Source organism: Onychomys torridus, chromosome 6 (assembly GCF_903995425.1).
Source record: "Onychomys torridus chromosome 6, mOncTor1.1, whole genome shotgun sequence".
NCBI classification, from domain to species: domain Eukaryota; kingdom Metazoa; phylum Chordata; class Mammalia; order Rodentia; family Cricetidae; genus Onychomys; species Onychomys torridus.
In genome coordinates, this window is record NC_050448.1 from 16,763,048 (window position 1) to 17,022,203 (window position 259,156).

General features: G+C 41.3%; 3 protein-coding genes and 2 pseudogenes across 7 annotated transcripts; 3 read left to right on the top strand and 2 right to left on the bottom strand.

Moving 5' to 3' along the window:
• Positions 1–30,091: 30,091 nt before the first annotated feature.
• Positions 30,092–60,037, top strand: LOC118585325 (zinc finger protein 431-like). 2 transcript variants are annotated; one of them, XM_036189732.1, is made up of 4 exons: positions 30,092–30,224; positions 55,109–55,235; positions 55,438–55,498; positions 56,493–60,037. In XM_036189732.1, the coding sequence occupies exons 1-4, from the start codon at positions 30,222–30,224 to the stop codon at positions 58,051–58,053; spliced, it is 1,752 nt and encodes a 583-aa protein (XP_036045625.1). In that variant the 5' UTR covers positions 30,092–30,221; the 3' UTR covers positions 58,054–60,037. The 2 variants fall into 2 exon arrangements, with proteins under 2 accessions (XP_036045625.1, XP_036045626.1); XM_036189733.1 differs by having other exon boundaries at positions 30,224–30,272.
• A 6,469-nt stretch (positions 60,038–66,506) lies between these two features.
• Positions 66,507–81,629, bottom strand: LOC118585561 (annotated as a pseudogene).
• A 21,537-nt stretch (positions 81,630–103,166) lies between these two features.
• On the top strand, positions 103,167–140,233 carry LOC118585422 (zinc finger protein 431-like). Of its 4 annotated transcripts, none has more exons than XM_036189970.1 (4): positions 103,167–103,311; positions 120,366–120,492; positions 120,695–120,755; positions 139,454–140,233. In XM_036189970.1, the coding sequence occupies exons 1-4, from the start codon at positions 103,261–103,263 to the stop codon at positions 139,557–139,559; spliced, it is 345 nt and encodes a 114-aa protein (XP_036045863.1). In that variant the 5' UTR covers positions 103,167–103,260; the 3' UTR covers positions 139,560–140,233. The 4 variants fall into 4 exon arrangements, with proteins under 4 accessions (XP_036045863.1, XP_036045864.1, XP_036045862.1 ...); XM_036189971.1 differs by lacking the exon at positions 139,454–140,233 and adding an exon at positions 137,601–139,412; XM_036189969.1 differs by lacking the exon at positions 139,454–140,233 and adding an exon at positions 121,844–124,768 and having other exon boundaries at positions 103,167–103,263.
• A 51,433-nt stretch (positions 140,234–191,666) lies between these two features.
• On the top strand, positions 191,667–195,228 carry LOC118585565 (annotated as a pseudogene).
• Positions 195,229–205,933: 10,705 nt separating this feature from the next.
• Positions 205,934–241,001, bottom strand: LOC118585420 (zinc finger protein 431-like). Its single transcript, XM_036189964.1, has 4 exons — positions 240,858–241,001; positions 211,862–211,988; positions 211,609–211,669; positions 205,934–210,535 (listed from the first exon to the last, which is right to left on the bottom strand). Exons 1-4 carry the CDS (start codon positions 240,858–240,860, stop codon positions 207,991–207,993), a joined length of 2,736 nt encoding a protein of 911 aa, XP_036045857.1. The 5' UTR covers positions 240,861–241,001; the 3' UTR covers positions 205,934–207,990.
• Between the last annotated feature and the right edge of the window lie 18,155 nt (positions 241,002–259,156).

Consider the following 259,156-nt stretch of genomic DNA (forward strand, 5'->3'; position numbering starts at 1 on the left):
TACAGGAGGACCGAGAGCAGGAGGGACCAAGAGTAGGAGGACCGAGAGCAAGAGGACTGAGAGCAAGGGGACAGAGAGCAGGAAGGACCAAGAGCAGGAGGACTAAGAGCATAGAGCAGGAGGATTGAGAGCAGGAGGACTAAGAGGAGGAGGACTAAGAGCTGAGGTCCAAAACCAGGAGGACTGAGAGACGGAAAACTGGAAAGCAGGAGGTCTGAGAGCAGGAGGGACTGAGACCAGGAGGACTGAGAGCAGGAGGCCGGAGAGCAGGGTGGAGAGCAGGAGGAGTGATAGCAGGAGGACTGAGAACAGGAGGACTGAGAACAGGAGGACTGAGAGCAGGAGGACCAAGAGCAGGAGGACTGAGATCAGTAGGATCGAGAGCAGGAGGACCGAGTGCAGGAGGACTGAGAACAGGAGGGACTGAGTACAGGAGGACCGAGAACAGGAGGGACCAAGAGTAGGAGGACCAAGAGCAAGAGGACTGAGAGCAAGGGGACAGAAAGCAGGAAGGACCAAGAGCAGGAGGACTAAGAGCATAGAGCAGGAGGATTGAGAGCAGGAGGACTAAGGGGAGGAGGACTAAGAGCTGAGGTCCAAGACCAGGAGGACTGAGAGACGGAAAACTGGAAAGCAGGAGGTCTGAGAGCAGGAGGGACTGAGACCAGGAGGACTGAGAGCAGGAGGACTGGGGGCAGAGGACTGAGATCAGGAGGACCAAGAGCAGGAGGTCCAAGAGCAGGAGGATTGTGAGCAGAAGGACTGAGAACAGGAGGACAGAGAGCAGGAGGACCAAGAGCAGGAGGACCGAGAGCAGGAGGAAGAGAAGAGGAGGGACTGAGTGCAGGATGACAGAGAGCATGAGGGACCGAGAGCAGGAGGACCGAGAGCAGGAAGACTGAGATCAGGAGGGACGGAGAACAGAAAGACTGGGAGCAGGAGGATTGAAAGCAGGAGGATGAGAGCAGGAGGACTGAAACAGGAGGGACTGAGAGCAGGAGGACAAAGAGCAGCAGGACCGAGAGCAGGAGGGACCGAGAGGAGGAATCCTGAGAGCAGGAGAACTGAGATCAGGAGGGTCGGAGAGCAGAAGGACTGAGAGCAGGAGGACCGAAAGCAGGAGGATTGAGAGCAGGAGGACTGAGAGATGGAGGACCGGAAAGCAGGAGGACCAAGAGCAGGAGGGCCTGAGAGCAGGAAGACTGAGAGCAGGAGGACCGAAAGCAGGAGGATTGAGAGCAGGAGGACAGAGAGCAGGAGGACCGAAAGCAGGAGGACCTATAGCACAATGAGCGACAGCAGGAGGACTGAGAGCAGGAGGACTGAAAGCAGGAAGGATGTGAGCAGGAGTATTGAGAGCAGGAGGACTGAGAGCAGGAGGACCAAGAGCATGAGGACCAAGAGTAGGATGACTGAGAACATGAGGGACTGAGAGCAGGAGGACAGAGAGCAGGAGGACTGAGAGCAAGAGAATTGAGAGCAGGAGGGACTGAGAGCAGGAGGATTGAGAGCAGGAGGACTGAGAGCAGGAAGGACCAAGAGCAGGAGGACTGAGAGCATAGAGTAGGAGGACTGAGAGCAGGAGGTCCAGAAGCAGGAGGATTGAGAGCAGGAGGACTGAGAGCAGGATGACTGAAAGCAGGAGGACCGAGAGCAGGAAGACTGAGAGCATGAGCACTGAGAGCAGGGGGACAGAGAGCAGGAGGACAGATAGCAGGAGGACCAAGAGCAGGAGGGACCGAGAGCAGGAAGACTGAGAGCAGGAGGAACTGAGATCAGGAGGGAGGGAGAACAGAAGGACTGGGAGCAGGAAGAATGAAAGCAGGAGGGACCGAGAGCAGTAGGGACCGAGATCAGGAGGACGGAGAACAGGAGGGATCGATAGCAGGAGGACAGAGAGCAGGAGGACTGAGAGCAGGAGGGACCTAGATCAGGAGGACCAAGAGCAGGAGGGACGGAGAGCAGGAGGGACCGAGAGCAGGAGTACCGAGAGCAGGAGTATGGAGAGCTGGATTACTTAGAACCGGAGGGACTGATAGCAGGAGGTACAGAGAGCAGGAGGACTGAGAGCAGGAGGACTGAGAGCAGGAGGGACCGAGAGCAAGAGGACCGAGAGCAGGGGGGACCGAGAGCTGGAGGACCGAGAGCAGGAGGATTGTCAGCAGGAGGACTGGGAGGAGCTAAGGAAGAGCGCAGAAAAGAAACTCAGATAGAATTGACATAGAAGGATAAAGTGAATGGACTAAAGACCTCAGTGTGCTTATATTCACTGAATATCCCTCAGATTAGAATCCCCAGCTGGTTGGTAGACTCTTCTGCCCCCCCCCCCCCAGAAGCAAGCAATATAGGCTGGACCTAATATTGTTTGCATTACGTTAACAAGGACATCACTGCCTCTCACTCCTCCTATGAAAGGTCTCACCAATGTCCAGCCAGGCACCTTTGCGGACCTCCGACTGTGAACTTGCTCAGGAGTGACAAACTCCTAGAATGAACCTGCCTTTTACTTTTTAGTTTGGCTCAAGTATATTTCTTGCAGCAGCAGGCAGAGAGAGAAGCTGTTCATTTGGTGTGGAAGACTACAGATGAAGTTACCCCATGCTATGCAGGCTGGGTTCTAGGGCCATTCCTCCTCTCCTTTGTTCATCCCTGGCTTTCTACCTGGTCAGATCTACTGGTAAGCTGTCCTTCTGGCTAGCTGTAGGCTCTTGGTGCCTATTTGGTTTTTTTTCTGACAAGAGTTGCAGGTGTGCCTGAAACAGCACACATTAGAACAAAGGCAGTCCTGTTCAGAAGGGTCTTGGTGGCTTGAGCGATGCCTCCTCCCCAAGACTTCTCCACCCCTTAATCCGACCTCAGGCTACCTCAGAGGATGCTCTGAGCTAACCTAATCTGACCTCAGGCTACCACAGAGGATGCTCCAAGCTAAACTCGGGTTTAAACTGGAGCTTTCCAGGATGGGATAGCTTTGGGGGATGCATATTTCCAACTCAAAATCGAAAACTCAGTCACTCCCAGGGTGTCTGCTGTGATATTTGTCCAAATTGGGACTTTCCCAGGCCATACGCTGAAGCCACTGGTTTCTCTTGTTTCTGTGATGTGGCTACAGTATACCTTAGATGATTCCAAGAGGCCACTGCTGTGCCCGAAGTCCAGATCCCCAAAAGATGGCCAAGAGATTGAATCTGACACAAAAACAAAGACTCTTTAATAAGAGTTAACTCAGGCCTCTCTGTCCCACTGATGCAGCAGCAGAGCTGGAGACCTCAAGTCCCATGGTGCAAGGGTTTTTACAGTGCCTGGATGGTGGCAGGGGAGGAGTGCCTTGGGGAATTCCAAGACTGCCCAGTTACAGACCTGGGATTGGCTCAAGACCTCCATAGGGGTACCTGGACTGAGATGGGATTGGCTCTCTTAGGTCTAGAGAATTGCAACATTGTAGCTTCAGCACCTGGAGTTGTCTGTCTGCTTCTGAAGGTCCCTCCACAACGGGGTGAGGTATTCCTGGCTCCTGGTAGGCCCTTCCCTGTGGGGTGAGTGGTTCTTGGTTTCTGATTGGCCCTTTCCTGTGGTGTGGGGGCTAGCGAGGGCAAAGGTTAGAGGCAGTGGCTGCCTCTGATTGGGCCTTCCGTATGGGGTGAAGAGTTCATGGCTCTCTCTGTAGCTAGGGTAAAAGGTCAGAGGCCATCAGGAGGTCAGGAGTAGGGACCTTTCTGCTCTGCCTGCAATTCTGTTGAGGCCTAGGTCTCTCAGCCACCAGATGGCACCCTTGACTTGAACATCCTTCATGATTTAGAACATTTTTGCAAATTCTCTATTTTGTACTTGCAAGTGAGCTGTGCTCCTCTGGGATTTATGTTCTGGCCCCTTCTGCTGAAGCCAGTGCTCCATGGCTGAGGTTCTGCTGGCGAGGGTCAAAGAGGCTCAGTTGTGCTATCACTGGGAGGGACTGACCCTGATCCTTCAGCCCTAACTGAGCCCCCTGAATCTCATTGGCCTCTGCTAGCCCTGTCCCCTACTCCTCTGACTTTTCTCCTACTTTGTCCACTCAACACACCCTGACCTCACTGGCAGCCCTAAAATTTAGTTATTTGGAGGCACTCTTACCCTGTGAGGAAATGTCCTGAACACGACAAGATCCACTAGCAAGTGTTTTTATTAAAATAGGAAAGAAAGAGACACACGTTAGAGTAAGTAGAGTGAGTGGCTAGGAGAAGAAGAAGAGGAGCTGCTGGCCTACCTGGGATGAGGTAAATGTGTGGAGCAATAGAAATGGATGCTCCTACCTTACCTAGAAGATCCCTTCCCATTAAAGGAACAGGGCAGCTTGGCACCACTAAGAATGTGTGTGTGAGAGGGATGCCTCTGAAAATGCAGTTGAGTCATGGTATCTGGTGAGGTAGGTAAGGCTGTCCCCCAACCCTGACAATAGGGAGACAAGGAGCACTCAGAAACAAGAAATCTATAATATAAGGCAACTCTTTCCATTTGCCTGTTCACTGGCAGAAATTAGATAACTCCCGTAAAATACTGGGATTTTTTGTTATCTTCTAAAGCATATTTGGGCCATCTCTTAGTACAGAGATGGATAAGCTTAGGAATCTTTAAGTAAGGCATTAAGCTAAGAGGTTTTAAAGCTTCAAGAAGACAGCCTAAGGGAGAGGAAGCACTGATAGTGTTGGAAGCCTTATTTCCCATGTCTGCAGCAGAGAAGCAGAAAAATAAAAATAAAAAATAAAAAAAACAAACATGATCTGGAGCCCCAGGCGTCCCCAAGGCCAAGGATGGATGCTGGGTACAGGCTGCTAAACAACTCATCAGCCTAGAAGCAGGGGCCCCACTGCATGAAGCAAGAATTCCCCAGGAATCCGGAACAGCGTCTATAACTTCGTCAAGTGAAACGTGTTGTCTTCACACAGCCCAGATGCACCCAACGGTGGTGGTCCAATTGTGAGGAATATCTCAAGCTGCAGACATGGGAGATGGCTAGAAATTTAGGCCTGCGATAGGGGCCGACCATAGCCACTAAAGACTGTGTCTGAGGGTTCCCCCATTTCAAGAATACCCAGCGAGGCGCCAGACACTCAATGGTCATTCTCATGGATTCAGGAAACCGTTTACACTGCCCAAAAGGTTGGGAAGTCACCAATCAGTAGCAGTGTTTCATGCGAATTTGTGTGGCCAGACGAATGGACAGCAGTCTGTCGCGTACAGAGCAAGAGGGACTGAGGGTTTGTGTGGAGCAGAGTCCCCGGTTCCCAGGTTTCCAGGCACAGGGCACCTGGAAGTGCCCGTTCCCTCACAGCACCAATGTTAGTTATTTGGCAGTGCTCTTACCCTGCGAGGAAATGTTCCAAACACGACAAGATCCACTAGCAAGAGTTTTTATTAAAATAGGAAAGAAAGAGACACACATGAACAGGCCTGTGGAAAACACATGTGGACAAGAGAGAAAGGAGAGACTGGGGAACATGGTGCCAGCTTATAAAGGCTGGGCTGCACTTGTGTACAAGGACTTAATGTGGCTACTCCAGGCATGTGTGTAGATCACATGGTTGCGCTGCTTGCTTTATGCAACCATGCAAAGCCACAGGGTCCTGGTCACATGAGACATTTTGACCCAGAAATGGCTATTTTGAACTGGAAATAGCTAGGTGGAAGTGTCTAGGTCCACTGGGTATGCCCAACCGTGGGGGCATGTTGTGAATTCATATAATTAAATCCGTTTATTCACCACTTCCAGCTTCTAGACAGAAACCCAAGCCCTCACCTACTTCCTTTTCCTGATATCTCCACCCTCTGACCAAAACCTCCCTATGTGTCTTCACACCAGCACCTAGACTCTTTTCTTCCCAGTCACTGGTGATACAGTAGTTCACCAATCCAGGAGCCTCCCATGTGGCTGCCCACACAGGATCCCAACAGAACCTTGCTCAACTCCTTCCCCTCTAGGAGGTGGTTGGAGTCAAAAGTGCCTTCTGGGTTCATGTTCCCTTCTATCTCCAAGATCTTGCTAAAATGGAACAATGGTTGGGCTCTTTCTCCACTATTGCCTGTGCCTACATCACAGAGTTCCATCACTTACTCAAATCTATGACTTAACCTCTCATGATCTCTGAGTTATTCTCTCCTCCACTGTTATGCTTGAGAAGCTCCAGAGAGTCCAGACAATGGCCAGAGAGTATGCAGAGTAGAACCATGTGGCAGATCCTACCCTGGCTAGGACTATCAGTAGGGACAGGAGGGCCACCTGAGGAGGGAAAGTATGATTTGCTGCCTCCTGAAAGACATAGAGACAATGTTGTTTGTTTGTTTATTCATTTATCTATTTATTTATTTATCTATTTATTTATTTATTTTTGATTTTTTTGAGACAGGGTTTCTCTGTGCAGCATTGTGCCTTTCCTGGATCTCGCTCTGTAGACCAGGCTGGCCTTGAACTCACAAAGATATGCCTGCCTCTACCTCCCCAGTGCTGGGATTAAAGTTGTGTGCCACCACTTCTGGCTTGCTCCACCACTGCCCTGCTTGACAATTTCAAAGAAGTTATTAAACTTTAATAGACTCTCCAAGGTTACCCAGCAAAAGCATAAGAACCCAGAAGTTTTTCTTTACAGATTACCAAGAGGCCATGACTCAGTACACCTAACTCGATCCAACCTCACATGCAGGGGCTGCAGTACTGGCCTCTCATTATATTTCCCAATCAGCTTCAAAATAAAATTCAAAAATTTGAGGACAGTTCCAAAACCCTGTTTCAGAATTGGTGAAGGTGGCCTTCAAGGTCTTTAATGCCTGAGACATGGTGGCCAAGTCTCCCCCACAGACTCTGTTGTGATGGAACATTACCCACCTCAGCCAAGCCCTAGTTGTGACCCTAAGGCCAACAACAACCCTGAAAAAGGGAAAGGGGAGATTTCCAGTCTCTAACCCCTAGGACAAAGTCAGTTCCACTGGGAGCCTGCTTTTGATATGGAAAGGAAGACCACTGGTCCCTGCCCACTAATAAAGCCATGCAGTCTTAGCCTGTGATCTGGCCACTGAAAATCAGAGTGCTCCAATGGGAGCTTGATCCCTGTGCCATGCCATAGAGGCCCAGCCTCACCATTGGGGCATTTCAAACTCAGGCCATTGAGCTTCTCAGTTTGGCAGAAGACTGATGGCACCCAACTTCAGAGACCCCCTTTACCCTATACAAGCCTAGGGTGATCCTCCAATTAACAGGTTCGTCCACCACCTCCCTATTTGGCAAAGGGGCTACCTTTTCAGACCTTGCACTCTGGCTCTACAGTTCCTTCACCAGTCTCAAATATAGTGTTTCAAATACAGTTCATATTAAAGGATTTTAAAATACCAAAACTATAACTCAGTACAGTGGATATAATTTTGTTATGATGTTAGTATTATATAATGAATTTTTATAAAGTGCTTCAATTTGATAATTCACACAAATAACATGTTTTCCAATAAACTGTGATGTTGATCAAGTAAAAAATAATAGCTGAATATTCACACAGTAACAATCACAAACAAAAAATGCTTACCACAATTTCTTTTCTTTTGTAAACTCTTCCCCAATTGATAATATGTTTTCATTAGATGAAGAAATATCAGTGAGGTTACACTGGAATTATTGGTGTGAATGGGGACAGAAGGATTTAAAACCTATAAGTTTAAAACCTTGAAGGAAGTTAAGAGGTTCACTGCTCTGGTCTTTGGGTGGATCCTTTGGCTTCAGGATTAATAGTCCTAACACATGTGGGGAGGGGAGCTGCTCTGGGATATCTTTGTGTATGCTGTGGATTTGTGTGGCTCCCATTGGCTAATAAATAAAAGTGACTTGACCTATGGCAAGAAAGCTTACAGCCAGGCAGGAAATCCAAGCAGAGATTCAGAGAAAGGAAGGGTGGAGTTGAGATGCCAGCCTGCCTCCAACGGAGCAATAAGATACCAGCAGACCACTAATGTCACAGCCACATGGCAACAAGTTGATTCATAGGAATGGGTTAATTTAAGATGAAAGAGCTAGCTAGCCAGAAGCCTGAAACATAGGCCATACATTTTGCAATCAATATAAACCCCTGAGTGATTATTTTATAAGTGGCTATGGGACAATGGGTGGGAGAAATTCTTCCCAACCCTGGGGCTGGGCAGGACCAGGGAAACTTCTGTCTACAATTGGTGCACAACATGGTAGCAAGAATTTCCACTCAAAACCTGAGACATCTTTAAAAAAAAGATTCTAAAATGTTTCTAAAAACAGCTTCCTAGTTGAGTCTCTCAGGCAAACCATGATACAGAAACTCTGCACTTGAACTGCAGTATGGCAGATTCCTGCTATAGTACACAGAGTTGTCTCTGAGCCATGTAGTATACTGCATGGTGGATTTAGCTTTTGCTAATATAGAAAAGAAAAAATTTCTTGGCTATACGCTGCTGGATGGAGGCATAGACCCACTGCTTCCCAGAGTTGGTGGTGACCATGACTCCCAGAGCTGCTGGTAAATGTACCTGCACTGTGTTGGGAAACCAAGGTGGGTGGAACCTGCATTTGGAGCTGCTGCTTTGGTCCAAGGCATGCTTCGGTTTGTCTCAATGATCAAAAAATGATTACAGATACACAATAGGAAAGATTCAGATGGAAAAAACTTCTGAACAGTTTACAATATATGTAAAAAGATACATAGACTTGAGAGAGAGAAGAGAAAGGATATCAATAGTCATATAAAATAAAATCTTTAAAAATATTCAAAATATGTAATAAGCCACATAAAGATGGAAATTACACAGAGAGTCTGGATTATGTTGTCTTTAGGATTTTTAACTGAACAGAGACATTTGACTGTAACAGCTACCAAGTTAAACCAATATGTGTATTTTAAAGGTATTTTGACTTCAAAATTTGTGTTTAAGGATATTTTGCTTTGGAAAAGAGGTTTTGTTTTGTGTCCACAGAAGATGAGAACCTATGCATTGCTTCCAGGCTAATATGGTTTGAACAATCAAGACCCCTGAAAGGTTGATGCAGCTTCATAGACTACTACAGCCAAGATTTAACTATAATTCTTAATTTTCTCAGGATCCCCATAAGATAGCCAGCACCCCCAACCAGCAAGAAATAGTATGAGAAGTTATGCCCAAATTTCCAAAATATTGTTTAAAATATTTATTTTTATTTAAATGGGGTTGACTATAAATACAATCTCTAAAGAAGATAAGGGGATATAGATATAATAGGATCAAAGAGTAGATTATTGAATCTACTTTTAAAAAACAACAATTTGTTTTAAGTGTTTTACATTGCTATGGATTTTGGTTTATTGATACAAATTTAAAATTAATTTTGATATACAATATATATATATATATATATTTACTCTTGCTTAAGGTATTATTTTGATATAACTCATTTAAAAATATAATGTTAAGAAATGCAAATCAATAGTTTTGTTATTTAAGTGTTTTACTTATAAAAAGATATATTTTCAATTAGGAAGGTAATCTTCAAACACTTCAAAGACTTATAGAATATGGCATTTTAAAATGTTTTAAATCCTTGTCTTTTCTAGACAGTGAGACACATCTGCTCCTGGCAGCACCGATTTACTTAAAAGAGGAAGATGGGCATTGAAAAAACTCCATATGGAGTTTGCTTTCTTTATGGCATAAGTTAGCCATCTGGGTAAGAAACTGCTCTTGCCTGGACTGCTTGAGATTTTTTGCAGAACCCATAAGAAAATAACCACTGAGCTTTGCGAGGTGAGACAGTCCTTGAGTTTCCTGTTTCACAGAAGAAACTTCCAGATATTCTACAGGACATGGAGAAGTGACTAATGAAATTTAATAATGCTTCAAATTTCCTGCTTCTGTAAAAAGTTAGCCTGAGATTCTACGCCTGCAGGCTGAAGATGAATGCACCAACATTGCAGAGGAACGTTGGATGATTGTCCAGGCAGCCAACTGTCTCTGTCATCTCCAGAACTTTGGAAGTTGCTTACAATGCACTTCCTGTTTACTTAGATACTATTACATCCTTCTGGCATCTTTGATGTAGTTGAAGACTAAATAGTTATAATTTTCCTTGATTGTGATAAAAGATAAATTAGATATAAATCTTTAGACTCACAAATATAGGATAGATGACAAAATAGTTTCTTTAATTTTGCCAAATACAAATAGACTAGATATAACTGTAATTCTTGCATGATAACTGTTCTATTATATGTAATTTTACTATGTTAAAGTTAAAACCTTCCTTTTTGATTAGACAGAAAAAGGATGTACTGTGGGGTGTCTTTCTGTATGTTGTGAATATGTGTTGTTCCCATTGGCTAATAAATAAAGCTGTTTGGGCCTATGGCAAGAAAGCTCACAGACAGGTAGGAAATCCATGCAGAGATACAGAAAGAGGAAGGGCAGAGTGGAGGGAGATGCCAGCCCACTGCCAAAGGAGCAACAAGATGCCAGCAGACTGGTAATGCCACCACCATGTGGCAACATATAGATTAATAGGAATGGGTTAATTTAAGATGAAAGAGCTACGTAGGCAGAAGCCTGAACCATACTGAAGCCATACAGTTTGTAACTAATATAAGCCTCTGAGTGAATATTATATAAGCAGCTGAGGGACTGCTATTCTTCCTAACTGCAGGGCCGAGCAGAACCAGAGATACTTCCATCTACAGGCAGCTCCTGGATGGCCTTGTTGATATCAAGATATTTTATGTAGTCACTTGGACTCACTGACAGGAAGGTAGAATTTTGAAGGTCACTGATTCTGATGGCATATGGGTTCTCATGTCCTATGTAGAAAAGATACTAAATAAAGATTAATGATAAGAGTGATGAGTGATCAGATAGACCTTTCAGTGAGCATAGGAACACATTAAAATGAGTTGCTTGTCTAATCTGGCTCTTGGAGTCCTCAGGGAAGAAACTTTAGTAAAGCAGGTGTCTAAGTACAGGCTTTAAAAGTTCAGAGGATAAAATTTGAATACGTTGCCTAGTTACAAATCATGTAAACTAGAGATCTGCTAGAGCCTTATAGCTCTAGACTAGTGATTTCAGTCATGTACCTTCCATATGTCAAAGAGTTATCATGAAAGAAGAAAATATATTAATTTCTTGTTGTTTGTTATCTTTTCAATAATTTGACAGTTGAGGCTAATTAGGAAAAAGAGACAATAATATATGAGAAGGTTTTAAAAATCCAAAGCTAATGTATTAACCATATCAATCACTTAACCAGCAAAAACCTAAACATGAAGATAGCAACATAGATATGCCAAGAGATGAGAAGAGGCAGGCCTCTAAGATCAAGAGAGAAACTAAAACTCTCTCTACACAGAAAGTTCCCAAACCAAGAAAAACTCAAGGAACTCAAACCATAATACAGTAAATTTTATGAATACATAAATTGGTGCAGGCCCATCACTTTCCAAAAAATAATATAATTAGGTGACAATTAACAAAATCAATAACTAGATGGCAAACTGGCAAGACAAAACACAAAGACAAACCTACAAATATATTATCATGGTGTAGTGTGTAGCCATCCCAGCATTGGCCTGGAAGTTCCAACTCCCACTGAGGCTTTGGTAATGGTCACGCCCACAAGGCGGGGCGGAGGAGGAAGCTGAAGACCCAGGATCGGGAGGAGGGCTCTCTCTTGGTTCCGGGACCCTGGACACTGGAGGTAGACCGAGCAGAGTTCTCCACAGAACACCGCCGCCAGACTGCGCTATACCTTTGCCAGACCCTGCAACTTACCCCTTCATTTGTAAGTTACCCCACAAAATAAACCTCCCTTTTAACTAAGTGGAGTGGCCTTAATAATTTCACCAATATCATGGTCCCTTGAACAAGAACTATGAGATTCTAATCAAAATCAAACTCCCAAAAAAGAACTGGCCAGCACTCATCCTGTACACTCCAGTTTTCTCAAATAATGGTTGTAAACCCAGCCACATGACCTCCTCGTCACTGCCTGTCTGTGCAGACCTCCAGGTCTTCTTTGGCTGGTATTGAGATTAAAGGTGTGTGTCTGCCATGCTGGCTGTGTCCTTGAACACACAGAGATCTACCTAGCTCTGCCTCCCAAGTGCTGGGATTAAAGATGTGCACCACCACCACCACCACCACCCAGCTTCTGCTCTGGCTTGCTCTGACCTCAAGGCAACTTTATTAACATACAAATAAAATCACATTTCAATACAATAAAATATCACTATACTTCAGTATACATCAGAACTCTGAAGAAGTAGGCTGTAATGCTAGTAAAGGAATCAACATGGTAGCCAGAGCTCAGACAAGCCGGCAAAGAGAGAGCTCTTCCTTCTTCAATATCGTTTATATATGTAGGCTGCCTCCTGAAGGTGCTATCCACATTATAGGTGGATCTTATTCTTTCTTCTTCTTTTCTATTATTAAGAAATTTTCCATTCATTTCACATACCAATCACAGATCCTCCCTCCTCCCTCCTCGTACCCCCAGCCTTCCCCCACACCCCATCCCCCATTCCTATCTCCTCCAAGGCAAGGCCTTCCATGGGTAGTCAGCAGAGCCTGGTACATTCAGCTGAGGCAGGTCCAAGCCCTTCCCCCTGCACTAAGGTTGTGCAATGTGCCCCAGCATAGGCCCTGGGCTCCAAAAAGTCTGCTCATGCACCAGTGAAGGATCCCAAACCCACTGCCAGGGGCCCTCCTAAACAGTTCATGCTAAACTTTCTCACCTATGCAGAGGGCCTAGTCCAGTCCCATGGGGGCTCCACAGCTATTGGCCCACAGTTCATGAGTTCCTACTAGTTTGGCCTGGCTGATCTCAATGTCCCTTGCTCATAGAATCCCTCCTCTGTCTCACTGAATGGACCCCTGGAGCTTGGCTTGGCCATCTGCCATGGAACAGGGACAGAGTGGGAAAGCAAGGAAAGAGACACCATGATAGATGGGAATAGGGAAAGACAGGGTGCTAGGGAAGTTCCCAGGAATCCACAGGGATGACCCCAACTTAAACTACTAGCAATAGTGGAGAAGGTGCCTGTACTGGCCTACTCTGGTAATCAGATTGGCGAATACCCTGTCATCAGAGAGCCTTCATCTAATAATTGTTGAAAGCACATGCAGGGATTTTATTCTTTGTTTGATTGTTTTGTAGCATTTTCCAGACAGACTTTATCTGTGTAGCTTTGGAACTCATTCTCTAGACCAGGCTGGCCTCAAACTCAGAAATTCCAACTCTGTCTCCTGAGTGCTGGAGTTAAAGTTGTGCACTTGTACCAGGCTGCCAAAGGTGGATATTATCACCACAAATGATCCAGATTAAAGAAGGGTCTTTAATTTTAAAACCTTTAATAAGAATCCCTCACAGGTGTACCCAACTCTCTGGGTTTTAGTTAATCCCAGAGGTAGTCAGTTTGACAACCAAAAATAGCCATCACAACAGTCAAGACAGAAGAAATAAGAAATATGAAATATTTATTACCTGCAGAAGGCAAGGAGAGCATGGGAGTTATTTACAAAGCAATGCTTTTCCTAAACAAGGGAAGAATGGGGATTTTACTTAGGGAGTCTGGACATATTCATGTAGAGATCTCTCTATTCCTAAGTATATATATATATATATACAGAGAGAGAGAGAGAGAGAGAGAGAGAGAGAGAGAGAGAGAGAGAGAGAGAGAGATATTATGGAAAGAAATGCCTCTGGCATGTTCATATTATACCACAAGGTTTTAGCTGAAAAATGTAAATGACTCTATGAAAGTTGATTGCTTTGGAGCTTATGCTACCTGTCAATCTTGATGTTTAATCTAAAGGATAGATGTACCAATGCCACAGTTCTCACAAATCCAAAAGAGAGAGAACACAAATACAGAAAACATCAAGGAGACACCTAACACCATATACTCTGCTCTTAGATGAGTGGTTATGCTGAGCTCTATTAATCTCAGAAGAATGCTGTTTTTGCCTTTGAACAGGCTGGGTCAGAGGAAGGCCACAGCTGCTTCCATGCAAGACTAGAAGAGTTCATCTTAACTGTCCCTAGCTGCTGTCTGTCTCAGGGTTGTTACATCACTCTAGAGAATTTCAGTTTTCTTTTTCCTAATGTATTTTAAAATTTTAGTATAGGGTGTTTTGCCTGCACATGTCTTGCACAGTACCTATAGAGGCCAGAAGAGGGCGGGAGATGCCTGGGACTTGATTAACAGCAAATGCTGTGTTTTCTGGGAATGAAACCTGAGTCCTCTCTAACAATACACAGTGCTCTTTATTGCTGAGCCATTTTTTAGCCCCTCTTTTTATATTTAAATTCATTTTCACAAATTGTCAATTAAACGATATGACATCAGTTTCATCTTCTATCACTTCTTTCTATCCCTTCCCAAATCCCTCATAACTTGTTAAGTATGTGTGAATAAGTATGCTGAAATACAAGAATACAACCTGCTGCATCTGCTTTTGTTAGTTGTGGGCATATAGTTTAAGGGCTAACCATGTTGTATTGGATAAGCAATTAGGGAGCTCATCCCTGCCTGAGGTGAATTTTTGCAACTGGAGGAGAATTCTACTTTTTAATAAGTATCAGGTCTCTGAACCTGATTTGGCTTCCTAGGACAGGATATATAGTCAAGAACAGAAAACTTAGGATGTAAAATACTTTATCAGTTAAGAATACTGCAGATTCTTTTAGGGCACACAGATTCCATTCCCTACACATATTGAAGCCAACTATTGTAACTCCAGTATAAGGGATTCTGACACCATCTCTTGGCCTCCCTGTCCACCATAACTAGAGGATACTTGACCATAATTAATTGTTTTTCAAGCTGTGTGGTACTGCATTTTCTTAGTATCAGTACTGCACCCCAGGCAGAGAAAGATCACTGATCACTGTGAGTTTTAAACCATGTCTACACACACACACACACACACACACACACACACACACACACACACACACACACAGGTAAAGAACAAAACTGACTAACACACCAGAAAGGACCATTGGAAAACTGGGACAATACAATACCTCTTAAAGTCATTTCAGGTGTGTGCCACAGGTGCCAATAGAATCACTTTCAAAAGTAAATATTACCAAGCATGCAAGCACATGCCATTAATCCCACCCATTGGAAGGCAAAGGCAGGCTGATACCCATGAATTTGAGGCCATGGTGCTTGACATAGTCACTTCCAAAGTAAGGCCCATCTCAAAAAGATAAAAAAAATTTTAAAGGTATGTATAATTTGCTTTGCTTTCTTTGTTTGAGATGGGGTCTCATTTGATATGCCAGTTGATTTTGATTCACTAATTATACTATAATGCATAATACACTTTGAATCTTCAATAAATTCTTATATATTTATTTAATCCTGTGCCTTTGGACCAATATTCCTAGCTTCACAGTCTTCTATAGAAGATAGAGTTTCCAAGTAAGTTGATATTGGTTTGGTTATAAATAAATGAAAATGTTTTTAACAGGCTTGTTTCTTCATGGAAGTCTAGACTTGTCAAACTTGGGTTCATGCCTCACCTCAAAAGCATAAAATTTATGCTACCCACTTCAGAGCTAAAGAAATAAAGAAAAAAAAACTCCTCCATGGTTTCTAGAGTTGGAAGGGGAGATTTTTCTATGTTCTGATCTTCCAGAGAGCCCTTCTGTATAGTTATCTTCTATTTCTGTGCTGGAACACACCATGTCCAAGGCAATTTATAGAAGAAAACATTAAATTGGGCTTAGAGCTCCAGAAGGTTGGAGTCCATGATGGCCCGGTAAACCCATGGCAGAAGAATAGCTGAGAGTTCACACTGTGAACTTCAAGCAGGAGGTAGAGCACACTGGGCATGGTCAGAGGCTTTGGAGCCCCAAAGCCCACCCCCATGAGACACCTCCTTCAAATGCCATGCCTCTACTCCTTCCCAAACAGTTCAGTCAACTGGGCCAACAAGTAGTCAACTACATGAGTCTATGGTGCCATTCTCATTTAACCACCACGGTTCTTAAATACTGAGAACAACTTTTTATCTCACCACACTCTCCTCTATCCTTAAGTGGGACTGTTATGTTTCAAATATACAATGGCACAGAATGAACATTCCCATTTCTCATAAAAAGAATCAGAGCATAACAAGGAATGAACAGACCACAGCAAGGCCAAAATTCAGCACAGTAAACATCCAATATTATAGTACCTTGTCGAGCATCATGAGATCATGATGAAATTGCCTGGACTCCAAAGGGCTCACATATGCCCTTTCCTCCAGCTCTGTCAGCTGCAGCACACACAACCTCTCTTTTAGGACAGCTCACCAAATTCCTAGAGCTTTCTCATACAATGCCACCATGGTCTTCATATTTCCAATATCCTGTGTATGGATTGCTATTTCACTTAATTGAAAGTAGGTTAGAGGGGCTGGAAAGATTGCTCAGTGGTTAAGAGAACTGGCGGCTCTGCCTACAGTCCAAGGTTCAATTCCTAGCACCCACATGACAGCTCAAAATTGTCTGGGAAGACAGTTCCACAGGAACCAAACAGCCAAAAAATTGAGTATAAACTGGTACCTTGCACTGACTTGGCTTATAATCTCATTGAATTATACCAATGAGAGGTTTGTTTATGAGTCCTGACATTGATTAAAAATTAGTGACACAAACATATACTTCTGTCCTATAAGGGACCATGAGAGAGTTGTCTGAGTTACTGTCTTCCTTGCAGCAACCAAGTAACTGGCAATGTGGAATGTAAGGAACGAAAGGTATGTTATAGCTTAAGTTCTAGGGGAAATATTCTAATAGGGTGGGAAAGATTTGGAAACAGTGTTGGGAGTCTAGCTCCCAATTTGGGTCCAATATTAGGAATCAGAGAAAATAGAAATTTCCAACAGGTGTAAACTTGAATGTTCCACAGGAATACATTTCTCAAAGGAGGCTTCATTTCCTAACAATTGAACAACTGCAAATACCAGTGCCAACTTGGGATCCAGGGTTCAAATTCATTAACTGTGGAGGATATTTTACATTTCAAATTTTAAAAGTTAATTCTGGAGTCAAATACCCATGACCATGATCTAGTAACATAGATTTGATCAGTGCAAAATGCATATTCCCTTACAATAAAAGACTCTTAAAGGTTTTTTTTTTTTTTCACTTAAAATAAGAGTTCTAAGAGCATTATGAATCAAGGAAATTAAAATGTGTTAATAAAGAGAAGACTCATGATAGAGATGGGCATTACTTTGCAAACAATTGAAAAGCTACAGTACAGATGCAGTTAACACCCAGAGTTAGAAAGTGAGACTAAGTCCTAAAACACACTGACTCTAAAAATCTCTCCTTAAAGGTCAGGCCTGTGAAGATGGGTTAGCAGATAAAGTACTCACCATGAAACTGAGAACCTGAGTTATTATACCTTAAATTCTGCATTATAAAGCCAATTGCAACATTGCATTCTTAAAATCCAGTACCTTTAAGGCAACATAGGAAGCAGAGAGGAGAAACCCTACAATCCTATGTGCATTTGATAGTAAACTAGAGACCCTGTCTCACACATGGTGAAGAGACAGGACCAACACTGAAGGTTGTCCTCTGACTTCTCCACCCATACCATGGCACACAGGAGTACCTTCCACACCCACACAGAAATGAGCACATACATAAAGCATTCATAAGTGAATAAATAATAAAATGACAATTTGGATGATGTGGCACACATCTTCTTTTACAATACCTGGGACACAGAGGCAGGCAGAAATCTGGGAATTTCAGGTCAGCCTGGGCTACATTCTGAGTTCCAGGAAAGCCAGAGCAACATAGAAAGTCCCTCTGTTGAAATAAAATAAAATTCCAACTCCAATTTGTATTGATGCACTCTGAAATCCCTTTCCAAAATGCAGCAAAGCATCCCACCTTAACTTTAGCAGAGATCCCTATGAACGCCTAATTGGTTACAATACAGCATGAGGCTGTGCCTCTGACTCTTCCATCTTTCTACAGAACTGTTATTTTTGTCCAACCATTCTCAAGTCTCATTAAATAGCTGTAGAAGAGCCCACTTGAGCCAGAAATAGGTGGACAAGCCTGTAATAGTACCAAACTAGAGACAGGGGCAGGAAACCACTGTCAGTTTGAGGAAATGCTGTGGCTGATTGATTGATAAATAAAGTACTGATTAGCCAGGCAGGAAGTATAGGCGGGACAAGGAGAGAGGAGAATTCTGGGAAGTGGAAGGCTGAGGCAGAGAGACGCTGCCACCCACCATGATGTGAAGTAGATGTTAAGATACCGGTAAGCCACAAGCCATGTGGCAACTTATAGATTAATAGAAATGGGTTGATTTAAGATATAAGAACAGTTGGCAAGAAGCCTGCCACAGCCATACAGTTTATAAGAAATATAAGTCTCTGTGTGTTTACTTGGTTGGGTCTGAGTGGCTGTGGGACTGGCAGGTGAGAGAGATTTGTCCTGACTGTGGGCCAGGCAGGACTGGAGAAAACTTCAGCTACAAAGAAAGCCTATGCTATCTAGTCACACACACACACACACACACACACACACACACACACACACACACACACAAATAATGCAAAAGAAGATCCAATACAAATAATAAAGAGCACTGGAGTTTCAGGACAATATCTCTTAAACCCTTTTCAGGTATCAACCACTGTTCCCTGTCAAATCATTCTTAGAAAAAACATGTATCTGTGCATAGTAGCACAGCCAAGGACCCCTCCATGAATTTGAGCCAGCTTGATCTACATAGTAAGTATGATAGTAAGACATGTCCAGTGAAACACACACACACACACACACACACACACACACGCACGCACGCTCGCTCGCTCACTCACTCACTCACTCACTCACAGAAACACTACAATCTCCAGGTGTGTCTGTGTGAGTATTTCCACACAGGTTTAAAGGATGAGGAGAGGAGGAGAGACTTCTGGAATTTGTAGGCACAATCCTACTGATTAAAGAATAATTAATGCTGAAACCAGCTAAACACCAGTTTTAGTTTCTCCTTGTTTAGTGAATACAAACCGACTCCTGTTACCAGAAGACTCTGTATGGAACAGATAATATAAATCATTTGAATCTTACTTAAATATGATTTTAACTGCATGTATATTGCAAAGTTTTAAGGACATATTATAAAGAAAAGTGACAATTAAGATCTGAGAAGCGGCCAAAAGGGACTTTGAGTGAATTGAATTATAGAATGTGTGTTGATTATTGTTTTCGTTGTCCTTTGGTGGAGATGAAAAGGAGGAAGTGTTTCATTGTAGAAGTTTCAATGGCATACCACTCATATTCCAGGAATCTCAATATTTGATACCCTGTTCTTGACACTACTTGGGTGGTTTATGTGGTTGGATCTTTCTGGATGAAGTATGACTTGTTTTGGAATTTAGGGTTTAAAAACCCATGAACCATTTCCAGTGCACTCTCTCTGCTTCATGTTTGCTGTCCAAGACAAGAATCTCAGCTGGGATTAAAGGTGTGTGTGACTCCTGCCTGGATGCTTCTCTTTCTTCAGACTGGATTACTCTCCTGTAGTCCTGGGTGGACTTGAATTCAGAGATCCATCTGCCTCTGCCTCCTGAGTACTAGGATTAAAGGGCTAACTCTGTCTGGCTCTTCCCTGTGATCTTCAGGCAAGCTTTATTTGTTAGAGTAATACACAAAATATCACCACACCTCTGGCTAGTAAGTAGATACACTCTGTATTAGTCAAATTCGTCCATAGGAAGAATAAGTAGGTACAGCAAGCTCATTGGTCTGTCTTTACTGTAGGTAGAGATGTTTGTAGTTGAGCATGACCAATGATTACTTGTCTCCTCGAGTAGCTAGCATAGCACCTTCCAGCTCTCCTGCTTCTTTACTGTGTTGATTTTGCAGTGCTATATGACTCAAGCATATAGAGTCTTTAGCAGTAGGGTCTTATCATCAAGTTCCCGAGAATAGCCAAGAGTAATGGCAGGACAATGTGATGTTTCAGTGGTCTTTGGAACCTAATTGGCAAGAGCTCCAAAAGAAGTAACTTGTACAAGGCACAGAGTTTTTGTATGTTATCCAATGTTGTCTAGTACAGGCATTGTTCCTCTGTTTAAGAGTAACTGCATTTTAATTCTGTCTGTCTCTCTACTCTCTCATTTCCTTTTGTGTATGTGTTTGTGACTGTGTATTAGTGATATTAAAGCATAGTCCATTTCCACGTCTTTTCTAAAGGTTTTGGTTTTATCTATCTCTGTCCCTTCTCCCCCTGGTCACCCACCTGCACTCCCCATCCCAGTTTAATTCCACTTGGTCCATGTTTCCTTTTGTATCTGTGCATTCTGTCTCTGCTCTACTCATAGCCGTTCCCATGGCCCCTCAGTAGTCTCATGAACATGAGTCTTGCAATTGAAACACATATCTGCAGATCTAACACCAACTCCACAGGGATGGAAAACGTGTGATGTTTATCTCCCTTGGTCTGGGTTTCTCAAAATAACTGTTTCCAGCTCCACCTGTTTAGTTGTGAATTCCATAGTTTCATTTTTCTCAATATCTGAATGACATTATCCTGTATGAATAATTTTCATTATTCATTCATCAGCTGATGTAAATCTGTGGTGCTTCCATTTCCTGGGTATTGTAAATATAATCACAATGAACATGGACTAACAGATGTTTCTAGAATAGGATAGGGACTCCCTTGTGTATATATATACACGGAAGTGGTACTGCTGGGTCATATGGCATATCTCCAGTGCCCTTTCTTTCTTTCTTTCTTTCTTTTTTTTTTTAGATTTTAGAGCTTTATTAAGAGGAAAAGGCAGGAGGAAGAAACAGGAGAGCCAGGCTTGGTGGGGGAGGGAAGAGGAGGGAAGCAGAGCAGAGAGCAGAGAAAGAACACAGAAAGAGTAGAGTTACCTTTCTAAGTAAGCCCCATACTGATGTTTAAAATGGTTGCACCAGTTAACATTTCCTCGAGATTTGAAATTGAGTTTCTTTTCCTCATATCAATGACAGCATGTGTCATTTTTTTTTTCTTTTTTCATTTTAGGTATTCTGACTGGGGTGAGATGACATTAGAGAGAAGTTGTAATTTGCATTTCCTCAATAGCTAACTATGTTAAACACTTTAATTGTTTGTCAGACATTTGTATTTTATTTTCTGAGAATTCACTATTTAGCTCTATGTCCCATGATTAATATTTAAGATGTAAACACATAAAACTCCCTCCTCGTTCTTCTTTCTAATCATTTTATATTCTTCACTTACTCCATCTCAAATTGGTTGTCTCATCTTGTTTTTTATTATTATTTCATTTATATTTATATGTCTATACACATAAATATAAGCTCCTGTGTACATTTGGTATTTCATAATTTATGATTACAGGGCAGACCACTCTTTTGCATAACCAACTAGGAGTTGCATGCTTGGAAAGGAATACTTCTCTCAACAGTCAATAGTTTCCTGTAGTACTTTGTCTAGAAATAGATTCTCATTAAGTTCCTTCCCCCATCTTACGTTAGTACATCTACTGATCATGTTTTATCCATCACCTGAGATCTTGCAGATCTTGCAGGTCTCAGCATCTGTCTACCCTGCCAGCTGTGGATTTGGATTCCCAGCTCCTGTATGACACATTCTCTGGAGAACCAGATCTTCCTTTCCAGGGCTCTGTGGTTGCAGTTGATGGCTACCCTGGTGTCTCCACTGGGCATTGATCTAAGAGCAGCTCTCCATTTTAGCACATAGGCACTCCCAATTCTGCCTATTTCTGAAGGGCTGGGGTCACCACAGGATTCTCAGGTCCTCAGGTCCTCTGAGTCAGGCTAAAAGAATGTCTGGAAAGGCATTTTCTAGGTGGAGGGTGGTGTGTCTGTGAGCATATTTTGAGGGTGTGTCTGTGAGAGGCTTGCCTGGGGATGCACCTGAAGATTGCTGTGCTTGAGCAGATGATTTTTCTGGATTTGCTTCAGGGAGAGGGTGTGTTTAGTATGTGATTGGCAGGCTTGGTTCAGCAAGGTGGAAGGTGGGGCTGTACAAGCTCACAGGCCCTGCTCACCAACCCAGTTCTTGTCTTGCCTATCTGAATATCTGTGGTGATGAAGAAAGTCACCCAGGAGCATAACCCTGCTTGATCCCTTGAATCCCTGGAACTAGTCACTAGAGATCCCCAGGACCTAAGTCTTGCTGAGCAAGGAGTCAACCAAGTTTGATGGTAAAACCCAGAGAGGTGGAGGTCATACTGCTTCTGCTGTAGCTGTCAGGAGTGGTGAGATGCTGGGAACGGTCCAGGAACAGCTCACCATGGGGATACAGTGAAAGGTTTTTTGCACCCCAATAAGCCTCTCCACTGATGCAGCCATCTTAATGAGACCAAATTAGAAAAAGCCCCAGTTTAATGGTAAAGCATTCCTGAATGATCCTCTAGCCCCCCAGAGAGGAGACAGGGATGAGAGAATGTAAAACCATGTGTCTGTTTTCTGGGATGCAGTTTAAATAGCCTATGGGAGTGGTCTTGAGCATATCTGGGGGAGGAGCCATGTTTGGTGGGCTTTGAGGGGCCAGGTTTGGGGACAGATGGGGAAGAGGAGTTGAGGTGGATCTTCCACCAGAACATACAAGTGAACCTCTGATGTGGAGAAAGTGAGGCTTTCCTTTTTAAGGACCTTCTCACCACAAGGTTGCCTACTGACTCCTTGGCCTGTAAGCTACTCTCTATGCCCTTCTTTGAGCCCAAGTGCCTTCCAAATACTTCCTGGTGCCCAGCTGCTTTACAAAGCTTTCCATGGGGCCACTATTGCCTTATGAGCCCTTAGAAATTGCTAGTTAGGCCTGAGAGATGGTTCTACCATTAAAGGCCAGGCTCACAACTGAAAATATAAGAAGTTGCTAGAGTTTTGAGTGTTCCTGGGCAGCCTGGCTAATCCTCATAGGTGAGCTCCTTGGTAAAATGGAAATTGTATGAGGCAGATAAACTCTTAACTGTTGTTTTGAGGCATTATCTATTTTGTATTTTAAAAAGTAGTTATATTGGCTATTATTAGAATTATGAAGGTTGTTGATACTATAAATTGTTCTTGTTGCTATTAGAAAGGTTTTGGTCTCTTGGGAAGAATTGTGGTAATTGCAGTCAGAATGGTAAAGATCTTCTACACAACTGACTACAAATGCTGGAGAGGAAGTGGGTAAAAGAGAAATGTCATGAACAAGAAGGTAGATGTACATAGTTAGTATAACAAATCTTATACTTTATTGTGCTTATGGTCATCACACAAGGTTCACAGTCTGAATTCCTATCTATGGTCTTAAGCCCATTTCCCCAAGGCTGTTTGCAGTGCATTTTAGCTGAAGGTCAGGTCCAGTCTTTGACAGAAATCTCTGATTGGATGGTGAGGATCCTGGGGGAGACTCTCCAGACACAGTGCAGATCAAGGTGGCATATCTCCAGATGTGGAGAGCAGAACATTACTCTTGGTTTCTGCTTATAAACTGTCTTGTGGACATAATAGGGTTCTAAGACTGTGTCTGGTTATCTTGAGTGAGTGATGTCATTGAATTCTGGTTATCAGGTGCAGCCTTGGGTGTAGTGGAGTTCTTGACTAAACTATTTTTACATGTCTAAAAGACATGTATGTTTTTACTATGCTCATTATAATAAGGCTTATGATTTATATATATTTGGCCATGAATAACAAATAATACACCAGGATGCCCTGGAATTAATAATGGTATGGCTTTTTCTTGGGCAATGAAAAAAGTGGGAACAATAATAGTTTACCCTGTACAAGTTACTGGAAGCAGAGGTATTAAAACAGGCATCTCAGAAAGCATAACCAGTTTTAAAGAAGTGCCTCATTTCCTCCGTGTCCAGTTGGAGGACAAGGAGCAACCTCATCATTATTCCTACATTGGGTTAAATGTAAGCCAAATACTTCATATGATTTATCACGGGGCCTTGGGTGACCCCACTGAAAATTTCATGGTCTTTATAACTTATTGTGTAGAAACAAACACTTTTAGTCTTTCTTAATAGTATGGGAGCATTGTTTCCTTACACAGGAGAACATATCATACTTCCTTGTAAACGTTAATACTTAGTACCTGTGGTAGTCTGAATGTAATTGGCCCTCATAAGCTCAAAGGGGGTGTCACTCTTAGGAATTATGTCTTTGTTGCTGTAGGTATGGCCTTGTTGGAGGAAATGTATCACTGTGGGAGTAGGTTTTGAGGTCTAATATATGCTCAAAGCACACATAGTGTCCCAGACCACTTCACTTGCCTGTGGGTCAAGTTGTATAATGACCAGCTCCTTCTCCAGCATCATATCTGCCTGCATACCAGTATGTTGCTCAATGATGATAATGGACTGAATCTCTAAAAATGTAAGTCACTCCAATTAAATGTTTTTCCTTTATAAGAGTTGCCATGTCTTGTATAATATTAGAGGGACCAGCCTTAATATCATACATCCCAGGAGCTCAGGAGAGAAACTATGAACGGTGAGGACTATTTTCAGGAAAATAGAATCTCAGCACACCCAGCTCTTTAGTCCATTCACTTTAATTCCTCCTTCAGTCTCTAGCTTTACAGTTCTATACCCAAAACAATCACAATCCTCCCCTCCACCTAGGTCACCAGGCCTGAATTCCTATGTGGTCATAAAGGCAAGTTAGCATTTCCTCAGGCAGTGATTGTCAGGCTTCCAGGGTCAAACTGAAGGGTGATAAGAATCACATAGAGGGGCAGTAATTGTTAATTGTCATTTGCGACCCAAAAGGGAAGTGACTAATGAATTCACTAAAGGCTAAATTCGGGTAATATCTAAGAGGGATCTTACGTACTCAACTATAATCTTAAATATGATTAGTAGAAAATGTTAAGAATCTATAAGTTGCTAGGTCAATGGGAGAAAATAAAACTGCCCTCTTTTTCCCTGTGACTCCTCTCTGTTCAGGCTATCTGCCATTTTTCTGCAGGGTGGAGGAAAGTGTGCTCGGTTGCTAGGCAACGTCTACAGCTAGATGCCTCTGGTGATAGTTAAAAGACTAGAGAAAAGATTTGGGGAAGGAGGTAGTTAAGCTTAAATGTCACATCAGCCAGGCAGGCCTTCTCAAATGGGTAGTCTGGAAGCTTAAGTCTGTTCTTAGAGAGTGCAGAGGTATCTCTGATAAGATACTTTCCTCCCTCTGGGGATGGTCCTGGCCAGATGCTGTCAATGATGATAAATTACAGGGAGGCTTGAACTGAGGCTCTGGCTCAGCCTGGTTGTCAGGGCAGAGGGTTATCTGATATATAACAAGCCAAGTAACACCAAAAGCTCCTTGGAATTTGGCTTCCTCTGAAGGAATTCCTTGATCCCTTCAGGTAGTGACTTTGTCATAACCAACTGAGTTCTTAGGATATATCCTTGTGGCCCATAGCAGCCATGGTCATGGTGTCTCTTAACAGCAGTAAAACCCTAACTAAGGTAGTATATGATTCAATCATTACCCATTAGGGAGAAAATATGATGAGAACACTGCTAATTTTACTTGTTTCTTTTAAGTATGGAGGATCACATTTTTATTTTATATCTCAACTTTGCAGCATGGCACAGGTACAGTACAGCAGTCTCGTCTATATAGCCTATTCCTCTACTTATAGCTTTGACATGTGTGAAAGGACCATGCAGATGCCATAACAGGCTGCTCAGTCTCCTCTCAGAGATCAGGCCTCAATTTCAGTTTCCTGAGACTTGAGCAAGCAGTTTCTGGGAGGGCCGTGAACAAAAGGCATAGTCCTTGAAGTAGCTCCCTTTCTGCAATACTCTGACTGCTCAAAGTTCAGCCAGTTGTTTACTGTCTGGGACCCCTCACTATGTCCATGGCAGCTCAAGGACAGACCCTGGACCACTGAGCCAGTCCCCACAGTCAGTACATGCTAGGCCAGCCAGCCCCCATGGCAGCTCAAGGACAAAGCCTGGGACTTGTCCCGGACAGCCCCCTAGATGACCAAAATGATAATTGTGACCCCCCAACCAATAAATTCAAAGGTTACATATCCTCACCCAATTAAAAGACAACAGAGATAAAAATAAACCAATCTGAGTTGCATCCCAGCAAAATCCCCACCCCCCAACCTCAAACGCCCTGAAGGGCTTATGGTTTTTGCCTGTAAATAGCTAGCCACACAAAGAAAGAGCAACTCTTCCCTGCTTGACTGTATTTATTGGGTGTAGGAATGAGTTCCCTGTCTAGACTCATAAACTTAAACAAAATAAACCTTGCTGTTACATTCTGGGCATCCACGATCTTTGGTGGTCTCTTTGGGCTCATGATCTAGACATAACAATGTGCATTTTAAAAATTATTATTTACTTCAAATTTAACATATAGGTTGATTTTTTCATTGCATATAATAACTAATGTTATATTTTTCATAAAGATCATAATAAGACATGAGCATTGTAAAGTAATTATTGATTGAGTCTTGTGTTTCAGTTACTATAGGGCTTGCATAAAATTTACAAAGCCCTGTGTTCAATGTCCAAAACCACATCAACTTATGATAGTGCTTACACTTACACTTAATATTAGCATTGAGGAATTGAAGTAAATCCTTTTTACCATCAACTCATTAACATTTTTCTTCTAATTATTATAGCAAATTAAATTCATAGCATTTATATTTCCTTCTTATATTTTTAAAATCTCAGCTAATTTTACTTTTGATACAAACATATTATACATAAAGTTGTGTTGTTGGTTCTCATGTGTTATTAATAGATAATGTAGTGATCCAGTATAGTCATTCTTTATTTCATGTAACATACAATAACAGCTATTTAATTCAATGTGTTGATAGCACAACAAATAATGCCATAATTGTGAATCATCAACATCCTTTTAGTTTTTTATAGCAGTGAAATTAAAACAAAGAGTGGTATTACAAATATTTCAATACAATGCTTGGAAAATTTCTAACTATTTTAGAAAAACATTCTTAAAAGTTTATTGTGTTACTGGCAGCTGGAATACTTTAGTAGGCATTCTTTCAGCCTCCACAGCTAGAGTCTTAGCATAAAACAAAATGTGAACATAAAACAAAACATGAAAACAACTCAATTTACAAAATATTAAAATGTTTCTAAATTAGAAAAATTCAAGAAAGATTGATATTGATTTGATAGAATGATTGGATGGAGGAAATCAACCTAGGAATGTAAACAGTGTAAAATTTCTCCCACTTCCAGTTCTCTTGAAATATAAGTAAATATACCAAAAATTCCTTGGAAGCTCCATCTTGTATAGAAAATTGTTGTACTTTGAATAATGAGCCAATGGTATATAATGAAATGCTTGCTGGAATTTGACTTAAAATATTCAATATATATTATTTATTAAGCTGTTTATGGATAGTGAGTTCTAGGTCAGCTGGAACTTTCTAATCAGATCCCGTAAAAAACAAAAAGCAAAATTATATTTAACTATACTTGTGAGTGTGTGTGTGTGTGTGTGTGTGTGTGTGTGTGTGTGTGTGTTTTATTAAGACAAGTCGTACTACCATACTCACTATGTAGACCAATCTGTCTCAAATTCAAGGAAATCTGTCTGGTTCCGTTACTGTGCTTGGCTACATTCATTCCTGAGAATAATTTGACAGGGACCAGCGGTGACACCTGAAATGACTTTAAGAGATATAGTCTCTGTGTGCTCTTCGTAATTTAGTTTTGTTCTTCTTTCACTTGTGCTTGTGTATGTGTATGTCTGTGTGTGTGTGTGTGTGTGTGTGTGTGTGTGTGTGTGTGTGTGTGTCTATATAGCACAAGCTTTCCTCAAACTGCCAGTGGTCTTCTTGCCTCTGCACTCCCATGTACAGCTCAAGTGGGCTCTCCTAAAACTATTGAGTGAGACTTGGGAATGGTCAGACAAAAATAATGGTTCTGTGGAAGATGAAAGACTCAGAGACACAGTCTCAGGCTGTGTTGTTGCAAACTATGTGTTCATAGGGACATCTGCTCAGGTTAAGCTGGAACACTTCAATGCATTTTGGAAAAGGGTTTCAGGATGAGTCAATGCAAACCAGAATGTGAATTTTATTTCAAGATAGGTTCTCTCTATGTATTAGCAGCTGCCATTGAACTCAGAATTGTAGACTAGGTTATCCCCAAACTCCCAGAGTTCTAGCTGCCTCTGTCTCCAAGTATTGGAATAAAAGTTGTGCCCCCATTATTCAACTTGTAACTTTGTTATATATTTTCTTCTGACTGTTTGTATGTGTTGGTTCATTTGTGTGAAAAGGTGTGCATGTGTGTCATGGGATGGGTGGAAAATTCAGAGAATAACTTTAGTTGCAGGTCTCTTCCCATCAGCATGCTAGAGACAGGGTCTCTATTTTGCTATCCTATGTTCATAGCTGCCAGGATTTCTCCTCTCTGTTTTTTATCTTGCCTTAAAAGCATTGAACTATAGGCATGCACTGTTGCAACTGACTATAATGCAGAAGTAAAGGGTCAGTTGCAAGGTGAGTACTTTATCTGTTAACCCATTTTCTCAGCCCTAAAGTTTATTAAGTAGAGAGTTTTTGGAGTGAGTCTGTTTTGAGACACAGTCTCACTTTCTAACCCTGTTTGACCTGGGACCCACTATGTTCTGTTGACTTTGTAAATTCCATTTCAATGGGTACTTAGGGAGTCTCCCTCTCACACTCTTTCTCATTCCCTCTCTGTCTCTCCTTCCCTTTGGTAAGGAGATCATAGGTCAGTTGCTGAGGTGGGGAGGGGACTTTGTAAGGCTGGGAATAGGAGCACTTCATCAGGCTCCACCTAGTGCCCCAGGAGGTCACATGAATTGCATGGGAAAGAGGTTGTAGACTCAGAAGGAGGGAATATCTCCTTCTATGATGAAATAGCAAGAGCTAGCAAACCTGATGGTGGTCATGCTTCGTGAGCAGGCTCAGCTGATCATAGGATAGTGCCAATTGTTTGTCCTTAGGTAGTGCTGAGCAACAAGAATCAAACGAAAGAAAGCTGAATAGAAACTGTGTATAAGATAATATAATAATGGATGTATGTAGGCAATACAAAGAACCAGCAAACATATGACAAAACATCATCAAATAGATGTATACAGTATTCAATACAGCACAACTAAGAAATCCCTCTTAAAACTATCATGCTCCAGCTTAGTATAGAGACATCTTTACCCAGAAGGTTTGCTCTATCCTCTCTCCATAGATGCACATCCCCTTAGCACATGTACAGACATGTGATCACTATACTTAAAAGCTGAACAAACAATTACATCCTAGCATTATCTTATTCTGTAACAGGCCTGGTTTACATACTATTTGTCTTTGGGTGTTTTAGAGGCAGACCCCACCCCCCAGCTAAATTCTACTTTGTATGACTTACTATGTCCTAAGCATTGCTAAATCCTTTATATCATCAATTCTACTCTTCTACATCACAGCTTAGTAGTGGAGTGCTACCCAGTACATGAGATGCCATTTGTAATCTCCACAAAATTAACTCCAAGTGGATCTTACACATAAATGTCAAATTCAAAGTGCAGAACTTCTAGAAGATACTTGACAAACTATGCCTCTCTAAGTTTTCCAACTTGGGTAATCTTTGGGAGGTTTCTCTAAGGCCCTGATGTATAGAGAGGGGGGAAAAAAGAGTTCCTTCTCTAAAACTAGGAATATGCTTGGGAGACCTGGTAAAGGTCTGGGACCAGGGCCTTTGAGGGTTTGCTTCAGATCCTGAGAACATCTCTTTCCACATCTGGGGCTGTGGTAATCAGTCCTAGCCACTGTGGACTTTTTTTTTTTTTTTTTTTTTTTTTTTTTACAATGTTCTAGAGATATCATGTTCCTCTTGTGCAATATTGTCTGAGTAGCCTCCTGAAATTGTATACTTTCTTTTAAAACTGAACCCATTGGTTTATATTAACTAGAGACTTGCTGTGGAATTTGGCGCCAATCTTGGATAGGTTTGTGCTTCAGGTGGAAGCCAGGGTTTGGAAGCACTGTACTCAGCTGAATCCCTTCAGCTCACCCGGTCCTGTCACTCAGCCCTCACTAGCCAATCAGGGAGTGAGCGGACTCACCCGTCGGATGGGAGTGTTCTTCCTCCTGGCGCCAGGCTTCTGGTTCAGCTTTTATTGCTGAGGAAGTAGGAAGTTGGCCTCTTGTGCTGTCCCCGTGGGCTCTGCTGTGGGTTGAGTACTTGGCAGCCACGCCATGGTGAGCAAAGGGCTTTTGTTCCTAGACCGGGAGGAGTGGCCGGCCCTGGTGAGCGAGGGGATGCTTTCCCCAGACTGGGAAGAGCGGCGGGCTGAGCCTTGGGAGCCGGGTGGTGGGTCCTCCCGAGGATGTGCGGGAGCCAGTGGCCAGACGCAGAGTTCAGCGTGGTCCTGGCTGGTCCTGTGTGGCCCTGCGAGTCTCACATATTCCTTCCTGGTCCTGTGTGTCACGCATGTATTCCTTTATGATCCTGCGTGCCCTACGTGGCCCTTGCAATTCCTTGGGCTGGGGCTGAAGCCTCTGAATAACTTCTCTCCGTGGGCTGTGTCTGTGCAGAGAGCATTGGGAACAAGATTTACAAATATCCTTGTTGATGATGTCACTGTGAAATGCTGAGGGGGCCTGTAATGCTTGTATTGTCACCATGGAAGGCAGATTTGCCGAACTCAGAAAGCCCTGGTCTCTGTAGAATCTTTAAGCAGTTCTGCACTTTCAACATTTAGGTTTAGGATCCATCTGTAGTTGATTTTGGGGAGCTGGTAAAGGACGTCTTCTGTGTAGAGTAGCACGCCACTGCTAAACTGTGATGTAGAAGAGTAGAATTGATGGTAATAGAATTGATGGTAAAATGATTTACCCATTCGTAGGAGACATTAATTCACAAAGTAGAATTAAGCAAAGGGATAAGTAGTATGCTAACCGTGCCTTTTAGAGATTAATATGATAAAATGTAAATACTTGTTCCCCAGAATTAACCAGCTGTTAAGTAAAATTCCCATAACAAAGGAGAAAACCTCATTTACAGTCAGCCAAAAGGGTCCCCCATTCCTTGCCCCCTGTAAAGAACAGGCCTCTAACAGGATGCTCACAGGGTCACAACCAAGCTTAAGTCCTGGTGTGCTGTTCATAGTCTAGAACCACTGCATCTCCAGTCTTTTTGAAAAGTGTTTTTGAGTCAAAATCTCTGATGTAGATTGAGGAGGACTTGAACCCTGTCTGTATTCCCACAGGGCATTGTCCTGACCAAGCACCATGAATTCTTTCTTTTTCTTGGAGACAGGGTTTCTCTGTGTAGCTTTGTGCCTTTCCTGGAACTCCCTCTGTAGTCCAGGCTGGCCTCGAACTCACAGAGATCTGCTTGCCTCTGCCTCCCGAGTGCTGGGATTAAAGGCATGTGCCACCACCACCACCACCTCCAGAAGAGGAGGATCAGTGTCCTGTGTACACCTCACGGGGAAACAGACTAGGCAATAGCTAGATCATGGGCTGGAGTTCAAGGCAGTGAGCTGCAGAGGTCTCCATCATAAAAAAAGGCCCCTCTGGGCAGGGGGAGTGACTTTTTGTGTAATTTAACTCCTTGTATTATTCCTTCCATGTGAATGAAGACAGGCAAAATTGGTGGGTGTAGAATTTAGGAGGGTAACGTGAACTACTGAGTCTTCAGTTTCCAGTTAGGGATTTCTCCTATGCAGATATGAGCAATCCTGGTTAACACAGTTAAGTCAGCTCAGAGGTTAGAAACAGGCCATTGGCTTTGACTCCACGTGTCGGCTTATAGTACCCAGCAGCTAACACTTTACATGGGAAAGTCATGCAGTGTGTTATGAATGGCATTCTCTCTAGCAGGGAGGTGCCTACTCTGTTGCAAAGTCAGTACTGCCAAGTGTTCTTCCAATTATTTCTTTTTCTTTTTCTTTTTTTTCCTTTTTCTTTTTGGTTTTTCGAGACAGGGTTTCTCTGTGCAGCTTTGTGCTTTTCCTGGATCTTGCTCCGTAGCCCAGGATGGCCTTGAACTTACAAAGATCTTCCTTCCTCTGCCTCCCGAGTGCTGGGATTAAAGGCGTGCGCCACCACTGCCCGGCTTTTTTTTTTTTTTTTTTTTTTTTTTTTTATTTTATTCATTTTTTATGTGCATTGGTGTTTTGCCTGCATGTATGTCCGTGTGAGGATGCCAGATCCCCTGGAACTGGAGCTACAGACAGCTGTGAGCTGCCCTGTGGGTGTTGGGAAGTGAACCCGGGTCCTTTGGAAAAACAGCTAATGCTCTTAACCACTGAGCCATCTCTCCAGCCCCAATTATTTCTATCATTTTGAAAAGTCAATTAGTGGTGCCATTTTTTAAATTTCACTTTCTTTAAATGTATTACAGCTCTAGTCTCTATTTGTTTCTGTTTTCCAATGTTTCCTAGCCATTAAGAATTTCTTTTCATATTTTCTTAGGTGCTATTTATTTATTTATGTATTTATATTCCTTTATAGAGCAATGGTACTCAACATGAAGGGTAGAGGCTTCCTTTAACAGGAATGGCCTAAGATCATTGGAATACACAGATATTTTTACTATAATTCATAACAGCAGCAAAATTTTAGTTAAGAAGTAGCAGTGAAAATAATTTTATGGTTTGGTTCACCACCTCATAAGAGACTGTATTAAAGCTTAGCAGTGAAAATAATTTTATAGTTGGGAGGTCACCACCTCATAAGAGACTGTATTAAAACGTGACAGCATTAGGAAGGTTGAGAACCACTGGTTTAGACCAATGTCTCCTGTAGCTCAGGCTTGCCTAACACTACGTAATTGAGAATTCTTTGAACACATAATCCTGCCTCTGCTGCCCAGTGATGGGAAGACAGTCCTGCAAATCCTTCCAGGCTGGTCAGTGAGAAGGAAAAAGACCAGTGAATGAGTGTCCTCAACCTCTGTAGATTTCATTGTAAACTTACAGATGAAGTGGGACCTGTGTAAGCTGAGTTCACTGACCAACAGTAAAGCAGGTGTAGTCACAGCACAGAAAGGGTTGGCAAGAAGTGGGTGAAAGCTTTCCTGCTGTGACAGGAGTGGACAGTAGCAATAACCAGTGAGGCCATCCATTTCAGGCATTCCATAAATCTCCTGCCTGGCCATTTCTCTGTTTCACAGACCAGACAATCAAGAATCTGGATCAAGAACTGAATTTTTGTCAGACAAAATTCCCTTAGTTACACCACTTCAACCTAAACAGAAGAACTGGGTAAAATGGTGTGGCCCTGTCTAACATGACTCTTTTCCAGGTTTAAGATGTACAGCCTGGGAGAAATGCATGAGTAGTACTTAGTGTGCTCTAGTACACTTCACTAGTTTCTGGAGAACGTGGCCATAAAGACTATTTTAACTTTCCAATATAATTTTATGAAATTATTATCTCATTTCCACTATCACTTTTTTGGCTCCAAGCCCTCCCATGGACCTTTCATTGTGTTCTAATCCATGGCCTCTTTCTGCTTTAACAACAGTTACTGTTTGGATGTGACCTGTGTTTGGCTGCAGGACCTCAGCTCTGAAACAAAGGGTTGGCTTCACTGGGCATTGAGTGTGTAGTGGAATGTTCATGTAAAGGACCCTGTACCTTGGAACAGGAAGTGCTCTGGAGAATGGAGGATTCTACTAAACTACCAATTTCCCAGACTAGTGTCCTGTCCAATCCTAGTGTGGAAGGGCAGAGCTGGGAAGGCTTGTTCTATTTGAGTCATTGGATCTCTGCTCACCCAGTAGGGTAGCTGCTAATATCCTGAGGTCCACCTGGGCGGTCCTAACGAATGAGGAGCTTTGGTAGCCTCAGGAGCACCAGTAGGAGGTAACTTCTGAGTTCTCTTTGGGATTCTCCTCTGCTTCTGCTGTAGAGGCTCTAAGGAATATCACAGCCATGCCATCATGGTGAGTGTGGGGGGCCACTGTCCAGGAAGAGCAGGTTGGCTGAGTCTGAGCTGCTGGGACTGGGATGGACTATGAGTCCGACTGTGTTTCTGTTGGTCCCTGTGGTAACCTGGGCAGTGGCCCTTGGCCTCTGATCCTTAGTGAGTGTAGATTCCCTGAGGAGGAGAAGGCTCTGCCACCCTGGCATGGGAGGTTATAATGCTTGTAATATCACTGTCCAGTGTGCACACACAGGCATTGCTTTTGTGACACTGGGAATCTTGGAAGACAGATTATGAAACTGAAGGTCTGGTTTCTAGAAGTTCTGGACCTTATATTTCCCTTTCGGGTTTGTCTTATAAATGTTACAGACAGTTTAGAAATGGTAGAAAGGGAGTGATGGGGATCATCCTTCAGCAATACATAATTAGAATGCTTTTAGCTCTCTGCTACTGCCAGCCACCATGGTGTGACTCAGTGAAGGTCAGTTCCAAGGGACAAAAGGAAGTTCTGAGCTGCAGAGGTAACACAGTTTGCATGGTTTGGGGCAGGTGGCTACATCTTGTTACATTATGTGGAAGGAATCAGACATTAAATTATTCTTTTACAGTGTTTTCTATGTGGGCATCATTGGGGCTGGGTTTGCCCGAAAACACAAGGACCATGAAGGCTGCAGAGCTATAGCAGGATCTGCAGGAGATCACCTTCCTTTGCAGAGAGAACTCTAGAACGTGAAGCCTCTCTGGAAGAAATAGCAGTAGCTATAGGGTCAGAAACAACAGTTTAAGGGTCACTTTGAGTTGAAAGTTGTGAAGACTGTATTTATTTAATTTCTATACACATAGAATCATGGGTAGCTGCCTGCCTTTTTATTTCAACAAGATCTCAACATTTTAATTTAAAATTAACTAATAAATCACAATTCTCTAGTGCTTTAAAGATTTTTTATTTATAAATGACACATCTCAAATGAACCATTACTAATAACTAGTACAGGATAGTCTGTCCATGTCAGGAGAGAATAAACAGCAGTGCAGCTCCCTTAACCTCGGAGTCAGGTTGGAGTCCGTGGCCAGCAATAGACATGCAAATAACCGTCCAAGACACTGTAACTACAAACCCCAAACTGCTTCTGTTGAGGAAAAACCCTGTAGAGTCCCAGCATAAGGTGGGGGCATTGGCATGTGGAACACGTGGTCTCTATGACTTAGGATGGAGTACCTTCCTGAGCAGTCATGAGACAGACAACAAGTTCCATCATCTACTGTGTCAGGAGCATCACTGTCATAATCTGTCCAGACAACTGTTTACAAACAATACTCACATCTAGAACTCAAGAGGCACCACAGCATCCTACCAGAAATAAACCAATTTGTTTCTGTAATATAGTGACAGTTGTAGAAAGCCAAATATAATCCAGAGAAAAATGAAATCACATGGAAAATAGGTTATTAAGTGCTCTAGATGTTGAGTTTCACTGAAAACCTTACTGTTATGAAAACCCCAGAGACCTCTTCTTATCCCCGGTTTTTTGTTTGTTTGTTTGTTTTGTTTTCTTTTGTTTTGTTTTTGTCTTTTGAGACAGGATTTCTCTATGTAACAATCTTGGCTGTCCTGGAACTGTCTTTATTGACCTTTCTGGCCTTGAACTCACTTGAGATCCACCTACCTCTGCCTCCCAAGTGCTAGGAATAATGGCATGCACCACCACTGCCAAGTTTATCCCCATATCTTAATGGGCACAATAGGAAATGAAACTCTAACCCTTTTCCCAAGTATTCCCAAGAGCAAACTTATTTATTCATGATTTGTACTGTGCAGAGTGGCAAGCATGTGTCAAGTTCTTTGAAAGGGAAGGATGGGAATAGGTACCTGAATCAACCACACTACTTTTTCTTCTGTGGCCCCAGGAAAGCAGACTGGACAATTCCTCTTCCACAGGCAAAACTACAAAGCAATAAGGAGAAGCAGAGAAGAAAGACAGGAGGGGAGGGCAGAGCTGTCTGCCTTTTATCTTGTCTTAAAAGCATTGGAATGTAGGCATGCACTGTTGCAACTGTCTTTATAATGCAGAAGTAAAGGGATAGTTGCAAGATGAGTACTTTATCTGTTAACCTATTTTCTTAGTCCTGATGTTTATTAAGAAGAGTTTTTGTAGTGATCTTTTGGATAGTGTGGTCTTGTGAGGGAGAGCCACACTTGAATTGACACAAAGCCATGTTTACAGTTCTATTGACTTTGTAAATTCCGTTTCAATGGGTCCTTAAGGAGTCTCAGTCTCTCTGTCTCTGTTTCTCTCTTTCTCTCTCTCTCTCTCTCTCTCTCTCTCTTTCTCTTTCCCTTTGCCTCTCTGTCTCTCTTTCTGTGAGTCTGTCTCTCCCCCTCTCCTTCTCTTTGGTAATGAGATCATAAGTCAGTTGCTGAGGTGGCTTGATTAGGATTCTGAATTCATAAGGTAAAAGCATGGGTCAGAAGGGTTCTACACTGTGCCTTGCTCTACATGGAGTTCATAATCCTGTTCTGGAGATTCTCAGCAAACTGCTGCTTACATCTGGGAAAGGAGTTAAGTCCATACTCCTGTATTTTATGTACTTTATCTTCAAACATGGCTCATTGGTATTTGAGATATAATTTAAAAAAAGGAATAGTGTCACTGTCTACACATGCAGTCTACACAGCAAATTTTATTAATTTTGTGTGATGGCTAATACTGATTTTCCACTTGATAAGATCTAGAATCAGTCAAGGGACACTCCTCCAGTGACACCTCTGAGGGCCTATCGAGATCGTGTTATTCTCTGAGGTGTGCTGTAACTGGAGAGCTTCTCTCCAGGTTCCACCAAGCCCCCATGGTCCCACAACCCACATATAAAATAATCATACAGACACTTACATTATTTAAACTGCTTGGCCATTAGCTCAGGCCTACCATTGTCTAGCTCTTACTCTTAAATTTAGCCCATTTCTGTTAGTCTATATTTTGCAACATGGCTTGTGGCTTACCGGTGTCTTTACATGTTGCTTCTCATGGCAGTGTCTCCTCCCAGCCTTCCTGTTCCCAGCCTCCTCTTCTTCCTTGTCCAGCCTACCCTATCCTTCCTGCCTGGCTACTGGCCAATCAGCACTTTTTTTATACAGAGTGATATCCACAGCAGTGTGCTTATGAGAGATTCTCTTGTATATTACGTTCATGGAGATGAGAGGACTCTTCTGCTTTCTAGACTTGACAGCAACATTCCATTCCATGGATTTGGTACTGAATTATGTATTAATGACCAACATTCATCACTATCTGCTTCCTGACTATGGATACACTGTAATCAACCACCATGGTTACTCCTTTTTATTCACTTTTAAAATTTTACATTTTGCGTGTACACATGTTCATGCCATGACACTCAGTAAAGTTGAGTAAGAAGTCACCAAAGCCAGATATGGTGTCACAAACCTATGATCACAAAACCTAGGAGGCAGAGGCTGGAGTTTGAGGGTTTTGACATCATCCAAGGGCTGAGTGTACAATGGGGTATGGAGGCAGGCCCCCAGGAACATACAAGTCTATGGTGGGCTCAGGAAACTGTCTCTTGCTATCTTCTACAGACCAGAACAAGACTGTGGGCCTCTAGATAATCTCACCTCCAGTGCTCAAGGTGCCTTTTTCCATGAGGCATGTGAACCCCAAGGTCACAGCTGTGGGAGATGTAAATACCACCTGCTTTAAAATCCAGGCTAACAACATTTCTAGGGTGGCAGGGTCTCAGGATGTGAGTGTAGAGGATGGGGAGAAGACTTTGCCAGGCTGCTGATTGGATAGGGTTAATATCTTTCTGTTCTTTCCCTGCTCACATTTCTGTGTCCTTGTCACTTGACTGAGGGCAAGCCAAGCTGGTTTGAGGTACAAACAGTACCTGTAAGGCTGGGAATAGGAACACTTCACAGGCTCTACCAGTGCACCATCTCCAGGAGGTCAGGACTAGATGGGCCAGACAGTAGAGACTCCAGGGAGCTGGTCCTGGGGCTCAGAGAACTGAAGCACCTCCAGTGCCCTGGGGATGCTCAGGTCCTCTCCTGTCTCCTCCTGTCCTTTCCCATCTCCTTCATGTCTCCTCCTGTCTGCTGTGTTTATTCTTTACCCCTTTGTTGTACCCCTTTGTACCCCTCAAATCCAGTAAGCTGTCAGGTAAAAAGTAGAATCCACATACAGTAGACCGAAGCAATAGACACTACCTTTGCTTGATATCTGGGCAGAGCCCAGACAGTTTGGGAATTCTTCTGCCTTGGTATCTTGCCTGCCAGTCCAAGACTGAAGGGCTCATGAAGAGCTGATGATACTGTAACAGATTTGAAACACCTGCAGAGAGGCCCTGAGAGGTCAGTGAGTACAGTGGATCCCTGAAAGTGTGGTGCGTTCTTGGACTGTGGGATGACCAAGGAGAGCTGCAGTTGTGGAGTAGAACTGGGATGGTAAGCAAGCTGTGTGTGCTAGGCATAGCAGAGCCTGAAACATGGAGCTTCCACAGTCTCTGAGAGCCCAGAATATCATTAGAGTCTCAGAACTTGTACAGTCTGATACAGGAAGCTGTTAGGTTTTGATTTCCTTAAATGTGATCGATTATTTGCTATTCTCCTGTTTTCCCCTTTTTGAAAAGAGTGGGCTGTTACTCATTTTTTTTCCCAGAATATATATTTCTGAGACTGTAGACTTAATAAATGTTGAAATTTTCAAGACTTTGGGATTTAAGAAGGGGAGAGTGTTTTACATTATTAATAAAATGATACTTTGGGGACCATGGATGGAAACATCTTTTTTGATAGGGATATACCATAATCACTGTCATCAGCCCTGCACCCATATACAACCAACTGGAACAGACTCAGCAGGTCGTCTTCGTGTTTCAGCATACTTACTCATACATACTTAACAAGGAAGAAGAGGAAGGGAAACTTTGGAAAGGGGATGGAGAAAAGAGAGAATAGGGGAAAGTGATGCTGTATCTTTTAATTAAAATGTATAGAAATAAAATGTAAATAATAGAAGGGGCTAGAGAGATTGCTCAGCAGATAAGATCACTGGATGTTGTTTCAGAGGATCCAAATTCCATTCCCAAAACCCACATGGTAGCTAACTATTTGCTGTAACTCCAGTTCCTGGGAGATCTTGCTCTCTGCTGGCCTCTGTAGATACTGTGCAAAGACACATACAGGGAAAATACACATATAACTAAATTTTTAAAAAAGTTAGAAAAAGGAAATAATGGAATTCTTTACAGCAATGTCACAGTCCTTAGACAGACAGTAGCCAGAGCTTGTTAAAATGAACTCCTAGTCAAAATGATCCTGTGTGGAAGCAGCTGTGATCTTCTTCTGAGTCAGCCTGGTAGGAGGCAAAAGAAGCCTTGTCCTTAGGTTAGAGTAGCTCAGCAGAGCCATCCAACTAAGTGCAGCAACTACAGTGCTAATAGATGACTTTTCCTTTGTGTTTTCTGTATTTATATTCTCTCTACATTGTTAGTGTGAGAGTAGCAGAAATCTTTATGAATGTTTACAGACTCCCCACGTAAAATCCCCATGATTCTCTTGCTTAGACAAAGCATTGCTTTGGAAATGACTCCCATATTCTCCTTGCCTCCTGCAGGTAAGAAATCTTTTTCAGATCTTCTGTCTTGCCTCTTGTGATGACTGTTTTTGGTACCCAAACTGACTACCTCTGGAATTAACTAATGCACAAAGAATTGGGTAAGGATAACAGAAGCTTTTAGGGGCCTGCCTTAAAGACTTTCAGAGTCGAAAGGAGTCTCTACAACCAGTGGAGAAAACTAGATCTGAGGGGAGAGGAGTGAATCTACTCACACCGTGCTCTTCCAGTCCATCTTTTTATTGTTCCAAGTAAGCATCATCTCTATAGCCAGGGTACCAGCCTAGATACATTTAAAAACAATAATTCTTTGGCAATGCAATGAAAGGCTTGAAATTCATATACAGAGCAATAGCTATCAGGTTTCACTTATGAAACAAGGTGGGAGTGACCTAGTGAAAGTTTTCTGTTGAAGTCAACTAAGAATTAAATCCACAAAAGAAATCTGAGGGGGGAATTCCTGTGCTCAAACTACATTCCTAAATGTGGGTACATATAAGGGTTAAAAATCTGTTAATCAGTAAAAATCATGAATAAGGTAGAACTGGCTTTTCCATCTGCTCTGCTTCCAAAGGGCTCTCATGAGCCATTTTTCTAACAGGAAGGGTAAGCCTCCTTTGTTACTAGGCAACCTGCCTAAGCAGTAAAGGAAGATGTGCAGTTTTTGGTCTGCTGTAGCACTTTAGGTATAATCAGTTGCTTAAAAGGAACTTCTTAGATCTAAGGATTACACCTATTGCTTAAAGATGCAAAATCAAGATAGAATTAAGCTTAATTTGTACAAGAAACAGAACCTGGCACCTTCCAGCCCCTCTGGCCGTGGAGGGACAGGTCCTCAGAGGGTTCTTGGGAAAGTTTACTCATCTCCAGGTACTAGCAAATGGTTGATTACCTTTTCCACTATATCTCAGTGTTCGCAAGCAATAAATCTCTGCAGTCTTACATTAATAAACTGAGGTGCAAGTAAGTATAAGGAGTTAAGAGTTTAGGGTTAGTGAGGTTAGTTCAGGATAATTTTTCTTCTCTGCAGGTGAGGTAAAGCCAGAGTACATTTCTATCTATCTAAGGGTTGCAAATCAACAATATGGTCATACTTTGTCCTTGAATGTCTGAAAATATTGCCTGTGTAACTGTTTTCACACAAAATTGTGGGAAAGTTATCAATATACCCCAAATGCATAGGGGAAATTGTGCCCAATAAATGATCAATCACACTGCTGGAAGCTCTTGTGAAATGAATCCCATGGTAGTAACAGATGCAAAAGCTACAATTTCACACAAGAAATTCACTGCAAGAAACAGCCAATACATTGAAAAGGAAATAACTCCAAAACACCTTGCTTTTAGGCCTTTAACTCCTCTACCAAAACCCCACGTTCTAATAATGGGTTGGCCTTGTCAATGATGGCTGAATCCCCACTTCATATTTTTGTGGCTAACAGCACTTGGGTATAATTGTGAGAGAGAGAGAGAGATTTTTTTTTTTTTTTTGGTTTTTCAAGACAGTTTCTCTATAGCTTTGGAGGCTGTCCTGGAACTCACTTCATAGACCAGGCTGGCCTTGAACTCACAGAAATCCACCTGCCTCTGCCTCCCAAATGCTGTGATTACAGGCGTACACCACCACCACCCGGCAAGCGATAATTCTTAATTAAAAATTTTGAAATGGGAAACCCTTCTTTAATCTGGATCTTCAATGGAATTTTATTCACCATTAATCTTGGCCAGACCTTCTCATGACAGCTTATATATATAAAGAATTTTGAGACGGAAGTTCTTTCTCTTTGCCTGATTGTCATGGCTTTCCCTAGGAAGGATCTGTTTCTCTCTTTAGAGCCCAATTCTTAGGAATTCTGGTGTATACTGAAGACCATCCGAGACATCCAGCCGCATGGATTGAAGAAGTACTGAATTCTTCAACTTTTCATTGGTTGACAGCCAATGTTGGACCAGTTGGCCCACAGACTGAGACATTCTAATAAATTCTCTTTCTACCTACATAGGGAGATTGCTTCTATCAGTTCTGGTCAAGCAGAGAACCTTACTAATACTGTTTTTTGTTTTGTTTTGTTTTGTTTTCACTTGCCCAGAGGAAGATGTTATAGCTAACAATAGAGCTCATAAAGGAACTTGTTCCATTTGTCTTTAAATATTCAACTTACTGTGAAGATTACACTTCATGTTGTTGTTAAATTGTCAAGAGATTGAACTGAATTTCAGGAATAAAACTCCTAAAGCAATGGAACCATCATCCAGCCTTCTGATGGAAGAAAGCTATCTTGTCTGTGATCTGGTTCTGGCTTTTCTCTTCTGGTTGTCTAAAGTCCTTGAAACAACCAGGTAAAAAGTACCTGAACTCATCAGACCTCAGTGTGAAGCCATAAAACAGACATTTCATTTTGTGTCCTAAAATCTCTCTTTAATTGTTAATATTCTGGGCATTCTTCAACCTGGGGGAGAGGGGAATCACTCCACTCCACATTATGTAATGTGCTCCGAAAGCTAGCCACATGGTGTACAGGAGGAAGAAGGGGAAGTGCCTGTGGAGTGCAGGAAGATAGCAAGGTAAGTTATTTGAGCCAGGGGCAAGCTTTGAAATGGAAATCTCTGCAGATCTATTAAAGGTCTGCATCTTGTGTCTAAGACTCACTATACAGAGTCTTTAAACACAGTTACCCTAAGGGAGGTGCTCTTGTCACTCAGGCCTCACTAGCCAATCAGGCCCTCCAGTCTGACCTGCCAGTCAGGAATGTGTTGGGGGTGGGCTTCCAGGGTCAGGCTACAGGCTTGTCTTTGTAACAGAGTGTATACCAGTGGTTTTGTGTGCTACCTGTGCTGTTGGAAGGAGCTGAGGAGAGAGCATGGGTGAGCTGGGAAGCTACGGCATGGTGAGCAAAAGGCTGCTGTCCCCAGCTCAGGAGGAGCAAATGGTGAGCCTCAGAAGCCAATGTCCTCTTGGGTTGGGTGGGAACCTGTAGTCAGATTCCTGGTCCTGTGAGGTCCCCATGTGGTCCTTGAAACTCCCTGGACCCAGGTGTAGGTCTCTGAATAACATTGCTCTGTGGACTGCCTCTGCTCAGAGCACTGGGAACAGGAAGCTATGTGTAGAAACATCTTTGTCGTCAAGGTCAACATACTTTTCATGCAGCCATGGAAGGGCAGCTCTTAAATTTGTAGAGGCCTAGTTTCTCTAGTGATGAATTTGAAAATAATTTTATAGGGATTATAAATGGCATCTCCTTTGTTGAGTAGCACTCCCCTACTAAGCTGTGATGTAGTGGAGTAGAACTGGTGATATAAGGGATTTACCAATGCTTAGGAAATAGTAAGTCATAGGGAGTAGAATTTAGCTAAAGGAAGGCTGCCTCTAAAATACCACAAAGATAAGTATATGCTAACCAGGCCTGTTAGAGATTAAGATGCTAGGAGACACATTTATTCACCAGGATTGTGCAGGCATTTGGCTCCAAAATATAACAAAGGAGACACCCCTGATTTTCAGCTAGCCACTAGGCCCATCCTTATATCAAAGAAGAGGCCTCTAACAAGCTGATCTAGGGGGCACTACAGGGTCACAACCAACCTTAAGGCCTGGTGTGTAATAAAGGTCTTAATTTTTTTCACAATTCTGACAGACAAGGTGATACCTATTCAAAAAGGAAAACACTGTTGTGTTGAAGGATGGTCTGATCAACAACACTTTTCCTCTGGGCGCTCACACAGAGAGAAGGAAGGTGCTTCAGAGAGCAAGAAAAGGCCTGGAGTCTAGAACTTGGGAGCTTTCTCTAAGGACCTGATATATTGAGAATAAAATAGAGCTCCTTTTTTAAAACCAGGAATATGCTAGGGAGAGCTGGTAATGATCTGGAGCCAGGACTTTTGTGAAGGAGTTGCTTCAGATCTTTATAATACAACTCTTATTACTACATGGCACTATGGTTGTCAATTCCAAGGCCATTGTGCGCTTAGCCAGTAATGTTTTTGAGGTACTCTGTGTTCTCCTTATGCTGTATTGTGTGAATTGCCTCCTCCTGAGTTTGTCCCATTGTATTGTAGCTTCTGTTGACTTCATAGAGGTCTCTCATTTTCTTCCATTTCCGACTGGAAGATGCTATTCTTCTTAAGAAGTTTACTTGGCATGAGGCATAACTTATACAAGACCTCCCCATCCCAGCCTTTATTTTTTATGACTTCTACTTTTCCTACCCTTCCCATCCCCTGGATGAGGAGATGCCTTCTCATCTCCTGGCATCTCTACCTCAGGACCCTATCACTAAAGAATGACCTGCTGTTTCGTGTTAGTGGTGTACTTAAGAAATAAATCTGGAATTATCTTGGCTTGAGTTTCCCATCTGCCTAAGTAGGCTAGACTTGCAATCTCCTAATCCTATTTAAATTGTTCAAAGTGTAACTGGAACCTGAACCTAAAAGAAACTTAAGGATGACAGAACATGTGGAATGCAAAATCTGTTCCAGGCTGGCTCCTCATTGAGCATTAGTTAATTAAAAATTAGTCATTAAAATTTTTTTCTTTTTTAATCTCAAGTGTATGGAGTGCTTTTTCCTTTGTAGGGTATATTAATTCTTGAGCAGCTGCACCTCCAGCTATTTAGAAATTTTTTTTATGAGACAAACTCTTCTATATTGATTCAAGTGGCCTTGATTCCAGTATGTTGGTCCCCACCTTGGCATCATGATTAAACATAATAAAAATTAAATTAAATGACTCTACCACCTTAGAGTTTTAAAATTACCCATTTGTGTCATGCAGTTGACTACCCATTGCAGTCACAGGAAAAAGATTTGCATGTGGAGCATGGCTTATGCCTTCAGAGGAGAATGGGAGGAGTAGTTTATTGTGTGTACTTTAGGGGGAAACAGGGTTGGCAATCAGCTGCTGGAGTCACCATTATGAAAGAGGACCTTATTGCTTCAGGGTGAGTGATTTTGTAATTTTCCAGCATATTTTAATTCATGTCATGAACACAGACCAGATGGGTGGGTGTACAATTTGAGAAAGTTAGTTTGAGCCAATGAATATTGAATTTCCAATTAGACAACTTATTTTGCAGATATGTTCAGTTTTGCTTTACAGAATTAAGTCAGCTTAGAGGATTGAGAAATAGACCATTGCCTGTAACTCTGTGTCAGGTTACAGATCCCAGTAGCCAACACATGCACGTGGCCAAGAGCATTCACTCTCTTATTAATTGCATTTCCTCAACTAGAGAAGATTCTACTCTTTTTTAAAAGTCAATATAGCGAATAGAGCTAATTTTTTATCTTAAAAATAAATTACTTTTATCATGCTAAAAGACAATTATTGTTATTATATTTTTAAATTTCCTTTTCTTTAAAGGCATTTCTTCTGTCAGATGTGACATTGGTGAAGATCTTTTTCCATTCTGTAGGCTGTTTTGTCTTATTGACTGTGTCCTTTGCCTTACAAAAGCTTTCAGGAGGTCCCGTTTATTAATTGTAGAAGGCTGATCTCCAAAATATATAAAGAATTCAAAAAACTAGACTTCAAAATACTGAAAAGTACAATTAAAAATGGGCTACAGAGCTAAAAAGAATTCTCAACAGAAGAATCTCAAATGGCTGAAAGACTTTTAAGGAATTACTAAACATCATTTGTCATCAGGGAAATGCAAATCAAAATGACTCTGAGATACCATCTTACATCAGACAGAATGGCTATGATCAAAAATATTGAAGACAGCTTATGTTGGAGAGGATATGGAGCAAGGGGAACACTCCTCCACTGTTGGCGGGAATGCAAACTTGTTCAGCCACTTTGGAAATCAGTATGGTAGTTTCTCAGAAAATTGGGAATGAATCTACTTCAAGACCCAGCTATACACTCTTGGGCATATACCCAAAGAATGTTCAATCATACCACAAGGACACAGGCTCAACTATGTTCATAGCAGCATTATTCATAATAACAAGAACCTGGAAACAATTTAGATGCCACACAAGCAAACAATGGATAAAGAAAATGTGGCACATATATACAATGTAGTACTACTCAGCAGTGAACAAAAAATGATATCATAAAGTTTGCAGGCAAGTGGATAAAACTAGAAAAATATCATCCTGAGTGAGGTAGCCCCGACCCAGAAGAATAAACATGGTGTGTACTCACTCATAAGTGGATACTAGATGTATAAAGCAAAGGGTAACCATACTCCAACCCACAGCTCCAGAGAATCTAGCTAACAAAGAGGACCCTAAGAGGGGCACATAGGTAGCCTAGAGATAGAGAAATAGATAAGGTCTACATGAGCAAACTGGGGGTTAGGGGGAGTTAATGGAGGGCAAGGAATGGGATATGAGCACATAAGGAAATGGGAGGTTTGAGCTGGAACAGGGACAGAGTGGGAGAGTAAGGAAAGAGATATGGTAAATGAAAACATCATGGGAATAGGGAGAAACAGGATGCTAGGGATGTTTCCAGGAATCCACAATGATGATGACCCCACCTTAGACTATGAGCAATAATTGAGAGGGTGCCTGAACTGGTCTACTTCGGTAACCAGATTAGTGAATAAGTGAACTGTCATCATAGAGCCTTCATCCAGTGACTAATGGAAACAGATCCAGAAATCCGTGGCCAGGCCTCAGGCCGAGCTCCAGGAGTCCAATTGATGAGAGAGAGGAGGGATTCTATAAGCAAGGGACATCAAGATCATGATGGGAGAAAGTACACAAACAACTAGCCAAACTAGTGGAAACTCATAAACTGTGAACCAGTAACTGGAGCCCCCAGGAGACTGGACTAGGCCCTCTGGATATGACAGACAATTGTTTAGCTTGAACTGTTTGGGGGGCCCCCAGGCAGGGTGATGGGGATCCATCCCTGGTGCATGAGCAGGCTTTTTGGAGCCCAGTGCTTAAGGTGTGACACCTTGGGCAGCCTTGGTGCAGGGGCGAGGGCTTTGGACCTGCCCCAACTGAATGTACCAGGCTCTGCTGACTCCCCATTGGAGACCTTGACTTGGAGGAGGTGGGAATGGGGGTTGGTGGGGAGAAGGCTGAGGGGTGATGGGAGGAGTGGTTATCTGTGGTTGGTATGTAAAATGAATAGAAAATATCTTAATAAAAATTTAAAAAAATAAATGCATTTCTTCTGTAATCCCCATTTCTTTCTGTTTTCCAGTGTTTCTTGGTCATTAATAGTTTCATTCCTTTTCTCTCAAGTGCTGTTGATTTTTATATCTGTTTAGAGCAATGTTTCCTAGAGGCTTGCCTCGTGCTATGTAAGTGAGAATTGTTTTGAAAACCTAATCCTTCCTCTGTTGCCTGGTGCTGGGAAGACAGTCCATCAGTTCCTTCCAGTTGGGTCTTGACTGGTCAGTGAGAAGGAAACATAGACCAGTGAATGAGTGTCCTCCAATCTCTCTGGCTTTCATTGGGGACCTAGAAGTGAAGAGGGAGCTGGGCAAGAATGGAATTCACTGACCAATTTTGAAGCTGGTGTAATGACAGTGCAGAAATGGAGGGCAGGAAGGAGGGTGAAACATTTCCTGCTTTGGCAGTAGATAAGATTAGCACTGTGGTAGGTAATCAATTTCAGATGCTCCATAAATGTCCTGACCGGTCATTTCTTGGGATCCACAGATCAGGACAATCAAGAATCTGGATAAAGGACTGACCTCACCATGAAACCAAATTATTGTAGTTACACTAGTTCACCAAAATAGAAGATCTGGGTACAATGATGTGGCCCTGCCTATTGGGACTATTATTTTCCTAGTTTAAGATGTTCAGCCTGAGGGAAAAGTATGAGTAATCTTTGATATGCTCTCATACAAATCTGCAGTTTCTGCAGCATGTGGCCCTAAGGTCTTTTTCAACTTTTCAAACTAGTTCTTTGAGAGCATAACTACGTCATGTTCACAGTCTCCTGTTTGTAAGCCCTACCATTGTCCCTCATTGTTTTCTAATTTCACCCATTTTTGCTTTAAAAATAGCTAAACGGTAAAAACAGTTGCTTTTTGAATGTGACCTATGTTTGGCTGTAGGTGTTTCCAGCTAGGAAGCAAAGGGTTGGCTGCATTGAACATTAAGTGTGTAATGGATTGTTCACACAAAACACTCCTTGCCTTGGAAGAGGAACAGGAAATAGTCTGAGAGACTGGAAGAATTTTTATTAAAATACTAGGGACCTGTCTCCTGGTGTAGAAGCAGAGCAGGGAAGGGCTGTGCTGTCTAGGTCACTTGACCTACCAATCTCCCAGTAGAGGAAGAACTAATGTCCTGAGGCCGAGCTGGGTGGCCTAGGCTAATGTGGGACCCTAGAAAGGTTTAGCAATCTGTAGTATCCATGGGAGGTAGTTATAGAGAGCTGTGAGGGAGACCACAAGCCATGCCATGGTGAGTGTTGGGTTGGTGTCTTCACTGTCACAGAGCAGCAGCAGTTATACTGAGCTATAGAGGTTTCTCAGTTGTGTGTGGTTTTGGCTGGGTAGATAGGGCAGATTCCACATCTTGTGACCTAATCCATGTGGCAGGAAATTAACATTTAATTCTTCTTCCACAGTGTTTGTGTGTGTGTGTGGGGGGGGGGGGGAGTTGGATAAGAGAGAGCTAGTTAAGCATGAGACAGTTACCAAGTAAGAGAGAAAGTCAGTAAACAAAGTTTCCCCTTAATTTTTTTCTTCTATTGCTAGCTTGAATTTGTATCCTACACTCTCAAAATGATGGAATGTGACCTGGCAATGTTAGCCAAATAAACCTGTTCATTGCCTGAGATGGTTTGATTAGAGGATTTAATCACAGCAAGAAATAAGCAAGTTAGAACAAAATGTGGCTTACAAAAGTATTTTGTTAATGCAAAGAACCTTTGATTGATGACTTTTGGACGAATGTTGAAGATAGTAAAACTTATATGACAAAATCCATAGAAAGCTGCACTCATAGCTTAATTGGCTTTTCTTGTAGAATTGGGAAGATGGGAGTGTTGAGACTGATGCATACAGTGGAGCTAGAGGTCATAGGAATTCAGTGGGAACTGGACTCCATGAAAATTTCAGCTAGAGGTTATTTGTATAATATTTTGGCCCCAAATTGTTCTTACTTTCTCCATTCTATTAGAAATGGAGTAAGTCATAAATAAAAAGTAATGAGATGATTTCTTAGACAATATATTGATTCTGTTGCTTGCCCAGGTTCTACAGTGAAAAACAATTGGGGCAGAAGAAATGAAACTGTTTTGTAGAGAAAAACAACACTATGTAGTTTCATATGACAGTCCATTGGTGAAGCCATCAGGAACTTTCAAGAAGACTGTTACCTTTAAAGAAAATTCCCTTGCTCTACAGTAGAAGCCAATCAGGGTGCCCTATGTGTAAGACTCCATCAGCTAAACCTTTAATTTATGGATGGATTGAGCAAAGTGATTTCTAGTCCCAGGTTGCAAGTTTATACAGAGTCTGCTGCAACTCAGTTTGAAGCATGGCAGGGTCCATCACAACTTAGAAGCGAAATTTGGGAGGAATCACCCATGTTGTGGTTCTGGAAACAGCAAAGATGCACAATTTAATGGTCATGATTTTTTCCATGGTATCAGTTTAGCACTGTTGTACACTTTTGTGTTTGGTACAGTCAGAACTCTGTGAGGAGGCTATGAGTGTTCATTATATAAAGTTGTGAAGATGAAGCTTGGTTGCATTTTGAGACCATTGGATGTTGAAATACCCAAGCTATGGGACATCTGCCATGGAAAGCTACATGGAGTAGAAGTAGTAAAGGAGAGACATGTATGAAATGTTGCAGGGTTAAAGCTATCTAAGCCCTTTGAGAATGAGGGCCTATGTATCTGAGACAGAGCAACAATATTTGGTGTTTGCCCTGCTGAGTTTTAGTCTTGCCTTGGTCCAATCTTGCCTCACTATGTCCATATTCCTCTCCTTCCTTTCTTTATTACAATTTATTTTCTTTCACAAAATACACCCCAAATACAGTTTCCCCTCCCTCCTCTCCTCTGTACCCTTCTTCCCTAGATCCCCTCCTCCTTCATTTCTCTCCACTAAAGGGCAGATCTCCCAGGCATATCAACAAAACATGACATAGCAAGTTATAGTATGACTAGGCACAAATCCTCATATCAAGGCTGGATTAGGCAACCCAGGAGGAGGAAAAGGATCCAAGAGTAGGGAGATTAGTCAGAGATACCCTTACTCCCACAAACACATCAAGGTAAACAACCACAGCATGTATGCAGAGGACCTGGCACAAACCCACACAGGACCCATGATTGCTGCTTCTGTCTCTTTGAGCCCCTTTGGTCCCTCCATAGTTGATTCTGTGGACATGTTCTCCTGGTGTCCTTGACCCCTCTGGGTCCTACAGTTCACCCTTATGCAGGGTTCCCAGAGCTCCAGCTAATATTTTGATGAGGATCTCTGCATCTGCTCCCATCAGCTGTAGGAGGAGGCCACTCTGATGGCAATTGGACTGGGTACTAATCTATGATAATAGAACATAGTCAGATATCAATTCATTGACTTTGGTTTTCTTTTGGTCAGTTGTATTTGGCTCTGCCCTAGTTCTCTGAGCCATCTAACTTCTGGTTCCTGTTCATCTAAGCAATGTTGGGCATGGGCTCCCTCTTTGATCTTAGGCCCCAAGTTGGTTCAGTAATTGGTTGGTTACTACACAAATTCCAAGACACCATTGCCCCAGAATATCTTGCAGACAAGGTAAGTGTGGGCTGAACATTTTTTGTGGCTATGCTGGTGTCCCATTCCCACCACTGGGAGCCTTATATAGCTAGTTCAGGTTCTATATTCTCAAATATTTGGAATCCTCAATAGGGTCACCCTGATACCTTCCAGAAAGTTTCTACCACACTAGGTTTCCACATCATCCCCTAAGATCTCCCCTATTGCACTCACCTTTTCCTATATTCTCTATCTCTGTCCCTCTCTTACTTGATGTTTTCCGTTCCTGCTCCCAGTCCACCCATAAAATCTAGTCTTTCTCCTTTTCCCAGGGAGATCCATGCATTCCCCTGTTTCCACAACCATCCTGATTACTTAGCCTCCCTGGGTCTGTGGATTATATTGTTGGTATTGTTTACTTGTCAGCTAATGTCTAATCATAAGTGAATAAAATATCACATTTGTCTATGTGGTTCTGGATTGCCTCACTCAGAATAATAAACAACTCAAGAAACTAGACATCAATAAACAAAATGATTCAATTAAAAATACATATCTAAACAGAATTCTTAATAGAGGAATTTAAAATGGCTGAGAACCACATAAGGAAATGTTAAACATCCTTGGCAATGTTTAATCAATGAAATGAAAATCAAAATTACTTTGACATTTCATCTTACACCTGTCAAAATGGCTAAGATGAATGACATAAGTGACAGCTCATGCTGGCCAGGATGTGGAACAAGGGGAACTCTCCTCCATTGCTGGTGGGAGTGAAAACTTGTTCAGCCATTATGGAAATCAATATACCAGTTCCTCAGATAATTGGGAATCTATCTACCTCAAAACCCAGCTATTACCACTCCTGGGCATATACCCCCAAAATGTTTCTCCCTCCTGCCACAAAGACACTTGCTTAACTATGTTCAAAGCTGGTTTATTCATAATCGTCAGGAATGGCTATGTCTGTAAGAGATTGTGTTGATTGATTGATGTGGGAAGGCTCTTGCAGTGAGTTGGCAATATCTCTAAGCAAGTGGATCTGGGATGAGAGCTAGCTGAGCACAAGACGGTGACAAAGCAAGTGAGAAGGAGAGTAAACAGTGTTTGCCCAGGGGTTTTATCTTTATTTTCTATACCACAATGATAGATTGTGACCTGGCAGAATCAGCTAAATAAACTTACCTGAGATGATTTTGGTTAGAGGATTTAATCACAGCAGCAGAGAAGCAAATTAGAACAAAAAATGGAACACCAAAAGTGATTGTGTTGCTGGGAAGAACCTGGGAATGTTGTCCTTTAGAGGAATTTAGAAGATAACAGGACTTAAATGACAAAAGTCATAGAAAACTGTACACAGAGCTCAATAGGCTGTTCTTATAGGATGAGGACGATGAGACTCTTGAGAGTAATGCACACAGAGGAGGTCAAAGTCATAGGTTTTAGTGAGAAATAGACTCCATGAAACATTAAGCTACAGGTCATGTGTGTCTTGTTTGGCCTAGAATATTCCTTATTCTGCCCTTGCCCTGAGAATTTGAGTAAAGTCAAATTAAAAAGTAATGGGCTGATTTCTTAGGTGGAATATTGAATCTATTGCTTGCTTATTTACTGATGACTCATTCAGGTCTACATTGAAAAAAGCAATAATTCGGTCAGAAACCAATGACAATGAAAAGGTAGTTTCAGATGGCAGTCATGTGCTGAAACAGACAGGAATTTTCAAGGAGATCAACATTAAAGAGAAGAAAGCCTATGTAGGTACCCTAAGGGCTTCATGTTAAGCCTTCAATTAATGAAAGAATTAGGCAAAGTGATCCTATTCCCAGAAAGCAGCTTCATACAAAGCCTGCTGCAAGTGTTGTCCAAACTCTGCAAGGTCCATCTCAATTAAGAAGGCAAACTTGTGCTGGTTCTGGAAATAAGAAAGAATCAAAATTTCTGGTCATGGATTCGTGATCTGTGGTTTCAGTTCAGCACTTTTGCAGTCATCTGTTTGGCAGAGTCAGAGCCCCAGTGAGGATCCTGTAAGAGGTCATTGCTTGAAGCATTGAGCATGAAGCCCAGGTTGCATTTTGAGACCACAAAATGTTGAGATACCAAAGCTGTGAGACATCTGCCATGGAGAGCTGCATATATGGAATTGAAGTAGCCAAAGAGATATATGAGAAATTTCAGGAAAATGAGACACCTAAGCCCTTTGAAAATGAAGCCGCATGTGTCTGAGACAGAACTACAGGATTAGGTGTTTGCCCTACTGAGTTTCAGCCTTGCCTTGGTCCAGTCTTCCCTCACTGTGTTCCAGTTCCTCTTTGGGAATGGGAATGGGTATGCTGGAAAGATGTAACTTGTTTTCTGATTTTACAAGATGTCATTGTCAAGGAATCACCTGAGTATCCAAAGAGACCTTGAACATTTGAAATTGTAAGTGCTGGGTTGAAGACTATGAGGATCACTGAAGATAGACTAAATGCATTTTGATCATGGGGTGACCGTAAGCCTATGTTCAGAATGTTCTCAATTGAATGAACACCCTCCCAGATAGGATAATGTATTTGAATACTTTTCTCTCCTTGGTGACTTTCTTTTGGGTGCTTGGGGAACCTTTAGTAGGAAGAGTCTTTCTGGATGAAATTCCTTACTGGGGAAAAAATTTGAGTGTCTTTAGCCTCAATCTATTTCCTATGAACCTGTACCCCCAACCACAGCAACAATCCCTACTATGAGCAAGTCACCAGACACACACCACAGCACAATCACACAGACACCTTCCCAGTCAGCACAGACAATTTCTGATATTAGCATGCCTCTAGGTACAACTCTATTACCACCAGAGTCTACCAACACTGGAATAGGATCATGAGTGTCTCTAGGGCTCATGAAAACAAATAGGACCATGACAACACCTTCAACACATTAAGCACACCAGAGGGTACCATCCCATCATCTGGAACTGGGACACCCACTCTTCCTGAGAAGTCAGCTTTAACTCCACTCATTAACACTAGACAAGGTCACTGATACAAACAAACCTTTACACATGACAAGTATGGTAGTTACAAACATCTCTTCACCAACCACAGCCACCCAGAGGAAAACTGGTCACAGCAAAGTCCTGTCCAAGACTCAGGAACATGACACTGCAACTGTATCCCCAATCCCAGCAACAATGTCCACAATGAGCAAGTCACCAGACCCACTCCACAGCACAGTCACAGAGACATCTTCCCAGCCAGTACAGATGGGCTCAAGCACAGGCACTGGTACAGCCCAGTCACCTGAGCATTCCACAGCCCTTGTCCTTAGCTCATGATTGTTGTGTCTGGCTGTCCTGTCTTATACCACTGCTATACGTGGTATCACTAAATCCAGTAAGATATAGTTGAAGCAATTGCTATTCAGTGCTAAGCCATTTTGTAACCTGAGTTTTTGTCAGTTTTGTTGTTTTTATTTTTGTTTTTGAAGACAAGGTTTCTCTGTGTAGCCCTGGCTATCCTGAAAGTAGCTCTGTAGACCAGGCTGGCCTAAACTCAGAGATCCAAATTATTCTGGCTCTTATGTCTTGTGATTAAATGTGGGCCATCATGCCTGGGCTTTTTTGTTTTTATATTATTGGGGGATAGGCCTGCTGTATAGGTTTTTGTACATGTCAAACATATGCTGTTTTGCTGAGCTTCACCCACATCTTGAATTTTGAATTATGGCAGAATGTATCATTCTCTTTCCCAGGATGGCATACTCATGACATTAAAACTGCCTGAGCCTTCTGAGTCATTCAATTGCAGCTGTGTGACGTTCTTCCTACCTTTTATGTTGGTTTTCAATTCTTTTGAGGAATGTGCATCTTTTGCCTGTATGCATGGATATGTACCACATGTGTGCCTGGACCTCACAGCAATCAGAAGATGGTCTTACCATCCCTGAACTTGTAGTAATGGATAGTTGTAAGCACCCATTTATGATGAGCCCAACTGTCTGTAAGACCAGCAAGAGCTCTTAAATATTGAGCCATCTTTACTGTCCTATGTTACTTTTTATGATCAACATTTATATTGCTAATGTTTTCATCTGTTCACTTGTAACTTTAAACATGCATTCCCTTTTTAGTAAGATCTTATTATTGTTATAATTTAAACTGGTTTCTGGAAGATCAAAACAGAACTGGAGTGTATGCATAATTTTTTGTAGAAACTTCCATAAAAACCTGTGAGTTTTTTCTACATTTCTTGTACAATTTATATTTATAGGGGGGAAAGGGTCTTACTAATATGTAACTGGCTAACCTGAAATTCATTGCATAAGCAGGCTGGCAGCAAACTCAATTAAATTCTCCTGCCTTTGCCTTGTGAGTGCTGGGATTAAAGGAATGAGCCAGTACACCCAACTTGCCCATCTTTTTTGTAGTTAGTAATTGTTCGTTCAATTTCTCTAATGTATACTTTGGTCTGTTTGCTTGCCTGTCTCTTTATATCTGTCTTTTTTTAAAAAAGATATATTTATTTATTATGTATACGGTGTACTGTCTGCATGTGAGCCTGCAGGCCAGAAGAGGGTGCCAGATCTAATTACAGATAGTTGTGAGCGATGTGGTTGCTGGAAATAGAACTCAGGACCGCTGGAAGAATAGCCAGTGGTCCTAACCACTGGACCATCTCTCCATCCCCTTTTTATATTTCTTAATAAGTATTTCTCCTGCAAGGCTATATCCTAGACAAAATGTTTAGAAATGACAGCTGTGAACCTCATTGTTCAGTTTTTGTTTTCTAAAATGAGTTGATGATTAGAACTTTTGTGTCATGGAATAACTGTGGGGAGCCCTAGAATTATATGAATATACTGCCAAAGAAGTGTACATCAGCATGCTGTCAGTATCACACTCTCTGTTGTATACATGTATGGGATATTTTAGACTGCAGTGACCTATGATGATGTGCATATTGACTTCACTTGGGAGGAGTGGACTTTGATGAATCCTTCCCAGAAGAATCTCTACAAAGATGTAATGTGGGAGACCTACAGAAACCTCACTGCTGTAGGTAAGACTGAATTTTTTATCACATTTTAAAATAAGGGGACAACTCTTCCTTAGTTATTAATATACTTCTGTAATTTCAATTGAGAAAGAAGGAGAATGAGGTGAATAAATCTGACATTGTTCTAAGGTTCACCAAATATAATAACTTAACGTTTGCACAGTTTCTTATAATTTATCATGTGTTTTCTGGTATTGTATTTTAGGCTACAGTTGGGAAGACCATGATATTGAAGAACATTGTCAAAGTTCTGGAAGACTTAGAAGGTACTTTTCCTGTGCAATATGACACAAATGTGCCTATGGAGAAATATTAATGTGTCATAGAAGTTTTAAATAAAAGAAACAATGTAAATAAGCACAGTTTAAAGTGTACTAATGATTAGCAAATTCTCACAAAACCAAATACCTCAATGTTAGGTAGCTAATATGTGTTTGCAAGGCATTCCTCTAAGAACACAGCAAAACAATGCCTTCACTGATATTCCCATTTTAATTACAGCTCCATGATAGCTCTGCTGTAGAACAGCCAATCTGTTTAATTTCATGCCACTCATATATTGTAAAAGGAATATGTGTTGAATAGGTGATAAGTATATATCCAAGTATATATCTATGAGGAACAGAAAGTCAAGTTGTGTGAAAGCAATGTGGAAACATTTTATTTGTTTGTTTTCCTTTATCAGTATATCATATACTACTCTGGAAAAAAAGCCATGTGAGCATAGGAAGGAACATAACTCTCTCTCACACACAGAATAATTAGAAGATATGTAATAGTCACTACCTTGAGTAGAATTTTTGAATGTGATACAAGTTTAAAATTAATTGGTTTTCCTACTTCATTGGGAATACATCAAGAAACTCAGACTACAGAAAAGGTCTATGAGTACTGGAATGTATAAATATGTCTATTGTCCTGGTTCACTTTGCAAGTGGAGTATGACTCTCACTATTGGAAAACTATGAATGCAATAAGTATGTTAAAGATTTGAGTTCTTCCAGTTCTCTTCAAATATGTGAAGAATCTCATATAGAGAAAAGATTCTATAAATGTGGACCTTATAATAAAGGCTCTTATCATTACAGATACCTTCAAAGACACAAAACAACCCTAAATGAAGGGGAACACTATGAGTATAAACTTTAAGATCTTATTTGTCTTAAAAATTAGACAATATTGTAAAATTAATTCAGATATAAACATTCATCAGTGTACTGAATGTGATAAAGGTTTTACATGTGCCAATTATCTTTACAGGTACAAAGAACATCATATTGGGGAGAAAACCTCTGAATATACTCAATGTGCAAAAGCATTTTTATACTACAGTCATCTTCAGAATAATGAAAGTATTCATACTGGAGAGAAACTCTACGGTTGTATTCAATATGATGAAGCCTTTTCACACAACAGTAGTCTCCAAATACATAAAGAAACACATATTGGAAAGAAAATCTGTGAGAGTAATCAGTGTGATAAAGACTTCACAAGTCATGGTCATCTTCAAATGCATAAAAGAACACATACTGGAGAGAAACCCTATGAATGTAATCAATGTGGGAAAGCCTTTGCATGTCCCAGTAGACTCCAAAGACATGCAAGAACACATACTGGAGAGAAACCCTATGAATGTAATCAATGTGGTAAAGCCTTTTCACAACACAGTACTCTCCATATACACAAAAGAACACATTCTGGAGAGAAACCCTACAAATGTAATCAATGTGATAAAGCCTTTTCACAACACAATACTCTCCATATACACAAAAGAACACATTCTGGAGAGAAACCCTACAAATGTAATCAATGTGATAAAGCCTTTTCACAACACAATACTCTCCAAATACACAAAAGAACACATTCTGGAGAGAAACCCTACAAATGTAATCAATGTGATAAAGCCTTTGCATATGCCAATAGTCTCCAAAGACATGAAAATATACATTCTATAGATAAACCCTACAAATGTAATCAATGTCATAAAGACTTTGCCTGTGCCACTACTCTCCAAACACATGAAAGAACACATTCTGGAGAGAAACCCTACAAATGTAATCAATGTGATAAAGCCTTTTTACAACACAATACTCTCCAAATACACAAAAGAACACATACTGGAGAGAAACCCTACAAATGTCATCATTGTGATAAAGCCTTTTCACAACACAGTTATCGCCAAATACATGAAAGTACACATACTGGAGAGAAACGCTACAAATGTAATCAATGTAATAAAGACTTTTCACGACACAGTCTTCTCCAAATACATGAAAGAATGCATTCTGGAGAGAAACCCTACAAATGTAATGAATGTGATAAAGCTTTTGCATGTGCCAGTAGTCTCCAAATGCATGAAAGAACACATACTGGAGAGAAACCCTACAAATGTAATCAATGTGATAAAGGCTTTTTACGACACAGTTGTCTCCAAATACATGAAAGAATACATTCTGGAGAGAAACCCTACAAATGTAATCAATGTGGTAAAGGCTTTGCATGTGCCAGTACTCTGCGAAAACATGGAAGAACACATTCTGGAGAGAAACCTCACAAATGCAATCAATGTGATAAAGCCTTTTCACAACACAGTTATCTCCAAAGACATGAAAGAACACATACTGGGGAGAAACCCTACAAATGTAATCAATGTCATAAAAACTTTTCACGACACAGTCTTCTCCAAATGCATGAAAGAACACATTCTGGAGAGAAACCTTACAAATGTAATCACTGTGATAAAGGCTTTGCATGTACTGGAGAGACATCCTACAAATGTAATCAATGTGATAAAGGCTTTTCACAACACAGTAACCTTTAAATTCATGAAAGAACACATTCTAGAGAAAAACCCCATGAATGTAATCAATATGGTAAAGCCTTTGCATGTACCAATAGTTTCTGAAGACATGAAAGAACACATACTGGAGAGAAACCCTACAAATATAATCAATGTAATAAATGCTTTTCACAACACTGTCATCTCCAAATACATAAAAGAACATAATCTGGAGAGAAACCCCATGAATGTAGTCAATGTGATAAAGCCTTTGCATGTGCTTATAATCTCTGCATACATAAAGGAATTCATACTGGAGAGGAACCTTACAAATGCAATCAATGTAATAAAGCCTTTACATGACACATATCCAAATACAAAAGGAATGCATTCTGCACAGTAACTATGAATTAAATGATTGTGGTAAAACCTTTGTCTCAACCATCTCAGAATAGATAAAGGAATACATACTGGAGATAAACCCTAAGACTAATCAGTGTGGTAAAGCCTTTGCAATTCAAGGTCATCTTCAAATACATAAAAGAACATATATTGGAGAGAAACCCTATGAATCTAATCAATGAGATAAAGCCTTTTCAAAACAATCACCTCCAAATCCATAAAAGAACACGAGAGAGAAACTGTATGGATGTTTCAATGAGGTAAAACCTTGGATGTGCCAGTAGTCTCTGAATACATAAAGGAACTCATGCTAGTGAGAAGCCCTTCAAATATAATCAATATGATAAAGCCTTTTCATAACACAATCCTTTCTAAATACATGAAAGAATAAATTCTAAAGAGAAACCCAGTGAGTAAAATTAATGTGGTTAAGCCTTTACATGTGCCAATAGTCTCCAGATATATAAAAGAACATATATTGGAGTGAAATCCTGTGAATGTAATCCAAGCCTTTTCACAACAGACCAGTCAAGTGCATGAAAGAACACATACTGGAGAGAAAACCTATGAATGTAATCAATGTGGTAAAGCCTTTGCATGTGCAGGTAGTCTCTGAAGGCATAATGAAACACATACTGGAGAGAGAACCTACAAATGTAATCAATATGGTAAAGCCTTTGCATGAATCAGCAGTCTTTGAAATCACGAGAAAAAAATCACACTGCAGAGAAACCCTATAAATGTACTGAATGTGGTAAAGTTCTGTAGTTTATGTTAGTTATGTTTGTCTGTTAAAGCCTTTTCATTTTACAGTAGTCTTTGAGGGCCTAAAAAAATAATATTGAGGGAAATATGGCCATAAAGGTTTTGGTAAGATCTTTACCCAACAGACTTACATTCAGTTACACTAGATTACTCTGGGGAAAATATTTGACAAGTGTCACCAATCTGTTCAAGCATTATGATGTCCCTCTTTATTTTATTTGCACCTTCAAACTCATATGGACCAAAGACCTATGAATTTAAATGATGAGGTAGCACTTTTCTGTTCTACAGAAATTCTCATCAATTACATAAAATTAAGGCATCCAGGTATAAAACTTGATGTGTATTAGTTGCTTTTCTGTTGCTGTGATAAAACATTATGTCTATGTCAACTTGTGGAATAGTTGGCCCTTGGATACAGAAAGATACAGGATCACCATGAAAGTGGCATGGCAATAAGTATCAAACATGGCAGCTGAAGCAGGAAGCTAAGAACTCACATCATCCACCTGTGGCATGAAGGTGAAAGTGGGAACTGGAAATGGTGTGTGGATGTGAACTCATGTTTACCCCCAGGGACTTACTTCTTCCAGCAGGACAAGCATTACCTAAAGCTCCCCAAATTGTGGGAGGGCTCCCACAACCCCCACATTTCCCCAGAGTGCTCTTGAGTGTCAGCAGCAGAAAATGTTAGATAGAAGGATTTCGAGTGGGGAGAAACAGAGAAAATACAGGATAGCCTCAGGAGGGCCTGGAACCTATTCCAATGGGCACCAACTGTTTCTGCCCTAGGGTATTCACAGAAATGCCAAGGATTGGAGCAAAAGACCTCCCCCAGCACAGCTCAGTGCAGACCATCTCAGACACCTGCACTCAGACCCATGGTCCAATCATACTCTCTATGCAGACCTGCTGGGTAAAGCCACTAGGAAACCTGAAAATGGGCTCCTACAGGTCCCCCTTTCTTAATATATAAAAAACAACTCCTCATTAATAGTTCATAGCGATCTCCATAGCTGTCACACCTCCCAGTATGGGAATTGAGGATGATAAAGATGGCATTCCTTTTTGGATTGGCTCCAAGGTGACTACAGCAGTCTTAGCTGCATATAGCCCTTTCTAAACCAAAAACTTAATGTATTTGCAAACTTAAAGAATCCCTTAGTTTCAGCATTAACATCAACAGGTTAACAAATTTTGCTATACATAGCTACAATTCTCTCAGTCTTACATCTCAAATCAAACTCTTAACAGAACCATTTGAATTTCTTGCTAAGAGAACATAGGAAAAACTTCTGAGGTATTCACATCAAACTTAAATATTTCCTTAACTTCAAACCAGGGTGGATTACTGTCAATACACTCAACCTTAATTCACTCATAACTCCCTCTTTTCTTTTTTTAAAAAATTTATTTATTTATTATGTACACAGAAGAGGGTGCCAGATCTCATTACAGATGGTTGTGAGCCACCATGTGGGTGCTGGGAATTGAACTTAGGACCTCTGGAAGAGCATTTGGTGCTCTTAACCTCTGAGCCATCTCTCCAGCCCACTCCTTCTTTTCTTTATAAATTGTTTTAAACAAAACCTCGTACCTAGTTAGAAGAAAATCCAAACTTTTCCATTTATACACAACACCAGTTTCCTAAGTAAATCCATTTTTACATAAACAGTTCCATAAAAACTTCCATTTTTAACACAAAACATTACATGAATCACCACTGTTAATAAATCATATATGCATATGCAAAGCTGCATCTCAAGCCTAGGTAGAAACAATTAATTTCTTCATTTAAACAGTTCACTTTTTAAAAACACAAATAATTACAGAAAACAGTTCCTAGTTCATCACCATAAATAAATTGAAAATTATCCCATTGCAATGAGATCACTATTGTTCATTTCTTAAGTACCCAATTTAAATAATAAATTCTAGTACCAGCCTTCCAAATATGAAGAAATGTTTTACAACCAAAAACTTTTTGCAGCTAAAAATTTTAGTTCAAACAAGTATCTCTACAGCTTTCATTCTCAAGCCAAAGACATCTTTAATTACAGTAGCATTTTAAACTGTGTCATTTTTGCTGCTAGCTCAGGTTTTTCTTTGCTGTGTTAATTTTCCAATGGGTCTCAGTTGCAGATGCCTGTCTGTGATTGTCATACAGGTTCTTAGCATCTTAGCAGCTTCTGGAGCTTTTGAAAATGCTCAGACTGCCAGCTTGATATATTAAGCATAGACTCACATTTTTTCACCATATACATTAAGCATACACTCACACTCAACATTTACACTTTTTTTTTTACAAACTCACATATAACTTATATTCATTTATGCTTCTTACAAGTTAAAATTCTTTTTTTGTTTTTTGTTTTGTTTTGTTTTCTTTTGAGACAGGATTTCTCTGTGTAGTTTGTGCCTTTCCTGGGACTCACTTGGTAGCCCAGGCTGGACTCCAACTCACAGAGATCCACCTGGCTCTGCCTTCCGAGTGCTGGGATTAAAGGCATGCGCCACCACTGCCCAGCTCACAAGTTAAAATTCTTAAAGAAACTCCTTAGCAAATATGCTTATATATTTACTTCTTACATTCTTATTTAAACTTACATTTACTTATATATTTACTTCTTATATTCTTATTTAAACTTACATTTACAACTAGCATCTTTGCTTTTTACAAGCTTATTATAGGACTACATTAGCAAATATACTACATGTCTTTACTTTTTACTACTTTTGTGGGGGGCGGGGTTTGAGACAGGGTTTTTCTGTGTAGCTTTGCACCTTTCCTGGATCTCGCTTGGTAGACCAGGCTGGCCTCAAACTCACAAAGGTCTACCTGCCTCAGCCTCCCAAGTGCTGGGATTAAAGGCATGCACCACCACCGCTCGGCCTACTTCTTATTACTTATTACTACATATCTTATAGACATTCTGTAGCTCTATTACCATATATCTAACTTAGCAAACACCTAAATGATTTCTACCAAACTTATACTATAGAACTATTAGAAAGGCTCACTTAACACAACAGGAAGTACACAAATCATTTCTAAAGTTCAGAGTTTATAGTCAGCTTTGATATACAACACTGGGATTTAGTGAGTGCTGTTGTTATGGAGTTGTAACACTTGTTGCTAAGGGACTGTAACATTCTTGGGATGAAGCCATACCCAAAGTTGCTGAGTTCTTTCAGCCATTCTGGGACCAGCAGAGATGCGCTCTCAGTGGTAAATTGTTTTTAACTAGAGGCTGTTCCTTTACCCAAAATCATAATAGCTCCCCTAAGTGCTTCAATTTAGACAAATGTTTCTGTTACAGTAGTACTTTTGGTTTGCTCCACTGAAAAGCTTTGCTTCAGGCTGAGGGTGAAATTACTGTATTGAACTGCTGTAAATCTCTTAGCAAAAATCTTACACATCTATTAGGCGTTATAAAGTATTTCCCCAGAGGAGCCAGTAAAGCCAAAAGTGGCATAGCTCCAAGCTCTGTTTCCTTTCGTTTTGCATTAACCAGTGACAAAACCTCCAAAATACTAATTCAGCCACTTTCATTCTAGTTCCTCTATGGGAACATCATTGGAGCTGACCTTCCTTAGTTCTACACTCCTTACCAAACGCTCCAGTAACCACCAAGCTTCATTCTCCTCTTGTGAAAAAACACAAACATGTCCTCGACCCTATATTAACACAGGATTGGGACCCTTCCATAATCCTGAGCAGGGATCTTTCCATTTCACTTGAGCAAAAGTCACTTGGGTGCTACTGTGCCAAAATCTATCCACAGCAGATTGCTCACGGACATCCATATTCAAAAAATTCAGAATGAAAAGAGCATGATTTAATGCATTATGTGGTGATTGAGGGTAAATGTCTTCCTTTTTTATTTTTAGTTTTTGAAGTTGTATTTTAAGACTGCTATTAGCCCTTTCTACAGTACCTTGTCCCTGAGGATTATAAGGAATACCTGTTTTATGTACCATTTCCTATTGGGTACAAATTTGTTGAAATGCCTTACTACTATATCCAGAACCATTATCAGTTTTAAGAATTTTTGGTATACCCATATACAAAAAACACTTCAAACAGTGTGTAATTACATGTTTTGTAGCTTCCCCAGATTGTGCACTAGTCATTAAAAACCCTAAATAAGTGTCAATGTTCACATATACATATTTTAATTTACCAAATTCTGCAATATGAGTGACATCCATTTGCCATAGATGATAGGAAGAAGACCTTGATGGTTTACCTCTAAGTAAGGGACAAGAAAATATTTTGGACATACCCCACATTATTTAACTAGTTTTCAAGCTGCTTTCTTGGTAAGATCCAGTTGTTTTCTTAAGGTTTTGCTATTTTGATGATGAAGAGTATGTGACTGTTGAGCCAATTCCACTTAGGATATTGCTACTATCCTTATTAACTTATCAGCCATTGCATTACCCTCAGCTAAAGGACCAGGAAGATTGGGGTGAGCTCTAATATGGCCCACAAAGTATGGCAGCTTTCTTTTATGGAAAGAATCTTGAATTTGTTGAAATAACATTTTAACTTAATTGTTGTTAGTCCCAATATAGGGAACATTGTCACTAACAGCTTTATGGCTGACATGAGCTCTGATGAGAATCTAGGGGAAATTTTTTACCATTACATATGTGATTTCTCTTTGGTTTGATGGCCTCACAACTATAAGTGTTCCATGATCTCCCCCAGGTGCTTCTTCACTTCAGAAGATGCATCTTTCCTCAACTGCATCATCCTGACCTATTTTTTCAGGATCTTTTATTGAGTATGGATCTTAATGAGGGCTAGGACCAATCCTGGGCAGTGTTTTGAAAGTGAACTTTCAACTACCCACAGATAAAAAGTTTCTAATGGAGCAGAGTTAGATCCTCTGGGAGGAAGAGATACTCAAGGGTTGACCCTGGACAGTCTCCTTGAAAGGGCACCTGTTGGGATCCTGGAGAAGTCCCACAAAGGATCACCATCCATGTATGCAATTGGCAAGAGCATTTTTATTATTCTAGTATACTGAGGCCATCTAACCAGCCCAAAGGCAGAATAACAGTGACCCCAGGGAAGGCATGATGGGTCCTTTTAAGCCTAATTTAGGGGAGTGTCTAAGAACATTAGAACGTCTTAGGTATAATTGAATTGTGTGGGTGGGATGTTAGCTTGTCTTAGGTATAATTTAATTGTGTGGGTGGCATTATTGTTAGTAATGTCTATTGGCTAAAAGTTAGCTGGGTGCTGGGCAGGGTTATAGTCTTTTTCTTTGGACAAGCCTGGATATATCTCAGGCTTTGGCCTTATTTGGTTATTTGCCTAAGCCTGTGTACTTGCTGTTCCCCTTGTCCTTGTTATCTGGAGCTTTAGTGATTAATAGCTTTTTGTTTTTGAGAAGCAGGGAGTGGAATCTAGTGAGGCCTAGTTTTTAGACCTATGTATCTAGATATTTGTCTTGCCTTTTCATACCTTGTATTAAGGTCATTTTAGGGTGAGCTAGATAGCCAGGAGACAGGGGCTATACAATATGACATCAGCAGTCTCTTTCTGAAACATTCTATTGTATCCTGGAGAGCCCTGAAATTTCCTATGATATCACCAGTATTGTGACAACACCAAATGCCAGTAGGGCATTTGTTCAGTGCCTGTATATTGATCCATTCATGTTTGCAAGACTGTGCAGGCTAGTTTGGAGAGAGAATGTAGAGTATAAGGAGACCAGAGAGAGGTAAAAGGAAGCTGGCCTTCAGCCTCAGTGTCAAACACTGGGACATAAGTGTTCATGGGGAAGGCATAGTGAGTTCTGGGCAGGGGATGGGTGCTTCTTGGAGGATGTGGGGCTCAAGCTGGCTCTTCCAGGAGTGGAGCTCAGGAACTGGGAGCTTCTGGTCAGCAATGGGCTTATCCTGCTTCTCTAGCTTTCTAAAGAGCAGACCCAGAGTCAAGGATCTCTGATGGTAAGGTTGTTAATGTGTCAGAGATGGTTAAGGCTGAAGCTGCTGTTCTGGGAGCCTCTGCTTTCACACTGAGTGAGGAGGAAGTACCAAGGGACTAGTGAGGCTTCAGTACCAGCACTGCACTCCACCTCCACTGGGATGATTTACATTGTGTGTCACTAATAACAGGGAGTTAAAAGATCCCTAGTCAGAGCTGAAGATTCTCACACTTTACATTAGCAGACCAGGAACCACCAAGTACTGCTGCATGCCAGTGAACCCTAAGGCTTCTGATTTTCAGCTGTGTGTGGCACAAAGATCTCCAGCGAGAGTTGTTAGAGGCAGTGGATTATGACAGTGACTGCCCCCTTCACATCAGCTCTGTGCTGTGGAATGCCGTTACTGTATGCTTTGGATGTATGTTGCTCTGACTGATTGATAAATACAATGCTGATTGGCCAGTAGCCAGAGAGGAAGTATAGGTGTGGCATGCAGATAAGGAGAGTTCTGAAAAGAGGAAAGGTTGAGTCAGGAGTCTCCAGCCAGACACAGAGGAAGCAAGATGATAAAACAGAACTGAGAAAAGGTACCAAACCATGTGGCTGCATATAATTAAGAATTATGGCTTAATTTAAGTGTAAGAGCTAGTCAAGGATAAGCCTGAGTGGACAGCAGCACTTATAGTTAATATTAACTTCTGAGTGATTATTTCATAAAGGGCTGTGGGACTCTGGGTGAGAGATTTGTCCTGACCTCAGGCCAAGGGGGACATATGAAAACTTCCAACTACAGCTCTGGGAGTTGGGCTGTCAGTGAGGATGGCTTTATGAATCTCGTAACCATATTCTGCCTCTGCATGGCTTCTCCATCCACATGAAGGTCTGAAGCACCCATCAAGTGACTTGGGCATCTGAACACCATCTGAGTGCTTGTGAACAGTGGCTTCTGAAACTACATGGCCAAGGACTTTGAAGCCAAGTTGCATCCTGTGCAGCTGTGAATAAGGCAGAAGAGGCTGTTGTAACCACTCATCCCAATAGCACAGTTTGGGGTGGGTGTGGATATTACAAGACAGAAGTTCTAGAACCTCTCAAGACCCTAAGGATATGCCATCTTGATAGACCCAGTGCAATCAAGGCAGAACTGCATACAGATGTGTTTACAGAGCAGCTGGAATCTCAGGTGAGAGTCTCATGACCATCATCAACCCCTCTTCTGAGAAAATGTCAACAGTCCACAGACTTCTCTTGCTAGTCTTTTGCAAGTAGGCACAGATTATCTGATCATGGTAGCTGCTTTGTTTGGAGGACCATACTCCAGAACATCTGTCTTGAAATATTACCTCCCATGTTGCGCTGTAAGTCTTAAATCTGATTGTCTAAGGCTTAGATCATTACTGTACTAACAGCATGTTGGACCCCCACTTTGCTGAAGTCCACTAGGAAAGAACTCTTCTGGTTCATGAAGGCCATTGAGAGCCCGGTCCCCTTGGAGGTCATCTTACTGGTATCTGAGAATGACTTGGGCATGGTGCTGTAGCCAGTTTCTGATGAGGACCTGGTCACTGGCTCCACCAAGATGGATGAGGACTTGACTGAGCCTGGGCTGACAAGACCCTGGCCTGTCAACTTGGCATTGAATGGACTACACATGATGTGTTTGGGTCCACCATATTTGACACCAATCAGGCGGTTTCCAGGGGCAACGGGAGTGTACATGACTTGGTACTCTCCTGGGGTTCTTGGCAATCTGCTTTAACCTTGGTGGTTCTTCAATGGCAACAAATGTCTCTGGACCTGCCTGAGTGGTTTTGATAAAGAATTCTGACTGGATACCTGTGGTACCCTCCTCAAGCCCAGCACCTTAGGCTGACACTAGAGCAGGATTCCCTGTTTGGCCAACCCCCTCAACATGCACTTGGAAAGGTATCCCAACCACATGGCTCCCATTGAACTCGTCATTGATTATCTGGCTCTAGTTCAGAAACATGGCATTCCTCTTCTGCTCCTGAGGGTTTATGCACCTTTGCATCAACCCTTCTTTTTACACCATTCAGCCTTATAGCAAAGGATACTAGCTGATTAAATTTTAATCCTCATTTCTGATGGCTCATAACAGTGAGGCAGTGAGTGTCATCTGGATGTGATGATGAGCATCAGGTAGGGTCTGTCAGAGATGGCCTCATGGTTAAACTTTATAGATACCTTATAGTTACCAGGCTCTTGGATAACATAAGAAATACCATGTGACCCATTGTTATTGTCATCAAATGTAATCTCTTCCTTTCTAGGCCCTCAACAGCAGTGAAGAGGCCTTTAGCACCTGCTTCCCCGATCCTGATGCTGAACTCAGCTGGGATGCCTATTTCTCTCCTCTCCAGGCCAGGGCCTCCTGGCTGGATCTTGTGAGCACCTCCTTCACAAAGGGGCCCCTATGTACTGGAAGGGGTTTCCTGTTACATGCTGTCTGTGGTACTTTACACTGACTATGTGAATGCCCATTTCCTGGGACTCAAATTGGATATGGTGAGAGTTCCTCCCCACAGACACAATCTCCACCTTGGGTGACATGGACCGAGGGGCTGGGAACATGGGCAGATATGTCGGTGCTATTTTCTGGAATCTTCACGTTCACATCACAGATACTGCCAACTATGGCCATAGATAGAGCCTGGCTGGTCCAAGTGATGCTCTGTTTGACTCTTCCCTCACCACTGATCTTTACAATGAATGAACTTCTAGGCACATGCTCATCCACAAATTTGTTGGAGATGATATAGCCCCCAGGCACAGTAGGGAGGTAGGATACCTTGCAGATAATGTCCTCCAGGTCATCTATCTGGATGTCCACATTGCTGTATCATTCTACCCCAAAGAATATGCCACCATAACTTGCATCTCTTGTGTCCACAATAAAGTTGGATATCTCTAAAGTCTGGCATTCTGACAGGCCTTGGTCACATAGACTTGGGTGCAGCAAAAATTGTCAGTGTCAGACTGGGTCATGATAATGGATATGGGCTTCCAGTAATATGGTTGCCTTTCTTGATGCTGACTAGATAGATGGTCACTCACCTCTCAGAGGATGAAAGAAATGCCAATGTGGTTTTGGGGCGGCTTCTTCAGCAGACAGGGCTTGTCATATCCAGATGGAACTTGATACTGGTTGTCATGTGTTAAGGTCAGTCTCACTGATGTCCAGAAGGAAGTTGGCAGCTGATCCTTGTGGTGATATATTGTGTACCCTAACAAATTTGCCTGAAGATCAGAGAACAGAACAAGCCACCAGATTAAACATAGAGGCCAGACAGTGGTGGCACACACGTTTAATACTAGCACTTGGGAAGTAAAGATCTGTCTAGATCTCTGTGAGTTCAAAGTCTCCCTGGACTACATGAGATTGACTCATTTTAGGAGAGAAAATAGAGCCAGGCAGTATTGGGATATACCTTTAATCCCAGTACTGGGAAGCACACATGCCTTTAATTCCAGGAAGTGAAAGCTAGGTGGAGAAAGGTATATAAGGTGTGAGGAGACAGGAAGTAGAAGCTCCTAGGCTTTTCAGCTGGAGGTGCTTTTGGCTGAGGACACCCCATTCAGCTGAAGGCTTTTCAACTAAGGAAGCTCCTTCAGCTAAAGCCCTTTCAGCTAGAGCTCTTTCAAGTTGAGGAGTTGGTGAGGTAAGAGGTGGTGGCTATGGCTTGCTCTGCTTTGACCTTTCAGCTTTCACCCCAACATCAGGCTCTGGGTTTTTTAATTATAAGACCATTTTAAGATTTGAGTTACATGTGGCATCCATCTTTTGGGGTATGAATTCACTCAGTCTGGAGCTATATGTGGTCAGAATCTCCACCACACCTGGGCAAGAGTCCCTACCCTGCTGCCTAACTTTTTGTTGCATCCCTTCTGCAGCAAACTTCATAGGTTCTCAGGCTCCAAAACCAGCAGGAGTTAGCTACTTTTCATATTTCCCCATGCAGATAGCTGGATCTTTCTCTTCTTTCCTCTCCCAGTGGGTTCTGACTTTCTCTAGGACCCTTCCTCAGGCTCCTGTCACATTGTCTGAATCATCATTGTTAGCAGGGGTGGTGAGTCAATTGGGATTTCTTAAAGGGAGGAATTATTTAAAAGAAAGTTTTTTTCCCACATTAAAAAAGGGGAAACATTTTTAAAATTGAGGGAATTTGGTCTCTGTTTGATAATACAATAATGATAGACAGTCTGAAAATGGAACAATTAACTGAAAGGATAATTAATGCTGATGGGATTTATGTAATGTATTATAAATATTATTTGTTTGATCATTTCTGTTTTATCATTTAAAAAGTTGGTTAATATGAGTGCCAAGATAAAAGTTTTAGAAAGCCTGTTAAAACAGACAATAGAAATATTCAGACCCAAACAGAAGAATTAAAAGGAGAACCAATCTCAGCATTGCATTATAAGGTTACAAAGAAACAGCCTAAGGCTTTCAAACAGCCAATGCTAATTTATCCAGTAACCTTACAGGAACTGCCAAATGATATATATTCTCAAGGCTGTGTAAGAGCTGACTTGACTCCTATGCAAATGTTAGATTTGAGGAGAGATTCAAAGAAGCAATAGTCTCATATGGTATCCAGTCATCTTTTGTGAAGCAGATGTTAAATTTGTGGTCAACTTCTAATGGAATTATCCCTCAACACTGGAAAGATTTGGTTACAGCATTTTTAGAGGCTGGTCCCCAATTACAATGGAGGACCTGGTGGAAAGATGAGGCTAAGACCATTGAACAATGGAGTAGGGTTCTGGGTATTGAAATTTGCCACGATCAACTTCTTGAAGAAGGCGATTATGGTGATATACAAAGACAATTATTTATATGATGACCACACCCTGGCTTTATGCTGCATGGGACAGCCTTGAATGCTTGGGACAGAATTAAAGAAGTAGGAAAGAAAATTAAGTCATTTACAAAAGTTATAAAGGGCCCAAAAGAAACTTTCACTGATTTCTTACAAAGACTGATTTCAGCAGTGAATAGAATGATACCAAATTCAGAAGCTGAACAGATAATAATTTTATCTCTGTCTTTTGAAAATGCCAATGCACAATGCAAATGGGTAATTAGTTCATTAATGGCAAAATCAGCACCCTTGTAGGAATGGATCCAATATACAATAAATATTGAATCTCATGACTGTGATGATGCTTGGGTAGGAGAGGTGATTTCCAGATGTTTAAAGAAAAATTGTAATGTCAAATGTTTCTATTGCAGTAAATAAGGTCACCTAAAAAGGGACTGTAAACAGGGCATTCCTAAAAATAATGTTTTTCTAAGGAATAATCCCAACAGAACTCCCCTTCTTTCTAGATTATGCAGAAGTTTTGGCAAAGGCAAGCATTGGAGTAACAAATGTAGATTAACAAGGGACAAAGTAATCCCTTGACTTTGTCATTGGGAAATGCCCTAAGGAGCCTCTTGAAGGACTCCCCCCACCCCATGTCAAATCCATTTATTCCTTTCCTGTCATGCTGGAAGAAACTTCTTCCCAGAGCAGTTAAAGAACCTAATGCCCTCTGTAAAAACTGTACAGGTCTGGATGACAGAACAGCTATAGAAGAGAGAACACAAAATCAGGAGAAACTATAAATCAAAATTGATAAAGATTAGATTAGGAACTTTCCCAATATGATTGGAGAAGGGTTTTGTTTTTGTCTTTCAGGAGAATGGGGGCTAAGGAATCTGAAGACCACTGGACAAATGAGACACCTGAAGAAAAACAACAAATCATGCAGAAAACTTGTCCCAAGAAAAAGATTTTCTGTAGTGAACCACAACCATGCCTAACCACAACTTTGAGGTCTCCAAAAAGATGATGGGACCCTACAATGACGATTCCCTCAGGACTATGATAACACTACCAAGTTGTCAAACACCACCTAAAGACTGGCTTTGGACTACAAACTTCTCAGGACAATATTGAGATGGCTACCTGAGATGATACAGCCTCACAGACTACTCTAGCCAGGATTTGAGACAAGCCCTGTACTTTTGCATTATGCAGAGACTGGACAACAAATGGTATACCTACCTCTCCCAGGACTTGACAATTAACCCAAAATATGTCTTTACAGGATCCCCTAAAATGCCTTTGCCCCCAGATAACAGGAAGTAATTTAAAGAACATGACACCTACATTTGCAAGAGGTGGGTGTGTGGTTTTTGGTCATTCAACAAGTTATGGATATTTGTCATTGTTTAGGATGGTTGGTTAGAAGTTGTTATTGTTAATAGTCAGGAAAAAGCTGAACAAAGGAAATTAGATTCATGGTTCTTATTTGGAAACAAAGAAAAGGAAAGGGAAAAAAGAGGATATAGATAAAAAGGTAGATCATTGAATCTACTCTAAAAAAATGATAGGAGAAAAGAGTAGATTATTGAATCTACTCTGAAAAGAAAAAAAGAAAATATGGATATGATAAGATAAAAAGGCTGAATTTACTTTTTGAAAGCAACTACTAGTTTAAAATATTTTACATTGGATTGGATTTTTGTATATTGTATACAAATTTTGTATATTGATACAAATTTGAAATTGATTTTGTTAGAATATACTGTAAATATTTTTCTAAAATTTTCAAGGTATTGTATCTATACAGTTAATTTAACAATGTAATGCAAATTTCTAGTCCTTGAAAGTTATTATTACCAACTAATTATTATATAAAGAAGTGCAAGTTAGTAATTAGTCATTACAATCAAACTTGTCATCCAGTTAGGTATGTTTTCAATGTCAAAAAGATATATTTTAGATAGGTCATATTCAAACACTTTAGAGATCTACAGATTATGGCATTTAAGATGTCTTAGTACTATAGATTCTTTTTTTTATGAAAATGAGACATGTCTGCTCCTGGTAGCACCAATATACTTCAGAGAAGATGATGAGCATTGTTTCTGTGATTTCTCATATTTTTTGGAAGTTGCTTGTTTGCACTTCCTGCTTACTCAGTTAATATTATTTCCTTCCAGTGTCTGAGTGAGTTAAAGATTAGATAGTTATAGTTTTCCTTGTTAACAAATTCAGAAAAGAAACTAAAAAGATGTAAAGTGTGTAAGTTTAAAAGACATCAAAAGATAGTTTTGGGTTGGTAATACATGCTAGGATAGAAAGTGAATTAGGTACAACACTTTTGACTCACCAAAATAGGATAATAGAGTATTTTCTCTGAATCTGTCAAATGTTAATAGACTAGACATTGTTAATGTAATTATTGACTGTATATATGATATAAACTTATTGTACTTATTGTATATAGTTTTTCTTATATTAGTTATAATGTTCCTTTATTATTTTAGACAAAAAAAGGGGAAATGTAGTGATACACTGTGTATTCTAATAAATTTGTGTGGCTGGAGAGATGGCTCAGAGGTTCAGAGCACTGACTGCTCTTCCAGAAGTCCTGAGTTCAATTCCCAGCAACCACATGGTGGCTCACAACCATCTGTAATGAGATCTGGTGCCCTCTTCTGGCCTGTAGTCATACATGCTATATACATAATAAATAAATAAATCTTTTTTTAAAAGTGCCTAAAGATCAGAGAACAGAACAAGCCACTAGATTAAACATAGAGGCCAGACTGTGGTGACACACAGCTTTAATGCTAGCGCTCGGGGGAGGGGCAGAGATCCTTCTGGATCATTGTGAGTTTAAAGGCTATATGAGATTTACTCAGTGTAGGAGAGAGAACAGAGCCAGGCAGTGTTGGAAAACACCTTTAATCCTAGTACTGGTAATCACACATGCCTTTAATCCCAGGAAGGGATGGATAGGTGGAGAAAGGTATATAAGATGTAAGGATACAGGAAACAGAGGCTTTTTGACTGGAAGCTCTCTCAGCTGGAGCTCTTTCAAGCTGAGGGATTACTGAGGTAAGAGGTGGTAGCTGTGGCTTGCTCTGCTTCTTTGATCTTTCAGCTTTCACCCTAGTATCAGCTTCCAGGTTTTCATTTAAAGACCTTTAGAAATTTGAACAACAGATTCTAACTTCACTTGTGAGTAGCTTGTGCTTGTCATTATACTTCACCAGGGTGCTGTAGTTGCCTCAGAGGGTGGGCAAGAAGGTCACTATATATGTCCCATCTTTGTTGTCAGTGTAGCTGATATCTGCTTTTGAGAGTCAGTTCTTCAGTAGCAAAATTCAAACCAATTTCTCCTGCATCTTCTGTGATAATGGTAAATGAGGTATTTTTGTTGGCTACTCCCTACACGAGGCCTGGACCATATGCAGAAAGGCTCCTACTGTTGTATAGTTCACATACAACAGGAGAGGGCTTTCAGGGATGTGGCTGCCCATATATTTGATGTGCATCTTGTGAAGCCTGACTTCAGTGTGGGCATATCTGACAGTGACCATGCTATCTCTCCTGTGATTTCTCCTTTCCTGACAGCAAATGAAATTGTAAATAAATTTGTTGCAACTCTGTGGATCTGGTCCCGGATTTTGGCACCAAAATGTGAGTTTTGCAACTCTGGGGAAAGGTGTCCTGACTACCTGGGGAGTCAGGCAACACCTTGAGCATCTTAGGACAGCTCTGACAGCTGAAGCTGCAAGGAGGCAGTTCAGCCCTGGAGGGTGAGGTATCCTGGACACCCCAAGCTGCTCAGAATAGCAGATCTGCCCTGAAGGTGTCCCAGACACCTGGAGCTGTTTAGCATAGCTCTGATGGCTGGAACTGTAAAGAAGCAGCCCAACCCTGGAAGGGAAATTTTTCTGACTTCTCAGTAAAGTCAGGCCTGGAACTGTTTCAGCAGGGAAGGGTATCCTGACTGTTCGGGAAAGTCAGGCTATACCTGGTGTGATGGAGGTTGGTCTTCCCACAGGATATAGCAATCCTGCTTCTCTCCTGGAGAACCTTTACAGCTGAGCTTTGGTAATCCCCCACTTAAGGGGGCTTCCTAGCAGAGTTCTCTTTCTAAGAAAATTGCAAAGAATTTGCAAAATTGCCTAAGAAATTGCAAAAATGTAGCATTCTTCTCTGGCTCAGGAGAAAAGTGTTACTTTTTCAGCTCTCTCTTGCTCTGTCCACTGAGGGACATCTCAGGAGGTTCTTCTGTGCTCCAGTGAATGGAGGTATTCACACCCAAACCTCTTTTGAGAAAGAAATTTATTTGGGAAGGAGGAGTCTAGGAGAGTAGCTGCCTCTACCAGGGTGGAGAGAATAGCTCACAACTGACCAGGCAGGGTGGTTTATATAGGATGTCCTAGGGGTGGAGTCAACTCACGATTGGTTAGTTTTTTTCTGCCCAGGGATTGGCCAGTTTTGTGGGCTAGGGACAGATTTCATCCTGATTTCAGGGCCAAACTGTATTTCTTTCATTGGCCTTTCTTGGCTTTTTGACATTACCTCTAAGGTCAGAGCACATTTCTTTCACTGACTCTGATTCTAGGACCAAGAGTGTTATTTTGACACTAGTTTCAGAGTCAGGGTATATTTCCTTGGTTCTAGGTTTGGAGATAAAGTGTTTTCTGGCTCAGGTCCCAAAGGAGGGCTGTGTTTCTTTCCCTGGCCTTGGGCCCTAGGGCCAGGATTCTACTGTCTTGCTCTGTGATTTGTTGGATCTACAAGTCAGTTGGCTCTGAGTTGAGCCAAACTGCGTTTCTTTCACTGGCCTTATCTGAGCCATCTTTTCCTAGTTCTGGGCTCCAGGGTCAGGGTGGGTTTCTTTAGCCAACCCCTTTTCCCTAAAGAAATCACTAAGTCAAAGGGCTTAAAGCCTAGACCATTCACTGACTAGGACATAGGGCCTTTTCAGTCACCTAGTACCTGAAGGACATGCATTTACTTTGGCCTGCTCCATGGCTATGACTTCTCTATCAGTGGCCATGATTGTGAGGAGGCTTTGGGGATATCAACACCACAGAAGAACACATAGATCCTGTAGGTACCTGGCTTGGCAGCAGTATAGAAAATGTCATAGGTGCCACCTTCATTTTCAATGACATCAGCCTCAGCCTCTGTGCCATGCAGAATTATGCAGGCCATAATTCGTTTTCCCAGCAGTCTTGGCATCCACTACAAAGCCCATTTTCTCTCCAGTTTTCACATTAGGGGCAATCTCAGGACCTGTGGCCAGGTACTTGCTGGATTCACCTGTTGGCATGGCCCAGATAAGGTAAGGAGAATGTTGTATTTACTATAGCCAACCCAAATTACATAGTATCTGGTCTTATCAGAGATATAGGTAATGGCATATGTGCCATTTTTATTGTTGTGGGCAGTGGCTCTTTGAGGCTTTCCCTCTTTGTCTGAGATCTGGAAAGCCAGTAAGCCTTCACCAGCATCTCTGGCATTATTGCAAACTCCACAGGTAGGCTGTCAGGCACCCCATAGGAACTGAGTCCTGGCCCAGATGCAGTCACTTTGCTAGCATCCTACATGGGAAGGACCTTGACCTTAAAGGGACTATGAAGGACCTCATCAGCAGTATATTTGATGGAAATCCTGAGATGGGGTCTAAGTCATTGTGTGTGTGCCATCCCCATTTATTGACCCCATGGGGCCCCTTGGGCCCAGGGGCCTCACTTTCAGTTGCTGCTGCTACTGTGAAGGACTGCAGGATGTGGGCTCACACACCAGGGCCCAGACTGGGGCCAGCCATTTTGACCTTTCTGGGATCCACAACATCTTTTGCAGGAACTTTAAGAGGCTGCCAGGGATATGGATACATCCATATGTGATATTAAAGACATAATCTCTCAGAGCAAAAGGAATGTACTCAGCACTGCAGCTACTGTCCTTGTCTCTGTGGTTTGTCTTAGACTCCAATGGCCCCTTGGCAGTTAAGGCTAGCCCACAAGGTCCTGCCTCCTGGTTACCACCATGAAGATATTAGATTTGTTGGTAAAGGCTTCTTTTAATCCAGGACCTTGGTGATTACTGTGGCCTGTGAGTCCTGCTCTCAGACTCCTTCCCAGGTTGCTAAGAGAAAGCTTTTCAGGAGCAAGACTTAGAAAATTTCCTTAGGTATAATAAATTCACACACAAACTGTTCCAGTCATGCTCTTTTCTTCTTCTGCTACAGCTCTAATTCTTCCTAAGTTCTAATTTTTACTAGTTTTGATTCCCTCTAGACCTCCTCTGTTCTATGTGGCTTATATACACATTTAACAACAAACTTTTTTTGTAACAAAAAAATTACAAAGGCCATATCTGAAGGGCATGAGTAACCATGGCAATGCCTGATTTCAAGGTTTCTGCTGTAAGACTGTGGACCTGAGAGCACAATACCCAGTGAGACAAACTACTAAGAGAAATGCACAGGGAGTCTTTATCAGCCAGACTTTTAGCACATGAAGAATTGGCATAGAATCTTAGGATGCTTTGTGCTAACCTTGGTTAGACATCTGCAACTCTGTTCTTGTGTATATCTGTAAAGTTTTAACTTATGATCCGTTTATATTCAGTCTATTTGAATTTGCTCTTGAGGCTTTGAATCAATTAATTGTATGTGGCTTGCTTTATAACTGAGAAGTAATTATTGATTTCTTTATGCCAATCTGAGCTAGTGATATAAAACAAGGCCTAAGTGTCTTAAAGTCCTCGGGGAATAATAGATCTAGTTATGAAGCAAATCCTAATATATTTTCTTTTCTTTTTCTTTTTTTATTTTTTATTTTTATTTTTATTTTTTTTTGGTTTTTCGAGACAGGGTTTCTCTGTGTAGCTTTGCACCTTTCCTGGGACTCACTTGGTAGCCCAGGCTGGCATCGAACTCACAGAGATCTGCCTGGCTCTGCCTCCCGAGTGCCCTAATATATTTTCTATTCATCAAAATTATACAGCTTAATAAGAAGTCGTCTTCCTAATCATCCACAGATATATGTGCCCATAAGATGGAATATATTCATGAGATACACTTGCAGGCATGGAGGGAACACCGGCAGCTGCTTTTAGAGAAGAAATGAAGGGACCCATGAGAAAAACTACAGACAGAAGCAACAGGACATTTGCAATCAGTGACCCACGGCCTTGCCAGGTGGGGATTCCCACCATCAGAGTTATTTGTCTGGTGGGCTGACTAGTTGTCACCTGCTGTATACTCCCACAGACTCTGGAACCTCCCCCTTTTTCTTTAATAAAAAAAAAGAAGCATGTAAATCTCTCTAAGGGCTGTGAGTAATGTGGATAATTTGAAAGTCTGAAGATGACTAGAAGAATGATAAGTAATATTGTAATGATTCTGAAATTAATAAGAATCAATAATCTATGTTGATGGCAAGCTGAGAACTAGTGTAAACACCCTGTAGGTGTAGTTGTTTGTGATCCCAGAAAATTTCTGATCCATGAAAGGGCAGAGGAGTAACATAAAAATCTATAATAGTATGGTATGATATTGTTAAGTGTGTCTAAAAAATGTTTGAGTTATCAAAAAAGAATAGTTTTGTTTAGAATATACACTTTTGTGTATTAATCTTTAATTAATTTGTTTTGAGTAACTAAGGTTAATGAAGCATTTTTAGATAAAGAGTTACCTGAATAGCAGTGTGCATCTATATGACCAAGGATGTAGCAAAAGTTGACCTGTAACTCAAATTTGTAATCAAACAATAATAAACCATTTTGGCTACAAAAGGGGCAGTACCAATTTGTCTCAAAGTATACATAGCAGATTTTTATAACAGAACAATTGTCAGAAAAACATATGGAGACTGTATGATAAAATATACATAGCAGGACTATGGGCAGAATTTATATGATACAATATATATAAAAAATATATACAATATTTTTCAAGGGCAGTCCAGTTGCTGAGCTGGGGAGTTCAGTATAGGAATAGGGGAGAATGACAAAGCGGTGTAGAAATCGCTCATGGTTACTCCATGCTGACATGGGCACAAGGCTGGGGCTTCTGAAGGCTGGAATGCATGGAGGCCCAGGAAGAGCAGACTGTTTCATTTGTTGTCCAGGCTCTGTGAGAGGTGGAGGCAGCTGTGGAAGAGTCTGCTTTGGGAGGGTGCAGTCAGCAATTGGATCAGTCTGTGCTGGGAGATGGCCTGGAGAGTGTAGTGGGGGCCCCTGGAGTGTGAGCTGGAGGGCTCAGTGCAGGGCTGCAGTGAGCTTGTGGGAGAGAAGATGATGGGGGTGGATATGACCTTCTTAATGATTAGAAATCTACTGAAACAAATATATATTAGTGGGCAGAACATGAAGTAAAGGAAATTTAAAGAGGAAATTTTGTCTTAGGTGTACATTTGGAACTTTTAAGTGCATGGTTTTGGCAGATGAGAAAGGGGCATTCCAGGCCAGGGAGAGAGGATTTCCCCCACTCCACCCCAGAAAAAAATAGGCAGGTGAGAAAACAAACCACAGCTTGGTAGAACTTCTTGGAAGTCTGTGGCGTTGATGTATTTAGATCTAATGAAGCTTATGAGAACCTTCTTAAAGAGACAAAAAGTTCAGATATGTTCATTATTATTATTTATAGTCTGTATTGAAATCTATGTTGTAGAAGAGGCAAGGAGACTCATATTTTGAGTCATAATAAAAGTTTGGAAACCTAAAAATTAATTTGGTTAAAAGCATTTTGTTCTATCCAGAAAAACTGGATGAATATAGACTAGACATATGCCTTCAACATAATAAGAAGCATCCTCAAGTCCATAGTTAAAAAACAATCAAAGGGAATTTAAAATCCCAAGCTTGTGGCTATAATAATAGTAGTAGTGCTAGATTAATAGCTTATCAGAATTTTATTGATTAATGTTAAAACTAGGAACCTTTGGAGTCTCAGTATAACAGCGGAATAGCAAGAGACAGAAATCTGAAACATGTTTCATTTCCTTATACATCTCAAATCACTTTTTCCCATCATCATCGAAGCCTTCTCATCCTCAGACCCTCATAACTTGCACTTACATATCCAAACAACTTATCCCAAAGCATTTTTCATATTTAATCCTTTATATATCCCCATAACTTAAGTCTTTTGTTTTTATCTTACATCTCAGACCCATAAATCACTTATTCAAACCTTATTGTCCTTACAAAAGCTTTACATCCTAAAACATCTTCTTTCTATTTAATTTGCCAAGAAACATAAGTGATTGATTATTGAGGGAAGTCATTGTAAGACAATAAGTTACTTTGAAACCTGTATGGTGAGCTTATTTTTTTATTTGGGATCTGGTAGCCAGACAACTTGTTCTCAGATTTGGCATTAACCCAAGGAAATGAGTCCAATTACTTGATTTTTGTTCAATGAGAGAAGTTGAGAAGGCAGCTGAAGTTTTGGGAAGGGTGTTCGGTATATAAAACCACAGCTTTATTGGAGGCAGTGGCTATAGATTTTAGTTGTTAGAAGGAAGAGTATAGGCCTTTGGCAGTTAAATTTAGGTCTGAAATTTTTTTGTAAAGAAGTAACTTGGGGGAATAGACTCTGCCTTTTTATCAAAGGAAGGTGATTGATTGCAAAGTATATATAATTAAAATAGAGCCCTGGCAGCAATTAAGGCGTGGCATAGTTTTATCTATGAGAAGCTTAAACATTTTTAAATGCCAGGAAACTAAGAAAGGAATTGGTCATATTAATATTTAGCATGTTTATAGATATAGTTTTCAATAGAGAATATGATCATTTCCAGTATGATTAAGCAACAAATTGTATCCTTTTATTTATCTTTAATTGCATATAATTTAGGTAAAACTTATCATTAACAGTTTATAGTTTAAGTTACTGGGTAGATGACTAGTCATTTTAATTATTTTTAATAGTTTACAATTAAACTTATCCTTAACAGTTTATAAGTTAGTAGCTAGATGATTAATCATTAAGTTGTATTGTTTAGTTATCTTTAATAGTTTACAATTTAAGCGAATTTTAAGTGAACCTATTTTTAACAACTTATAAGTTAGTTGTCTCTATAAATTTAGAACTTTATGTTTCACCTTGCTAGATTTAGCCTTAAAAATCAAAAGCTTGAATTGAAATTCTTTTGTATGGAAACAAAAGCTCTTAATCATGAATCAGTAAAGAAACAAAAATAGCTGTTTTATGAGTGATGAGGAAAAGTTTATTTTTAAGTTGTTAAGAGGGAAGATTTTTAGACTAGATGAGAACTGGGGAGTTTAATTGAAGGGGCAGGTGGCAGCAGGGTGCCTGTTTTAGGCCAGTCGGCCACCTGGGACTAGAGCGGGCAGAGGGGAATGCTGGAGATACAGACAGGCAGTCAGAGCTGGAAGAAAAGGTGGAGACACAAAGAGAGTAAGTGTTTATGCAGCAAGGGTTTTCAGTTCTGTGGGCATCTCCAATCAAACTGAAAGACCTTTAGAAGTTTCCAAATCAAAGGGAAAGCGTCTGCTACCTATTGACTTTGGTTCTGAATGAGTTAGCCGGAAGTTACTGAACAGGGTCAGGATTTTTGTAAATAAACAGCTCTGTAGTAACAGAGAGACAGAGAGAGGGAGAGAGAGGGAGAGAGAGAGAGAGGAGAGAGAGAGAGAGAGAGAGAGAGAGAGAGAGAGAGAGAGAGAGAAGGATAGGAAAGAGAGAAGAGAGAGGGAGAGAGAGGAGAGAAAGAAAGAAGAGAGAGGAGAGAAAGGAGAGCAAGAGAAAGAGGGGAGAGAGAGAAGAGAGAGAGGAGAGAGGGAGAGAGAAGGGAGGGAGAGAGGGAGGGAGGGAGGGAGAGAGAGAGAGAGAGAGAGAGAGAGAGAGAGAGAGAGAGAGAGAGAGAGAACCACAGCAGGAGAGGAGAAATTAATTTCCGGTGCTGAGTGTTGGGGAATCTTCTCTTGAGTTGTCAAATCCGAGTAAGTGCCTTGCCCGGTGCAGCCCTTGTTGCCTGCCTTAGCAAAGCTTGTTTTGTTATTTAAATGAGGAGCTGTTCAGCTCTCCTGCAGAAGCAGTTCGCAAGTTAACCCTTTTGTTTCCAGTGAATCATTTCGCTGAAAGCTCTGATTGTAGCAAACACTACCAGTTTTATGTACGTTTTCAGGCGGTCACGTGGAGTGATTTATAATTAGAACAGAGGAAGCCTAATAAGATTGTAGTACCTTGCTGCCTCTTTTTTATGCCACAGAGGAAAATAGCAGCAGGGTTGTCTCATGAAGGGAGGGTGTAAAATCTCTGCCTGCCTTTGTCGGTTGCTGAATCTGACCTACAAAGTCAAGGAGACTCAGGTCTCTTTGTTTCTCTTTATGATTCTCGGGGAGGGGAACGTTTGGGATTATGATACTCTGTTGCTTCCTCCTCCAAGTCAGTTTTCCCTCCAGAGGTTCATTTTTCTCTGCCTGATTTATCAGTATCCTCTTGAGCTGTCTTCTTTGGGATTCCTTGTTACAGGGTAAGCACTCTCCCTAGATTCTGTTTGACCCACGCAGAGGGAAGAAACTACACAAAGAGAATGCTTAAAAGAGGCTTAAGAAAACAGACTACTCACCCTTTCAAGGGCTCTGAAGCATCCAACCAGTGAGCACCCTCTTTATAGCCCCCAGTGCAGAGTGTCTCTCTGGAGTGCTTCCACATGGTGATCCTTGGGGCTGACCTCCTAGGGGACCACCACCCTTCTTGCAGATAGTCTCCTTAATTGTCTGGGTGCCTTTCCCTGGTTCTGGTGCCAGACAGAGTGTTTGAGGGTCCAGCCGGCTGCTCCCCAGGGTTGCTAAGAGAATGCTTTTCAGGATTGGTACTTAGAAAAACTTCTTAATCTATAATAAATGCACACAAATAGGTGCTGCTCACAATAGGCAACGTTTTTGATATATTACCATAATTGAAAGTGCTTTGAAATATTTTAATTCTGACTTTCCAGAATATTAAGAAACAAAATTTAAAACAACTGTATTTATACTTGATTTCCTTAATTCTTTTAAGATTACTAAAATTTTTACTTTTATTTATTTTATTTAGGGTAGATAGGTACAGCTAGAGTAATTCACTATGAATGTCTTAATCTGCTTTGAACCTGACATGCTTCTTATGTCTCTGTTCAGGCTTTTTGGAAGACATCCTTCACTATGAAATATGCTTAAAAGTGATCATTATCTTACTATTCACATGAAAAACATTTAGCAAGTATTCTAAATCCTTTAATTTTGAGCCCATGTATCTTATATTAGATATTTACAAACAACAACTTCCGGATACAGGATCTCACACTGGAGCCCAACTTGAACTCACAGAGATATGCCTGCATTTTAACTCCTGAGTTCTGGGATTAAAGGCATGGGCCAAAACATGGCACAAACAACTTTGAATTCATTCTTCAACAGTTGGTTATGATTGATGACTGCTGTTCTTACCATATTTTTTTCATTTAGAAAGAGCTAATCAATCTCAGACCCAAACTGCTGGCAAATAGCTACCTTATTCAAGAGTGTTTAGAGGTCATCATCCTGGACCTTAATGTTGCAGTTGCTTTTAATTAACAGCATAACCACATCTGGATAATTATGAGCACATGCATAACACAGTGAAGTCATACAAATTGAGAGGACGTTTTAAGAAATTACAGAATACTACATCAAAGCACATTCAAGTGTAAACACTAGATAGGATGTAAGTCACATCCCTCAGGACAGTCCAACAGAGCCAACAGGCCTATGAGAGATTTGTTATACTTGTTGAAGTCCTTCATTATAAGCTGGTTTGTTTTGTTTCTTAGGTAATTGATACAGGATGTTAATGGTGGTTCATTTATGCTGGGGAAATGGGATTCTGTCAGATGGACTCAGCCCAGAACCTTAAAAAAGAAAGCAATGCCAATATTCTTCAAATTGGCAACTGAGGGAACATTTCATGGCTCTTTTTACTAAGCCACTTTTACCCTGATACCAAAACAATACAAAGACCCAACATAAAATTATAGACTAAATCTCCTATGAATATAAATGCAAGGTTCTCAATTCAATCCATTGAAACCCAATTCAAGCACACCTAAAAAAATTACCACAAAACCAAAGATAGCAACTATAACATATATGCAGAGTTCCTGGTGAAGTCTTATAGAGGCCCAATACTTCAGTCAATGTAAGCCTATGTGAGTCCTGCTTAGTTGATTTTGTGGGTGTGGTGCTTTGAAAGAAAATGGCCCCCAAAAGGAGTGGAACTATAGGAGATGTGGATGTTAGGCCTTATGGGAGGAAGTGTGTCACTGTGGGGGTGTGTTTTGAGGTCTTTTCCTCAAGCTTCACTGAGTGTTACAGTTAGTTGACTTTTTGCTGCCTTCTGATGAAGATATAGCCAGCACCATGTCTGCCTTCATGCTCCCATACTCCCTGTCCTAATGATGATGGATGGAACCTCAACTGTAAGCAAACAACCCCAAATAAATGTTTTCTTTTTAAGCGTCGCTGTGGTTTGGTGTCTCTTCACAACATTAAAAATCCCTAAGTAAGACAGAAGTTGGTACCAGGACTTGGGTATTGCTGTGATAGGTCTGACCATGTTTTGTTTGGATGAATTTGGACTTTGGTACTTTGGGTTTGGAAAGCAGTAGAATGCTTTAATCCTTGTTTAATGGGACATACTAGTAGGAACATGTAAGGCAATGATAATGATTTGAAATGTCAGGAACTGGCTCAAGAGGTTTCAGAGAAGAGTTTTAGTATGTTGTCTAGAAATTGTTCTAGTGCTATTTTGGTGAAGATAATCTCTGTCTTCTCCCCTTGTCCAAAGAGTCTTCCTGAGGCTAAAGTCAAAGTTTTGGATTAATTCCATTGGAAGAAAAATCTCAAAATGGCCTAATGTAGACTCTAGTGTGTGGTAACTCTAATGAAGATTTAAAATGAAAGGGGTCAAGATGACCAGGATAAATTACAAAATGAAAATTTTGAAGAGAAAAAGAGAACCAGGAAGTAGAATAGAGCTAAATTCTGTATTCAAGGAGATAAACGTATTAAGAATGGAATAAAGGGAATGATGACCTCAGTGCAAGATCACACTCAGCTAAGTTTCCAACGTGTGCAAAGGAACTAAAGAAAAGCTTAGAGCCAGGTGTGGTGGGGCACACCTTTAATCCCAGCACTGGGAAAGCAGAAGTTGGTGGATCTGTGAGTTTGAGGCCAGCCTAGTCTACAGAGCAAGTTTCAGGACAGGCAAGCTTAGGCAATGAAGGAAAACTGAAAGCTGGTGTAGATGTAATTAAGCAGGGGCCATGCACCAGCCCTAGTAAGCAGCAAACTTAGTTTCCCTTCAATTCAGATAAAGTAAGTTTTTCTGTATATTGCCTCAAATCAATCAAACAAATATTAGCAAGCCATGAAAAGCCATCTATGATCCCCATCTCCACAGTGCACAGTGAGTCACTGTGTGAACTCCATACCTACCACTGAATGGTTGTGTCTATTGACTTAGAGATATTCTAGCCTATTTATCATATTAATGTGTTCATTATAGTGGATCCTGTGTCATTTAATATTTACACCAATGCTAAGCATTTAATAAGATTTATCTATCATAGGAGATCAAACCAACAATATTGTTTTTTGGACAAACATAGAACAGGATGTAGACACTGGCCCAGGACTTTATCCTCCTGAATTTGGAATATTAAATCAAACCGTCATTTCTAAATCATGTCTTCAAAAATTAATAATTTCAACAAACCAGATATTCTCTCTCTCTCTCTCTCTCTCTCTCTCTCTTTATTTATTTATTTATTTAATTATTAATTATTTTTATTATATTTGTGTTTTAATTTTACATATCAGCCATGGGTTCCACTGTCCTCCCCGCTCCCATCCTCACCCCCACCTTCTCCCCAGCCCCTTCCCTCCATTCCCATTTCCTCCAGGGCCAAGACTCCCCTGGGGATTCAATTCAACCTGGTGGACTCAGTACAGGCAGGTCCAGTCCCCTCCTTCCAGGCTGAGCAAAGTGTCCCTGTGTAAGCCCCAGGTTCCAAACAGCCAGCTCATGTACTAAGGACAGGTCCGGGTCCCACTGCCTAGGTGCCTCCCAAACAGTTCAAGCTATTCAATTGTCTCACTTATCCAGAGAGCCTGATCCAGTTGGGGGCTCCACAGCTTTTGGTTAATAATTCATATGTTTCCATTAGTTTGGCTATTTGTCCCTGTGCTGTGGAACAATTTAAGGAGTATTGGTATTAAGTCTTCTTTAAAGATCTGGTAGAATTCTGCACTGAAAACATCTGGTCCTGGGCTTTTTGTTGTTGTTGTTGTTGGGAGACTATTAATGACTGATTCTATTTCCTTAGAGGTTATTGGACTATTTAAATGGTTTATCTGGTCTTGGTTTAACTTAGGTATGTGGTACCTATCCAGAAAATTATCCATTTCTTTTAGATTTTCCAGTTTTGTGGAGTAGAGGTTTTTGAAGTATGACTTGATGATTCTCTGGATTTCCTCATTGTCTGTTGTTATGTCCCCCTTTTCATTTCTGATTTTGTTAATTTGGATGCTCTCTCTCTGTCTTTTGGTTAGTTTAGATAAGGGCTTGTCTATCTTATTGATCTTCTCAAAGATCCAACTTTTTGTTTCATTAATTTTTTTAATTGTTCTCTTTCTATTTTATTGATTTCAGCTCTTAATTTGATAATTTCCTGGCGTCTGCTCCTCCTGGGAGACTTTGCTTCTTCCTGTTCAAGGGCTTTCAGGTGTGCTGTCAAGTCACTAGTGTGAGATTTCTCTAGCTTCTTTATGTGGGCATTCAGTGCTATGAATTTCCCTCTTAGCACTGCTTTCATAGTGTCCCATAAGTTTGGGTATGTGGTGTATTCATTTTCATTGATCTCTAGGAAGGCTTTAATTTCTTTCTTTATTTCTTCCTTAACCCATTGGTGCTTCAGATGAGCATTATTCAGTTTCCATGAGATTGTAGGTTTTTTGTAGTTTTTTTTTGTTGTTGTTGAAATCTAACTTTAAACCATGGTGGTCTGATAGAACACAGGAGGTTATTCCAATTGTTTTGTATCTGTTGAGATTTGCTTTGTGGCCAAGAATGTGGTCGATTTTAGAGAAGGTTCCATGGGGTGCTAAGAAGAAGGTATATTCTTTTTTGTTCAGGTGGAATGTTCTGTAGATACCGATTAAGTCCATTTGAGCCATAACATCAGTTAAGTCCATTATGTCTCTGTTAAGTTTCAATTTGGCCGATCTGTCCAGCGGTGAAAGTGGGGTGTTGAAGTGTCCCACTATAATGTATGGGGTTTTATATGTGATTTAAGCTTTAGTAATGTTTCTTTTACATATGTGGGTGCCCTTGTGTTTGGGGCATAAATGTTCAGAATTGAAACTTCATCTTGGTGGATCTTTCCTGCGATGAGTATGTAATATCCTTCATCATCTTTTTTGATTGATTTTATTTTGAAGTCTATTTTGCTGGATATTAGGATGGCTACACCAGCTTGCTTCTTAAGACCATTTGATTGGAAAGTCTTTTCCCAGCCTTTTTTTCTTAGGAGGTGTCTATCTTTGAATTTGAGGTGTGTTTCTTTTATGTAGCAGAAAGATTGGTCCTGCTTTTGTATCCATTCTATTAGCCTTTGTTTTATTATAGGTGAATTAAGCCCAGTGATATTAAGGGATATTAATGACCAGTGATTTTTCACTCCTGTTATTATTTTTATTTTTTGGTGGTAGTGTGTCTGTACTTCTCTTCTTTGGGGTTTACTGCTGAGGTGTTATCTATTGCCTGTGTTTTTGAGGGTGTATCTGTCTTCCTAGGTTGGAATTTTCCTTCTAGTGCTTTCTGTAGGGCTGGGTTTTTGGATAAGTATTGTTTAAATCTGGTTTTGTCTTGGAAGGTCTTGTTCACTCCATCTATGATGATTGAAAGTTTTGCTGGGTATATTAGTCTAGGCTGGTATCCATGGTCTCTTAGTGTCTGCATTATATTTGTCCAGGTCCTTCTGGCTTTCAAAGTCTCCATTGAGAAATCGGGTGTTATTCTGATGGGGTTGCCTTTATAAGTCACTTGGCCTTTTTCCTTTGCTGCCCTTAATATTCTTTCTTTATTCTGTACATTTAGTTGTTTAATTATTATGTGGCGAGGGGACTTTTTTTTTGGGGGGGGGCGCGTCTAGTCTGTTTGGTGTTCTATAGGCTTCTTGTATCTTCATAGGCATTTCCTTCTTTAAGTTGGGGAAGTTTTCTTCTATGATCTTGTTGAATATATTTTCTGTGCCTTTGAGTTGGTATTCTTCTCCTTCCTCTATACCTATTATTCATACGTTTGGTCTTATAAGGTTGTTTTCTTCTGCTTCTTCCATTCTGTGATGTTCAGGACTAGCTGTTGGAGAAGTGCTAGGTTCTGTTGATGCTATATTGCTCTTTATTTTTTGTATGTACTTCTGCCTTGACGTCTGCCCATCTCCTTGTGCATTCGTTCTTGGTCTTATCAGTGCACTTGGTCCAGACAGAGCTGACAGATTTAGGGAGCCTCTCTCTGGTCCAGATGGAAGCTCTGGGCCACATGGGAGGTCTTATCCAGATAGGAGCTGGGGGGCTGGACTCTGAGTCTCAGGAAGTCCCTGGGATCTCCTTATCTTGTCCAGATGGGAGCTCCTCTTGTCCAGATGGAAGTTCCAGAGCAGGATGGAAGTTCTGGTCCAGATGGAAGTTCTGGGGTGGATGGGAGCTGGGGGCTGGTCTTTGAGTCTCAGGAAGTGGCTGGGGTCTAGGGCAGATGGTCTTTGAGTCTCAGTAAGTGGCTGGGATCTCCTCATCTTGTCCTGATGGGAGCTGGGGCAGGATGGGAGCTGGGGGCTGGTCTCTGAGTCTCAGGAAGTGGCTGGGGTCTCCATGTCTTGTCCAGAAGGGAGCTCCTCTTGTCCAGATGGGAGTTCCGGGGCAGGATGGAAGTCCTGGTCCAGATGGAAGTTCTGGGGTGGATGGGAGCTGGGGGCTGGTCTTTGAGTCTCAGGAAGTGGCTGGGGTCTAGGGCAGATGGGTGTGGGGGCATAGTGTGGATATTACAGGGTCTGCCTGCAGTCTTGGCAAAGGGGGATCATCCTGTGGGGCCCACCAAATGGCCAGAAACTGGGGCCAAGTTGGGCAGGTCTTCCCGGGATGGCTGGTGCCCAGGGCTGGGACCTAGATGCAGGCCTCTCTCGGTGTGATCCCAGGCACTCACCTCTGGTCCAGATGGGAGTTCTGGGGCAGGATGGAAGCTGGGGGCTGCAAACCAGATATTCTGTGTGGCCTATGGACCAGAGATAGGGAAGGTAAAAAATATAATAGGCAATATTCTGGGATCAGGGGCCTCAGTGGGAGTATATCAGTCCTATATGTGTATATTTATACATTCATATGATGTATGTATGTATGCATATGTATATATCTGTATACATATATAAATGTTTATGTATATGTATAATTAAAGAATGGGTTACAAAACTTCTTTCATATTGTAATAACATAATGTGTCTTAATGCATCTGTGATGTTATTTAAAGCTGTTTTAAATCAGGGAACTGATGTCAGCTGCCATTTATCTGATGACTATTAAAAACTTCCCCTCATGGTAGGACCTTCCTCTGACAGATCCTTTCACTCTGCAGCCATAGCTGTCATCACTGGCGACACTCACTTATCAGACTCCTCAACCTTATGCATGGTTGCTCATGGAACCTGGTGATGCATCTTCCCCAAATACCTCCTGAAAATTCTCAATGAGAACTTGACAATAGAAACTGGTAAGACCACAAGGCAAAAACAGAATTTTCTGTCATTTGACATAGTTTCAATTATATTTGACATCATACCATAAAGAAATGTGAATTACAGAATTGTGAGTAAAGAGAAGTTACTATAAAGATTACATGAGACTGTGAAAGGATTAAGAGTATTATAAACATATTTTTAATATTATGGTAAATACAATATATTATAATAAAATAGGAAAAAATTAAATGATCTCATTGCAATTAGTGATGATTTAATTTTTACTTTTAATGGTGTGTGTGTGTGTGTGTGTGTGTGTGTGTGTGTGTGTAGCCCAATGCACATCTGTGTGCCTATTACTATTGGCACTAGAAGGGGTTATCAGATGCCATGGAACATGGAATTTAAGTAGTTGTGGAACATCAGACTTGGATGATAGGGACCCAACTCAGGTACTCTGCAAGAGGTCTCTTAAACCTAAGATATAATGTACCGAGTCTTTGGCAAGTTTTTATTGTTAAACTGATTAAATTTGTGTTTTACCTTACTCTCTCACTCTATCACTCTGTCTTTTTCTCTGTCTGTCTGTCTCTCTCTCTCTCTCTTTCACATACATACACACACACAAACACATTCTCACTCACAGAAACACTGGAATCTCCAGGTGTGTCTGTGCGAGTATTTCCACACAGGTTTAAATGATGAAAAGAGACTTCCTGAAAATGTGTGCACAATCCTACTTATAAATGAATAAATAATGCTGAAACCAGCTAAGCACCAGCTTTAGTTTCTTCATGCTTAGCAAATGCAAACTCAATCCTGTTACCAGAAGTCTCTGTAAGGAATGGATATCTAGCATCTTTGCATCTTACTTAAATATGATTCTAACTGCATCTATATTGCAAAGTTTCAATGACATATTATAAGGAAAATTGACAATTAAGAGCTGGGAAGCTGCCGGGCAGTGATGGCACACGCCTTTAATCCCAGCAATTGGGAGGCAGAGGCAGGCAGATCTCTGTGAGTTTGAGGCCAGTCTAGACTACAAAGCAAGATCCAGGAAAGGCACAAAGCTACACAGAAACCCTGTCTCAAAAAACCAAAAAAAAAAAAAAAAAAAAAAAAAAAAGCTGAGAAGCTGCCAAAAAGGACTCTGAGTGACTAGAATTACATTGTTGATTATTAATTATTGATTGATTATTTTTTTCATTGTCCTTTGGTGGAGATGAAAAGGAAAAAGTGTTTCATTGAGGAAGTTTGAATGGCATACCGCTCATATTCTAGGAATCTCAGTATTTGATATCCTGTTCTTGACACTGTTTGGGTGGTTTATGTGGTTGGATCTTTCTGGAGGAAGTATGCCTTGTGTTGGAATTTAGGGTTTAAAAACCCATGAACCATTTCCAGTGCTCTCTGTCTGCTTCATGTTTGCTGTCCAAGACAAGAACCTCAGCTCTCAGATTCCGGTTTGAGTTGTCCTGCCTGCCGGCAGCCCTGCTCCTCTGCTGTGATTGTGAAGGACTCTAATACTTCTGTATCTCTAAGCCCCAAAGAAACACTTCCTTCTATAAGTCTCCTTGGTTGTTTTACTAAAGCCATAGAAATGTAACTTAGACAAAAGACCTTAATTCCAGAAGTAGCAAATCCATATCTAAGAAGAGGGAATCTTAATTGAGAAAATGCCTTCCTAAGATTGGCCTGTAGTATAGGGAAGTCTGTGGGAAATTGTCTTGATTAATGATTGAATTTCTAGAGACCAGATCAATAGGATGGTGTCACCCCTGAGCTATTGGTCCTGGGTTCTATAAGAAAGCAGGCTGAGAAAGATATAAGGTACAAGCCAGTAAGCAGCACGCTTCCATGGCTTCTGCTTCAGAGCCTGCCTCTAGGTTCCTGCCCTCCTTCAAATTGGCCTCTGACACTTCCCAGTAACTGATTGCTTACTGGAAGTTTAACATGATGTGAATCCTTTCTTCTATAAACTGCTTCTCCTCAATGTTTTTTCACAACAGTAGTCCAAACTAAGTCACTTGCTAAGTTGAAAACAGTGCAGTTTTTTTCCCCCTGAGATGGTCAGAGTTCTTAGAGAAACAGATCATGCATAATGTATCTCTCTCTCTCTCTCTCTCTCTCTCTCTCTCTCTCTCTCGATAGTTAGATAGATCGATAGATAGATAGATAGATAGATTTATTACAATAGCTTACAAAGTTAGGTGGTGGTGATTGAGGCCCTTAGTACCAGTACTTAGGCAGCAGAGGCACTTGGATCTCTGGGATTGAGACCAGCCTGGTCTATAGAGTATATCCAGGTCCACCTGGCTCTCTGGATCAAGAAGGTTGGGTGAGCAGAAAGCTGAGTAGTGGTCCTAGCAGTATAGCACACAAGATGCTCACAAAGGAAAGCAGTTCCCAACCTCTTACCGTGAAGGAGGAGAGGAAGCCATGACATCTGTTAGGAGCCCTGGTTTATGCTAGGCTAGCCAAGCCACACACTGCCACTTCTCTCCAAGCAGCAAGGCTTCCTTTCCAGAGCAAGAGGGGTGCAGTCAGGGTGGATCTGAGGATTAGAGAGGGACACTGAGCTTTTCAAGCAAGAACTATTTAAGTCCCAGTTCCTCATCTATTGCCATCCCTCTACCAGCCCCAGGCATGCAGGGATACTGGGTACTGCTGCTGCTAGGCCTCAGGCTACAGCTGTCCTTTGTGGCCATCCCATGTAAGGAGGCAACCTACCTTCTCGTCTCCACACACAAACACACCCTTCCAGCTGACACCTACCTCTGGTCTCCCCCTTGACTCGTGGAGGAGGAGAACCCAGCTTTCTGGAACCAAAAGGCAGCAGAGGCCCTGGATGTTGCCAAAAAGAGGAAGCCTGTTTAAACACTAGCCAAGAACCTCATCATCTTCTTAGGGGAAGGTGAGTGTACAAGGCCTGGCCACCCTGGGGCCTTTGCTCTCCAGGTACCCAAGGTCACTTATGGATCCAGGAAGGCCTAGGGTTCAAATCCGTCCAGATTCTGTTTCTTCAGGGATGGGGTGCCCACAGTGAAAGCCACTGGGATCCTAAAGGGACAGCTGGTAGGCCATCTTGGACCTGAGACACTTCTAGCCATCGACCAACTCCAATACATGACTCTGTCCAAGGTGAGACTGGGACATATCTGGCATGGGGGTAGGAGTGGGGGCTGGAGATGGCTGGATGAAGAAGAACTCATAAGAATTAGAGCCCACTTTGGCAACCAGGACAGTGCAGACATGTCCCAGGAAGCAAGGACAAATGTTTACCAGTAGCACACAGCTGAGAGTGATTCTCTCCTCAGACATACAATGAGGTCTCAGAGAGTGCGGGCACAGCCACAACTTATCACTCAGTCACAGCTCAGCCTCTGCCTCAGAAGGAGGACAGTATAAGCCCATGATGTCCCGACAAGGCAAGGAATGAATGTGCTGGTCTTTCCTGTCTCAGTGTCTACAGCCCATCCATCAAATCCTGGAGAGGCTGATGAAGCCAAGATAACCAGTGGCTCTTGGACAGTCCTTAACTGCCACCGCTGGGCCTCAAACTCATGATATTACTGACCACCTCCAGGGAGCTGTAATTCATAAATGTGCCTCTATGCCTGGCTTGCACAGTAATGGCCAAGCAAAGAACATTTCCTTCAATCTTCTGGGAGCTTTTGGAATAATAAAATGAACTATTATACAATCTAATGCCAGCAGTGCTTTCCTGAAAGAAAAGCTGGGTGTTCAGGTCGAGGTGGGGTGAGAAATGAAAAGCAGAGTGATGGAGAGGAGCAGACTGTTAGAGGGTCATTGACAAATTGAGACTTGAGCTGCCCAGGTTGCCCTGTACAAATGAGGGATGAGTCATGATTTGCACATTTCACCTCCTGACAGTGAGCTTCAGGTTTGCAAGGATCAAACAGCTTAGCCACACACTGCTTAGCCATTGCCTAAGGCTCCACCCCTTAGCCATCTATAGATGTAGGGCGGGGGCTCTACAGAGCAGGTAGTGTACTAAGACAAAAGTATGCAAAGCTTGTCCTTAAGTGTCCAAAGCCCCAGTGACTCAGAACATGCACTGCTTCTGACTAGCAAGGACCCTAATGGGTCATGGCCAGTACAGTTTCCCATCTTCCTGTAAGCAGACTACTACAGACTCACAGGGGTTGCCTTGGAGTTGGCCTTGACTGGGCTCAGATTTCAGATTGTCAGAGACCAATATGCTCTCTCCAAGGTGGTCAGGGCAGATAACTGTGGTCACACCTGCCCTGGAAAACATCCAAACTTTTCACCTCAACATCCCAGGATGCAAGAGCAGTTCAGGAGGACCCCAGACTTCCCAGGCTCCATTGAATAGCAGTGAGCACCAGCATGTGACCCAGGGATCTGGTTTTATGCTCTAGTGGTCCCAGCTGCCTCCAGCAGACATGGAAATTCAAAGGGCACCAAATGGACAGCGTTAGGATGCTCAGAGAGGGACCCTGAGGCAAGGCGCCTGGAATGCAGGAGTGAGTGATCTGCAGCCTTTTGGTGGAGGAGGATGAGCTGGGACACCTGCTATAAGTACCCCACCACTGGCAACACCTCCTCATTCTCAGAGAAGTCATCCTGGAAGATTTGGTCCATCATCCACTGGAGCATTTTCAGAAAAGTCACATAGTAAGAGGAGCAACCAGAGAGAGGCAGCAAGAGTACACTAGAGTCCAGATGCACAGAGCCCTGGTCTAACCCTGGAGAAGCCTTCTCCCATAGCCTTTACTGCCCACTATGTCGAGGTCACACTGCAGGGTGCTAAGTGTCTACTCATGCCCCAGCAACACTGTTGAACATAGAGTCTGCTTTACATGACAAGGTGATCTCGAGTGGAGAGCAGCCTGGCCCTGTCCTGCTCCAGCTCTTCCCAGCAATCCCCTAGTGCCTGCTGCTCATATAGGCCAGTGAGAAAGGGGCTCCAGCTGAAGGATATAGCTCCTGGGCCTTCTGCTCCTTAACATTGGTCCTCAGAAGGCTGAGCAGCTGACCCAGGAACACCCTGCAGGCGCCCAGGTAACCAAAGCTATTGAGTTCCAGCCCCAAATAACCTTTTCCCAGAGTTCTTGGAGGAGTCTACAACCAGCTGGGAAATATACTTATCTATGAATAAATCTTCTTCCCTGAGGGTATATCAATAAATGCATGCACACAATGCTCTTTCAGTCCATCACTTTATAGTTCTAAGTAAGCTTCGACTCTGCCTCTGATCTCTCTGGTGTCTCTCTTTTTTCTACGTCTTCCTAAGTCTACAGCTTTCTTTCAGCTCTCCTTCTTAGCTTCCCTCTTGCCTGACTTTATACATTTCCAACAGGAGACCCCTTGCAATCCCGAGACAAGTTCAAACACCCTCAAGGTCATAGAACACTCCTAGAATAGACAATAAGGAGCACAGCCATTACTATAGTAACTCAAGTTTCCAAGGTCAGAGGACCAGAGGGACGGGGCACACTGCCCAGTGTGACAAACTCTGAGACAAAGCTTTTTATCAGCAGACTTGGCAAGCAAAGAATTGGCAGGCTTTCCTTGGGGTGTTTTGTGTTAGTAACCTTGGTAGACACCTGTGACTCTGACCTTGTGCATAAGTGTAATGTTTTAAATTTATCTCTATACAAAGGCCTTTAATCTAGGTTGAACTTGCTCTGAGATAAAAATGAGCTAAATCCATGCAGTTTGTCTTAGACAGAGGAGAGATTATAATTTTTCTGCATTAGTTTGAGCAAAAGGAACAAAACAGTTTTTAAGTATCTAAAGTCTCATGGGACAACGGAGTATATCTTAGTATATTTTCTATTATACCACTAAATGAAAAGTCATCCTCCTGACCACCCACAGATATATGTGCCCATAATATTGAGATATAATCATGATATTACATATATACATTTTTATGAAAATGCATGGTAATGGAAAGATATCATAGGTGTTATTGCAAGAAACAGTCAATTCATTCAAAAGGCCATAACTTCAACATGTCTGGAGTGATGGCTTAGTCCTCTACCAGAGCCCTTACTTCTCTTAGGTTGACCTTTTGACCACTAGTTGTCACCTGTTGTATACTCCCATGACCTTTTGCTACCAGCAGCTCTCAATATCTCCCTCCCCCTCTTTCATTTAATAAAAAAGAAAAAAAAGAATTGGTAAATTTCCCTAGGGCAGTGACCAATGTGAATAAATTAAAAGTCTAGAGAGGACTGGAAGAATGATAGGTAATGATTCAATAATTAATATTGGTATTTAATCAATATTTGTATCAATAACTTATATTCATATTTAATAACCATATCCATAACCAATAATCTGTATTTAAAGAATAATCAATCTAAATGTCTATAGATAGTAAGCTAAGAATTAGTTTAACCATCTAGTTCTTGTATGCTTGAAAAGTGGTCACACAAGACACTATATTTACATAGACTTTAGGTGACAGCAATTATTTTACTAAGTTTATTTACATGTATTTATGAGATCTTAAGATGACTCCTCGGGTCAAAGCACATTGCTGTACAAGCACAATAAGCTTGTTCCTGGGAACCCATGGTAGTGAGATCATGTCCTGAAAGTTGTCCATTGGCCCTTTCATATGAGGTATAACATGTACCTACACTCACACATCAAACAGACACAGACATCACACACACCTCTCTCTCACACACACATACACAAGTACACATGAAGAATACATAAAGGCACACATATCACACACATAAACACACACCACACACACAAAAATACACACACTCAAACACAAGCTAAATATATACACAAATACACACATACACACAAATATACTAAGAAACATAAAGACACACCCACAATCATGCACAAACACAAATAGATACACATCACACAAACACACACATATATCACACACCCCCAAACACACAAATAAACACAAGACCTTGTCTTGATGCTCTTACCAACACACAGGCCACTGACCAACTTATGATTTAAACATGTAAAATGTAACAATGTTCCTTTATTTATACTGCATAGGTTTTTTTTTTTAAATAAAAAATCAGTCACCATTTTTTTTAAAGATTTATTTATTTATTATGTATACAGCACGTATGACTGCAGACCAGAAGAGGGCACCAGATCTCTCATTGTAGATGGTTGTGAGCCACCATGTGGTTGCTGGGAATTGAACTCAGAACCAATGAAAGAACAGCCAGTGCTCTTAACCACTGAGCCATCTCTCCAGCCCCTATACTGCATAGGTTTTGATTCAGAGTTGAAGAATAATTTTGTTTTTCATTCAGATCTGTATGATTTCTGTTTGTTTTGTCCTTTTTGGCCCATGTATTCATGATTTAGTTCTAAATCATCATTATTACTCAGCTTTCCTTTTTAAGAGCTTATTTGATTTTCCAATTATGATATTTTTTCATATCTTAGATTCCCCATTATTCTAGATAATTTTAAAGTTGGAGGTGAAACCCAGGCAGGGTTCATGCTAGGCAGTTCCTCTACCACCCAGTCGCTCCCTTCCTTAGAAATACTTGTTTGATGTTTGAAAGTATTTTTCTTTGGTATGATTTTAGTAAATAGATCAAGTCCTTTTCTTAATAAATATTTTGTATTAGTTCTTATTTCTTCTGTGGGTTTTCTCACAGTAGGATAACTGTGCAGTTAGATGACTTAGTTCTTAAGGCATTTTTTATTTCATGTATTGCATCTTTGAATCAAGACTCAAGCTTCCCTTGTGGATGGTATTGAGACTGCATGTAAGAGAGTTTCTTTCCTTTTGTCACAAAGCCTAAATATATTTTAGCTCAATTAAATTTATTCTGTTTTAAAATTTTAATTAATGGATTAATTGATATTTTTGAGCTAGTTTTGCTGAATAGTTTTCCTGGAATTTATCTATGTAGACCAGGCTGGTAGTATGTCCTTATGAACTTAAACATTGGGAATATTTATCTAAAAAATTAGCAAGGCACCTGGTCTAATATAAAGCTACATTGAAGTCTTATATCAGCTAACAGTGTACAGCTATCTTGGCAGCTGGGACATTCAACTATTTTTGTATGGCCACCTGAGGTGTGATCTAAAATGGTTTCTTAGTGGAACTCAATCGGCCATGACTCTCAAAATTATAAAGCATCTTCCTGACAATCCACAGATATAAATATGCCCAGTAGATCAGGATGTATTCATGAGATAGACACACTAAGATACAAGTACTGGGTGACTCCCTACACCATGTACATTGTAGCAGCAATCCTGCAGGGACACAACAGAAGCAAAATACATTCTGGAGTCTGTGTTCTCTCTCACAAGCCTTGCTTGAGACAGACATACCCATCAGAGAGTTTTCTTCTGGTGAGCTGACACCTGAACTTTAATTGTCATCTATTTTTCCTGTCTTGGCCATGGCTACTGGCATAAAATATCATTTATCTTCAAGTTATTTTCTTCCCTAATACATGTCTAAATTAACGATTGTGTATTGCAGAATATATGAAATCAGCTGTCAAATGTAGCTCTTTCTTACAAGTAGACAATCATTGGAGTGGATGTTTCCTAGTCAGGTAGAAGTTAAGATTCCTGAGTTCAGGTTACCTAAATGCAGGATACATTTTCAGTCCTATGTAAGTTTTGAGACAATGTGCGTGTTTATATTGAGTGAAGTTATTATTACTTTTCTGCAACAGTAGCAATGTACTAGGAAGGTCCAGACAGATGAAAATTAAGGAACAAAGTTTTCCTGTACTCCAGGAGTATGTGTGGTTTTTAGGCAACTGAGAACCAGTTGTGCTCCTTGTAGGGAATATCAATGCATCACTTTGTCACAGCACTAGACCTGCTTAGTCAGCTTGGCTTTTAAGATCTGCTTGGTGTTTACTGTGAATGTAGAGGCCCTGGGTTAAGAACGAGGTGAGCAAGAGACTGATCATAGCCAGAATCCAAGAGTGTCCTTGTCTCTAACTCTGGTGAGTGAAACTATGTAAGCAGTCCTGGTGCTCATTTTTATACTATTGCCTCTTCATGTTTATAGCCCAAACCATCATCTAGCCACTCCTGTCCCACTTTTTCTTGGAAAATTTCCTGCTGGAAGATAGCAGTTTTTTTTTGTTGTTGTTGTTTTGTTTTGTTTGTTTGTTTGTTTTGGGTTTGGTTTTCTGAGACAGGGTTTCTCTGTGTAACTTTGCGCCTTTCCTGGAACTCGCTTTGGAGACCAGGCTGGCATTGAACTCACAAAGATCCCCCTGGCTCTGCCTCCCGAGTGCTGGGATTAAAGGTGTACACCACCACTGCCCAGCTAAGATAGCAGTTTTTATTTGAATTTTCCTATGTTTGTTCTTTGCCTACATGTATGTCTGTGTGCCGCTTGCATTTCTGGTACCTACAGAGGCCAGAAGTGGACGTCAGATTCCCTGCCACTGGAATTAAAGATGACTATGAGCTGCTATGTGGGCGCTGGGGATCAAACCCAGACCCCCTAGAAAAGTAACCAGTGCTTTTAATTGCTGAGCCTTTGCCCCAGTCCCTCAGTTTTTGCCGCCCTGTAGGCAACCTATTTGATCCTGTCTCTGGTTGACATTATGGCTGTTTTTTGTTTAGTTTTTTGAGACAGGCTCTCAGTTTTCCCAGACTGACATTGATGTCATTGTGAATACTTGAACTTCTGATCCTTCCTCTGTCTTCCTCAGCTATTTAACTCAATTGTGTTGATAGCACAACATATAATCCTATAATTGGGCATCAAGAACCTCCTTTATTTTTTGATCCCAGTAAAATTAAAAAGAGAGTGGTGTTACAAAAATTTCAATACAATACTTGAAAAATTTATAACTATTTTAGGAAACATTCTTAAAAATTCATTGGGTTACTGGCAGCTGGAATATTTATTTTAATAGGCATTATTTCAGCCTCTACAGTTGGAGTCTTAGCATAAAATGTGCAAACAACTCAATTTTCAAACAAACTAGTTAAAATATTTCTAAATTAGAAAAAGTACAAGAAAAATTGATTTGATAGAATGATTGAATGGAGGAAATCAACTTAGGAATGTAAGCCGTGTAAAATTTCTCCCACTTCCAGTTCTCTTGAAATATAAGTAAATATAAAGAAAATTGCTTGGAAGCTCCCTCTTGTATAGAAAATTGCTGTACTTTGAATAATAAGCCAATGGTATAGAATAAAATGTTTACTGGAATTTTTTTTATAATATTCAATATATATTATTTATTAAGATGTTTATAGATAGTGAGTTCTAGGCCAGCTAGAACTTTCTAATGAGATCCTGTAACAAACAAAATGCAAAATTATATTAAACTATATTTGTGTGTGTGTGTGTGTGTGTGTGTGTGTGTGTGTGTGTGTGTGTGTTATTAAGACAAGTCTTACTACCATACTCACTATGTAGACCAATCTGTCTCAAATTCAAGGAAATCTGCCTGGCTCTGTTACTGTGCTTGGCTACATTCATTCCTGAGAATAATTTGACAGGGACCAGTGGTGACACCTGAAATGACTTTAAGAGATATTGTCCTGAATCTGCTGTGCTTTTTGTTACTTAGTTTATTTTTGTCTCTCTCTCATATTTTGTGTGTGTGTGTGTGTGTGTGTGTGTGTGTGTGTGTGTGTGTTAACGCATATAACACATGCTTTTCTCAAACTGACAGCGATTTTCCTGTTTCTTCACTTCCATTTACGGCTCAAGTGGGCTCTTCCAAAGCTATTGAGTGAGACTTGGGAATGGTCAGACAGAAATAGCGGTTCTGTGGAAGATGAAAGACTCAGAGACACAGTCTCAGGCTGTGTTGTTACAAACTATGTGTTCATAGGGACATCTGCTCAGGTTAAGCTGGGACACTGTGGTGAATTTTGGAAAAAAATTTCAGGATCAGTAAATAAGAACCAGAGTTGGAATTTTATTTTGAGAAAGGGTCTTTCTATGTATTTGTGGCTGTCCTTGAACTAATAATGTAGACAAGGTTGGCCCCAAACTTCCAGAATTCTGCCTGCCTCTGCCTTCCAAGTGTTGGAACAAAAGTTGTGTCCACATCATACAACTTGCAATTTTATTATATATTTACTTCTGACTGTTTGTATGTGTTGGTTCATTTGTGTGTGGAAAGGTGTACATGTGTGTCACGGTATGTGTGTTAAATTTGGAGAATAACTTTAGTTCTTGGTTCTTTCCCATCGGCATATTAGATATACATGTTCATGTCTTGCAGGATTTCTCCTCTCTGCCTTTTAAATTGCCTTAAAAGTATTGGCTATAGACATGCACTGTTGCAACTTGCTTTATAATGCAGAAGTAAAGGGATAGTTGTGAGGTGAGTACTTTATCTGTTAACCCATTTTCTCAGTACTAAAGTTTATTAAGTAGAGATTTTTGGAGTGAGTCTGTTTTGAGACACAGTCTCACTTTCTAACCCTGTGTGACCTGGAACTCAATATGTAGTTGATAGTCTAGGCCTGGAACTCACAGATATCCACCTGCCTCTGCCTCATGTGACCACACCTGGCTTAAAAGATGTTTGTCATAGATGTTGAAAAGAAGGGACTTTTGGAAAGTGTGGTCTTGTGAGGGAGAGCCACACTTAACAATTGACACAAAGCCGTGTTTACAGTTCTGTTGACTTTGTAAGATTCATTTCAATAGATCCTTAGGGAGGCTCTCTCTCTCTCTCTCTCTCTCTCTCTCTCTCTCTCTCTCTCTCTCTGCCTCTGTTTCTCTTTCTCCAACTCTGTCTCTCTCTCTCTCCTTTTCTTTGGTAAGAAAATCATAGGTCAATTGCTGAGGTGGCTTGATTAGGATTCTGAATTAATAAGGTAAGAACATGGGTCAGAAGAATTCAGCATGGTGCCTTACTCTACATGGGGTTCATATTCCTGCCGTGGAGATACTCAGCAAATTGCTGCTTACATCTGGGAAAGGAGTAAGTTCATACTCAAAAGTTTTTATATACTTTGCCCTCAAATATGGCTCCTTTGTATTTGAGATATCACCAAAAAATATTGTCCCTGTCTACACATGCAGTCTACATAGAAAATTATATTAATTTTGTGTGATGATTAATAATGATTTTCCATCTGATAAGATCTAGAACCAGCCAAGAGACACTCCTCCAGTCACACCTGTGAGGCCTTATCTAGATCCTGTTATTCTGTGGGGTGTGCTCATGAGAGATTGTCTTGTATATTAAGTTCATTGAGATGAGGAGATGATTTTTCTTTCCAAAAGTGACAGCCCCATTCCATTCCATTCCACTCCATTCCATTCCATTCCATTCCATTCCATTCCATTCCATTCCATTCCATGGATTTGGTACTGAATTGTGTAATAATGACCATCATTCATCACCACCTGCTTCCTGACTGTGGACACAGTGTGATGAACCACCATGACCTGTCACCATGGCTGCTGCTTATAAACCTTCTTTTTATTTAATTTCACAATTTACCTTTTGAATTTCCACGTGTTCATGCCATAATACTCAGTAAAGTTGAATAAGAACTCACCAAAGCCAGATATGGTGTCCCAACCCTGTAATCTTTAGGAGGCAGGGACCTTAGTTTGAGGGTTTCAACAACATCCAAGGACTGAGTGTACAATGGCATATGGATCATACAAGTCTATGGTGGGCAGAGGAAACTGTCCCTTGTTATCTTCTACAGACCAGAACAAGCCTGTTGGCCTCTGGATAATCTCACCTCTGAAGCTCAAGGTGTCTTCTTCTATGAGGCATGTGAACCCCAAATTCTGAGCTGTGGGAGATGTAAGTCCCTGTTGCCTTGAAATCCAAGTTCACAACATTTCTATAGTGGTAACATCTCAGGATGTGTGAGGGTAGGGGATGGGGTGGAGGCTTGGCTAGGCTGCTGAATTGATGGGGCTAACATCTTTCTGCGTATTTCCTTCTCACATTTCAATGTCCCAATGCCCTTGTTACTTGATGGAGGCCAAGCCAGGCAAGTTTGAGGCATAAACAGTAATTATAAGGCTAAGAGCAGGAGCACTTCATCAGGCTCTACCCAGTGTCCCAGGAGGTCACATATCATTAGGCCTGAATCACATACAGTTGCATGGGAAAGAGGTTGTACAACACTCATAAGGAGGGAATACCTTTCTGTGATGCAATATCAATAGTCAGCAAACCTGATGGTGGTCATGCTTCGTTAGCAGGCACAACTGATCATAGAATGGTGCCAATTGTTTGTCCTTACATAGTGCTGAGCAATAAGAATCAAACAAAAGAAACCTGGATAGAAACTGTGTATAAGATAATGGAATAAATAGTACTTCCTACGTATAATCTGTTAAACTGAACCCTAGAGAAAACACAAGGCAGTCTTCATATGATACATGACATCACTACTACAACCATGCTTTTAGTTTTTAATGGGTTATGTAGGCAATACAAAGAAATAGCAAATACATAAAAAAAAAACAATGAATAGATGTGTATAGCATCCAGCACAGTACAACTAAGAAATCCCTCTTAAAACTATGATATTCCAGCTTAGTATAGAGGGATCTTTATACAAAGGTTCCCTCTATCCTTTCCATAGACGCACATCCCATTAGTACATGTATAGACATGTGACCACTATACATAAAAGCTGAACAAACAAACAATTACATTCTAGCATCTTATTCTTTAACATGCCTGGTTTACATACTACTTGTCTTTGGGATGTTTTAGATGCAGACCCCCTCCCCCCACCATTTAATTCCACTTTGTATGATTTACTATGACCAAAGCATTGCCAAATCCTTTATGTATCACCAATTCTACTCTTCGACGTACGTCACAGCTCAGATAAGAGTGCTACCCCGTACATGAGATGCCATTTGTAACCTCCACAAAACTAACTCCAAATGGGTCTTACACATGAATGTCAAATTCAAAGTGCAGAACTTCTAGAAAGTACTTGAGAAACTATGCGTCTCTGAGTTTGCAACCTGGGATGTACAGAGAAGTGAAAAAAAAGAGTTCCTTCTCTAAAACTAGGAATATGCTTGGGAGAGCTGGTAAAGGTCTGGGACCAGGGCCTTTGGAAAGTGTGTGCTTCAGATCCTGAGAACCATCTTTTTCTACTCCTGGGGCTATGGTAATCAGTCCCAGCCAATGTGGATTTTTTTTATAATGTTCTAGGGATACTCTGTGTTCTTCTATACGCTGTTCCTCTTCTGCAATAGTCTGAAATTGTGTACTTTCTTTTAAAACTGAACCCATTGGTTTATATTAACTAGAGACTTGCTGTGGAATTTGGCGCCAGTCTCCAGCTAATCTCAGGTTTGTGCTTCAGGTGGAAGCCAGGGCTGGGAACACTGAGCTGCGTCCCTTCAGTTTACCAGGTCCTGTCACTCAGCCCTCACTAGCCAATCAGGGCCTCGAGCAGACCCGCCAGTCAGATGGGAGGGTTCTTCCTCTGGGTGCTAGGCTTCTGGCTCAACTCCTCTGTGGAGGAAGTCGGAAGTTGGCCCGTGTGCTGTGCTGTGGGCACTGCTGTGGGTAGAGTGCTTGGTAGAGCCACGCCATGGTGAGCGAGAGGCTTCTGTTCTCAGACGGGGAGGAATGTTCAGTCACGGTGAGCGAGGGGATGCTTTCCCCAGACTGGAAGGAGCGGCCGGCTGAGCCATGGGAGCTGGTTGGTGGGTTCTCCCAGAGGCTGAGTGGGAGTCAGTGGCCAGATGCACAGTTCAGCGTGGTCCTGTGTGGTCCTCAGAGTCCCACATGTTCCTTCCCGATCCTGTGTGTCCTGCGTGGTCTTTGCAACTCCCTGGGCTGGGGCAGTAGCCTCTGAATAACTTCACTGCATAGGCTATTTCTGCATTGAGAACAAGACTTAGAAATATCCTTGTTGTTGATGTCACTGTGAAATGCTGGCGCCTGTAGTGCTTGTATTATCACTGTGGAAGGCAGATTAGCCAAACATAGAGAGCCCTGGTCTCTCTAGTATCTTTCAGGAGTTCTACACTTTCAACATTTAACATTGAGGTTTTGTATCTGTCTGTAGTTGATTTTATGAAGCTTGTAAAGGGCATTTCCTATGTAGAGTAGCACTCCACTGCTAAACTGTGATGTAGAAGAGTAGAATTGATGGTAATAGAATTGATGGTAAAATGATTTACCCACTCTTAGGAGACATTAAGTCACAAAATAGAATTAAGCAAAGGGAGGGATTTCTCCCAGATATCCCTAAGATAAGTAGTATGCTAACCCTACCTTTTAGAGATTAGTATAAGATATAAATGCTTGCTCCCCAGGGTTAACTAGCCTTTAATGGACATTCACAGAACAAAGGAGAAAACGCTAATTTACAACCAGCCTAAAGGGTCCCCCCCATTCCCTGCTCCTGTCAAAGAACAGGCCTCTAACATGCTATTCAAGGGGATATTACAGGGTCACAACCAACATTTAAGTCCTGGTGTGCCATCAAGGATATTTTAAGTCTAGAACAGCTGTATATCCAGTCTTTCTGAAAAGTTATTTTGAGTCAGGGTCTCTGATGTATGTTGGGGTGGACTTGAACCCTGTCTGTATCCCACAGGGCATTTCCCTTGCTATTGTCCTGACTAAGCACCAGGAATTCATGGATTGCAGGTCTGTAACACCACAGAGTTCTAAAGTCACCACTTTGAGTCACATAGTCGATTGCTCATTGCAGTAACAGGAAAGGATTTGTGTATAGAGCATGACATCTCCCTTCAGACCAGAAGAGGAGGAACAGTGTCCTGTGTACACTGCAGGGAGAAGCAGACTAGGCAATAGCTAGATCATGGGCTGGAGTTCAAGGCAGTGAGCTGCAGAGGTCTCCATCATAAAAAAGGACCTGCTGGGCAGGGGAGTGACTTTCTGTGTAATTTAACTCCTTGTATTATTCCTTCCATGTGAATGAAGATAGACAGAATTGGTGGGTGTAGAATTTAGGAGGGTAACTTGAATACTGAGTCTTCAGTTTCCAGTTAGGAACTCTACTATGCAGATATGAGCAATCCTGGTTAACACAGTTAAGTCAGCTTAGAGGTTTGAGACAAGGGCCATTGGCTTTAACTCCATGTGTCGGCTTATGGCACCCAGCAGCTAACACTTTACATGGGAAAGTCATGCAGTGTCCTATGAATGGGATTCTCTCTAAGTGGCTACTCTGTTGCAAAGTCAGTATTGTTAAGTGTTCTTCCAAAAATTTCTATCATTTTAAAACGTCAATTAGTGGTATCATATTTAAGATTTCTGTTTTTAAAAATGCATTGTGGCTCTAATCTCTATTTGTTTCCATTTTCCAATGTTTCCTAGCCATTAAGAATTTTATTAATTTTTTTCCTTGGCTGCTGTTTATTTATTCATATCAGTTTATAGAGCAGTGGTTCTCAACCTGAGGGGTCAAGGCTCCTCTTAACAGGAGTGCCCTAAGATCATTGGAATACACAGATATTATTGTTACAATTCCTAACAATAGCCAAGTTTTAGTTATAAAGTAGCAGTGAAATTAATTTTATAGTTGGGAGGTCACCACCTCATAAAGGACTGTATTAAAGCATGACAGCATTAGAAAGTTTGCGAACCACTGGTTTAGACCAATGTCTCCTGTAGCTCAGGCTTGTCTCACACTATATAATTGAGAATTGCTTTGAAAACATAATCCTACTTCTGCTGCCCAGTGCTGGGTAGACAGTCCTGCAAATCCTTCCAGGCTGGTCAGTGAGAAGGAAAAAGACCAGTGAATGAGTGTCCTCAACCTCTGTAGATTTCATTGTGAAATTACAGATGAAGTGGGACCTGTGTAAGCTGAGTTCACTGACCAACAGTAAAGCAGGTGTAGTCACAGCACAGAAAGGGTTGGCAAGAAGGGGGTGAAAGCTTTCCTGCTGTGTCAGGAGTGGACAGTAGCAATGAGCAGTGAGGTCATCGATTTCAGACATTCCATAAATCTCCTGCCTGTCATTTCTCTGTTTCACAGACCAGACAATCAAGAATCTGGATAAAGAATTTTCCTGAAACAAAATTACAGTAGTGGGCTGGAGAGATGGCTCAGGTTAAGAGCAATGGCTGGTCTTCCAGAGGTTCTGAGTTCAATTCCCAGCACCCATGTGGTGGCTCACAACCATCTATAATGAGATCTGGTGCCCTCTTCTAGCCTGCAAGGATATGTGCAAAGAGAACACTGTATACACAATAAATAAATAAATCTTTTTTAAAAAATTATAGTAGTTACACCAGTTTACCTAAACAGAAGAACTGGATAAAATGGTGTGGCCTTGTCTAACATGACTCTTTTCCAGGTTTAAGATGTACAGCCTGGGAGAAATGCATGAGTAGTACTTAGTGTGCTCTAGTACACTTCACTAGTCTCTGGAGAACATGGCCATAAAGCCTGTTTCAACTTTCCAACATAATTTTTGGAATTATAACTACCTAATTTTCACTATCTCTTTCCTGGCTTCAAGCCCTCCCATAGACCCTTCTTTGTGTTCTAATCCATGGCCTCTTTCTGCTTTAACAACAGTTACTGTTTGGATGTGACCTGTGTTTGGCTGCAGGACCTCAGCTCTGAAGCAAAGGGTTGGCTTCACTGGGCATTGAGTGTGTAGTGGAATGTGCATGCAAAGGACCCTGTGCCTTGGAACAGGAAGTGCTCTAGAGAATGGAATATTCTACTAAACTACAAATTTGCCTGACTAGGGCCATGTATGACCCTAGTGTGGAAGGGCAGATCGGGGAGGGCTTGTGCAGTCTGAGACATTTGATCTCAGCTCACCCAATAGAGATGAGCATTACTAAAGTCCTGAGGTCCACCTGGGTGGTCCTAACGAATGAGGAGCTTTGAGAAGGCTTAGCCATCAGAGCACCAGTGGGAGGTAGCTTACAGGTTCTTTCCATGATTCTCCTCTGCTTCTGGTGTAGGGGCTGTAAGGAAGGCCACAGCCATGCCATGGGGAGTGTGGGAGCCACTGTCCCTATATCAGGTAGAGCAGGTTGGCTGAGCTGTCAGAGTCTGAGCTGCTGGGACTGGGATGGACTATGAGTCAGACTGTGTTTCTGTTGGTCCCTGTGGTAACCTGGGCAGTGGTCCTTGGCCTCTGATCCTTAGTGAGTGTGGATTCCCTGAGGAGGAGAAGGCTCTACCACTCTGGCATGGGAGGTTATGATGCTTGTAATATCACTGTCCAGTGTCTACACACAGGCATTGCTTTTGTGACACTGGGAATCTGGGAAGACAGATTGGAAAACTGAAGGTCTGGTTTCTAGAAGTTCTGGACCTTATATTTCCCTTTCGGGTTTGTCTTATAAATGTTACAGACAGTTTAGAAAATGGTAGAAAGGGAGTGATGGGGATCGTCCTTCAGCAATACATGATTAGAATGCTTTTAGCTCTCTGCTACTGCCAGCCACCATGGTGTGACTCAGTGAAGGTCAGTTCCAAGGGACAAAAGGAAGTCTGAGCTGCAGAGGTAACACAGTTTGCATGGTTTGGGGCAGGTGGCTACATCTTGTTACATTATGTGGAAGGAATCAGACATTAAATTATTCTTTTACAGTGTTTTCTATGTGGGCATCATTGGGGCTGGGTTTGCCCGAAAACACAAGGACCATGAAGGCTGCAGAGCTATAGCAGGATCTGCAGGAGATCACCTTCCTTTGCAGAGAGAACTCTAGAACGTGAAGCCTCTCTGGAAGAAATAGCAGTAGCTAGAGGGTCAGAAACATAACAAACAGTTTAAGGTCATTTTGAGTTAATTTTGTGAAAGTTGTGAAGTCTGTGTTTAATTTTTGTATACATAGACTCATAGGTAGTTGCTTGCCTTTTATCTTGCCCTAAAAGCATTGAATTATAGGCATGCACTGTTGCAGCTGTTTTTATAATGCAGAAGTAGAGGGGTAGTTGTAAGGTGAGCAAGTTATCTCTTAACCCATTTTTTTTTCAGCCCTAAAATTTATTAATTTGAGACCTTTGGAGTGAGTCTGTTTTGAGACACAGTCTCACTTTCTAACCCTGTCTGACCTGGAACTGACAGGCATCCACCTCCCTCTGCCTTATGTGACCACACCTGGCTAAAAAGAGATGTTTGTCATGGATTTAGCACAGATATTAGTGGAAAGAAAGGACTTTTGGAAAGTATGGTCTTGTGAGTGAGAGCCACACTTAACAATTGACACAAAGCCATATTTACAGTTCAATTGACTTTGTAAGTTCCATTTTCACTGGGTGCCGCGGACTGGATCTCAGCTAGACCACCAGACCGAGGGAGAACGGGGTGAAGGTACTCAGGATAAGTGGGATGCGGCGAGTGACACACAGCCACAGACACGAGAGTATGTTGTGAAGGTGCTGCAATTTTACTCAGACCAAGCAGTGAATTTTATACAGTTATTTGAGGAAACATGGCAATCGGCCAGTAGGGTGATAGACATAGAATCAACAATATAGTCACATAATTTTCTCAGAATGATTAACAGATCTCATGAGTATAGCCTTTACTTTTTCTTTTGTGGTTCCTCATCCGGACAGAGAACATTACGGCCCTAGCTGTAGTTTTTCTTCTACACCTTTGTTCTGTATCAAAATTAAACCCTTTCCATCATTGTTCTAACCATGGTTTCATTTGTGTGAAAATATTTTAACCTTTGCCTGTGGGTGAGAAGGCACCAGGGGGGTCGGTACCTAGCTAATCTTTCCATGAACTGTAACTTATGCCATTCTGTTTTCATACCATTATGATTCACACATCAGTTCCCATGTACGTCATAAGCTCCCGTAAAAGGTAATGGCTCTAAATAATTATTATATCTAAGATTAAAGTTAGGGGGTTGCCACCATCGACCCTTGATGAGAAACTCTATTTGTCTCTGGATAATTCTTATAGGAATGGCTAATTCCTGTAACTGCTTCCTCGCAGCTGCTGTGGGCTGCGCGTGTGAATTGCCTATGAGTGCCTGTACCTTTACTTTCATTCTCTCTTCGCTAGAATCTTTGTCCTTCTGAATCATAAGTTCTTTCTGCTCTAAATCATTCATGAATTCCTCCAAACTTTAGGGACCCTCTTGAACTGTTGGCCTAAGAGCTTGAATCATAGGTGGGTTATTGAAGCCACTTTTGAGGAATCAATACTCTCTTTATGGGGCACATCAGGAACATTAAGAGTTAACTTCTTGGAATTAATACACAAGGAAACAGCAATAATTACAGCTGCAAAGAGAAGAAGGCAGAGTGCCAGCCAGCCTCTGCAAGCAGATCTGCGTGGTTCCGTGTAGCCTGGCACCTTGATTTGGGCATATTGATGAAGGGTCGCCAGGGGCATAGACCCGAGGGCCGCGAGCCCCCCTTTCCCACGTAACTACCTTATCCAAGGCATTTGTCACGCAGGCGACACCGTCGTGGGCGTGGCAACTGGGTCCTTAAGGGATTGATTCTTTCTGTCTCTCTATCTCTCTGTCACTGTCTCTACTCCTTTTTGGTAACAAGCTTATAGGTCATTTGCTGAGGTGGCTTGGGTAGGATTCTGAATTAATAAGGTAAAAGCATGGTTCAGAAGAGTTATGCATGGTGCCTTACTCTACATGGGGTTAATAATCCTGCCCTGCAGATTCTCAGCAAATTGCTGCTTACATCTGGGAAAGGAGTAAGTCCATACTCAAAGGTTTTCATATACTTTGCCCTCAAACATGGCTCATTGGTATTTGAGATATCACTAAAAACCAGAATATTATCCGTGTCTACATAGCAAATTTTATTAATTTTGTGTGATAGTTAATATTGATTTTAACTTGGTAAGACCTAGAATCAGCCAAGGGACGCTCTTTCAGTCATCCCTGTGAGGGCTTATGTAGATCATGTCATTCTCTGGGGTGTGCTTATGAGAGATTCTCTTGTATATTAAGTTCATTGAGATGAGAAGACTCTTCCCCCTTCCAGAAGTGATAAAACCATTCCATGGATTTGGTACTGAATTGTGTAATAATGACCAACATTCATCACCATCTGCTTCTTGACTATGGATACAGTGTGATCAACCACCATTACCTACCACCATGATTACTTCTTATAAACCTTCCTTTTATTTACTTTAAAAATTTGACCTTTTGAGTGTCCACATGTTTATGCATGACATTCAGTAAAGTGCAGTAAGACAGACATGGTGTCCCAACCTTGTCATCACAAAGCTTAGGAGGCAGAGGCTGGAGTTTGAGGGTTTCAGCATCATCCAAGGACTGAGTGTACAATGAGGAAGGAGGAAGGCCCCCAGGAACATACAAGTCTAAGGTGGTCTCAGGAAACTGTCACTTGTTGTCCCCTACCGACCAGAACAAGCCTGTGGGCCTCTGGATAATCTCACCCCTGATGTTGGGAATAGGAACACTTCCCAGGCTCCACCAGTGCATCATCTCCAGGAGGTCAGGACTAGATGGGCCAGACAGTAGAGACTCCAGGGAGCTGGTACTGGGACTCAGAGAACTGAAGCACCTCCAGTGCCCTGGGGATGCTCAGGTCCTCTCCTGTCTTCTCCTGTCCTTTGCCATCTCCTTCATGTCTCCTCCTGTCTGCTGTGTTTATTCTTTACCCCTTTGTTGTACCCCTTTGTACCCCTCAAATCCAGTAAGCTGTCAGGTAAAAAGTAGAATCCACATACAATAGACCGAAGGAATAGATACTACCTTTGCTTGATATCTGGGCAGAGCCCAGACAGTTTGGGAATTTGCTGGGATTCTTCTGCCTTGGTATCTTACCTGCCAGTCCAAGACTGAAGGGCTCATGAAGAGCTGATGACACTGTAACAGATTTGAAACACCTGTGGAGAGGCCCTGAGAGGTCAGTGAGTACAGTGGACCCCTGAAGGTGTGGTGGGTTCTTGGACTGTGGGATAACCAAGGAGAGCTGCAGTTGTGGAGTAGAACTGGGATGGTAGGCAATCTGTGTATGCTAGGGATGGCAGAGCCTTAAACATGGAGCTTCCACAGTCTCTGAGAGCCCAGAATATCATTAGAGTCTCAGAACCTATGGAGATTTATTCTATCAGTTCTGTTCAAGAAGAGAACCTTACGAATGCTCTTTTATTTTGTTTTCACTTGCTCAGAGGAAGATGTAGATAACAGTAGTGCTCATAAAGCACTTGTTCCATTTCTCTCTAGGTATTCAACTTACTGTGTAATGAGGACTATTGGGGTCCAGCCTCCTCTATTCGTCTTCTTCCCAGAGTTTCCTGAGGAGATGCTATGCCAGAATAATCTGAGGGAAAGGAATCTAAGTATACTGAGCTCTTTTGTCCAACCACTTTATTCTTTTGAGACAAAATTTGCCAGTTCTTTTGGGGAACTGGTCCACAACCTTAAAACTGTAACTCTTTTACAGTACAGAAGAGCTTTCAAGGTCCCCACAAGAGCAGTGACAGATTCATATGCATCCCAGAAGGGAAGTGAATAAAGGAGGTGGATCAAATACGGCCTGGAATGAGTCAGAAAGGGAATTTATGTGCTCAAAATATGTTCTTATAAGTGGTTAGGTGAAACATTACGAGTTTATCATAAATGTGCTCAAATTACAATCTTACAGCTGATTAGGTAAAAGAGCCTAAGAAACACGAAAATAAAATTGCTTTTCTTTTCCTATGTTGCCACTTTTTGGCAGGGAGTGGGGCAGCAGGGGTGGGGGATGGGAGGTTGGGGGGTAGGGAGGAGGTGATTCCATAGGTAGGTGACTTGCACCACAGCTTGAAGCACCTGTTAGAAAAAACCATTTGTTCTAAGTAACTTGTTCTAGGGTGCCACTTGGGCCATGAAAGAAAGGGAGTTCTGAGCTTAATTTGCATAAGAAGCAAAGCTGCCTACCTAAAGCCATGGCCTAGGCAGTATCTCCATATGGGTGTTTACCTTAATTCAGGAGCCAACAGGAGCTTTGTCTGGAGGCGGCCCTGGATTTGGGTGCTCCCTGAAGGAGATAATTTCAGAAGGCAGACATCTAATCCTAATGCTAAAAGAGAGCAGAAAGCCTGAAGCAGTAAACACTGCCTGCTTGGCTATATCCAAATACCTTAATTGTATATGCCTAAGAAATGATCAATCCATGCTGTCTAGAAGTTCTTAGGGAAGCTATGGGAATGCACATGAAATTCATGGCAGAAAACAGCAGTTATATTAAAAACCAAGTAACACCAAATACTCCTTCAGACTTGAGTTCCTCTGGAAAAATTCCCTGATTTTTCTAGGTAATAATTTTACCATAGTCAGCTGATTTCCTGATTCATATTCCTGTGACTTAGCAACTGTGAAGACTAAACTTCTTATTGTTGTTCAATTGTCAAGAGATTGAAATGAATTTCAGGAATAAAACTCCTAAAGCAATGGAACCACCATCCAGCCTTCTAATGGAAGAAAGATCTATCTTGTCTGTGATCTGGTTGGTTCCTGTTTTCTCTCCTGGTTGTCTAAAGTCCCTGAGACAACCAGGTAAAAAGTACCTGAGTTCATTAGACCTCAGCGTAAAGCCATAAAACAAACATCTCATTTTGTGACCTAAAATCTCTTTAATTGTTAATATTCTGGGCATCTTTCAACCTGGTGGAGAGGGGAATCACTTCAGTCCACATTGTATAACGGGCTGTGCATGCTAGCCGCATGATGTATAGGAGGAAGAAGGGGAAGTGCCTGTGGAGTGCAGGAATATAACAGGGTCAGCTGTTTGAGCCAGGGTCAAGTGCTCTTGAAATGCAAATCTCTGCAGATCTAGAAAAGGCCTGGGTGTTGGGTGGAAGGTAGGGCCAGGAACCACTGTGCAGAGTATTTAAGCACACTGTTACCCTAAGGGAGGTGCTCTTGTCACTCAGGCCTCACTAGCCAATCAGGCCCTCCAGTCTGACCTGCCAGTCAGAGGAGTGTGGTGGGGTGGGACTTTCCAGGGCGCAAGTCTACTTGCCCATTGTAGCTATATGGTTATCAGTCTCAAAACCACTGTGTCCTTAGTCAGTAATGTTGAGATACTATGTGTTCTCCTTATGCAGCATTGTGTGATAGTTTCTGTTGACTTCATAGACGTTTCCCATTTTCTTCCTTTTTCCCACTGGAAGCAGTATACAAGATGCTATTCTTGAGAAGTTTACTTGGCATGAGGCAAAGCTTGTGCAAGACCTCCCCACCCCAGCCTTTATTTTTTCTGCCTTCTACTTTTCCTATCCTTCTAAGCCCCTGATACCTTCACCTCAGGAGCCTGTCACTGAACAATGATCTGCTGTTTCAGGTTAGTGGTGTACTTAAGAAATAAATCTGGGACTATCTTTGCTGTGTGAGATTCCCATCTGCCTAAGTGGCTAGACTTTCAATCTCCTGATACTATTTAAATGTTCAAAGTGTAACTGGAGCCTGAACCTAAAGAAAGTTAAGAATGACAGAACAGGGAAAGGTATGAGTAATCATTGGTGTACTCTCATACAAATCCATAGTTTCTGCAGCACATGGTGCTAAAGCCTTTTCAACTTTCCTAAATAGTTCTTTGAGAGTATACATACCTCATGTCTACAGTCTCTTTCCTGCCTGCAAGGCCTACCATTACCCCATTATTGTTTTCCAATTCATGGCCTGGTTTTACTTTAAAAACAATTAAACAGTAACAACACTTGCTTTTTGAATGTGGCCTATTTTGGAAGTAGAACTTTTCATTAAGAAGCAAAAGATTGGCTGCATTGTACATTGAGTGTGTAATGGATTGTTCACACAATATACTCCATGCCTTGGAAGAGGAACAGGAAGTTTTCTGGGAGACTGGAAGAATTTCTACTAAAATACTAGGGACCTGTCTCCTGGAGTGGAATTGCAGAGCAGGAAGGCCTGTGTTATCAGAGTCAGTTGACCCTTGATCACCCAGTATAGAAGGTCCTAATGTCCTGAGGTCCAGCTGGGTGGCCTAGACTAATGTGGGGCCTTGGGGAGATTTAGCAGTTTGGAGTACCATAGAAGATAGCTACAGAGAGCTGTGAGGGAGACCACAAGCTATGCCATGGTGAGGGTGGGGTTGGTGTCTTCACTGTCACAGAGTAGCATCAGTTATACTGAGCTACAGAGGTTTCTCAGTTGTGTGTGGTTTTGGGTGGGTGGATAGGGCAGATTCCACATGTTGTGACATACTCCATGTGGCAGGAAATTGACATTTAATTCTCTTACAGTGTTTTCTGTGTGGGCATCTGGCCCCTCAAACAAACACAGTTACACAACTCTCTCCCATATGCAGAGAGTATAGTCTGGTCCCATGCAGGTTCCACAGCTCTCTGTCTAAAGTTCATGGGTTCCATTGAGCTTGGTTCAGTTGTCTTTGTAGATTTCCCCATCATGATCTTGACCCCCTGTTCATGTAATCCCTCTTCACTCTCATGGGTTAGACTCCTGGAGCTTGGCCTGGTGCATGGTTATGGATCTCTGCATCTCTATTAGTTATTAGATGAAGGCTCTATGATGATAGTTAGGGTATTCACCAATCTAAAACCAGGGTGGGACAGTTCAGGCATCCTTTCCACTGTTGCTAGTAGTCTAATCTGAGTTTGTCCTATGGATTCCTGGGCATTTCCCTAGGACCAGGTTTCTCTCTTACTGCAAACTGTTTCCCTCTACCAAGATATGTCTTTCATTGCTCTCCCACTCCGTCCCTCCCCTAGCTCGACCATCCCATTCTCTCATGTTCTCATCCCCCATCTCCTCTCCTCTATTGCCCTCCCCTCATCCTCAGTTTACTCATGGATATCTCTGTTTACCCTTCCCATGGTGATCTGTTCATCCATCTTAGGATCCTCCTTGTTTTCTAACTTACCTGCAGCTCTGGGTTGGGGTCTCTTTATCCTTTGCTTTACATCTAGTATCCACCTATGAGTGAGTACATATCATGTTTGTCTTTCTGAGTCTGGGTTACCTCACTAAGGATGATTATTTTCTAGTTCCATCCATTTGCCTACAGATTTCATGATGTCATTGTTTTTACAGCTGAGTAATACTCTGGCTGGTGTTGCCTGCACATGAGCATGGGCTATCTCCCTGATTTGGGTACTGGAACATGGCCTCATTCCTCTCTTTCAGAATGAGAATGTATCCTGTGCCACTGTATGTTGCAAAGGTTTAACTTGTTTCTTGATTTTAGAATATTTTACTTTCAAGAGATAATCGTGAATATCAGAAGAGACTTTGGACATTTGAACAGTGTTGGAGCTGTTACAGACTGTGAGAATCATTGAAGTTAGACTAAACGCATTTTCATATCCTTTTTGTTGTTTTTTGTTTGTTTATTCTTGTTTTATTTATTCTTTTGTCATACAGCACATCCTGACCTCAGTCTCCAATTCCTCCACTCCTCACAGTCCTCATCTCCTTCCCACTCCCTCAGATCCACTGCTCCTGTTGGTGTATCAACCAAACACATCATTATAAGATCCACTTAAACTAGCTATAAATCTTCATGTCAAGGATGGATTAGGCAACCCAGGAGGAGGAAAAGGGTCCAAGAGCAGACAAAATAGTCAGAGATACCCTTACTCCCCAAAACACGCTAAGGTAAATAACCACAGCATGTATGCAGAGGACCTGGCACAGACCCACGCAGGACCCATGATTGCTGCTTCTGTCTCTTTGAGCCCCTTTGGTCCCTGCCTAGTTGATTCTGTAGACATGTTCTCCTGGTGTTCTTGACCCCCCTGGGTCCTACAGTCCACCCTTATGCAGGGTTCCCAGAGCTCCAGCTAATATTTTGATGAGGATCTCTGCATCTGCTCCCATCAGCTGCAGGAGGGGGCCACTCTGATGACAATTGGACTGGGTACTAATCTATGATAAGAGAATATAGTCAGATATCAATTCATTAACTTTTTTTCTTTTTGGTCAATTGTATTTCTCTGAGCCATCCAACTTCTGGTTCCTGTTCATCTAGACAGTGTTGGTCATGTGCTCCCTCTTTGTTCCTGGGCCTCAAGTTGGTCCAGTAGTTGGTTGGTTACTACACAAATTCCAAGACACCATTGCCCCAGAATATCTTGCAGACAGGACCAGTATGGGTTGAGTATTTTTGTGGCTGGGTTGGTGTCCCATTCCCACCGCTGGGAGCCTTACATTGTTATAGAAGATGGCCAGTTCAGGCTCCATATTCTCAAATACTTGAGTCCTCATTAGGGTCACCCTCATAGCTTCCAGAAAGTTTCTACCATACTAGGTTTCCACATCACCCCAAAAGCTCCCCCATTGCACTCACCTTTTCCTGTATTCTGTCCCTCCATCACTTACCTGATCCTTTCTGTTCCTGCCTCCAGTCCATCCACAAAATCCATTCTATCTCCTCTTCCCAGGGAGATCCATGCATTCCCCTCTCTACAGCCATCCTTGTTACTTAGCCTCTCTGAGTCTGAGGGTTGTACTGTGGTTATTATTTACTTGACAGCTAGTATCCACTTATAAATGAGTACATATGTTTGTCTATATGGTTCTGGGTTACCTTGCTTAGGATAATAAACAACTCAAGAAACTAGACATCAACAAACCAAATAATCCAATTAAAATATGGTATATATGTAAATAGAATTCTCAATAGAGGAATCTAAAATGAGTGAGAAACACTTAAGAAAATATTCAACATCCTTAGCCATCAAGGAAATGTAAATCAAAATAACTTTGGTATTTCACTTTACACCTGTTAGAATGGCTAAGATCAGTAACACAAGGCTCATGCTGGCCAAGATGTGGAACAAAGGGAACTCTCCTTCACTGCTGGTAGGAGTGAAAACTTGTACAGCCATTATGGAAACCAATGTGGCAGTTCTACTGATAATCGGGAATCTATCTACCTCAAAACCCAGCTATACCACTCTTGTGCATAAACCCTCAAATTTTCCTCCATCCTGTTACAGAGACATTTGCTTAACTATGTTCAAAGCTGGTTTATTAATAATAGTCAGGAACTGCTATGTCTGAAGGAGATTGTGTTGATTGATGATTGACATGGGAAGGCTCTTCCAGTGAGTTGGCAATATCTCTAAGCAAGTGGACCTGAGATGGATAGGAGAGCTGGCTGAGCGAGCACAAGACAGTGACAAAGCAAGTGAGAAATCAGGAAACAGTGTTTGCCCAGGGTTTTTAACCTTCATTTTTTCTATACCACAATCATGGATTGTGACCTGGCAGAATTAGCTAAATAAACTTACCTGAGATGATTTTGCAGCAGAGAAGCAACTTAGAACAAAAAATGGAACACCAAAGTGATTGCATTCTTGGGAAGAACCTGGGAATGTTGTCTTCTAGAGGAATGTAGAAGATGTTAGGACGTAAATGGCAAAAGTCATAGAGAGCTCACACAAAGCTCAATAGGCTGTTCTTATAGGATGAGGAAGACGGGGGACTCTTGAGAGTAATGCACACAGAGGAGGTCAGGTCATAGATTTTAGTGAGAAATAGACTCCATGAAAGATTAAGCTAGAGGTCATTTGTGTCTTATTTTGGCCTAAAATCTTTCTTATTCTTCCCTTGCTCTGAGAAATTGAGTGAGGCCAAAGTAAAAAGTAATGTGCTGATTTCTTAGATGGAAATTGAATCTGTTGGATGCTTATTACTGATGACTCATTCCTATCTACAGTGAAAAAAGCAACAAGTTGGTCAGAAATCAATGACAATGAAAAGGTCGTTTCAGATGGCATTCACATGCTGAAAGAGAGGCAGGAATTATCAAGGAGACCTCCATTAAAGAGAAGGCCCTTTTTCTACAGTGGAAGTCTATCTAGGTACCCTAACAGCATCAAGTTAAGCCTTCAGTTAATGGAAGGATTAGGCAAAGTGATTCCTATCACCCAGAAGCAGCTTCATACAAAACCTGCTGCAACTGTGGTCCAGTCTCTGCAAGGTCCATCTGAATAGGAAGCCAAACTTGTGCTGGTTCTGGAAACAAGAAAGAATCAAAATCTCAGGTCATAGATTCCTGGTCTGTGGTTTCAGTTCAGCACTCTTGCAGTCATCCATGTTTGGCAGAGTCAGAGTTCTAGTGAGGAGCCTGTGAGAGTCCATTGCATGAAGCTTTGAGCATGAAGCCTGGGTTGCATATTGAGACCACTGAGACATTGAGATACATAAGCTATGAGATATCTGCCATGGAGAGCTGTATATAGGGAATGGAAGTAGCCAAAGAGATATATGAGAAATTTTAGGGAAAACGAGACACCTAAGCCCTTTGAAACTGAAGCCCCATGTGTCTGAGACAGAGCTGCTGGATTTGGTGTTTACCCTACTGAGTTTCAGTCTTGCCTTGGTCCAGTCTCCCTCACTGTGTTCCAGTTCCTCTTTGGGAATGGTAATGGGTATTCTGTGCCAGTGTATGTTGGAAAGATGTAACTTGTTCTCTGATTTTACAAGATATAAGAGTCAAGGAATCACCTAAGTGTCCAAAGAGACCTTGAACATTTGAAAGGGTAGGTGCTGTTGAAGATGATGAGGATCATTGAAGATAGACTAAATGCATTTTAATCATGAGGTGACCATAATCCTATAGTGACCTAGGTCAGAATGTATTCGATTGAATGAAAACCATCCCAGATAGGATGATGTATTTGAATACTTGTCTTTCCTTGGTGTCTTTCTTTGATGTGCTTGTGGAACCCTTAGTAGGAGGAGTCTTTCTGGATGAAATTCCTCATTGGAGAAGGGATTTGAGTGTCTATAGCCTCAACCTATTTTCTATGCAGCTGTATCCCTAACCCCAGCAACAACCCCCACAGTGAGCAAGCAACACACCACAGCACAGATACCTTACCAGACAGCAGTTTCTGATGTTAGCATGTGCCTAGGTACAGCTCCATCACCACCAAACTCTACCAACACTGGAATGAGATCATCAATGTTTCTTGGCCTCAGAGAAACAAATAGGACCATGACAACACCTTCAACAGCATTAAGCACACCAGAGGATGCCATCCCATTATCTGGAACAGGGACATCCACTCTTCCTGAGAAGCCAGCTTTAACTCCACTTTCATTAACACTGGCCAAAGTCAGTTAAACAAACTTTCCCATGACAAGTATGGCAGGTACAAATACCTCTTCACCAACCACAGCCACCCTAAGGAGAACTGTTCATAGCATAGCCCCATCTGAGATTCAGGAAAAGGACACTGCAACTGTATCCCTAACTGCAGCAGCAACGTCCACAATGAGCAAGTCACCAGACCCACACACAGACATCTTCCCAGCCAGCACAGATGGGCTCAAGCCCAGTCACCTGAGCATTCCACAGCCCTTGTCCTTAGCTCATGTTCTTTGTGTCTGGCTGTCATGACTTCACCACAATTATAGGTAGTATCACTAAATCCCATATGATACTGTTGAAGCAATTGCTATTGAGTGCTAAGCCATTTTGTAACCTGAGTTTTTGTCAATTTTGTTGTTTTTATTTTTGTTTTTGAAGACAAGGTTTCTCTGTATAGCCCTGGCTATCCTAAAAGTAGCTCTGTAGACCAGGCTGGCCTAAATTCAGATATCCAAAGACTTTTGCTTCCATGTCCTGTGATTAAATGTGTACCATCATGCCTGGGCTTTTTTTGTTTTTATATTATTATGTGATGGGCCTGGAGGTAGGTTTTTGTACATGTCAAGCATATGCTGTTTTGCTTGAAACTTCAAATCTGGCAGAGTATATCATTCTCTTTCCCAGGATGGCTGTATTTATGACATTAAAACTGCTTGAGCCTTCTGAGTCATTCAATTACAAGTGTGTGACATTCTTCTTACCTATTGTGTTGGTTTTCAGTTCTTTTGAATGAATATTCATCTTTTGCCAGTATGCATGGATTTGTACCACATGTATGTATGCCTGGTCCTCACAGCAATCAGAAGATGGCTTCACAACCCCTGAACTTGTAGTAATGAATTTTGTAAGCCCCATGTAAGGATTGGCAATTGAGCCCACCTGTCTGCAAGACCAGCAAGAGCTCTTAAATGCTGAGTCATCTCTGCTGTCCTATGTTATTTATGATCAACATTTATATTGCTAATGTTTGCATTTGCTCATTTGTAACTATAAACATGCATTCCCTTTTAGCAAGTTCTTCTTATTGTTATGGTTTAAACTGGTTTCTGGAAGATGAAAACAGAGCTGGAGTGTATGTATAATTCTTTGTAGGGACTTCCATAAAAACCTGTGAGATTTTTCTACCTTTTTTTTTTAACAATTTATTTTTATGGGGGAGACAGGGTCTTACTAATATGTCACTGGCTATCCTGAAATTCACTACATAGGGCAGAATGGCATCCAATTCAACTAACTTCACCTGCCTCTTGCCTCATGAGTGCTGGGATTAAAGCCATGAGCCAATGCACCCATCTTGCCCATCTTTTTTGTAGTTAGTAACTGTTCATTCAGTTTCTCTGATGTATACTTTGATCTGTTTGCTTGCCTCTATTTTTATATCTGTTAATAGGCATTTCTCTTACAAGGCTATATCCTAGACAAAGTATGAAGAAATGACAGAGGTGAACCCCATTGTTCAGTTTTTTTTCTAAAATGAATTGATGATTAGAATGTCTGTGTCATAGAGTAAGTGGGGGAGCTCCAGAATTATACAAATATATTGTCAAAGAAGTATACATCAGCATGCTGTCAGTATCACACTTTCTGTTGTACACATGTGTGGGATATTTTAGACTGCAGTGACCTATGATGATGTGCATATTGACTTCACTTGGGAGGAGTGGACTTTGATGGATCCTGCCCAGAAGAATCTCTACAAAGATGTGATGCTGGAGACCTACAGGAACCTCACTGCTATAGGTAAGACTGAATTTTTCATCACATTTTAAAATAAGGGGAAAATTGTTCCTTGGTTATTAATACTCTTCTGTAATTCTGATTGAGAAAGAAGAAGAATGAGGTGAATAAATCTGGCATGGTTCTAAAATTCACTGACAATAGTAACTTAAATTTTACACCATTTCCCATAATATATCATACATTTTCTGGTACTGTATTTTAGGCTTCAGTTGGGAAGACCATAATATTGAAGAACATTGTCAAAGTTCTGGAAGACATGGAAGGTAATTTTCATGTGCTAGGTGAACAAATATGCCTATGGAGAAATTGTAATGTGTCCCAGAAGTTTTAAACAAAAGTAAGAGTGTAAATAAGCACATTTTAAAGTGTACTGATATGTGTTTGCAAGGCATTGCTCTGAGAAAGAACACAGGGAAACAGTGCCATATATATCCCCATTTGAATTACAGCTTATGAAAGCCATGCTGTAGATCAGCCAATCTGTTTAATTTCATGCCAATCAGATATTGCAAAAGGAATATGTGTTGAATAGGTGATAAGTATATATTGAAAACATTCTAATAAGCAAATAGTTCAGAGTAAACTAGTGTTACTCATATACTTGTGATTTTTCTAAGTTTAGTGAGAGGGTCAGTTTATGATAGTCAAGAAAGTTGTTGTGGAGAAACCTTAATCCCTATACCACATGTCTATGAGGAAGAGAAAATCAAGCTGTGTGGATGCAGTATGGAAACATTTTATTTGTTAGTTTTCCTTTATCAGTACATCATATTTCACTCTGAATACAGGCCATGTGAGCAGAGGGATATGGAAAGAAGCAACATAACTATCTCTTAAAGCAAAACAATGAGAAGATATGTAGTAGTCCCCACTTTGAGTAGAAGTTTTGAATGTGATACAAGTTAAAAATTAATTGGTTTTCCAACTTCATTGGGAATACATCAACAAAATTACACTGTAGAAAAGCCCTATGAGTATTAAATGTATAAAAATGTCTGTTTGTCCTGGTTCACTTTGCAAATATAGTATGACTCTCATTGTTAGAAAATTTATGAATGCAATAAGTATGTTAAAGCTCTGAGTTCTTCCAGTTCTCTTTAAATATGTGAAGAATCTCATATAGAATAATGATGCTACAAATGTGGACCCTGTGATAAAGGCTCTTATCATTACAGATATCTTCAAAGACACAAAACATCCCTAAATGAAGGGGAGCACTATAAGTGTATAACTAATGATCTTATTTGTTGTAAAAATTAGACCAAATTGTAAAATTAACTCATACAGATATAAATATTCATCAGTGTACTGAGTGTGATAAAGCTTTTACATGTGCTAAGTATCTTTACAGGTTCAAAAAATGTCATACTGGAGAGAAACCCTGTGAATATATTCATTGTGCTAAAGCCTTTTCACAACACAGTCATCTTCAAATGCATGAAAGAACATACTCTGGAGAGAAACCCTACAAATGTAATCATTGTGATAAAGACTTTGCATATGCCACTAGTCTCCAACTACATGAAAGAACACATATTGGAGAGAAACCCTACAAATGTAATCAATGTGATAAAGCCTTTTCACACCACAGTGTTCTCCAAATACATAAAAGAACACATTCTGGAGAGAAAGCCCACAAATGTAATCAATGTGATATAGCCTTTTCAAGTCACAGTCAACTCCAAATACATGAAAGAACACATACTGGAGAGAAACCCTACAAATGTAATCAATGTGATAAAGCCTTTTCACACCACAGTGTTCTCCAAATACATAAAAGAACATATTCTGGAGAGAAAGCACACAAATGTAATCAATGTGGTAAAGCCTTTACAAGTGCCAGTGGTCTCCGAATACATGAAAGAACACATACTGGAGAGAAACCTTACAAATGTAATCGATGTGATAAAGCCTTTTCACAACACTGTCATCTCGAAACGCATGGAAGAACACATACTGGAGAGAAACCATACAAATGTAATCAATGTGATAAAGCATTTTCACGACGCGGTCACCTCCAAATACATGAAAGAACACATACTGGAGAGAAACCCTACAAATGTAATCATTGTGATAAAGACTTTGCATATGCCACTAGTCTCCAACTGCATGAAAGAACACATACTGGAGAGAAACCCTACAAATGTAATCAGTGTGATAAAGATTTTTCACGACACGGTGATCTCCAAGTACATAAAAGAACACATACTGGAGAGAAACCCTACAAATGTAATCAATGTGATAAAGCCTTTTCTGGACACAGTAATCTTCAGATTCATAAAAGAATACATTCTGGAGAGAAACTCTACAAATGTAATCAGTGCGATAAAGACTTTTCACGACATAGTTATCTACAAATACATGAAAGAACGCATACTGGAGAGAAACCCTACAAATGTAATCAATGTGATAAAGGCTTTTCAGAACGCAATGCTCTCCAAATACATAAAAGAACACATACTGGAGAGAAACCCTACAAATGTAGTCAATGTGATAAAGCCTTTGCATGGACCACTAGTCTCCAAATACATAAAAGAGCACATACTGGAGAGAAACCCTACAAATGTAATCAATGTGATAAAGCCTTTTCACAACATGTTAATCTTCAAAGGCACCAAAGAATACATTCTGGAGAGAAATCATATGAATGCAATCAATGTGGTAAAGCCTTTGCAAGTGTGAGTAGTCTCCAAAGACATAAAAGAACACATACTGGAGAGAAACCCTATGAATGTAATCAATGTGATAAAGTCTTTGCATGTGCCAGAAATCTCAGAGTACATGAAAGAACACATGCTGGAGCATAACCCTATAAATGCAATCAATGTGATTAAGACTTTTCATGACACATTCTGGACAGAAACCCTACAAGTGTAATCAATGTAGTTAAAGCCTTTGCATGTGGTCTATAAATACATAAAAGAACACAATCAGGAAAGAAACCATACAAATGTAACCAATGTGATAAAGCCTTTTCATGACACAGTAATCATTACATGCATGAGAACACATTTTAGAGCAAAACCCTATGAATGTAATCAATGTAGTAAAGCCTTTGCATGAATCAGCAGTCTTTGAAATCGTCAGAAAAAAATAATCACACTACAGAGAAACCCTAGAAAGGTAGTGAGTGTGGCAAAGTTTTGCACTTCATGTTAGTCTTTATTACAAGAGTAAAATTTCAGTATGTAATTGGTATTTTAAAGTCTTTTCATTTTTACAGTAGTCTTTGAGGACCTGAAAAAACTGATACTCAAGGAAATCTGGCCATAAAGGGTTTGGTAAGATCTTTATTCACCTGACTTAAATTCAGTTACACAAGTTCATTCTGTAGAAGAAATCTGACAAGTGTCACCAATCTGTTCAAGCATTATAATGTCTCTCTTTATTTTATTTGCACCTGCAAACTCATATGGTGAAAATAACTATGAATTTAAATGATGAGGTAACCCTTTTGAGTTCCACAGTTCTCTTAAATTACATGAAATAACAATCCAGTTGTAAAATTTAATTGATGTGTGTTAATGTCTTTTCTGTTGCTGTGATAAAACTTTATGCCTAAGTCAACTCATGAGTGAGCCCTTGGTTCCAGAGGGATACAGGATCACCATGAAAGTGGCATGGCAACAAGTGTCAAACATGGCAGCTGAATCAGGAAGCTAAGAACTCATATCCCACCCATAGCATGAAGGTGAAAATGGGAACTGGAAATGGTGTGTAGATGTGAACTCATGCTCAACCCCAGGGACTTACTTCTTCCAGCAGGACAAGCATTACCCATATCTTCCCAAATGATACCACCAACTGAGAAAGATTGATTTCTCTGACTGCAAGCCTACATGCCTGCTTTCTGTTTTATGACCCAGTTCATGATGAAGAAAAACTCTGTAAGTAAGCCTTGATGCTTCCACACCTGAGTTACAGGAATAAACGCTTACAAGAGAAAAACGTTCTTGAGTGTAAATCTGATTGCTTAAAGATTTGTTTTAATTTTAATTATATGATGTTATTGTTTCTTTTTGTGGGTATGTGCATTCTGGTTCCCAAGAAGTTTAGGCCATTGGATCTTCTTTTAGCAGGAATTACAGGGAGTTGTTAAAGACCTGGCTTCGTCCTGGGAACCTCTCTTAACTGTCTGGCTATTTCTCCCACCCTGTAAATATTTCAAAGCTGTCACATATAGTCTTGATGTCAGGAAATAGGAAATAATTCATACAAGAGAAATATTGTATTCTGGTAAACGATTTGGTTAAGACTTTAGACATCACAATTATCTTCAGATTCACAAAAAAAAAATCTTGTTTTATGTCTTTTTCATCATACCCTTGAAGGAAGTAATTTATTTACCACGTTGACTCAAGACAGATGGGGGAGATCATTGCATTGTGGGTTTCTATTTTGCCACATGGGAGATTGATACTAAAATGTGGTATACGTGTGGCCAGTCCATTTAATGAAGTTTATTTTGTGGTTCTTATACTTTCCTTGACTTCTGCTCATCTTCTGTTGCACTTTCACTCAGTAATAGGTGTTTTCTGCTGCAGTGTATAGAATGGGATGCCCATCGCCTAAGTGGTCCGTTGTTTATTTAACTATCAGGCAGTGTGTGATCCTATTTTTGAAGTAAGGGTGTCTGTGAAAGTGTGATGGGTTGTTTTTCCTGGTTTTGTTTTTCGTATTTTAACAAATTCCCTTGAGATGGTGTTTATTATCCAGTCTGGCTTCAATGTCAGTAATTAGGGATATATTTGAACTCATTATCCCTTAGGTATCACCCTCCTGAGTACAAGTCCCAGGGTAGGTGATGTACCCCCCATGTATGCTGTTTTATTAGCATGTTTAAACATATGTTAATGTTAAAATGCTTAATAGAAGAGAATATAAGAAACATTAAATAAATACCTCATGTGCATCCAAACAGCATTTTCATATATCTGGTAGAGGTGTAATAATATAGGAAAATCAGCAGTCAACTGTGTATTTCACAACATTGCTTGATGTGCTGTGGATCTGAACATATTATTTGAAGTTCCATGTGTCTTTATGTCCCCATTAGTTATGCATTTGATCTTTCATCTTGAAGTACTGTATTCTAAGGGAATTATCCAGAGATGCCAGATAATGTAATGGTAATGAGATTTATTTCAAAAGAAATTCTGTTGTGTGTGTGTGTGTGTGTGTGTGTGTGTGTGTGTGTGTGCATATGTGTAATAATATTAGTATAGTTTTTGGGCCGTGACACATATGTGGAGACTGTAAGACAAATTCGTGGGGTCTCCTTTTTTTCCTTATTCATATGTTAATTAAGATGAGGTTGCCAGTCAAGATGAATTTGAGGGAGTAGAGGCTATCCAGTTTGCAATATGAGTTCAGACTGGCGTGAAAGTTTCTGGGATTCTCCCATCTGAGCCTCTGCATTGCCAGGGTCTTATAAACATGGGCCACCAGGCCTGACTAGAGGAACATTGTCATCAACAAAATTAAAGCTTCCTTCAGCTGATAAGTTAACAATTATTTAACTGAGAGGTTGTGATATTTGCCAATTATAGCTCATTTCAAATAGCCAAATATAGATGATAAAATAGGTATTTATCCAATTCCACTGTAGATGTTTAATTATGGACAGACATGATAAATGGGTAGTTTATATTTCCTCAGAATCTGAAATCTGTGTAGTACATAATTTACCCTGTTGGTTTCCTCTAAGACATATTTCTTCATTGACTCTGGAATTGGGTAGGAGGTTCACCTTGCAAAGATGCAAGCTTCTTGATTTGCAGAGCACAGTCTAGAATTCAGCCACAGGTGATGTTCTAGCCTCAGCTTAAGTAGCTGCAGTTACAGGCATGAGCCACTGCTCCTGTTTGCAAATTAACATTTGCATTGGCAATACCTTGTCTTCTTTTCCATTGGAATGGTGCAGGGTTGTTTTTTTTTTCTATCATAGGCTAAATGTTAATGTTATATTCTGATATGGTTCAATTTAGTCATGACAAATGCACATTTATAAAATTCTCGAGGTTTTTTTTGGGTAACAATCCTCCCCTTTTTTTGGGTTTTTTGAGATAAGGTTTCTCTGTGTAACAGCCCTAGCTGTCCTGGAACTCAGTCTGTTGACCAGGCTGGCCTCAAATTCAGAGATCCACCTGCCTCTGTCTTCCAAGTGCTGGGATAAATGGTGTGTGCTACTACCATTTGGCACAATCTCCTTTTTTGTGAGTAGAGCATGATTTAACAGTGTTGTTACTAATTTGATTTTGGACGTTTCTTGAACAGAAAACATTTCATGCATACTTGCTGGCTAGCTATTGTCCAACTGACCAAATATGAATTGAGACAAATGGTTAGTAATAGTAGTTTTGCTAATTTATTGAGAAAGTTAAAGGTCCTCTGGAGGGTAGAAGTTCACTAGTAATAAAGGAAGCACAAAAGCTCCTGACCACCTAAGGTCTCATTGATGTCCTCTTCCTTCTCTTTGTTCATTTGGCTGTGATGTGCATGCATGGTTTATGCATGTCTACATGTGTGGGCATATCATTTCTACACATATGTGTGGAAGCCAGAGGTTGAGTTTTGCTCTTTGTCTTAGATGCTGTTCTCTTGATATGAGGAGACTAGAAAATGAAAACAAAGCATTGTTCACTGCATGATGTTCAGGGGCATGATGAGGCAAGTATGGATAACAAATATGGAGCAAGGAAGTGTATAGCTTTTTCATTTTATTTATTTATTTGTTTGTTTGTTTGTTTAGTTAGTTAGTTAGTTATTGCTGGTTTTTCGAGACAGGGTTTCTCTGTAGCATTGGAGTCTGTCCTGGACTAGCTGTGTAGACCAGGCTGGCCTCGAACTCACAGAGATCCATCTGCCTCTGCCTCCCGAGTGCTGGGATTAAAGGCGTGCACCACCACCGCCCAGCAGCTTTTATTTTTTAACTCTTATGTGGCCCACTACTTAGTTCCCAAATAATAATGGAGAACTATTCTTACTTATGAATACCCAGCCTTCACTTGACTTATTTCTAGCCAGTTTTTCCTAACTTAAATGATCCCATCTACCTTTTGCCTGTGGGTTTTACCTTTGTCTCTTCTATATTCTTTGTGTGTTTATGGATCCCTCCATTTTGTTTTATGCCATAGTAATCCAGAAGTCACATGTCATTTACATCTTATGAAACCATTAGCGAAGAAGATGGCCAAGTTGTGACTGACATGGCTGATTCCATTTTGATGAGTTCACCAGCAAATATGGGGGCAAACCACGTGGTTCCTTTCTGTTCAAGATTATCTGAGTCCCATGGGGAGGTGAACCTATTCCCCATCAGGCACAAGTCCCTGTAGGATACACACATCTCTCAGGTTAAATGTGCACTGTTACACCATTTTCTTTGAAAAGGCACTTTAGTTAGTTTAGGATGTATTTAGGAGGAGATGTTGCCTATGGACTAGGCAAGTAGGCTCTAAATAGCAAAGGAATATAGGAAAAGGAGTCCATGGTCTTGGTCAGAGACAGTTGAGTCCATATGTCTTACATAGTGATTGTAACTGTGGAAGCCAAGTATTATCATCCAGGGGTTTTAACTTAGTCCCCAAACACAAGATGTTTCTTGTCCCAATTATCCCAGGTAAGCATGCTGTCAGCTAAGATCAGATAGCTTTTTCACCCTCCTTATGGGCTATAATTTAAACCTTCTGGAAAGAAAATGTGTTAAATAGAGTTCATCCTAATAAAACCTTGGTAGCATGTTGTGGCACTTTTACTCAGTAAAGCATTATCTCATGGCATCATCTAAGATAGTCAGATGCAACTCCCCCAAAGAGACTAGCTTTTTTACTTCCACTAGACCTCATTCAAGGTTTCCCAGACTGTCTCAGTGACTGCTTGGGGGAGGGATACAGTGGACAATGACATGCATGCAGAGGAAACATAGGGACTTAAACCCAAGTTTGAGGCCTCCCATTGTTCAATCTCCTTTGTCAGGGTAGGGCAGGGGTGATATTAACAAAGTCTGTAGCCAGAGTACTTGGTCCCTCCTCTCCTTAAGGGAAATATTTTCTTTCTTCAGTTTCTTTATCTCTTTCTGTCTCTTTCTTTAGAACTCTTTCTGCCTGGATTTTTTGGTTTCATTGTTCTTAGTGTCCATTTATTGAGATTTCATGCACCCAAATTTCATGTCAAACACATGTTTCAACCCTCAAGATGATGTGACCAGCAAAGGAATCCTATTTTCTTCCCCATAGCATTTCTCATCTTTGCTCTGCATACAGATTGGACATGTGTTCCTTGGTAATTTCCTTGTTCCATTGTCACTGTGATGTCCACAGACTTCCATCCCTGGGGTTCTTTTGCTGAATTGCAGAGTTTCAGAGGTACAGGGCCACTACAGAAGCTGTTGGGAAGCATTTAACCTATGAGGCCATCTGAGGTGGTTTCTTGGGTGAGCTGTGTTCTTAGAGTAACCTGTGAATTGTTACAAATAAGTGTCTGGACAAGGCAAACTTTGGTCTTGTTCAGGAGGGTATGTTGGTGAAAGGGGATCTTACCTAGATAGGAACTGCACTTGACTTTATCCTAAGGAAAGTGGTGTCTGTGTCTTTTCCCCAATATCTAGGGTCAGACTTTACAGTCTTATTCATTACGTGAGTATGACAACAATTGGTCCATAGGAAAGGAAGGAGGACTGCTCCCAGGAAAGAAGAGTCACTGTTCCAGGACATCAGATTCCTAGAATTCGGGCTCGGGGCTGGCAATAAACAATATTTTACTGAGTGGAGGAAGTGTTAAGATTTGAATTCCATATTTTAAACTCAATTTTGATACTATTTGATGAAAAAGATTCATATTTAATATTTCTTACAAGCATCTGTGTGGCTACATTTGTTGAATCTAAAAAGAAAGCAGAGGCTTCAGAGGCATAGCAGGCTTCTGTGATCACCTATATGTCCAGAGAAAGCTCTAGAGAGTAGGGCCTGTCTGTTGGCAGAAAGATCACCAGCGGCAGGGTCAGTAACCTACAGTTTAAGTCAGTTTTATAGGAGGTGAAAATTTACCTTCATGGTCCTTGCTTATCTCAGCATGTTAAGAGATATCAATGGAAAGTTCGCCCACAAAGGATTTTAAACAGTCTCACCCTGTGCCTATGTTTTGTATGACAGCCATTGGAAATAATTTGTGTAGTTTCCACAATATATAATTTACCATTATATGGATGATATTTTACTAGCTGATTCAAATATAGATAAAAGGAAATTTTGCCTTATTGGGGATTACAAATTGCTCCTGAAAAAATACAAAGAGATTTTATTACTTACATAGGATATAAAATAGCTTTACAAAAAAATTCAACCCCAAAATGTACAAATCAGGAGAGATCAATTGCAGACTCTTAATGACTTTCAAAAATTGATAGGAGACAGTAACTGGATATGGCTCACAATTGAATTTACATTCAAGAACAGAATAATTTGTTCAAGCCTTCTGAGGTGACTAGGATTTAAATAATCTAAGAAAATTATCAGCTAATGCTGAGATAGAATTGGCTTTGGTAGGAAAGAAATTATAGGATCATGTGGATCATGTGGATCCAGAGCTTGAATGCATTCATTTTTTTTTTTTTTTAACCTTCTAAAATTCTCCTACAGGAATCTTAATGCAGAAAGAAGATAATATCTTAGAATGGATATTTTTACCACACAAACAGTAAGACATTAAAGACCTATGGAGAAAACGTTCCTGAGTTGATTCTAAAAGAAAAACTAAGACTTTGTCAAATAGCAGAAGTAAACCCAGCAGAAATTGTAGTACGTTTTACTAATGCTGAAATTTCTTCCTTATGGGCCAAAAATGAACATTGACAAAGAGATTTTGGGGGAGAGATTATCTACAAATATCCCCAAAGCAAGAGAATTTAATATATAAAGAGAAGTAACTGAATTCCTCCTCACATTGTACAGGGAACATCAATTTCTAGAGCCCCAAATTCCATACTGATATGAACAAATCAGGAAAGGCAGGTTATAAATCATGAAATTTGAATAAAGTGGCTCAAAGCCCTTATGATTCTGTTGAAAAGTCAGAACTATATGCTACTCTCATGGTATTATTAGATTTTCCAGAACCTCTAATTGTAAGCTATTAACTCTCAATATGCAGAAAGAGTTGTTTTACATATAAAAACTGCTGAACTTATTCCAGATGATGCAGATTTGACTTTGTTATTTATTCAGTTACAAGAAATAATCAGAAATTGAAATCATCCCTTCTATATAGTACATATTATATCCCAAATGTGTCTAGGAGGCCATCTACCACAAGGTAGTGATGAAACTGATCAACTAATGGTAGGAAATGTGCTAGAAGCCTCAGAATTTCAAAAACAAAACAAAACAAAACAAAACAAACAAAAAAAAAACATGTCAATAGCAAAGGTTTGAAAAAGGATTTTTCCATCACTTGGCAACAAGTCATGAAAATTATAAGACAATGTTTTACTTGTTCCTTGTATAACCAAACTCCACTCGCTGTAGGAAGTAACTCAAAGGGTGCTCAAATAAATGAAAGTTGGCAAATGAACATGTTTCATTTTGCAAAGTTTTGAAAATTAAAATGTCTACTACCCCATAGATACATATTCAGGACTTAAGTGGACAATGGCTTTGAGTCATGAAAAGGCTGATTCTGTAATCACATATTTGTTAGAAGTTATGTCATCATGGGGATACTTGTATAAATTATGACTGACAATGCTCCAGTATATTGTCTGTAGTAAAATAAAATAGGTCTTTTGCATATTACAATATAAAATACGTTACAAGTATTGCACACAACCCTGTAGGGGAAGCAGCTGTAAAAAGATCTAGTTGCACTCTAAAATATATGCTTAATAAACAGGGGCAATAAAGACCCCCAGAGATAGATTACATAATGCTTTATTAACTTTAAATTTTCTAATGCTAATGAGAAAGGAAAGACAGCTGCAGAGAGATATTGGACAGCAGGGAAAAAGTACTGAATTAAATCAGCCTGTATACTTTAAGGATGTGTTGACCTCAGAATGGGAAAGCAGAATATGTGTTACGTTAGGGGATGGGTTTTGCTTTTGTTTCCACAGGAGAAAAAAAAAAGTAGGTTGCATTCCTTTTATTATAGATTTAAGTATGTATTATTTCTTCCTCTTGTATAATATTAAAAGGATCAGCCTTAATATTATACTTCCCAGGGGCTCGGGAGAGAAAACTATGAACGGCGAGGACTATTTTCAGGAAATAGAATCTCAGCACACTGAGCTCTTTAGTCCACTTGCTTTTATTTTTCTGAGATAAAATCCTATCTTCATATCTTCAGTTCTGTACTGAAGCCAAGTTCCTTTCTGTTTAATTCTCTCTATATTTATCTGTTGTTCCTTCTAAGTTCTATCTTAATTCTCTCATCTTAGTTCTGCCCCATCTAGGTTCTCACCATCTAGGTTCTCATCCATCTAGCTCCTTCCCATCTTAGCTCCTCTCCCATCTCTTTCTTTCTTGTCTTGTTCTTCCTTACCTTGTTCTTCCCCATCTGGCTCTTCCTCATCCTCCATCTTGTTCCTAGTACTCTCTTTTAGCCCTTCTAGTTCTTCCCATCTAGCCTGTTCCTCTTCAGTTCTTACCCATCTACTTCTTCTGTTCTCTTTTCTCTGTCTTGTCCTCAAGTTCTCTAGTCAAAATCCTCCTTTGCTCTCTCAGTTCCCAGACTCTCAGTTCTCTCCAAGTCTCTCAGGAATCCAGTTATAAGCCCAAGCAATAGCAATTCCTGTGGCCAAGCAAGGTCACCAGGCTTGAATTCTACAAGGTCTTAAAGGTAGATAAGAATTTGCCTCAGGCAGTGACCATCAGGCTTTCTTTTACAACCCAAAACGGGAGTGGTATCAGCCATGGGTTCCCCTGTCCTCCCCCGTCCTGTCCCCACCCCCTGCCTTCCCCCCAGCCCACCGCCCATTCCCATCTCCAGGGCAAAGACTCCACTGGGGATTCAGCTCAACCTGGTAGATTCATATATAAAATTAAATTAAATTATAAAATTAAAAAAAAAGAGGTCAACTGAGTTTTAATGACCAGTTATATCAAAAAGGGGATCTATGTGCTCCATCTACATTCCTAGAAGTGGTTAGTTAAGAAGTTAGGGGTCTATTAGTAAGGTCGCACCCTAAATTGCACAAGAAATAAAGCTATCTGACTGACCTAGGAGACAGGTGTTGTTTGGCCTTGGATGCTTGATAGGCATTTTAGATAAATACACTGATAAGGAGTTCTTGGAAGCACACAAGAAAATCATTTTAGGAACCAACTAATGTATATACACAAAAGCTAAAATGTCACCAAGACTTCTTAAGCCATGGCTTAACCTTTGGAGAAGTCCTTGACTTTTCCGAGTAGTAGCTTTTGTGATAGTAGCTGAATTCCATTAGGTTTCCCTGTGGCTTGCAGCATCTCCCCAAAATGATGGACTATCATGTAACTTTGTATTCTGAAAATTGGGTACCATATCTTGTTACTTTCTATAAATTTGTTGTGTGGGGGGACTTTTTGTAAAGAAATAGTTTTATCTTTTTTCTTATCATCAGTAGCTTCCCTTTTCTCATTTCTTAGCATATCTGTGTTTTTAAATTTTGCTATGATTGCTTGTGGTTTTGCTACTTTAATGATGAAAATGGTTAATACATTGATTTTGAGTTGTTAAATGTTCTTATACCTAAATTTCTGTGTATCCTAGTTAGCTTCAACTGTCCTTGTTACATACCCTCGCATGATCTGAGGACTATCAGTTGAGGCCTGGCACAGATCAGAATCACCTGTGCCTATGCCTGAGAGATTATTACCTTGATTGTTGATTCAGTCAGAAGGTCTAACTGCTGAGTATGGAAATGTCCCTAGGCAAGAGAGCTAGTTGAGCATAAGACTATAACCAGGCAAGAGAACACACCACCAAGCAATGTTTTGCAATGATTTTACCTTCAGTTACTAGCCTAAATATTTTTCTCAATGATTGGATGTGCCCTGGCAGTGTCAGCTAAGTATGCTTATGTATCACCTCGATTGCTTTTAATAAAAGTATTTAATCATAGCATCAGAGATTAATCGTAGCAACAAAGAAGCAATCTAGAACAAATTTGGTATCCTTAAAATGAGGATATTGCTGTAATAATCTGAAAATGTTGTATTTTTGAAGAATGCAGAAAGATATATAGGACTTTGGATATCAAAAGCTATTGTAAGCTCTACACCAATCTTAATGGACCATTCCAAAAGGAACTGGAAGCTGAGAGGGCTGACAATAAAAAGGGGAGGAGCTTTGTCCTACCTCAATTTGATATGCCATGCTGTGCTGACACCCATGGGAGGCCTGCCCCTTTCTGAACAGAAACAGGAGTCAGTGGGGGCGAGGGAGGTGGAGAGAGGGATGGAAGGAGAAAAGGGAGGGGAAACTGCAGCTGGGACATAAAATTAGTGAATAAATTTAATTAATAGAAAATTAGGAAATCCAGATATGCTGAGAAATGGGCAACTGGAAGCCACTGAGATTGAGAAAATAAAAATACAACTATTTCTCTACAGAAACTCCCCCAAACCAACAAATTTCAAGGGACTAAGAAGTTACTATAGCCAATTTTCAAAATATAAAAATACATGAAAGTCCATCTTTTTCTGGAAAAAGAACAATGAATAATTAGATGTATAATTTTTTAAAATGTAACATGGACAGCACCACTGAAGAGAGACACAAACCTACAAATATATCATAGTCCTTTAAACAAAGAAGTCCAAGATTTTAATAAATCAACAATGAGAACAAAGCACAGCCCAGCACTCACACTGTGTGCAGTCTAGTACTCTACCAGTCATACAAATGGTGTGTTTGTGGGTTTCTTCCAAAATTTGAGACTTACTTGATAACTCTATTAATTCAGCATTGCAGATAATCATTTTAACTAATAAAATCTATTTTGTTATCTTATGATAATGGGAATGCTACCTTTTGTGGTCACTTAGAAGTTATTTTATATTTTCTGTGATTAATAGTCATAATTTTGTATCACAATGAGGTAAGGTAATACAAACCTTTAAAAACCAATAGAAAAGATAGCAGGTTTTAAAAGAAAATTTGTATGATTTGTATTATACACCTAAAGCAATTTGTTTTACGCCAATTGCTTTATAAGCCATAAGTACATTAAAAAAAATTCTAATTCTACTTTCAAATGTGTTTGTATGTGTGAAAGAATGTCTTTCATGTACATACAGGTGACACTTGAGAAAAGTTTGTCAGATTCCTTGAATCTGGAGTTGCAGGTACATATGAGCCTCCAAACATGGGTATTGGGATGTGAACACAGGTCATCCCCAAGAAGAGTACACACCTGTCAAGTCCTAAAGTATATTTCATGCTATAAACTAAAACTCATTCACATAGTCACAAATAATAAAAGAACTAATTAAATGGGGATTCATTTGATGATCCTTCTGAACATGATGAATCAATATTAAGATGTTGGCCATATTCAATTTTCAGGATAAATTCAACACACTGAAAGAAAACTCCCAACTATTTATAAAAGAAAAGCTGTTTCTAAAACTATATGACAAGCTAAGAATGTCTCAATATGATTGTGATTAGAGAGCAACAGTGCACATTTCTCCTGTGAGATTGGTGGATCTGCCAACCTCTTGCCTCCACTGGTTCCTGGCATTAAATTGGTGTACACACTCCAAAACTTATATACCTAAATTAAGTAACACATGTATGAAGTCAACCTTGTTTTCCAACATGAAGTCACCTATATATTAGTACACCATTTACATACCTGGTGTCAAAGGAGGCCAAAAGAATACATCCTCTCTTCTGGACCTTGAATTACAGGTGGCTCTGAGCCATCTGACATGGGTTGTAGGAACCAAACTTTGATACCTAACAGGAGCATTACTACTGACCCGACTCTCCAAATAACAAATAGGTCATTATACTGCGTGCTGTGAGATGTTTTGTATGTTAAATGTGTTGCTCTGATTGGTTAATAAATAAAACACTGATTGCCAGTAGTCAGGCAGGAAGTATAGGCGGGACAAGAAGAGAGGAGAATTCTGGAAAGTGGAAAGTCAGGGACACGCTGTCAGGCACTGCCATGAGAAGATGTTAAGATACTGGTAAGCCACGAGCCACGTGGCAACTTATAGATTGATAGAAATGGGTTAAGTTATAAGATCTAGATAATAAGAAGCCTGCTGCGGCCATACAGTTTGTAAGTGTAAGTCTCTGTGTTTACTCGGTTGGGTCTAAGAGGCTGTGGGACTGGCAGGTGAGAGAAATTTGTCCTGACCGTGGGTCAGGCAGGACCAGGAAAACTCCAGCTACAGCTGCAGAAGATGAAGATGTCTTATTACTCCTGTCATCTAGCACTTGAAGGTAATGAAAGGCCCTGCTACATGGCCATGGGAGGATTCAATGAATTTCTAGCTTTCTGTGAATGGACACTCTACATTACTTCTCATTGTCATGGTTAACACACTTTTCTTGATATGATAAAGACAATTAAAGGCTTTGTTGAGTAGTCTATCAGACTATATAAGAAAACTTCCACAATTTTAGTTATGATATTTTTCTTCTTAAATTTTTTTTTGAGGGGCAAATTTTTGAGATAGAATCTTTCTTGATAGCCATGGCTATCCTAGAACTCATTATATGGGCCCTGCTGGCCTCAATGTGAGACATCCTGCTGACTCTGTATCCCCAATGCTGTGGTTGAAATCATACATCACTATGCCCCGTTGGGATATGCTGCTTAGAGGATCTATCTGAACCAGAGAATGAAATGATAATGCAAATTTTAAACAGGAACCATCACTGTTTTGAAGAACAGCAACTCTTCTTAAAATGGTACAGTATATTAATTTTAATTGTTATATCATTCCATATGTTTTCAAAATTTTGATTATTTTCTTAGTTTTGTTAGTTTTAACTTTTTAAACTCTTTTAACTCTGTACATGTGTGCCATGATGTGCACGAAACCCTTATAGGACAAATTACAATTGACAGTTACTCCTTTATGTGACTTCTGGCAATCAAACGTAGGTAGTCAAGTTCAGTTACAAGTGATCTCACTGGCCTTATTTGGTTTTAAGAATTCTTTTTCTATGGGCTGGTGCTTGGTTGTGCACATTCCACAGCCTAAGTACAAAAATAAGAGAAAAGCTTGGAGGAGGAGGAGTGGTCTCACAGAGATTCAACTCAGGTCATCAGGCTTAACAGCAACCAACTTTACCCACTAATAATATTCTCTGGCATTAATTTGCAGTTCTGTGAAAGTGTTATGAACAAGTGTTTATTCCTCAGAATAAACTAACACAATCCAAAAAAAAAAAAAATAGATGGCAGTATAAATACCATATTCATTTATAAATAGGATTCATGGCTATTGAATAGGTGGCTGCGGTGGTGGTGGTGGCGGTGGCGCACGCCTTTAATCCCAGCACATGGGAGGCAGAGCCAGGTGGATCTCTGTGAGTTCGAGGCCAACCTGGGCTACCAAGTGAGTTCTAGGAAAGGCACAAAGCTACACAGAGAAACCCTGTCTCAAAAAACAAACAAACAAACAAACAAAAACCCCAAAAAAACAGAAAGAAAGAAAGAAAGAAAGAAAGAAAGAAAGAAAGAAAGAAAGAAAAAGAAAGAAAGGAGGGAGGGAGGAGAGAGAGAGAGAATAGGATTCATTATTCAAATTGTCCTGTGCTCCCGTTGACACATAAAGTTTCATATATTCTCTTCTATTAAGCATTTCAACATTAACATTCTTGAAACACGTTGATATAAAAGCACACATCCAGGGTACATCTACCCTTGGACTTGTACTCAGTAGGCTGACACATGAGAATCATGAATTCAAATGTATCCCTGACTAATTACTGACATCCAAGCTGGGATAACAAAGAACATCTGTTGGGAATTTGTGAAAATAGGAAAACCAAAAGCAGTAACAACCCACCACCCTTTCACAGACACCTTAATCCTGATCACACACTGTCTGATACTTAGTAAACAATAGACCACATCAATAACGGACATCCCATTTTATATATTTCAGCAGAAAATACCTATCATCAAGTGAAGGCACAACAACAGATGAACAGAAGTCAAAGAAAGAACATGTGAACCACTAAATAAACTTCAATAAGTGGGTTTGCCACATATACAGAACACTTCAATACCTACTGCAAAAGGTTAGAAATACAAACCACAATACTGGGTCCTCCACCATCAAAGTTGAACAAACCTGGCAAATAATTTACTTTCCTCAAGGCTATGGTGAAAAATAGATGCAGCAAGAGTTTTTCCTTGAGACTGAAGACAACCTTGATGTCTAAAGTTTTACCATATTGTTTACATGAACAGGATTTTTCTCATGCATGAGTACTCTGCTATTCCCTCTCCTGCCCCCCCCAAAAACCCATGATATATAAAGGCTTTAAATATTTAAGAGATCAAGACAGGACCAAGCAGTTAAGACAAGTTCCATACCCATAACTCAGGTGAAGTTTTTCACAGCTTCCTGTAATTCCTGTTAGAAATCTAGGAAAACTCCACTGTCTGCTGCTCTTGGGAACCATCAAACACATGCAGATATCTAAAGTCACACTGTCATAATGAAACAAAATTAAAACTGCATTAAACAAACATTTTCACTCATGACCATTTTTACTTTGTAAGCATTCTTCATGTGACCCAGATGTTGAGGCTTGTAAAGGCTTTTGTACAGAGTTTTGTTAAGTCATGGATTGGTTCTAATCACAGAAAGCAAGCATTTGTGCTTCTAAGTCAGAGACTCAATACTTCTCAGTTGTTGTTATCATTTGGAAAAGTTTAGAAAATGCCACACTGTAGAGGAAAGATGTCACTGGTTGTGGGCTTTGTGGTTTTAAACCCTCACACCATTTCCAGTTCCCACTCTGGGCTCCAAACTTCAGGTCGAGGTTGTGAGCTCCAGGCTTCCTGCTTCACCTGTCATGTCTGACACTTGTTACCATTCCTCTCTCACTATGGTCCTGTTTCACTCTGGAACCATAAGCCAAATGAAGCCCTTTTATAAGGTGCCTGAGACACTGTTTTACCACAGGGAGAGAAGACACTAGTACACATCCATAAAGTTTACTCTGGATAATTGATGGGAAAGGTGATATCTTAAAGGTTTGGCTTACTGACTAAATTCTCAGGGTTTTGTCCATGGGTTGGTTTGTAGGTGCAGACAAAATAAAGAGGGACCTCATAATCCTTGAGTAGGTTGTTGACACTTGTCAGATATTTTTCTCAACAATAATCTCGTGTAACTAAATGTAAATGTGTCAGCTAAAGATCTTACCAAACCCTTTATACTCAGATCACCCTCCAATATGAGTTCTCTCATTTCATCAAAGACTGCTGTATTTATGGAGGCTTTAACAGATTCATTCCACACTTCAGGCTTTACTCATGGATGAACTTGTTCATGGATTCAAAGGCTATGATGAAATGCAAAGGCGTTATGACATTGATTACATTCAAAGGGTTACTATCTATTATGAATTCTCTCATGCCTTTGAAGGTAATTGTGACATGCAAAGGCTGTTACCACATTGCTTTCATTTGTAGGGTTTCTCTCCCAGATGAGTTCTTTTATGGATTTGGAGATGACTTTCTTGTGCAAAGGCTCTCCCACATTGATTACATTCAGAGGGTTTTCCTCCAGTTTGGGTTTTTTGTGTTTTTGGAGCCTGGGAAGGCTTTCCCACATTGACTACTTTGTAGGATTTCACTCCATTATGAGTTGTTTTGTGAACTCTGAGATGACTGTTGTGAAAAGGCTTTATCACTTTGATTACATTCATAGGGCTTCTCTCCAGTACATGTTTTTGTTTGTTTGTTTGTTTGTTTTTTTAATGTATTTTGTTATTACATTCACAGGGTTTTTTCCAGTAGAACTTCCTTCATGCTTGTGAAGATAATTGGCACATGTAAATGCTATAACAAATTCATTACTCTGCTGAATGTTTTCATCTCTTTGACTTAATTTTACACTTTTATCTAAGGCAAAGAGGAGTCAGAAGTTAAGGCTCTACCATGTTGTTTATATCCACAGGGTCCCTCTTTATTATGGGCTCTTTTGCGTGTTTAAAATACCAGTGATTGTCAGAGTCTTTAGTACGTGGGTCACTTTTCATGTACTTTATCCTTATTCTTATGAGTTTTTTCATATAATTGAAAAAAACTGGAAGAACTCAGAACTTTACCACACTGATTCAATTCATAACATTTTCTTATATTGAGTCATATTACATTTGCAAAGTGAACCAGAACAAACAGAAGAATTTACACACTTTTTGTTTTTAAAGGGCTTTTCTGTGATGTGAGTTTGTTGATGTATTTCCAATGATGTTTGAAAAGCTATTATCTGTAAGCTTATATTACATTCAGAAAGACTACATAGGGGCTACTACATATCTTCTAATTGTTCTGTGTATGAGAGAAATACATTGCTTTTTTTTCCATATCACTTATGAGCACTTGACCTGTTTCCAGAGTGATATATGGTATACCATTAAAGAAAGAATAACAAAAGTTTCCATATTGCATTCCCAAAGTATATTTTTTTTATTCCACAAAGGGATGTGGTAAAGGTATTCAGCTTTCTCCTCAACAATTTTCTTAATTCTCATAAACTGACCTATCAGCCAGGCGGTGGTGGTGCATACTTTAATCCCAGCACGCGCAAGGCAGAGCCAGGCAGATTTCTGTGAGTTCAAGGCCAGTCTGGTCTACAGAGTGAGATCCATGACAGGCACCAAAACTACACCGAGAAACCATATCTCGAAAAACCAAAAAAAAAAAAAAAAAAAAGAAAGAAAGAAAGAAAAAAAAAAAAAAACCCAAAACCTGACTCTACTGACTCTATCACTAACCTTTGGTAACTCCCCACAAGTATGTCAGTAACACTAGCTTCACCAAGGAGTATTTGGTTATTAGAAGATTTTGGACATATACCTATCATCCAATCAACAGGTATGCCTTTTCCTATACCTGAGTGGTATCGAACTGAACATATTGACAGTTCTATAGTCTAGCTCTCATGAGGCTATGATTAAAATGGTGACATCTGTTAAGGGATTATTTCATTGTCTTCTTTCTGAGAGGAATGCGTTGTAAACAGAGATCAGCTACCTAACACTGAGGTACACAGTGATGTGAGAATTTAGGTAATCATCAATACACTGAAAGCTGTGATCATTTACACTGTTGCTTTTCATAGAATTTCCAGGGCAAATTAAAATTTTTATATGGAATTCAAGGACAGCCTGGTCTACAAAGTAATTTCCAGGACAACCAGGACTTTATCACAGAGAAACCCTATCTTGAAAAACAAAACAAAACACCCCTCCCCCCAAAAAACCCAAATTATTCTGTGGGACATTTGTATTAGTTTGCACATAAAAATTACCTTTCATGTCTTTTAGATCAATGTTTTTTGGTCTTTCCATTTGTTGCCTAAAAGATAATACTAGAAAATGTTTGATTTATTATTGGATATTATGCAAAATTTAACCTACTTCATGCAATTTACTTAAAAACCATGTCTGACTTAATCACCACATTTTTCACCTTTATTGATCCAAATTACAGAAGAGCATCAAAAACCAAAAGAACATTGTCCCCTTGTTTTAAATGTTGAAGGAAAATCCACCGTCTTACCTATAGCAGTGAGGCTCTTGTAGGTCTCCAGCATCACATCTTTGTGGAGACTCTTCTGGGAAGGATCCAGCAAAGCCCACTTCTCCCAAGCACATCATCATAGGTCACTGCATTCTAAAAGATCCCATACATGTGTAAAACAGAAAGAGTGACAGTGATCACAATGTAAATGTATATTTCTTTGATAATATAATTATATAATTGCATGCTTCCCACACTTATTCCATGACAGATAATTTCTAATATAATGACCAAGTCAGTTTAGAGGGAAATTGAAAAGAAAATTCATATGTCATTTCTTGGTCCTTGGAATAAAACATACCCTTCCAAGAGAAATGACTATTAGCACACATATAGAGAGGATGGAGGTAACCAAGGCAAGAGGTCTTAGCTGAATGATGACCCTTGTAGAAGTATTCTCCTCCTTAAGTGGGTAGTTACTTTCTGTTTCCCTCTTCACCCTCTTCCCTGCCTGCCTTCCCCTCTCATCTCCTGACTCCCAGTCTTGTTGCTTTCTCTTTTCTTTGCTTATTGGTTAGTTCAGCCAGTCTGTGCCCTTTGGAGCATGCAGGCCATTGATATTTACAACTATTGAAATGTATTTCAGTAGTGGTCATTGTGTTTCTGAGTTTTGGTAGTTTTCTTCCTCTCTGTGGTTATTTTGTGTTTTAAAAATGAAGACTTGTTATTATTTTCCACAGTCTCACTCTCTGCTGTGCTCAATTCTCTCTTCAGGGAGAAATAATGCTCCTTATACTTTCCTTAGGTTTTAGTTTGTTGCATATAACTTGGTTAGGCTGTTTATGTCATGGAATGTTTTTTCATTCTCCTTGAATCATCACAGTTTTGCTGGGCATATTGTTTCAAGTTGTAGTCTTTAAGACTTAGCATGCCTTGCTCCAGGCTTTTCTGAATTTCAGTTTCCACTGAGAAATCAGCTGTTATTCTGATATATTTTCCTTTATATGTGACTTGCATTTTTCTCTCACTCCTTGCAATATACTTTCTTTGTTATGTATACTTAGAGTTTTAGCATACCCTGAGGATTTTCTTTTCTGGTCCTGTCTATTTGGTGTTCTGTGGTTTTTTTTGTTTTTTCATGGATGTGTCTTTCTTTATTGTTGGGAGTTTTCTTCTATTATCATGTTGAAGACCTTATCTATACCATTAACTTGGTATGATGGTATTCCATATGCATATGTCCTCCCCCCATCCCGCCCGCGTGTGTGTGTGTGTGTGTGTGTGTGTGTGTGTGTGTGTGTGTGTGTATGATAAGTGTTCCCATGCCTTTGAGTTCCTGTCTTAACTTTTCTTCTTGCTGGACTACAACTCTAAAGTAAAATAAAGCTTCTATTCTCTAAGTTGTTTTTTTGGTCATGGTGATTTATCAAAACAGTAGAAACTTAGTAAAACAAACACTAAGCTGCAGAGATTGTTCCATGATTTGTATTTGCCATGATGTACTATAAAAAAACTAGAATTTCTAAGTATCATCAGAAAGCTATAAAAACTTGGAACTTATTCTCTTACAGATTATGTATGAAAGATACTTGATAGGTACTTTAAAATTCTGATTCGTATCTCATAACTTTATATGACAGTGAGATCTATAGATGAAATTTTCATAAAATAATTCTTTTGAAATCCTGAATCTTTTCCTCTGGGGTATGGTGTTACATGAATATCAGAAGTAACAAATTACATCCAATCACCACCAATGATTTTGTAGAACGCCAATGTAGATTTAGCCAATAATGAGGAAACAAAATGAGTTTTTTAAAACAATTTAAAAGTGATATGCTATTTTTCTTGAATGTTGCAATGTGCATTTTTATCAACCTTTGTAAATTTGGAATTGCAGTGGATTCTATTGTTAACTCTTAAGAATAATAATCCCTTATTCATCTTTTGGGAATATGGCATTTACAGGGTTGACTACTTCAGATTGTGTAAGAGTAAATATGATGTTTGGATGGATTAGTGAGAATAAATTGCTTCACTCTTTTATATTTATGTATTTGTAATAAGTATTTCTTGATTTGAACTTTCATAGGCTTAATTATGCCAATGTCTACAGGAACCTTTGTTTCTGTTTTTGTAAAGTACCCAAAGCCCACCATTCTTCGGAATTTTGAGGATTTTATTTATATAATACAAGATTATACTACCCACCAACTTTTCAAAAGCTTTGGCATTGTTGGACTTGTTGACACATTTAAAATAATTAAATTATTTATATTGTGAAACACCCCCATGTTTTCTAGTACCTCTTAGGAAATAAGAATGTTCTATTCCTAGGTCTGCGGGCTGTCCAACCTCTGGTTACTGGCCCTCCAGGAACTTTCAAGCTTGGGCTCCCTTCATGGCATGGGTCTCACGTTTGACCACTGGGTTGGCCCCTGCCACGAGTTCTGTGCCACCTTTACCCCGGCACATTTTTCAGACAGGACCCATAGGCCATGGCTGCCCTTAGACACATGGCAGGAAGACAGTGGTGGATTGTAACAGCCTTTTCAAAACAAGTGTAGCCATGCTTCTTTGGGGCTTTGTAGGTCAAGCCTCCAAGGCAAGGATGCGACAGTTACAGGCTTTTGCTCAAAGTCTTTTGCATTCACTTGATGCAACTAAAGTATCCTTCTGGCCCATCAGGACAAGTGCTAACGCGCACTCTCAGAATCCTTCTCCTGTATGCCCAGCAGCTCTGGAGGTGCTCCAGCCTTCTCTGAAGCCCTCCCCGGGTGCAGCCTCAGAAAAGGGCGACTACCAATCTGTGTGGAAATGCACTTCCCATGTCTACCTGGGCTATGGCTTTTCCTCTGCTTAAGCAGAGCTCTTAACCTTAAAGCCTTCCATCCAGCCCTCAGAGTGCTCCAATTCTGTGACCTATGTGTCTGCCTCTCTCTCAGCCTCGCCTTCTCCACGAAGTCACAACAGGTGGCGTCCCACCCTCTCCAGACTCCATCATGCCTCGCCTACTTAGGCGGCCTGGACCCATGGCTGCACCCACTCAGCTAGCTCTATTTGCAGTGGTGCAGCCGGTACTCGTAGGAAGGCCCAGGTTGTGTGACTGTCGGCCTCGCAGAGGCACTGCGCAGGCGCCAAGTGGCTGGTCCCGCTGTGGGTGTATGTGTGTGATTGGGGGTTGTGGAGAGGTGGGGGTATGGAATCCCCTAGCTGCCTGGGTTAGGATCACTGCCTCCAGCCGCTGCGGGTCGCGCTGGCGCTGTTGGCCATGGCGGGCAGCAGAGGGGCACGAGGCGGTCCAGGGCCGGGAGGCGGTGGCCCCGGATGCACCCTGGTGTCTGGCCCGGGAAAGGCGGGGATTTCGGAGTCAGCGGCGGCTTCAGGCGACCCCGGGAAGAAGCCACCACCTCCCGCTGTCACGGGAGGCCTGGGCCTGGGCGCCAGGCTGCAGTGCAGGCAGAGGCTGGAGGAGGGGAGCTGTTGTCCCCAGGAAAGGGGCGGACTGCTGGGGAAGAGGAGGCACGAAAGCCATGGGAGGTGGTGGCTGCCAGGACTGAGGTCCCTGGAGACCCTGGGTGAAAAAGGGTGTCACACATAGCAAGTCTGTAGTGCAGCCACTGCAGGCTGTTACAGCAGTCTGTGTCCTGAAATGCTCTTCTGTAGTGGGATTCACTGTTAACTATTTTTAGTTCATTCCTCTGAAACTAGGGAGTAGGAATCCCGAATTCTCTGTGACAACTGGGTTTAACTTAATGGAGAGGGATACACTTCTAGGTAAATTCTGCTCTGTCGTTCACAAAGGGGAGTAAGTCATGTCTTTAGAGGATATGCATGAATTAAAGGCATGGGCCACAACTGCCTGGCTAAGAATCACAAGTAATTAATTAATTTACACAATTGAAAGCATCTTTGTGTGTTGCTGTGTAAACCACAGTGCATGTGACTAGGTCCTCTTCCCTGGGGAAGGACTTTTGAATATGCTGCTGACTTGAGACTTAGCCATTGGCAATACCTGGCTAGGACTCTTGTAGAAAATGATACAGGGACCCAGAGGCCTGGGGTCAATAGTTAACTATGCATATAAATAGAAAAAAACAAAAACAAAAACCTACCTTCCAAACAGCTTCAAAGGGAGGTTATTGATGGAGCAGAAATTCCTTAGAGAAGGTTAAGCAGCAGCTCCCCAGAAGCATGCAAAGGTGCTGGTCTCCTTGCTAGGGAAGGGAGGCCTGGAAGGTCCTCTGGGCAGCTTGGAGTCTCCACATGCATGAATGCCCTTCTCAGGAAAGTAGGATGTGCTCAAGGTGGCCTGGATCCCTTCAGAGGCATGCAATGGGGCCTGGACAGGCACACCTGCTCCCCAGGACCCAGGCCTGGGACCAAAAAAACCACTCAGGAAACATGGAGAAAAATGCTCTCTGGAATCTTTGTTTTGCACAGCCATATGGCTCTGCAGAGGTGGCTAAGGGGACCATTGGTTGGTCCTGAGCCCACAGGGAGGTCTCACCCATTGAAAGAAGCCAGGGGAGCTGCTGCTGTGAAAGTCATGACCACTACAAGCCCAGGAAGGAACAAATACCTGTGCTTATGAGGTTAGAACTCTGCAGGAAGGAGCCACCCTGGGCACAGTCCCTGCCATTGTCCAGGGTCTGTACTGCAGTGCCAAGGGCTACAGCTCCTGCTTGCTTGAGGTCAAGGTTCCACCCTGCTCTGAAAGTGAGAAAAACTCTCCTGGGGATAGGATGTGTAGGGGGGATGGGGATTCATGTGCTGGAGCCTCCTCCAGATGCTCAGTGCAGGTCACTGTCTGCAGTAGCAGGTCCCCTGCAGCCATGCACATGCACAGTTCCTCAGAGGGTCTTCCAGGGCACCATCTGTCCTCCTCACCCATCAGCCAGTCCTACACTAGCCCCATGGCCTCCACAGTGACATGGTCTCCAGCCAGCAGCCGAGCCAGCCCTCAAAGTGTGCATGGTGATACAGAAGCAGCAGAGGCCGCACTTGTGGTGTGTGTGTGTGTGTGTGTGTGTGTGTGTGTGTGAGCTTCTGGGGATGGGGTGTGGGGCTCATGGTAAGGGGTGCACAGGCTCAGGTTTTCAGGGTGCAGGGCTCATGGGCTCAAAGTACTGTGATTGAGGGTCACATGTATGGGGATCAAGCACGCAGGGCTCCGGTAAATGTGCATGGATGTGGCATCTGTTTGGTCCGACAGAAGGTGCCACTGAAGTGTACTCCTTGGAGATGAGGATATACACACCTTGTGTGTGCCCAGGCAGAAGGGGCAGTCCATGTCACATGTGCCCTCCAAGCCCTTGAGCCACTTTCAACTCTTGTGTTCAACGTGCAGGGCACACACTGCTCACAATGCCAGCTCCAGAATTTCTTTAGGTTCCTACAGGGACAGGGCCTCTGAGAAAGAACTTGTGGGCTCTGGAGGCCAGGGCTATGGTGACAGAGGGCCAGCCACAGCCCAGCATGCATGACACCACATCCTCCTAATCCCCATTACTGGAAGCTTCTCCAAGCAGGGCTGGTGGTTCCTTCTGTTCCCTAGGGGTGTGGGGATGGAGTCCTGCTATCTAGAGATTACCACCTAGACTGCACCCCATGCCATATCTCACTGCACACCAGCCTCTGGCAGGTGTCTTTACTTCTGCAGGAACGTGGGCTTCAGCAGGAAGCCATCAAAGAGCGAGTTGAATGCACCCTCAATCCCCACTAACTGAGAACCTGGGCATGGAACAAACATAACCTGTGACTGCCTGGGATAAGGTAGCCAACCTCTTATCCTGGATCCCAAATCAGAGAGTTTGAGAGTCTGTACCCCAACCCCAATCATAAAGAACCAGCCATGACTGAGGGGCTGAGGTGCAGAGCACACAGTACCCCAGACAGACACCTCCAGCAAAGGTTCTGCTGTGAGAGGACACTACAGCCTGATGATACTTAGGTCTGGGGCCAGCATGGTATGTCTGCATGGGTAAGTCTAGGCAGTCACATGGTGTCTGTCCTCACTTGGGAGGTACACCTTAGTACTTACTGGGTTTGAGCAAAGAAGGTGGACAGTGCAGAGCATCAGGGTATAAAAAGTGTGGGGTGTGACCCAGGGGTAGAGTAACTCTCCCAGTTAGGGGCTTGTGGGGTGTCTAGGGGGTGGATCCCCTGCCTAGAATCTTCTAGTGATGGGTTGTAGGCTTGGGGTGTGGCTAGGGGGTGGAGCCCCTGCCTAGAATCTTCCATTGTGGGGCTGTAAGCTAGGCCTAAGTGCTACAGCACTTGTCTACCATGCAGAAGGTCCTGGTTTCCATTCCCAGCACTGCAAAGGAAAAGGAAAAAAAATAGTGTAGCTGGCTCTAGGAATGCATCATGTGCTGACTGGACCCCAGCCAAAGTCTAGCATGGAGTGCCAGGAGAACTGTGGGTGTCTAGTAGCCCAGACACTGCACTGCTGAGCGGCCGCATTCCTTGAGGACCAAGGACCACAAGGCTGTGAGCAAAGCATGGGAGTGTAACATCCAGCCAGAGATCTCGGTGTGAGCCAGCATGGAGGACACCATGGGCCAGTGTGGAAGATGGTTGGGCTGCTTGCTGGGATCCACACCTGATAGGAGCCTTGTAATATAAAGCTCTCTTGAAATAGGGTCTTAACAGAAGCCAGGGGTTGAGGATATGTCCTAGGAAGTTAGAACAAGACCTAAATATACTGTCTGGCACTCTTAGAAGACACAAGGTTGGCATGGTTGCACAGTCATGTGTTCACAGCACTGGAGTTTCTGGGATTTTTTCAGCACTGGCAATGGAACCCAGGACCTTGTACTCCCTGGGCACACACTCTACCACTGAGCTTCAGCCCCAGGCCTGACCCCACACTGGAGAGGCCGAGGCAGGAGGGTCTAGAAGTTCAATCAAGGAGGGGTAATCATGAACACCCTGTCTCAGTAAGGACATAATAAAGAACACAGGGATTCAGAGGAAGACAGAGATGGAGACTGGTGGGATGTAACCTGAGCCACAGGCCATGCAAGTCTCAGATCCTGGAAGAGGCAGGAAGGAGCCTTCCCCCTGAGCCTTGGAAGAAACCCCTGCCTAACATCTCCCAGTGAGAGGCATGGGGTGTAGATAGGGGTTGGAGCTCCTGCCTAGAGTCTTTTGGATTTGGGACTTTGGGCCTCCAGAACCAGCAAAATCCATTCCTGCTGTTTTAAACCATCTGGCTTGTGACCACTCATAGGTGCCCAGGAAAGGACATGGGGTGCTGCCAGCAAACCCTGGAGGCTGCTGTGGGCTTCTGTCTCCCCAGCTTGAACAATGTGAGAAGGCCGCTGCTGAGCTTCTCCTAACTCCACAGCAGCACTCAGAACATGCCATTCTTCTTCCTGAGGCCACTCTTGCCATCTGAGGTATCAGGTACCATGGATACAGCACCCCTCCAAGTATGACCTGGGACACCTTAACTACACTCTGCTGCACACTCTGAAACCCATCTTTCAAGGCAGTTCTCCCTGCCGGTGCCTACCTGTCTGTGTCCTGAAAAGCCAGCATCTTTGTCTCCCTTTCTCTCTCTCTCTCTCTCTCTCTCTTTCTCTCTCTCTCTCTCTCTCTCAACAATGTCTTCTGTAGGTCAGGCTGGCCTCCAGCTCTCCAAGAAGCTAAGACTAATCTTCAAGTCCTGTTCTTCCTTTCTTCCTGGATGTCACAATAATGTTTATATAGTGCTGGCTTGCAGCTTAGGGCTTTGTGTGCTCTAGGAAAGCCCTCCACAAACTGAGTCCCCACCCTGGTCTGCCTGTCTTCTTTGAGGCAGAGTTTCTGTAGCCAAGGTTGGTTTGGAACACATGATCTTTCTATGTTTTTAATCCCCCACTCTGGAATGGCAGGCCTCTGTCCCCTACACCCTTCTTCCCAATCAATGAACACATCTCCAGTGTCCCCAGTGTCTGGTATTGGGTTACTAGTATGGCAACGTGGATACGAGGGAAATGAATGAGGGAGATATTCAACCATCACAAAGGCACATTCCCACAGTCCCTAGGCACCTGAAGAGAACTGGCATGCTCAGCACCATTTTAGGTTGGGATTCCCACAACCCTACTTGTCAAGGTAGGCATTTGGAATGTGAAGGCAGAGAGGCAGGGAAGCACCCAGGCCCAGACACATTCAGAAGACGCCAGGCATACAAGGAGCATGTGGCCAGTGGCCAAGTGAGGAAAGTAAGGGCACAGGCCAGCTGTGGTTGCAGGGCATCCAGTGTGGAGATGAGAAGAGCTAAAGTAGGGATGGGGAAGGAGCTTAGAAGTTCACTTGTGTCAGACAGGAACATTATCGGGACTGATAGAAGATCTGGGGAGAGCAGGGTCCTAAATAATGGTCTTTGCAGGTATCAGGGAGCTTACAGTGGCAGAGGTCAGATCTATGACAAGCAGGCATGCTCTGGCTGCAGGTGAAAGGCAGAGCACACACCCTGTGAGTGGGCAGGTTCTGGAACATTTCCTGCTGGCCATATCAAAGGAGCAGCAGGTGGCAATTGAATTTCAAGGTGTCAGCCCACCAGGAGGAAACTCTCTGATGGGTCAGTCTTGGTTAGGCAAGGCCCCAAGACCACAGACCCCAGAATGTCTTTTGCTTTGCTGTGCCTTTACATGTTTGCTGCTATGATCTTTCTCTGGTATTTCTCATGGTATAAATGGATATGGGGAGACCCGCACTGCCTGTAATGTAGTGTGTTTATCTCATGGAAACATCCTGATCTACTGGGGATTTTTATCTGTGGATGTCATGAAGATGGTCCCTCCCTAAGCTGTACTATCTAATTGATAATAACAATGTTAGCTTATATAGAGTTTTAATGAATAAAAAATAAATACAGGAAATGTTCTATACCCAGGGCCTAAGAGTTTCACCTATGGAGCTGCATAGGCTATAGCTCAAATTAATGATTAAGAAAAACAATTGAGTCCCAGGAGCCAGGCTGGCTTAAATTCCTTTAATCCTAATGCTGAAAGATGTAGTCATAGGTTTTGGTGTGTATCATTAGCTGAAACAAGGCTTTAAAATAACTTCAGGTTAGATCAGATGTTTTAATAGTACTTTTGAGATGAAAAACCCTAGAAAACAATCTGAAGTTCACATGGACACGTAGCTGAGGTAAAAAATACAAAGCAGCTCCATTGTTACTAGCTGACATACTTTCCTTGCTAGGTTGGTTGATCAAAGGTGATGGTTTATTCCTTATACCCATTTTTGTCCTCAGTCTTCTGATATATATATTATTGATGAGTGGGTATACACCCTAAAGATTTAAAGTAGAGCTGATTGATTCATTTTCATATATAAAAGTTTAGATTTGTGATTCCTTTAAGATTCCTTATAAGATTACCTTTCAAGATAAGTAGTAAAGTAATTGGCCCTTTCTTTGTAACTGCAAAATGCAGCCTGCCAGTAAAAGATCTGACTAAGAAGAATACCTTGCTTGCCCACACAGTTAATCTGTAACAAGTTGCTTGGGTATGAATGTATGTGGGTTCTTTGGATAATTTGTTTTTCACCTGTAATATGTAAAATGTTTAATCATGTAAGGCATAAGGGAAACATGCTGTTTTTTACCATTTGTTTTGTATTCATTGTTATAATTCACTTGAAAAATAGAATGTAACCACAATATAATTCCTATATTGCCTGAAAAAGGTTGTTGGGTTATGGAAGCTGTAGAAAAACATGTACAGTAGAAAGAACAGAAGAAAAGAACACAGAAAAAAATGGAGTAAAATGAGAATAAAGAAGGAAACCATCAAGAGAGTGTGTGAGTGTCTTTTTTTTTTCAGTGCTCATCTTCCTGCTTTTTAAAAATTTTTATTTTATTATTATTATGTGTTTTAATTTTATACATCAGCCATGGGTTTCCCTGTCCTCCCCACTTGCACCCCCACTCCCACCTTCCCCCTAACCCCTCCCCTCAATTACCATGTCCTCCAGGACCAAGACACCCCTGGGGATTCATTTAAACCTGGTGGGTTCAGTACAGGAAGGTCCTGTCCCCTCCTTCCAGACTGAGCATGTGTCCCTGTGTAAGCCCAAGGTTCCAAACAGCCAGCTCATGCACTAAGGACAGGTCTGTGTCCCACTGCCTGGGTGCCTCCCAAACAGATCAAGCTATTCAATTGTCTCACTTATCCAGAGGGCCTGATCTAGCTAGGGGCTCCTCCGCCGTTGGTTCATAATTCATGTGCTTCCATTCGATTGGCTATTTGTCCCTGTGCTTTTTGCAATCTTGGATTCAACAATTCATGCTCTTGCAGTCCCTCCTCTTTCTCAACAGTTGGACACCTGGAGCTCTACCTGGGGCCTGGCTGAGGATCTCTGCATCCACTTCCATCAGTTATTGGATGAGAGTTCCAAGATGACTGTTAGGGTGTTTAGTCATCTGATCATCAGACTAGGTCAGATCAGGCTTTCTCTAGACCATTGCCAGTAGTCTACAGAGGATATATCATTGTGGATTTCTGGGGACCTCTCGAGCACTCTGCCCACTCCTGTTCTCATGTGGTCTTCATTTATCATGGTCTGTTATTCCTAGTTCTCCCTCTCTGTTCTTGATCCAGCTGGGATCTCCTGCTCCCCTAAGCTTTATTCCCTCAAACTTTGCCCTTGATTACTCCCACTGTCATCCAGGTTGTTTGCTGTGGATATCACTCTGTATAAAGTGCTGATTGGCTAGTAGCCCGGCAGGAAGGATAGGGTAGGCGGGACAAGGAAGAGGAGAAGGCTGGGAACAGGAAGGCTGGGAGGAGACACTGCCAGCTGCTGCCATGAGAAGCAACATGTAAAGACACTGGTAAGTCACAAGCCATGTGGCAAAGTATAGACTAACAGAACAGGGCTAAATATAAGAGTAAGAGCTAGACAATGGTAGGCCTGAGCTAATGGCCAAGCAGTTTAAATAATATAAGTGTCTGTATGATTATTTTATACATGGGTTGTGGGACCGCAGGGGGCTTGGTGAAACCTGGAGAGAAGCTCTCCAACTACAGTTGTTCATGTAGATCTCATCCATTTTTCTGTAACTGGGTGATCCCTGTGTCTTTCCTAGGGTCCCGTTTTCTAGGTAGCCTCCCTGGAGTTGTGCAGCACTCTAGTCATCTTTGTTTTACATCTAGTATCCTCCTATGAGTGAGTACATACCATGTTTGTCCTTCTGAGTCTGGGTTACCTCACTCAGGATGATTTTTTCTAGACCCATCCATTTGCCTGCAAACCTCATGATGTATTGTTTTTCTCTGCTGAGTAGTACTCCATTGTGTATATGTACCATATTTTCTTTATCCATTCTTCAGTTGAAGGGCATCTAGGTTGTTTCCAGGTTCTGTCTAATACAAACAATGCTGATATGAACAGAGCTGAGCAAATGCCCTTGTGGTATGATTGGGCATTCCTTGCAAACTCACCATTCCCAAACAAGTTCATTGCTGATGAGAGAAAAGTCTTCTGCTTATTGGCAACATCCAGGGCCTCTGTTGCCTTTTGGTTGCCGAAAGCTGGGTTCTTCTCCTCCACTAGTCAAGGGGGAGACCAGACTAATCCTCAGACTCCATCCTGACTCCATGCCTCCTGCCCTGGAAAGGAAGCCTTGCTGTTTAGAGAGAAGTGGCTGTTCTGGTACCAACTTCTGTCTTAAATGTATGTTTCTTAACATAGGCATAGCTCAGTCACAGTAAATTTCACGTGTAAGTCTCAGATCTTGTCTATAGCAAATTATGGAATGATTTAAAACTTCCAGAAACATAGCAAATATTTCCAACATAAAACAAAAGCAAATGTCAGTGAATACCATTAAATATCAGGTTTTGTGAGTGAGAGAGATCATAATAGAAGTAGTGTGTTGAAGACATTCAAGGTACTTTACATTTTCAAAGTAAAATAATATGTGAAATAAACTTCATTATTCCATTCACTTCCAAAAACCTCCAAAAACTTTCTTGTGCATATTGTTTTGTAGAGTCTAACTTCATTATGAACTCATACTTTTAAAGCTTTAATGTTAAAATTTTCTATCTTGAGACAACTGAAGCATACACACATACCTGTGGGAAATCTGTTAAGTCAGGATGATATAAGAATAAGATACTTCCATTTAGAAAGTGATATTAAATTTAACTCTGTCCTTTACCTACAATTCAAAATGTTGGCTTTAGAACTGGAGACCAGAGTTCACTTTCTCCTTCCTTGGTGTCTGGGGCTTTGATGATGTTTTTTTTTTCCTTTTAACCATCAATTAACTTAGTTTTTGAAATTTAATAGATTTTAAAAAAGGAATACCTACAAGATTAAATTATTAACTAAATAGCTTTCCACTAAGTAACAAGTACCTATCAACTTGATCAAAACAAGTATCAAATCTTGCCATGTATCTAATGGCTGATACTATTTAATAAATATTTCATCAGAAATAACATCCAACCCTATCCTTCACTGTTTCCCATATTCTTTAGCTTTATATAATAGGAAAGGTAATTTTCTGCAAAAGTATGTAATATGGTACTGAGGTATTTGCTAAAAATGTTTCAGATGTGTAGTTAGAGTACAAATAGAAAATTAGGACTGCAAAGTATAGAAATTTGATTGACTGGAAATAACTGTGTAGTAGTGAGTGGTCTCCAGAGTCACAGTGTTAACATTCAGGCATTTACACTGGCCTGCCCTTGGGGACTTAGCAGGACACAGCAGCAGCCAAAATGTGACACTGTCACTACTGAAGCCACTGGGCAGAGCACACTCCCTATGCGCATATGCTATATCCCCTTTTAAACACCAAGCCCTTCTTGCCCCTCTTTCTCTTCCTTCCCTCTCACTCAGAGGCTGCCTCTGCACCCCTTCCCAATAACCCACCCAGCTGAGCTCTGTTGCATGGTGTGGCTTTGTGATGCACCTTAGCTCCAATCCTCCAAGGTTACCTACCTCTGTTAAAGTATTACATTGGTGTCCTTCCTGGTGGCTCTCCCAGCCCACTGGCAGTCTAAGGCACATAGGGACCCTGTACGCAGCCCATTTGCAACAGGCTCACTTTCCAACTAACCAATCTCTGGCACTTCACCCAACACCTGCAATTATTGGTAATTCTGCCTTCTCCTGGGAGGCATAAATGCTTCCCTGGATCTATGGGAGTGAATGTTGAGCATCTGGCACCCCTCTGGTATTCTTGGATGTAGAGGACCTCTCCCCAAGACATGGTCTTTAAGGCTACAGTTGACACCCAACTCTGGCCATTTTACCATGAGTGAGGTATAATCTCTCTCTCTCTCTCTCTCTCTCTCTCTCTCTCTCTCTCTCTCTCTCTCTCTCACTTTTGGTCATTCGCCCCAGCTCTCCTTGCCTTCTGCAGGTAATAAATATTTCTTATTTCTTCTGTCTTGGCTATTGTGATGGCTATTCTTGGTTGTCAAATTGACTACCTCTGGAATTAACTGGGTACACCTGTGAGGGATTTTTATTAAAGGTTTTGAAATTAATGACCCATCTTTAATCTAGATCATTTGCAGTGATAATATCCACCGTTGGCAGCCTGGTACAAGTGCACAACTTTAACTCCAGCACTCAGGAGACAGAGGCAGTTGGAATTTATGAATTTGAGGCCAGCCTGGTCTAAAGAATAAGTTCCAAAGCTACACAGATAAACCCTGTCTGAAAAATACCACAAAACAAACAAAGAATAAGATCCCTGCATCTGCCTTCATCAATTATGGGATGAAGGCTCTCTGATGACAGGGTATTCGCCAATCTGATTACCAGAGTAGGCCAGTTCAGGTACCCTCTCCACTATTGCTAGTAGTCTAAGTTGGGGTCATCCCTGTGGATTCGTGGGAACTTCCCTAGCACCCTGTCTTTCCCTATTCCCATCTATCATGGTGTCTCTTTCCTTGCTTTCCCACTCTGTCCCTGTTCCATGGCAGAGTGCCAAGCCAAGCTCCAGGGGTCCAGTCAGTGAGACAGAGGAGGGATTCTATGAGCAAGGGACATTGAGATCAGCCAGGCCAAACTAGTAGGAACTCATGAACTGTGGGCCAATAGCTATGGAGCCCCCATGGGACTGGACTAGGCCCTCTGCATAGGCAAGAAAGTTTAGCATGAACTGTTTAGGAGGGCCCCTGGCAGTGGTTTGGGATCCTCCACTGGTGCATGAGCAGACTTTTTGGAGCCCAGGGCCTATGCTGGGACACATTGCACAACCTTAGTGCAGGGGGAAGGGCTTGGACCTGCCTCAGCTGAATGTACCAGGCTCTGCTGACTACCCATGGAAGGCCTTGCCTTAGAGGAGATAGGAATGGGGCATGGGTTGTGGGGGAAGGCTGGGGGTACGAGGAAGAAGGAGGGAGGATCTGTGATTGGTATGTGAAATAAATGGAAAATTTCTTAATAATAGAAAAGAAGAAGAAAGAATCCTACCGGGCGATGGTGGCACACTCCTTTAATCCCAGCACTCGGGAGGCAGAGGCAGGTGGATCTCTTCGAGGCCAGCCTGGGCTACAGAGAGAGTTCCAGGACAGGCTCCAAAGCTACATAGAGAAACCCTGTCTCGAAAAGAAAAGAAAAGAAAAGAAAAGAAAAGAAAAGAAAAGAAAAGAATAAAAAGAAGAATTTAAGATCCACCTATAATGTGGATAGCACCTTCAGGCGCAGCCTACATATATAAAGGATATTGAAGAAGGAAGAGCTCTCTCTTTGCCGGCTTGTCCGAGCTCTGGCTACCATGTTCATTCCTTTACTAGCATTACAGCCTACTTCTTCAGAATTCTGATGTATACTGAAGTATAGTGATATTTTATTCGTATTGAAATGTGATTTTATTTGTATGTTAATAAAGTTGCCTTGAGGTCAGAGCAAGCCAGAGCAGAAGCTGGGTGGTGGTGGTGGTGGTGGTGGTGGTGGTGGTGGTGGTGGTGGTGGCGCATGCCTTTAATCCCAGCACTTGGGAGGCAGAGCTAGGTAGATCTCTGTGTGTTCAAGGACACAGCCAGCATGGCAGACACACACCTTTAATCTCAATACCAGCCAAAGAAGACCTGGAGGTCTGTACAGACAGGCAGTGACGAGGAGGTCATGTGGCTGGGTTTACAACCATCATTTGAGAAAACTGGAGTGCACAGGATGAGTGCTGGCCAGTTCTTTTTTGGGAGTTTGATTTTGATTAGAATCTTATAGTTCTTGTTCAAGGGACCATGATAATATATTTGTAGGTTTGTCTTTGTGTTTTGTCTTGCCAGTTTGCCATCTCGTTATTGATTTTGTTAATTGTCACCTAATTATATTATTTTTGGGAAAGTGATGGGCCTGCACCAATTTATGTATTCATAACATTTACTATATTATGGTTTGAGTTCCTTGAGTTTTTCTTGGTTTGGGAACTTTCTGTGTAGAGAGAGTTTTAGTTTCTCTCTTGATCTTAGAGGTCTGCCTCTTCTCATCTCTTGGCATATCTGTGTTGCTATCTTCATGTTTAGGTTTTTGCTGGTTAAGTGATTGATATGGTTAATACATTAGCTTTGGATTTTTAAAACCTCATATATTATTGTCTCTTTTTCCTAATTAGCCTCAACTGTCAAATTATTGTAAAGATAACAGACATCAAGAAATTAATATATTTTCTTCTTTCATGGTAACTCTTTGACATATGGAAGGAACATGACTGAAATCACTAGTCTAGAGCTGTAAGGCTCTAGCAGATCTCTAGTTTACATGATGTGTAACTAGGCAACATGTTCGAATTTTATCCTCTGAACTTTTAAAGCCTGTACTTAGACACCTGCTTTACTAAAGTTTCTTCCCTGAGGACTCCAAGAGCCAGATGAGACAAGCAACTCATTTTAATGTGTTCCTATGCTCACTGAAAGGTCTATTTGATCACTCATCACTCTTATCATTAATCTTTATTTAGTATCTTTTCTACATAGGACATGAGAACCCATATGCCATCAGAATAGTGACCTTCAAAATTCTACCTTCCTGTCAGTGAGTCCAAGTGACTACATAAAATATCTTGATATCAACAAGGCCATCCAGGAGCTGCCTGTAGATGGAAGTATCTCTGGTCCTGCTCGGCCCTGCAGTTAGGATGAATAGCAGTCCCTCAGCTGCTTATAAAATATTCACTCAGAGGCTTATATTAGTTGCAAACTGTATGGCTTCAGTGTGGTTCAGGCTTCTGCCTAGGTAGCTCTTTCATCTTAAGTTAACCCATTCCTATTAATCTATATGTTGCATTACCAGTCTGCTGGCATCTTGTTGCTCCTTTGGCAGTGGGCTGGCATCTCCCTCCACTCTGCCCTTCCTCTTTCTGTATCTCTGCATGGATTTCCTGCCTGGCTGTGAGCTTTCTTGCCATAGGCCAAACCAGCTTTATTTATTAGCCAATAGGAAAAACACATATTCACAACATACAGAAGGACATCCCACAGTAGATCCTTTTTCTGTCTAATCAAAAAGGAAGGTTTTAACTTTAACATAGTAAAATTACATATAATAGAATAGTTATCATACAAGAATTACAGTTACAATATCTAGTCTATTTGTATTTGGCAAAATTAAAGAAACTATTTTGTCATCTATCCTATATTTGTGAGTCTAAAGATTTATATCTAATTTATCTTTTATCACAATCAAGGAAAATTATAACTATTTAGTCTTCAACTACATAAAAGATGCCAGAAGGATGTAATAGTATCTAAGTAAACAGGAAGTGCATTGTAAGCAACTTCCAAAGTTCTGGAGATGACAGAGACAGTTGGCTGCCTGGACAATCATCCAACGTTCCTCTGCAATGTTGGTGCATTCATCTTCAGCCTGCAGGCGTAGAATCTCAGGCTAACTTTTTACAGAAGCAGGAAATTTGAAGCATTATTAAATTTCATTAGTCACTTCTCCATGTCCTGTAGAATATCTGGAAGTTTCTTCTGTGAAACAGGAAACTCAAGGACTGTCTCACCTCGCAAAGCTCAGTGGTTATTTTCTTATGGGTTCTGCAAAAAATCTCAAGCAGTCCAGGCAAGAGCAGTTTCTTACCCAGATGGCTAACTTATGCCATAAAGAAAGCAAACTCCATATGGAGTTTTTTCAATGCCCATCTTCCTCTTTTAAGTAAATCGGTGCTGCCAGGAGCAGATGTGTCTCACTGTCTAGAAAAGACAAGGATTTAAAACATTTTAAAATGCCATATTCTATAAGTCTTTGAAGTGTTTGAAGATTACCTTCCTAATTGAAAATATATCTTTTTATAAGTAAAACACTTAAATAACATAACTATTAATTTGCATTTCTTAACTATACATTATATTTTAAAAAGAGTTATATCAAAATAATACCTTAAGCAAGAGTATATATATACTGTATATCAAAATTAATTTTAAATTTGTATCAATAAACCAAAATCCATAGCAATGTAAAACACTTAAAACAAATTGTTGTTTTTTAAAACTAGATTCAATAATCTACTCTTTGATCCTATTATATCTATATCCCCTTATCTTCTTTAGAGATTATATTTATAGTCAATCCCGTTTAAATAAAAATAAATATTTTAAACAGTATTTTGGAAATTTGGGCATAACTTCTCATATTATTTCTTGCTGGTTGGGGGTGCTGGCTATCTTATTGGGATCCAGAGAAAATTAAGAATTATAGTTAAATCTTGGCTGTAGTAGTCTATGAAGCTGCATCAACCTTTCAGGGGTCTTGATTGTTCAAACCATATTAGCCTGGAAGCAATCCATAGGGTCTCATCTTCTGTGGACACAAAACAAAACCTCTTTTCCAAAGCAATATATCCTTAAACACAAATTTTGAAGTCAAAATACCTTTAAAATACACATATTGGTTTAACTTGGTAGCTGTTACAGTCAAATGTCTCTGTTCAGTTAAAAATCCTAAAGACAACATAATCCAGACTCTCTGTGTAATTTCCATCTTTATGTGGTTTATTACATATTTTGAATATTTTTAAAGATTTTATTTTATATGACTATTGATATCCTTTCTCTTCTCTCTCTCAAGTCTATGTATCTTTTTACATATATTGTAAACTGTTCAGAAGTTTTTTCTATCTGAATCTTTCCTATTGTGTATCTGTAATCATTTTTTGATCATTGAGACAAACTGAAGCATGCCTTGGACCAAAGCAGCAGCTCCAAATGCAGGTTCCACCCACCTTGGTTTCCCAACACAGTGCAGGTACATTTACCAGCAGCTTTGAGAGTCATGGTCACCACCAACTCTGGGAAGCAGTGGGTCTATGCCTCCATCCAGCAGCGTATAGCCAAGAAATTTTTTCTTTTCTATATTAGCAAAAGCTAAATCCACCATGCAGTATACTACATGGCTCAGAGACCACTCTGTGTACTATAGCAGGAATCTGCCATACTGCAGTTCAAGTGCAGAGTTTCTGTATCATGGTTTGCCTGAGAGACTCAACTAGGAAGCTGTTTTTAGCAACATTTTAGAATCTTTTTTTAAAGATGTCTCAGGTTTTGGGTGGAAATTCTTGCTACCATGTTGTGCACCAATTGTAGACAGAAGTTTCCCTGGTCCTGCCCAGCCCCAGGGTTGGGAAGAATTTCTCCCACCCATTGTCCCATAGCCACTTATAAAATAATCACTCAGGGGCTTATATTAATTGTAAATTGTATGGCCTATGTTTCAGGCTTCTGGCTAGCTAGCTCTTTCATCTTAAATTAACTCATTCCTATGAATCAATTTGTTGCCCTGTGGTTGTGACATTACTGGTCTGCTGGTATCTTACTGCTCCATTGGAGGCAGGCTGGCATCTCAACTCCACCCTTCCTTTCTCTGAATCTCTGCTTGGATTTCCTGCCTGGCTGTAAGCTTTCTTGCCATAGGTCAAGTCACTTTTATTTATTAGCCAATGGGAGCCACACAAATCCACAGCATACACAAAGATATCCCAGAGCAGCTCCCCTCCCCACATGTGTTAGGACTATGAATCCTGAAGCCAAAGGATCCACCCAAAGACCAGAGATGTGAATCTCTTAACTTCCTTCAACGTTTTAAACTTATAGGTTTTAAATCCTTCTGTCCCCATTCACACCAATAATTCCAGTGTAACCTCACTGATATTTCTTCATCTAATGAAAACATATTATCAATTGGGGAAGAGTTTACAAAAGAAAAGAAATTGTGGTAAGCATGTTTTGTTTGTGATTGTTACTGTGTGAATATTCAGCTATTATTTTTTACTTGATCAACATCACAGTTTATTGGAAAACATGTTATTTGTGTCAATTATCAAATTGAAGCACTTTATAAAAATTCGTTATATAATACTAACATCATAACAAAATTATATCCACTGTAGTGAGTTATAGTTTTGATATTTTAAAATCCTTTAATATGAACTGTATTTGAAACACTATATTTGAGACTGGTGAAGGAACTGTAGAGCCAGAGTGCAAGGTCTGAAAAGGTAGCCCCTCTGCCAAATAGGGAGGTGGTGCACATACCTGTTATTTGGAGCATCACCCTAGGCTTGTATAGGGTAAAGGGGTTCTCTGAAGTTGGGTGCCATCAGTCTTCTGCCAAACTGAGAAGCTCAATGGCCTGAGTTTGAAATGCCCCAATGGTGAGGCTGGGCCTCTATGGCATGGCACAGGGACCAAGCTTCCATTGGAGCACTCTGATTTTCAGTGGCCAGATCACAGGCTAAGACTGCATGGCTTTATTAGTGGGCAGGGACCAGTGGTCTTCCTTTCCATATCAAAAGCAGGCTCCCAGTGGAACTGACTTTGCCCTAGGGGATAGAGACTGGAAATCTCCCCTTTCCCTTTTTCAGGGTTGTTGTTGGCCTTAGGGTCACAACTAGGGCTTGGCTGAGGTGGGTAATGTTCCATCACAACAGAGTCTGTGGGGGAGACTTGGCCACCATGTCTCAGGCATTAAAGACTTGAAGGCCACCTTCACCAATTCTGAAACAGGGTTTTGGAACTGTCCTCAAATTTTTGAATTTTATTTTGAAGCTGATTGGGAAATATAATGAGAGGCCAGTACTGCAGCCCCTGCATGTGAGGTTGGATCAAATTAGGTGTCCTGAGTCATGGCCTCTTGGTAATCTGTAAAGAAAAACTTCTGGGTTCTCATGCTTTTGCTGGGTAACCTTGGAGAGTCTATTAAAGTTTAATAACTTCTTAGAAATTGTCAAGCAGGGCAGTGGTGGAGAAAGCCAGAAATGGTGGCTCACAACTTTAATCCCAGCACTGGGGAGGTAGAGGCTGGCATATCTTTGTGAGTTCAATGCCAGCCTGGTCTACAGAGCGAGATCCAGGAAAGGCACAAAGCTGCACAGAGAAACCCTGTCTCAAAAAAACCAAAAATAAATAGATAGATAGATAGATAGATAGATAGATAGATAGATAGATAGATAAATGAATGAATAAATAAATAAATAACATTGTCTCTATGCCTTTCAGGAGGCAGCAAATCATACTTTCCCTCCCCAGGTGGCCCTCCTGTCCCTGCTGATAGTCCTAGCCAGGGTAGGATCTGCCACATGGCTCTACTCTGCATACTCTCTGGCCATTGTCTGGACTCAGTGGAGCTTCTCAAGCATAACAGTGGAGAAGAGAATAACTCAGAGATCATGCCAGGTTAAGTCATAGATTTGAGTAAGTGATGGAACTCTGTGATGTAGGCACAGGGAATAGTTGAGAAAAAGCCCAACCATTGTTCCATTTTAGCAAGATCTTGGAGATAGAAGGGAACATGAACCCAGAAGACACTTTTGACTCCAACTACCTCCTGGAGGGGAAGGAGTTGAGCAAGGTTCTGTTGGGATCCTGTGTGGGCAGCCACACAGGAGGCTCCTGGATTGGTGGACTACTGTATCACCAGTGACTGGGAAGAAAAGAGTCTAGGTGCTGGTGTGAAGACACATAGGGAGGTTTTGGTCAGAGGGTGGAGATATTGGTGATGGAGGAGGAGTCAGGAAAAGGAAGTAGGTGAGGGCTTGGGTTGCTGTCTAGAAGCTGGAAGTGGTGAATAAACGGATTTAATTATATGAATTCACAACATGCCCCCACGGTTGGGCATGCCCAGTGGACCTAGACACTTCCACCTAGCTATTTCCAGTTCAAAATAGCTATTTCGGGGTCAAAATGTCTCATGTGACCAGGATCCTGTGGCTTTGCATGATTGCATAAAGCAAGCAGCGCAACCATGGGATCTGCACACATGCCTAGAGTAGCCACATTAAGTCCTTGTACACAAGTGCAGCCCAGCCTTTATAAGCTGGCACCATGCTCCCCAGTCTCTCCTTTCTCTCTTGTCCACGTGTGTTTTCCACAGGCCTGTTCACATGTGTCTCTTTCTTTCCTATTTTAATAAAAACTCTTGCTAGTGGATCTTGTCATGTTCGGGACATTTCCTTGCAGGGTAAGAGTGCCACCAAATAACTAACATTTAGGGCTGCCAGTGAGGTCAGGGTGTGTTGAGTGGACAAAGTAGGAGAAAAGTCAGAGGAGTAGGGGACAGGGCTAGCAGAGGCCAATGAGATTCAGGGGGCTCAGTTAGGGCTGAAGGCTCAGGGTCAGTCCCTCCCAATGAAAGCACAACTGAGCCTCTTTGACCCTGGCCAGCAGAACCTCAGCCATGGAGCACTGGCTTCAGCAGAAGGGGCCAGAACATAAATCCCAGAGGAGCACAGCTCACTTGCAAGTACAAAATAGAGAATTTGCAAAAATGTTCTAAATCATGAAGGATGTTCAAGTCAAGTGTGCCATCTGGTGGCTGAGAGACCTAGGCCTCAACAGAATTGCAGGCAGAGCAGAAAGGCCCCTACTCCTGACCTCCTGATGGCCTCTGACCTTTTACCCTAGCTACAGAGAGAGCCATGAACTCTTCACCCCATACGGAAGGCCCAATCAGAGGCAGCCACTGCCTCTAACCTTTGCCCTTGCTAGCCCCCACACCACAGGAAAGGGCCAATCAGAAACCAAGAACCACTCACCCCACAGGGAAGGGCCTACCAGGAGCCAGGAATACCTCACCCCATTGTGGAGGGACCTTCAGAATCAGACAGACAATTCCAGGTGCTGAAGCTACAATGTTGCAATTCTCTAGACCTAAGAGAGCCAATCCCATCTCAGTCCAGGTACCCCTATGGAGGTCTTGAGCCAATCCCAGGTCTGTAACTGGGCAGTCTTGGAATTCCCCAAGGCACTCCTCCCCTGCCACCATCCAGGCACTGTAAAAACCCTTGCACCATGGGACTTGAGGTCTCCAGCTATGCTGCTGCATCAGTGGGACAGAGAGGCCTGAGTTAACTCTTATTAAAGAGTCTTTGTTTTTGTGTCAGATTCAATCTCTTGGCCATCTTTTGGGGATCTGGACTTCGGGCACAGCAGTGGCCTCTTGGAATCATCCAAGGTATACTGTAGCCACATCACAGAAACAAGAGAAACCAGTGGCTTCAGCGTATGGCCTGGGAAAGTCCCAATTTGGACAAATATCACAGCAGACACCCTGGGAGTGACTGAGTTTTCGGTTTTGAGTTGGAGTAACCCATCCCCCAAAGCTGTCCCATCCTGGAAAGCTCCAGTTTAAACCCGAGGTTAGCTTGGAGCATCCTCTGTGGTAGCCTGAGGTCGGATTAGGTTAGCTCAGAGCATCCTCTGAGGTAGCCTGAGGTCGGATTAAGGGGTGGAGAAGTCTTGGGGAGGAGGCATCGCTCAAGCCACCAAGACCCTTCTGAACAGGGCTGCCTTTGTTCTAATGTGTGCTTTTTCAGGCACACCTGCAACTCTTGTCAGAAAAAAACCCAAATAGGCACCAAGAGCCTACAGCTAGCCAGAAGGACAGCTTACCAGTAGATCTGACCAGGTTGAAAGCCAGGGATGAACAAAGGAGAGGAGGAATGGCCCTGGAACCCAGCCTGCCTAGCATGGGGTAACTTCATCTGTAGTCTTCCACACCAAACGAACAGCTTCTCTCTCTGCCTGCTGCTGCAAGAAATCTACTTGAGCCAAACTAAAAAGTAAAAGGCAGGTTCATTCTAGGAGTTTGTCACTCCTGAGCAAGTTCACAGTAGGAGGTCCACGAAGCTGCCTGGCTGGACATTGGTGAGACCTTTCATAGGAGGAGTGGGAGGCAGTGATGTCCTTGTTAACGTAATGCAAACAATATTAGGTCCAGCCTATATTGCCTGCTTCCGGGTCCCCCGAAGAGTCTACCAACCAGCTGGGGTTTCTAATCTGAGGGATATTCAGTGAATATAAGCACACTGAGTTCTTTAGTCCATTCACTTTATCCTTCTATGTCGATTCTAACTGAGTTTTTTTCTTCGCTCTTCCTTAGCTCCTCCCAGTCCTCCTGCTCTCAATCCTCCTGCTGACAATCCTCCTGCTCTATGTCCTCCTGCTCTATGTCCTCCTGCTCTATGTCCTCCTGCTCTATGTCCTCCTGCTCTCGGTCCTCCTTCTCTCAGTCCTCCTGCTGTCAGTCCCTCCTGCTCTCTGTCCTCCTGATCTCAGTCCTCCTGACCTCAATCCTCCTGTTCTCAGTCCTCCTGCTCTTTGTCCTCCTGTTCTCAGTCCTCCTGTTCTCAGTCCTCCTGCTCTCAATCCTACTGCTCTTGGTCCCTCCTACTCTCGATCCTTCTGCTCTCAGTCTGTCTGGTTCTCAGTCCTCCTGCTCTCAGTCCTCCTGCTCTATGCTCTCATTCCCCCTTCTCTTGGTCCTCCTGCTCTCAGTCCCTCCTGTTCTCAATCCTCCTGATCTCAGTCCTCCGGTTCTCAGTGCTCCTACCCTTTGTACTCACAATCTCAGTCCTTCTGCTGTCAGTTCCTCCTGCTCTCGGTCCTCCTGCTCCCAGTCCTCCTGCTCATAGTCTTCCTGCTCTCGGTCCTCCTGCTCTTTGTCCTCCTGTTCTCAGTCCTCCTGAACTTTGTCCTCCTGCTCTCAGTCCTCCTGTTCTCAGTCCTCCTGCTCTCAGTCCTCCTGCTCTCAGTCCTCCTGCTCTTGGTCCCTTCTGTTCTCCGTCCTCCTGCACTCAGTCCTCCTGATCTCAGTCCTCCTAATCTCAGTCCTCCTGCTCTCAATCCTCTTGCTCTCAGTCCTCCTGCTCTCGGTCCCTCCTGCACTCAGTCCTCCTGCTCTTAGTCCTCCTTCCCTCAGTCCCTCCTGTTCTAAGTCTTCCTGCTCTTAGTCTTCCTGCTCTTGGTCCTCCTGTACTTTGTCCTCCTGCTCTCAGTCCTCCTGCTCTCAGTCCTCCTGCTCTCAGTCCTCATGCTCTCAGTCCCTTTGCTCTCAGTCCATTCTGTTCTCTGTCCTCCTCCTCTCAGTCCTCCTGCTCTCGGTCCTCCTGCTTTCCGGTCCTCCTTCTTTCAGTCCTCCTGCTCTCAATCCTGCTCTCGGTCCTCCAGCTCTCAATCCTCCTGCTCTCGGTCTTCCTGTTCTCAGTCCTGCTGCTTTCAGTCCCTCCTGTTCTCGGTCCTCCTGCTTTCTGCTCCTTCACCTGTTTGATTGCTTTTTCTTAATTTTCACGGCTTTCTTCAAGAGGTTTATTGATTTCTTCCAATTTTTTATCTTTTCCTCAATTTCTTTATGGGAATTTTTGGGTATCTGTGTCTGAGAGAGCCTCGTTAGGTCCAATTGGCACTCTTGGTCCACTCAGAGCTCTTGGTCCAATGGGAGCTCTTGGTGCAATAGGAGCTCTTGTTCCAATGGGAGCTCTTGGTCCACTCAGAGCTGGTGCATTCTGTGTCTCAGGGAGCAGCTATGATCTTGAAGGATAAGTGGGGTTGGGGGATCGGGTAGGGCTTGTAGGTTATACTGTCTGGTGGGTGATGGTGGTAGTCCGGTCTGCCTGCAGGAGTCCTGCCTGCTGGCCTGAGACTGAGACTGCAGTGGGTAGGGTATGTGTACGTGTTGTGCCTATGGGTCTAAACCCTAGAGGCTGGGGTCATTGGCTAAGAACGACTTACCTTTTGGTCTACTTGGAGCTGGGGGAGTCTGTGTCTCAGGGACCAACTGTGATCTCTTGTTACAGTATTCTTTTGACGGCTCTTTTTTAAAATACTGGAAGGAAATTTCATGGTGTCATTGCTTTTCTCTGCTAGGTAGTACTCCACTGTGTATATGTACCACATTTTCTTAATGCCTTCTTCAGTTAAGTGGTATCTAGGTTGTTTCCTGGTTCTGGCTATTATGAATAATGCTGCTATAATAAATTGAGCATGTGTCCTTGTGGTATGATTGAGCATTTCTTGGGTATATGCCCAAGAGTGGCATATTTGAAATTTTTCCTTTGAGAATTCTCTGTTTAGCACTATAGCCCATTTCTTAATTGTATCATTCATTATTTTGATGTCTAGTTTCTTGAGTTCTTTATATATTTTGGAGATCAGCCCTTTGTCAGATGTGGAGTTGGTGGAAATTTTCTCCCATTCGGTAGGCTGTAGTTTTGTCTTATTTACTGTGTCCTTTGCCTTACAGAAGCTTCTCAGTTTCAGGAGGTCCCATTTATTAATTGTTGCTCTCTGTGCTACTGGTGTTATATTTAGGAACTGGTCTCCTGTGCCAATGCATTCAAGACTACGTCCTACTTTCTCTTCAGATCTCTATCAGATTCAGTGTAACTGGTTGTATATTGAGATCTTTTTTTTCCCCATGGTACAGTTTCAGCTTTTTTGTCAAACATCAGGTGTTCATAGGTATGTGGTTTAATGTCAGGGTCTTCAATTTGATTCCAGAATCTAGATGCCCCTCAACCAAAGAATGGATAAAGAAAATGTGGCAAATATAAATAATGATGTATTACTCAACAGAGAAAAACAATGACATCATGAAATTTGCAGGCAAATGGACTGAACTAGAAAATATCATCCTGAGTGAGGTAACCCAGACTCTGAAAGACAAACATGGTATGTACTCACTCATAAGTGGATACTAGATGTAAAGCAAAGGATAATCAGACAACAACCCACAACTCCAGAGAAGCTAGCTAACAAGGAAGACCCAAAGGGAAAAACATGGATTGCCCTGAGAAGGAAAATGAGACCTCCGTGAATGAAATGGGGGTGAGTGTGGGCAATGGAGGGTAGGGCATGGGTGATGAGAACATAAAAGAATGGGATGGTCAAGCTGGTAAACAGACGGAGTGGGAAAGCAATGAGATGGATACCACGATGGAGAGAGATATAATGGAGATAGAGAGAAACCCAGTGCTAGAGATGTTGCCAGGAATTCCCAAGGATGATCACAGCTTGGACTACTTGAAATAATAGAGAGGGTGCCTGCACTGAACTGGCTTGCCCCAGTGATCAGATCAGTGAATACTCTATCATCACAGAGCTTTTATCCAATGATTGATGGAGGCAGATGCAGAGATCCACAGCCAAACACCAGGCAGAATTCGAGGAATCCAGCCAAAGTGAGAAGAGGGATTTTATGAGAAAGTGTATCAGGATCATGATGGGAAAACCTGCAGAGACAGCCAAAACCAAACTAGTGGAAACTCATGAAAGTTGGATCAATGGCTGTGCAGCCAAATAGGACTGGACTAGGCCTTCTGCATGGCAAGACAATTGTGTAGCTTGATTTGCTTGGGGGCCCCCTGGTGGTAGAATCAGAATCCATCCCTGGTGCATGAGGAGGCTTTCTGGAGTCCACTACCTATGATGGGATATATCAGGAAGCCTTGAGGTAGGGGGAAAGGCTTAGACTGGCCTCTATTGGATGTGCCTCCCCATGGGAGGCCTTGCCTTCTTGTGTGTGTAGGTAATGGTTTGGTTGGGGAGAGGCTGGGGCCCAACAAGAGGGAAGAGGATGATCTTTAATTGTGTAAAATGAATTAACAATTTTTCTTAATAATAAAAATATTGGAAGGATTTGTTAGAACTTGGTTTAATTCCTGACTATACAGAAATAACTCTTTAGCAAAAGAGTTAAAACACCAAGCTGGGCAAATGGTGGCACATGTCTTTAATCCCAGCAGTCAGGAGACCTAAAGGCAGGTGGATCTTTGAGTTCAAAGCCAGCCTGGACTACAGACTGAGTTCCAGGACAGCCAGCCCTACACAGAGAAGCCCTGTTTCAAAAAATACAGAGCAAACAAACAAACTAAAAAGGAATCAAAACATCAAGCATAAACTAAGAGAAGCATCTGAATTGCCTCCTTTTATCTATTCACAATTGAGAAAAATCTACTTAGAAAATATCTCCTCTATTTTTCTATTTTCTATTATTTGAATTCTGTTCAGTATATTATATGAATTACATATGTTTTATTTTGTTATATTAAGCATATTCTTTACTATAATAATAAATATTTCACTATTTGATGTCCAGTCAGTCATGTTTTGTTCATGATTTACATAGATATTTGTTGGCTGCTCAAATGGGCATTTAATCTGGTCTTAGTTGTGTAACTCATAAATGTGAAGTCATCTAGCATCTCAATTGGGGTTCACTAACATGTCTGCCATTTGAACTGGCTATTGATTGTTTTCTTAGCCTACTGCAAGTTAGTTTATCCTTCTTCACATGGTAGTAGAGTTTTCAGAAGCTAGAACAGTCAATGTTTACTAATGTTGCATTTGTGAAAGATTACTGTGCCAAGGTCCAATCTAAATTTAAGAGGTACCTATGAGGTGTAATATATGATCAAACACAAAAGATAACATAAAAAGACATTTATGGGCTGAAGATCATTGACCTCCATTTATTAACAGTAGCATGCCAGCTAAGCATTTTCATTTTCACAATCTTATTCAAGCTGGAGTAGTATCTATTTCTTAGGAGTGCTGTGTGCAACATTTTTTGGCCTCCTGAAATTCATTTAGCCCCCTTTGAAGATACCTTAAAATTTGTAAGCCTGAATGTAGCCATATGAGACCATTAGTTCTGCTCCTTGTGAACTGCCTGTTTTTTCTTTATGGTTCTTAGTTGTTCTTTTGCAGTGCTACCAGCTTAAGTCATGCTGGGATCAAGAATAATGGGCCTCAGCAGTTCGTGTTCCTGGAGTTGTGTCCATGCCAATGGATGCCTACATGCTCCAGAAGAGATTTTGACATCACTGCTGCCATTGTTGCTGTTATAACAGTCATGACCACTGCTACTACTGTTTCAGGGATTGCCATTTCATAATTGGTTACTACAGCTAGCACAGTGGAGACCCTGGCAGCAGAAGTAGCTATCACAGTTAGTTAATCTTTCATTCTATTAGGCATGACAAATTTAAATCAATAGTTATATACATTTTGATTGGCTTTGCAAGTTATAAATTTACAAACTCAAGTTCCATTTGCTTTTGGGATACCATCTTACAAGGACTCCAATTTGCAGTAAGGCTCATTAAGGATGGGAATGGCTCAGTTGCCTTTAGCCTACTGGCTATGGGTGGGTTAAGACTTCTGCTGGTCTTTTCTGTATCAAACACACAGATTGCAAGCCCAGCGCCACTTAGAGATATTTGGCAACAGTTAACTCTGCAGCTCTCACATGATTGAGCCTGCATGATAATGAGTATTCAGAGACGGGTAATGTCTGGGGGGTGCTCACCAACCTAAGACAGAGCACCTGTGTGGCCTGGACAGGTGTCTCCATGACAGGTAAAGTGACCTGCTTATGTCCCACATAACCTAAGTCAGAAGCTCATTTTTTAGTAAAAGGGGGGACCTGTAGGGCCCTAGCCCTCATTTTGGGTAAGTGTTGCCTTGCTTGCTGACCTTGACCTTGATATCCTCCCTATACTAATTCCCTGCAAGATTCCACCCTCCTGAATGCTTAAGGGAAGCTCCTTGTCTGTGCATCCTGCATATTGGGCGTTAACAGCTTAGATGCAAGATTGTAAAACATGGGAAGTGAACTTCTGCCCTCCAGGGTTCTCCCATTGTGCTGTAAGCTTATATTTAAGACCTCCTCCCTCCTTCAATAAAACGGCATTCCGCATACAAAAAAAAAAAAAAAAAAGAACCCACATTCAGCTCAATATTATGCTAAACTTGACTATCTAACAAACAAACAATAAAAACAGAAACAGAGGATCTTCAAGATATGGGCATAATTAAATCTACAAAAGCTGAAATCAAGAAATACTTGTTACAAACACATATATTGTATGTAAAAGAGTAAAGCACTCCCTTAAATACCATATTCACAAATGTTGAATAAGGGGTTATTATTCTTAAGAAATAACAAAAGAGCCGGACACTTAATCCAAGCACTCGGGAGGCAGAGGCAGGCGGATCTCTGTGAGTTCAAGGCCAGCCTGGGCTACCAAGTGAGTTCTAGGAAAAAGGTGCAAAGCTACACAGAGAAATCCTGCCTCGAAAAACCAAAAAGAAAAGAAATAACAATAGAATGCAATGCAAATTCCAAATTTATAAAGACTTATATGAATGTATATTGCAACATTCAAGAAAAATAATATAACACTTTTAAATTGTTGTTTAAAGAAACTCATTTTGTTTCTACATTATTGGCTCAATTCACTTAGGTCTTTTACATAAAACAATGGTGGTGATTGGATAGAATTTGTTACTTCTGATATTCATGTAACACCATATCCCAGAGGAAAGGATTTGGGCTTTCATAAGAATTATTTTGGGAAAATTTCATCTATGGATCTCACTGATATATAAAGTTATGAGATTCTAATCAGAATTTTTAAAGTATCAAGTATCTTTCATATATAATCTGTAAAAGAATAAGTTTCAAGTCTCTATAGCTTTCTGATGACACTTAGAAATTCTAACTTCTTATATAATACTAATAATGCATTTGAGTATTAAACATCATGGACAAATACAAATCATGGAAAAATCTCTGCTACTTCATGTATGTCTTAATAAGTTTCAACTGTTTTGATAAATCACCATGACCAAAAACAACTTAGAGAATAAAAAGCTTTATTTTACTTTAGAGTTACAGTCCAGCAAGAAGAGAAATTAAGTTGGGAACTCAAAGGCACGTGAACATTTATAACACACACACACACATACACACACACACACACACACACACACACACAAACACACAGACATAAGACATATGTAACACCATCTAAAAGCAAGCCTCTGATTATTGGCAAAGATGGAGATTCATACCAAGTTAATAGCATAGATAAAGTCTTCCACATGGTAATAGAAGAAAACTCCCAACAATAAAGAAAAGACACATCCATGAAAAAACAAAAAAAGCACACAGAACACCAAATAGACAGGACCAGAAAAGAAAATCCTCAGGGCATGCTAAAACTCTAAGTATACATAACATAGAAAGTATATTGCAAGGAGTGAGAGAAAAATGCAAGTCACATATAAAGGAAAATATATCAGAATAACAGCTGATTTCTCAGTGGAAACTGAAATTCAGAAAAGCCTGGAGCAAGGCATGCTAAGTCTTAAAGACTACAACTTAAAACAATATGCCCAGCAAAACTGTGATGATTCAAGGAGAATGAAAAACATTCCATGACATAAACAGCCTAACCAAGTTATATGCAACAAACTAAAACCTAAGGAAAATATAAGGAGCATTATTTCTCCCTGAAGAGAGAATTGAGCACAGCAGAGAGTGAGACTGTGGAAAATAATAACAAGTCTTCATTTTTAAAACACAAAATATCCACAGAGAGGAAGAAAACTACCCAAACTCAACAACACGATGACCACTACTGAAATACATTTCGATAGTTGTAAGAATCAATGGCCTGCATGCTCCAAAGGGCACAGACTGGCTGAACTAATAAGCAAAGTTGCAGGGAAGGAGAGTGGTGATTCATGTTCATAAATATCAGTGCTCAGAAGACTGAGGTAGAAGGACTGCCGTAACCTGTAGTAAGCCTGGGCTGCAGGGTGAAGCCATGTCTCAAGAAAGAAAAGAGAAAGCAACAAGACTGGGAGTCAGGAGATGAGAGGGAAGGCAGGCAGGGAAGAGGGTGAAGAGGGAAACAGAAAGTAACTACCCACTTAAGGAGGAGAATACTTCTACAAGGGTCATCATTCAACCAGGACCACTTGCCTTGGTTACCTTTATACAGGCGATGGCTGCCTGAGGTAGGGATGGAGTACAGGCAGAGAGGATCAATGGGAAGAAAGACCCAGGGCCCAATAAAAGGACAGTCTCAAAGACCACCCCCAAAATCTCCCTGCTCAGAAGACCCCACCATTCTGATAGAATGCATTTGCTTCAAGAGATGTGAATCCTTCCTCTCTTGCTCCCTGGACATTCAATTCTTTGCCTCTGGGAAGAACCTGGACACCTAGGCAGCTGGAGTCAGCACTGATGCTGCTGCTACATAGAGGGTGGGCTCATGACAGACTTCCCCGTATCCATTCTCTAGGTTCCATCTCCAGCAACAAACACACAGAAAAGGCTCGAGGAGGGGAGGGTAATACACAGTGATTAACTGGGAATTCAGATTCCATCCGATACCCTAGAGAATGGCACTCAGGAAAATAAATGCCTTGAGGGGAAGAGGTGGTGAGACAGCAAAAGATACAAACCTAAAATCAGGATGGTTAGAGAGCTGGTCCTACAGAGAGATCCCTAGATAGTGAAATAGGATACAAAAAAAAAAAAAAATGGCACACAGGGTAGAGACTGGTGGGGTGGGGCCTCGCAACAACAGTGGTCTAGGAAAATCCTGGAGCAGCTAGTGCCTGGGACCAGAGAGCTGGGAGGCTGGTACAGTCCAGCTGACCAAAGTCCTTTCATATTAGCTGGCTGCAGGAAAAACGCTGCAAGCCCACAACTCTATGCAGCCCTTAGATCAGGGACCTGGTCCCGCACTCTTAGGACTCCTGCCACAGCCTGGTCCCCAGGATAGCCCAGGCCAGGTAAAGCTGTGGGGAGCAAACTGCAACAGGGCTCTAGCTCCCTTAGAAGGGAACCAGAACCCGAGAGGATTCCTGGCATGTCTGGAGCCTACCCAGCCCCGACCCCAAGCCTGACAGATGGAAGGCTAGAGCCTGGAGACTACTCAGTCCTGCATGGATTCTGAGCTCACCATGGCAGAGTCAGGACACCTGTGTCCTTGTTGAGACAGACATCAACAAATCAAAGAATCCAATTAAAACACTGGGTACAAGCTGGGCGGTGGTGGTGCATGCCTTTAATCCCAGGAATCAGGAGATCAGAGGCAAACGGATCTTTGTGAGTTCGAGGCCAGCCTGGTTTACTGAGCGAGATCCAGGAAAGGCGCAAAGCTACACAGAGAAACCCTTTCTCAGAAAAACACACACACACACACACACAAAAACAAAAACAAACAAACAAACAAAAACACTGGCTACAGGTCCAGAGTATTCTGAATAGAGGAATCTCTAATGGCTGTGAAACACTTAAGGACCTGATGAAAATCCTTAGCTATTAGTTAAATGCAAACCAAAAATACTCTGAGATTCCATCTTACATCTATCAGAATGGCTAAGATCAATAACACAAATTACAGGTCATGCTGCCAAGGATGATGAGAAAGAACAACACTCCTTCATTGCTGGTAGGAGTGCAAACTTGTAAAGCCACTGTGGAAATTAATGTGGGGTTTCTCAGAAAAGTGGAAATTGATCTACCTCAAGACCCAGATAAACCATGCTTGGGAATATACCTGAAAGTCCCTACCACAAGGACACTTGCTCAACTATATTCACAGAAGTTTTATTCATAATAGCCAGAAACTAGGGACAACCTAGCTGTCTCTCACCTTAATAATAAAGAAAATGTGGTACATTTACACAATGGAGTATTACTCAGCTGTTAAAAAGGACATAATAAAATTTGCAGGCAATGGATGGAACTACAAAATCATCCTGAGAGAACCAATCCTGATCCAGAAAGGCAAACATGATATGTACTCACTAATAACTGAATATTAGCTGTTAAGTAAAGGATAATCACTACAATCCACAAACCCAGAGAGGCTAAATGACAAGGAGGGCTCTAGGGCAGATGCATGGACTAAATACATTTTCATCACGGGATGACCATAGGTCTATAATGACCTGGCACAGCATGTGATTGAGTGAATATAAACCTCCATATAGGACGATATATATGAACACTTGGCTCTCATTTGGTGGCTTTTTTGCAGTGCTTATGGAATCTATAGTAGGAAGTTCCTCACTGGGGGTGTGATTTGAATGTCTATTGCCTCATCCCATTTCCTGGTCATTGTGTCTACTTTCTTGGGGTTGAATTTCATAAGCCAGCTTCTTTCTCTCACTGTCCTGGATTCACCATCATTATCCCTAAATAGTATAAGATACAGTAGAAGCAATTCCTTTTTATTGCTATGCCATTTTGGTTACTTGTTTTATTTTTTTCTTTGTTATTTTGTTTTGTTTTTTAAGACAAGGTTTCTCAGTATAGCACTGGCTGTCCTGAAAATAATTCTTGAGACCAGGCTGGTCTCAAACTCAGAGATCTTCCTAACTCTCCTTTTCAGGTGCTCATATTAACTGTTTGTGCCAAAATACAGAGCCTTTCCACAAAACGCCAACAGGGCCCTCAACCATCCCAAGACCAGGTAAAACACAGGTGACAACAACCGCAAGGTGGAGACGCCTGACACGCAACACACACAGCCAGCAAAAGGAAGCCAGTGGTCAAAACAGCCGTCCGAGGGCATTAGATTGCCTCTACTGAATGTACCAGGCTCTCCTGACTCCCCAGGGGAGACCTTGCCTTGGAGGACGTGGGAATTGGGGGTGGGTTGGGGGAGAAGATTGAAGGGGGGGACAGGGTAATCTGTGGTTGATATGTAAAATGAATAGAAAATCTCTTAATAAAAACATGTTTGTGCCAACACACCCAGGTTTTTTATTTTTATGTTATTGGCTGGTGGACCTGGAATGTAGGTTTTTGTACATGCCAAGCATGTGCTGTTGTGCCAAGCTTCAACATCTTGACTTTTAAAGTTTGGCAAAGGATATCATTTTTTTTTCTCCGTGGATGGCAAATATTTGTGACATTAATAATGTCTGAGGATCCTGTGTCATTAGATTGTGGGTGACATTCTTCCTACTTGTTGCATATACTTTGAATTTTTTAAAAAATAAATATGAGTATTTTGTCTGTATGCACAGTTATGTACCACATGTGAGCCTGGTGCTCCTAGTAGTCAGAAGAGGGTCTCAGAACCCTGAACTTGAAATTATAGATAGTTGTGAGCTATGTAATTCAGGCAAGTGAACCTGTTTCCTCTACAATATAGGCAGGTATTCTTAACTGCTGAGTCATCTCTCCTGCCCAGTTTTGTAATCTTCTAACAATGATTATATTTTCATTTATGTATGTCTAATGGGTTAAACATACATTCCTTTTAGTGAGATCTTATTAATTGTAGTTTAAACTGTGACACTTCAGGCTTCTGGGAACTGAATACAGACATGGAATGAATGCAAATCTTTGTCAGAACTTCAGTGAGACACTGTTTTTCTTTCTTTGGCTGGTTATCTTTTTGAGGGGGACACAGGGACCAAATATGTAAGTCTGGCTATCCTGACCTCACTTCATAAACCAGGCTGGACTCCAACAGAATGAGATTCACCTGCCTTTGCTTCCTGAGTGCTAGGATTAAAGGTATTAGACAATACACAAAGATAGCCCATCTTTCTTTGTAGTTAGTAATTATTCATACAGTTTCTCTGACATGTACTTAGTATGTTGACTTGTTTGTTTGTCTCTCTCTATATGTGTGTTAATAGTCAGTTCTCTTGGAAAGGGAAGTCCTATTCAAAGAGGCAAGAAATGACACATGAGAACCTCCTTTTCAATTTCCTTCTAAACTGACTTGGTGATTATATTAGAAATTATCTGTCATGGAATAAGGGTTGGAAGCATACAATTATATTAATATATTATCAAAGAAATATAACTTTACATTGTGTTCACTATCACCCTTTTTGTTTTACACATGTATGGGATATTTTAGAATGCAGTGACCTATGATGATGTGCTTATCAACTTCACTTGGGAGGAGTGGGCTTTGCTGGATCCTTCTTAGTAGAGTCTCCACGGAGATGTTATGCTGGAGGCCTATCTGAACCTCACTCCCATAGTTAAGACTATGGATTTTCCTTCAACATTTAAGATAAGGGGACAATTGTTTCTTGGTTTTCATGCTCTTCTGTACTTCCAGTCAATAAAGGGGAAGAATGTGGTGAATGAGACAGGCATGATTTTTAGGTTAACTGTGTAACACAAATTGATAGTCTTATTAGATAAAAAAAAAAAAAAAAAAAAAAAAAAAAACCCTTTTGGAGTGAAAGCTGAAAGATCAGAGAAGCAGAAAGAAGCCAGCCACGTTCTTATTGCTAGGAAATCCTCAGCCCAAGAGTGAGCTACTTTCTATATACTCACATCTGTATACATTTCTGTGCCCTGCCATCTCACTTCCTCTCTCCACCCAGCCACATCACTTCCTCTTTCTGCCCAGCTCTATCACTTCCTGTCTGTCTGTATAGACCTCCAGACTTCTATGGTTAACTAGGGCTGGGATTATAGGTGTGTGCCACCATACCTGGCTCTGTTTCCAGTATGGCCTTGAACTCACAAAGATCTTGATGAAGATCTGCCTCCTGAATGCTAGGATTAAAGGTGTGTGTTACGACTGCCTAGCCTCTGTGTTTAATATAATGGCTGTTTTGTCCTCTGATCTTCAGGAAAGCTTTATTTGTTAGAGCACAAATAAAATATCACCACAAACCTGGATGAAGTAATTTAAATTTTGCATAGTTTCCAATAATAAATTGGACATTTTCTGGTATATTTTAGGGTACAAATGGGAAGACCACAATATTAAAGAACACTGATCTAGAAGGCATGGAAGGTAATTTTTATGTTGAAAGCTAATACAAATATCCCAAAGAAGAATTTTTTTTATTTGGTTTCTCAAGACAGGGTTTCTCTGTGTAAAAATCCTGGTTGTCCTTGGAACTTGCTTTGTAGACCAGGCTGGCCTTGAATTCTATATAAAAATTTTTTAATTTGACGTGGAAATTTTATGGAAAATCTACAGTGTAAATGAGCACAGTTTTCAGTGTATTGATGATTACCTAAATTCTCACATCACTGTGTACCTCAGTGCCAGGTAGCTGATCTCTGTTTGCAAGGCATTCCTCTCAGAAAGAAGACAATGAAATAATGCCTTAACAGATGTCACCATTTTAATCATAGCCTCATGAGAGCTAGACTATAGAACTGTCAATACGTTTAGTTCCATACAACTCAGGTATAGGAAAAGGCATACCTGTGCATTGGGAGATAAGTATATGTTCAAATTCTTCTAATAACCAAATATTTCCTTGTAAAGCTAGTGTAACTTGTGGTGAGTAACCAAAGTTTTGTGATAGTGTTTATGAGAATTAAGAAGGTTGTTGAGGAAAAAGCAGAATATCTATACAACATCTCTATGAGGAACAAAAATACAGTTTAGGAATGCAATATGGAAACTTTTGTTATTCTTTCTGTAATGGTATACTATAAATCACTGTGGAAACATGCCAAGTGTGCATAAATGATATGAAAAGAAGAAATGTATCTCTCTCTTACCCAGAACAATTAGAAGACATTTGAATAGCCTTTCTGAATGTCATAAAAGTTTACAAATAATTGCTTTTCAAACCTCATTGGAAATACATCAACAAACTCACACCACAGAAAAGACCTTTAAATACAAAAAGAGTGTAAATTCTGCTATTTGTTCTTGTTCATTTTGCAAATGTAGTGTGACTCACCACAAAGGAAAATGTTATAAACGGAATCAATGTGGTAAAGCTCTGAATTCTTCCAGTTTTCTTCAATTATATGAAAAAAAAACTCATATGAATAAGGAAGCTATAAAAGTGAGCCATGTACTAAAGGCTCTAACAATCACTGGTATCTTCAAACACACAAGAGAGCCCATGATAAAGAGGAAAGCTGTGGATATAAACAATATGGTAAAACCTTAATATCTCACTCGTCTATGTCATTAAATAAAACTGTCAAGTTAAGTTATAGAGATGAGGCCGGGTGGTAGTGGCACACACCTTTAATCCCAGCACTCGCGAGGCAGAGCCAGGTGGATCTCTGTGAGTTCGAGGCCACCCTGGGCTACCAAGTGAGTTCCAGAAAAGGCACAAAGCTACACAGAGACTCCCTGTCTCGGGGGAAAAAAAAGTTATAAAGATGAAAGCAATCATCACCATAATGAATTTGTTAAAGCACTTACATAGCCTTTGAATCCATGAACAAGTTCATCCATGAGTAAAGCCTGAAGTGTGGAATGAATCTGTTAAAGCCTCCATAAATCACAGCAGTCTTTGATGAAATGAGAGAACTCATATTGGAGGGTGATCTGAGTATAAAGGGTTTGGTAAGATCTTTAGCTGACACATTTACATTTAGTTACACGAGATTATTGTTGAGAAAAATATCTGACAAGTGTCAACAACCTACTCAAGGATTATGAGGTTCCTCTTTATTTTGTCTGCACCTACAAACCCATGGACAAAAGCCCTGAGAATTTAGTCAGTAAGGCAAACCTTTTAGATATCACCTTTCCCATCAATTATCCAGAGTAAACTTTATGGATGTGTACTAGTGTCTTCTCTCCCTGTGGTAAAACACAGTGTCTCAGGCAACTTATAAAAGGGCTTCATTTGGCTTATGGTTCCAGAGTGAAACAGGACCATCGTGAGAGAGGAATGGTAACAAGTGTCGGACATGACAGGTGAAGCAGGAAGCTCGGAGCTCATGACCTCGACCTGAAGTTTGGAGCCCAGAGTGGGAACTGGAAACAGTGTGAGGATTTAAAACCCCAAAGCCCACACCTGTAGTGGGTAGCCATCCCAGCATTGGCCTGGAAGTTCCAACCCCCATTGAGGCTTCAGTAATGGTCACGCCCACAAGGCAGGGTGGAGGAGGAAGCAGAAGACTAAGGATCGGGAAGAGGTCTCTCTCTTGGTTTCCCGACTCTGGACGCTGGAGGTAGACCGAGCAGAGTTCTCCAGAGAACACCACCGGACTGCGCTATACCTTTGCCAGACCCTGCAACCTACCCCTTCATTTGTAAGTTAGCCCACAAAATAAACCTCCCTTTTAACTACATGGAGTGCCCTTAATAATTACACCAATATCTGGCGCTCACGTGGGGCAAATTCCAAAGGCCTAGGCGGCTCCCTCCCTGAGCCTCCTCCCCGGCTGGCGGGTACCTAAACTGGCCTGCAAAGTCCCATTTAACCAGGGTCGCCTATACGGTTCCATTCCCGAAAAAGGGAGCAGCTAGTCCGGTCTCAGTTCCCTAGCTTATCCCCCAGACCAGCGAAAACTGCTGTGAGTGAGGCATTCCCACTCCTCCCTGAGTGCTGGCTCCCCGCCATCTTGGCTCCTGCCTTCAGCTGCCGCCAGCCAAGGTCGCCAGCAGGCCTTTCTTTGGAGCTATACCAATGCCTCCTGCTGGCTGAAAAGTGCTACTACACCCCCCAAAACCACGGAAAGGTAAGCTTCTTTCAAGTAAAAGTACTTGATAATTTTACACCTTAAAACTGACTAACAAATTTTGAGTAATTCTTGTAATATGACTGACAACATTACCTCACAAGAATTTAATAACCTTTTTGCCTGTATGATGAATGACATTTTCCTGGAAATATACGACCTCCCTAAGACATATCTGGCCTGTACCATTTTGACATTCATTGTAATAATTCACACAGTGTTCAAACACTGGTTTAATAATAAGAACAAAGATGAGTCATTATTGGGACTGATACAGGCTTTAAAAGATAACAATGAAGGCTTACAGAAAAAGATTCTGTCTATGGAATCTGCTGACCAGGACTTACATAAAACGATTCTCTTTCTGCAATCTGCTAACCAGGAATTACAGGTTTTAAAAGATAGCAATGAAGGCTTACATAAAAAGATTCTCTCTCTGGAATCTGCTAACCAGGATTTACAGGTTTTAAAAGATAGCAATGAAGGCTTACAGAAAAAGATTCTTTCTCTGGAATCTGCTGGCAAGAACTTACATAAAAAGATTCTCTCTCTGGAATCTGCTAACCAGAATTTACAAAACAAGCTTGTACCCAAAATTGCTTTTATTGATAATAAATATGAGTATTTAATGGATAGAACACTAACTCTCCAGAATGAAGTTGTAGCTACTCAGACAATATATAAGGAAGAAAAATTACCATCACTTGATAAGATAAGGTCCATGGAATCATGTGTTTCAGAAGAACATAAAAACTTCCAGGATTCCATGAAAAATCTGGAATCCCTTACAAGAGAGGAGGTTTACTCCCTGGAACAGTCCCTAGGTGCTCGTTTACAAGCCCTGGAGGAAACTCTAAATAAACATGACAAGGGACCTAATAAGCAGACGGGCAAGACCATACAGGTTGTAACATCTCCAAATGGCTCTCATACAATGGCTTATCCTGTTATCATCCATGAGAAGCCAGCAGATGACACACACCCTGAGCCATATACGACATATACATTACAGCCAATTTCAACAAGGGACTTTAAAAATATAAAGGAAGCAGTAGTTACATATGGGATACACTCCACATACGTAAAACAGATGTTAAATTCGTGGTCTACCTCACATAGAATCATTCCAGATGACTGGCATCAGTTAATTTCAGCTGTTCTAGAATATAGCCAGCAGTTACAGTGGAAAAGCTGGTTGACAGAAGAGGCAAGAAATTTAGAACAACAAGGTAAACTCAGAGGTTTTGAGATCTCCCAAGATCAAATAGTTGGTGAGGGATGTTTCGCTAACAGGAATGTACAAGCCATTTATGATGAGCATACAATATCCCTATGCCATACAGCAGCTCTAAATGCTTGGGAAAAAATTCCAGAACCCGGAAAAGCAACTGAGGTATACACAAAGATATTTCAAGGATCACATGAACCCTTCACTGATTTTTTTACAAAGGCTGAACACAGCTATAACAAAAGCTGTATCAGATAAAGAATTAAGAAAAGTATTAACTGAGTCCTTGGCATTCGACAATGCTAATGTAGAATGCAAAAGAATACTTAACCATTAAAGATCAGATCAGTTCTTTTGGAAGAATGGATTCAGTATACTAATAGTGTTGAATCTCTTAGCTACAGTAATGAGGCTTGGATAGGAGAGACAAATCCCAGAGGTGAAAGAAGACCCCGTGGTACCAAATGTTTTAAATGTGGTACACCAGGTCATATAAGTAAAAACTGTACATGGGGTAATCCTAGAAGTAATACTCCTTCTAGGAATAGCCTAAACAGAAGACCCCAACCACCTCCTGGATTATGTAGAAGATGTGGCAAAGGCCGACATTGGACCAGTGAGTGCAGATCAAAAATAGATATACGAGGCAACCCTTTAGTAGCGGGAAACACCTCAGGGGGCCTCTTGCAGGCCCCCAAATCAAATGTGGTAAAAAACATTCCCAGCCACTGTGGAAGACATTCCTCTCCAGGACAACTGAATAAACCAATGCCTAATGTAAAAAACGATACTGCAATGGATGATAAAACAGCTCTGATAGATGAATCACAGTTTACAAAGAACACAATAAAACAAATATTTTGGCAAACTTCCATAAATGAACAAAGACCAAAGCTTAGAATTCGAATTAATGGCTTAGTTCTGGAGGGCCTGGTAGACACAGGTGCGGATATGACTGTAATTACACCAAAATCATGGCATCCAAATTGGCCTCTTCAAGAGGTAGATGTCCAACTTTTAGGAATTGGCACCCTATCTCAGATAAAACAGAGTTCGAGATGGGTTGAATGCATAGGGCCAGAAGGACAGAGAGGAAGGCTGAAGCCATATGTAGCAAATGTAGCAGTAAATCTATGGGGCCGAGATCTGTTACAACAGTGGAATACCCAGATTAAAATTCCTACACTCTCAGAAAAGGAATACAGGCCAATGCATGTTTCTAGGAATAATATCATAACACGCTATAAAAACCAGTCACCAACCATTCAGGCTGTACACAAACAGAGCACAACTGCTGTTGAACTCTCAGAAGTACCAACTGCCTTACCTTTAAAATGGCTAACTAATAAACCTGTCTGGGTTGGACAGTGGCCTTTGACAAAAGAGAAGCTACAAGCTTTAGAACAGCTGGTTCAAGAGCAGATAAATGCTCAACACATTGAAGAATCTACCAGCCCTTGGAATTCTCCTGTATTTGTTATTAAAAAAAAAGGCTGGTAATTGGAGAATGCTGACAGATCTGAGAGCTATTAATAAAGTAATTCAGCCAATGGGCTCCCTACAGACTGGGATGCCCTTGCCCCCTCTGCTACCCAAAGAATGGCCTATAATAGTTATTGACTTAAAAGACTGTTTCTTTACCATACCCTTACAAGAAAATGATAGAGAAAAATTTGCCTTCACAGTTCCTAATTATAACAATTCTCAGCCAGTCAAGAGATATCAATGGAAGGTCCTCCCACAGGGAATGTTAAACAGCCCTACCTTATGCCAATACTTTGTGCAAAAACCATTGGAGTTAATTCGTGTAAAGTTTCCACAATCCATAATTTATCACTATATGGATGATATCCTATTAGCTGATCCAAAGTTAGACACATTAGAAAGCATGTTTGAAGAAGTAAAAAAAATTTTGCCTCACTGGGGACTGCAAATTGCTCCTGAAAAAATACAAAGAGGAGATTCTATTAATTACTTAGGATTTAAGATAGAGTTACAAAAAAATTAGACCCCAAAAGGTACAACTGAGGAGAGATCGATTAAAGACTCTTAATGATTTTCAAAAGTTGTTAGGAACCATTTCCAACTTATTGGGTATCATGGGAATACCCAAACATGGACTACAAAATTTGGCTAATACTCTAGAAGGGGACAAAGAATTAAATAGTCCAAGAGGATTATCAGCCGAAGCTGAGAAGGAATTGGCTCTAGTAGAAAAGACAATTCGAGAAGCACATGTGGATCGTGTGGATCCAGAACTTAAATGCATTCTTGTCATATTCCCCTCCAGACATTCCCCCACAGGTATTTTGATGCAGAGGGAAGATATTATATTGGAATGGATATTCCTACCATGTAAACCAAATAAGAAATTAAAGACTTATATAGAAAAGATCTCTGATTTGATTCAAAAAGGTAAATTACGACTTCGTCAGTTGACAGGAATGGACCCAGCAGAAATTGTAGTACCTTTAACTAATGAGGAAATTTCGTCACTACAGAAAGATAATGAATACTGGCAGAGAGCCTGCAGTAACTTTTTGGGAGAGATTAACAACCATTATCCCCAAAGCAAGAGAATAGAATTCATAAAGAAGACTGAATGGGTCCTTCCTCACATTGTACGACACAAGCCAATTTCTGGAGTCCTCACATTCTATACTGATGCAAATAAATCAGGGAAAGCAGGATACAAATCAGGAGACTTAAGTAAAGTGGTACAAAGTCCATACAGCTCTGTACAAAAGGCAGAACTGTATGCCGTTCTTATGGTACTGATGGACTTCACAGAAAACCTCAATATAGTCACTGACTCTCAATATGCAGAGAGAGTTGTTTTACACATTGAAACTGCTGAATTTATTCCTTATAATACAGAATTAACTTCATTATTCATACAATTGCAGGAAATCATCAGAAAAAGGGAACATCCTATATATATAACACATATCAGATCCCATACAGGTCTGCCAGGACCTCTAGCACAAAGTAATGCTGAGATTGATCAGTTACTAATAGGTAATGTGCTAGAAGTCTCAGAATTTCATAAGAAACACCATGTAAATAGCAAAGGTTTGAAGAAGGATTTCTCCATTACTTGGCAACAAGCTAAGGATATTGTGAAAAAATGTCCTATTTGTTCCTTCTATAACCAAACTCCATTACCTGCAGGAAGCAATCCAAAGGGTATACAGAGATATGAAATTTGGCAGATGGATGTGTTTCATTTTGCAGAATTTGGAAGATTAAAGTATGTACACCATACCATTGACACCTATTCAGGATTTCAGTGGGCAACTCCTATGAGTTCTGAAAAGGCTGATTCTGTGATTACACACCTCTTAGAAGTTATGGCCATCATGGGAATACCTGTACAAATTAAGACAGACAATGCCCAACATATGTCTCCAATAAAATGAGTCAGTTCTTTGCTTATTACAATATAAAGCATGTTACAGGTATACCACACAATCCCACAGGCCAAGCAGTCATAGAAAGATCCAATCGAACTTTAAAGGATATGCTAAATAAACAGCAACAGGTAACAATGACTCCTAGAAATAGATTTCATAGTGCTTTATTAACCTTGAATTTTCTCAATGCTGATGAGACAGGAACAACAGCTGCGGAGAGACATTGGATGACAGACAAAACTCCTGAGCTAAACCAACCGGTTTATTTCAAAGATGTGTTGACCTCAGAATGGAAACCTGGATATGTCCTACGTTGGGGAAGGGGTTTTGCTTTTGTTTCCATAGGAGAAGAAAAGCTATGGATACCAACAAAATTAATAAAAAATTCGATTCGAACAGGAGAAACCCCTTGATGAGGAGAAGTAAAAGATCATCCACCAATGTGACATCTCTTCAGGTTGTAAGAAAAACTTAACAGTCAAAGGTTGGGGTAGGGTTCTGTTTTTGTCTTTCCAGGATAATGGAAATACCCATCTTCCAGAAATCATAAGGCCTTGGATATCCGGATGTTTACAGCAGAAAGAAAGCATCAAGTGGTACCAATCTACACAGGGTAAGATATCACTGTCTAACATCTATATCTCTATCAATCTAGAATAGTTGTGGTTCCAATTTAATTATAAACCAAGCTGGCTTTGGAGATGGAATTGGCTCACTCCTTCTCTAAACCCAAGCATATTGATAAAAGAAAAGGTTGAGAGATTCTTCAGTCCCATATCAGAAGAGCCCTCTGGTGTGAGACAGAAGGAAACCAATTATAAGGGACCATTATCTTCAAGATTCTAATTCTCTCCATGCTTACTCTTGATTTCTTGGAATCCTTTCTTACATATCATGACATCTTTAAATCCAAACCCTCCATTCTGACAAAAAATAAGTTTTTTCCAATAGCAATCTCTGAAGTCTCCAGAAAGAAGATGGGGCCCCAACAACAACAACTCTACCCAATCCAGAATGATGCAATGGTAATCATCATCATACTACACTTCTTGCCAGAATTTCAGACAATCTTACCCATTACTCTGAGAGTTGCTGCAGAATCTACAGTTAGTCTAACTGAGATTTAACTATCTGATCACAATACCCAACAGAGATATCATTGCCCCCTAAACAGCAGGAAGCAATTCTAAGAAAATGACACCCCATATCCCTAAGGTTTCATATTTCTCAGGGTTATGGATAATAGTTCTAGGGTTGGGGGTGAAAGAAACTGTTAAACTCAGTACTCTCCTTAAGGAAAGAAAATATGTCTCAAAAAAAGGGGGGGAAATAAAGAAATGGAATGGATAGGTATAAGATATTATGGTAGACTATCATATACATTAGTAAACAAATTTAGTAATATAGAAGCCTTTGCACTGTTATGAATTCTTATATGTTGATACAAATATAAACTTTTTACATTCCTATTTAAGAAAATTTGTATATTGATACAAATACAGAACTATGTTTGTTATATTGTACACATATTTTTACTCTTATGTGAAATATTTGTATATTGATACAAATGTGAATTTATGTCTGTCATACTGTATGTATGTTCTACTTCTGTTTAAGATATTCTGTATATTGATATATACTTAGGATTATTATCATATTGCATATTGCACTATACATTCCTACCTCTGTTAAAGATATTTTGTGTATTGTCACAATTTAAAGTCATTGTCCTTTTACTGTACATTTGCTTACAGACTGTTTGCCTTATTTATAGGAGGCTTAGTCCTTAGGTTGTTTTGGTAGATAAGACTTACAGAGTTATTGTCACCTATGCTTGTCATCTCTATAATTATGTTAGTTAGGTTATCCAGATTTATAAATACATAGGTCAGACAGACAGGTAATCTTCAAACACTTCATGGACCTAGAGAATATGGCATTTAAATAACTTAGAATTCTGTTGACATGAGACACAATTGCTCCTGGCAGCACCAATTTGATCCTGAGAGAATGTTGGGCTTCTAAGACATTTCCATTTGGAAGTTTGTCTTCTTGGCACAAAATGGCCTACTGGGCAAAGAACTGCCCTTGCCTCAACTGCTGACAGTACAAATGCTGTCCTTTCTGGACAAGTGGGACACAAGGAAAACGACCACTATACTTTGCCAAGACAGGGTAAGATGGTCTTTCAGAATTCCTGCTTCTGAAAATGGTCTGTCAGATACTCTAGGCCTATAGCCAATTTGAATGCACCAACGATGCTGAGAAACATTAGGTGACTGCCCAGGCTGCTAGCTGTCTCTGTCTACTCTTGCAAGACTCCCGAAAGTTGCTTGCGTCCTTCTCCCATTTCTCAGGTATTATTATATTCCTTCTCAGGTCTTTGATGAGGTTGGAGATTAGCAGTTATAGTTACAACTTAGTATATATACATATATAATATCTTAGATAGAATATATTAAGTATTAGACTCAGGTCCTTTAGGATAGGACACCTTTTGGAATGATCTTTGTAACATGCCACCTACCCATGTCCTAGACTTCCCTGGATTTTACTATGTGTTTTTTGCTTGATATTGTTTGCACTTATTGTAATTCCAACTTATCTAGGTCATTATCCCTCATTACTCCGGGACAATATTTGATTACCATCTCTTTGTATATAGTCTTGTATTAGGTTAGAACTTTCTTATTTAGACAAAAGGGGGAGATGTAGTGGGTAGCCATCCCAGCATTGGCCTGGAAGTTCCAACCCCCATTGAGGCTTCAGTAATGGTCACGCCCACAAGGCAGGGAGGAGGAGGAAGCAGAAGACTAAGGATCGGGAAGAGGTCTCTCTCTTGGTTCTGGGACTCTGGACGCTGGAGGTAGACCAAGCAGAGTTCTCCAGAGAACACCGCCGGACTGCGCTATACCTTTGCCAGACCCTGCAACCTACCCCTTCATTTGTAAGTTAGCCCACAAAATAAACCTCCCTTTTAACTACGTGGAGTGGCCTTAATAATTACACCAATACACACCTGTGGTGGTATTGTGTTCCCCAAAATATTGTGCATCCTAATAAACTTATCTGGGGTCAGAGAACAGAACAGCCACTAGATACAGAGGCTAGGAAATGGTGGCACTCACACCTTTAATCCTAGCATTCCGGAAGCAGAAATCCTGCTGGATCTCTGTGAGTTCTAGACCACACTGGAAACAGGCAAGCATGGTGACTCATGCCTTTAATCCCAGAAAGTGAGCCTTTAATCCCAGGAAGTGATGGCAGAAAGCAAAAAGGTATATAAGGTGTGAGGACCAGGAACTAGGCTGGTTAAGCTTTTAGGCTTTCCAGCAGCACAGTTCAGCTGAGAGGCATCCAGTCTAAGGAAACAGGATCAGCTGGGGAATTGGTGAGTTGAGGAAGCTGTGGCTTGTTCTGTCTCTCTGATCTTTCAGTGTTCACCCAAGCAACTGGCTCCAGGTTTGTTTTTATTAATAAGACCATTTAAGATTCATGCTACACACACCAGTGACATCTTTCCTCTTGAGTGTGATATTTTCTATACTTTTACAAATAATACCAACAACTGAGATGTATTGATTCTCTGACTTTGAAACATACATGCTTCCTACCCATACTGATTTCCAAAGAATATGTATAAGTTTGCACTATCATCAGCAATGGAGGGGAGTTCTCCTTGCTCCACATCCTCTCCAGCATAAGTTGTCAATAGAGTTTACGATCTTTGACATTCTGACTGGTGTAAAAGGGAATCTTGGAGTCATTTTGATTTGCATTTCCCTGATGACTAAGGATGTTGAACAATTTTTTCAAATGTATCTCAGCCATTTGAGATTTTTCTGTTAAAAATTCTGTTTAGACCTATACCATTTTTAAAGACATATTTTTTTGATGTCTAGTTTCTTGAATTCTTATATTTTGGAGATCAGCCCTCTAAGACACAAGGTTGAAGATCTTTTCCCATTCTGTAGGCTGCCATTTTCTCTTGAGAGTGTCTTTTGCCTTACAGAAGCTTTTCAGTTCATGAGGCCCCATTTATTAACTATCAATCTCAGTGTCTATGCTACTGGTATTCTATTCAGGAAGTTGTCTCCTGTGCCAATGTGTTCAGGGCTCTTTCCCATTTTCTCTTGTATCGGTTCAATATAACTGAAATTATGCTGAGGCATTTAATCCAGTTGGACTTGAGTTTTGTACAGGGCAATAGGCATGGATCTATTTGCATTCTTCTACATGCCAACATCCAGTTATGCAGCACCATTTGTTGAAGATGATTTTCTCCATTGTATAATTTTGGCTTCATTGTAAAAAAAAAAAACAAGGTGTTCACAGGTGTATGGATTTACATCAGGGTCTTTGATTTTAATCCATTTGATCTACCTGTCAGTTTTTTGCCAATCCCACCATCCTGTTTTTATTACTCTATTTGTTTAGGGAACCCAGGACTTCTTTGGTTTGTTTGCAGTCCACTTTTGTGTCTGCCCCAGAATACCTGCATATGTAGCCTCCAGCTGTCATAGCTGACAGGGGTAGCAGCTTGTCTGACACCCAGCAATCTATTCCTCTCACTCCTTTGGGACACATGCTTTCCCAAGAACAGGTCTACATGATGCAAGTTCCCATGAGTCTTCAAATTTAAACACTTTAAAACATCCACTTCCTTTTATAGTTAGCTAGTTTTGGAGACAGTTGGCTAAAAATATTCTTCAGTCTCTGTGGAAGCCAGAAAATATATTATGTAAAGCAATGTGTCAAAAAATAAAAGTAAACACACACCATGAAAATCTGGCATCACCTTCTTAGTATAATAAATGAGGTAATATTCTGAAGGTTCAGTGGCACCAGGAAGTTTATGGGTGTCATCATTTTGGTTTATGGCAAGTAGTTTCAGTAACCAAGAACTCCCATTTCATTTATCTGTTTTCTGAACCCATTAGCAAAATGGTGGCCAAGCCCGATAACTGCACCCTTCATGATAAAGTCACAGGTCAAATTGGCAGCAGACCACATGGTGACCTTCTGTTCAAGGTTAACCCAGCTCCCTGTTAAGATGAGCCCATCAAACATCAGGTTCTGTCCCTGTAGAGTCAAGACATCTAGAGGTTAAATGTTCATTTTGACACCCTTTTCTTTGAAATGGAACTTTAGTTAGGTTATTATGAATGCTATCATTAGTTAGGGTATTGCAGTGCTCTCATGATTACAGTGTCTTATATAATCAACAAACCAACTATATCTTCCCAACATACAACAGCACATAATATACATTTCCTTCCAATGGAGAGGGCAGAAGACACAATGAGGAACATTTATCCAAAGAAAAACTCTAACCCAGCAGGGCTAACACCAATTCCTGCAGCTCTGTTTCAGACACCTAGAACTTCAGTTTCAAAAGGCTTAAAAAGCTCCATGCCTGCAACTTCTCACACATCTATCTCTCCATTTGGTTTCTTCTGCTTGTGATATACAGCTCTCCATGAAAAAAATACCTCATAATTTGGTATCTCAACATCTTGTGTCTCAAAATGCAACCCAGGCTTCATCCTCACAGCTTCATGCAATGAACTCTCAGGATCTCCTCAAATGTGTTCTCACTCTCAAACATAGAAGTTTGCATCAGTGCAGAACAGAGACCATACAGGAGAAATGCATGATATTTAAATTTCGCTTCTTTCTTTTTACTAGAAAAAGTATCATTCAGATGATACAACCATATGGGAATCTGCCTGTGAATGGAATCATCCAACTTGGGACAGAGCAACAACATGTGTTGTAGGAAGGTGATTTCCTTGTCTACAAATTGGCTTCCCTTTTGCTTCCACAAATTGAAGACTTGGCTGAGTGAGTCTTGTTCTCATTCAAAGGACATGACCTCCAGCATGGTTTTTTTTGTAGAGTTTATTTCCCACTGTATTCTCATGACTTTGACCTCCACTAAATAAATTACTCTCAACACTCATTTTCCAGATCATCTTGGAATGGTCCATTAAGATCTGTGTAGAGCTTACAATGGCTTTTGATATCCAAAGTCCTATATATCTACTGCATACATCCAAAATACAGTATTCTCAGATTCTTACAGCAACAGCCTTTTTTTAAGGGTAGCCATTTTTGTTCTAGAAATTTTCTCTGTTGCTGTGATAAAATTCTTTTACCAAAAGCAACTGAGGTGATAGACAGGCTTATTTAGCTGACACTGCCAGGGCACATCCAATCATTGAAGGAACTCAAGAAAAAAAGCGTGGCTAGTAATGGGAGGTGTAAACATTGGAAAACATTGCTTATTGGTGTGTTCTCTTGCCTGGTTACGGTCTTATGCTCAGCTAGCTCTCTTATCAAGTCTGGGCCACTTGCTTAGAGACACTGCCACACTCAGTGATTGGACCTTCCCACTCAAAATACAATAAATGTATAATCTCTCAGACATAGCAACAGGTGATTCTGATCTATGCCAGGCCTCAACTGATGGTCCTCAGATCATACTAGGCTATATAACAATGACAGTTGAAGCTAACTAGGACACACAGAAAATAATGTGTAAGAATACTTAACAATTCAAAACCAATGTATTAACCATATGAATTATTTGAACAACAATAACAATAAAAAAAACAAACAAACAAGCAAACATAGCAACAATTGAAAAACAGATATGCCAAGAAATGAGAACAGGGAAGCCCAGGGCCGGGCAGTAGTGGCACACACCTTTAATCCCAGCACTTGGGAGGCAGAGTCAGGTGGATCTCTTTGAGTTCGAGGTCAGCCTGGTCTACAGAGTGAGATCCAGGACAGGCACCAAGACTATACAGAGAAACCTTGTCACGAAAAATCAAAAAAACAAAAAGAAAGAAGGTTCCCCTCAAACAACAAATTTCTAGAAAGTAATATGATCTGATAGCCAATTTTCAGAATACAAAATTACATGTAAGTCATCGTTTTCTGAAAAGATAATACATTCTCAAACCTATGATTAATAAGAGGAGTGCAACATGGACAGCACCACTGATGAAAGACACAAACAGAAACATACAAATATAACAAGTTCCTGAGCATTTCCTGTTCACAGCCAAGCAGCCGTGGTCCAGACACTACAGCCTAGCTGAAAAGGGCTGGATCTTGATGAATGTCATAGACTCTAGAAAGCTTGGAAGGGATGCAAAGGAAACTGGAATTATTTTGGCTGGATTCAGGGATAGTAAGACCATTCATTCCTCGGAAGCTCACAACCCCTAAGGGATAGCGGGCTGCCTGGGTCCTCCAGAGTGGGCGAGAGCGGCGTCTCTATGATCAAGGAGCCATAGAGCGGGCCTCTCTTCCCCCGCACCTGAGCAGTAGCTGTATCACCGGAAAGATGGCGGAGGAAGGGAGAGGAAAAAAGATCTCTTTGGTCCTGGAAAATCTCCTGAATAAGAGGAAGGCTTACCAGGCTCTCAAAGCAACCCAGGCAAAGCAGGCCCTTTTGGCAAAGAGGGAGGGGAAATCAGAAGAATTTGGGTTTAAGCGACTGGAATCATTCATACATGTGTATCTGGCAACTAGAAGTGAAACCTCGTGCATTGGAAGTGCCTGATAAAATACCTTGGCCTTTGTTATATGCATGGAAAGGACAAAAGGAGTGAGTTTATTGGTACAGAAGACCATAGCAAAACTTCACCTGAAGAAGTTGTTCAGTGGTGTCTTTGCCCATGTCACCCCTCAGAGTGTGAAAATGCTGTGCACAGTGGAGACTTATGTGATCTGGGGATTTGCAAATCTGAAGTCGTCCGGGAACTCATCTCGAAATGTGGACAAGCAAGGATTAACAATAAGACTGTCACTCTGACAGACAACACAGTGATTGAGGAGCACCTAGGAAGATTTGCTGTCATTTGCATGGAAGACCTCATCCATGAAATCGCCTTCCTGGGAAAGCATTTCCAGGAGATCTCCTCATTCTTGTGCCCTTTCTGCCTCTCCGTGACCCAACATGCTACCAAGAACAGTTCAAGGCTAGCCTGGTCTACAGAGGGAGTTCCAGGACAACAGGCACCAAAAGTACACAGAGAAACCCTTTCTCGGAAAAAAAAAAAAAAAAAAAAAAAAAAAAAAAAAAAAAAAAAAAAAAAAAAAAAAAAAAAAAAAAAAAAAAAAACTAACAAGCAAACAGACAGACAGACAAACAAACAAAAACCCAGGGGTCCACTTTCTTAGCCATTGTTTCCCTCGAGCTTTCCTGTAACCTCAGCTCACTGTGAAATTGAGTTAGAAATAATGGCAAAAGCCAAAACTGTGTGCTGGTAGCACACCATTAATTCCAGCACTCGGGAGGCAGAGACAGGCGGATCTCTGAGTTCATTCCCAGCCTGGTGTACAGAGCAAGTTCCAGGACAGCTGGGGATACATAGTGAGATCCTGTCTCAAGGGGAAAAAAAAGGAAAGAAAAATTTAACAGTGCCTCAGAACATGCTGGTTACAAGGTCAGTGGATTTCAGAATCTGCCAGAGGTCAGAAACTGCCGTTGTAGAGCATTGGGAGATGAGGTAACCAAAAATGCCTTGCAGTCACGGAGAAACGCTCGTGGGTACCATACTAAATGAGGGAACCCAAGGCAGTGTTATAGTGCTTCCCTAATATGTGTGAGGCCCTTGATCTAAGATAAGGGGGCATGGCTTCAGTTTCTAGCCTGAAAAGTGGAGCTAGTATCTTCCTGAATGTCTGCCTTGCTCAGAATTTAAAACAAGTTTTAAATTAATTATAAGTAAAAGACTATTTTTAGATGAAAAAAAAACCAAACATAACAAGTTACTTTAAACAAGAACTACAAGATCCTAATTAAAATAATTGAATCATGACCCTAATTAGTCTTAGCAATAAAGACCAAGAGCCAGGTATTGGGTTAAAACCTGAAATGTCAGAGAAGCAAAGGAGCAGCCACCAGTGACTTCTTCCCTTTCCAGATCCTCTGACCAAAAGGGCTGTGATCCTGTCTCCACCCCACCTTATCACTTCCTTTCTCCACCTTCCTGGTGCTGAGATTAAAGTCATGAGATTCCAGAGTGCTGGCATTAAAGGCCTGAGCCTCTCCAGTGGTGATATTAAAAATAAGAGCCTCCAACTATGTTCATAGCAGCATTATTTGTAATAGCCAGAACCTGGAAACAACCTAGATGCTCATCAACTGAAGAATAGATTAAGAAAATGTGGTACATATACACAATGGAGTACTACTCAGCAGAGAAAAACAATGACAGCATGAAACTCGCAGGCAAATGGATGGAACTAGAAAAAAATCATCCAGAGTGAGGTAACCCAAACCCAGAAGTACATGGTATGTACTCACTCATAAGTGGATTCTAGATAGAAAGCAAAGAACAATCAGACTGCAACCCACAGAACCATAAGGCTATATATATATGACATGGAGGACCTTAGGATGACTGTTGCTTATAATAAGATCTGGTTTTACACAATTACTGAGCAACCCTTAATGAAACATCACACTATTAAGGTAAGAATTTATTCTGTGTCAAGCTGATAATAGAAAAATTAATTAATCTAAAAAAAGAAAAAAGAAAAAAGAAAAAAATTGAACTATTAAAAACAAACAAACAGACAAACATATTTTGCTGCAGCAAAAAGGAGAAACTAGGGGCTCATCATTCCTCTTCATATTCTATTCTTTCCCTTGTATTATATATTTTAAATTTCTTATTGGTGCATTCTGCTGGAGTACCCACTACAGATAATCACTGGAGGGCTCCTGTTGCAAATCACCCTCTGGAGTGATGGAAGGACCTTTCTACTGACATGTGGAGGGGACCCAATCTGGTGTTGGTGTGGGCCTGGGGTTCTGCTTATGTCTTTCCTCAGGACAATAAAATTCCTCATTGGGTTTCTGAGCATTGAGGGTGCCCTGTGGCTGCAGCTGAAGCCCAACATGGCAGAGACCTATTGGGCCTTCGTGAAAAACTCTCCCCTCCCGATGCCAATGGGAGTTGAAAGGCCAATATGGCCAGCTTTGGCAAGCATTAACATAAGCCTAGGAACTGCAGCCATGTGGTTGGATTCTCCAGAAGGTAATGTATGGTAACTGCTCTTTCAAGTATGTTTGAGATTGTGTCACCCAGACACCTAGGAGATTAAGGATAACACTGAAGATCACTGACCTCCATTTAGTAACAGTAGCAAGCCAGCTAAGCATTTTCATTCTCACAACCCTATTCAAGCTAGAGTAGTACCTGCTTCTCAGGAGTGGCTCTGTGCAACATTTTTTGGCCTCCTGAAATTCATTTAGCCCCCTTTGAAGATACCTTAAAATTTGTGAGTCTGAATGTAGTCATTATGAGACCATTAGTTCTGTTTCTTGTGAGCTGCCTGTTTTTTCTTTATGGTTCTTAGTTGTTCTTTTGCCGAGCTGTCAGCTTGGGTCATGCTGCGATCAAGAATAATGGGCCTTAGCCGTTTGTGTTCCTGGAGTTGTGTCTATGCCAATGGATACCCACATGCTCCAGAAGAGAATTTGACATCACTGCTGCCATTGTTGCTGTTATAACAGTGGCAACCACTGCTACTACTGTTTCAGGGATTGCCATTTCATAATTGGTTACTACAGATAGCACAGTGGGAACCCTGGCAGCAAAAGTAGCTACCACAGTTGGTTAATCTTTCATTCTATTGGGCATGACAAATTTAAATCAATAGTTATATACATTTCAATTGGCTTTGAAAACTATAAATTTACAAATTCAAGTTCCACTTGCTCTCAGGATACCATCTTACAAGGTCTCCAATTTGCAGTAAGACTCGTTAAGGAAGGGAATGGCTCAGTTGCCTTTAACCTACCGGCTATGAGTGGATTAAGACTTCTGTTGGTCTTTTCTGTGTCACACAGATTGCAAGCCCAGTGCTACTTACAGATCTTTGGCAACAGTTAACTCTGCAGCTCTCACACAATTGAGCCTGTATGATAATGAGTATTCAGAGATGGGTAATACCTAGGGGGTACTCACCAACCTAAGACAGACGCCTGTGTGGCATGGACAGGTGTCTCCATGATGGGTAAGGTGACCTGCTGATGTCCCATGCAACCTAAGTCAGAAGCTTGTATTTTAGTAAAGGGGGGGGGGGGAACCTGTAGGTCCCTGATCCCCGTTTTGGGTAACTGTTGCATTGCTTGCTGACCTTGACCTTGATATCCTCCCTATGAAAATTCCCTGCGAGATTCCACCCTCCTGAATGCTTAAGGGAAGCTCCTTGTTTGTGAATCCAGCATATTGGGCATTAACCGCTTAGATGCAAGATTGTAAAACATCAGGGGGGGTAGCTCAATGGTAGAGCACTTGCCTAGCAAGTGCAAGGCCAGGGGTTCAATCCTCAGCTCAAAAAACAAAAAACAAAAACAAAAACAAAAAAACATCAGAAGCGAACTTCTGCCATCCGGGGTTCCCCCAGTGTGCTGTAAGCCTGTATTTAAGACCTCCTCCCTCCTTCAATAAATGACATTCAACATTAAAAAAAAAAAAAAGAAGAAGAGGGGTCAAGAACATGATTGGGAAACCCACAGAGACAGCTGACCGGTGCTAGTTGGAGCTCACTGACTCTAGACTGACAGCTCAGGAACCTACATGGGGACCAAACTAGGCCCACTGAATGTGGGTGACAGCTATGTGGCTCTATCTATTTGTGGGGTCCCTGGACTTATCCCAGGTGCATGAACTGGCTTTTTGGAGCCCATTCACTGTGGTGGAATACATTGCTCAGCCTTGATACAATGGAGAGGGGCTAGGCTCTCCTTCAACTTGGTATGCCAGACTTTGTTGACAACCATGGGGGGCCTTATGTAACACTCTGAGGAGTGGATGGGGGTAGAGTGGGAGGGAGGTGAGGAGGTGGTAGAAAGGGAGGGAGGGGAAACTGGGGTTGGTATGAAAAATGGAAAAAAATTTAATAAATAAACATTTAATAAAACAAATAAGAGCCTCCTAAGACTGAGATTAAAGGCATGTGCTACCCACACCAAGATTCTGTGGTTAACTAGTGGCTAAACTCTACCCTCTGATCTCCAGGCAAGCATATTTGTTTAAACACAAACAAAATATCACACATTTCTCCCTTTTTGCCTAAATAAAAAGTGAAGGTTTTAATGAACACAGAAACAATATATACAATAAATACAATAACTATATACAAATATATAAGGCAATAATTACATTAACTATGTCTAGTTCATTAACATTTGACAAATTAAGAGAAAACACTCTCCTTATCTAACCTATCTTGGTGAGTTCAAAGTGTGGTACCTAATTCACCTTTTATCCTAACTTGCATTACAAACCCAAAACTATATTTTTATGTCTCTCAACCTTATACACTTTACAGCTCATTTAAGAGTGTCTTTTCTGAATTTGTTCAAAAGGAAAACTGTAACTATCTAGTCTTTAACTCCATCAGAGAACTTAGAAGGATATAATCTTATCAGAGTAAACAGGAAGTTAAAAAACAAATGGCTTGCAAGATTAAGAAATCACAGAGATCAACACATGCTTGAAGTATACAGGCTAATTTAATTCAGTAGGATTGCCTACTGCCATATGTCTCTGCAGCTGTCATTCGTCGTTAGCATTTGGAAAACAAAGTTATTAAAGCTTTATGCAATGTATCTCTGGCTTTATTACACCTATCTGTTTAGTAAGCATATCTTTTAGAGTATGATTACATCTTTGTATAACTGTGTGGCATACCTGTAATATGTTTTATGTTGTAATATGCATAAAACTGTTTCATTTTACTTGAGATATATTCTGGAGCATTGTCAGTCTTAATTTGTACAGGTATCCCCATGATGGCAGAACTTCTAACAAATGTGCGATTACAGAATCAGCCTCTTCAGAATCAAAGCCATTTCCAATTGAAATCCTGAATATGTATCTATACTGTGGTAGACATACTTTAATTTTCCAAACTTTGCAAAATGAAACATTCCATTTTCCAAATTTCATTTGTTTGAGTACCCTTTGGGCTACTTCCTGCAGATAGCAGAATTTGGTTACATAGGAACAAGTAGGACATTTTCTTATGTTTTTCTATGACTTTCTATCAAGTGGTGGGAAAATCCTTGTACAACCTTTGCTATTGACATGGTGTTTTAAGTTAACTTCTGAGGCTTCTAGTACATTTTCTACCAATAGTTGATAGTTTCATCAAAAACTTGTGCTAGAGAGCCTGGTAGAACCATGTGGGATCTAGCATATGCTATACATAAGGGATGGTTTCAACTTAGGAGTATTTCTTGTAACTGAATAAATAACAAAATCAACTCTATCATCTTTAGTAAGTTCAGTTTCAATACATAAACACCCCTTTATGCATAGTGAGAGTCAGTAACTATATAAAGAGGTTCTGGAAAATGTAATAATACCATGAGAATAGCATATAATTCTGACTTTTGAACAGGATCATGAGGGCTTTGAGTCACTTTTTTAAAAATTTCTGATTTGTTTGCATCAGTATAGAAAGTAGGGACTCCAGAAATTGGTGTTCCCATTTAATGTGAGGAAGGATCCAGTTACTTCTCTTTATAAAGTTAGTTCTCTTGCTTTTGGAATATTTGTTGTTAATCTCTACAAAAAAGAAAAAAAATACCCTGCAATCCCATTGCCAAGGTTCATTTTCTGCTGATAAAGAGGAAATTTCATCATTATTAAAAGGTACTGATTTCTGCTGGGCTTATTCCTGTTAACTGGCAATGTCTCAGTTTTCATTTTAGAATCAACTCAGAAATTTTCTACATAGGTCATTAATTTCTTATTCTGTTTATGTGGTACAAAAATCCATTCTAAGATATTAACATCTCTCTGCATTAAAATTTCTCTAGGGAAATGCATAGAAGGTAAAATAACCAGGATGCAAACAAGTTATAAATCTACAAAATCCACATGTGCAACCCTATAATTTCTTTCCTATCAGAGCTATTTCTTTCTCAGCCTAAGCTGATAATCTCTTCAATTATTTAAGTCCTTGTCACCTTTTAAGGTTTGAAACAAATTTCACAGTTCTTGAGTTGTTCATCCAATTGTGGGTCATAGCTAGTTACTGTCTCCCAGGAAATTCTGAAAGCCAGTTAGTGTCCACAATTGATCTCTCCTGATTTGTACCTTTTGGGGCTGAATTTTTTGTAAATGTATTTTATATCCTAAGTAATTAATGAAATCTCTTTGTATTTTTTCAGGAGTAGTTTGTAGCCTCCAACAAGGCAAAAAAATTCTTTATTTCTTCAAACATTTTCCTTTCAAGTATCTACATTTGCATCTGCTAGTAAAATATCCATATAATGGTAAATCAAAGATGGAGGAAACTGTACACAAAGCATTTCCAATGGCTGTTATACAGAATATTGGAACAGTGTGGAGCTGTTCCCCATCCCTTGTGATAGAACCTTCCACCATTAATATCTCTTATAAGGTTTAGAATTATTATAATTAAACACTGTGAAGGCAAATTTTTCCTCATCCTTTTCTTGTAAAAGTAGACCAAGGAAACAGTCTGTTAAAGCAATAACTAAAATAGACCATCATTTCGGTAATAGAGAAGGCAAAAGGAATTCCAGGCTGTAAAGAGCATATTGGCTGAGTCACCTTATAAATAGCTCTTAGATGGGTTACCAGTCTCAGATTTCTTTTACAAATATAGGAGAATAATAAGGAGTGTTAAATTCCTCAACATGCAGAACATTTAGCTGCTCCTGTACCAGTTATTCTAAGGCCTGCAATTTTTCTGATGTCTAAGTCAACCTTTTTTTTTTTGGTTTTTCAAGACAGGGTTTCTCTGTGTAGCTTTGTTCCTTTCCTGGAACTCACAGAGATCCACCTGCCTCTGCCTCCCGAGTGCTGGGATTAAAGGTGTGTGCCATCACCACCCAGTGTCAGTCAACTATTTTAAAGGTAAAGTTGTCAGTAACTTTTAAAAATCAACAGCTGTTGTGCCTTGTTTTTGTACACAATGAATGGTGACTGTTCTTTATAATTCCTTTTAATATTTTTCCCAGAGACATGTTAGTTTATAGTTTGTCTCTGAGATCAGAGGAATGTTAATCTTGGTATTCCATTGCTCTCACAAATCTTGCCCCATAAATGCATTACTATATTAGCCACATATGGCTTTAATTTTGCTGTCTTTCTGACCCTTTACAATAGACCCATATCATGCTCTGTTTTACCTGAAATAATGTTCTAATCCCTAAAAGATTAACATTTACCTCAAAAAGCATAATTTGGATGCCAAGATTTGGGTTCAATTATTGTTACATCTGCCCTGTGTCTACAAGACCTTCAGTTCCAATGTCATTTATTCATAACTTTAGCTTTGGTATTTGATCATTTATAGAAGTCTGTAAAAATATTTACTTGATAGTTACTTATGAAAATTTTGTTTTATCTTCTAAAGCTGTTCTATCATCCAGAGCATTATAGATTTTTTTTTTTTTACAATAGGCATAGGTCCTTTAATTGCTCTGGGTAGTAGTTTCCTCCATGTTGACAGGGAACTACTGACCCAAATTGGATATGGGGGACTATGAGAGGCCACTGAAAGCATTTCCTGTTAGCAAAGGGTTATCCTGTCTATCCCTTGTTAATTTGGATCCAATGGTTCAATGTTGGCCTTTGTTACACATTCTATATACTCCATAAGACAGGAGCCTTCTAATTGAATTATTCTTAGAAAAAAACATTATTTCTAGGAATGCCTGTCTACACTCCTTTCTTAGGTGGTGTTGTTTGCAACAATTAAAACACCTGACATTTTTATTTTTCTTCAAGCCTCTGGAAATCACCTCTCCTATCCAAACATCATCATGGTTATGACATTCAATACAACTATATCATAGTATAATACCTCTAAAGGTACTGATCTTGCTTTAGCAACCAAATTACACTTTTGCATTGTGAATTAGCATTTTCAAATGCCAAAGATTCAATTTGTATTGGTCTAGCTTCTGAATTTGGTATATTCTGCAGTGAATCTTTGTAAAAAAAATTAGTGAAAGCCTCTTTTGGGCCCTGTACAACTTTAGTAAATGACTCAGATCTCCTTCTGATTTCTTCAGTTCTGTTCCAAGCATTCAAAGCAGCTACATACCCAGGGTGTGTCTAGGCCATAGGCTTTATTTTCTCTTCTATACATGCTTTTCAAAGAAGTGGCTTTTCAAAGAAAATGGTGAAACACTAATTTTATAATTGTGTATTTGTCATGACTAATGTAAACCTCTATCAGAATATAAAATTAACATTTAGCCTATGATAGAAAATAAGCAACTCTGTACCATTCTAAATGGGAACTATGAGAGGTTGCCAATGCAAATGTTAATTTGCAAATGGGAACAGTGGCTCATGCCTGTAACTGCAGCCACTTAGGAAGCTGGGCCTAGTACATCACCTGTGAAGCAGTGTGAATTCTAGACTGTGTACTGCAAACAAAGAATCTTGCCTCTTTGTAAGGTAACTCTCCTACCCAATACCAGAGTCAATGAAAAATACATATTAGATGAAACCAAAGAAGTAAATTATGAAACAGACAGACTTCAGATTATAATGAAATATAAACCCTTAATTGCACACTTAGGTGTGGGAGCCTGTTTTCGGGTTCCTCGTGGCTTTACCCAGCAGGTCCGCAGTGGATGATTGGGGCCACGGGCCTGGGTGCAGGTGTCTGAAATGGTCTGCACTTGGCTGTGCTGGGGGAAGAGGTCTTTTGCTCCACCCCTTGGTGTCTCTTTAAATACCCTGGGGCAGAGACAGTCGGGGTCCATTGGAATAGGTTCCAGGCCCTCTGGAGACTATCCTTTATTTTCTGTTTATCTCTGCATTATAAATCCTTCTATCTAATATTTCCTGCTGCTCACACTCAAGAAAACTCTGGGGAGCTGTGGGGTTGGTGGGTAAACACCCCACCCTATGGTAGAATTTTATGAACTTATTTTATCATATATATTTGGCTATGTGAAATGAGCTGCTGTGAGTTGAGTTATAATTGGCAAATATCATAATCTCTGTTATTTGTTCACTTAATCAGCTGAAGGAAGCCTTAATTTTGTTGATGACAATATTCCTTTGGCCAGGCATGGTGGCCCAAGTTTATAAAAAAACAAACTGGTAGTCCTGAGGCTGAAATGGGAGAATCCCAGCAACTTTCACATCAGTTTGGATTCCAGCCACAGATTGCAAACCAGGTAGCCTCTACTCCTTCATACTACCTGCACTACCTGCTGGTTCTGTTTTAACCTGACAGCTTACTGAATTTGAGGAGACATCACGTGCACTGGACAGGGAGAAACAAAGAGGAAATAAAGACAGGGGATTGGAAAGGATAGGTGAAAGACCTGTGTGACCCAGAGAGCAGGGAGCAGATGTCTGGCCCATGGAGTCTTGAGCCAATGATGCTTTCACACTACTACCCCCCAGCCACACAACGGAAACCTGGCCCCAAGCCTCAGTGTCTGTTCCAGGTAAACAGGGACTGCTTGTCATCATGTGAGCTAGGGCACATCACTTTAATTGGACCTGCAACACTCCCCTAGCACTGTGACTAGGCCTCTAGGACGTGAGTGGGGAAGAGGCAGATGAACTAACCACCCTAGACAATGGGCTGCTCTGGGTATTTATGTCCTTGCCCAGCCCCATGCACATCTAATGAGACAACATGGCCCTACTTGGTACAAATGCTGTTGATATCGAATACAGGAGGAGTATTAGCTTGGAATTCAAGAGGAGTGGGACTGCCACATTCCAGGGCTCCTAAACTGGTTTCTTAGGCTGCAGACAAGATAATGTCCCTGATGAGGGGACAGAAGATATCCTGAGCCCCAGAGCTAACACATGCTCATGCCATATTCCCTGAAGTTCTGTAGCTTCTGGGAAGACTAAGGACATTGGCCTGGGCCAATCCCAGTCTCCCTTAACTTTGTGGGTCTCCCACCATACCCCAATGACCACTTTCAACTTGGATGACTTCAAACCCTGAAACTCCTGCCTCTGCTTTCAGAGTAGTCTTGTGCCACAATGCCTGGCTTAGGTGGCTGCTTTTCAACTTCATTTAGTGAGTCATTAAAATAGGGGTTTGAGGACAATGAACAGACTTAACTATATTCAAAACCACTTATCTCTGTAAGCCTGAATTTGATTATCTATAGAATAAGGACAGAACTCTGCTCAGGTCCTTTGAGTAATACCAGACTCCATGATAAAGAAAGACAGTACTGCTCACAATTGGAAGACAGTGGGCTGTAAGAGAGGAAGGCTGATGGGATCCTTCTTTTACAGGAGTTAGGACTGGAGCCTGTGTCCTACCTACACTTAATAAGCCAGGTTCAGTTACTCATCCTCAAGAAGTGAATTAAAAGAGCCAAATTAGTTTGTTGTGATATGCTATAATACAGGTGCTCTGAAGACAAGGTGGATAAATCTCTGTTTTGGAAAAGCCTAGTCTATTAGTGAGTTCCAGGCCAGCAAGGGAGTCAGAGGGAGACTATTCTTAAAATAAAAAAATTTTGAAAGAACAATAGGAAAGAAAAATTCATTATAAAAATCAAAAACATGGTATGTGTTCAGTGTGACTAGATTGGAGCAAGGATGAAGATAGAAGTTAACTCTTCTTGCACTCCAAGTAAGCAAGCTACCCCGCCATATAGTGAATTTCTACCCATCCCTTGAGGCCTCCCCATTCTCTGCTCCTCTGTCTCCTGCAAAGTATGTGTTAAAGTAGGATGCATATAATTCTTCAGCAGAAACATTCTCCTTGGCAGGACTGTTTAGTCCCAGAATGTGATTGCAAGGGAAATTTGAATTTCATTCAATCTACTGTTTTCCTAATTGTTAGCCAGAGAGAGACACACACACATCTTTAGAATGTCCATATTCCTGTCAGGTAGTCAGGTGAGAGGGATGACAGGGTGGGGACCATTGTGTGGAAGAATGCACGGTACTGTCAGTGGCAGCTACACTGTAGTTGCCGAGAATAAGAGTGGAAGGACTGGAGGCGGCTAACCCACCACAGCTGGGTAGTACAGAGAGCACAGTAGGAGCCAGCTTGTCCTCGGGTACACCCTGACCATTGCCCTCTTGTCATTTGATCCTCTGGCTCTCACATCCAAAACTCCATCCCTAACAGTTCATCTACACCCCACATCTCTTTGTAAGTACTGGATTGCCCCAACCTTAGAGTGACTTCTGTTTAAGTCTCAGGATCTGCTGATCATCTGGAGTCACCAGCACTCAGGTACACTAACTGAAGCTTTTGGAGGCATTAAGGAAGCAGACTATGATGCCATTCAGACAAATTAGTCTCATGCCCCAAGTTCCTTTTCTCTCCTTACAGGTGGCATGAACTCCAGCAGGGTACAGCTGACCTGTGTCCTTGTGGGCTCCCATGGCTGCCTATTTACCACATTTCAGATGAACTCAGTCTTGTTGTTTTGGTCAAGCAGTCACTTTTTAATAACTTGTCTTGACAGTTTCTATACTGATAAATTTTTTGTACTCTTCCTGCATTTTGTGTAGATTTGTATTGTAACATTTTTTTTTTACTCTTTTGGGGGAGGCCCACCACCCAGCTGCCAAGTAAATCACACACAGAGGCTTATTATTGACTATGAATGTCTGGCATTAGCTTGGCTTACTTTCTAGCCAGCTTTGCTTAACTTTAGATTATCGCCCCCCCCCCCCCTTTGCCTCTGGGCTTTTCCCAATTTCTTACTTTTGTAAATCATACTCCATGGCTTGCTGTGTAGCTGGGTAGCTGGCCCCTGGAGTCCTCCTCCTTCTCTGGCTCCTTTAACTCTCCTCCCAGATTTCTCCCTTGATATATTCTCTGCCTGCTAGAGGCACCTATCTTTTCTCCTGCCTTGCTAATCGGCCATTCAGCTCTTTATTAGACCATCAGTTGTTTTATATCGGCACAGTAACACAGCTTCAGAGTTAATCACATAGAACATAAACAAAAGTAACACACCTTAAAATAGTAATATTCTAAACATTTCAGTTTGAAAACATTTTAAGCATGAAAGTCTTAGTTGTTTCTGATTATATCAACCTTTTATTTCTTCTGGATTTCAGGCTGAGGTAAAGATGAACTTGGGATCAGCCATTCTCACCTTGGTGCTGTTAATGTCATGTTCATGGGGTTGAATAGGTGGATCAACAACCAATAGCAATGGTTGCTCATCCAAAGGGCCTGCCTGTGATTCCCAGCAGCCAAAGGACAGCTCACAACTCTCTGTACCTTCCATGAAGGATATGCCACCATCTTCTGGTCTCCATTGTACCTGACATGCATTTGGGATATATATACAGAGAAAAGGTTTATAGGCTCTAATTACTTTAAATTCTTTTTTAAAATAATATATACATAAAGAAAACATTTTTAATGATCTGGGATCCCAAATATATCTGCCTTTTCACCATTTGCATATCTGGTACCCAGGAGACCAGATGAGGCATCAGATGTCCTGAAACTGGAATTATAGGTACTTCTGTGCTATCTGATATAGGTGCTAGGAATACTACTGAGCAAACTCTCTGGAGTACTCCATTACTCCTATCACTTGAATATGATAAAACTCTCGACTAGATGGTTGTCAAAGGATTACAGTTAACAATATATTAGGAAAATATTTATAATTTTAGATATGCGTTTCCTATTTGGAATCTGTTAAGGCTTTCCTGGAACTCAATTGGAAACAAACTTGACCTCAGAGAAATTGTTCTGCCATTTTCTCAAAAGTGTTGGGATTATAGCATGCACCTCTAAGCCCAGCTGAGATGTTTTTAAATGGCCTATGTTTGACTTCTCAATAATTGGGTTTTTATATTTAATCTTATACACTTAAAAATGCTCCAACTATGTTTGTGTTTTTACCTGCACCATGTTGTGTATATGGCAATGATGGGACATTGTACTCAAAGGTATCTATTATCTACTTCTCCTATGGGAAATTTAGAGATGAAATGGTGATGTTTGCTGCAAGTGACCTCAATGGCACTTACTAGGGTTTAAAATTATTCATGTATGTGCCGGTGTGGGTGTGTGCATATGCCACAGTACAAATGAAGGAATAAGAGAACAATTTCTTGGGATATTATGGGTTTAAGTATTATTTGTTTAAACAGAAACCAGCTTTACCAAGTGAGATAATTGGCATTCATTTGTGGTTCTGAGAAAGTGTTTAGTCCTCAGAATAAACCAACACATTCCAAAAGAAGTGACAGTTATATATCATTTGCATTTGCAAATTAGATTTATTATTCAGATGGTATTGTTTTCCATTATCTTTGGATGAAAGTATGTTTACAACATGAAAAGAAGACAATATTTTAGCTGTATCATGTTTCAACTAATCTTATTTGAGAATCAGTGATGTCTCAGTGGGAATGGTCTGTGGTGTATGAGACTGTCAACCTCATCTTGATCACCATATGTATAAGGAAAAAAAGGAGGCTCTGCAAATTTTTTTTCAGACTACACATATGTGTCATGGCTCAAAAAACCATAATCCTCTCTCTGTCTCTCTGTCTCTGTCTCTGTCTCTCTCTCTCTCACACACACACACACACACACACACATACACACACACACACACACACACACACACCAAAATTTTTTTCAGTACATTATTTGGCATCTCTGGATAATTCCGTTAGAACACAGTAGTTATAGATGAAGTCTCAAATGGATAACTAATGGGGGCATGAAGACACTTGGTATGTCAAATAATATATATATATATCCATAGCACATGAAACTACGTTGTAAAGTACACAGTTGATTGGTGATTATCCTACTTATTATATTTCTACCAGATAGATGAAAATACAGCTTTGGATACATGTAAGGTATTTAATGTTTCTTATACTTTCTTTTAAACATTATAACATCAGTGTTAAAACATGGTAACAGAACAACATACATTAGGGTATATCATCTATTGTTGGACTTGTACTCAGCAGAATGGCACAAGTATCATGAGTTCAAATGTATCCCTGACTAATTACTGACAATGAAAACAGGCTGATAATAAACAACAGCAAGGGAATTTATGAAAATATGAAACACAGAACAACTCACCACCCTTTCACAAAAACTCTTAATTGAAAAGGATGATCACAAACTTGCGGATATTTAAATAAACAATGGACCACTTAGATGATGGACATCCCATTTTATACATTGCAGCACAAAAATATCTATTGCTAAGTGAAAGCACAACAGAAGATAAACAGAAGTCAAAGAATACAAGGATAAAAATATAAACTTCACTAAATGGATTGGCCACTTAGAGCACACTTTAGTATCTAACTCAAATGTTGCAAAAATAGAAACAATGCAGTGATCTCCATAATCTGTCTTGAGTGAACATGTTAAATATTATCTGTTTCCTTCAAGGATACGATGAAAAGGAAATGAAACAAGATTGTTTTCTTGAAATCGAAGAAAACTGTGATGTCAAGTCTTTATCAAATCATTTACCTGAATAGGGTTTTTCTCTTGTATAAATTATTTCCTATCTTCTAACATCAAGATGAAATATAAAGGCTTTTAAATATCTACAGGGTGAGAGACATGGCCAAGTAGTTATGAGAAGTTCATTCCCAGGATGAAGGTCAGGTTTTTAATAACTTTCTGTAATTCCAGCTAAAAGGAGATCCAAGGGTCTAAATTTTTGGGGAATCACCATGCACACAGTAAAGACACACTGAGATCACACAATTAAAACAAATTTTTAACAATGAGATTTTCACTCAAGAATATCTTTCTCTTAAGGATTTATTCCTGTAACCCAGGTGGTGAAGCATGAAAAGGCTTACTTCTACTTACAGAGTTTTTCTTCATCATGAACTGATTTATGTAACAGAAAGCAAGTATAGCAAGCTTGCAGTCAGAGAAATCATTCTTGCTCAGTTGGTGGTATCATTTAGAAAGATTTAGGTAATGCGTGCCCTGCTGGAAGAAGTAAGTCCCTGGGGGGGAGCATGAGAGTTTACATCCACACATCATTTCCAGTTCTTAGTTTCACTTTCATGTTATAGGTGGAAGATGGCAGTTCTTAGCATTCTGCTTTAGTGCCATGTTTGACACTTGTTGCCATGCCACTTTCATTGTGATTCTGTACCCTTCTAGACCCAGGGGCCAACTCATTCATGAGTTGACTTAGATATTATGTTTTAACACAGCAATAGATAAGGAACTACTACACATCCATTACGTTTTACACCTGGCTGCCTTATTGCATGTGATTGAACAGAACTGTGGAATAGAAAATGGAAACCTTATCATTTAAATTCACAGGTCTTTTGTCCACATGAAAGAATTTACCAAACCCTTTATGGCCAGATTTGCTTCAGTATTAATTTTGTCAGGCCCTCAAAGACTACTGTAAAATGCAAAGACTTTAAAAGACCAATTATACTCTAAAAAAGTCTTGCTCTTGTATAAAGACTACCACGAAGTACAAAACTTTACCACACTCACTACATTTATAGGGTTTCTCTGCAGTATTTTCTCATGATTTCAGACTGCTGATTCATGCAAAGGCTTTACCACATTGATGACATTTGTAGGGTTTCTCTCCAGTATGTGTTCTTCTATGTATTCAGAGATGTCTTGTGTCTTATAAGCACTTTACCACAATAATTACATTCATAGGGATTCTATTTAGAATGCGTTCTTTTATGCATTCGGAGACTACCGGGACATGCGAAGGCTTTGCCACATTGATTACAATTAAGGGGTCTCTCCCCAGAATGTGTTCTTTTATGTATTTGGAGACTACTGGCACAGGCATAGGCTTTACCACATTGATTACATTCATAGGGTTTTTCTCCTGTATGACTTCTTTCATGCCTTTGGAGATGACTGTGTAGTAAAAAGACTTTATCACATAGGTTACATTTGTAGGGTTTCTCTCCAGTATGTGTTCTTTCATGTATTCGGAGACTACTGGAACATGAAAAGGCTTTACCACATTGATTACATTCATAGGGTTTCTCTCCAGTGTGTGTTCTTTCATGAATTTTGAGATGACCGTGTCGTGAAAAGTCTTTATCACATTGATTACATTTGTAGGGTTTCTCTCCAGTATGTGTTCTTTCATGTATCTGGAGATGACCTTTTTGTGAAAAGTCCTTACCACATTGATTACATTTGTAGGGTTTTTCTCCATTATGTGTTCTTTTATGTACTTGGAGATTACTGTGTCGTGAAAACACTTTATCACATTGATTACATTTGTAGGGTTTCTCTCCAGAATGTGTTCTTCTATGCACTTGGAGATAACTGTGTCGTGAAAAGGCTTTATCACATTGATTACATTTATAGGGTTTCTCTCCAGTATGTGTTCTTTCATGCACTTGGAGATGACAGTGTTGTGAAAAGGCTTTGCCACACTGATTACATTTGTAGGGTTTCTCACCAGTATGTGTTCTTTTATGTATTTGGAGACTACTCACACATACAAAAGCTTTACCACATTGACTACATTCATATGGTTTCTCTCCAGTATGTGTTCTTTTATGTATGTTGAGACGACTGACTCGTGAAAAGGCTTTATCACACTGATTACATTTGTAGGGTTTCTCTCCAGCATGTGTTCCTTTATGCATTTGGAGATTAGTGGGTCCTGAAAAGACTTTACCACATTGATTACATTTGTAGGGTTTCTCTCCAGTATGTGTTCTTTCATGTTCTTGGAGATTAGTGGATCGTGAGAAGACTTTATCACATTGAGTACATTTGTAGGGTTTCTCTACAGTATGTGTTCTTTCATGCACTTGGAGATTAGTGGGTCGTGAAAAGGCTTTATCACATTGATTGCATTTGTAGGGTTTCTCTCTAGTATGTGTTCTTTTATGTCTTTGGAGATGACTGTGTCGAGAAAAGGCTTTACCACACTGACAACATTTGTATGGTTTCTCGCCAGTATGTGTTCTTTTATGTACTCTGAGATTAAAGGCATATGTAAAGGCTTTATCACATTCATTACATTTGTAGGGTTTCTCTCCTGTGTGTGTTCTTTCATGCCTTCGGAGAAGAGTGCGTAGTGAAAAGGCTTTATCACATTGATTACATTTGTAGGGTTTCTCTCCTGTATGTGTTCTTTCATGTACTCTGAGATTATTGGCATATGCAAAGGCTTTATTACATTGATTATATTTGTAGGGTTTCTCACCAGTATGTGTTCTTTCATGTATTTGGAGAAGACTGACTCGTGAAAAGGCTTTACCACATTGTTTGCATTCATAGGGTTTCTCTCCAGAATGTGTTCTTCTATGTATTTGGAGACTATTGTGTTGTGAAAAGGCTTTATCACATTGATTACATTTGTAGGGTTTCTCTCCAGAATGTGTTCTTTTATGCATTTGAAGATTACTGTGTCCTGAAAAGGCTTTATCACATTGATTGCATTTGTAGGGTTTCTCTCCAGAATGTGTTCTTTTATGTACTTGGAGATTACTCTTTTGTGAAAAGACTTTACCACATTGATTACATTTGTAGGGTTTCTCTCCATTATGTATCCTTTCATGCCTTTGGAGATGTCTGTGTAGTGAAAAGGCTTTATCACATTGATTACATTTGTATGGTTTTTCCCCAGAATGTGTTCTTTTATGTACTTGGAGATTAAAGTTTTGTGAAAAGACTTTACCACATTGATTACATTTGTAGGGTTTCTCCCCAGCATGTATTCTTTTATGTATTTGAAGTGTACTCTGTCTTGAAAAATCTTTATCACATTGATCACACTTATGCGGTTTCTTTCTGCTTTGTGTCCTCTCTTGTACTTGTAGATTGCTGGCATATTCAAAGTCTTTACCACATCCATTACATTCATAGGGTTTCTCTCCATAATGTGTTGCTTTATGTCTTTGAAGACTACTGACACATGTACATACTTCACCACATTGATTACATTTATATGGTTTCTCTCCAGTATGTGCTCTTTGATGTATTCGAAGATGACTATGAGTGGTGAAAGCATTACTGCACTGATTACTCTCACTGATTTTCTTTCCAATACGTTTTCCTTTATGTATTCTGAGACTACTGTTGTGTACAAAGCCTTCACCATATTGAATAAAAATATTGGGTTTCTCTCCATTACGAATACTTTCTTGCTTCTCAAGATGACTGTGATATGAGGATAATTTTGCACAATAAGTATATTTAGAGGGTTTCTCTCCTCTATGACATTTTTTGTACCTGTAATGATAATTGGCGCATGTAAATTTATTCTCACATTTATTACACGGATGAATATTTTATCTTTATAAATTAATTTTACAATTTAGGCTAATTTTTAAGACAAATAAGATCATAAAGTTTTGTCTTTGAATGTATTTGTAAAGGTAAGAGCCTTTATTACAGGGTCCACATTTGTAACTTTTATTTTAGATGAGATTCTTCACATATTTGAAGAGAACTGGAAGAATGCAGAGCTTTGACATACTTATTACATTCATATATTTTCCAACTGTGTGACTCCATTTGCAAAGTGAACTAGGACAACCATATTCATACATAACAATACTCATAGGGCTTTTCTGCAGGGTAATTTTGTTGATGTATTCCCAATGAAGATGGAAAACCAGTTAATTTAAAACTTGTATCACATTCGAAAATTCTACTCAAAGTGGGTTCTACTACATGTCCTCTAATTTTCCTGTGTGAGAGGGTTATGTTGTTTCTTTCCACATCTCTATGCTCACATGCTTTATATCAGAGTGATACAGATACACTGATAAAGGAAACTAACAAGAAAAATGTCTCCACTGCATTCACACAGCTTGTCTTTCTGTTCTTCATAGACATGTGGTATAGCGATTAAGGTTTCTCCCCAACTTTCTTGACTGTCATAGAGTGTCCCTCTCCCTAAACTTAGAAGTATGACAGTAACACTAGCTCACTCTGAACTATGAGCTTACTAGAAGGTTTTTGTTATATACTTATCAACTACTCAACATGTATACCTTTTTCAATATCTGAATGGCATGAAATTAAACAGATTGGCTGTTCTGCAGCATAGCTATCAGGGAGGTGTAATTCAAAGGGGTACATCAATTAAGGCATTGTTTCCCTGTGCTCTTTCTTAGCTCAATGCCTTGCAAGCACATGTCGGCTACCTGACATTGAGGTATTTGATTTTGTGAGAATTTAGGACTCATCAGTACACTTTAAAATGTGCTTATTTATACTCTTGCTTTTGTTTAAAACTTCTGGGACATATTAAAATTTTTCTATAGTAACGTTCATATCAGCTTGCACATGAAAATTACCTTGCATGTCTGCCAGAACTTTGACAATGTTCTTCAATATTATGGTCTTCCCAACTGTAGCCTAAAATACAGTACCAGAAAATGTATGATATATTATGGAAAATTTAGGTTACTATCTTCGGTGAAAGTTAGAACCATGCCAGATTTATTCACCTCACTCTTCTTCTTTCTCAACTGAAATTACAAAAGTGTATCAATAACTAAGGAACCATTCTCCCTTTATTTTAAAATGTGATGGAAAATTCAGTCTTACCTATAGCAGTGAGGTTCCTGTATGTCTCTTGCATAACATCTTTGTAGAGATTCTTCTGGGAAGGATCCAGCAAAGTCCACTCCTCCCAAGTGAAGTCAATATGCACATCATCATAGGTCACTGCAGTCTAAAATATCCCATACATGTGTACAACAGAGAGTGTGATACTGACAGCATACTAATGTACACTTCTTAGACAATATATTCATATAATTTGGGGGTTCCCCACAGTTATTCTATGACATGGAAGTTCTAATCACCAACTCATTTTAGAAAACAAAAACTGAACAATGAGGTTCACCTGTCATTTCTGTACCTTTTGTCTAGGATATAGCCTTCCAAGACAAATGCCTATTAAGAGACATAAAGACAGAGGCAGGCAAACAGATCAAAATACACAGAGAAATTGAATGAACAACTATTAACTACAAAAAAGATGGGCAACCTGTGTGTATTGGCTCATGCCTTTAATCACAGCAGTCACGAGGCAAAGGCAGGTGAATTTAATTGAGTTGCATGACAGGCTCGCCAATGCAGTGAATTTCAGGATAGAGTTAAATATTAGTAAGACCCTGTCTCATCTATAAAAATAAATTGATCAAAAAATGGAGAAAGCACTGGGCGGTGCTGTTGCACACCTTTAATCCCAGCACTCCGGAGGCAGAGCCAGGAGGATCTCTGTGAGTTTGAGGCCAGCCTGGTCTACCAAGTCAGTTCCAGGAAAGGTGCAAAGCTACACAGAGAAACCCTGTCTCGAAAAACCAAAAGAAAGAAAGAGAGAGAGAGAGAGAGAGAGAGAGAGAGAGAGAGAGAGAGAAAGAAAGAAAGAAAGAAAGAAAGAAAGAAAGAAAAAGAAGAACTCACAGGTGTTTATCAAAGTTCCTACAAAGAATTATGCATACAATCTAGTTCTGTTTTCATCTTCCAGAAACTAGTTTAAAATGGCTTAAAAAGTAAAATTTTTCTAAACGAGAATGCATGTTTAAAGTTACAAATGGGCAGATGAAAACATTAGCAATGTAAATATTGATCAAAATACACAACATAGGACAGTAGAGATGGCTCAGCATTTAAGAGGTCTTGCTGCTGTTGCAGACAGTTGGGCTCGATTACCAATATTTACATGAGGGCTCACAACTATCCATTACAACTTCAGGGGTTGTGAAACTATTTTCTCATAGTCTGAGGACCAGGCACACATGGTAAAAGGTGTATATTCATTCAAAAGAATTCCAAACAAATACAGTAAGTAGGAAGAATGTCACACACCTGCAGTAGAATACCTCAGAAGGCTCGGGTAGTTTTAATGTCATGAGTATGCCATCCTGGGAAAGAGAATAGTACACTCTACCAGATTTCAGAATTGAAGATGTGGCTGAAGCTCAGCGAAACAGCATATGCTTGACACGTACAAAAACCTACACTCCAGGCCCATCAGACAATAATATAAAGAAACCCAGGCATGATGAGCCACATTTAATCACAAGACACAGCAGCCAGAATAATTTGGATCTCTGAGTTTAGGCCAGCCTGGTCTACAGAGCTACTTTCAGGATAACCAGAGCTACACAGATAAATCTTATCTTCAAAAACAAAAGTATAAATGACAAGATTAAAAAAAAAAAAAACCTCAGGTTACAAATTGTCTTAGCACTGAATAGCATTGCTTCAACTGTATCATACGGGATTTAGTGATACCACCTGTAATTGTGGTGAAGTCATGACAACCAGACACAAAGAACATGAGCTTTGGATAAGGCCTGTGCAATGCTCGGGTGACAGGGCTGTACCAGTGCCTGTGCTTGAGCCCATCTGTGCTGGCTGGGAAGGTGTTTGTATGACTGTGCTGTGGTGTGGGTCTGGTGGCTTGATCATCATGAAAATGGGCTAAAGACACTCAAATCCCTTTGCCAATGTGGAATTTCATCTAGAGACTCCACCTACTAAATGTTCCACAAGCACCCAAAACAAAGCCACCAAAGAGAGACAAGTATTCAAATATATCATCATATCTCAGAGGATTTTCATTCAGTCAAATACATTCTGACCCAGGTCACTATGTGCTTATGGTCATGCCATGATCAAAACTTCAATGATCCTCACAGTCGTCAAAAGCATCTACTATTTCAAATGTTCAAGGTCTCTTTGGATAAGGTGATTACTTGACTCTGACATCTAGTAAAATCAGAAAACAAGTTAAATCTGAGTGCAAAACAGCTTGACCACACAGCTGTTATGATAGGCCTAGAGGCCCCCACAGAGCTTTTGTAACAGGCTTACTGGCAGGCAAGAATCAGATCCAGGAAAGCTGTGAGATGACACCACCCAGGGACTCACCCAGAGATAGGCCAGGGATGGGCCAGTACCTAACATCCCAAACATCCCAACCTTCAGATATGACAGCCAGAAGTCCTTGAGCCTAGCACACACCTATTTCCTCTTCTTAGCAAGATAGCCCTAGACAAATGTCAGCCCATCAGGGTCCTGAAACCTGGAAATCCCCTCACTCCAACCTCAGTTACGATAAAAATTCTGCCAGGTCTAGGCTCAGGGCCCTCTGCTCTCATTGCTGCATCAGACAGACAGGAAGACCAAGCTTGTAACTTGAAAGTAAAGGCTCTTTGCTTTTACATAAGGATTTTGGTCTCTGTGGTGGACTTTTGGGGGTCCCCACAAACTAGCCAGAACATTTGGGGGCTCATCTAGGATCTCCCAAGCCCACAGGAAGCACTGCCCTTAGAGCCTGAAGCTGCCTGGTACGTTTTCTGTGTGTCTCTGGTATGTGTTTACTTTTGTGTTTTCTGTGTCTCTGGTATGTGTTTACTTTTGTGTTTTCTATGTTTACTTGTGTTTACTTTCATTTGGATATCCTTTTGTAAGTAAGCCCAAAATTTGTAAATGCCTGCAAATGGTGCTACAGGCTGGGGAACTGACATCCTTGACTGATTTGGAGGCTGGCAGCACCTCAGTTTTGTCTTCAGAAGCCAGAAGTTCTGGTTGTATTGTTTGTAGTCCCGCGTGTGCCGTAACTCTGGTTGTTCTTTCTGACTTATGAGACTGCCGTAAAGGGACAGACTGAGAGTACTCCTACTCCCCTAACCTTGACCTAACCATGACTGAGAGTAAGTACTCCTACTCCCCTAACCTTGACCTAACCCTGACTGAGAGTAAGTACTCCTACTCCCCTAACCTTGACCTAAGCATGACTGAGAGTACTCCTACTCCCCTAACCTTGACCTAACCATGACTGAGAGTAAGTACTCCTACTCCCCTAACCTTGACCTAACCCTGACTGAGAGTAAGTACTCCTACTCCCCTAACCTTGACCTAAGCATGACTGAGAGTAAGTACTCCTACTCCCCTAACCTTGACCTAACTTTGACTGAGAGTACTCCTACTCCCCTAACCTTGACCTACCCTTGACTGAGAGTACTCCTACTCCCCTAACCTTGACCTACCCTTGACTGAGAGTACTCCTACTCCCCTAACCTTGACCTAACCATGACTGAGAGTAAGTACTCCTACTCCCCTAACCTTGACCTACCCTTGACTGAGAGTACTCCTACTCCCCTAACCTTGACCTAACCCTGACTGAGAGTAAGTACTCCTACTCCCCTAACCTTGATTCTGGACCATTTTCAGGACTTTAGAAATAGGGCAAAGAGAGAAGGAATGGAAACTATTAAAAAGGGTAAACTACCTTACCATCTTTTGTGAGACCAAATGGCCGACATTTGGAACAGGGTGGCCAATAGAGGGAACCTTTGACTCAGACATCATTTGTAGGACAGAAGACTGGAGTTTTGGCAAACCCAGACACCTAGACCAAATTCTTAACACAGTCACCTAGGAGGAGGTTGTAGCACATCCTCACCCTTGGTTAAAACCCATTATTTCCACAGGACGGATGAACAAGACTGACCTCGCCTTACAGGAAGACAAAGGGTGAGAGGACCTTAAGCCCTTTTTGACCCCCTGTTGCAAGAGGGTACAGAGGATTAACTCCTTTTTCCCCTCCCCCTTCCCGGCCACTTCTCCTAACCAATCAGGTGGCCAGGGCAGCCCAGGGGATGCAAGGAATGCTGGAAGCCCACCTTTCACCAGGGGGTGAGCCCCATGAGGACCTTTCCAGGTGCCTGACTCTGTCACTCTCCCCTGCAGAGTGATGAGGGCAATGAACAGACCAATATTGGCCTTTCACCATGAGTGATGTTTATAACTGAAAAAAACAAAACTCCAGTTTTTCAGACAATCCTTATTAACCTCATAGATTCGGTTATATTCACTCACCAGCCCACTTGGAAAGACTGTCAACAGCTTTTACAGATTCTGTCTACCATATAAGAAAAAAGTAATTCTGACAGAAGCCCAGAAATTGGTTCTGGGACCTGATGAAAATCCGAAGTCAACCCTGCCTTAATAGACCCAAGGCTTCCCTCAGGCCCATCCTAATTGGAATTTCGACTTAACAGACGGTAAGGAGAGGCTCAGGGTCTACCGCCAGGTTCTAATGAGGGTGCTCTGTGTAGCCTCGCATTGGCCCACCAATTCGGCCAAAATCAGTAGTGTACAACAGGAAAAGGCAGAGTCTCTATCAGCCTTCTTAGATCGGATTATGGAGGCCTTCAGGGAATACTCCCCTATGGATACTGAGGCCCGGGAAAATAGATCAGCCATGGTCATGGCCTTTGCTAATCAGGCCACACTTGACATTAGACACAAACTGCAAAAGACAGATGGGCTTGCAGACAAGAGCATCCAGGAGCTGTGACCTGTAGCTTAGAAAGTGTACAACAACCAAGACTCCCCGGAAGAGAAACAGATGAGGGTCATGACAGCAGAGAATCCAAAGCAGACTCGAAATAGGCGAGAATCCTCCTAGCAGCCACTGCAGGCAGGAGACCCAGATGAGAGGAAGGTGCCAAGACACCAAGATGACGACCCCCACTGAAGGGAGTACCTCAGAGTGCCAAAAGACCAGTGTACTTTCCAAGGAAGTGGGACACTGGGCTAAAGTATGCCCTAAAAACTACAAGCACAAGGATTAAGATCGGGGTGTGTGCTGGTTGCAGAATCAGGCAACTTCAGTGATAAGGGGAGTCACGGTTTGGATCCCCTCCCTGAGCCCAGGGTAACCCTCAGAGTGGACGGGAAACTTACAGATTCCATAGTAAATACTGGAGCTCAACATTTGGTCTTAACCAAACTCCAAGGAAATCTTTCTCAGGAAAAGTCTTCAGTCCAGGGAGCCACAGGTATGAGCCAATATTCATGGACTACCTGAACAACAGTGGATCTCAGAATGGGCTGGGTATCCACTCATGTCTGGTCATACCTAACTGCCCCTGTCTCTTTTTAAGAAGACACTTACTAAAGTTGAGGCTCAGATCACTTTCAATAAGAATGCAGTCTCAATTAGAAATCAGAAGGGACAGACACCTGAAATTCTCACCTTCCAGCTTGAGGACAAATATAGATTATATCAGGGTCTGCCACCTGCCCCTGAGGACATGACCACATGGCTAATCCATTATCCAGAAGCATTCACAGAGACTGGGGGTGGGGGGATGGGCTTGGCAAAACATTGAGCCCCAATACTGACTGAGCTGAAGACTGATGCCACCCCCCCACCCAGCTGTGGCAACATCTCATGTCCTGGGAGGCGAAGGAGGGACATCAGGCACTTCATGGAACTAAGAATTCTGGTCCCTTGCCGGTCAGCCTGGAATATTCCCCTGGGCCCCATTAAAGAGACAAACTCAAGTGATTACCAGCCTGTGCAGGATCTTGAGGAGATCAATCACAGGGTTATGGATGTCCACCACACTGTTCTGAATCCACACACCCTTGAGCTCACTTCCTCCCATGCGGCCTGGTAAACAGTATTTGACCTTAAAGATGCTTTCTTCAGCCTGCCCTTAGTGCAAAGAGCTACTCCTTGTGCATGACCCTGGGAAGGGATACAATGGACAAATGACTTGGACCAGGCTGCCTCAAGGGTTCAAGAACTCCCCAACCATCTTTGATGAGGACCTTGGGGAATACTGGAGGGGACATCCACAGGTCACTGTCCTGCAGTATGTGGATGATCCTCTGATAGCAGCTAACAATGAAGATTGTAAGGTAAGCACTGACAATTTGCTTACTGCCTTGGGAAGCCTGGAATATCAAGTATCAGCTAAAAAGGCCCAGATCTGCCCAGCAAAATTGACGTATCCGGGATATGTCCTTGAAGGGGGTCAGCATTGACTCTTTGAAGCCCACAAACAGACTGTGCTCAAAATACCTGCCCCTACTTCCAGGAGGGAGGTTAGAGAATTCCTTAGGTCAGCCAGCTTCTGCTGTCTCTAGATCCCCAGTTTTCCTGAAATGGCTAAACCACTGTATGAAGCAACAACAACAACAAAAGCCATCCCTTTCAATAGACTGAGGCCAATGAACAGGCTTTCAATAAGATTTAAAAAAAAAAAAAAAAAAAAGCCCTCCTCTCGGCACCTGCACTTGGATTGGCACATATAACCAAACCCTTCCATCTATATGTAGATGAAAGAAAAGGCATAGCTAAAGGGGTCCTGACTCAAAGGCTGGGACCTCGGAATAGGCCAGTGGCCTACCTGTCAAAGAGACTCGACCTGGTGGCAGCAGGGTGACCCCATGCCTAAGGATCATTGCAGTCTCTGCCCTGTTGGTTAAAGTTACCTTTGGGTTGAGAGCTCCTTATCACCATCCCTCATGCCATGAAGGGAGCGCTCAAACAACTGCCTGACTGATGGCTAGCAATGCTCAAGTGGCTCACTACCAAAGCCTCCTCCTTAATCCACCTCATATCCAGATTATTCCAAGTGTGGCCTTAAATCCTGCATGCCTGCTCCCTGATTCGGATCTGGACACCCCACTCTATGACGTGAAGGAATCCTGAGCCAGGTATATGGACTGAGAAAAGACCTACAGGACCAGCCCTTGACGGATGCTGACCTCACCTAGTATACGGATGGGAGCAGCATTATACAAAATGGCAAAAGGGTGGCTGTGGTTATCAGAAGAGGATGCTGTTTGGACGACAGTCCTCCCATCTGGGACTTCCGCCCAGAGAGCTGAACTGATAGCCTTTACTAAGGCACTGGAAATAGCAAAGGAAAAGAGTCTAAACATGTACATGAACAGCCGCTATGCCTTCGCCGCTGCCAATGTCCAGGGGGTCATCTACCAAGAACTTGGGCTCCTTAGCACCTAGAGAAAGCCTATCAAAACAAACAGGAGATTTTTAGACTTGCTGGCAGCCTGACGGATGCCAACCAAATTGTACATTACACACTCAATGTACAATGCAGCCAATCCTTTGCTTCTTAACTGAAAACTTATACTTCCAAAAATAGGCCACAATCAAAAAGCAACTGTTGTTACTGTTTAATTGTTTTTAAAACAAAACCAGGCCCTGAATTAGAAAACAATGAGGGGCAATGGTAGGCCTTGCAGGCAGGAAAGAGACTGTGGACATGATATAGGTGTACTCTCAAAGAACTATTTTGTAAAATTGAAAAAGGCTTTAGGGCCATGTGCTGCACAAACTACGGACTTTATGAGAGTACACCAATGATTACTCACACCTTTTCCCTCAGGCTGAACATCTTAAACCAGGAAAATAACAGAACTAAAAGGCAGGGCCACATCATTGTACCCACATCTTCTATTTTGGTTGAACTAGTGTAACTACAATAATTTGGTCTCATGGTAAGGTCAGTCCTTTATCCAGATTCTTGATTGTCCTGGTCTGTGGATCCCAAGAAATGACCGGTCAGGACATTTATGGAGCATCTGAGATTGATTACCTACCACAGTGCTAATCTCATACTGCCAAAGCAGGAAATGTTTCACCCTCCTTCCTGCCCCTCCATTTCTGCACTGTCATTACACCAGCTTCAAAATTGGTCAGTGAATTCCATTCTTGCCCAGCTCCCTCTTCACTTCTAGGTCCCCAGTAAAAGCCAGAGAGATTGGAGGACACTCATTCACTGGTCTATGTTTCCTTCTCACTAACCAGTCAAGACCCAACTGGAAGGAACTGAGGGACTGTCTTCCCAGCACCAGGCAACAGAGGAAGGATTGGGTTTTCAAAACAATTCTACTTACATGGCATGAGGCAAGCCTACAGGAAACATTGCTCTAAACAGATATAAAAATCAACAGCACTTGAGAGAACAGGAATGAAACTATTAATGACCAAGAAACACTGGAAAACAGAAACAAATGAGGATTACAGAAGAAATGCATTTATTCAAACTTTTATTAAGAAATTTTCTATTCACTTTACATACCAACCACAGATAACCTCTCCTCCCACCTGCCACCCCTCAGCCTTCTTCCCCACCAACCCCCCATTCCCACCTCCTCCAAGTCAAGAACTCCAATGGGGAGTCAGCAGAGTCTGGTACATTCAGTTGAGGCAGGTCCAAAGCCCTCCTCACTGCACCAAGGCTGTCAAACCTTAGGCACTGGGCTCCAAAAAGCATGCTCATGCACCAGGGATGGATCCCAATCACCCTGCCTTGGGGCCCCCCAAACAGTTCAAGCCAAATAACTGTCTACAATTCCAGAGGGCCCAGTCTAATCCCATGGGGGCTCCACAGCTATGGGTTCACAGTTCATGGGTGTCCACTAGTTTGGCGGGCATCTCTGTATGTTTTCCCATCATGATCTCAATGTCCCTTGCTTATAGAACCTTTCTCATCAATTGGACTCCTGGAGCTTGGCCTGGGGCCTGGCCATGGATCTCTGCATATGATTCCATCAGTCACTGGATGAAGTCTCTATGATGACAGTTCGAGTATTCACTAATCTAGTTAGTGGAGTAGACCAGTTCAGGCACCCTCTCAACTATTGCTAGTAGTCTAAGGTGAGGTCATCCTTGTGGATTCCTGGGAACTTACTTCCATAGCACCCTGTTTCTCCCTATTCCCATGATGTCTTCATTTATCATGGTATCTCTTTCCTTGTTCTCCCACTCTGTCCCTGTTCCAGGTTGACCATCCCATTTCCTTATATTCTCATCCCCATTCCTTGCCCTCCATTATCCCCACTTAACCCCCAGTTTGTTCATGTAGATCTCATCTATTTCTCCAACTCTGAGCTACTTATGTGTCCCTCTTAGGGTCCTCCTTGTTAGCTGGCTTCTCTGGAGCTGTGGGTTGTAGTCTTGTTATCCTTTGCTTCATACATCTAGTATCCACTTATCAGTGAGTACATACCATGTTTATTCTTCTAGGTCTTGGTTACCTCACTCAGGATATTTTCTAGTTCCATTCATTTGCCTGCAAACTTCATTTCTTTTCTTTTCTTTTTTTTCTTTTTCTGCTGAGAAGTACTCCATTGTGTATAGGTGCCGCATTTTCTTTATTGTTTGGTTGAGTAGCATCTAAGTTGTTTCCAGGTTCTGGTTATTATGAATAATGTTGCTATGAACATAGTTAAGCATGTGTCCTTGTGGTATGATTGAACATTCCTTGGGTATATGCCCAAGAGTGTGTAGCTGGATCTTGAGATAGATTGATTCCCAATTTTCTGAGAAACCACCATACTGATTTCCAAAGTAGCTGTACAAGTTTGCATTCCCACCAACAGTGGAAGAGTGTTCCCCTTGCTCCACATCCTCTCCAACATAAGCTGTCTTCAATATTTTTGATCATAGCCATTCTGTCAGGTATAATAAGATGGTGTGTCAGAGTCATTTTGATCTGCATTTCCCTGATGACTAAGGATGTTGAGCAATTCCTTAAAAGTCTTTCAGCCATTTGAGATTCTTCTGTTGAGAATTCTCTGCTTAGCTCTGTAGCCCATTTTTAATTGTATTGTTTGGTACTTTAATGTCTAGTTTTTTTTAATTCTTTATATATTTTGAAGATCAGCCCTCTACAATTAATAAGTGGGACCTCATGAAACTATGGCAAAGGACACAGCCAATAAGAAAAAAACAATAGACTACAGAATGGCAAAAGACCTTCAGCAATGCCACATGACAGAAGAAAGGCATTTAAAAAAATAAAATTTAAAAAATAATAACAATAATTGCCTTTAGCATGATAAAAATAACTTATTGTTAAGATTAAAAACTTGGCTATATTAGCTATATTGAATTTAGAAAACAAAAAGAGTAGAATCTTCCCTAGTTGAGGAAATGCAAATAAGAGACTGAATGATCTTGCCCATGGGCACATGTTGGCTGCTGAGATCTGTAACCTGACACTCAGAGTTACAGGCAATGGTCTATTTCTCAATCCTCTAAGCTGACTTAACTCTGTCAAGCAGGACTGAACATACCTGCAAAATGAGTTGTCTAATTGGAAATTTAATATTCATTGGCTCAAACTAACTTTCTCAAATTGTACACCCACCAATGTGGTGTGTGTTCACAACATGAATTAAAATATGCTGGAAAAATACAAAGTCACTTTCCCTGAAACAGTCAGGTCCTCTTTCATAATGGTGACTCCAGCAGCTGATTGCCAACCCTGTTTCCCCCTAAAGTGCACACAATAAACTTTTCCTCCTATTCTCCTCTGAAGGCATAAGCCATACTCCACATACAAATCCTTTTCCTGTAATTGCAATGGATAGTCAACTATATGACACAAATGAGTAATTTTAAAATTCTGAGGTGGTAGAGTCCTTTAAGAATTTATAATGTTTGATCATGGACACCAAGGTCATCACTGTGGGGAACCAACCTACTGAGATCAAGGCCACTAGAATCAACATAGGAGAGTTTGTCTCAGAAAATTTTTCTAAATAGCTGGAGGTGCAGCTGTTCAAGAATTAATATGCCTTAGAAAGGAGCAATCACTCCATATACTTGAGAGTAAAAAGAGAAATTTCTTTAATGATAACATGCATCCATCTTGGGCTAATGCTCAAAGAGGAGCCAGCCTAGAACAGATTTTGCCTTCCACAAGGCAGTAGAGGTCCTATGGAAAGTGTAAAGCAGATGGGCACCAGGAGGTATTTGGAAGGCACCTGGGCTCAAAGAACGTTCTAGAGAGTGGCTTACAGGCTAAGGAATCAGAAGACAATCTGGTGGTGAGAAGGTCCTTAAAAAAGAAGAGCAGGGAGATACCTGCCTCACTTGCCCTGTATCAAGAGGTTCACCTATATGGCCAAGGTGAGCTGTTCCTGGGCTGTTTCCAGCATCCCACCACCCCTGACTGAGACAGCAGAGGCAGTATGACCTCAACCTCTCTGGGTTTCATCATAGACTTGGTAGACTCCTTGCTCAGCAAGACTCAGGTCCTATGGATCTCCAGGGACTAGTTCCAGGGATCAAGCAGTGTTATGATCCTGAAATATCTCCTTTAGCTCTACAAATATTCACGGATAGGCAAGACAAGAGCTGGGGTGGTGAGCAGGGCCTGTGAGTTTGTGCAGCCCCACCTTCCTGCCTTGCTAAGCCAATGATACCTGGAGCAGGTCCTGTGCAAAGCCAAAACTTCCCTGTTTTATCCCTCTGAACGAAATCATCAAGCTTGTTTAAAAGCCAAACTTAAGAAAACACAAAAATATAGCTGCTTTCATAACCAAAACTTCCAAAGTCCTAGGGAAGAAGATCAATTTATTTGAAAAGAATACTGCTAAAAGATAAACTAACTAATTATGAGGGTTTATTTATTTACTTTTTGTTCCTTCCTTGATTTTATTTTCAGATACAGTCTCATTACATAGCACAAGCTGGCTCTTACCTCATGGTCCTTGTCATGGTTGGCCTTTCCTCAACATGACATAAGCAAGGATTATTAAATTATAGGGCATTTTCTTGATTAATGATTTTTGAGGGAGGGCCCAGGCCAGTGTGGAGCAGCACTATTCCTGGGCAGGTGGTATATTCAGTGTATACTGTGAATACTGTGAAATAGACAGACACTTGGTTTACTGTGTTTCATATGAAAATCAGATGTGACTAGAGAGACATTGATTGACTTACCTGCCAAGGGGCCTTGCAACATAAATCTGTAAAATCAGTCTCCAAGACTTTCAAATGCTTAGCCTTACAGAATGAGGAGAGCTTTTATCCTTTCAAAGAGGTTTACTTTCAAAATCAATTTATTGTAAAAATGTGCCAGAGCTAAAGTTTGGTCATGAAGTATTAGCATTCTCATTTTCTTTCTAATATAAAGTCACTCTCATTAACGTTAGTCACTTCAGGAATGAACCCGACAAATAAACCACTGATTAAATTAAAATAGTGATTCTCAAGAATGAAAAGTATAGAGACAGGGGGATAGACAAAATACAGTAACAATCTCCAATTACCAGAAGCCTATAGAGTAGTATATCAACCACATATGGAAATCACAAATGGGTATTACAACTTTACTATAGGGGCAAGGGACATAGCTCACCTAGTTGGTGGAGTGTTTGCTCTGCATTCATGTTACCAACAACATGTGTGATAGCTGTGGTAGTGGTTCACACTTGTAATCCCAACACTCCTGGAGACAGAGGAAGGATCAGAAATTCAAGGATTCACAATGGCATCAATGTTAGTTTGGGAAAACTGAGAGCCTGTCTCAAAAAACTAAACAAACAAACAAAAAACAGCCATAATGTCAAGCAGAGATAGGATCAAATAGGTTGCCTACAGGGCGGGAAAAACTGAGGGACTGGGGCAAAGGCTCAGCAATTAAAAGCACTGGTTACTTTTCTAGGAGGTCTGGGTTTGATCCCCAGCACCCACATAGCAGCTCATAGTCATCTTTAATTCCAGTGGCAGGGAATCTGATGTCCACTCCTGGCCTCTGTAGGTACCAGAAATGCAAGCGGCACAAAGACATACATGTAGGCAAAGAACAAACATAGGAAAATTCAAATAAAAACTGCTATCCTCCAGCAGGAAATTTTCCAAGAAAAAAGTGGGGCAGGAGTGGCTAGATGATGGTTTGGGCTATAAACATGAAGAGGCAATAGTATAAAAATGAGCACCAGGACTGCTTACATAGTTTCACTCACCAGAGTTAGAGACAAGGACACTCTTGGATTCTGGCTATGATCAGTCTCTTGCTCACCTTTTTTTTTTTTTTTAATATTTATTTATTTACTATGCATACAATTTCTGCTTGCATGTACACCTGCAGGCCAGAGGAGGGCACCAGATCTCATTATTGATGGTTGTGAGCCACCATGTGGTTGCTGGGAATTTGACTCAGGACCTCTGGAAGAACAGCCAGTCTCTTAACCTCTAAGCCATCTCTCCAGGCCTGCTCACCTCATTCTTAACCCAGGGCCTCTACATTCACAGCAAACACCAAGCAGATCTTAAAATCCAAGCTGGCTAAGCAGGTCTACTGCTGTGACAAAGTGATGCATTGATATTCCCTACAAGGAACAGGTAACATGAATTGCTAAATGGTCTTATTAATAAAAACCCAGAGCCAGATATTGGGGTAAAAGTTGAAAAATCAGAGAGCCAGAGAGCAAGCCAGGCAGAAGTTCTTACCGCTACAAAATCCTCAGTCTCAAGAGAGTGAGTTCATCTTTCCTCGAATCTTCTGTCCTGACATATCACTTCCGGGATTAAAGGCGTGAGTCCTTCCCAGTGAAGACATGAAATCCCAAGTATGGGGATTAAAGGTGTGTGCCAGCACTTTCTGGTATCTGTGTCTAATCTTGTGCCTGGCTCTGTCCACTGATCCCCAGATAAGTTTATTAGGGTACACAACATATTGAATTACACAATATATCACCACAGGAGCACAACCTGGTCTTGGAATCCTAAAAGAACATAATCCAGGACTGCAGTAAAACTTTATTCCTTATTTTGTGTTTTTCTGGACCTTCCTGGTACATTGCTACTGATGTAGAAAAGTAATAATAACTTAACATAAACATACATAATGTCTCAAAACTTGCATAGAACTGAAAATGTATCCTGCACTTAAGTACCCTGAACTTAAGAATCCTAACTATCAACCAAAGAACAGGAAACATCCATCCCAATGACTGTCTACATTTGACAGCAGATTTCACATTTGCTGCAATACAGAATCATTAATTTAGACATGTCTTAGAGGAGACAATAACATGAAGATAAATGATATTTTACAGGGCTCACACCTGTAATCCCAGCTCTTAGAAGGCAACAGGATTACCCCCAAGTGTTAGACCAGCCTGGTCTACATAGATCAATTCCAGGGAAGCTATCCAGCAAAACTAGCTCAAAAATATTAATTAATTCATTAATTCAAAAATGAAAATCAGGGAAACTGTAATTGAGCTACAATATTTCTAGGCTTTGTGACAAAAAGAAAGACACTTTCTTACAGGCAGTCTCAATACCATCCACAAGGGAAGCTTGAGTCTTGATTCAAAGACGGGATATATGAAATAACAATATGCCTTAAGAACTAAGTCATCTAACTGCACAATTATCCTACCATGAGAATACCCGCAGAAGAAGCAAAAATTAATACAAAATATTTATTAAGAAAAGGGCTTGATCTATTTACTAAAATTATACCCAAGAAGAAAAAACATTCAAATATCAAACAAGTATTTCTAAGGAAGGGAGCAGCTCAGTGGTAGAGCAACTGCCTAACATGAACTCTGACTAGGTTTCACTCCCAACATGAAAATTATCTAGAATAATGGGAAATCTAAAATGTATGAAATTATCATAATCGTAAAAGCAAATAAGCTTTAAAAATGGAATATTGAGTAAAAATGATGATTTAAAACTAATTTTTGCAGACATGGGCCAAAAAGAACAAAAGCAAACAGAAATCATACAGATTTGAATGAAAAACAAGATTATTTTCAACTCTGAGTCAAAACCTATGCAATAAACAAAGAAACAACATTGTTACATTTTACATGTTTAAATCATAAACTGGTCAGTGGCCCGGGTGGAGGTAAGAGCATTAAGACAAGGTCATCCCGAGGTGAATACATTTACACCTAGTCTATAGGAATAATGCAGCACCAGCTTAGCACACACACCCATGGCCTTAGAAACTTGGCAATGAGCTTGTTGTACCTACTTATTCCTTCCTATGGACTAGTTAGACTAATACAGAGGGTATCTACTTACTAGCCAGAGGTGTGGTGATATTTTGTGTATTACTCTAACAAATAAAGCTTGCCTGAAGATCAGAGGGAAGAGCCAGATATAGTTAGCCCTAGAGGTCACTTTTAATCCTAGTACTCAGGAGGCAGAGGCAGATGGATCTCTGAATTCAAGTCCACCCAGGACTACAGGAGAGTAATCCACTCTGAAGAAAGAGAAGCATCCAGGCAGTAGTCACACACACCTTTAATCCCAGCCCTTGGGATCTCATGCCTTTGCTCCCAGTACTTGAGAAGCACACACACCATTAATCCCAGCACTAGGAAGGTTGAGACAGGAAGTGATATGGCTGGGTGAAGACAGGAATATAAGGCTGGAGGAGGAAGAGTTTGGCCCCTTTTGGCTGAGGGCTCAGGGTCCTCAGTCTGAGGATTCATGGAACCAGGATCTTCCCCTTTCGGCTGATGAGTTGTCCAGGTGAGAAGTGGCTATGGCTTGTTTCTCTCTGATCTTTCTGCATTTACCACAATATATGGCTCCAGGTTTTTATTATGAAACCAATTAGGATTTGTGCAACACAGAGGGACATACCATCTGACTTGGGGCCAACATCTCTGTGGCCACCACTCCTGTTCAGTGAGCTCCAAATGTGAGAACTGGCCCTTTATGTATTTATAAACCAACTTACAGACCTTGGCAATAGAGTCTTTATTGCATGCACCATGAAGGCCTTAAGCCTCATAGTTGACATCTCTAACATCACCATGGATACTTTGGACTCTGCTTTTTATTCTGCAGAACCTGGTTGTCTGGCTAGATTTAATGCTACTAGAGTTACAGCTCATTTCTCAGGACAGGTAAACATGTCCAAGATCTCCAGCCTAACACTCAAGCAGAGGCATGATTTTGACTCACGAGCTCTATAGAATAATGAACATAAAGATGACTTGCTAGGAAAAGCTGGAAAAGCCATTAGTGAGATTTCCACTGTTCTTTCCTTTAACATGCCACAATTACAATCAAAGGATTCTGAGATTGCTAGGGATGTTGAGAACCTGGGAGAACAGATAGACAAGAGTCCAATATTTATTCGCTGTACACAAAGCAAACACTATTTCCTATACCAGTAGTTAGCAAGCTTAAAAAATGTTCTTTATTCTCCTAGCAATAGAGAAAGGGTGCCTGAAGTGGACATCTCCTATAATCAGATTGGTGACTGTCCTAACTGTCCTCAGAGAGTCTTCATCCAGTAACTTAAGGAAACAGATGAAGAGATCCATAGCCAAGCACTGGGCTGAGCTCTGTGAATCCTGTTGAAGAGAGGGAGGAAGGCTTTCAAAATACTCTTTATTTGATGACACTGGTAGGACATTTAGACATGACTATACTTGCTTCCCTACATTGTACATTGATCAGTATTGCAGCTAGAGCATCTCCCCCAGAATTCTGACCATTGAATCAGAGACTTAGGTTAGACACTGGAACTGAACTTCAAAAAGGAGAGCTCTTGGCTTTTTGCACGCATCATATTGGCCCTTTGGGCATATGAATTCCTTATGGCTATTTTGGGCTTGTTTAAGAAACTTTGCCTTAGGAGGAACTATAACAACAAGCTCCAGAGACTGCTATCACATCAGAAGGAATGAAGCAGCTATGTATGATTCCTGCTGATGGGAGCCATAAGCCTAAGCGACCCTTGACACACATGCTGCCATATTTGGGCTTCTCTCCTCTTTTCTTAGTTCTAGGCCTTGCTTAAGTCTCCACAGCACCAGAACCTCTTCTCACAAACACCAGAACCTCTTCTCAGATATCAGGTCAACGAGCTGCAGTTAAGCAATTAGGCAGTTAGACAAGAGTAGATAGATAACCCCCAGAGCAACATTTCCTGCTGGCTGAACAGCCCATAATTAAGTCCCTTCCTGCTTGCAAGCCCCCTTTGACTACCTATATATGCCTTGAGAGAAAAATAAAATTTTGGAGCTTGATCAGACATCCTGTCTTGCTCTCATTCTTTGTGTCTCTTGTCCCTCTCATTCCCTTTAGGTCCCCATTGAGGACTCCGCTGGCTGGGGCACCTGCAAACACATCTGTGCAAACTGTGATTAAAGAAACTTCATGGCCCATCTCCATGATGACTCTGTAGGCCAGGAATATTGTATTCCAGATTTTCAGTTCTGCCCCGCAATGTCACTGTCATTTTTGCCAAAAGAGAAGGTATAGATACATTGGTCATAGACCAGAGATGGATGCCTCTGGAGACTCAACAGACTTCCTGATGCTTTATCATTTGCTTTTTCATATTAATATTCAAAAAACTGAGAAACAACATTGGAAGCTAATTATGAAGCTTACTGGACTCGTAGTTGCTGTTTTCATTAATAAAAGAAGAAATACCTATCCCATGGCTATAAACCACATGCTCCTACTTGACACTGAGCAAGTAGGATGATGTTCTACTATGATTGGCTTAGCTCAGAGTCCTACAGCTCCAACCCTGCTATGCCCCCACTTTAAAACACTTTTCCTTGAAAGTAACTGCATTTCCTTTTCTTTCTGAATGTGTTCTCAACTTGATGAATAACAAACCTGAAGAAAATATAATTTGGGGAAATCTCTTTACACCAGAGAGATCATAACAACATCCTGTAATCTATATTGTTTCCACCATTTTGCTTAATGATTGTATGGGGTTTTTTTATTTTGTTTTTTGGTTTTTTTTGGTTTTGTTTGTTTGTTTGGGGTTTTTTGTTGTTGGTGTTTTTGTTTTTGGGGAGTTCTTTTGTGTGTTTTTTGGTTTTTTTTTTTTTTTTTTTTTTTTTTTTTGGTTTTTCGAGACAGGGTTTCTCTGTGTAGCTTTGGTGGTTGTCCTGGAACTCACTTGGTAGACCAGGCTGGCCTCTAACTCACAGCGATTCACCTGGTTCTGCCTCCCGAGTGCTGGGATTAAAGGCGTGTGCCACCACCGCCCAGCTTATGATTGTATGTTTTAGTGCCTGAGATTTATATTCCTGCAATTATGTGTCTACTAGTAATTGGAGTATTTATTGTGTGCCTCAAGGACCAGGGGAGTGAATGTAATGAGCGTAGTATTAAAAGAGCATACATGTCTTTTAGACGTGTAATAGCTTAGTCAGGAACCCCACTACACCCAAGGCTGTACCTGATAACCAGAACCCCATAACATCACTCATTTAAGATAACCAGACAGTCCTAAGACCCCAGGACACACACTGGACAGTAATAAGCACATACCAAGAGCAATGCTATGCTCTGCACATATGAAGAGACATCACCTTGGTCAGTCTTGCAGCTAGAGCATCTCCCCCAGAATTCTGACCATTGAATCAGAGTCTTAGGTTAGAGACCTGCACTGAACTTCAACTAGGATATGTTGCACAGGTGAGCACCCTTGGGGAAATGGACTAAGGACCACATTTAGGAATTCAGAGTGAACCTTGTGTGATGATGAAAATAAAATATGACTTTTGTTATACTAATTATGCATATCTACCTTCTTGCTCATGAAAGTTAGGATCACTTAGAAACCGTTTTGTTTCCTATGATTAATGATTGGATGTGAGTCTGCATCAGAGTGAGGAAATGAAAACTTTCTCAAATGAAATGCAAGATAATAGATTTTGAAAGGAACAATATGATATGTACTATACAGTTAAAGCAATTTGTCATGCTCTAATTGCTTTCTAAGTCATAAGAACTTTTAAAGAAAATGTATCCCCATTTTTTATATGTACAGTGTATGTTCAAGAGAATGGCTTCCATGTGTGCACAGGTGACACATAAAAAAAGAGGGTGTCATTTACCCTGAATCTGGAGTAGCAGGTGGTTATGAAACTCCCAAATTGGGTGTTGGGACAGAACTCAGATATAATACTGTTTATGCAATAAAACAAAAGTCTTTCACAGATTAACAAGAAAAGACTAACTTTCACAGATTAACAACAACAAGAACAAGACTAAATAAAGAAGTAAATAAATGATCCTTGGGAACATGATGTATCAATATTAAGATTCTGTGTATGGTAAATTTGCACCATATATTGAGTGAATCCAAAGAAAATGCCCAAAAATTTAAATAGGACATCTGATTTCAAAGCTACATGCAAAGTCAAAACACAGAGAATGCTCAATGGGATTATGAAAAGATAGTACACACATTGACACAATGTGACTTCCATATTTACCCCAAAAGCTACCACAATCAAGAATGAGTACATTTGTGATAAAGACTAGAGAAGATGGAGAGAAAAAGGGAGCAGAAAGAGGCCACAGATTAGAACACAACGAAGGGTCTATGGGAGGACTTGGAGCCTGGAAAGAGATAGTAGAAATGAGGTCATTATAATCTCATAAAATTATGTTTGGAAGTTAAAATAGTCTTTATGGCCACATTCTCCAGAGACTAGGGATGTGTACTAGAGCACACTAAGTACTACTCATGCATTTCTTCCAGGCTGTACATCTTAAACCTGGAAAAGAGTCATGTTAGGCAGGACCACTTCATTTTATCCAGTTCTTCTATTTAGGTTGAACTGGTGTAACTAAGGGAATTTTGTCTGACAAAAATTCAGTTCTTTATCCAGATTCTTGATTGTCTGGTCTGTGAAACAGAGAAATGGCCAGGCAGGAGATTTATGGAATGTCTGAAATCGATGACCTCACTACTCATTGCTACTGTCCACTCCTGTCACAGCAGGAAAGCTTTCACCCCCTTCTTGCCAACCCTTTCTGTGCTGTGACTACACCTGCTTTACTGTTGGTCAGTGAACTCAGCTTACACAGGTCCCACTTCATCTGTAATTTCACAATGAAATCTACAGAGGGTGAGGACACTCATTCACTGGTCTTTTTCCTTCTCACTGACCAGCCTGGAAGGATTTGCAGGACTGTCTTCCCAGCACTGGGCAGCAGAGGCAGGATTATGTGTTCAAAGCAATTCTCAATTACGTAGTGTGAGGCAAGCCTGAGCTACAGGAGACATTGGTCTAAACCAATGGTTTTCAACCTTTCTAATGCTGTCACACTTTAATACAGTCTCTTATGAGGTGGTGACCTCCCAACTATAAAATTATTTTCACTGCTACTTCTTAACTAAAATTTTGCTACTATTATGAATTGTAATAATAATATCTGTGTATTCCAATGATCTTAGGCCACTCCTGTTAAAGGGAGCCTTATCCCTCAGGTTGAGAACCACTGCTCTATAAACCAATATAGATAGATAGATAGATAGATAGATAGACAGACAGACAGACAGATAGATAATACCTAAGAAAGAATTGGAATGAAATATTAATGGCTGGGAAACACCGAAAAAATAGAAACAGATTACAGCTGTAATGCATTTAAGGAAAGTGAAATTTTAAAGATGATACAACTAATTGACTTTTTAAAATGAAAGAATTGAAAGAACACTTAGCAGTACTGACTTTGCAACAGAGTAGGCACCTCCCTGCTAGAGAGAATGCCATTCATAAGACACTGTATGACTTTCCCATGTAAAGTGTTAGCTGCTGGGTGCTATAAGCTGACACATGGAGTTAAAGCCAATGGCCTGTGTCTCAAACCTTTGAGCTGACTTAACTGTATCAACCAGGATTGCTCATATCTGCATAGGAGAGTTCCTAGCTAGAAACTGAAGACTCAGTATTCAAGTTACCCTCCTAAATTGTACACCCACCAATTCTGTCTATCTTCATTCACATGGAAGGAATAATACAAGGAATTAAATTACACAGAAAGTCACTCCCCCTGCCCAGCATGTCCTTTTTTATGATGGAGACCTCTGTAGCTCACAGCCTTAAACTCCAGCCCATGATCTAGCTATTGCCTAGGTTGTTTCCCCCTGCAGTGTACACAGGACACTGTTCCTCCTCTTCTGGTCTGAAGGGAGATGTCATGCTCCACACACAAATCCTTTCCTGTTACTGCAATGAGCAATCGACTATGTGACTCAAAGTGGTGACCTTAGAACTCTGTGGTGCTACAGGCCTGCAATCCAAGAATTCCTGGTGCTTAGTCAGGACACAGGGTTCAAGTCCACCCCAATCTACATCAGGACCTTGTTCAAAAACACCTTTGAAAAAGACTGGAGCCCCAGCACCCATCCGCCCCAGAACTCCCATCTGGACCAGAGATGAGTGCCTGGACTCACATCCGGATAGGCCCACACCTAGGTCCCACCCCTGGGCAGCAGCCATCCCTGGAAGACCTGCCCAACTTGGCCCCAGTTTCTGGCCATTCAGCGGGCCCTGCGGGAAGGACCCCAGCCACTTCCTGAGACTCAGAGACCAGCCCCCAGCTTCCATCCTGCCCCAGAAGTCCCTTCTGGACTGGAGCCCCCAGCTCCCATCCCATCCCGAAGCTCCCATCTGGACAAGATACAGAGACCCCAGCGACTTTCTGAGACTCAGAGACCAGTCCCCAGATCCTATCCGGCCAGCACTCCCATCTGGACCAGAGCTCCCATCCGGCCCCGAGCTTCCATCTGGACCAGAGAGAGGCTCTGTAAATCTGTCAGCTCTGTCTGGACCAAGTGCACTGATAAGACCAAGAATGAATCCACAAGGAGATGGGCAGACGTCAAGGCAGAAGTACACACAACAAAGTAAAGAGCAATTCAGCATCACCAGAACCTAGCCCTCCTCCAACAGCTAGACCTGAACATCACAGAATGGAAGAAGCAAAAGAAAACAACCTTATAAATAACATCATGTAGAAGCTAGAGCCTTATATAGAAGAAATCAAAAATAAAGTGGAAGAACAGACAAAAAAAATGGGAAGAACACTATAAAAACAAACAAACAAACAAACAAAAAACCTAGAGGAAAGGACAAATAAAGCAGAAGAAAACAATAAGTTCCTGAAAGAAAATCATGAAAAAGGAATGAAACAGATGAGGGAAACAGTCCAAGACCTGAAAAGGGAAATAGAAAAAATTAAGATGACACAAGCAGAGGGAATGCTGGAAATGGAAAATCTAAGTAAATGAACAGGAACTTCAGATGTAAGTATAACCAACAGAATGCAAGAGATGGAAGAGAGGATCTCTGGTGTTGAAGATACGGTAGAAGAAATAGATTCATCAGTCAAAGAGAACACTAAAGCCAAACAAAGGCATGACCCAAAATATCCAAGAAATTTGGGACACCATGAAAAGACCAAACCTACAAATAATAGGGATAGAGGAAGAAGAAGAATACCAACTCAAAGGCACAGAAAATATATTCAACAAGATCATAGAAGAAAACTTTCCCAACTTAAAGAAGGAAATGACTATAAAGATGCAAGAAGCCTATAGAACACCAAACAGACTAGACCCCCCAAAAAAGTCCTCTCGCCACATTATAATTAAACAACTAAATGTACAGAATAAAGAAAGAATATTAAGAGCAGCAAAGGAAAAAGGACAAGTGACTTATAAAGGCAAACCCATCAGAATAACACCCGATTTCTCAATGGAGACTTTGAAAGCCAGAAGGACCTGGACAGATATTATGCAGACACTAAGAGACCGTGGATATCAGCCTAGACTAATATACCCAGCAAAACTTTCAATCATCATAGATGGAGTGAACAAGACATTCCAAGACAAAGCCAGATTTAAACAATACATATCCACAAACTCAGCCCTACAGAAATTACTAGAAGGAAAATTCCAACCTAAGAAAGTCAGATATACCCTCAAAAACATAGGCAATAGATAACATCACAGCAGTAAACCCCAAAGAAGAGAAGTACAGACACACTACCACCAAAAAAATAAAAATAATAACAGGAATGAACAATCACTACTCATTAATATCACTTAATATCAATGGACTTAATTCACCTATAAAAAGACACAGGCTAACAGAATGGATATGAAAACAGGACCCATCTTTCCGCTGCATACAAGAAACATACCTCAAATTCAAAGATAGACACTACCTAAGAATAAAAGGCTGAGAAAAGACTTTCTAATCAAATGTTCTTAAGAAGCAAGCTGGTGTAGCCATCATAATATCGAGCAAAATAGACTTCTAACTAAAATCAATCAAAAGAGATCATGAAGGACCTTACATACTCATCGCAGGAAAGATCCACCAAGATGAAGTCTCAATTCTGAACACAAGGGCACCCACATATATAAAAGAAACACAAGGGCACCCACATATATAAAAGAAACATTCCTAAGCTTAAATCACATATAAAACCCCACACATTAATAGTGGGAGACTTCAATGCCCCACTCTCACCACTGGACAGATCGGCCAAATTGAAACTTAACAGAGACATAATGGTCTTAACTGATGTTATAGCTCAAATGGACTTAATCGATATCTACAGAACATTCCACCCAAACAAAAAAGAATATACCTTCTTCTCAGCACCCCATGGAACCTTCTCTAAAATCGACCACATGCTTGGACACAAAGAAAATCTCAACAGATACGAACAATTGGAATAACCCCCTGTGTTCTATCAGACCACCATGGTTTAAAGTTAGATTTCAACAACAGAAAAAAACTACAAAAAACCTACAATCTCATGGAAACTGAATAATGCTCAACTGAATCACCATTGGGTTAAGGAAGAAATAAAGAAAGAAATTAAAGCCTTCCTAGAGATCAATGAAAATGAATACACCACATACCCAAACTTATGGGACACTATGAAAGCAGTGCTAAGAGGGAAATTCATAGCACTGAATGCCCACATAAAGAAGCTGGAGAAATCTCACACCAGTGACTTAACAGCACACCTGAAAGCTCTAGAATAAGAAGAAGCAAAGTCTCCGAGGAAGAACAGATGCCAGGAAATTATCAAATTGAGAGCTGAAATCAATAAAATAGAAATAAAGAGAACAATTAAAAAAAATAATGAAACAAAGAGTTGGTTCTTGAGAAAATCAACAAGATAGACAAGCCCTTATCCAAACTAACCAAAAGACAGAGAGAGAGCATCTAAATTAACAAAATCAGAAATGAAAAGGGGAACATAACAACAGACAATGAGGAAATCCAGAGAATTATCAGGTCATACTTCAAAAACCTCTACTCCACAAAACAGGAAAAAATCTAAAAGAAATGGATAATTTTCTGGATAGGTACCACATACCTAAGTTAAATCAACACCAGATGAACCATTTAAATAGACCAATAACCCCTAAGGAAATAGAATCAGTCATTAAAAGTCTCCCAACCAAAAAAAGCCCAGGATTTCAGTGCAGAATTCTACCAGATCTTCAAAGAAGACTTAATACCAATACTCTTTAAATTGTTCCACACAATAGAAGCAAAAGGAATATTACCAAACTCCTTCTATGAGGCTACAATTACCCTGATTCCTAAACCAAACAAAGATGCAACAAAGAAAGAGAACTACAGACCGATCTCCCTCATGAACATTGATGCAAAAATACTCAATAAAATTCTGGCAAACAGACTCCAAGAACATATCAAAACAATTATCCAACATGATCAAGTAGGCTTCATCCCAGGGATGCAAGGGTGGGTCAACATACGAAACTCTGTCAATGTAATACACCATATAAACAAACTGCAGATGCAGAAAAGGCATTTGACAAAATCCAACACCCCTTCATGATAAAGTTCTTGGAGCAATCAGGAATACAGGGAACATACCTAAACATAATAAAGGCAATTTACAGCAAGCCAACAGCCAACATCAAATTAAATGGAGAGAAACTCAAAGCGATTCCACTAAAATCAGGAACAAGGCAAGGCTGTCTCCTCTCCCCCATACTTACTCAATATAGTACTTGAAGATCCAGCCAGAGCAATAAGACAACATAAGGAGATTAAGGGGATACAAATTGGAAAGGAAGAAGTCAAGCTCTCCCTATTTGCAGATGACATGTTAGTATACATGAGTGACCCCAAAAATTCAACCAAGGAACTGATACAGCTTATAAACACCTTCAGCAACATAGCAGGATACAAGATCAACTCAAAAAAATCAGTAGCCCTCCTATATACAATAGACAAACAGGCTAAGAAGAAAATCAGAGATACATCACCCTTTAAAATAGCCACAAATGATATAAAATACCTTGGGGTTACTTTAACTAAGCATGTGAAGGACCTATATGACAAGAACTTTAAGTCCCTGAAAAAAGAAATTGAAGAAGATGTCAGAAAATGGAAAGATCTCCCATGCTCATGGATAGGCAGGATTAACACAGTAAAAATGGCGATCTTACCAAAAGCAATCTACAGATTCAATGCAATCCCCATCAAATTACCAACATAATTTTTTACGGACCTGGAAAGAATAATACTCAACTTCATATGGAAAAACAAAAAACCCAGGATAGCCAAAAGAATCAATAATACAACCTCTGGAGGCATCACAATCCCTGACCTCAAGCTATACTATAGAGCTACAGTCATAAAAGCAGCTTGGTACTGGCATAAAAACCAACATGTGGACCAATGGAATCGAATTGAAGACCCTGACATTAACCCACGCACCTATGAACATGTACTTTTTGACAAAGAAGCAAAAAATGTACAATGGAAAAAAGAGAGCATCTCCAACAAATGGGGCTGGCATAACTGGATGCCAATGTGTAGAGAAGGCTGCAAATAGATCCATATCTATCACTGTGCACAATACTTATGTCAAAGTGGATCAAACACCTCAACATAAATCCAGTTACTCTGAATCTGATAGAAGAGAAAGTAGGAAGTAGTCTTGAACGCATTGGCACCGGAGACCACTTTCAAAATATAACACCAGTAGCACAGACACTGAGAGAAACAATCAATCAGTGGGACCTCTTGAAACTGAGAAGCTTTTGTAGAGCAAAGGACACGGTCAACAAGACAAAGCGACAGCCTACAGAATGGGAAAAGGTCTTCACCAACCCCACATCTGACAGAGGGCTGATATCCAGAATATATAAAGAACTCAAGAAATTAGACATCAAAATGCCCAAAAATCCAATTAAGAAATGGGCTATAGAACTAAACAGAGAATTCTCAAAAGAGTAAGCTCAAATGGCTGAAAGACATTTAAGGAATTGCTCAACATTCCTAATTATCCAGGAAATGCAAATCAAAATGACCCTAAGATACCACCTTATACCTGTCAGAATGGCTAAGATCAAAAACACAGAAGACAGCTTATGCTGGAGAGAATGTGGAACAAGGGGAACTCTCCTCCACTGCTGGTGGGAATGCAAGCTTGTACTGACACTTTGGAAATCAATATGGCGCTTTAGAAAATTGGGAATCCATCTCCCCCAAGAACCAGCTATACCACTCTTGGGCACATACCCAAGGAATGCTCAATCATACCTCAAAGACATTTACTCAGCTATGTTCATATCAGCATTGTTTGTAATAGCCAGAACCTGGAAACAACCTAGATACCCTTCAACTGAAGAATGGATAAAGAAAATATGGTACACATACACAATGGAGTACTACTCAGCAGAGAAAAACACTGACATCATGAGGTTTGCAGGCAAATGGATGGGTCTAGAAAAAAATCATCCTGAGTGAGGTAACCCAGACTCAGAAAGACAAACATGTTATGTACTCACTCACAGGAAGATACTAGATGTAAAACAAAGATGACTAGACTGCTACTCACAACTCCAGGGAGGCTACCTAAAAAACAGGTCCCTAGGAAAGACACAGGGATCGCCCAATGACAGACAAGTGGATGAGATCTACATGAACAACCTGGACGACAGTGGAAGAAATGAAGGACAAGGTTTGAGGGAAAGAGAGCTTAGGGGAGCAGGAGATCCCAGCTGGATCAAGAACAGAGAGGGAGAACAAGGAATAACAGACCATGATAAATGAAGACCACATGAGAACAGGAAGAAGCAAAGTGCTAGAGAGGTCCCCAGAAATCCACAATGATACATCCACTGTAGACTACTGGCAATGGTTGAGAGAAAGCCTGAACTGACCTAGTCTGGTGATCAGATGGCCAAACACCCTAACTGTTGTGCTGAAACTCTCATCCAATAACTGATGGAAGTGGATGCTGAGATCCTTGGCCAGGCCCCAGGTGGAGCTCCAGAACTCCAATTGTCGAGAAAGAGGAGGGACTATAAGAGTGTGAATTGTTGAGACCAAGATTGGAAAAAGCACAGGGACAAATAGCCAAACTAATGGAAACACATGAATTATGAACCAAAAGCTGTGGAGCCCCCAACTGGATCAGGCCCTCTGGATAAGTGAGCCAATTGAATAGCTTGAACTGTTTGGGAGGCACCCAGGCAGTGGGACACAGACCTGTCCTTAGTGCATGAGCTGGTTGTTTGGAACCTGGGGCTTATGCAGGGACACTTTGCTCAGCCTGGAAGGAGGGGACTGGACCTGCCTTTACTGAATCTACCAGACTGAGCTGAATCCCCATGGGAGTCTTGGCCCTTGAGGAGATGGGAATGGAGGGGAGGGGCTGGGGGGAAGATGGGGGGGGGGGAGGTAGGAGGAGGACAGGGGAAGCCATGGCTGATATGTAAAATTAAAACACAAATATAATTTAAAAAAGAAAGAAAGAAAGAAAAGGAAGGGAAAAGACTGGAGATGCAGCTGTTCTAGACTTAATATATCCTTGATGGCACACCAGGACTTAATGTTGGTTGTGACCCTGTAATACCCCCTTGAGCAGGTTAGAAGCCTGTTTTTGATGGGGGTTGGGGGGCTTTTGGCTAGTTGTAAATCAGGGTTGTCTCCTTTGCTGTGGGAATGTGGCTGGTTAATCCTGGGGGAAACATTTAAATCTTATCATACTACTCTCTAAAAACAAATGGTAAGTGAGGAACCCAGGCCCCTGCCCAGACTCCTGCCTTGGCTATTCTGTAGGCGTGACAGGCTTCAGAAAAGACCCAAAGGATGTAGGCCCCTGGAACAGCACAATGTGCCCTTGAGCCCCCAACCTTGGGCCTGCCTCTAGTTACAGGAAAACCCATCAGATGTCCCCATATAGTAGAAGAAGCCAATTAAAAGTTACAGATAGTGGACTCATGATAAAGAAAAAATGAAGTTACCACAGCAACCGCTGAAGGAGAGAGTAGTTTTCCTGCAGCTGCAAGTTAACCAAGGACAGTATCTCTGGATGGGACGGACGTTCATCAATCCTGAGCATGTTCCTAAGTAGTCTGTAGACCCCAACCCCTGTCTTGTTTTACCCAATAAAAACTGCCCCATTGCTGCTCAGAGTCTCTCCTGCTCTGCTGCTGCATCAGGTGAATGGAGAGGCCCTGGTTAACTAGCAAGAATAAAAAGACTCTGCTTTTGCATCGAATTTGGTCTCTTGATCAGGTCTTTAGGGAACTCTAGGTACATCAGTTATTGTACTACTTAACTTAGGGATATCTGGGAGACACCCCTCTCTTAGCTTAATTCTACTTTGTGACTTAATGTCTCCTAAAAATGGGTAAGTCATTATACCGTCAATTCTATTACCACCACAATTATACTTTTCTATATCATACTTTAGCAGTAGAGTGCTACTCTGCCTAGGAGATGCCCTTTACAAGCTTCACAAGATTAACAACAGACAAATCAGAATCTAAGTGTTAAACGTGCAGAACTTCTGGAAGATACTAGAGAGACCAAGGCTCTCCAAGTTTTGGCAAATCTGTATGGTGACAATCCAAACACTACAGGAGCCAGCATTTCACAGTGACATCAACAAGAACATTTCTAAGTCTGGTGCCCAATGCTCTGCGCAGACACAGCCTAAGGAGTGAAGTTATTCAGAGACTGCCGCCCCAGCTCAGGAAGTTGCCAGGATCATGTAGGACACGCAGGAGACTCGCAGGGCCACACAGGAGGAGGCTGGACCACGCCGAACTCTGCATCTGGCTGCTGACTCCCAAGCAGCCCCGGGAGGACCCACCCCCGGCTCCCACGACTCGGCCGGCTGCTCCTCCCAGTTTGGGGAAAGTAATCTGTCACTCACCATGGCCGGCCACTCCTCCCGCCTGGGTACAGAAGCCCCTCAATCTATGTGTGGCGGCTGCGGGGCGCTCTAGACCCAGCAGATCCCAAACCCCACGCCACAGCACGTGAGCCAACTTCCGATTTCCTCAGCACAGGATCTGAGCCAGAGGCTTCCTGCCTAGAGGAAGAACCCTCCCCTCTGACTGGCAGGTCCACTAGAGGCGCTAATTGGCTAGTGAGGCCTGAGTGACAGGACAGGGTGAGCTGAAGGGACTCAGCTCAGCATTTCCTGGCCCTAGCTTCCAAATGAAGCATAAATGTATGCCAGATTGGCTGGAAATTTGCGCCAAATTCCACAGAAAGTCTCTAGTTAATTAAAAACAAACAAACAAAAAAACAATGAGTTCAGTTTGAAAAGGAAGTATTCCATTTCAGTAGGAGGCTAATCTGTTAATATTGCACAAGAGGTACATGGTATTTCTACAACATTATAAAAAAAAAATGTCCACAGTGCAATAGTAGTACAAATATCGTGGGGGTAAGCAACAACTACCTGACTGTGTCTAAGTCCCTCTCCACAGGATGAAACACATACCTGGCACCATTATCAGACTAAGGACCTAAGGATAGACAGGTCATGGGCCTTAAGGAAGAATATATTACTAGTATGCTGCTAAATGGACATAGAATGAAAATGACTTAAAATAACCTACCATTGGATCCATAGATGAATGGATCTCTCATCTCTCAGTTTAGATGCTTCCAGTTGAAGCCTATTGTGATTAACATAGTTATTCATAACTGGCAAAGTTGCAGTGACTGGGGACTGCTTGGGCTTTAGTTGACATAGAGAACTCAACCCCCTCCTATGTCTCAAGGATCATTGAGCAAGATATGGCAGGAAGAGCATAAAAGTCAGAGGTGAGCTGTTTCCCCAGACCCAATCCCCTTAGGCCTGTGCCTAGTGCTGCAACAGATCACCAGCTGAAGCCTCCCTTATCCCTGCCCATATCTTCTGTGGATCCCACCTACCTCCCCACCCATGGCGCTATATCCCAGTCACACAGAGAAACACAACACACACATAGAAAATGAAATAAAGAGAGGAGAGAGAAGGAGACAGAATTGAAATGGAGGTACTCTGAAAGACAGCAACAATGCCACTATAAGACACCAGAGGCTAACACATAAAAACTCTGTGCCATGTATAAGTTACCTCTGCTATAGTTCTTGCCAATTAGGTCCCAAACATCTCTGAAACATTACGTTGTATTGTTATTGCTCTTGGTTATCCTCAAGAACGTGTGGTGAGACCCTATTGCTTAAGTCACCATATGCTGAAGTATAAAGCATGGCAGAATCACATTGGAAAAGATACAAAAGCTTTATCTCCATTGACTTGCTGTCATAGTGCTGGATCATGCTATGAAAGCTAATGGAGAAGACAAGTAATCATCAGTCTTGCCCAACTGCAAGCACTTCAAGCTACAATAATGACAAGACCTGACAAGACCTACCTGCTGGTGCAATAGTAACACACATATCATGGGATAAAGCAACTTCTTCCTGACTGTATCTCAGTCCTTCTCCACAGGATGAAACATATACCTGGTACCATTATCAGACTAAGAACCTAAGGACAGACAAGTCAAGGGCTTTAGGGAAGAATGTATTGTTATTATGCTGCTAAGTGGACAAAGAATTAAACTGACCCAAAATAATTTACCATTGTATGCATAGATCAATGAACCTCTCATCCCTCAACTTAAATGCTTCTAATCAAAGTAGATTATGATTTTCATGGTGATACATATCTGGCCAAAGCATAGTATATTACTGGGGAATGCTCAGCCTTAACATAACATGTATAGCTCAATCCCCTCCTAAGTCCCAGGGATCATTTTGGAAGATGTAGCAGGAAGAACATAAAGCCTCCCTTCCCCCTGCCCACATCTCCTGTGGATCTCACAGAACATCCTATGTAAACCTCTCTCCCCACACTCCGCTGTTTCCCAGTTACCAACACCAGTAGTCATTCCCTGTGAACACACCAGCAGAGCAAGCCACTAAGTCAGGTGATACACAGCCATCACATATGGTGATATTTTATTTGTACTGAAATGTGATTTTATTTATGTGTTAATAAATAAAGTTGCCTGGAGGGTCAGAGCTAATAGCAAGCCATAGCAGAAACCAGGTGGTGGTGGTGGAGGTGGTGGTGGTGGTGGTGGTGGTGGTGGTGCACACCTTTAATCCTGATCACATGACAAGCAGATCTCTGTGTGTTCAAAGATACAGCCAGCATGGAGACACACGCCTTTAATCACAATGCCAACCATAGAGACCTAAAGGTCTGTATAGACAGGCAGTGATGAGGAGGTCATGTGGTTGGGTTTATAACCAATAAGAAGGCAGAACAGAAAGTCAATAAAAAGACAGACACACAGGAAGTAGCACTCTTGCTGAGGGGAAGGACGGCAGTGGCAGGAAGGGTAAGAAGGTGGTTTTAAGTCTCAGCTCTTACTACTGCTCTGACCACTTGGGTTTTTAACTCTGCATTTGGCTCTGTGTTTCTTATTTAATATGACTGTTACATCTACAAACACTTTAGATAAATCCAGAGAAGAATAAAAAAAGAAAAACAAAGAACATACTACCCACCCAACTAAGACAAACCCATAAATCAACACCTAGACAGATAATCATCCCAGACACAAATGTCCAGATGCCAGTATAAGAATATAGTCAATAACAGCCAGGGCAATATATCTGCACCAGAACCCAGCTATTCTAGCAGAGCAGACCCTGAATATTCCAACATCGCTGAAGCGCAAGAAAAAGACCTTAGCCCTAACTTTATGAAGATGAGAGAAGCCCTTAAAGAGGCAATGAATAAACCTTTAAATAAAGCCAAGAAAACAGAAACAACGAGTTGAAGGAAATGGACAAAACTGTTCAAGACCTGAAAATGGAAATAGAAACAACAAAGAAAATATAAACTGAAGGAATTCTGGAAATGAAAAGTTTAGGAATGCAAACAGATATTACAGATGCAAACTTCACCAGCAGAGGACAAGAGATGGAAATGAGAATCTCAGACACTGAAGATAAGACAGAAGAAATGGAAGCATCAGTCAAAGAAAATGTTAAATGTTAAATCTGACACAAAACATCCAGGAAATCTAGGATATTACAAAAGACTAAATATAAGAATAACAAAGAATAGAGAAAAAAGAAACTCGGGTTAAAGACACAGAGAATATGTTCAACGAAATTATAGAAGAAAACATGCTATCCTAAAGAAGAGGTCTATCAATGTAAAAGAAGCATATAGAACACCAGATAGATTGAACCAGAAAAGAAGTCTCCTCACCACAGGATAAACAAAACACTAAACATACAGACTAAAGAAAGAATATAAAAGCTTCAAGGGAAAACTACCAAGTAACAGATAAAGGCAAACCTGTTAGAATTACATTTGATTTCTCAATGGAGACTCTAAAATCCAGAAGGGCCTGGGCACAGATTGTAAGAGAACACAGACGCCAACCCAAACTACTATACCCAACAAAACTTCCAATTACCACAGATGGAGAAAATAAGGTATTCCATGATAAATAAAATTTAAATAGTATCTATTTACAAATCCAGCCCTAAAGAAGGTGATTCTTAGAAGGAACACTCCAACCCACAAAAGGTGACTACAACCATGAAAACACAGGAAATAGCCTCATACTAAAAGAAGGGATCTCTCTCTCTCTCTCTCTCTCTCTCTCTCTCTCATACACACACACAAGCAATAAACACAAAAGAACAATAATAATATAACAGCAAAGAACAATCATTGGTCATTGATATTTCTCAGTATAAGTGGTCCCAATTACCAAATGAGAAGAAACAGACTAACAGAATGGATGTAAAAACAGGCATTCTTCTGCTGCATACAAGAACACATTTCAATACTAAGGATAAACATCATCTCAGGGAAAAGAGTTGGAAAAAGATATTCCAAGCAAATGGACCTATGAAGCATGCTAGTATAGCCATTTTAATATCTGTCAAAATATGCTATCACCCATTCAAGTCCCCTAAATAGCCTCAAAGTCAGTCTAAAATCCAGAATTGTATTTTATTCTTAGTTCTGGGAGTCTGTTTTCACCATGATGATCTAGGTCTATACTATGATATAAATATATAAATAAAAGTACAAAGGTATATGCTTTGATAAAAATGTCCCTGCGTTATCACTACCTTTTATAATTTGCAGAGTAACAATATGTACCTCTAAAAATAGTAGCTCAAATGTCTTATAAGGTAAAAATAAAAATGCTATTTTTATATTATATGTGCATGTTCTGCAATTGCTCTAAGTATGTAATGATCAAACATTAAAATGAACAGTGTGGTTGCTTATTCATTGGGCACAAATTTCCCCTCTACAAGTGGAGTATTTGGATAACATCCCCAACTGTAATTTCAGGCCCTTCTGCAATTACAGTCATCAGCAAATATCTGGCCAGGACCATCTCTTGACAAAAGTATTTTATTTGAAATACTTCCCAGATGAACTAGGACAGACTGCAGATAAGCATTCAGACTATCTGTTGGTTCCTGAGATAAGATAAAAGTTTTACACTAAGAGAACCCTCCAAAGCTGGACAGATGGCTCAACAGTTAAGAGCACCAATTGCTCTTCCAGAGGTCCTGAGTTCAATTCCCAGCAACCATATGGGGGCTCATAACCATCTGTAATGAGATCCGGTGCCCTCTTCTGGCCTGCAGGGACACATACAGGCAGAATACTGTGTACACAATAAAAAATTAAAAAAATAAATAAATAAATAGACAACTACCCAGGCCAGGCAGACACGCGATTTAAGCTTTACCCTCTTTTTTCCAAGTGTTTATATCTAGTTCTAAAGATCCCTTTAACAATTAACTAGCAGGTCTTTTACATACCAGATACATCAAGTTGTGATGCAGGTTGTCTTGTTACCAAGTACACTACACTCCCCCTGCCCTGCCAGAAATGGCACAGCCAAGATAACTTTGGACAGGTAGGGTTCCAAAGAAAAAAAATCAAGTTTTATTTTCACTCACAACTTAGTGACTTATAGACTCCTAACATTTTACCTGACCACTTCTAAAAATATAGTTTCAGCACATAAACTCCCTTTTTAGATATATTAACTAAATTGGGCCTCTAGTTGATTCATTGTCCATGAAGTCAATGAAAAAATCACTTCCCTTTTTGGTTGCTAATGATAGCTGGAAATTACTGCTCTTCTGTGGATCCTATCACCTCTCTCTTTGACCCTGAAAGAATTCAAGCTGTGTGACCTTGCTTTGGCCAGAGTATTGCTGATTGCATGGGTATGTACCTGAAAACCTCAGAGACTTAAAAAAAAAAATAGAACTAAGATGAGCAGAAATAACATGGAAAAAATAAGAACACAGAGAGAACAGCAGAAAATGCAGAGAGAATCAGGCAAGAAAAAAACTAATTCCCCCATTGTGCTGTAAGTCTGTATTTAAGACCTCCTCCCTCCTTCAATAAATGACATCCGACATTCAAAAAAGAAGAAGAACGTGATTGGGAAAACCACTGAGACAGCTGGCCGGTGCTAGTTGGAGCTCACTGAATCTAGACTGACACCTCAGGAACCTACATGGGACCGAACTAGGCCCTCTGAATGTGGGTGACAGCTATGTGACTCGATCTGTTTGTGGGGTCCCTGGACTTATCCCAGGTGCATGAACTGGCTTTTTGGAGCCCATTCCCTGTGGTGGGATACCTTGCTCAGCCTTGATACAATGGGGAGGGGCTAGGCTCTCCTTCAACGTAGTATGCCAGACTTTGTTGACTACCATGGGAGGCCTTACCCACTCTGAGGAGTGGATAGGGGCAGAGTGGGAGGGAGGTGAGGAGGTGGGAGAAGGGGAGGGAGGGGGAACTGGGGTCGGTATGGAAAATGGAAAAAAATTAATAAATAAACATATTTAATAATAATTTTAAAAATGAAAGGAACTAAGTATGAGAGCAGAAAAGAAGCTGCATAGAGAGAACTGACTCAGAAGAATACAGTGAATGGACTAAAGAGCTTGGTGCTTGTTGCGCTGATTAAATTCTCTAACCAAAACCCGGTGGTGGTGGTGCACACCTTTAATCTCAGCACCTAGGAGCCAGAGGCTGGCGAATCTCTGTGAGTTCAAGGCCAGCCTGCTCTACAGAGTGAGTTCAGGACAGGTTCCAAAGCTACACAGAGAAACTCGGTCTTGAAAAAAAAAATTTCTCTAACCAAAACCAACTCAGGTAATGAACAGGTTTATTTGGTTGAAACCCCTAAGTCACAGTTCATCATTGTGGAAGCACAGGAGAGAAACTCAAGCTAATAACCAAAGGCAAAACATGTAGAACCATTGTCTGCTGGCTTTCTTGTTTTCTCACTGTCTTGAGCTCAGCTAGCTCTCTTACCCAGCCCAGGCCCACATGTGTAGACATATTGCCCACTCAGTGGAAGAGCCTTCCCACATCCATCATCAAAGAACACAGTCTCAGATACAGCAACCAGATAGTCTGATCTAGGCACATCCTCAATTGATGTTCCCTCAAATGATTCTAGGCTATGTCATGTTGACAGTTGAGGCTAATTAGGAAAAAGAGACAATAATATATGAGAAAGTTTTAAAAATCCGAAGCTAATGTATTAACCATATCAATCACTTAAGCAGCAAAAATCTAAACATGAGGATAGCAACACAGATATGCCAAGAGATGAGAAGAGGCAGGCCTCTAAGATCAAGAAACTAAAACTCCCTCTCCACAGAAAGTTCCCAAACCAAGAAAAACTCAAGGAACTCAAAACATAATATACTACATTTTATGAATACATAAATTGGTACAGGTCCATCACTTTCCAAAAAAAATATAATTAGGTGATAATTAACAATATCAATAACTAGATGGCACACTGGCAAAACAAAACACAAAGACAGACCTACAAATATATTATCATGGTCCCTTGAACAAGAACTACAAGATTCTAATCAAAATCAAACTCCCAAGAAATGACTGGCCAGCACTCATCCTGTGCACTCCAGTTTTCTTGTGGGGGTCCCTTATTATGTCATCAACAGGCAACTGAGTCCCAGCCTAAAAGCCAGATGTCTTTCCCTCCCTCCCTCCCTCCCTCCCTCTCTCTCTCTCTGTGCCTCTCTGCGCCCTCTCTTTAGGTTTCCTCTCTGCCAGGCCTGGCTTCTCCTGTCCTATCCCTCTTCTCTCTAATAAAGCCCTTTCTAACTCTGGTAACCATGGCTCATGATTCTTCTGCTCCTGACTCTTCCACAAACCGCTGCCACTGTGGTAACCAGTGCTGACCAAACCAGCACCCCTGCCCCAGCAACCACCACGGCGGTATCCAGCGCCAGACACCAGCGCCTTATACCCTTTCAGAGACTAGATCATGGGATGCCCTCTCGCCCTCCCTCCACCAGCTAGACATCCCCAACATCCTAACCTTTGATATGGTTGCTGGTAGGGCTTCTACCTAAACAGGCTCCATTGCTTTAGAAGTTTTCTTCTTGAAATTCAGGGCAAACTATTGGCAAATGAATAAAAGTAAAAACTGTAGTCTTCATGGTATGTTGACTACTTTGAGAGAAATGGAGCTAGGAAGAATGTCTGTATGAGCACTATTGTCAGCCAGCACAACACAGCTGCATTATTCTGGGTTTTCTAGATGAACAGGAGTGGTTATTAGTTTTTAGACACACCTGACCTACCACTTGAGGTCCTGGCAGGATGTGCCTGCTAACATTCAGGCAAATGGCCAGCCATCCCCAGGGTCCTATGGCCACGAATGCATTGTCAGTATTCAGGCACGTGCTTAGTCAGCCCAGGGTCCTTTGGCCATAAGTCACTATGCAGTCTACGCGCGTGCACTGTGCGGCTGCATAAGTCTCTGGAGTCATGAACTAAGCCTCCTTTAAAAGGTGGGCCCCTCCTGCCTCCAGTCTCTTCTTCCTCTTCTTCTTCTCTCCTCAGTCCCTGTCTGTGTTCTCTTTCTCCCTTTTCCCACCAATTCTCTTCCTATGAAGCCATGTCTGCACTCCCTTCCTCTTCCCCCTTTCCCATCTCTTCCTCTCTTACTCCTTTTATCTCCAGAGATGCACTCTGCAAAGGTAGAATGAATCTCTTCACATATGTAGAAAGTGGATTTATTAGAATGTCTCACAGGCTCTGGTCCAGCTAGTCCAATAACGGCTGTATACCAAGGGAAAACTGAAGAACCCAGTAGATGTTCAGATCATGAGGCTGTGTGTCTCACGTGATCTTCAGTATACATCAGAATTCTGAAGAAGTAGGCTGTAATGCTAGTAAAGGAATCAACATGGTAGCCAGAGCTCGGACAAGCCGGCAAAGAGAGAGCTCTTCCTTCTTCAATATCCTTTATATATGTAGGCTGCGCCTGAAGGTGCTATCCACATTATAGGTGGATCTTAAATTCTTCTTTTTATTCTTTTCTTTTCTTTTCTTTTCTTTTCTTTTCTTTTCTTTTCTTTTCTTTTCTTTTCTTTTCTTTTCTTTTCTTTTCTTTTCTTTTCGAGACAGGGTTTCTCTATGTAGCTTTGGAGCCTGTCCTGGAACTCACTCTGTAGCCCAGGCTGGCCTCGAAGAGATCCACCTGCCTCTGCCTCCCGAGTGCTGGGATTAAAGGAGTGTGCCACCATCGCCCGGTAGGATTCTTTCTTCTTCTTTTCTATTATTAAGAAATTTTCCATTTATTTCACATACCAATCACAGATCCTCCCTCCTCCCTCCTCATACCCCCAGCCTTCCCGCACAACCCATACCCCATTCCTATCTCCTCCAAGGCAAGGCCTTCCATGGGTAGTCAGCAGAGCCTGGTACATTCAGCTGAGGCAGGTCCAAGCCTTCCCCCTGCACTAAGGCTGTGCAATGTGTCCCAGCATAGGCCCTGGGCTCCAAAAAGTCTGCTCATGCACCAGTGAAGGATCCCAAACCCACTGCCAGGGGCCCTCCTAAACACTTCAAGCTAAACTTTCTCACCTATGCAGAGGGCCTAGTCCAGTCCCATGGGGGCTCCATAGCTATTGGCCCACAGTTCATGAGTTCCTACTAGTTTGGCCTGGCTGATCTCAATGTCCCTTGCTCATAGAATCCTTCCTCTGTCTCACTGACTGGACCCCTGGAGCTTGGCTTGGCACTCTGCCATGGAACAGGGACAGAGTGGGAAAGCAAGGAAAGAGACACCATGATAGATGGGAATACGGAAAGACAGGGTGCTAGGGAAGTTCCCAGGAATCCATAAAGATGACCCCAACTTAGACTACTAGCAATAGTGGAGAGGGTACCTGAACTGGCCTACTCTGGTAATCAGATTGGCGAATACCCTGTCATCAGAGAGCCTTCATCCCATAATTGATGAAGGCAGATGCAGGGATCTTATTCTTTGTTTGTTTTGTGGTATTTTTCAGACAGGGTTTATCTGTGTAGCTTTGGAACTTATTCTTTAGACCAGGCTGACCTCAAACTCAGAAATTCCAACTGCCTCTGTCTCCTGAGTGCTGGAGTTAAAGTTGTGCACTTGTACCAGGCTGCCAACGGTGGATATTATCACCGCAAATGATCTAGATTAAAGATGGGTCATTAATTTCAAAACCTTTAATAAAAATCCCTCACAGGTGTACCCAGTTAATTCCAGAGGTAGTCAATTTGACAACCAAGAATAGCCATCACAATAGCCAAGACAGAAGAAATAAGAAATATTTATTACCTGCAGAAGGCAAGGAGAGCTGGGGCAAATGATCAAAAGAGAGAGAGAGAGAGAGAGAGAGAGAGAGAGAGAGAGAGAGAGAGAGAGAGAATTATACGTCACTCATGGTAAAATGGCCAGAGGTATGTGTGTATGCTTCAGTTGTCTCAAGATATAAAATTTTAACATTAAAGCTTTAAAAGTATGAGTTCATAATGAAGTTAGACTCTACAAAACAATATGCACAAGAAAGTTTTTGGAGGTTTTTGGAAGTGAATGGAATAATGAAGTTTATTTCACATATTATTTTACTTTGAAAATGTAAAGTACCTTGAATGTCTTCAACACACTACTTCTATTATGATCTCTCTCACTCACAAAACCTGATATTTAATGGTATTCACTGACATTTGCTTTTGTTTTATGTTGGAAATATTTGCTATGTTTCTGGAAGTTTTAAATCATTCCATAATTTGCTATAGACAAGATCTGAGACTTACACGTGAAATTTACTGTGACTGAGCTATGCCTATGTTAAGAAACATACATTTAAGACAGAAGTTGGTACCAGAACAGCCACTTCTCTCTAAACAGCAAGGCTTCCTTTCCAGGGCAGGAGGCATGGAGTCAGGATGGAGTCTGAGGATTAGTCTGGTCTCCCCCTTGACTAGTGGAGGAGAAGAACCCAGCTTTCGGCAACCAAAAGGCAACAGAGGCCCTGGATGTTGCCAATAAGCAGAAGACTTTTCTCTCATCAGCAATGAACTTGTTTGGGAATGGTGAGTTTGCAAGGAATGCCCAATCATACCACAAGGGCATTTGCTCAGCTCTGTTCATATCAGCATTGTTTGTATTAGCCAGAACCTGGAAACAACCTAGATGCCCTTCAACTGAAGAATGGATAAAGAAAATATGGTACATATACACAATGGAGTACTACTCAGCAGAGAAAAACAATACATCATGAGGTTTGCAGGCAAATGGATGGGTCTAGAAAAAATCATCCTGAGTGAGGTAACCCAGACTCAGAAGGACAAACATGGTATGTACTCACTCATAGGAGGATACTAGATGTAAAACAAAGATGACTAGAGTGCTGCACAACTCCAGGGAGGCTACCTAGAAAACGGGACCCTAGGAAAGACACAGGGATCACCCAGTTACAGAAAAATGGATGAGATCTACATGAACAACTGTAGTTGGAGAGCTTCTCTCCAGGTTTCACCAAGCCCCCTGCGGTCCCACAACCCATGTATAAAATAATCATACAGACACTTATATTATTTAAACTGCTTGGCCATTAGCTCAGGCCTACCATTGTCTAGCTCTTACTCTTATATTTAGCCCTGTTCTGTTAGTCTATACTTTGCCACATGGCTTGTGACTTACCAGTGTCTTTACATGTTGCTTCTCATGGCAGCAGCTGGCAGTGTCTCCTCCCAGCCTTCCTGTTCCCAGCCTTCTCCTCTTCCTTGTCCCGCCTACCCTATCCTTCCTGCCGGGCTACTAGCCAATCAGCACTTTATACAGAGTGATATCCACAGCAAACAACCTGGATGACAGTGGGAGTAATCAAGGGCAAAGTTTGAGGGAATAAAGCTTAGGGGAGCAGGAGATCCCAGCTGGATCAAGAACAGAGAGGGAGAACTAGGAATAACAGACCATGATAAATGAAGACCACATGAGAACAGGAGTGGGCAGAGTGCTCGAGAGGTCCCCAGAAATCCACAATGATATATCCTCTGTAGACTACTGGCAATGGTCTAGAGAAAGCCTGATCTGACCTAGTCTGATGATCAGATGACTAAACACCCTAACAGTCATCTTGGAACTCTCATCCAATAACTGATGGAAGTGGATGCAGAGATCCTCAGCCAGGCCACAGGTAGAGCTCCAGGTGTCCAACTGTTGAGAAAGAGGAGGGACTGCAAGAGCATGAATTGTTGAATCCAAGATTGCAAAAAGCACAGGGACAAATAGCCAATCGAATGGAAGCACATGAATTATGAACCAACGGCGGAGGAGCCCCTAGCTAGATCAGGCCCTCTGGATAAGTGAGACAATTGAATAGCTTGATCTGTTTGGGAGGCACCCAGGCAGTGGGACACAGACCTGTCCTTAGTGCATGAGCTGGCTGTTTGGAACCTTGGGCTTACACAGGGACACATGCTCAGTCTGGAAGGAGGGGACAGGACCTTCCTGTACTGAACCCACCAGGTTTAAATGAATCCCCAGGGGTGTCTTGGTCCTGGAGGACATGGTAATTGAGGGGAGGGGTTAGGGGGAAGGTGGGAGTGGGGGTGCAAGTGGGGAGGACAGGGAAACCCATGGCTGATGTATAAAATTAAAACACATAATAATAATAAAATAAAAATTTTTAAAAAGCAGGAAGATGAGCACTGAAAAAAAAAAGACACTCACACACTCTCTTGATGGTTTCCTTCTTTATTCTCTATTTTACTCCATTTTTTTCTGTGTTCTTTTCTTCTGTTCTTTCTACTGTACATGTTTTTCTACAGCTTCCATAACCCAACAACCTTTTTCAGGCAATATAGGAATTATATTGTGGTTACATTCTATTTTTCAAGTGAATTATAACAATGAATACAAAACAAATGGTAAAAAACAGCATGTTTCCCTTATGCCTTACATGATTAAACATTTTACATATTACAGGTGAAAAACAAATTATCCAAAGAACCCACATACATTCATACCCAAGCAACTTGTTACAGATTAACTGTGTGGGCAAGCAAGGTATTCTTCTTAGTCAGATCTTTTACTGGCAGGCTGCATTTTGCAGTTACAAAGAAAGGGCCAATTACTTTACTACTTATCTTGAAAGGTAATCTTATAAGGAATCTTAAAGGAATCACAAATCTAAACTTTTATATATGAAAATGAATCAATCAGCTCTACTTTAAATCTTTAGGGTGTATACCCACTCATCAATTATATATATATATATATATATATATATATATATATATATATATATATATATATATATCAGAAGACTGAGGACAAAAATGGGTATAAGGAATAAACCATCACCTTTGATCAACCAACCTAGCAAGGAAAGTATGTCAGCTAGTAACAATGGAGCTGCTTTGTATTTTTTACCTCAGCTACGTGTCCATGTGAACTTCAGATTGTTTTCTAGGGTTTTTCATCTCAAAAGTACTATTAAAACATCTGATCTAACCTGAAGTTATTTTAAAGCCTTGTTTCAGCTAATGATACACACCAAAACCTATGACTACATCTTTCAGCATTAGGATTAAAGGAATTTAAGCCAGCCTGGCTCCTGGGACTCAATTGTTTTTCTTAATCATTAATTTGAGCTATAGCCTATGCAGCTCCATAGGTGAAACTCTTAGGCCCTGGGTATAGAACATTTCCTGTATTTATTTTTTATTCATTAAAACTCTATATAAGCTAACATTGTTATTATCAATTAGATAGTACAGCTTAGGGAGGGACCATCTTCATGACATCCACAGATAAAAATCCCCAGTAGATCAGGATGTTTCCATGAGATAAACACACTACATTACAGGCAGTGCGGGTCTCCCCATATCCATTTATACCATGAGAAATACCAGAGAAAGATCATAGCAGCAAACATGTAAAGGCACAGCAGAGCAAAAGACATTCTGGGGTCTGTGGTCTTGGGGCCTTGCCTAACCAAGACTGACCCATCAGAGAGTTTCCTCCTGGTGGGCTGACACCTTGAAATTCAATTGCCACCTGCTGCTCCTTTGATATGGCCAGCAGGAAATGTTCCAGAACCTGCCCACTCACAGGGTGTGTGCTCTGCCTTTCACCTGCAGCCAGAGCATGCCTGCTTGTCATAGATCTGACCTCTGCCACTGTAAGCTCCCTGATACCTGCAAAGACCATTATTTAGGACCCTGCTCTCCCCAGATCTTCTATCAGTCCCGATAATGTTCCTGTCTGACACAAGTGAACTTCTAAGCTCCTTCCCCATCCCTACTTTAGCTCTTCTCATCTCCACACTGGATGCCCTGCAACCACAGCTGGCCTGTGCCCTTACTTTCCTCACTTGGCCACTGGCCACATGCTCCTTGTATGCCTGGCTCCTTCTGAATGTGTCTGGGCCTGGGTGCTTCCCTGCCTCTCTGCCTTCACATTCCAAATGCCTACCTTGACAAGTAGGGTTGTGGGAATCCCAACCTAAAATGGTGCTGAGCATGCCAGTTCTCTTCAGGTGCCTAGGGACTGTGGGAATGTGCCTTTGTGATGGTTGAATATCTCCCTCATTCATTTCCCTCGTATCCACGTTGCCATACTAGTAACCCAATACCAGACACTGGGGACACTGGAGATGTGTTCATTGATTGGGAAGAAGGGTGTAGGGGACAGAGGCCTGCCATTCCAGAGTGGGGGATTAAAAACATAGAAAGATCATGTGTTCCAAACCAACTTTGGCTACAGAAACTCTGCCTCAAAGAAGACAGACAGACCAGGGTGGGGACTCAGTTTGTGGAGGGCTTTCCTAGAGCACACAAAGCCCTAAGCTGCAAACCAGCACTATATAAACATTATTGTGACATCCAGGAAGAAAGGAAGAACAGGACTTGAAGATTAGTCTTAGCTTCTTGGAGAGCTGGAGGCCAGCCTGACCTACAGAAGACATTGTTGAGAGAGAGAGAGAGAGAGAGGGAGAGAGAGAGAGAGAGAGAGAGAGAGAGAGGAAGGGAGACAAAGATGCTGGCTTTTCAGGACACAGACAGGTAGGCACTGGCAGGGAGAACTGCCTTGAAAGATGGGTTTCAGAGTGTGCAGCAGAGTGTAGTTAAGGTGTCCCAGGTCATACTTGGAGGGGTGCTGTATCCATGGTACCTGATACCTCAGATGGCAAGAGTGGCCTCAGGAAGAAGAATGGCATGTTCTGAGTGCTGCTGTGGAGTTAGGAGAAGCTCAGCAGCGGCCTTCTCACATTGTTCAAGCTGGGGAGACAGAAGCCCACAGCAGCCTCCAGGGTTTGCTGGCAGCACCCCATGTCCTTTCCTGGGCACCTATGAGTGGTCACAAGCCAGATGGTTTAAAACAGCAGGAATGGATTTTGCTGGTTCTGGAGGCCCAAAGTCCCAAATCCAAAAGACTCTAGGCAGGAGCTCCAACCCCTATCTACACCCCATGCCTCTCACTGGGAGATGTTAGGCAGGGGTTTCTTCCAAGGCTCAGGGGGAAGGCTCCTTCCTGCCTCTTCCAGGATCTGAGACTTGCATGGCCTGTGGCTCAGGTTACATCCCACCAGTCTCCATCTCTGTCTTCCTCTGAATCCCTGTGTTCTTTATTATGTCCTTACTGAGACAGGGTGTTCATGATTACCCCTCCTTGATTGAACTTCTAGACCCTCCTGCCTCGGCCTCTCCAGTGTGGGGTCAGGCCTGGGGCTGAAGCTCAGTGGTAGAGTGTGTGCCCAGGGAGTACAAGGTTCAGGGTTCCATTCCCAGTGCTGAAAAAATCCCAGAAACTCCAGTGCTGTGAACACATGACTGTGCAACCATGCCAACCTTGTGTCTTCTAAGAGTGCCAGACAGTATATTTAGGTCTTGTTCTAACTTCCTAGGACATATCCTCAACCCCTGGCTTCTGTTAAGACCCTATTTCAAGAGAGCTTTATATTACAAGGCTCCTATCAGGTGTGGATCCCAGCAAGCAGCCCAACCATCTTCCACACTGGCCCATGGTGTCCTCCATGCTGGCTCACACCGAGATCTCTGGCTGGATGTTACACTCCCATGCTTTGCTCACAGCCTTGTGGTCCTTGGTCCTCAATGAATGCGGCCGCTCAGCAGTGCAGTGTCTGGGCTACTAGACACCCACAGTTCTCCTGGCACTCCATGCTAGACTTTGGCTGGGGTCCAGTCAGCACATGATGCATTCCTAGAGCCAGCTACACTATTTTTTTTCCTTTTCCTTTGCAGTGCTGGGAATGGAAACCAGGACCTTCTGCATGGTAGACAAGTGCTGTAGCACTTAGGCCTAGCTTACAGCCCCACAATGGAAGATTCTAGGCAGGGGCTCCACCCCCTAGCCACACCCCAAGCCTACAACCCATCACTAGAAGATTCTAGGCAGGGGATCCACCCCCTAGACACCCCACAAGCCCCTAACTGGGAGAGTTACTCTACCCCTGGGTCACACCCCACACTTTTTATACCCTGATGCTCTGCACTGTCCACCTTCTTTGCTCAAACCCAGTAAGTACTAAGGTGTACCTCCCAAGTGAGGACAGACACCATGTGACTGCCTAGACTTACCCATGCAGACATACCAGGCTGGCCCCAGACCTAAGTATCATCAGGCTGTAGTGTCCTCTCACAGCAGAACCTTTGCTGGAGGTGTCTGTCTGGGGTACTGTGTGCTCTGCACCTCAGCCCCTCAGTCATGGCTGGTTCTTTATGATTGGGGTTGGGGTACAGACTCTCAAACTCTCTGATTTGGGATCCAGGATAAGAGGTTGGCTACCTTATCCCAGGCAGTCACAGGTTATGTTTGTTCCATGCCCAGGTTCTCAGTTAGTGGGGATTGAGGGTGCATTCAACTCGCTCTTTGATGGCTTCCTGCTGAAGCCCACGTTCCTGCAGAAGTAAAGACACCTGCCAGAGGCTGGTGTGCAGTGAGATATGGCATGGGGTGCAGTCTAGGTGGTAATCTCTAGATAGCAGGACTCCATCCCCACACCCCTAGGGAACAGAAGGAACCACCAGCCCTGCTTGGAGAAGCTTCCAGTAATGGGGATTAGGAGGATGTGGTGTCATGCATGCTGGGCTGTGGCTGGCCCTCTGTCACCATAGCCCTGGCCTCCAGAGCCCACAAGTTCTTTCTCAGAGGCCCTGTCCCTGTAGGAACCTAAAGAAATTCTGGAGCTGGCATTGTGAGCAGTGTGTGCCCTGCACGTTGAACACAAGAGTTGAAAGTGGCTCAAGGGCTTGGAGGGCACATGTGACATGGACTGCCCCTTCTGCCTGGGCACACACAAGGTGTGTATATCCTCATCTCCAAGGAGTACACTTCAGTGGCACCTTCTGTCGGGCCAAACAGATGCCACATCCATGCACATTTACCGGAGCCCTGCGTGCTTGATCCCCATACATGTGACCCTCAATCACAGTACTCTGAGCCCATGAGCCCTGCACCCTGAAAACCTGAGCCTGTGCACCCCTTACCATGAGCCCCACACCCCATCCCCAGAAGCTCACACACACACACACACACACACACACACACACACACACACACACACACCACAAGTGCGGCCTCTGCTGCTTCTGTATCACCATGCACACTTTGAGGGCTGGCTCGGCTGCTGGCTGGAGACCATGTCACTGTGGAGGCCATGGGGCTAGTTGTAGGACTGGCTGATGGGTGAGGAGGACAGATGGTACCCTGGAAGACCCTCTGAGGAACTGTGCATGTGCATGGCTGCAGGTGACCTGCTACTGCAGGCAGTGACCTGCACTGAGCATCTGGAGGAGGCCCCAGCACATGAATCCCCATGCCCCCTACACATCCTATCCCCAGGAGAGTTTTTCTCACTTTCAGAGCAGGGTGGAACCTTGACCTCAAGCAAGCAGGAGCTGTAGCCCTTGGCACTGCAGTACAGACCCTGGACAATGGCAGGGACTGTGCCCAGGGTGGCTCCTTCCTGCAGAGTTCTAACCTCATAAGCACAGGTATTTGTTCCTTCCTGGGCTTGTAGTGGTCATGACTTTCACAGCAGCAGCTCCCCTGGCTTCTTTCAATGGGTGAGACCTCCCTGTGGGCTCAGGACCAACCAATGGTCCCCTTAGCCACCTCTGCAGAGCCATATGGCTGTGCAAAACAAAGATTCCAGAGAGCATTTTTCTCCATGTTTCCTGAGTGGTTTTTTTGGTCCCAGGCCTGGGTCCTGGGGAGCAGGTGTGCCTGTCCAGGCCCCATTGCATGCCTCTGAAGGGATCCAGGCCACCTTGAGCACATCCTACTTTCCTGAGAAGGGCATTCATGCATGTGGAGACTCCAAGCTGCCCAGAGGACCTTCCAGGCCTCCCTTCCCTAGCAAGGAGACCAGCACCTTTGCATGCTTCTGGGGAGCTGCTGCTTAACCTTCTCTGAGGAATTTCTGCTCCATCAATACCCTCCCTTTGAAGCTGTTTGGAAGGTAGGTTTTTTGTTTTTTTTGTTTGTTTGTTTTTCTATTTATATGCATAGTTAACTATTGACCCCAGGCCTCAGGGTCCCTCTATCATTTTCTACAAGAGTCCTAGCCAGCCAGGTATTGCCAATTCCTGAGTCTCAAGTCAGCAGCAGATTCAAAAGTCCTTCCCCAGGGAAGAGGACCTAGTCACATGCATTGTGGTTTACACAGCAACACACAAAGCTGCTTTGAATTGTGTAAATTAATTAATTAATTGTGATTCTTAGCCAGGCAGTTGTGGCCCATGCCTTTAATTCATGCATGTCCTCTAAAGACATGACTTACTCCCCTTTGTGAACGACAGAGCAGAATTTACCTAGAAGTGTATCC

Coding starts and splice junctions, on each gene's coding strand:
- LOC118585325 (XM_036189732.1), top strand. Junction 55,236..55,437: donor CAGAAACCTCACTGCTGTAG/GTAAGACTGAAT, acceptor ATTGTATTTTAG/GCTACAGTTGGGAAGACCAT. Junction 55,499..56,492: donor AGTTCTGGAAGACTTAGAAG/GTACTTTTCCTG, acceptor TTATCTTTACAG/GTACAAAGAACATCATATTG.
- LOC118585422 (XM_036189968.1), top strand. CDS start 103,261: ATGGTGAGCGAGAGGCTTCTGTTCTCAGACGGGGAGGAATGTTCAGTC. Junction 120,493..120,694: donor CAGGAACCTCACTGCTATAG/GTAAGACTGAAT, acceptor ACTGTATTTTAG/GCTTCAGTTGGGAAGACCAT. Junction 120,756..121,843: donor AGTTCTGGAAGACATGGAAG/GTAATTTTCATG, acceptor GTATCTTTACAG/GTTCAAAAAATGTCATACTG.
- LOC118585420 (XM_036189964.1), bottom strand. Junction 211,670..211,861: donor CAGGAACCTCACTGCTATAG/GTAAGACTGAAT, acceptor ACTGTATTTTAG/GCTACAGTTGGGAAGACCAT. Junction 210,536..211,608: donor AGTTCTGGCAGACATGCAAG/GTAATTTTCATG, acceptor TTATCATTACAG/GTACAAAAAATGTCATAGAG.